This window comes from Homarus americanus, unplaced genomic scaffold (genome assembly GCF_018991925.1).
Source record: "Homarus americanus isolate GMGI-L3 unplaced genomic scaffold, GMGI_Hamer_2.0 scaffold37032, whole genome shotgun sequence".
NCBI lineage: Eukaryota > Metazoa > Arthropoda > Malacostraca > Decapoda > Nephropidae > Homarus > Homarus americanus.
The window spans coordinates 8,744,425-9,032,782 of record NW_024731852.1 but is presented as its reverse complement, the minus strand read 5'-3'; the positions used below and the strand labels follow the sequence as shown (position 1 = coordinate 9,032,782).

Sequence of the window (288,358 nt, the reverse complement as noted above, 5' to 3'; positions counted from 1 at the left end):
ATTTGGCCAAGTACGTGAAGAAAAGGTAGAAATAAACGAATGGTGTAAGATAATAAATAGGTAATTAATGAATAGGTGATAATAGATAAATGATTTTTGTTTTAATTTTGTAAGATATCATGCGGATAAAGGAGGTAATTACTTATAGGTGTGTGGTGTTGGTGTGTGTGTGTGTGTGTGTGTGTGTGTGTGTGTGTGTGTGTGTGTGTGTCCTGTGTGTGTGTGTGTGTGTGTGTGTGTGTGTCTGTGTGTGTGTGTGTGTGTGTCTGTGTGTGTCTGTGTCTGTGTGTGTGTGTGTGTGTGTGTGTGTGTCTGTGTCTGTGTCTGTGTGTGTGTGTATACGTATTCTGGTGGAACACGTCAGCTGCTTCTCATAGTTGGATGGCTCACTTTCCGCTGTCATGGATTACCATTTTTCAATCCATTACTGTGTGCGATCCGGTCTCTCTCTCTCTCAATAACTCCTTTTCTTTTCCCCTCCTCTTCCTTCTTCCTCCTCCTCTGCATAGTCTCTATTCTCTTCATCCTCTCAGACATTTATTTATCATTTCTCTGTTCCTCTTCATCCTCTAACTTTCATCTCTTCATCCGCTCTTCTCCTGTTCTTCCTTTTTATCCGTTTTTTCATTATCTCCACCACCGCCACCACCTACCACCACCACCACACACCACCACCACCACTACCACCACTACCACCACCACCACCACACCCCCCAGCACCACCACCACCACCACCACCACCACCACCGCCACCAGCCCAGCAGAAAATAGCCAATTTGCATTTTTGGGGTATCACAGAACCCCCCAAATTGGTACAGTTGTCGGGGGCTGTGACGTCACCCTCCTTGGGCTGGGGATTATTCCCTGGCCTTCCCTAAGTCGGCAGGGATATCCCCTACATTTTTTCTCCTCTTGTGAGTCGCTCTCACCTGATTGCTTCTAAATATTAGATTTAATACGTCACCTTTTTTCTCCTTTCTTGTAAATGGGACGATCTTTTGAAAGGATTTTCTGGGATTATTTCTTTTGTTTTTATCTACTTGTATATCGGTTTCTGTATGTTTATCTTTTTACTTGTTTGTGATTTTCTTTTTATCCAAATTTCTCTATTCATTTATTTATTTCATTTTGAAAACAAAAAACATACATAAACAGTGTACATATGCGTACTCGTAAGTGTATGTATGTATGTATGTATGTATGTATGTATGTATGTATGTAGCGAACCATATAGAGATGACGGTCCATTGTATATGAGGTCCGTTAGATGTGAAACCCTCCATCCTTGGATTGTTTGGAGATAAAGTCCGTTATATGGAGGTTTCACTGTGTATGGTTCTCTGTATCTTATGTTGGTGATCCTCTTCTACAACGAGAGACGGCCCCCCACACGGGGATGACGAGGTGTTGATTGAAACTTGGGAGGGGTGGGAGTGATTGGTGAGAGAGGGAGTGGGAGGTGAGGGAGGGACGGAGGAGTGGGAGTGAGAGGAGTGGGAGGGTGAGGGAGGGACGGAGGAGTGAGGATTGTGGAGAGAGGTAGGAGGGTGAGGAGGACGGAGAGTGAGGAGTGATTGGTGAGAGGAATGGGAGGTGGGAGGACGGAGGAGTGGGAGGATTAGTGGAGAGTGGGAGGTGAGGGAGGGAGGAGGTGGAGATTGGTGGGAGAGGGAGTAGGAGGTGAGGGGGACGGAGGGAGGGAGGATTGAGTGAGGGGTAGGAGGAGGACGGAGGGTGGGGTGAGGGGGGAGTGGGGAGGGTGAGGGAGGGACGGAGGGGAGGGAGTGATTGGGTGAGAGAGAGAGATAGGAGGGTGAGGGAGGACGTGGGATGAGTGGGAGGGAGTAGGAGGGTGAGGGAGGACGGAGGAGTGGGTGATTGAGAGAGGGAGTAGGAGGTGAGGAGGGACGGAGGGAGTGGGGAGACAGGAGGGTGAGAGGAGGGGGAGGGTGACAAGGTAAACTTCCTTCCCACAGAAAAAAAGTCTCCTCAAATGCAGAGTTCAAATTTTCTTTCCTTAAGCAAGATTTATTTTGCTGGGTTGTGTGGACAGCGAGGCTCGTTAGGTGTGAAGGAAGATGGTTAGTGTACAGTGGTCTGCCCTGTGTCCGGGGTGTCATTTCTTCTTCGTCTTCTCTTTCTCTTTGTTGTTGTTCTTCTCTTCTTCCTTCTCCTCCTCCTCCTCTTATCCTTATACATAATGTCCTTCATTTCTCTCCCTTCATCCGTCATATTCATTTTATTCATTCTACACATATTAACTTTATTCATTTTTTACTCTATTTTCTGTTTCATTTTAAATATTCGTTTTAACTTTTCATATTTTATTTTATTTTATTTCGTTTATACCGTTTTTAAGTGTATTCATTTAACTCTATGCATATTTAATTATTTTCCTTTTAACTGTGTTCATTTTAACTCTGTTTGGGTTAAATATTCAGCAGCGGTTCATCGATTTGGGCGGTGGTGCATGTTCAATGGAAGGGTTGTAGTGCGTCTATTAGGGGTGTTATTGTAGAGTGAGGGGGTGTTATTGTGTAGGGGCTGAGGTGTTATTGGCAAGGGGTGGGGGTGATATTGTAGGGGTAGGGGTGTTATTGTAGGGTGGGGAGGTGTGTGGGGTAGGGGGGTGTTATTGTGCTGAGATGGGTTGTTGTTGTAGGGTGGGGTGTTCTTGAGTTGTGTCGGGTAGGGGTTGTATGTGTAAGTACAGGTTAAGGTTATTGTGGGGGTAGGGGGTTGTTATTGCAAGGGTGGAGGTTGTAGGGGTGGATGTAATTATGGGGTAGGGGTTGTTATTGTTGGGGTAGAAGTTGTTATTGAAGGGGTGGGGGTTGTTATTGCACGGTCGTTGTTAGTGTAGGTGTACTTAATGCAGAAATTAGCGGTGTCATTGCAAAAGATGGCGTTACTGCAACAAAAGAGCGTTATTGCAGACGGGCATTGTTATTGAAAGATAACCCAATTACGCTGAGACAATCACTTCCTCCTGCCTTACTGAAGAAATGGGCAGAGGTTGTAATGGTAAGAGAGGTTGATAAACTCGGTGAGAGACAAGGGGATGATGATGAAAGAGAGAGACAGCAGAGAGAAAGAGTCGCAAAACGTATAGGAAGACAATATCATCTTACACACACACACACACACACAACACACACACACACACACACACACACACACACAACACACACAACACACACACACACACCACACACACACACACACACACACACACACACACACACTACTAATCGTCAGTGTTTTGTTCAGCCACACATCAGATCACCTCTCGGGTTATTACGATAAAGCCGCAGAAGATTAAAACAATTCCCCTCACTGGCGTTATTGGGGAGAAACGAAGGGAAGGAAGAGGAGGGTAAGAGAGAGACAGACTAAAGATGGAACAGAGAGAGAGAGACAGACGAAAGATGGAGAAAGAGAGGATTGGAGAAAATACAGAGAAAGAGGACGCAGCATCTATCTATCTATCTATCTATCTATCTATCTATCTATCTATCTCTCTATTCATTCATCTATCTCTGATCACTCATTTTCCCTCACACCCCTTCCTAAACATTTAAGTCACTATTACTTACTTCCTAATACAAAGGTGGGTCGGGGCAAGAAGGTGCTATTGTAATCCGCCTTGTCGGGCCTCACTGAGCAGCTTAGGGCGATAATCCCTTTATTTGTGCTTACCATATCACTCTTCCAGTCTTAGTGCCGGGGCTTATGTTAGTGTGGCAGGGGAAGAAGGGAAATATATAGGGGAAAGGTGGGGAGGGGTGGAGGGGATGGAGGGGTGGAGGGGATGGAGGGGTGGAGAGGGGATGGAGGGGGTGGAGGGAAAGAAGAAGGGGAGAGAGAGTGAGGGCGGATAGGAGGAAGAGAAAAGGAAGAAGGAATAGGAGAGGGAGGAGAAAGAAGGTAGAGAAGAGGAGAGAAAGAACAGGAAACTAAAATAGGGAGTGAAAAGGGTAAAGGAGAGAGAGGTAAAAGAAGAGACAGTAACGAATAATGAGGGAAAGGGGAGGGAGAGATAAGATGGATGAGGTGAGGGAAAGAAGGGAGAGAAGGGAGAAGGTCATGATAAGGGATCAGAGGAGAGAATTAGGAAAGAGGAAGAGAAAGAAGGGACAGATATAACCACCACGACTGCCATCACCATCACCACCACCATCACCACCACCACCACCACCACCACCACCACCACCACCACCACCACTCACCACTACCATCACCACCACCACCACCATCACACGACGACCACCATCAACACACACCACCAACCACCTCATCACCATCACACTCACTCACCACCACCACCATCACCATCACCACCACCACACAATACCACTCACCACCACCACCATCACCACCACCACCACCACCACCACCACCACCACCACCACCACCACACTACCACCACCACCATCACCACCACCACACTGCGACGACCACCGCGACGACGACGACTACCACCACCACCACCACCACCACCACCATCACCATCACGACGACCACCATCACACACACCACACCACACCCCACCACAGTTTTGACCACTGACAGAGGTTGTAGTAGAGGACACATAATCATCATATCACAGAACAGAAACACTGACTTAACAAACCACCTGAGCAATTAAGGTCAGGGGTGATTAAGGCCTAGTTTAGAGTTGGTAATTTGGGGTTGTTTAATCTTGGTGATGGAGACAGTTAGCATCTATTGTTGTTGTGGGTAGGGGGAGAAGGGGTGGGGGTGGGAGGGGTGGAGAGGGAGTGGTGTGGGGAGGGGGTGGGAGGGGTGATGGAGAGGGAGGGGTGGGGGGAGGGGAGAGGGGGGAGGGGGGTGGATGGAGAGGAGTGGTGGGGGAGGGGGTGGAGGGTGATGGGAGAGGGAGTGGTGTGGGGAGGGGGGTGGGAGGTGGGTGGAGGGGAGTGGTGGGGGGAGGGGGTGGGAGGGTGGCTGGAGAGGGTGGTGTGGGGGAGGGGGGGATGATGAGAGGGAGTGGTGTGGGGGGGAGGGGTGGATGAGAGAGTGTGGGGGGAGGGGGGAGGGGAATGGAGAGGGAGTGGTGTGGGGGAGGGGAGGGAGGGGTGGAGAGGGAGTGGGTGTGGGGGGGAGGGGGGGAGGGTGGATGAGAGGGAGGTGGGGGGGGAGGGGGTGGGAGGTGGGTGGATGGAGAGGGAGGGTGTGGGGGGAGGGGTGGGAGGTGGGTGGATGGAGAGGGAGGGTGGGGAGGGGGGTGGGAGGGGATGGAGAGGGAGGGTGGGGAGGGGTGGGAGGTGGGTGGATGGAGAGGAGTGTGTGGGGGAGGGGGTCAATCGATCTAACTGCTGCCTTTTTTCTTTTTTCTTTTCATCCACCACCACCATCATCCCTACTACCATCCCTACCACCATCCCTTCAACAACCACTACCACAATCCCCTCACCAACAACCACTACCACAAACCCCTCACCAACAACCACAATCCCACACCTTCACCCACTACCTCCATTTCAGTGAATTTCTTTAAGATAAGTTCCACCCCAGAATATATTCACTCTTGAGTTATTCTACAAAATCACACACAGCTCAACTAACTCCTTCACACCTACTCTACAGTCTCCCGCTACATAATTCTGTTTTCCATGGTACTACATAACACAGTGAGGGATGTAGCCACAGTGAAGGGTGTAGCCACAGTGAGTGTAGCACACGGTGTAGCCAACGAGGTAGCCAGTGAGGTGTAGCCAACGTGAGGGGTGTAGCTAACATCAGGGGTGGCTAACATGTAGCCAACGTCAGTGTAGCCAACGTGAGGGGTGTAGCTAACGTCAGGGTGTAGCCAACGAGGGTGTAGCCAACGTCAGGTGAGCTAACGTCAGGGTGTAGCCACAGTGAGGTGTAGCCAACGTCAGGGTGTAGCTAACGTCAGGGTGTAGCCGCTAACGTCAGGGTGTAGCCAACGTCAGGGTGTAGCCAACGTCAGGGTGTAGCCAACGTCAGGTGTAGCCACAGTGAGGGTGTAGCCACAGAGGGGTGTAGCCAACGTGAGGGTGTAGCCAACATGAGGGTGTAGCCACAGTGAGGGTGTAGCCAACGTCAGGGGTGTAGCCAACGTCAGGGGTGTAGCCAACGTCAGGGGTGTAGCCAACGTCAGGGGTGTAGCCGACGTCAGGGGTGCCAACGTCAGGGGTGGAGCCAACGTCAGTGTAGCCAACGTCAGGGGTGTAGCCAACGTCAGGAGTGTAGCTAACGTCAGGGGGTGTAGCCAACGTCAGGTGTAGCCAACGTCAGGGTGTAGCCAACGTCAGGGGTGTAGCCACACAGGAGGGGGTGTAGCCACAGTGAGAGTGTAGCCAACGTGAGGGGTGTAGCCAACATGAGGGGTGTAGCCACAGTGAGGTGTAGCCAACGTGAGGTGTGGCCAACGTGAGGTGTAGCCACAGTGAGGGTGTAGCCACAGTGAGGGTGTAGCCAACTGAGGGTGTAGCCAACGTGAGGGGTATAGCCAACTTGAGGTGTAGCCACAGTGAGGGGTGTAGCCCAGTGAGGGTGTAGCCAACGTGAGGGGTGTAGCCAACGTGTGGTGGTGTAGCCAACGAGGGGGTGTAGCCAACGTGAGGTGTAGCCAACGAGGGGTGTAGCCAACGTGAGGGGTATAGCCAACTGAGGGTGTAGCCAACGAGGGGTGAAGCCACAGTGAGGGTGTAGCCACAGTGAGGGGGTAGCCAACTTGAGGGTGTAGCCAACGTGAGGGGTGTAGCCAACGGGGTGGTGTAGCCAACGTGACGGGTGTAGCCAACGGGTGGTGTAGCCAACGTGAGGTGTAGCCACAGTGAGGGGTGTAGCCAACGTGAGGGTGTAGCCAACGTGAGGGGTATAGCCAACTGAGGGGGTGTAAGCCAACGTGGGTGGTGTAGCCAACGTGAGGTGTAGCACAGTGAGGGTGTAACACAGTGAGGGGTGTAGCCACAGTGAGGGTGTAGCCAACCTGAGGGTGTAGCCAACGAGGGGTGTAGCCAACGTGGGTGGTGTAGCCAACGAGGGGTGTAGCCAACGTGGGTGGTGTAGCCAACGAGGTGTGCACAGGAGGGGTGTAGCCAACGTGAGGGTGTAGCCAACGAGGGGTATAGCCAACCTGAGGTGTAGCCAACGTGGGTGGTGTAGCCAACGTGAGGGTGTAGCCACAGGAGGTGTAGCCACAGTGAGGGGTGTAGCCAACGTGAGGGGTGAAGCTAACGTCAGGGGTGTAGCCAACGTAAGGGTGTAACCAACGTGAGGGGTATAGCCAACCTGAGGGGTGTAGCCAACGTGGGTGGTGTAGCCAACGTGAGGGGTGTAGCCAACGTGAGGGGTGTAGCCAACAGTGAGGGTGTAGCCAACGAGGGGTGTAGCCACAGAGGTGTAGCTAACGGTGAGGGTGTAGCCACAGTGAGGTGTAGCCAACGTGAGGGTGTAGCCAACGTGGGTGGTGTAGCCAACGAGGGGTGTAGCCAACGTGAGGGGTGTAAATAACGAGGGGTGTAGCCAACGTGAGGGTGTAGCCACAGTGAGGGTGTAGCCAACGTGAGGGGTAGCTAACGAGAGAAGCCAACGTGAGGGTGTGAGCCAACTGAGGGTGTAGCCAACGTGGGTGGTGTAGCCAACGTGAGGGGTGTAGCCACAGTGAGGGGTGTAGCCAACGTATGATGATTCAACCCTTTATGTATGATAACATAACCCTTGTTTAGCGACAATGTTTGCAAATACGTGTCTGAGTTTGTTTGTTTACCTGCCGTGTTTTTCCACCCAGGCTTGTACATGTTTTTTTGTGTTTTTTTGCTGGCACTGTCACGAAGCATCGCATTAATCTGTTTGTTTTTTTTTTGAAAAATACCCCCGCCCCCATACTACATTATGGTGGGGGGAGGGAGAATGTGGTGAGAGGTGAAGAGGGGTGTGGGGGCGGTGGGCATGTTGTGGGTGGGAGGTAGGGGGGAAGGTACTTGACCCTTCGGCTAATGATGTAATTATATTGTGTGTGTGTGACTGTCTTTTAAAATTAGACAGAGAGACAGACAGACACAGACCTATATATAGAGACAAACACAGAAAGACACACACACACACACACACACACACACACACACACACACACACACACACACACACACACGCCTACACACACACACACACACTCCTACTCACACACACACATACACATTCACACACACACACACACACACACACACACACACACACACACACACACACACACACACACACACCACACACACACACACACACACACACACACACACACACACACACACACACACACACACACACACACACACACACACACACACACACACACACACTGACAACATAAGCAACAAGGCACAAATATACCTGTACAGTAGACACAGGTAATCTAGTCTAGCTGATGACAAAGTACATTACATGAACATTACATAAACATTACATAATCTCCGTTACATTCGTCTGATTACATAAACGGATGATAGTTTGTAATCAGGAACGTAATAAGTTATATACACACTCAAATCTTCGCTTATTACATGTAAATTTTGAACTTATTCCGTGTAAGTAATAAGAAGAGGCGTGGGTGTAAAGTTTGCTGTGGTGTGGCTGTTGTTGTTTTGGGTATTACTGAGCTCTGATTGGGTCTTTAAGCGCATGGTTTAGGTTAGGTTAGGTTAGGTTAGGTTAGGTTAGGTTAGGTTAGGTTAGGTTAGGACGTAGACACTGACGGGCACAAACAGACACATACACAGACAAACAAAAAAACACAGGCGAGACAGAGCGACACACCCACACACCCTTTATATAAACATCAACACAACCAAGATAACATATTAGACCTTAACGAGAGGCAGCAGAAGGGTGTAAATACATCATCAGCTTAACACAATTACAATGACATATAGCAATCAGTTTCATCTGTCTGTCTCCAGCAAGGTGTCACGTAAGCCTATACACATTATTTCCTCTACGTTTATTTGTTATTTAATCTCTCCTTTATCTCTTTTCTTGTCTCCTCTTAATAACAACAACAACAACAGTAATAATAATAATAATAATAATAATAATAATAATAATAATAATAATAATAAGAGCAACAATAAAACAACTGCACTCCTCCTGTACCCAAATTGGTGCACCAGAACCGCTTGTCGTCGGAGTACTGTATGTCGCCTGAACAACATTTGACCAAAACCATTGTGTCCGGCACCGGCTCACAACACCCACGACAACAGTATCCGAATCATGGAGGCTTTGTGGTCGAGCTCGTAAACCCAGCAGGAGCAAGCTAAGAGATCTCCCAGCCCAGCAGGAGACCCCTGGAGACCTAGAGGAGAGAAGGTGGTGGTGAGGGGCAGCAGGGAGTCGGGTAGAAGCTCCAGGGAACAGCAGGAGGGCGTCTGAAAGCTCCGCGTGTTACCCGAAAAGGATAATTATTTGAGGCTGTGAGAATCAATGAGAGTCCGGGTGAGATCTCCTGAACCTTCCAGAGTCCGGGTGAGATCTCCTGAACCTTCCAGAGTCCGGGTGAGATCTCCTGAACCTTTCAGAGTCCGGGTGAGATCTCCTGAACCTTCCAGAGTCCGGGTGAGATCTCCTGAACCTTCCAGAGTCCGGGTGAGATCTCCTGAACCTTCCAGAGTCCTGGGTGAGATCTCCTGAACCTTCCAGAGTCCACGTCAGGTCGCCAACACCACTAAGCGTAGAATCCAAGCCTCACTTCCTGTACAGTATAAGTGGAACAATGTGAGCCAGGAGGAGCCACCAGGGTAACGTCTTGCTGATCTACGTCACCTCGAAGCCTCTCACGCTGATGCTCTTTTGTTTATCCTTTTGTTTTCTCGTCTATTTATGTCTTGTTGTTTCCCGTTTATCTTACTCGTTATAGTTGTTTCCTTAAGTTACTTCAGTAAATAAAAAGGGACTTGTTTTTGTTGTATTATGCAGTAGAATTCCCCCCCTCCGTAACATTGATCTTGTCACCCGCCAAGTCTGTTTACACTTGTTTAGTGGTACGAGGATATGGGGGAGATGACAACACTGCTATTCCTTGTATCCTTCCTGTCGGTGCCTTTCTATAGAGGACCTCGGAGGGGTGAGTAGTGGGGGCTACGACGATGGTGGGGGAGGAGGAGGTGTAGGGGAGAGAAAGGGGAGGAGAGGGGGAAGAGGTGTAGGGATGGGAGAAGGATGAGGAGGAGGGGTGGGGGAAAGGGAAGGAGGGTGTCCTGGGTGTGGGAGAGGGGGAGGAGGAGGTGAAGGAGGTGTGAGGAGTGGGAGAGGGGGTGTTTGGAGGAGTACGGATGGTAGGAGACTCCCCACCCACTCCTCGACGCCCCAACATTAGTCTATTGTGTGACCAGAACTTCCCTGAACAGCAGCAGGACAAACAAGGAAGTCGTTCCCTCTTCCTGGTCTTTGAGGGAGGAATGAAGGAGAGATGGAGGGAGGAAGACGTGAGACGGGAGGAGTTTTTTTACAAGATGGTGGAACATGGGGGTGGGGGGGTGACCTCCTGATGGGGACCTCCTGATGGGGACCTCCTGATGGGGACCTCCTGGGGGACCTCCTGGCGGTGACCTCCAGGGGGACATCCTGACGGTAACCTCCTGGGGGTTCCGGACGAGGTCATCCTGACGGGGACCTCCTGAGGACCTCCTGGGGGACTTCCTGACGAGGTCATCCTGAGAGTGACCTCCTGGGGGTTCCTGACGGTGACCTATTCGGGGACCTGATGGGGACTTAATAGGGACCCCCAAACAACTGCAGAGGTCTTAATGAGGACCTTCTGTCTAGGCTCTCTCTCTCTCTCTCTCTCTCTCTCTCTCCAAAGTACATCATCTCACTCAGTCTGTAAATGACGTTGGTGTTGTACTACTCCCAGTCACGACACTACCAGGTTAACCCAGACTGTGATCCTGTAAGAGGAGAAGGAAGAAGGGAGGGGAGGATGAGGGGAAGAAGAGGACGAGGGTAAGGGTAAAGGGAGGATGGAAAGAAGAGCACGAGGAAGGAGGAGGAGGAGAGTAGGAAGGGGGGGGGGTATCTCGGTGTCAGTGATAAGCGATGTCTTGGGTCTTAAAGAAACACAGACAGTGGACGATCCCAGAACCGAACATTAAAACTTTCATCTTATCTTTTTTCTTCTCTTTCTCTCTTCTTCCTCTTCCTCTTTTTCTTGTGCAAATATTCCATTGTCGAGCAAAAATATAAGTTGCCGTCTCAGCTTTTCTATTTCTTCTTTGTTTTTCCTTCTTTTCTTCTTTTTATTCATCCGTTTCTTCTCCTCATACAAGATTCAAGTTTAGGTTCACCTGGACAGTATCCATCCCAGCTTATTTTACTTTAAGATTGACCAACCTAACCTAACCTAACCTAACCTAACCCAACCCTTTATTCTAACGGAAATCCACAGCAACGAATCAACATCATTGAAATGCATACACTAAATGCGCTGCAACACGTACAACAAAAATAGAATCACGAAATTATTGCACAAAGCAGCAGCAACAGAACCACATAGCGGGATTGCAATGTTTTCACCCAAATTAGTCGCACTGTATTGTAACACAACACAACACACAAATGCCATATTTTCTACGGAATTGCAAATGTATGTTTTCACTGTATGAAAAACAAGGGTATTATCTTTTTAACTGTGTGTGTGTCTATGTGTGTGTCTGTGTGACTGTCTTTGTGTGTGGGTGTGTCTGTCTGTCTATCTCTGTTTGTGTGTGGGTGTGTATGTCTGTATGTCTGTGTGTACGTGTCTGTCTATCTGTTTGCGTGTATCTATGTATGTGTTTATGCTTGTACATGTGTGTATATGTTTGGATGTTTATATACATTATGTCTGTCTGTGCGTCTGTTTGGTGATACGATAATATATATATATATATATATATATATATATATATATATATATATATATATATATATATATATATATATATAGTAAACAAGAAAAACAATAAAAACAAACAACAGAAAATACCAAAGAATAAATATGAAATAAAAAAATCAATGGATATTTAAGACAGAAAACAAATATAAATAAATAATAATGACTAAAACCCGTTGGAGAAGAAGAAGGTAAGAGAGAGAGAAATAGAGTAAACATACAGAGGCAGACATAGATGGTATTGCCCCCCTCAATTTCACCCCCCCCTTTTGATGCCCAGTGACACCCCTGTGACCGATGACTCTGTATAGGAGGGGGAGGGGGTGCGTCTCAGAGTGTGTGGACAGGGAGGGAGGAAGGGAAATAGGGTGGGTGAAGGGGTGGAGACCTTATGGTGTGGGCGGGGGAAGGGTGGGTGTCTGCGGTATGGGCGGGGGAAGGGTGGGTAAGTCTCATGGTGTGGCGGGGAAGGGTGGGGTGTCTTTATGGTGGGCGAAGGTGGGTGGCCCGGCGGTGGCGGGAAAGAGGTGGAACGTGCGGTGTGGGTGGAAGGATGTCCTGCGGTGGGCGGGGAAGGGTGGTGGTCTTATGGTGTGGACTGGAAGGTGGGAAACCGTGGCGTGGGCGGGGAAGGGTGGGTGTCTCTGGCGGTGTGGGCGGGGGAAGGGTGGTGTCTCATGGTGTGGGCGGGGAAGGGTGGGTGTTTGTGGTGTGGGCGGGGAAGTGGAGGTTTCGTGGTGGGGAAGGGTGAGGTTTCGTGGTGTGGGCGGGGAAGGGTGGGTGTCTCATGTAAGTGGGGAAGGGTGGGTGTCTCGTGGTGTGGGCGGGGAAGGGTGGGTGTCTCGTGGTGTGGGCGGGGGAAGGGTGGGTGTCTCATGGTGGGCGGGGAAGGGTGGGTGTCTCGTGTGGGCGGGAAGGGTGGGTGACTCATGGTGTGGGCGGGGAAGGGGTGGGGTGGTCTCGCGGGTGGGTGGGCGGGAAGGGTGGGGTGTCTCTGCGGTGTGGGCGGGCAGAAACTGAGACTGGGAGATATTAAAGTGAAGAAAATAAATGATGACAAGTGACAAGAAGAATGAACGGGAGAGAGAGATGGATGAAGGGAGGAGAGAGACAGAGAGATGTAGATATACAAGATGAGTGAAAATTAGAGAGAGACAGACAGAAAAAAAGATAAAAAATAGAAAGAAACAAAAAGAAAGAAAGAAAGAAAAGTAGAGAAAAAGAAAAGAGATAAACAAAACAAAAATAGAGAAAGAACAGATTAATTTAGTTATTGGCTGATCTTCCCCATACTCCACTTCATCACCCTCCTCTTTCTCCTTCACCAAAATTACTTTTTTTTTTATGGTTTCTCTCTCCTGCCTTTTCTTCCCTCCGTGTCCATTCCTCTCCTCTCCTTCCCTCTCCCTCTCCCCCTTCCTCCCTCTCCCGCTGCCTCCCTCCTCTCCCTACTCTCCCTCCCTCCTCTCCCTACTCTCCCTCCCTCTCCCTAGTCTGGACAACAAGGGTGGTGATCAGGGCGGAAGTATCCAAGTTGTATGTGATCAAGGCGAGATGTCTTCCTTTTCCTCCTCTCCCCTTCTCTTCTCCCTTCTCTCCCTCCTCTTCTCCCTTTGCCTTCCTCTTCTCCCTTTGCCTTCCTCTTCCTTTCTCATCTCCCCCTTTCCCCGGTTCCCCTTATCCTCCATGTGTGTTGATGGTGGGTTAGTGGGTGTGGTAATGGTGGGTTAGTGGGTGTGGTAATGGTGGGTTGTTGGGTGGATTGATGGTGGGTTAGTGGGTGTGGTAATGGTGGGTTGTTGGGTGGATTGATGGTGGGTTAGGGGGTGGGTTAATGGTGAGTTAGTGGGTGGATTGATGGTGGGTTAGTGGGTGGATTGATGGTGGGTTAGGGGTGGGTTAATGTTGGGTTAGTGGGTGGATTGATGGTGGGTTAGGGGTGGGTTAATGGTGAGTTAGGAGTGGGTTCATTTAAACAATTGTCCTAAAAAGGGCATCAGCTGCTACCCCTCCAAAAAAGAATTATAATTTTTTCGTCATTAAATCTCATTAATATTTTCCCAACCAGACAAACACACACACGTCACCAGATGTCTATTTATCGCCCGTATATTAACCATCAAAGTCTATATATTTTTTTATAGGATGAACAATAATGTTTTTTTTTTTTACATCTAAAACATCATATTAATAAAAAAGAACTTCAGTGCTAAAACGACATATACTGAACAGCTCTCCTTTATAAAAAAAATAATAACAATTATATAACGTAATTCTCGACCCTGTATAAAAAATTACATTCACTAATTTATGTTATTTATATTGTGTTCCAAATATCAGGACTCTTTAATTTACTTTATTCATTAACAGCTATCATGGTTGTTTGGTAGTTAAGTGGTCCCCCTTGTAATACTATCATGACCCTTTTATTACCTCGTGGTACGGTATAATTTTATGACCTTTGACCCACTATTAACCACACGATCTAAATAATGGCCTAGATCTCTTTGACTAAGTATATATTGATCCCGTGTCACCCCATGTCATCCCATATGTCACACCATGTCAACCCGTGTCATCCCGTCTCACTCAGTGTCACCCCATTTTACGTCGTGTCACCCTGTGTCACCCATAATAACTCGCCAATAGGAACGAGTGTTGATCAGCACAACTTGCAACACTGGTCTATAATGTGCAGTGAATATTGTTGATTTATGTCCCTAATATTTACACCAAATTAAAACCCACTAATGAGTTCCCCCAACAGCGATACATCTAAAATTAGACCAATTGAACTTACTGAAATATTTATCGTGAACATAAAAGGTTTGTTCATCGGAAATATATTTGGAGTTTTTATTAATTTTTCGGGAAAATTTTCAGGTAATAAAATTTGGTCGTCTGAAGATTTAATAGTCGACAGACATTTGTTAAGATCAGCCTGAAGATGTGTGTGGGTGGAGGGCTGTGGTCGCCAATCCTCAGACCCTAGTATTGGAGCCATGATTGACTGATTACTAAGGTGATTTGATTATTTTTTTTATAAATATAATACCTTCCTTCCTACCTTCCTTTCCTTCTTCCTTCCATGACCTCTATTTCTCCTTCCTATTCTTCCTCTCTCCATCCCACCATACCTTCTTCCCCGCCTCTCTCCAGTCTTCTTTCATGACTTCTTCCATGCCTCCTTCCCTCCCTCCATGACTCTTTGCCTCCTTCCCTCCCTCCGTGCCTCCCTCCTTCCCCCCTCCCTCCTTCCCTCCCTCCACAAGCTAGGGGTCGTGATGTGGTGGTGAGGACTGCAGCCAACAGAGTGAGGTGTTGATGAAGATAATGGAGCCGATAGCGTCTCCCTACTTACTGAGCTGGGCTGATGCTGCCACAGACACCTCGCTCCCCACTTATACGGGTGTGTGTGTGTGTGTGTGTGTGTGTGTGTGTGTGTGTGTGTGTGTGTGTGTGTGTGTGTGTGTGTGTGTGTGTGTGTGTGAGGAGGTGGATGTATGTTAGGGGAGGACACACACACACACACATCTCCGTCACCTACATAGTTAAGAGAACATAAAAATGGACAAGTGACTCACACAGCCTAAAAAAATACCAAGGTTGAGGCACCGCCAACCCCTAAAACTACCCAGACGGAAAGTGCCATTGTGGGGGAAGTACCAGTGGTTGGGAGGGAAAGTACCATTGTTGGGAGAAAGGGAAGTACCAGTGATGAGGGAAGGGAAAGTACCATTGGTGAGAGAGTCCAATATCGAGGGAAGTGCTAATAAAAAGGAGAGTAACAGAAGCTAAAGGTTAGTAATAAGAAAGTGCCATTTTGGTGAGAGATATTGAGAGAAATGGAGAAGAGAGATAGACGTAGAGAGAGATAGACCTAGAATAAGATAAAGACAGCTAGAGAAAGAAAAAGACAGAGTTAAAAGTAGAGCTCACACACACACACACACACACACACACACACACACACACACACACACACACACAATAACACACGGTAAGTTCATTGTGCCGGGTCTGACAAGAGTGGTGTGGCCTCGCTGTGTATCTCTCAGAATTACCTATAAAAGGGAATGAGTCTGTCCCCTTCTAACATGCTAAGTCGTTTTCCTGCCCGTGTCCTCAGTCCCGGGGAAAATTAATGTCGTTTGTCCTGGTTTCCTTGAGGTGGTGGGGAAAATGAGGAAAAATTTGGGTCTCCCTATTTTTGCCCCCTTTTTTTTTCCTCGGCGTGGTTGGTATTTTTTTTGGTGTTTTTTCCCTGTTTGTTTGTGTGTGATGTGGGGAAAATGGAGAAATTTTTATCAGGGAAAATTTTGCTTCTTTTTTTTTCCCTCCTGTTCGGGAAATTAATGTCGCTTGTCCTTGAGGTGATGGGAAATTTTGCTCAATTTCTCCTTCCTCTCCTTCACCTCTCTCTCACTTCATCAGCTCCCTCACTTCTCCCCAGCTCCTCACCCCAGCTCCTCACCTCCTCACCCCAGCTCCTCACCTCTCACCCCAGCTCCCTCACCTCTCACCCCAGCTCCCTCACCCCACCCTCCACCTCTCACCCCAGCCCCTCACCTCTCACCCCAGCTCCCTCACCTCTCACCCCAGCTCCCTCACCCCAGCTCCTCACCTCTCACCCCAGCCCTCACCTCTCCCCCAGCTCCTCACCTCTCACCCCAGCTCCCTCCCCCACTCCTCACTCCCCCTCACCACCCACCCCCACCCCTCACCCCAGCCCCACCCCACCCCAGCCCCTCACCCCAGCTCCCTCACCTCTCCCCAGCTCCCACCTCACCCCAGCTCCCTCACCTCTCACCCCAGCTCCCTCACTCACCCCAGCCCCCACCTCACCCCAGCCCCACCCACCCACCTCCACCCCAGCTCCCACCTCACCCAGCCCCTCACCTCCACCTCACCCCAGCCTCACCTCTCACCCCAGCCCTCACCCCCACCTCACCACCCCAGCTCCCTCACCTCTCACCCCAGCCTCACCTCTCACCCAGCTCCTCACCCTCACCCCAGCTCCTCACCCACCCAGCCTCACTCCACCCCAGCCCTCACCTCTCCCCCACCACCCTTCCTCCTCCACTCAACACAAAACACGCCGAGTTATCTCTTGGGTTTATGTCTACTGTAATAATAAGTGGTAAGGCAGTGAATCTCTCTCTCTCCTCTCTCTCTCTCTCTCTCCACGTCTAACGGACCCCCTCGATATAACGGACTTTCCTTTCGATCTAGCTCGTTAAATAGAGGCTTTACTGTACTGTTGTGTGAAATAACTATACCGTTATGGCGGGAGTCTCCCAGAGTGTGGAGGACGTCTACTGCGTTAATTATTCTCCCTCTGTATTCTAGGGATTTAATCACAATTAATCGCCATAACTCCTGATGAATCTCATCCAGCCATAATTTTATGAGTTATTATACATCGTCAATATTGCCCCAAAATACAGCCTCGTTTTGCCTTGATTAAGTTATTCTTCATATTAATATTTTTGGTCATCATTACCATAATAGTGTTTGTATGTCATCACCTAAAGATTTATGTAAGATGTTAAACACAAACAAACACCACCACAAACAAAACCATTACTGTACAAGACAAACAAACATTGGAATCCGTGCTGGCGTCATCAGGCTCCTAGGTCACGTGATAGTGCACCAGTGACGTCACCAACAGTAATAAGGGGGCTGGCTATTGGCCAATACCTGTACACGTCTTACGATAATGCCCTGTAAGGGGGTTATTGACCAGTGGATGTACACGTCTCAGCTATTGGCTGTTGGTCTATCACCTATAAACATCCCTGGTAGAGTAATTAACAGGTGTGTGTGTGTCCAGAAGGTAAATATAATGTCATGACAGTGGTGGTGGCAGTTATACGCCTGACAACGCAGTGATAGGTTACCTGCCGCCTAAAACACCATGGTGGCTGCCAGGTGTTCTTGGAAAACTATCGTACTGCCATAACAACAAACCCCTTCACCTCAATGTATCACGACAACCCTTACTCTAAATAAATTCCCAGGATTTATTTTACAGTTAATCTAGGTTTATATTTCGCTAGTTAATTTAATAATTACATTAGCTAGAATTTACAACCTGGGAAATATTCTTGGAACAAATAATTAAGTTGGTAGTGTTTGTTTAGTGCCAGTATCAGAGAGCTCCAGCCAGCATAATTAAGCTCGATATATTACATAATTTTTTATATATGAAAGGTGAGCATGAAACCTTGGTAACACTGAAACACACAGTACCGTTAGTATAAGAGAAATAAAGGTCACATGAAGAAGAACAATGATAATAATGAATGACTAATAAAGATAAATATATAAAATAAGTATAAAACGAAATAGGAAAATATTAATAAAAAATTGTAACTGGAGATTGTACACACACACACACACACACACACACACACACACACACAAAGCAGGCTGTAGATGGATGGGAGAGACAAGTAGAGAAAAGGAGAATTGTAGAGAGTGAGTGGTAGATAAGGAGAGAGAGACAAAGACAGGAAGAGATAGGAGATATGGAGAAAGAGAGAGAGAAAAGAAGAAAGGAAAGGGAAGAAAGAAAAAAAAAGAGAGACTAGAGAAAGGAGGAAAGAGAGGTGTTAAAGATAGTGAAGGGGGAGAGACAATAGGTATGACTTGAAGGATAATGAGAGGACAGAAGAGGAGGATGGAGAGAAAGAGAGGGAAGGAGAGAAGAGGAGGGAAGGAGAGAAGAGAGGAAGGAGAGAAGGAGGGATGGAGAGTGAGGAGAGAAGGTAGTAAAGGTAGTAGGTAAATAGTGAGGGGGAGAAGGAAGTGAAGGAAGTCCGTAGTGAGGAGAGTAAGTAGTGAGGAGAGAAGGTAGTGAGGGAAGTCCGTAGTGAGGAGAGTAAGTAGTAGGGAGAGGAAGGTGGTGAGGAGTGCAGTGAGGGAGGTAGAAGTGAGGAGAGAGGGAGTGGTGAAGAGGTCATGGTGGGAGGTAAGTGGTGAGGGAGAGGTGGTGAGGGAAGTCCGTAGTGAGGAGAGTAAGTGGTGAGGAGAGAGAAGGTAGTGAGAGTCCGTAGTGAGGAGTAAGTAGTGAGGAGAGAGGTAGTGAGGGGTCCGTAGTGAAGAGGAGAGTAAGTGAGTGAGGAGAGAAGGTAGTGAGGGTCCGTAGTGAGGAGGTAAGTAGTGAGGAGAGAGGTAGTGAGGAAGTCCGTAGTGAGGGAGAGTAAGTAGTAGTGAGGAGAGAGGTAGTGGGAAGTCCGTAGTGAGGAGGTAGTAGTGGGGAGAGGTAGTGAGGGAAGTCCGTAGTGAGGAGAGTAAGTAGTGAGGGAGAAGGTAGTGAGGGAAGTCCGTAGTGAGGAGAGTAAGTAGTGAGGGAGAAGGTAGTGAGGGAAGTCCGTAGTGAGGAGAGTAAGTAGTGAGGAGAGAAGGTAGTGAGGAAGTCCGTAGTGAGGAAGTAAGTAGTGAGGAGAGAAGGTAGTGAGGAAGTCCGTAGTGAGGAGAGTAAGTAGTGAGGAGAAGGTAGTGAGAGTCCGTAGTGAGGAGAGAAGTAGTGAGGAGAAGAAAGGTAGTGAGAGTCCGTAGTGAGTAGTAGTGAGGAGAGGTAGTGAGGAAGTCCGTAGTGAGGAGAGTAAGTGGTGAGAGAGAAAGGTAGTGAGGAAGTCCGTAGTGAGGAGAGTAAGTAGTGAGGAGAAGGTAGTGAAGTCCGTAGTGAGGAGAGTAAGTAGTGAGGAGAAGGTAGTGAGGTCCGTAGTGAGAGAGTAAGTAGTGAGGAGAGAAGGTAGTGAGGAAGTCCGTAGTGAGGGAGAAGTGAATGATGAGGGGAGAAGGTGGTGAGGAAGTCCGTGTGAGGAGAGTAAGTAGTGAGGAGGGAGATGAAGGCTTGTCTAACTATAAGCAGCTGCTGATCATATTCTAGGGAGGGAGAACTATGCCTCCCCTCTCTTCCTTTTCTCCTCCCCTTCCCTCAATTTTCCTCCCCCCCTCTTCTCCGTCTACTCGGCCTTTCTCCCCCTCCTCTACCTCCCTTTCCTCACTCCTATCTTCCCCCTCCTCTCCTCCTTAATTACATCTCTTCTCTCCTCCTCTCTCCCTCTTTTCCTTTTTCATCTTCCTCCCTTTATCACTCTTCCTCCTTGCCCTCTCGCCCTCCCATCATTTTGACGACGCATTATAACTCAGGTAAACTCAACTCAGTGACGCAAAATACCCCTCTCTCTCTCTCTCTCTCTCTCTCTCTCTCTCTCTCTCTCAACTAATGTTTTTTGTTGTTGTTGTAGAATATTAGTATTGGTAAGTACACACACACACACACACACACACACACACACACACACACACACACACACACACACACACACACACACACACACACACCCCCCTCCCCTACAACTTGCATCAGCTGACAGACTACAAATAATCCAATAGTTTATTCATAGTGGTTCTTGGGTTAAGGTCATCACGGGTCATCAGGAGTCATCAGCAAACCATCATAGGTCATCACTAGCTTGACCCACCTCCTAAGTTGGGTGCATTCCAGGTCAGATTTTCTCGAGGGTCAACTTAGGTTATCTAGTTATAAAAGATGTTATATGATTTTTGTCTCATGATATATACGTGTTTTATTGTTTTCACGAGTATAGGCTTATATACCCCCCGGATTATGATGGTAGTATATCATATATTCTCAGGTGTATAATGCTGTCTTTGTAGTGAACCTTTATGCCTGTTGTATATCCAGGGAGATACTATGCTGTGTTAGGAGTATGTCACATAGTCTGTTGGTATACCTATAAAGGGATGGAAGGAGAGAAGGAAAAAAAACGAGAAAGGCAGGAAGTGTGAAGGATGGAAAGGAGGATGGTGTCTACTCTCACACACTCCCTCCACCCTTCTCTCCCCCACACACACACACCATCACTTGCCACGCTGACAACACAATATTTCCACCTCTCTCCTACTTCCCTCATTTATCATAATTAATCATCCCCTGTCTCTTTTTCTCCACATTCGTCGACTCACAACATCATCCCCATAAATTAGATGAGAGATAGACACATAGAGAGAATAAGATAAAGAAGAATACAAATATAAAGAAAGACAAAATGACCTCAAATTTTATCCCACTTTTAGAAATAATTTATATACTGTATATTATTTTGTATATAATATCGACGCTATATTGTGTTATATGTCGTGTAAATATAATAAAGATGATTTACCTGTATATACAAAACAACATACAGAATCTATCTCTTAATTACCCTTCCTTCTCTTTCTCTCCAGGTAAGGTTTCGGCAGGTGGGGTCCTACAGGTAAGGTTTCCACAGGTGGGGTGCGACAGGTAAGGCTTGACAGGTGGGGTTCGACAGGTGGGGTTCGACAGGTGGGGTCCGACAGGTAGGTTCGACAGGTGGGGTCCGACAGGTAAGGCTTGACAGGTGGGGTACGACAGGTAGGGTTTAACAGGTGGGTCCGACAGGTAAGGCTCCGACAGGTAGGGTTCGACAGGTAGGGTTCGACAGGTAGGGTTCGACAGGTAAGGCTCCGACAGGTAGGGTTCGACAGGTAGGGTTCGACAGGTGGGGTCCAACAGGTAGGGGTTCGACAAGTAAGGTTCGACAGGTGGGGTCCAACAGGTGGGTCCAACAGGTAAGGTTCGACAGGTAAGGCTCGACAGGTAGGGTTCGACAGGTAAGGTTCGACAGGTGGGGTCCGACAGGTGGGGTCCGACAGGTGGGGTCCGACAGGTGGGGTCCAACAGGTAGGGTTCGACAAGGTAAGGTTCGACAGGTGGGGTCCGACAGGTGGGGTCCGACAGGTGGGGTCCGACAGGTGGGGGTTCGACAGGTAGGGTTCAACTTGTGAAAATATCTAACCATCATGTTAGTTCCACCGCTAGTTTCCCCCACACATTACTGATCAAACTCCACCATAATCCGATCAATTGGACGACATTGCTTTTCCCTAACAGCCCTGTAAACTTTCCCCAGTACGGTTCTGGCAGGAGATATAGACCTTATGTTGGGGAAGGTTAAGCTAAAAAGAGTGTGTGTGTGTGTGTGTGTGTGTGTGTGTGTGTGTGTGTGTGTGTGTGTGTGTGTGTGTGTGTGTGTGTGTGTGTGTGTGTGTGTGTGTGTGTGTGTGTTATTGGTAGGTCGTCGTCAGCAGCTCAAACTAATTACTGCTAGTTCCTCTCTCTCTCTCTCTCTCTCCATTTTCTCATCTGTTTCGTTATCTTTTCTTTTCTCTTGGCTCTCTCTTCCTCTTCCTCATTCTCCTCCTCCTCCTCCACTGTCTGGGGTAGTTAGCAGTTAGTTAGGTAGGTAATAACTCTGGGTCGTGGCCAAGGTAGTTACGGTAACTTTCCTGGACAGTTGTCATAAAAATTATCGCCGCCAAACATCCAACGAATGAGATCTGTAAAGTATTTAGTTATATATATATATATATATATATATTATTATTTGGCATATCATCTGCACCTAACCTAACCTATCCTAACCTAAGTTAGCATTAGCGTTGAGAAATTATAGATGTGTGTGTGTGTGTGTGTGTGTGTGTGTGTGTGTGTGTGTGTGTGTGTGTCGTACATGTAACCATTTATTTTTTCCATCTATTTATTTATTACTTTGTCAGTCTATACATTTATCATTTCATCCACTTCTTCTCAGTTAACCAAAGACACCCAGTCTTAAACAGTCTTCACCAGTCAGCCTTTAACACCCTCTCAGTCTACACCATTCAATCTAACACCACCCACTCTACACCACTCAATCTAAACCAGTCAGTCTTTAATACCCACGCAGTCTACACCACCTACTCAGTCTCACACCACCCTTGAACACCTCCAACCAGTAAGTCGTTAACACCCACTCGGTTAGTCTCACACCACCCATGAACACCTCCGCCCAGTAAACCTTTGACACCCACTCAGTGTACACCTGTCAGTCTAACACAACCCACTCAGTCTAACACCTTTACCTTCGCCTACTAAAATCCTCGACACAAAAACACAGGACTTCCAACTCGCGTCACCTTAACACAATAACCTCTGACGTGAACCCCTGACAGCGACCCGCCATCTACATGTCATTGATTGGACACGTGTCAACATGCGTGTGTCTCAGAGATTGGACACGTGTCGACGGATTCGCCAATCATCGGATCCGAATCGTCCCCCAAAAAAGCTATTTGTACCTTGGCGAGGATAAGCCAATGTGGATTTATGTAACTTGGTGACTCGTGATTGTTGGATTAACCTTTTGAGTGCGATTTTACCTTCTTGAGTACGATGGCTTAATCCCTTGAGTTCGATTTTGGTCTGTTGAGTGCGACTTAACCTTTTGAGTGCGATTTTAGCTTCTTGAGTACGATGGCAGCCTCGTATCGACTCTACATGCTACGACGACTCAAGTCACTTGGGGCACCCACGCCAGAGCTGAGGACTATCTACAACGCATTTATACTCCCAAAATTAACGTATGCGTCACCAGCCTTGGCGTCTTCTCTCAACTCTATCCAACAATGTCAGCTAGAGAAGGTACAAAAGAGGGCCTGCAGAAGCATGCTCGGCGCAGACTAGTCAGGCTACAACAACGCTCTCTCCATCTTGGAAATGCCATCTCTCAGTGACCTCCACCACCACGCACTAGCAGGGTTTGGCAGTGGACTACTGCACCATCCTCGTCATCGCCACTTACTGCCACCAGCAGTACCCCGCCCACTTCGCGCAGTCCACCACTACAACAAAATTCAGCCCATAAGAGCCTGCACTGATAGATATAAGAATAGCACCATCCCATCTCTTGTTAAAATAATAAACAACTCCTGATTTATGTACTGTACAGCCCTGTAAATGTATTGAACGTATGTTATTATGTCAAAATCACATGTAGGTTTGTATATTTTCAGCCACCGGCTGCAACTCTATTAATAAACCGTTTATTATTATTATTATTATTATTATTATTACACACGAGATTATTCTCAAGAAAATAAACGGGTTAAATGTTTACCTTTCTCAATCACGTACTATTCTGGTCCATGTGTTGTTTCCTCGGTCACCATGGCAACGCGTCCAGCCCTCACACTCGGGTGAGGTGGAGGCAAGAGGTCAAGGTCACACGCGAGGATATGTTTTGGGAGGTCGTATCTCAGTCACTCTTCTTCAGTGATTACTTTCTGATATGATCAATAGTCTCTCTCTCTCTCTCTCTCTCTCTCTCTCTAGCTTAACTTGACCGAACCTAATCTATCGCACCCTAACCTCACCTAACTTAATCCATCCTAAACTAATTTAACCGAGGTTAGGTTTGATTAAGTTTCGGTTAGCGTTAACATTAGGGTGGTTAATCTTGAGGTGAAACAAGTTGGGGTGCTAAGCACCAGGTGATCCCAAGATGATAGTTCGAGGATGACGAAAAGATTTGTTGAAGATAAGATTATGGGGAAACGGGAGAGAGAGAGAGAGAGAGAGAGAGAGAGAGAGAGAGAGTATTCATTGAACGTCCTCAAATAAGTTTTTATAAAGGTGTGTAATAGGTAGTTTGTGATGCAGTTATCGGGTCGGCGGGGAGCCATAACGAGTCTGTAATTATGTTTTAAGCCTGAACCCACGTAAACACGCCCAGGACTACAGGGGCTTAAGTCCACCTACGCCGCTGCCAGTGACAGTGACACTGGGGAAAAATTTATGACTGAATGCCATTCTTGCACTGGTTAGGCTAATTCAAGTAAATATTAGTCATGTGACACTTTCCTGTATCAAACATGAGCCGTACATGACCTGGCGTGGTTAGATATCATAATAGAAGACGTGGGAAGTTTATGTTGTTTTATGAAATAAGAAATAAATTAAGTTTTACGAAGCTAAAGTCAGGGTGTGGGCAGAGGGTCGGGAGGCCGGGCATGACAGTGTGAGCATCTGGGAGCGGTTACCCAAGATATTTCTACCGTGAGGTATGTCGCCCCGTGCAGCCCCCTCCCCACTCCCTCCCTGCTTCCACCCCTCCACCCTCCCTGCCCCTCCACCCTTCCCTGTCCTCCCACCACTCCCTACCCTCCCACCCTTCCCCCTGCCCCTCCCCTGCCCTCCCACCCTTCCCCTGTCTCCCCACTCCCTGCCCTCCCACCCCTTCCCTGTCCTCCACCACTTCCCTGTCCTCCCACCCTTCCCTGTCCTCCACCACTCCCTGCCCTCCACCCCTTCCTACCCTCCACCCTTCCCTGTCCTCCACCACTCCCTGCCCTCCACCCCTTCCTACCCTCCACTCCTCCCTGCCCTCCCTCCCTCCTTGCCCTTCACCCCTTTCTCCCTGAGCCCTTCTACCCCTTGCTAGGAGTTCCTTCTCTCTGCTAGGACTATTCTTTCTAGGACCCTTTCCTATTGATAGGTCCCTCCTCTTGTTAAGCCTCTCTCCCTTTGCTGGCACTCCTTTCCCATATCCTCTGCCTAGGACCTCCTCCCCCTTCCTCGTGCTAGGACTCTCTATCCTTTACTGAGCTCCTAATGTCTTCATCAAAACTCACGTTGACTAAACCTTAATAATTCAGTGTGTGTGTGTATCATATATGCACTCTAAACCAACACACACACACACACACACACACACACACTATCCCAGAAGTCACCGACATAATCAAGCTTCATTTTAATTGGTGTGTTGGAGCAGAGTCTCGTCCCTCCGCCCGCCAGCCAATGACACATGGCTGAAATTTCTTAATTACCTCAATTAATTACGGAGGAACCGGTCCTAATCACCCCGTGCTCAGCTCCCTCAACTGGGAGTGAAAATAATACCCGTTTGTCCCGCCTCGTTCATTACTACCCCTTCCCTTATTATTATTATTGTCTGACAATCTTTCGGCTGTAAGACACACACACACACACACACACACGATAGTGCGTTCTGTGATGCGTGGGTGACGAGTGCGTGATACTGACGCATGAGATAGTCACATTATCTCTGCCAGAGATTTTTAAATTATGGATTCGAGATACACACGTGTGTGTGTGTGTGTGTCCAGGAATATCATATATAAGTCTGTCAGTTTTCTAATGATACATCGAATTTTAAATCATTTTTTTTTTATTATTTATATCATATTCAAGGATTTTTAAGATTAAATTGTCGCCGCCCGACACAGACTCTGGGACGAGGAATTGTTATTATTTTGTTCTGATAGTTGGGATACTGGCGACTTTGATTTATAATCCAGCAAGCTTTCAAAACTGTCGCTCATTTACACGGATTTTCCCTAAATTAAGCACTATTTTTTACGATTAATTGTCGTAAAAAATATAATAAAAAAATAGAATGGACGGGATTTATGCGAGGAAAAAATATGTTTTAAGCCAAATGAGAAGTTTTGTTCCGCCACGAGTCTGCAAAACCTGACGTGGATATTTTTTGAAAGATTTTGTGTAGGTGAAACGTTTTGCGCGCCGAACTTATATATATATATATATATATATATATATATATATATATATATATATATATATATATATATATATATATATATATATATATATATATATATATATATATATATATATATATATATATATATAAGTTTACGAATGCGAAAAACAATTAGTTTTGAATTTGTATCTATGAAGAAAGTTTTTACTTTAAATTATACAACTACGGGAGGATAGAAGTTTTTTCATCTATTTGTTCGAAAACATTTTATTTTTTGGTCAGAAACAATAATTTACTTTTTATTATACAAATCCGCTGAAACGAATCGATACCTTTTTTCACCTTGAGTACGATGACTTAAACCCCTGAGTACAGTGTCATCGTACTCGAGAGAATTGGTCATCATTTTCTAGGGGTTAAGAAATATATGTGTGTGTGTGTGTGTGTGTGTTACAGCAGACAGACACACACACTCTTCATCAATCAGTTCCTATATCAGTACATTACCATTTGCCTCAAGAAATAAAGTGAGCCTGGCATTGGAGAATAAAGAGCCAGATTACACCAACAATTTATAAGTGAGATTTACTGTCCCTTGTCCTCAACGGATCTACTTAAAGCATTAACTAAGTAATGTACAATCCTCGAATACACACACACACACACACACACACTTAACAATTTGTAAATAGTAGCAGGAAATTAAAGAATGAGAATCAGATTACACCAACAATTTGTGAATGAGATTTACGACACTCTCTCTCTCTCTCGCTCTCTCTCTCTCTGGTGGATCTGAAGGAGTTAATGAGTAGCAAATTAAAGAATGAAGTCTTTATTTACGGTCTTGTGGAGGGTGTGAACTAACGGGCCTCTGTTTCGCCCTTCCTTGCTTTGGATCTTTTAACAGAGGATGGGAATGAATGTCTGTCGGAGCCGCTCTGTCACAAAAACACACACAGACCCCCCCCTTTCCCCCTAACCCCCTTTCCCCCTGTTCTCTTGTCTCCTTAATTATTCTGAGCATTTGGGTAAAAACGTGAGTACAGTCGGCTCTCGTGATTCGCTTGATATCTTGTGCAGGAAACGTTTGTTGTGTGTTGCATCTATTGTCTTGTCTCCAGTTAAGTACCCGAGTTACTGTAAGCGCTCTTGTTTATTAAGTGAGTTATGGGACCCTCTGTGTGGTTTAGTGAAGTAAATGACCTTTATTGCGTTTTAAGCGCTGAGGACGATGGTTTAAGTTATAACCCTTTACAGAAAATGGTTTAATTTATAATCCTTTGAGGACGATGGTTTATCCTAAAACCCATTTGAGGGCAAAGTAAGCATTATTCATCTTGAAGTTAAACTATCATTCATAAAGGGTTAGGTTAGGTTCATTGAGCTAAGGATAGGCAAGGTTAGGATAGGTCATGTTAGGTTACGTCATATTAGGTGACCTGACCCGATGCCAACAAGGCCTTTTAGTCGTATTTATTCCTCAAAATTGTGCCGCAGTGATTAGTGTATAATGATGTGATTTTTGTCGTAAAGTTCACGAATTATAGATCGTAACCTTAATGATTGCCTTTGTCTTAGTGAGGCCTCTTGACCTCTTGTGACCTCTCTTGATCTCCTGTAACCTCTTGACTTCGTGCGACATTTCGTCTTCTTGTGACCTCTTAACTTCCTCTTCTGTACACCTGTAATGATTACCAGAAAAAACTAACCTGTGACATCTCGACCTCTAACCACCTATTATGACCTATGCCCGAACTCACCTTATTATTATTATTTTTTTTTCACACATGTTTTCTATCCAATTTTCGGTTCGTTTGATGGTCTTTGATGTTGTGGTTCGTGACCCGGTGGTCGTGGCACTAATACCTGTCTTTATTAGTGGCGACGTCACCCCTTACCTGCTGCCTTCAATCATTACTTCAGATTTATACCCAAGCCAGGTCTGTGTGTGTGTGTGTGTGTGTGTGTGTGTGTGTGTGTGTGTGTGTGTGTGTGTGTGTGTGTGTGTTTCACACAGATAATCCCAACACCTTCTATTTTTTAACAGAATTAATAACAATATGATCTTATTCACAATATACCAAGAATCTTTTAGCAGTACACACACACACACACACACACACACACACACACACACACGTACGTACGTACGTGCAAGTGAGTACGATTGTATTTGTGTGTGTGTGTGACTGTATATCAACATGTGCGTGTGAAAATGAATGTAATTATGTGTATGTGTGTGTGTGTATGTATACGCGTGTGTGGTCTCTCGTGTGTTCATGTAGGTATGTAAACAAACAAGGGGTATTATGTCTTAGATAACGAGGTTAGGTCAGGTGTTGTAAGTCTTGACAACGGCTTACATGTTCCTCACGCGTTTCTTCCACCAATTTCTGTCTCAACCTCGACCAACACAGAAGGAACTCACTGTGAAAGAACCTCAGAATTTTATAACATTGAGTACATTGACTAACTGTGTGTGTGTGTGTGTGTGTGTGTGTACGTATCTGTATATATGTGTGTGTAGGTGTGTGTGTACGTATCTGTATATATGTGTGTGTAGATGTGTGTCTACGTATCTGTATATATGTGTGTGTGTAGGTGTGTGTGTACGTATCTGTATATATGTGTGCGTGTGTGTACGAATCTGTATATATGTGTGTGTGTGTAGGTGTGTGTGTACATATCTATATATGTGTGTGTACGTATCTGTATATATGTGTGTGTAGGTATAGGTTTGTGTGTGCGTGTGTATGTGTATGTATGCGCGAATGACCGTCACAATGGACATATTTTTATTGTTTTTTAATAGTTTTCTTTTTATAACGAGAAACATAAAAGAGAAAATAATTAAAACTGAGAAGAATAAGGAAATGGGTTTAGTTTGGTTTAGTGGTCGAAGGCTTCACTGTTACCCCAGCACGTGTTTTATAGTTGGTTTATTTATCACCTTCTTCTTCTTCTTTCTCTCGTTCTTCTTGTTCTTCTTGCCGTCATTAACAACAGCGGGCGCCACCAGATTATAATCAGCATTTATTTTTATCGTGATGAATGGCCCCCTCCTCCTCCCCCCCTGTAGTACCCCCCCCCCACAGCACAACCCTGATTTATCATCCCAGCCATCATTTTAACTCCGGGTTGCATTATCGCGATCGTCGTCCTCCTCCTTCGTCTACCCCTACCCCCCTGCCCCCTTGCCCACACCCTTACCACCCACCACAACTACGGTCTTCTTTACCTCGGACCGACCATAACTCTAGTGTGTGTAAGCTTCAAATTCTGATCTTTTTAGTTAGTGTTCCGCGTCGTTTGACACTGTCTTGTCCCGTGGGATGAAAATAGTGCATTTGTTGACGCATGACTTCTTCCACGGGGGGTGGGGGGAGGAATATGTGTTTAGTTGATCAGAGTAAATGTTGTTATGGTGGGGTAGATGTTTAGGAGTCTTATTGGTGGAGGGAGGGAGTTGTGCTCTCTCTCTCTCTCTCTCTCTCTCTCTCTCTCTCTCTCTCTCTCTCTCTCTCTCTCTCTCTCTCTCTCTCTCTCTCTCTCTCTCTCTCTCTCTCTCTCTCTCTCTCTCTCTCTCTCTTTAAGAAACAAACACTGACCACCTGACCCGCGTGACGTCATCATTGTACTACTTAAGGTGTCTCAAAAATGTAAACAAACACTACCTTAAATATGTTCATGGAGATGTTGCTTATTGTCCTCACCTATTGGTGTCTCTAGGAGCTCCCATTAATGAGGACAATGTTGTTGATGTGTGAGGACAATGTGAGGATGTGTGAAGATACTGTGGGAAGACAATGTGTAAGGTCATTGTGTGAAGACAATGTTTGAGGACAATGTTGTTGATGTGTGAGGACAATGTGTGAAGATACTGTGGGAAGACAATGTGTAAGGTCACTGTGTGAGGACAATGTGTGAGGACAATGTGTGAGGACAATGTGAGGATAATGTGTGAAGATACTGTGTGAAGACAATGTGTGAGGACAATGTGTGAGGACAATGTTGCTCTTGTAATAAAACATCCTCGCCATAATCACCACAACATATAAGACAGTGTGGATACATTTTTTGTGAGACTTATATAATCCGCCATTTTATTCCGCTTCTTTTTATACACACTACAGATTATCTCAGCCATCATCAACACTAAATTAATAACAATATCCCGTTTCCCTCACACAGGTAGTAGGTAGCTACCAAACAGGGAGGTACTACCGCCTGGGAAGATATTGGCAGCATAATGTGTTGTCTATGGTAGATCTTGCTGCCATATGGCATCACGAAAATTGTGACCAAGTCCCAGGTTGCTGATCTGACTTTCTGCCTCATTTACACACAATTGCAGGGTCTCAATTGTTTCTCTTACTATTGACAACACAACATACATATATTGTTCCTCACCCGGATCTAACGAGGAGGCTGAGGAGGTGTGGAGGCGGACTTGTGGGTGAGTTATTGTCAAGCTGAGAATCTTCATGTTATTGCTTCTCGTGGTGAGGCTGTGTTGTTATGATTCGGTGATGGAAGGATTGTCAGCTGGTTATATCAACGTGGGTTTATGTGGAGGATTAGGTGGGACTCTTGAGGCGTGGTGAGTGGTGGGGGATATTGGTCCGTGTGGTGGAGTTGATTACGAGGAAATTTATTTTTTTGTGGGTTTTGTGTTTTTATTTTATTTTACTTTTTATTACGCGTCTTTGTTAGTTCAGGAAACCTCTTATGTTTATCCCAGAGAAATTAATTAAACTTTCACAGAAGATTAATTAACGTGAGAACCTTATATTTTTTTATGTATATTTGAACTTTTAAGAAATAAATTTAATCAGAAACGACAAATTTATATCAAGAATTAAAGTTGAGGTAATCTAAGGGATCATTATTAGGATGATAACAGTGTGTTTTATCATACCTCTGTTACATCATGCACTGGTAGTTAATTTCTTCCAGTTAATACACTAAAGAATAATAACAAGTTAGGTTAGTTCAGGTCAGGTCATTTGGTCATTATTCATTTTCTTCTCTATTTAATGACCGACCGACATAAACACGGTACAACACTCAAAAAATTATCTATACAAAATTGTGTTGAGAAAATGACACAACGGACGAAGGATTTTGACAACCCTATCGGGACAACAGGAGTCAGTGTTCATTTTGATATTCATCGACCTTGGCCCAGAGTCCACCTTAACTCTGTGTTCTGATTGGTGTTAAGTGAACGTGTGTAGTTAAGATAGGTTCAGTTAGCCAGTTAGTTACGTTCTCACATCTTCATTTACGAGCAACATTCACTGTACTAATCTCTAATACTCCGGACTGAGCCCTAAAACACACACACACACACACACACACACACACACACACACACACACACACACACACACACGATATTTTAACTCCCAGTCTTATTTGTGATTACGAAAAGGAAAAAAAAACTTTCAGCGATAATTTAATAAAACAAGGTTAGAATCATGGACGTTAATAAGATCAGTTAAAGTCAACAACGTAACCTTGATGAAGTAACACTCTTGTGGTGACGTGTCTCTGGTGATAGACTCGACTAAGACTTTCCTATAATTTGTGTTGGTGTAAATATAACCCGGATGACTGTCAGTACCAACACAATGACTTTTATTATCCTGCCGAATAAGTTTAACCCTTTGAGTTCCTGGGTGGTTAATAAAGGGTTAAACCATCGTCGTCAAAGAGTTAAACCATCGTCGTCAAAGAGTTAAACCATCGTCGTCAAAGAGTTAAACCATCGACGTTAAAGAGTAAGCCATCGACGTCAAAGGGTTAATATCACGTTAAAATAAAGACCACATATACAGTCTGTCTCAGAAAAACAAAACCTTATACACACTGGTTCACATTGGCGTGGAGATGGCGTGAATGTTAATATTACAACAGGTAACATTGTCCTCAGGTGTGTTGGAGACCTGACACATCAACAAGTGAGGACAATGGTGTACGGTATTACAAGCGGGTACACGATATCCAGGAAAGAAAAATGTGGATATATGTTTTTACTGAGGCACTGTTTATTATATAGCCAGTTAACATGACCGTCCAGACAAACAAACAACATGCAAGAAATACAATGTTAGGATATTAACACGCATAGGAACGTGGGATTGTTTTATTTACATGACATTAACCAATTTAACCTAACCTAACAGTGATGGGTGTTAAGAGACAGTGATGAACGTAAGACGACAGTGACGGACATAAAAGACAGTGATGAACGTAAGACGACAGTGACGGACATAAGACGACAGTGATGAACGCAAGTCGACAGTAACGGACATAAGACGACAGTGATGAACGCAAGTCGACAGTGACGGACATAAGACGACAGTGACGGACATAAGACGACAGTGACGGACATAAAAGACAGTGACGTACATAATAGACAGTGACGAGCACAAGTCGACAGTGACGAAGTTCAAACAGCGACAAGACCTCTCGTAAATTTCGGTGCTTCTTTCTGAGTTCCTCGACGGAGTGCTATTGAACCTTTGACAATGCGCCCCCTCACTCCCTCCCCCCCCCCCCTTCACAAAAGACTGTGTCGGAACCGGGCCAAAATTACGGCCTCGCTCGCCTCATGACAGTGATAAGCCACGTAGGCGATTGAAGAGGAGTGGTACCCGGGTCTGATATGTACCCAAGTTGGATTTGATTCTACACCTCAACGTGGGTGGGGGTGTTGGAGGTAATGCTGGGGAGGGGGGTAGTACTTGGGGGATGGAGGGTAGTGCTTGAAGGAAGGCGGAAGAGAAGGGAAGTACAGTATTGCTTTAGGTGGGGTGGATGAAGGGAGAGGGAAGTTAGTTAAAAGTCTTTTGTAGCAGTTATTAACCTTAGTTATTAATAATTAGTTATTATTTATTAAAGGTGAAATACAACCCTGGGAGGAAAAAAAGAGATCTTGATATACTCGTATTATGAGAGGAAACATTTATTTCGTGAGAGTAGACGAATTGTTGACATGGTTGACTTCTTCCTTTTTCTGTTCTTCTTGTTCTTGTCAGTTGTTGTGTCCGACGCTGATGATAAACACACACACACACACACACACACACACTACTTCCCAACAGTCACTTGGAGCCATTGAGAGCCACAGAGAGTCAGAGTATCCCACAGTACAGGATTCAGCGATGCTTTATAGTAAAACCTCTAGTTAACGGACTATATGGAGAGGAATGTCCGTTATATCGAGGGTTCGTTACATATGAAACTTCAGTCGGACAAACTATATAGAGATGAGAGACCGTAATATCGAGGGTCTGTTAGATATGAAACTCTCTTCTTAGTGGCTATATGGAGAGAAAAGTCCGTTATATGGAGGTTTACTTTCAAGCCAACGTTTGATATTTCCTCACCTGTCTCCCTCTCACCACAAACCATCATTGCTGCTGGACACAACCCTTATTTTTCCCCGCCTCTAAATACACCTTTGTTGTTGCTACCTGGGCCACCACCACCCACTCGCTGGCTTACACGGCAGTAGACCTAACCTAACCTAATCTAGATCTAACCTAGTCTAAACTGACCTAACCTTACTTAATCTAATCTAAATTGACCTAATCTAACTCAACCTATCTTAACCTAATCTAACCTAACCTAACTTAACCTAATCTAACTTAACATAACTTAACCTAATCTAACCTAACCTAATCTAACCTTCTCCCATTTCGACCCCCCTCCTAGTTCCCCCTCTCTATCACCTCCTCCTCCCCCCCCAAGTCACCACCTGAGCACATCTCACGTAAAATTTACCTTGTAACTCAACACCATTCCCTCACTCCAGCCGGCCCTTCCCTCCCTGACACCTGGCTGGAGGAAGGGAGGGAGGGAGTTGAAGTGAATAGAGGGATTATGTGAGGGAGGGTGTAGGGAGGGAGGGAGGAAGGAAAGGATGAGGGATACAGTAGGGAGGGGAGGAAGTATAAGAGAGGGTGGAGGAATGTGAGAGATTTTGATGGAGACAGAATGAAGGAAGTGGGAAAGAAGGGTGAAGAAGATTGAAAGAAGGGAGGGGTGTGAGGAAGGGAGGATGAATAAAGAGAGAAGGGAGTTGAATGAGGGAGAATGAAAGGATAAAGGGAGGGAGAAAGAAGTCTGAGGGAAAGGAATTTGAGGGAGGTTGAAGGAAGGGAGAAGGGAGATTAAAGAAGGATAAACCAGGGAGTGAGATAGATACTAACACACACACACACATACACACACACGCACACACACACACACACACACACACACACACACACACACACACACACACACACACACACACACACACACACACACACACTCGGCAAATTTACTCATAATCTACATAACATTTAGTGATTCTTTACCACACCTCAGTCATACCTTCCTCCGGTGCCCTAATTAACTCAGGTGTAACGCCCATAACAGGTACCAAGTGTGAGCTGTATAATTAAGTTACATATGTTGCTAAATGATAATAATAGTTGGTACATAAATTATATATAATGGAGTATATGTATAATTTCTCGGTTATGTATTTTAGTTATGGTAATATATTGTATTTTATGTACCGAGTATATATTTAGCTATGTATATTTATGTATTTTATATATTGAGTTGTGTATATTTACGTAGTTTCTTATGTATATTATATGACGTAACAAATATGTATTAAGTTATGTATGTTTACGTATTTTACTATTTAACAGTTATGTATTGTCTTATGTATATTTCATTATGTAATGGTTATGTATTTAGTTATGTAAATTGATGTGTTTTTCTACCATGATTCACAGCTAAATGTCCCCCACTGTGCTTCCTACAGACTAACGGGGGGCATGTGGGGGGAGGGGACGGGGGCATGTGGGGGAGGGACAGGGGGGGCATGTGGGGGGCGGGGAGGGATGTGGGGGAGGGACGGGGCATGTGGGGGGGGGGGAGGCGGGGGGCACAGGGGGGCATGTGGGGGAGGGACAGGAGGCATGTGGGGGGAGGGACAGGAGGCACGTGGGGGGAGGGAGGCATGCAGGGGGAGCGGACAGGAGGGCATGGGGGGAGGGACGGGGGGCATGGGGGGGGGACGGGCACAGGGGTGGGGGGGAGGGGGGGAGGGGGGGAGGGGGGAGGCATGGGGAGGGATGTGGGGAGGGACGGGGATGGAGGGACATGTGGGGGGGGAGGGGGCATGTGGGGGAGGGACAGGGGGGAGGGACATGTGGGGAGGGGGGGGCATGTGGGGGAGGGACGGGGGGCATGTGGAGGGAGGGACGGGGGGCATGTGGGGAGGGACGGGGCATGTGGGGGGGGAGGGGGGGCATGTGGGGAGGGACGGGAGGCATGTGGGGAGCGGACGGGAGGCATGCAGGGGGGAGCGGACGGTGGGGCATGCAGGGGGACGGACGGGGAGGGGACGGGGCATGTGGGGGGAGGGGGGCACGGGGCATGTGGGGGGAGGAGGACGGGGTCTAGACTGTGTGTGTTGGGTATTCCTTTAACACATAATCAATATTATTTACAAAATATCTGGCCAGTATGGGGAGGATCATCGTGTCTCCGTCAGGGGGTCGTGGAGTGGTGGTCCAGTATAAATGTTTGTTTAATAATGTTAATATGATCATCTATTCAACAGGTAGCTTGTTCTTTGTATAAAAGTTGCTCGTATTGGTCTTTCGAAATTCACTCTCTCTTACCCGGATACTGAAGAGTTTCTATATGTTGCTAATATCAGGGTTGTGTTATATTACAATGCGTTCTGTAATGGAGAAACATTTTTGTGGTTACATAAAAAACTGGTGGAGTCAGACGTCAACATTGAAACCGGAAATAATTATACACCAATGGCATTTTTCCTGAGATAATCCAAAATGTAAATAATAAAACCAGCCATTATAGTGCTCATAGATACGCCAGGAATATTATAAACACAGCCAATCATATCCCTGGATGACTACCAGAGATATAATCAGTGGCTGGGAGAGTTGTTTGTGTGTTCATATACGAAGTCTTCATGTGTGATCACGGGTACGGGTTTCCCAGCCAATGATTAGTATCTCTTGGAGTCAACTAGGGATATGATTGGTGGTGTTTTATTACCCTTCACCTGGCTTATCTGTATCCGTAAATACCTTTCTTTTATTTTTTTATTTAATCGTGCGAATCATCCATTGAAGTCTCCGCCCTATTGGGTTCAATGACAAGCTCTTCCTCTCTCCCTCGCTTTTCTTCCTCCTCCTCCTACCTCCCTTTCATTGTTTCCTCCTCCTCTTTCCATCATCGTCTTCTCCTCCTCCTCCCTTACCTTCCTTTCGCCGTCACCCCTTCCCCTTTCTTCTACCTCCCTTTTACAGCCCTCCTTCCCCTCCCTCCTTCCCTCCCTTCCCCCCCACACTAGATTCTAAACCATCACTCCCCCACGTTGCCTTTCCCCCCCCCTCCTCTTCCTCCTCCACAATCCTCTCACATTACTTACCGCCCCACTGTAAACCTCGGGACCTTTATTTCAACAGTGTGTGTGATGAAGTGAGGGTATCCTGTCCGTCTGTCCTGTCTGTCGGTCTGCTCTGTCTGTCTGTCTCATACATAAATCATCATTCGCATCATGTCCATCATCCTAGCTATTATCATGATATTAAACTTAATTAGATTTCAATTATCATTATCGTAATACCTGTACACGTATCTGCTGTCACGTCCTGCCTCCTGGTGTCAACACTCACCTGCAGAGTCAACACAAACTCACCTGTGATCTGAGCTAATTATCAAATAATTTTCATGATATTGTTCAAGAATTTCGCCTGGTAATAATAATAATAATAATAATAATAATAATAATAATAATAATAATAATAATAATAATAAGTAACATCAAGTACGAAAATAATACTAAAACGAACAATACCAACAATAACAAACCTCTGTGAAATAAATAAAAACAACAACAAAATCCCTTCACAGTTACACTTACACAACTAACACTTACACAACTTACACAACCTACACTTACACATCTAACACTTACATAACTTACACTTACACAACTAACAACAACAACAAAATTCCTCCACGGTTACACTTACACAACTTAGACTTGCACAACTAACATTTACACAACTTACACTTACACAACTAACATTTACACAACTTACACTTACACAACTAACACTTACATGGCTGTGTACAACATAATTCTGGCTGTATTACAAAGGCCAACACACAAAGCCCGTGACTAAAGTACATTTTTGTAATTACAACATAACTTGTCTGGCCAGATCTTTATTGTTGGTCCCCTGTGTGTGAGAGAGAGAGAGAGAGAGAGAGAGAGAGAGGACTGAATAGCTGCACGGAACTGAGGATAAGGTAAAATATCTCTCTCCCTCTCTCTCTCTCAGACCCAGGGAGACTCTGTAATAAATCTGCCCCCTAGCACACAGGTCGTCGTTACCCACATGGCATCATTCCCCAGTTGGCTTGTTCCGTGAGCTTCGAGACATTCATTCTGTACACACCGGAAGCTTACATCATTCTCTCCACGCCTCACAGGGCTACAAACATTCATTCTCTGCTTTACGGTTCTCTCAGCGTTCTTACTGCGCACCGCACCTCAAGATTTTTAAGCATTCTCTCTGCGCACATAAATCTCGTGACGTTTATTCAGCGCACATACGGTAAGTCTCGTAACACTTGCTTTACGTACCTAAGTCTCATAATATTTGATCTACGTACATAAATACCGTAACATTCGCTGTACGCAATACAGATATTTCAAGAGTTGGTAAAAACATGTCACTTTGGGTAAATAACATAACGAGAATCAGATCTGTGTTTTATTATTAATATTATTATTGAGAAGATTGCATTTACTTCGTAATAATTACTGCAAATAACAGTTCTCGGTGACGAACTACTGACGAAGTGCAACGATACACTTTTTTTTTTTTTTTTGATCGCCGAAATTCGCGTTTTTGAGGTGACGTTACAACGAGGGCGTCAACAACAACAATGGGAGCGGTAGTCGTGTGTCTATCTTCATCACGAGGAGAATGAGGAAGCTTTTTTCGCCCTAAACCAAAGGAATTTGTGGTAGAATGCCATAATGAGGGAAGACCAATAGCAGCGCCGTGTCCGTATAAACCAACGTCTGAGAATACGAAGACTCTTATGTTAATTCTCTGATATTAAGAGAATCTATTCGTTAAGAGTCTCGGAACAGTTGTAAATTTCACACTCATTGTTGATGTTATTTAGTATTATTACTACGGTAGCTACAGTCTTACGCCTTCATTTACGAGGAAAATTTACCATATGAATCTTTGAGAATCTTCGGATATCAGAGGAATATGATGATGGTGAACGAGTAACTGATTCGAACTGTATGAATCATTTGACTCGGTGTTTTGAATGAATGGTGAGAACTGTACTGATTCATGAGGTGTCGAATAGATGCGGATGAGGTAAAGGTTTTTAATTATTCGCCGGCAGGCTCAGAGAGGAGTATATACAGTAGTGTCACGTCTGTCAGTTTGTCTATCTGTCTTAAATGTTATTCATCGGTGACTCGTTGAATGTTTGGTGGATCGAGATGAATTCTGGTGTAAAGTTTCATTTAATAGTCTGTGTTTTTGACGTGTTTTTTTTAATATGATTTTCTATCCTAAATATTGGGAATAACCTGAAGAATCTCCACCCCAGCTTAGTTCACCTGAAGAATCTCCACCCCAGCTTAGTTCACCTGAAGAATCTCCACCCCAGCTTAGTTCACCTGAAGATCAACCACCCTAACACTAAGCAAATCTAGTGAAACCTAACTTAACCTAACGTAACTTATCCTAAACTAACCTAACGCTAACCTATCGTAATCTGACCTAACCTAACCAAACTGTGTATGAGGTAGTGTGTATACATTTTCCTGAGACAGCGGGTACATGAAGCAGGTGTGATAGCTAGGCGTCTCCACCGGGCCGTCGACTAAACACAGTCACCTAAAGTAAAAATATCATGGTTCACAGACTCACAATATATTTATTCATTTCTTAGTGAGTTCAATTGAGGATGTTGTATGTGTCAAGTGTCGGGCACACAAAACGCTGCTGTCAGATGGCCGGAAATTGACAACGCTGTGCCAACAAAAAAGGAAGTGCATTGACTGGCAATCGACGCTGGCCGAGTGTGTGTGTGTGTGGGTTATTGTCACCGGCCGTCAGTATAACCTCAGGTAAAAGCTTGACATTGTTCAACCGAGAAAAATTTAATAGAGATTTGAAGCTTTTGTTTTACCTGCACTTCCGCCTCAGGTGTTCTGCTGTGTGATGTCCTCATCTTCCTCCTCCTCCTCTTCTTCTTCATCCTTCCTTCTCCTCCCCTTCTTCCTCTTTCCCTTCCTTTCTTACCTTCTTCATTCTTTCTCGCCATCTTTATCCTTCCTCCTCCTCTTCCCTTACTCTCTTTCTCTTCCTCTTAGTCCCATTTCCTCCCTTACCCTTCTCTCTTCTCTCTCAGCTGCTCCCCCTTTCCCTTCCTCTCCCTCCCCCCTTCCTGCCCCCCCCAGCAACTAAGTCCTGGAGTTATATTTATCCTCATCATATGTGTCATGGGTTGCCACTTCGGGTATATTTTTTATATTTTTCACCCATCTTCCTCCTCGGTTTGGTATATTTAACATAGCTGTATACCTTGCATGGTTAGTATGTTAGCTGGTGCAATTATGTTATCATACTCAGGAGGTCAAGTTATCGTACTCAAGGGATTGTTATGGTACTCAAGGGGTTATGTTATCGTACTCAAGGGGTTATGTGAACGTACTCAAGGGATTATGCTATCGTACTCAAGGGTTATGTTAACGTACTCAAGGGGTTATATTATCATACTCAGGAGGTCAAGTTATCGTACTCAAGGGGTTGTTATCGTACTCAAGGGGTTGTTATCGTACTCAAGGGGTTATGTATTCGTTCTCAAGGGGTTATGCTATCGTACTCGAGGGGTTATGGTATCGTACTCGAGGGGTTATGCTATCGTACTCGAGGGGTTATGCTATTGTACTCGAGCGGTTAAGTCATCGTACTTAGGTAAAAAAAATATCGAGTTTAAAAATAATACGCGTAAAAATAATCAAAAAATTTCATGGTAAAAATGCATTAGCGTAAGGTCAATTGAGAGATAAATTGAGAGAGAGAGAGAGAGAGAGAGAGAGAGCAATGAAGAGTAAAATCAGTGGTGGATCCTGCCGGGGAACCCCATTAAAAGAGGGATAAAATTTAATGGGTCTTGATGAACCAATTTTTCCCTACTAATTGAATATGAATATGATGATTAAAATGTGAGAGTGGGAGGGTGGGTGGGTGAGTGGGAGGGTGGGAGAGTGGGGGCTGAGTGGGGAGTGAGGCTGAGTGAGAGTGGGGGGCTGAGTGGGAGAGTGAGGGGTGGGAGAGTGGGAGGCTGGTGGGAGAGTGAGGCTGAGGGGAGAGTGGGGGCTGAGGGGACGGTGGGGGCTGAGTGGGGAGGTGGGGAGGCTGGGTTAGTGTGGGAGTGGGAGGGTGAAAGGTAGAATAAGTGGGATAGTGAGTGGGAGAAAAAGGGGTTGGAAGATTGGGAGAGAGTGGGATGGAGTGGAAGAGAAAGTGAAAGTGAGAGAGAAGGAGAGAGAGAGAGAGTGGGAAGGAATATAGAGTAGGACGATAATGAAGGGATAGAGAGAAAACGAAATGAAAAACACGGAACAGGTAAATAGCGATCCAGAAAACGAATGGAAAGGTGAATGGAACAGAGACAAACAGATAACACAAACATAAGGTAGACACAATGCACAGACAAACAAAACAGAAAACATAAACAAACATATAAGACAGAGACAGACAAACAAGTAAACAAGACAAGTAAGCAAACAAGCAAGATAAATAAACAAGCATATAAAACAAACAAACAAGTTATTTCGGGGTCTTGGTACACGAAAAAAAATCCGAAAAAAAACAACAACAACGACTCTGAACTGAACTTTCCTGTAATGGTTGGTTGTTGGACCGGAATAACGCGCCCCCCCCCCCCGAGATTAACTATGACGTAGGAGTGACATCACGGAGTAGTCGTGACGTCATCAGGTTATATGATCACGTGACAAGATGATGCTCACACCTGGTCAGTATAGGGATGTGTGTGTGTGTGTGTGTGTGTGTGTGTGTGTGTGTGTGTGTGTGTGTGTGTGTGTGTGTGTGTGTGTGTGTGTGTGTGTGTGTGTGTGTGTGTGTGTGTGTGTGTGTGTGTGTGTGTGTGTGTGTGTGTACGTTATGATGTGATAATAGACACGACCAACTTTTTCCTTACTTAGGCAGGTATTAAGAGGTAGGGAGAGAAGGTATATTTATGACGTCAAATATCCCCCTCTTTCCTCCCATACCCCCCATCCATCCCCCACACCCCCTATCACCTGCCTGTCACGAGGTATACACATCATAAAGGGCAGCAGCCAAACACCTCACACACACACACACGCTACCAACTACTCCCATACAGGTAAATGTCTCAAAGATATGGATGATGAATGATGATGCCTTATGGTGCGTCGTAGTCACGTGGTTAATGAAGTTAATTACGTTGTTGCTTCATCACACCTGCCCACCCACTCCACCTGCCGACCTGCCCGCCCACTCCACCTGCCGACCTACCTACCCCGCCTGCCGACCACTCCCTGCCTGCCCACCCACTTACACATGCCTACCCACTCCACCTGCCTACCCACTCCACCTGCCCACCCACTCCACCTGTCGACCCACCTACACCTGCCGACTCTGGTGTTAAAGGAGTTACTTTAGTGTGTGGTTCAACTTGCGTTTTGAGACACATTACTGGGCACATGTTCTTACTCCTCTCTCAGCTGTTGTTGGTGTTGTTAGGTTGGGGATGGTTAGGTTAGAAAAGTCTATAGTTGGGAAAGGAGAAGAATGATTGGAAGGAAGACAAGAAAGAATAGAAGAGAGAAGGACAAAGAAGGAAGAATGAAGGAGACATAATTAGCAGAACAAGTAGATCACTGGTGTCTGGCCTGGACGACTGATCATTAATATGCTAATTTTTTTCTTCTTTTTTTCTTTTTACTTCCTTTGTGTTTCCCTGATGAGGATTGGGTTAATTATCTTCATCTGCTGATTACTTTGGTTGGTTTGGTTAATTGGTTGGTTAGGTTGGTTCGGTTGATTGGATGATTAGGTTGGTTGGTTGGTTGGTTGGTTGGATGGTTATTTAATTGGTTGTGTGGTTAATTGGTTCTCTGTGTGTTTAATTCGAGTCATCTTTTCAAGCTTCTGTTGTTTGAATGGCAAAAGACAGCTGACAGCCACCACTGACAGCTCACATACAACTCACCCCTGATAGCTCACAGACAGACAACCCACCACTGACAGACAGCCCACCACTGACAGACAGCCCACCACTGACAGACAGCCCACCACTGACAGACAGCCCACCACTGACAGACAGCCCACCACTGACAGACAGCCCACCACTGACAGCAAAGAGAGTTGATATTCACAGTGACGTTTTTGAATAATGAATAAAAATAGTCTCAAGTCAGAAGAGAAGTGAATTAATGAGAGACTAGACTATGTGTCCGCTATAACGAGATATACCTATTTAAGTTATATGACTATCGCGATCATTTGGCACACACGCAAGTTCGTAGATCTCCGTGCGTGCGTGCCTGCGTGCGCGTGTGTACACCGGCTCGTAATACACCGAAATACATATGCTGGGGTGCACGTACACACACACACACACACACACACACACACACGCTGAGGAACAACTTAGTGATTTGAATATTATTTCAAAACCTGAAGTTCATTGCTCGAACCCTGACGCATGAGTTGTTAATCGAGTATGATAAAACCAACACGTTCTAACTATAATACTTTTGAGGATAATAACATTAAAATAGGTCAGATAATTCAAGGACGCCCTGTATTTGTAATTGTAAAAGTAATACTAGTTTTAATAACATAGGTAGCAGAAGTAAGAATGGTAACGGCGGAAGTATTACAGTAATGAGTGTTCCACAAGGTAATGTTTCGTCTTCCTCTCTGTTTCATTGTTTTCATGGAAGAACCAATACAAGAGGCTGTTGGGTGACGTTAACACATTACACATTAGAGTAAACTTTAACTCCAGAAATGAGGATATTTTTAATCGAACAAGTAAATTAACATATTGGAGATAATGATGATTTTGTTGTTTGCAATAAACATAGATGGCTGTAAAATAGTAGAAATTGAGGATTAAATATTATAAGGAAGAAAAATTGTAGATGGAATGTAAATCTTGATAAATAGAAAAATTTTAAGTGTTGGAATGTGTAACTAGACAGCGTAAAGGACTGTGTGTGTTGGAGCCTTCCTGTGTGTATATACGTAATGTAAAGTTAAATTAAGATTATGAGCACGAGTGAGTATCCTGCATATAATTATAGGAATTAAGAGAGTTGATAAGGTGATATATAAGGGTGTGTGTGTGTGTGTGTGTGTGTGTGTGTGTGTGTGTGTGTGTGTGTGTGTGTGTGTGTGTGTGGAAGCACTCAGAAGACCACGTGTAGATGGTAGAGTATATTTAGAAGGTAAGAACATGTGGAGGTATGATGACTGATAGGCCAGTGAGGATGATTAACGATAGTGAGAAAGAGGAAGAAGGCGAGGAGGAGAAGGAAGAGGAGGAAGAAGAGGGGTAAAGAGATAGATTGAGTCATTAATAGAGCTGTTAAAATCTTGAAGTATGTTAAAGAGTGTGTTAGAGAAGTGTGTCAATGGGGTGTGTGGTGAAGTGTGTGTGTGAAGGAGTGTGCATGTAGAGTGTTGAAGAAATATATGGAGGAGTGTGTTGAAGAGTGTGTTAGTAGAGTGAATATGTAAAGAAGTGTGTTAATGGAGTGTTTCGAGGAGTATGAAGCTCTGAACCAGTGAAACAGATGAACCACTGAAGCTATGAACCAGTGACTCAAATTATTAAGTCTTGAGTCACTTTAATTTAACTTCAGGTGAATTTAGTATTAGTGTTTACTTGTGATGCTTAATTGTACTTGATCCTTACCATTTGTTTGAGAATGATGGAGAGTTGTTTGGTGAAGTGAGCTTATTGTTTTGTTTTGTTTCAGGAGGTTGTGTCTGTTATATTGTTACACACACAGCTACACATACAACACCCTCCATGATATGATCTAAATTATTAAAATATAATATGTTTTTAAGACAGTAGTGTGGCCCCTTAAGTGCCATAAGAGGTGAGTTAGCTTGACAGCTAGACGTAGCTTTTATAGCTGCGTGGTGTACCCGCCTGTACCTGCCAACGCCTCCTCCTCACACCTGACACTCGTACCGTTTTATTAATAACTTAAGAGTTTACCGTGTACCACATGGTTTACCGTGTACCACATGGTTTACCGTGTACCACATGGTTTACCGTGTACCACGCATCCAAAACCATCCCTACATCCGTCCGTCCCTGCATCCAACCATCCCTACATCCGTCCGTCCCTGCATCCAAAACCATCCCTACATCCGTCCGTCCCTGCATCCAACCATCCCTACATCCGTCCGTCCCTGCATCCAACCATCCCTACACCCGTCCGTCCCTGCATCCAACCATCCCTACACCCGTCCGTCTGAGCGCCAAAGAGCAATGAAGACAGTGAGTGAGACAAAGAATGGTGGATTATAACCAAACTTGACGAGTGAATATATCAGAACAAGACCTCGGACCGCTTAAGTAATGAGCAATATCTGTCCACATTTTCTAGAGTTAAAGCCTTTTGTTACAGAAGACCTGCCTGTCCTTTAGTGGCAACCTCCCTCTTGGGTGAGAATGAGACAACTTCGTTAATTTATTTAGAGTTTGAGTGAAATATGGATTCAATATATTCCTTCAACATAGAGATCTAAAGTCAATGTGATGCGCATACTTTACGGTATATAACACACTATACTAAACGTACATTATGAAAGCAATAGACTCCTCCCGGAACATAATTAAGATCCGATATGTTGTGAATATATTAAGTTTAATGACATACCCATCTTGATATATTTATAAACTGGTTATACTCCTTGAGGTGATATGTCACTGAGGCAATGTTTATCTACGGACATACTCCTTTAGCATACCTGAGGGGGATATGACGCTCGTATATTAATGTGCTGTCCATTGTTGATTAAAATTAGCGAGGAGTAAGAGGGCTGGCACGAGTCTGTTGTTGACAGTAAGAAATGACGTGGGGTGGCGTGCGTACCTGCCAGGGGGGAGTGGCACTGTGCCAGGGGGGGGCGGTAGTGTCAAGGGGGCCTGGTGCAGGAGGATGTGAGAGCAAAGGGGATCTGGTGTAGGGGTTTGAGGTGTTAAGGGGGTGCCAGTGCCAATATGAGTTAAGGGGGCCGGTGTAAGTGATACCATATTTAAGGGGGTACCAGAGCCAATATGAAGGGAGGGCAAGGTACTAATGGATGTCTGTGTTCAGTGCCAAGAGATGCCAGTGTTATTGGCCTATTATCATGGGCCCTAATGCCAAAGGGTGCTTCTGGTAGGAGGGGGCCATTATCAAAGGTGACACTGCTGGGTAAACAAAGGTGGCTGAGAGTGTCAGTGACAGGGGGTGCCAGAGAGGAGGTGGGGACTAAGGGGTGCCAAGAGGTGGAGCTAAAGAGTGTCTGGTGGAAAGAAGAGACCAAGGCGTACTAGATAGGAGAGTGCCAGGGGGAGGAGAAGGAGGATGCCAGGGGCAGGAGAAAGGTGCCAGGGGGAGGAGAAGGATGCCAGAGGGAGGAGGGTGCCAAGGGGGAAGAAGAGGAGTGCCAGGGGGGGAGAGGAGAAGGGTGCCAAACCAGTGCCAGAAGATGTGGCAGGTATGAGGAGCAAGGTGCGTCAGGTGACAAGTTATCTTCACGTTGTTGTTGTTATTGTCGGTTTACGGACCAATTGAATGTTGTATTATATCCAATTATTGATATTTATAGATTATAGAAGAATCATAAAACGGTAATGTTATGGAGATAAGTTCAATATATAGAGAAGAGTCACCAATACTAGAGAATTAAAGGAAAAATATAAGTGTAATATAATTGAGTTAATGGTAGCGTAGGGAAGGTACTAACTGTGGATTATATTCTTGGTCGTGAGTCATGAAAGTTTTGGTGGTCGTGACCTGTTGTTATGTGACCTGGGGGACACCTGAACGACCTGTGTGAGGGGAGGGGTGAGTGAGTGTACCTGTGACCCTTATAACCTGGGAAGGACATTAGAAGGACCACATGAGAAGGACCTGGGGGAAGACTTAACAAGGACCTGGCACTTCTCCAGAAGAACTTGGAGTAGAACTGGAGAGAGAGGATTGAGAAACAGAGAAAAAGGAGGTAAACAGGAACTTGGGGAGGGAGATAGCAAGGAAGGTGGGGGGGTTGAGGGAGGGAGGGAGGAGTTGGGGAGGGGCAGCAGGTGGCGGCCATACGGTAGGGGGAAGCTTATGATCTACACTACACCTGCGGCACCTGTTACACCTGCAGCACCTGTTACACCTGCTACATCTGTTACACCTGCTACATATGTTACACCTGCGGCACCTGTTACACCTGCTACATCTGTTACACCTGCAGCACCTGTTACACCTGCTACATCTGTTACACCTGCAGCACCTGTTACTCCTGCAGCACCTGTTACACCTGCTACATCTGTTACACCTGCGGCACCTGCTACACCTGCTACATCTGTTACACCTGCAGCACCTGTTACACCTGCTACATCTGTTACACCTGCTGTTACACCTGCTACATCTGTTACACCTGCGCACCTGCTGTTACACCTGCTACATCTGCTTACACCTGCGGCACCTGCTACACATCTGTTACACCTGCAGCACCTACACCTGCTACATCTGTTACACCTGCTGTACACCTGCACCTACACCTGCTGTGTACACCACCTGCTACACCTGTTACACCTGCTACATACACCTGCTACATATGTTACACCTGCGGCACCTGTTACATCTGTTACACCTGCTGCATCTGTTACACCTGCTACATCTGTTACACCCGTTACACCTGCTACATCTGTTACACCTGTGTACACCTGCTACATCTGTGTACACCTGCTATACCTGATACACTTGCTACACCTGTTTACACCTGCTACACCTGTTATACTTGCTACACCTACTACACCTACTCCACCTGCTACACCTGTTACACTTGCTACACCTGCTACACCTACTCCACCTGTTACACCTGCTATATCTCTTACACCCGTGTACACCTGCGGCACCTGTTACACCTGCTACACCTACTACACCTGTTGCACCTGCTGTACCTGCTACACCTGTGTACACCCACCTGGCATACACGATTCTCACTGGCACACACCCATACATCACACACACACACACACAAACACACATACACACACACACACACACACACACACATACACACACACACACACACATCAACAAGGAGGAGAGAAGCCTTAGGGTTTTAGACAACAATAATAACAACTCTTTATTACTTGGTGTTTTGAAAAAGATCCCAAACTTGAAGCCATAAAGTTACTTGCGTTAATTATTTTTTTCACCTAACTCGTTGATGAGAAAAACCCCGTAATAACGTCATTTAAGATACGATACAGTGATGGCGGTGGGAGGTATCGAGTTAAAATTTGTGCTAAGTGTAGTGGGGTTGTGTGTGAGTGTGTAAGAATTGGGGAGGGAAGGGTAGACTCCTTTACCCCTGACCCCCTCGAGCACTACGAGATGTGAAGAAGCTGCTTGATGGATCTGTTGAGGACAGCGAGGAAGCCTTGTTGTTGCTGCTCCAGGCTGTGTGATGTGGGTAGTGGTGGTTGTGGTGAGTGGTTGCAGTGAGTTGTTTGTAGTGGTTGTGGTGGTGAGTGGTTGGTGTTGTGATGGTGTGATAGTGTAGGGGTGATAGTGTAGTGGTTGTGGTGGCGAGTGGTTGTAGTGGTGGTGTAAACATATTTATTTGGAGTGAGTTTTGCTGTGTTTGTTGTTGTTGTTTAGGGTCACGAGCGAGGGTAAAGATCGAGGGGAGAATATCGCCCCAACGAGGAGGATATATGATAGATGTGGTTTGTGTATCCATCAGTAGCTTACCTGAAGTATAATGACGTGGCATCGATCAGCAGCTTACCTGAAGTATAATGACGTGGCATCGATCAGTAGCTTACCTGAAGTATAATGACGTGTTGAGAAAATGGAGGAAACTTGTAATTAAAAAAGTGATGGATGATTCATATCATTAAGAACTCTGGCTCAAAATTGTTATTCGTCACCCAGAACCATAAGTCAGAGTTTATTTATTTATTTATTTGTTTGTTATTTTTCAAGGCATACTTCCTCAGTCACGTATCTCTAACCCCCCCAAAAAATGCCCCCCCCCCCTCCCCTCAACAAGATGCTTCTTCACCCCCGAAAACATGCTCCCTCACCCTTCCGTCAAGGTGATGAAAGTGTGGATTACCCTTTGTTGTGTTGTGCTACCACCCGCTGACAGAGGAAGGGGGGGGTCTTACTACATCCCCTTCTTGTTTTTGTTTTTTCTCTTCTTTTCATGGCCTCATCTTCTCGTTGACGTCGAAATTACATAGCCTCTGTGTGTGTGTGGGGGGGTCGTAGGGGCAGAGCAGGACACGTGAACACTGTGCCTGTATACTGATATATTACCTGCAGATGATGTTTATATTATGATATATTATGTACACCTGGTATTTTACGAGCATATGATTCTTATACTTTGATATATACGACCAGGTTGTTTACTTTATAATACAATATGGTTTTGGCAGTGGTTTCCTAACTCTGTACGGGCCACGGGTGTAGCTTAATCCTGAATGATGTTTCCTGAGCGCTGGAGGGAGATACAACCAAATAATTGTTCCCAGTCAAAAGGAGATCAGGCTACCAGGCTGAATCCAAAACCCTCCAGATTGATCTTAAACACTCTCATTGTATCTCCTTTCTTTTAAGAATGATTTGTAACCTGTAGTTTGGTCATACGTCTTTTAAAGTGGTCCCAAATGCTTCCAAGTTCCTCACGGTTGTTCCAGAACCTTCATATTGATCCCAATTATACACAAAGACATTAAACCTTACAGATAGTACCAAGATTCGTGTTTAAGATAGTTTGGAAGCCTCGAGGTGGTCCCCAAAACCCCAATGGATGATCCCAAGACCGCCGTGGGTGGTCCCTTCCAAGAGGGGTGGTCCTACAACTCAAGTGTGGTGGTCGTGAGCGCGGGTTTAATGTGGTCTATCTGACGGTGATCGCTCGTCTCCTCTACTCCCTAATTCTTCCCATTGTTTGTCCTCGCCCTGGCGTGAACCTTCCTCTCTTTTATCTCCGGCTCGTGAGAAGGTGTTTATGTCTTTCTTCATCTCGGTGCATTGGGGGAGCACCGGGCATTAACATGTGTCGTGCATGTGTCTGTGTGTGTGTGTGTCAGTATGTGTATGTGTCAGTGTGTGTCAGTATGTGTATGTGTCAGTGTGTGTGTCAGTATGTGTATGTGTCAGTGTGTGTGTTGTATGTGTCAGTGTGTGTGTATGTGTCTGTTTGTACAGGTGGTAGCGATTCTGAGGAGACGGAAAGAGGCGCCGTGTTGTGCAATACGTCGAGTTTTACGTCTGTGCGTCTCTCTCTGTTTGTATAATTCGACGTGCTGTAGAGCTCTGCGTCTGGTTTATAGTAAGGTTCCCTCATGCGTCCGGTTTACATAATCAAAGTTTCCGGGTGGCTTTTGTTTACATATAAGTGACTATTGTTTACTTGGATAACTTACAGATGTACCTTTAAAGTGACTTATTTACTTAGGGATGACATTTGTTAACACTGACTCGGATCATTTATAACTGTATGCTAACTTTTGTCTGCTGTCGACCTTCTTTTGTTTATGTAAGCCCTCGGGTCTCTCTCTCTCTCTCTCTCTCTCTCTCTCTCTCTCTCTCTCTCTCTCTCTCTCATGTTCGTCGTAGCGTAAGGAGACAAGACTCGGCTCCCGTGTGACAGACAGACAGACAGGCAAGCCCGTCCTTTGCTTCTCTCCCTGACTGCCTGCCTCCACCACCGTCTGTCTCCCTGATAACCGCCACAATGAGAAGGAAAATGTTAAACAAACAACCTGGAGGCTTTATACTCTCCTTCGTGCAGACCCTCCTCACTCCTCCTCCTCCTCCTCCCCTCCTCCTCCTCCTCCTCCTCATCCTCCCACTTCCACCTTCTCCCTACCCCCCACCTTCTATCCCTACCCTCCTATCCTACCCCTCTCCCTCCTCCTCTCCTCCTACTACGCCCTTGCCCCTCCTCACTCCTACCCTATCCCCATCCTCCTAATACTCTCCTCCTACCCCCCCACCTTCCCTCCTTCCGTCCCTATCCCACCCCCTCCCTCCTCCTCCTCCTCCCCTGCCATTTTGAATACACATACAAATCTTCTGCTTTTCAATCTGTCGGTCTTCTTTTTCAGACTTTCCTCGGCGCCAATCTCCCCCCCCCAGCCACCCCAATATCCCCAACTCCCAACTACCCCAATCTTCCCCCCAACCACCCCAATCTCCTTGCCTCTTCCTCCACTTCTTCGCTTATCCACCTTCTCCTCTCTCTGATCTTTCCCTTTTACTCGTTGAAAAGACTTTGACTTCACTCTATCATGGTAACTAACTCTATCCTGATGACACCTGTGGGTAAACCATCCCTTTCTCTACCATGATGGGAGGTGTTGCCACGTGGTGTTATTATGGTAAGTTTATTCATGGTATGTGTGTCTTGGTAACCATCGTCTGTTTTGGATTGGTGGGCCGTGGTCGCCAACCCTCAGATATTTGGATATTAGATTGAGCGATGAATGGAATATGGAGGAAGAAAGATGGTGGATGAATACTATACATAATACAACCACATAATACAACCACATAAACATACTACATAACCCCTATACAGTACTACATAACCCCCTATACATAATACACACACGCTACATACATCCTATACATAAGTCAAGCACTTCCCTCACAGACAAAGTTATACAATACTACATAACCCCCTATACATAATACAAACATGCTACATAAGCCCTCATCCTATACATAAGTCAAGCACTTCCCTCACAGACAAAGTTTCACACAAAAATCAGCGGAACATTCGTGTCATACCAGGCCGTCTCGCTTCCCACCATAAATTCCGCCCAAATACCAGCAATGACCAGATTTATAATACCATCTATCTGCCCTAACCCAGAGAAATACCAGAGTAGGTCAACACATTCCTTTATAGCGGAAATTGAGGTTTGTACTGTGAGTGAAAAAGGAAATTAGTTAAATATGGAAGAAAAACAAAGTGGGGGTGTTTGTGGTTTGGGTGGTTCCTGTGTTTGTTATTGTGGTGTGATTGCGGTGGTTTGGGGTGGTTGTACTGTGGTAGTTATGGTGGTTCTTGTGGTAGTTGTGATGTTTGTGTTCTGGTTGATGGTAGTTCTTGATGTGGTAGAGAGTGGGAGATGGTTCAGGTGTCTCTCTTGTCTCAGGTGTGATATTGGGGGGAGGAGGGGGAGGGTTGGGTTCTCCTCCCTCGTGGTATATATGTATGTATGTATATATAGTCCCCAGTCTCATGCTCTCCCTCCGTCACCCCGGCAGGAGGGAGATACCCTTGGTGCGTTGGTCAGGTTCACCCCTCTTCCTTCCCTCCCTCCGTCACCCCGGCAGGAGGGAGACGCCCTTAGTGCGTTGGTCAGTTTCATCCCTCTATCCCTCCCTCCCTCCCTCCCTCCGTCACCCCGACAGGAGAGAGACGCCCTTGGTAGCGTTGGTCAGGTTCGTACACCATCGGGAACTGTCGCCAAAGTTGTCATCAGCAGACGTCCGTCACTCTCCTGGCACCGCCCGACGACCTGGGGAGGGTGGGGGGAGGGGAGGAGGAAGCGGGGAAAGTTCGGAGGGGGCAGGGGAGAGGAAACGGGGCGGAGGCGGTGGATGGGGGAGAGTGGATTGACAGTGAGGAGGAGGAAATGGGTGAGAGGGGTGGCTGAGGAAGAGAACAAAAATGGGTTTACTGGGGGTGAGATGAGAGGAGAGGTTAACTGAGGGGGGAGAGGAGGAGGGTAACTGAGAGGAGATGAGAGGGTTAACTGAGGGAGATGAGAGGGGAGGTTAATGCTGAGGGGAGATGAGAGGAGGGTAACTGAGAGGAGATGAGAGGAGTTAACTGAGGGGAGATGAGAGGGGAGGTTAACTGAGAGGAGAGATGAGAGGGAGAGGTTAACTGAGAGGGAGATGAGAGGGGAGGTTAACTGAGAGGGAGATGAGAGAGGGAGGTTAACTGAGAGGGAGATGAGAGGGGAGGTTAACTGAGAGGGAGATGAGAGGGGAGGTTAACTGAGGAAGGAAAATGAGAGGGTGAAAAGAAATAACGATAGGGAAGTCGGGAGTAAGTCGGAGAAAAAGAGGGACAGGTTGGGGGGGGGTATTAATGATAAACAGCGAAATAAACTAAAGATCAATAAATAAATAAAATAAATAAAAACGAAAATATTTTTATTTGAAGCAAAAATAAATTTGAAAACATTATCACGAATTTTTCTGCTTTTCTATTGTTTTTTTTATATATATATTTTTTTTTCGATTTAGTTTTATATACCAATATTTTGAGAATCATTGTTATGGATAGAGAGGGAATGGTGGCAGCGGTGACGTACAGTACAGCGTGCCTATTGACGTCACACAGCTGAGTCTACCTTCCTCAATGGGGCAGAGGTTTGGGGTGGTGGTGTCATGTCAAGGTGATTTATTTTGATTTTTTCATATTTTCTGTCTCAATTTCTCTATTTTATCTCTCTTTTATCTGTCTGTCTGTCTCTATATTTTTTTTTCGATTTAGTTTTATATACCAATATTTTGAGAATCATTGTTATGGATAGAGAGGGAATGGTGGCAGCGGTGACGTACAGTACAGCGTGCCTATTGACGTCACACAGCTGAGTCTACCTTCCTCAATGGGGCAGAGGTTTGGGGTGGTGGTGTCATGTCAAGGTGATTTATTTTGATTTTTTCATATTTTCTGTCTCAATTTCTCTATTTTATCTCTCTTTTATCTGTCTGTCTGTCTCTCCTTCCATCTAATTCCCCCTCTTCTTTTAACCCCTTCCTACTTTCTTCCTTTTCCTCCACCTCCTCCTCCTCTCATCATCCTCACCTTCTTCCTCCTCTCATCCTTCTCTACCTCACACCTCCTGCCCCTCTCCCTTCCTCGGCCCCTCTCCCTAGTAACATGAATCACAGGGTTGATCTACAGTGCTGTTACCTCCCTTCTCATCTTCCTCCCTCCTCCTCCTCCTCCTCCTCCTCCTTCCTTGCTCTGTGTCCCTCCTCTTCCCCTTTCCTCCTCTCACTTCTCCCTCACCACAACAGAGGAAGACCCTCCATCACTACCATACCACTACCATACCACTGCTACCACAACCATACCACTGCTACCACTACCATAGCAGTACTACCACTACCATGCCACTACTACCACTACCATAACACCACCACACCACGACCACCATCTTTACCACACTACCACCATTACCACACCACTTCGTCTACCACTACCACCACCACCACAGGTATTCCAATGCATCATAGAACATTGTACATCCAACAGGATATACTGTATGTTAAGGTCCCTGACGGCGAGGCAGTGTGTGTCTGCCACGCGTGACAGCTGGGCAGTGTGCGTCTGCCGCCCTGTGTGTTGGTGGTAATGTCGGGGGTTATTGTATTGGTGATGGCCCGCCCGGGATAATGGTTGCCACCTATTGTATTGGCACTGTGGCATATATGTATTGGATGTATTCGGCCCAACCTATTGAACCTGTGGCATAACTTGTGTAGTGCTGCGGCGAGGTGGGGGGTGGAAGTGGCGGTGTTAAAGGGGTGAGGGGTGTTGGGAGGGGGTAGGAGTGTGTGTAGTGGGTGTTGAGAGGGTGAGAGCTTGGAGGGAGTGTTTGTGTGTAGGGTTGGGGAGGGGGTTGTGTATAGGTCTGAATGTTTATATGGAGATTAAAATGTGTATAAAGTAGACTGTTTGGTTGGTGGTGTTGGTGTTTGTGTGAATATGTGTGGTTTGACCTAATGTATGTTTGGTTGGTAAGGTGTTGGTGTTTGTGTGAGTGTATGTGTGGTTTGACCTAATGTATGTTTGGTTGGTAAGGTGTTGGTGTTTGTGTGAGTGTATGTGTGGTTTGACCTAATGTATGTTTGGTTGGTAAGGTGTTGGTGTTTGTGTGAGGTATGTGTGGTTTGACCTAATGTATGTTTGGTTGGTAAGGTGTTGGTGTTTGTGTGAGTGTATGTGTGGTTTGACCTAATGTATGTTTGGTTGGTAAGGTGTTGGTGTTTGTGTGAGTGTATGTGTGGTTTGACCTAATGTATGTTTGGTTGGTAAGGTGTTGGTGTTTGTGTGAGTGTATGTGTGGTTTGACCTATTGTATGTTTGTGTATTTAGTGAAAGTATATTTGTAACTGTGTGTGTTTGTGTTTTTGCTGGAACTAACCATGTATACACATCCAATTTTCCCTTATGAATGTATATATGAGCATAATGTGCGTGTGTGTGTGTGTGTGTGTGTGTGTGTGTGTGTGTGTGTGTGTGTACTTAGTCATAGATTCCGCCTAAGTTCCTACTCACTAATCTAACTACAATAATAACTTCAGCTTGACTTAAAATATCCTTGAACTGACAATTGTATATTTATTTTCTATTTCCAGGTAGTTCCGGGGTGGCTAAACTTCAGGTAGGTTGAGCTCAGGAGGCAGACTTGAGGTGAGTACTTGAAGGGGGGCTACTTAACAGGTGATCTATAAAGGTTAAAATTGAGTATCTTTTTGTTCGTAATCTTGTTTGTGATCTTATTCATAATCTCGACTACATCGCTAAACTAACTGTACCAAATAGTTAACTGTTCAATTCTCAGTAACTCACAGACATAAATTAGTTAAACTACAGGAAGCAAAAAATATAAATAAATAATAATAATAATCCCATTTTAATCTGATACAGTTTAAGAGTGGTAGCCAGAGGATATATCAGGTCAGGCCAGGTCAGGTCAAACAGTGGGTTCTTGTGTGGGTTTGACCGCGATCAATGTGGCCAAGTTGACAGTCCATCCGGGTGTACAATGCACACTCAACACAGCTGGACCCTTCAACTCCTGCATTGTTGAATAGAGAGAGGGGGGGGGGGTTGTATCGCTTGTATTGTTCCGTCTCTCGTAGATGTATTTGGTTCCTGAGAATTTAATATAGTGCGGTTGTGGTGGATGGTTGTGATGGTGATTGTTGGTTGTGGTGTTGTTGGATGGTTGTTGGTTGTGGTAGTGATTGTGGTATATTCATCTACTCATAACTATCTACTTCTACTCATGTACTCATCATGATCTACTTCTACTTGCTTGCTTCAGTAAATCTGCTCATCATAATCCACTTCTACTCATCTAATCGAACATAACCCGTAAGTAGCCAATTCCTACCTCCATTAAAATAGGAATTACTATATTTTAATTGGTTTCAATTAATTTAAATTAGAATTGGTGTATTAGTGTGATGGGAGAGGTGGTGAGGGATGGGATGGGTGAGGGTGGAGCTAGGGAGGGTATGGAAGGGGTTGGGGCTGGGGAAATAGGGAGGAGGGGAATGGGGGGAAGAGATGGGAGAGGGCGGGGAAATAGGAGGGAATGGGGATGAGATGGGAGAGGTGAAAAGGAATAGATGGGAGCGGATAAGGAGAGTATGGAATGGAGAGGGGTTCATGTGAAGGAGTTTTCTCACAATTAAGTTGGCAAGTCAAAGAAAGATTATTACGATCCACTCAACATGCAAACGAGTTATGATACTGAATTAGTGGTTCAGACCCGCCCCTCTCCAGTAATGTTTGAACCTTAACTCCCTAATTTGGGGGGGGGGTATTCTCCTTTCCCTCTCACCCCCTTCTCTCTTCTCCCCCCTCAGTCTCACCCCCTCCTCCGTCCACCACTCATCTCTCAACTTCTCACTCCTTCCGTCTACCTCCCACTCACTCCCTCCATCCCTCTCCACCCACCCCCTTACCTCTCCCTCGTCCATCCTCAAACTCCTTATTGCTAAAAAGTTTTAAAGAAAGTTGTGAAAGTACCAGCCAAGCTCACAACTACAATCAAATGAAGTATTGTTTCTGTGGTAAGTGTGTGTTGTGTCTCTCAGCCAAAAGCAGTGCACAAGTTTGTAATATTTTCGTTAAAACTTTTCTAAAGACCTGGTATTGTTGGAATTGTTGTCGCGGCCGCACCTCTTAACCGTTCCTTAAATGTTTCTGTCGAGAGAGAGACGACTTCAGTGTTCTGTCTTCTTGGAGACGAGTCTGACGCTCATCAACTGTCCGGGCTACTGTTGTTGTTGTTACTACTATTATTATTATTATTATTATTATTATTATTATTATTATTATTATTATTATTATTACTAATTTAGTGTCTGTGGAAGAATTATGTATTTACAAGATATTAAATAATCACCTTAACCTCCGTTTTTCATCTTAATTTTATGCAAATGTTTACCTGTCTCTTATACCTTACTGAACTACCCTGAACTGTCTGACCGTCCGCTAACTACCCTTCCTGCCCCTAACGACCCTTCTTGTGTAACGACTACCATTTCTAACAATACCTTTGACGACCAAACCAAGTGGCGTTCTCTAATAACTATCACTAACAACTTTGTACACCCGATCCTAATTAGCATCACTAATTGCCACCACTAACGACCCCATTAACAGCATGACATCCAACCACCGCTAACGACCACCCCCTTAACAACCACTTCTACTAACCACGTTTCTATCAAGCACCTCAAATGATCAGGTTCCAAACAACCACCACTAACGACCACGACCTTCCCTAACGACCCCCTCCAACGACCACTTCCCTAACGACCCCCTCTAACGACCACTTCTCAGGCGATCACTCAGAGTCCAGCAACAACTCACCTCCCCCTCCTCCACTCACCTGTGTCCTTGACCAACTGCCCATTATCGTCCGCTACTCCCCTTCCCTCCCTCATCACATACCCCTTCCCCCTTCCTCCCATCCTCCTTCCCCCTTCCTCCCCCCTCCCCTGCTAGCATAAGAACACAAGAATGGAAGAAACTACAGCGTACCTATTGGCCCATACTGGGCAGTCCGATTTACACCCAACCCCTATTGCTCATATATCCATCCATCCTCTCCTCAACCCCCTTCCTCCATCACTCTCCCCTTCCCTCCCCACCTCCTAACACCTTCCCCCTACCATCCATCCATCCTTCTGGTTCCTCTAATCAATCCAGCACAATCCACAAACTCCAATCTCATCTGAACTTTCTGCCTGTCCATATATGTCTTTATATCTATCCTAACCTAACCCGGCATCCACCGCCTCAACTTCGGTCCCCCTCGGCGCCAAGGAAGAGGGGAGAAGGAGGGAGGGGGAGATGGGGGACGGGGGATTAGGGGTAGGGGGTTGCACTTCGAGGACAATGGGCGAGGCTGAGGTGACAAAGGAGGGGGAGGGTTAAGTGTCACGTGACGTATCTGCTCCGCCCATCACCACCCAAGCACGCCCGTCCGTCCGCCCTGTCCCGCCCCACCCCGACCTGTCTATCCCGTCCGTCAGCCTTCCCCATCCCGCCCCACGTCCGTCCGTCCGTTCGTCAGAGAGGTAGACGGACAGGGATGAAGCGGAAACGAAGAAAAGTGAAATTAACGATAAATCTAAGGAGACGCAAATGAGAGAATGAAGAATAAGGAGAAGGCCGAGAAACATGATGTAGAGGAAGAGGAGGAGATGAAGGGTGGGAGAAGGAGAGGAGGAGGAGGAGAAGATGAAGGAGAGAGGAGGAGGAGGAGGAGATGAAGGAGAGGAGGAGGAAGAGATGAAGGAGAGGAGGAGGAGGAGATGAAGGAGAGGAGGAGGAGGAGATGAAGGAGAGGAGGGAGGAGGAGGAGAGAAGGAGAGAGGAGAGGAGGAGGAGATGAAGGAGAGGAGGAGGGGGAGATGAAGGGGTGGGGAGAAGGAGAGGAGGAGGGAGAAGATGAAGGAGAGGAGGAGGAGGAGATGAAGGAGAGGGAGGAAATGAAGGAGAGGAGGAGGAGGAGATGAAGGGTGGGAGAAGGAGAGGAGGAGGAGAGAAGATGAAGGGAGGGAGGGAGGGAGAGAAGGAGGAGGAGAGGAGATGAAGGAGAGGAGGAGGAGGAGGAGGAGAGGGAGGAGAGGAGGGAGAGATGAAGGAGGGAGATGAAGGAGAGGAGGAGGAGGAGGGGAGATGAAGGAGAGGAGGAGGAGGAGGAGGAGATGAAGGAGAGGAGGAGGAGATGAAGGGGTGGGGAGGGAATAGGAGATGAAAGGGGAGGAGGAGATGAAGGGTGGGATGAAGGAGAGGAGGAGATGAAGGAGAGGAGGAGGAGGAGGAGGAGGAAATTAAAGAAAGGGTGTAGAGAGAGAGAGGGGGAAGGAATAGGGTGTAGGGCGGTAGAGGGATGGCGAGAGGGGAAAATGAGACAGTAAATGAGAATATAGGAGAAGGGGAAGATGTAAGGAGAGAAACCTGCAACTAAAGAGAAGAATGGCGGGACACGAAGGAGGAAATGAGGAGGAGGAAGAAGGGGACGGATAAAAGGAAGAGACGGGGAAGATAATGAGAGAGGAAGGAGGAGGAGACACAAAAGAAAAGAAGAGGAAGGAGAAAGATAAAAGGAAGATGAGAGGAGGAAGAAGAAAGAAGAGGAAGGCAACAAATGAAGAAAAAACGATGTAGGGGAAGAGAAAAAAGTCCAATAAATTGAAAGAGAATAACAAATGGAAGGAATTAAGGAAAGCGCAGACTAAAAAGAGAAAGGGAAGAGATCAAAGGACGTGAGAAAGAGACGAAGAAGAGAAGGAAGGGCACAGATGAGAGGAATTGAGAGATAGAAAGATAAGGTTTAAAGGGAATTAATTGGGAGGGAGGAGGAAGAAAAATGTGATAAGAAAGGGTGGAAAGGATAAATAGGAGGAACTAAGAAAAAAGAAGAGGAAGATAAACCAGAATAAATGGGGAAGAACAACAGTAGTAAGAAGAGAAGATAATGTTAGATTAATTAAGTTAAATTAGGTTAAATTAAATTAGGTTAGAATAGGTTAGAGTTAGTTTAGTTTAGGTTAAATTAATTTTAGGTTACGTTAGGTAACACTAAGAACGAGCGAGGTGAGAAAGAAGGTGGTGAGGGAAGGGAGAGAGATCTAAATGAGGAAGGGAGAGTGAAGGAGGAAAAGAAAGAAAAGCACAGGGGGAGAGAAACAATGGAAGGTGAGAAACAATGGAAGGTGAACAGAGTCGACAAAAAACGGAAGACGTACATGGGGGGGGCAGACATAAACAAACACTGTAAAGGTAAATAACAAGAGTCTTTTAGAGGAGCAGTCAATGAGGGGAAGGAAGAAGGAGGAGGAGGAGGTGGTGGTTAGGAAGACGAAGAGGAAAAGGAAGAGGAGGTGGTGGTTAGGAAGAAGGAGGAGGAGGAGGTGGTGGTTAGGAAGACGAAGAGGAAAAGGAAGAGGAGGTGGTGACAATAAGGGGAGCGAGATCAGAAAATGGGATGATAAACATCCGGGGAATAAAAGATTGACGAATGAAACATGAGAAATACCCTAACGTAAATAATAATAGTCATTTACAGAGCGAATAGGGGGAGGAGGGGAGAGGGGAGAAAGATTAGAGAGAGAGGGGACGATGAACTGTGTGTGTGAGGAAGTTTTACGAGTTGATAATGGTGGGGAGACTGTTGAAGTAAATGGTGGGGGAGACTGTTGAAGTAAACGGTGGGGAGACTGTTGAAGTAAATGGTGGGGAGACTGTTGAAGTAAATGGTGGGGAGACTGTTGAAGTAAACGGTGGGGAGACTGTTGAAGTAAACAGTGGGGAGACTGTTGAAGTAAACAGTGGGGAGACTGTTGAAGCTAAATGGTGGGGAGACTGTTGAAGTTAACGGGGAGACTGTTGAAGTAAACGGTGGGGGGAGACTGTTGAAGCAAATGGTGGGGAGACTGTTGAAGCAAATGGTGGGGAGACTGTTGAAGTAAACGGTGGGGGAGACTGTTGAAGTAAATGGTGGGGAGACTGTTGAAAACAGTGGGAGACTGGAAGTGAAACAGTGGGAGACTGTTGGTGGGAGACTGTTGAAGTAAATGGTGGGGAGACTGTTGAGGGGGAGACTGTTGAAGTAAACGGTGGGGAGACTGTTGAAGTAAATTGTGGGGAGACTGTTGAAGTAAACAGTGGGGAGACTGTTGAAGTAAACGGTGGGGAGACTGTTGAAGTAAATGGTGGGGAGACTGTTGAAGTAAACGGTGGGGAGACTGTTGAAGTAAACGGTGGGGAGACTGTTGAAGTAAATTGTGGGGAGACTGTTGAAGTAAACGGTGGGGAGACTGTTGAAGTAAACGGTGGGGAGACTGTTGAAGTAAACGGTGGGGAGACTGTTGAAGTAAATGGTGGGGATACTGTTGAAGTAAACGGTGGGGAGACTGTTGAAGTAAACAGTGGGGAGACTGTTGAAGTAAACAGTGGGGAGACTGTTGAAGAAAATTGTGGGGAGACTGTTTGAAAGAAACGGTAATATAAAGGGTAGTGGTAATGCCTCCTGCCGCCTTCTGCCTCTTGTCTCTTTCCTCCTCCTGCCTCCTGTCTGCTGCCTCCTCCTGCCTCCTGGTGATGGAGTGTGTGCGATGACCAACCCCCAATCTCACCCTGGAAATAGCGTATTACATCATTAATATATCGTGTGTGACCCAGACTAAGAAGAACGGGTAACCCCTGCAGTACTTCCCTCACAATCAAGGAAATACCTCACCCTTACCTCACCCTTACCTCACCCTTACCTCACCCTTACCTCACATTTACCTCACCCTTACCTCACCCTTACCACACATTTACCTCACCCTTACCTCACCCTTACCTCACCCTTACCTCACCCTTACCACACATTTACCTCACCATTAAAGAAGAACCTCACATTTGTCTCACCTTTACCTCTCCGTCACACCACCTGGACTGTTCATCTCTACACAGTCACGAGATAACTGCCTCAGTGACCGCATGTCTGATTATTTTTATCACCCCTGCCAAGAGTTATGCTACATTGACCGCGTTTCTACTTTATTTTTTTAGCAATTAACTATTTTTTGCCTTTCATTAAGCCCCAGAGTACATTGACTTAACCCCCTTGAGTACAGTATAATCTCACTCGAGGAATAGGTAGGTCACGATATCGTACTCATTGCGTTATCATTATATTCAAATGGTTAAAAAATCGTTTAATTCGTTGTATTCAAGGAGTTAACACATTGTACTCCCGGGGTTAAATCATTGTACTCAAAGGTTAAAATCATTGTGCTACACCAAACAAATTCATGAACTTTACATAAGAACATAGGAATGGAGGTAACTGCAACGGAGCCTATTGGCCTATACTGGGCAGTCCCGTTTACACCCAACTCCTATCGCTCATATATCCATCCAACCTATGTTTTAAGTTATCCATCGTATTCGAGTTAATGATAATGTTTGGTAACTTATTCCACTCATCCACTACTCTATTTCCAAACCAATGTTTACCTATCTCGCGCCTAAATCTAAATTTGTCTGATTTAAAACCATTGCTACGAGTTCGCTCCTGGTTGGATAGTTTGAGTACCTTTGTTATATCACATTTGTTTAATCTCGCTAGTCTTGTTAGTAAGTGTACTTATAGCCAAGCTTGAACGAAATATTTCATATCATTACACATTATCTACCTTACCATCAATAAAAACCTAACCTAACCTAACCACATAAAGCGTTCTTCTTACTCCACCATTTATATATGTGCATATTTTGTCCACCATGAACTAGAATGGCCCTCACCGCCCCCCATATATCAGGGCGGGCGTCATGCACACGGGCGGCGCGGCGGGGTCATGGGGCCGCCCTGCATCACGCCACAACAGGCCCCTTGCTAATTACCCAGGCAGGGGTCCACATCTTAGGGGATCACGTAATTACTTATTGGTCTAATTTATCGCCTCCCCTCCGACGTTTTCTATATGAAACCTGCCACTATCTTTAGCTCCCCCCCTTTAATTATTGTCATTACCTCTATTATGTTTTATCTTAAGTTGTCCTTCTACTTGGCCCAGTCTTGTTTTTTTTTCATTCTGTTTGACGTCACGTTTGTCATATTCTTAATTCTGTTCCACCAAACAACTGGTTACATATTTTGGGTGTGTTGGCCCCCCTCCCCCTCCATCCCCCTGCCTCCCCATCCATCCCTTCTCCTCCATATCCACCCCCCTGCCCCTCCTTCTCCATCCCCTGCCCCTCCCTCTCCATCCCCCTGCCCCCCCCTCTCCATCCCCTGCCCCCCTCTCTCTCCATCCCCTCCCCCCCCCCCTCCCTCTCCATCCCCCTCCCCTCCATCCCTCTCCCCTCCTTCCCTCTGTTGGCTCGAGGTCATCAACGTATTTTAATCCTGACTAAATGTTTTCAGTGTTTTCTTACCCCAAAAATATATATACAAAAAAAGGTTAAAAAATAAGTTCATAATCTTGACAAAGCTGAAGTGAAAAAAAAAGGTATATATAAATTTTGTCACTTTTTAATCACTCACCTCCCCAGAAAAAAATTTAAATAATCTTCTTAACTACCGACAGTGTCTGAAATAGAATGAAGAAAATTGTCTTGTTAAGAACTTGAAGACAGTGAGGAAAGACATCGGTGTTAAGTCCCGGTCAAATGAATCCTGGTGAACTGTATAACATCTCGGGTCTGTGTATTTGAGAGTTGTGTTTGCGAACTGTACCTGTGTCTGTACCCGTATTTGCGTATATACGTTAGTGGCTGGGATTATTCGACAATATTTACTTCACGTTAGAGGCTGGGAATACTCGACGATGTTTGCCTAATCCACGATAACCGGAGATATAAATAAAATGCGTTCGTAAATGCTCAAATTCTCGTAAGAAAAGTCTCGCTGTCTTGTCTGGTTCTCGCGGAAACAGAAAAATTCGCGAGACACCGAGACTTAAACTCCAGGAGAGAGAATTGTTCCCTTCGCCCCGTTATAAATCAGTCGCTGGCGGTATTTTCCAATAAAATTTAATTGGATTCTGGTCGAGGCTCCCATTTATAAGTATTTCAAGCACATAAAAGATATATCCAAGTGTGGCGGGAAATATTTGAGACGGCGGTAGTGTATAAAGTGATGGTGTTGTGATTAAGGGCCAGAGACAGAGGGACACAAAGATGTAGACACCCCATCTAAAGATTAACCACCCTAACACTATTGGGGATAAGGTTCCGTTACATTAGGTTGGTTAATAAATATAATATTTTCAGAATTAACTATTGATCGAAAAATACTAAACCTTTTAAGTAAATTCTTCGTAATTAATTCCAGTACTTTTCAAAAATAAAACCAATAATTTCTTAATTCATTGGTAAATAGATAATCTATCCTTTATAAAGCAAATTCTGTAACCAAAAATGCCAAACCTTTTTTTAAGTAATTCTTGACCACAAATTCCATTTCTACTGGAATAAATTGACAAAAATTCCCAGTCCTTTTGGAATGAATTGCCAGACCAAAAATTCCTGGCGTTTTGTGTTGAAGCGCCGGCCATATGTCATGCACGTACCCAGAATAATATTGAAAGCATATTTTTATTAATATGCAAATTGCTGTCATCAGGAAATGAATAATATGAAGATAAGATGCATAGTGGTAACGAATGTACTCATACAGTGGGTGTGATATATGGTACTCTCTCTCTAAACAAATCATACTTAATAAGCCTGGCAGTTGAAGCACCTGCACAGAAACACAACAACAACCAGAGGCCAGGCTGTCACCTACCGTCAAGCTGGGTCACCTTTAGTTAAACAAGGTCACCTGTGCCAGTCGTCCCAGTGAGTGACAAGACAGACACTCACACTGTCTCCACCTCATGACACTCACTGTTGACTACATCACAACACTGTTTTGATATCCTCTAATGCCGCCTTCCGTAAATAAACCTGTTCCTTCATTGTCATTATTTGCCTCATATTTCAATAGTGTGTTTGTTTGTGACGTCATAGTAAACACACACACACACACACACACGCACACACACACACACACACACACACACACACACACACACACACACACACACACACACACACACACACATTCCTGTTCGGATATGTTTCTATATCCGAAAACCGCTCAAAAGATTTAAGACAAATCCTGTTTCTTTCTTAATCATTCCTCACTTACCTTCCCTCCTCCCTTATATTCCTTCTTCCCCAACCTTTTCCCCTCGACACCACTTCATCTCCTCATCCCCCTTTCATTTCCCCCTTCCCTCCTTTAGCTTCTTCCCTTCCTCCATTATATCCCCCTAATCCCCCTTTGCTTCATCCCCTTCCCCTTCATTTCCTCCCCTTCCTCTTCATTTCCTCCCCTTCTCCCTTCTTCTCTTTTTCTTTCTCCCTTCATCTTCCCCCCTTTACCACCCCTTCTCCTCCTCCGTTACCCCTTCCTGCTTGAGGAAGGGAATGGGGGACAAGAACATGGCAGAATTAGCCTCGTGTTTACATTGTGCGCAGTACATCAAACAAGCTGGTGTGTGTGTGTGTGTGTGTGTGTGTGTGTGTGTGTGTGTGTGTGTGTGTGTGTGTGTCGTGGCTGGCAGTGATGTTTGCCGGCCCCGGATGACACACGTCGGTTAAGAGCAAGACGAAGAAGAAGAAGAAGCGATGCGACACGATTCGATGCCTTGATGCGCCACAGATGGTGTCGAGGGTTGGCCATGATGACCTTGGACAAACAGCGTCTCTCTATACCTCCTGACGTAATGTTTGGCGCATTATTGTACAGCCCTGAGTGTGAGGGTGTGTGTTAGAGGCTCATGGTAGTGCTTTATTGGTCCAAATCAGCGAGAAGTCGGGTTTTAAGGGATATTTTAGAGTTTTTTTAAGTAGTGTCACAATATGTATGATAGTGCCCCCCCTCCTCCCCCCCCCTCCCTCTCAGTCACCATCTCCCCTCCTCCCCTTATTGCTGACGGTAAGGCAGTGGCTAAATAGTGACAGCTGCCACGCTTCACGGAGATCAAATACTATTACCTTAAATCGATCAATGACACGAGGAGGAGATGCACCTTGACCCCCACGCCAGTACTGTGTGTCGCAAATCATGCCAAGTGTCAGAGTCGAATTTAAAATGACACTCGAATAAAAATTTTAATTTGACCTTATTGTCGTAACACGAACTGAAGGTTAATTCAGGCTCATAGATAAGGAGTGAAGGTGTCAGGAGTGAAGGTGTCAGGAGTGAAGGTGTCAGGAGTGAAGGTGTCAGGAGTGAAGGTGTCAGGAGTTAAGGTGTCAGGAGTGAAGGTGTCAGGAGTGAAGGTGTCAGGAGTGAAGGTGTCAGGAGTGAAGGTGTCAGGAGTGAAGGTGTCAGGAGTAGAAGGTGTGTGTCAGGGAGTGAGGTGTCAGGAGTGAAGGTGTCAGGAGTGAAGGTGTCAGGAGTGAGGTGTGTCAGGAGTGAAGGTGTCAGGAGTGAAGAGGTGTCAGGGTGTTGAGAGGTATCTACAGGTTAAGATTGTCAGGAGTGAAGGTGTCAGGGGTGAAGATTGTCAGGAGTGAAGGTATCTGGAGTTAGGGTATTGTCAGGTAAGAAGGTGTCAGGGTGAAGGTGTCGGGAGTGAAGGTGTCACATGGCACTATATTGTATATGTTTGTTTGTATTGAAAGTTAAAGTCCGCTAATACGCATTAAATCTTCACACACACACACACACACACACACACACACACACACACACACACACACACACACACACACACACACACACACACACACACACACACACACACACACACACCCTCCACCAGTGATTTACAGTAGATAACACACGCAGTCTTAACTTTACACGAGAGAGGAGCCCAGAGAGAGAGAGAGCACAATTTGAGAGACCGAGAGAGAGAGAGAGACAGAGAGAGAGAGAGAGAGAGAGAGAGTCAGAGAAAGATGTTGTTGAATAGAGACTTAAAACACAGAGGAAATGGTTACAAGGAAGTACTTTCTTTAAATTATATGGTAAGGAAGGGAGAGGGAGGGGGAAGGAGTGGGAGGGGGAAGGAGGGAGGGGGAGAGAGGGCAAAGGAAGGGGAGAGAGGGAGAAGGAGGGAAGGAAAAGTATTGATGGATTATTCTGTGTTTCATCCACTTTCCTTCTCTCTCACCTCTTCCATCTTTCCCTCGCCCTTCCTTCGCCCCTACTCCCTCACCTCCATTTTTCTCTCCCTCTATCCACTTTCTTCTCAACCTTCCACTATGCTACCTCCCATTCTTCCCCCTCTCTTTTCAACCTCTTCCCCTACCCCTCCCCTCCCGCCTCCCATTGGTAAAACCCATGGACATGTGTCAAAGAGGATATGTTAGGCATGTGGCACCCTCTCATGGAGGGTGGGGGTGAGGGTACGGGAGAGTAACTGAGAAGGGCAGAGAAAAATATGACCAACCTATATATAACCTAACCTAATTTGGTCTATTCCAACCCGTAAACGACAGTGAAAGAGACAGACAGAGACAGGCAGACAGGCAGACAGACAGAGACAGGCAGACAGACAGAGACAGGCAGACAGACAGACTCATCATAAAGAGAATAAAGTACAAGAAAACTCGTACAATTTTTTTTTCTCCGTCAGTGAGTGAGTGAGTCGGTGGATTAAGAGTGCGTAGAGGTACTGGCGTGGTTTGAGAGAGAGAGAGAGAGAGAGAGAGAGAGAGAGAGAGAGGCAGTTCATCAAGCGAGGCAAGACGGGCGGTATTTTTAGTGCCTGAGTCTCGCGGTTACGGGTAAGAAAAAAACTCCGGTGAGAGATGAGATAGGAGAGCAAGTGAGAGATAATAAACATGAATGAAGGAGGAGGGAACAGAAATAGTAGTGCTAAGGAAGAAGATGAATGGAAGACCTCAGCTGGCTCAGGACCCGAGTGATTTGGTGTGATTTTGGATGATGATGATGATGATGGTGGTAGTGATGATGGTGGTGATGATGGTGATGGTGATGGTGGTGATGATGGTGGTGGTGATGGTGGTGATGGTGGTGATGATGGTGGTAATTGGTGGTGGTGATGGTGGTAATGGTGGTGATGGTGGTGGTGATGATGGTGATGGTGGTGATGATGGTGGTGATGATGATGGTGATGGTGGTGATGATGGTGGTATTAATTGGTTGGTGGTGATGATGGTGGTAATGGTGGTGATGGTGGTGATGATGATAGCGGTGGTGATGGTGGTGGTGATGGTGGTGGTGATGTGGTGGTGGTAATGGTGGTGGTGGTGGTGGTGGTGGTGGTGGTGGTGGTGATGGTGGTGGTGATGATGGTGATGATGATGATGGTGATGATGATGGTGATGATGATGGTGGATGATGATGGTGGTATGGTGGTGGTGGGGGTATGGTGGTGATGATGGTGGTGGTAGATGATGGCGATGATGATGATGGTGATGATGATGGTGATGATGATGGTGATGATGATGGTGTATGATGATGATGGTGATGATGATGATGGTGATGATGATGATGATGGTGGTGGCGATGATGGTGGTAATGGTAATGGTGGTGGTGGTGATGATGATGGTGGTGATGATGATGGTGATGATGGGTGGTGATGGTGGCGATGGTGGTGGTGGTGATGATGGTGGTAATGGTGGTGGTGGTGGTGGTGATGATGATGATGATGCAGCAATTATACTGGACATGATTATAATAATGAGGATGAGTGTAGTAGTAATAATGAAAATGATGATAATAATGATGACAATGATTATAATGATGTTGAGAAAGACTTAGGTTAAGGAAAGAAATGTTTGGCCCTCTTAAGGTACCGTAAATAATGTACTGTACAGTAGTCCATGTCTCAGGCGGCGATGGTGGGGGAGGGAGGGGGGAGATTGGTGGGGAGGATGTTGATGGTGGGGGCAGAGGGAGGGGATGTTGATGGTGGGCAGAGGAGAGGGATGTTGATGGTGGGGCAGAGGGAGATGGTGAGGGCAGAGGGAGAGGGGGATGTTGATGGTGGGGGCAGAGGGATGTTGATGGTGGGGGAAAGAGGGAGAGGGGGATGTTGATGTGGGGGCAGAGGGAGAGGGAGGGGAGGGAGGCAGGATGTTGATGAGGTGGGGGCAGAGGGAGAGGGGATGTTGATGGTGGGGGGCAGAGGGCAGAGGGGGGATGTTGATGGTGGGGGCAGAGGAGGGGGATGTTGATGGTGGTGGGGGCAGAGGGAGGGGGATGTTGATGGTGGGGGCAGAGGGAGAGGGGATGTTGATGGTGGGGCAGGAGAGGATGGATGGTGAGGGCAGAGGAGGGGATGTTGATGGTGGGGGAGAGGGGATGTTGATGGTGGGGGCAGAGGAGAGGGGATGTTGATGGTGGGGGCAGAGGAGAGGGATGTTGATGGTGGGGGGCAGGAGATGTTGATGGTGGGGGCAGAGGGGGGAGTTGGGTGGGGGCATGTTGGGTGGGGGTGGGGAGGGGGAAGATGATGATGGTTGGGCGAAGGGGAGGAGGAGGAGGAGGATTAGGCAGATTAAGAAGGAAGTGAATAGACAGCTAAAAGAAGAACGTGAAAAGAACGAAGGATGGATGACGGAAGATGATGATGATGGAACTGACAGATAACAGTAAAGAAGAAGAAGAAGAAGATTGACATATAATAAAAACAACATTGGCAATGAAGTAATAACAACATCAACTGAAATACGAAAGCGCCACGTGATTGTTCCTCCAGATAGCACTGACTAACTGCAATGGTATTCGTTTAAGCAACAAAACTGTCACCTCTAATACGACAACCACTCCACATGGCTACCTAGACTCACCAACATGTCTCCTACGATAATATGTAGACAATGTGATATGTTTTCTAGACAGCGCCATCAACTGCACCTGAGAGCAGACGGGGTATAAGTATACTTGCGGTACGCGGTAATCACTTCTCGTACAGTACTGGTACGTCAGGCATCTGTAGACGACCCTTGGTAACACACAACTGACGACACACAGGAATTATTACACACAGAGGAGAGAACTATAGCCAGGGTTACGACACACGGGAGGGGAAGGTATATGACACGGGAGGGAGAGCTATATGATACATGGGGTTGCGACACACGGGAGGGGAAGGTATATGACACAAGAGGAGTTATGACACACAACCCATGTAGCTTGCCTGTGCCAGTCTTTATTGTGTCATGGGAGAGTAACATAAACACAGTGTAGGAGGCGGTGAGGAAAGGCCAAGTATGGGACACGTTCCCGCCTTACCTCACACTCTTATAGTGTTGTAGGACCTCGTAGTTAACTCTGGTAGGATGATAGGACTCTTAGCAGGATAACAAGTATCTACAGGACTCTGGCAGGATAACAGATGATCTACAGGACTCTGGCAAGATAACAGATGACCTACAGAACTTTGGCAGGATAACAGGTGATCTAAGGGACTCTGGCAGGATAACATGACTTGCAGGACTCTGGTAGGATAACAGGTGACCTACATGATTCTGACAGCATAACAGGAGATCTACAGGACTCTGGCAGGACAATAGATGATCTACAGGACTCTGGTAGGATAACAGATGATCTACAGGACTCTGGCAGGACAATAGATGATCTACAGGACTCTGGTAGGATAACAGATGATCTACAGGACAATCTTCTGGTAGGATAACAGATGATCTACAGGACTCTGGCAGGACAATAGATGATCTACAGGACTCTGATAGGATAACAGATGACCTACAGAACTTTGGCAGGATAACAGGTGATCTAAGGGACTCTGGCAGGATAACATGACTTGCAGGACTCTGGTAGGATAACAGGTGACCTACATGATTCTGACAGCATAACAGGAGATCTACAGGACTCTGGCAGGACAATAGATGATCTACAGGACTCTGGTAGGATAACAGATGATCTACAGGACTCTGGCAGGACAATAGATGATCTACAGGACTCTGGTAGGATAACAGATGATCTACAGGACTCTGGTAGGATAACAGATGATCTACAGGACTCTGGTAGGATAACAGATGATCTACAGGACTCTGGTAGGATAACAGATGATCTACAGGACTCTGGTAGGATAACAGATGATCTACAGGACTCTGGTAGGATAACAGATGATCTACAGGACTCTGGTAGGATAACAGATGATCTACAAGAGAAGAAAAGAAGTAAAGACGTTTTATACAGGAGAAAGAAAGAAATTGAAAGGAGAAAAAAAGAGTTGATGAAATAGAAGGAACAAAGGATTAAAAAGATAACGAACAAAAGAATGACAGATATCGTAGTTCATTAAAGAAAAGAGAAAGAAGGAAACAATATTTATTCCAAGAAAACAGAAGAAAAAACAATAAAAAAAAAGATAGTTTATAAACACATAATTTTTCCTCAGCTTAATTTTTTGTATTCTTTTTGCGGTTCTGCGACACAAGTTTGTCGGTGTGTGTGTCGAGTAGTACCATGATGACAGTTTAAGTCGACCTGTCATGAAGCATTAGGAACATGACATACCTCACCACAGAAGATGGAATATACGTCTTTAGGTCGTCCACCATCTAGTTAACATTAATATTTTGGTCCTTACCGACACAACGATAACAGGTGGAATAGTTTGAATGATTAATTGTTATGGTTGACTGTCTCTTTGTTGTTGGTTTTTTTTAAGTGTTTTCAAGATAACTTTTCAACGTGGTCTTGAAAATTACTATTGGCGGGGAAGTGTCATGTTATATTTATCATTGTTGTTATCATGACCACAAAATAACAATTTATATCATGTCATATTATGGAAAAGTGTCATGTCATATTCATCATTATTTTCTTATATAATAAACTTGTATTAATGAGTTGTTAAGTGAGAAAGAAAGAACACCGTTACAGAGAGTGTGGTGAGTGTTTGTAACAGTCCTTACCAACGTTCATAAGACTGCTCACATACCCACCACCAAAACTCGCCTCTTGGTGCCAACACTCCACCTGCTCCTCTGGATATCAATCTTTGCAACATTCCTCACTAAATTAGTTTATAAAAAAGTTTAGCTATTTTAGGGGCGTTTTTTGGGGGGGATATTTAAGTCATTGAACTATATTTCCGTCAGTGTTGTTGATATTCAAAAGACTGTGTTAGTACACTAAAGAATCGAGTCCTAACATTTTTGGTTCCAACACTCGTCCCCCTCCCTCACCCCCCCCCCCTTACCTCACACCCTCATTCTCAAGTATCATTGTCAATTCTTTCCCTCCAGAACCAACTCATTACAATGAAGTAGTCTGTCCTATGAACCTTCCTTACTCACACCATGTTGGTAATAACCATCATAAGTGTTCACATACTGAGCCACACTCCACAGCTTCATCTCCCTCTCCTGTACTGTATTTACCATCAATTTCCTAACTTAAATATCATCATTGATAAATTATACATTTTATATCTCATTATATACATTATAATTCTTAAACACATTGATTCTACGGGAGCCAATAATATCCAGAAGACTGTCGGTATACCAGGCAAAATTCGCGCCAGACCCCGGTGCTGTGCCAACACTGGGGCGTCTCTCTCTGACGCGTGTCACTAGGGATATAATAATTCAGGTGGCGTCTTGTAACGAATAATGATCGTATATTTAGCCTGGCGGAGGGGAGAGCTGTGTGCCAGTCGTCGTAACGGGCAACTTTGGAGATGTTCTGGTCGCCAGGGTTGTCGGTATTAATAAACAGTCACGTGTTACCTATTTATGTATATTAGTTATTGATGTACTACTACTGATGTGTGTGTGTGCGCGCGTGCGCTTAACTGCTATGATAATGTAAACTTTCTATATTCTTTAGTATATACTTGCTGTTAGTGTGTAGTTAATGTAGTACTATATGTTTAACTGTTGTTAGTAATGGTGTAAAGTTAACAAGGTGAGGCCATAATAGCCGTGTGTTCTCTCTCTCTTACGAGCAGGTCCAAGTCGCTTGATGTGACGTCACGAGGAGACTATTAATAGCCCACAAGGAGGCCACAACACCTATTAATTACTACTTACTAATTACATTGTCAGGTGTGGCTTGTGGTGCTACCTGAAGATGTAATTAAGCGGGACAAGGAGTGACGCTGATGTATTGCTTCGGTAACTTTATTTACGTGCACACACACACACACACACACACACACACACGCATACACACACACACACGCACGCACACACACACACACACACACACACACACACACACACACACACACACACACACACACACACACACACACGCACGCACACACACACACACACACGCACGCACACACACACACACACACACACACACACACACACACACACACACACACACACACACACGCACGCATACACACACACACACACACACACACACACACACACACACACACACACACACACACACACACACACACACACACACACACGCACGCATACACACACACACACACACGCACGCACACACACACACACACACACACACACACACACACACACACACACACACACACACACACACACACACACACACACGCACGCATACACACACGCAGGCATACACACACGCACGCATACACTCATTATTATTATTATTATTATTATTATTATTATTATTATTATCATAGAGGGAGGTTGGCTTCACTTACCTGTGGGTGGTCGATGCATAAATGCACAAGTAAATGAGAGAATATATTAAGTTAACTATTAAGCGGCACAAAAACTCTTTACTGAGGAATTACTGAGTTTATTGTTTGTGTTCTTGTTTATATAGTCTTGATGCAGCCACCAGGTGCACACAGCTGTACCTCCACTTGTACCTTATACCTGTATTTGTTTTGATGTTTCTTCGTTAAATTATTATCTTTTTGGTTTTTTATTGCTCGATAACTCGGTAACGTATGACAAAGTTAATTTGTTAAGAGAGGCTAGATTAGGTTAGGTTAGGTTTTGTTAGGTTAGGTTTGGTTAGGTTAATTTGTCAAGGCTTGAACTCCCACGGGTAAGTACTGTAGTATTATTAGTCCAGGTCATGTTGTACTTAAGGTAAACGCCCTCAGGCTCCCCACACTGTTAGTCTCTCCTTACGACCTGTGAAACCCGCCAAATGTTGTCATGTTTACAATTCAGAGGGAGAGTGTCGCCAAACGTTACCATGTTTACAATTAACACTACTGTGACGGCACTTACTACTACTGTTGCGTCAGTTAACACTACTGTGACGGCACCTACCACTACTGTTGCGTCAATTAACACTACTGTGACGGCACTTACCACTACTGTTGCGTCAATTAACACTACTGTGACGGCACTTACCACTACTGTTGCGTCAATTAACACTACTGTGACGGCACTTACTACTACTGTTGCGTCAATTAACACTACTGTGACGGCACTTACCACTACTGTTGCGTCAATTAACACTACTGTGACGGCACTTACCACTACTGTTGCGTCAATTAACACTACTGTAGGTAAAACATAACTGTGACGTCAGCACATATTAAGAGTGTATTATTTACTTTAATTATCGTACACCAGAGGGCCGCCCAGTCAGTGAAGGCAAACTGGTTCCATCTGTCCGGCTCAATGACTGTATGGACCCCAGTCACTATGTCAGTCAGTTGTGGGCCATTTTTTTTTTTATGATAGAGTGATGTTTGGCAGTTTGTGTGTGTCCCTAACTGTATATAACCCAGTTTAGTATATACATGTATCCCCGTCAGTGAATATACCGTATATACAACCATGAACCATAACTTTCGTGTAAAAATAGCTAACTGCTATCAAAAACTGATTCTCTTGTGTCGTCTCTTTTAGTAATATTTTTTTTCTCTCCCTTGTCTGTTATTATAATTTTTTTTATTATATTTAACGTCTGTATTTAGGAAGTAATTATTAAATATTTTTGTCGTCAGAAGAATATTTTCAAGTTGCTTAAATAATTGTGTGTGTGTGTGTGTGTAAAGCTGACCTGGGAATCCTTTAATAAAATCTCCGACAATTGTGGTATTTTTATCTTAAGAAACACAAACACAGTCATCTTGTCATTTTCATTATCTTCCGGCTTATTTTTATCTTGATTATTACAGAGAAAATCTTAATGTATATATCCTCTACTTTATTTTATTTGTTTGTTTTTTGCGGGAAAGATGAATATAATATTACTTTGGTTTCTAAAATATAAGATATGAAAAATAATCCCTTTTATAACCTCGAATTGTTAATATTTTTTTGAGATAAAAGACGAGAGAAATAGTTTAATTGATTCTCCCACAATTACACATAACAATTTTTATTATTCATTTAATTTTTGTCCTCATTGATATTCCCATTAGTTTGGGACTATTCTCTTTGTAATATAGAAAAAAATTCTAATGTGACAGTCTTTAATCTTCCCCTGAACCCGACCCCCGCCCCCCCTCTGCCGTCTTTGAAAAGGAGGTATTTTTAATTGTTACGTCATCATTGCTATTGTTGGTAATTTTATTATTTTTATTATTTTGTCATTATTTTTGTTATGAATATTGTTATTGTAGTTTCTATTCTGAATTTTTATATTATTATTATTATTATTATTATTATTATTATTATTATTATTATTATTATTATTATTATTATTATTATTATTATTATTATTATTTTAATTATTTTTTTTATTATTATTATTATGTTGCAGCTATTATTATTTTTTGCCTATAACACTGTATAGTACCGATATTTGTATACTGTATAGCATCTGTTTTGAATAGAGTATAGCGTATTGGTTTGAGAAAGCGTATAGCATATTCGTTTAGCATCGATTGTTGTAGTGTATCGTTTTAAAGTAAGGTACAGCACCTCAGTTTAATGTATAGCGTATTCTACCTTGGTTTAGCATAGTCTATAGCGCGTAGAGTGTACCATTTGGATTTAGCAGAGCGCGTAGCATTTTGGCTATAGCTTAAAATATAGCGCCCCAGGATTAGTATAGTAATTCGATATACGGTACCATAGCGAAGACATACGTAGGTGAGTATAAGATATAGCACCAAGGCTTATAGTAGTATACCGTATAGCACCTTGAATTAGCGTACCAAATAGCATCTCGGGTTAACGTAACGTATAGCAGCAGCTCCGGCTTGACGCCACCATCAAGCGAGGAACTGCGTAGCTTAACGGAGCCTGAAGTGAATTACTGTCCTAGTTATATGTTTCTAGTTATTTTATATAAACTTTATCTTTTATCTTTTCCGTTTATATATTTTATAAGCTTACGTAAAGGTGAATTATTCGTTTGATCGGGTGTGGTATATTTTGTCCATGGTAGTTTATGCGTTGCTCGTCAGATGGGGCTAGTCGTCACAACAAATTCTTATAACTATAAACATCTCTTCAATGATCATGTGGTTTAATGGTAATTTTTTTTATTAGAATTTAATTTCTTCCGGTTGTCCACATTTTTGTATTATATGAAGGATATTGTAGCCGCGAGCCAGCCGCTCTTAAAATACGTAGTATAGTTTCTCGCTTGACTTAGCTTTGACGTCACGAGAACTGGTGATAAATGTCGAGAGGTTCCTTTATGATTTACAGGACGGCTTGGTGGAGGCAGGAGGCGCTGTCATTAATATACGTGCGGTTTATTATATTTTTATCTCCTTTGTAGCTCACCATGGAGTCTCTATCACGTTTAATCTCCATCAAAAACAAATGATATGAAACTGTAGGTTTGATCTGTTAAGGAAAATAAGACAAGAACCTTTTTAAACTTCACACACCCGCTGGTCACACGGATTGGTTCTTGGCTTTATCAGGATAATAGGTTTTAAGGTTTATGTCTACTGTTTATGTCTTGAGTTTACTGAAAGATCCTCCCATGAATGTTAGCTACTGCCAACACAGCCCACACTGTGGGACCACCTCTACCCACACTACAGGTTTACCTCTACCCACACTGCAGGTCCACCTCTACCCACACTGCAGGGTCATCTCTACCCACACTGCAGGTTCACCTCTACCCACACTGCAGGTCCACTCACCCACACTGCAGGTTCACTTCTACCCACACTGCAGGTCCACCCTACCCACACTGCAGGTCCACCTCTACCCACTGCAGGTCCACCTACCCACACTGCAGGTCCACCTCTACCCACACTGCAGGTCCACCTCTACCCACACTGCAGGTCCACCTCTACCCACACTGCAGGTCCACCTCTACCCACACTGCAGGTCCACTCTACCCACACTGCAGGTCCACCTCACCCACACTGCAGGTCCACCTCTACCCACACTGCAGGTCCACCTCACCCACACTGCAGGTCCACTTCACCCACACTGCAGGTCCACTTCTACCCACACTGCAGGTCCACCTCTACCCACACTGCAGGTCCACCTCTACCCACACTGCAGGTCCACCCTCTACCCACACTGCAGGTCCACCTCTACCCACACTGCAGGTTCACCTCTACCCACACTGCAGGTTCACCTCTACCCACACTGCAGGTCCACCTCACCCACACTGCAGGTCCACCTCTACCCACACTGCAGGTCCACCCTACCCACACTGCAGGTCCACCCTCTACCCACACTGCAGGTCCACCTCTACCCACACTGCAGGTCCACTCCCACCCACACTGCAGGTCCACCTCTACCCACACTGCAGGTCCACCCCCACCCACACTGCAGGTTCACCTCTACCCACACTGCAGGTTCACCTCTACCCACACTGCAGGTTCACTCCCACCCACACTGCAGGTTCACCCCACCCACACTGCAGGTCCACCCTACCCACACTGCAGGTCCCCACCCACACTGCAGGTCCACCCCACCCACACTGCAGGTCCACCACCCACACTGCAGGTCCACCACCCACACTGCAGGTCCACCCTACCCACACTGCAGGTCCACCTCTACCCAACTGCAGGTCCACCTCACCCACACCTGCAGGTTCACTCTCACCCACACTGCAGGTCCACCTCCTCAATCACCCTCACCTCCCATCACTCCTCAATCACCCATCACCTCCATCACCCCTAATCACCCCACCTCCCATCACCCCCAATCACCTCACTTCCCATCACCCCCAATCACCCATCACCTTCCACCACCCCCAATCACCCCTCACCTTCCCATCACCCTCAATCACCCATCACCTTCCCATCACCCCTCAATCAATCACCTTCCCATCACCCCTAATCACCCTCACCACCTCAATCATCAATCACCCCACCTCCCATCACCCTCAATCACCTCACCTTCCCATCACTCAATCCCCCCCCACACCCCTAACACACCTTCCACCTCAATCACCCCCACTTCCCACACCCTCACTACATCTCCCATCACCCCCAATCACCCATCACCTTCCCATCACCCTCACTCATCACCTCCCCCATACACCCAATCACCCTCACTTCCCATCACCCTCAACACCCCATCTCCCATCACCCCCAATCACCATCACCTCCCATCACCCCCAATCACCTCATCTTCCCATCACCCTCAATCACCCATCACCCATCACCCTAATCACCCTCACCTTCCATCACCCCATCACCCCATCACCCAATCACCCCCACCTCCCACACCCACCCCATCTCCCCATCACCTTCCATCACCCCCCCAATCACCCTCACCTTCCCATCACCCCAATCACCTCATCTTCCACCCCCAATCACCTCACCTCCCATCACCCCCAATCACCTCATCTCATCACCCCCAATCACCCATCACCTCCACCCCCAATCCCTCACTCCATCACACCCATCACCTCCCATCACCTCACCCCCACCTCAATCACCATCACCTCCCAACCTCACCTTCCCATCACCCCCTCAATCACCCCTCACCCCCACATCCTTCAAAAAAGTTAATAATAAATGAAAACAAAACCGCTCACAAAAGTTAATATTGAAATGTTCCTGTATCAGTTTTTGTGAGGGGGAGGGGAGGTGGGGTGAGGGAAGGGGAGGTGGGGTGAGGGAAGGGGAGGTGGGGTGAGGGAAGGGGAGGTGGGGTGAGGGAAGGGGACAGTGTGAGGGACAGGAGGTGGAATGGTATAGGGAGATGGGGGGGTAAGAGGAAGGGGAGGTGGGGTGTCGTGTTTATACGCTGACAGCCACACAACAAGTTGTGAAATTAATTATTGTATATATGGATATTTTTCTCCTATCAAATTTGCGACCGCAGACTGTAGATTGCTGACTGTAGATTGCTGACTGCTGACTGTAGGCTACTGACTGTAGACATCTGACTATTAACTGCTAACTGTAGACTATTGACTGCTGACTATAGATTGCTGAATGTTGTCTGCTGACTGTTGCTGCTGTCTGTTGACTGCTGACTGTTGATAGCTGACTGTTGTTGCTGACCTCTGAAATAATGAACTGTAGATGGAACAGTCACCATGGTGTTGTGGAGACTAGGCTATTGAGCTAACTGGAGATCACAGGTTCGATAAAAACTTGATTTAGGTGAGAGTGATGAACATTTGTGGTACACAGACAGACATACACACGACAGATAGACAGATATAAAAACAGGGAGACAGATGGACAGAGACGGTTAAGCAGAGATAGACAGACGTAAACAGACAAAGAAAGTGGCCGATAAATAGGGGAGGGAGAGAGAAGGAGAGAGAGAGAGAGAGAGAGAGAGAGAGAGAGAGAGAGAGAGAGAGAGAGAGAGGGAGAGAGAGAGAGAGAGAGAATGATTGAATACAAAGACAAGAGTAAAATAAAGTTATCTACGGTTGGAGGAAGAATCGGAATGACCTCCTCCTCCAAGGCCTCTTTCCTCCTCGCGACATTAACGACACGTAAGAACCCACACACACACACACACACACACACACACACACACACACACACACACACACACACCATTTCATTATACAGCCAAAGAAAACAGAAACATTCACCTCTCTCGTATGGTACGGTTAAACAGCAGATCGACGAACAATCTTAACTAATAAATCGCTAACTTAACTCCCCGTAAACCCACACTAGCGACGGCGGAGGAAAACTGTCGTTGCTGAACCTATAATGTATCTGATTGTTAGTGAGTCTTACCTAACCACCTAGATGGTTACTCTTAACCCTTTGACGACGATAGTTTAACCCTTTGAGAAGCATGGTTTAACCCTTTGTCGACGATACTTTATCCCTTTGGGGACGATAGTTTAATCCTTTGACGACGATAGTTTAACCGTTTGGGGATGATAGCTTAACCCTTTGACGACGATAGATGAACCATTTGACGACGATACTTTAACCGTTTGGGGACGGCAATTTAACTCTTTGGGGACGATAGTTTAATCCTTTGGGGACGATAGTTTAACCCTTTGACGACGATAGATGAACCGTTTGACGGCGATAGCTTAACCCATTGAGGACACTGGCTTAACCCTCTGAGGAGCACGGTTTAACCCTTTGTGGACGATGGCGTAACCCTTTGAGGACGATGGTTTTAACCCTTTGAAGACGATGGTTTTAACCCTTTGAGGGCGATGGTTTAGCCCTTTGTGGACGATGGCGTAACCCTTTGAAGACGATGGTTTAACCCTTTGAGGACGATGGTTTTAACCCTTTGAGGACGATGGTTTTAACCCTTTGAGGGCGATGGTTTTAACCCTTTGAGGACGATGGTTTTAACCCTTTGAGGACGATGGTTTAACCCTTTGAGGATGATAATTTAATTCTCCAGGACTCAAAGGGTTAAAGATAATGAAAAAAATAATACTTTAATAATATTTTTGTTTTTTATTTTGTTGATAAGTAAGAATGTTACCTGAATGTTGCCCGGATGTTGTTTCTATATTGCCAGAATGTTTCCTGAATGTTGCCTCTATATTGCCTGAATGTAACCTGGATGCTGCTCTCTCAAAAGACGTGCCGAACAGATGCTCTCAACCAAATGGACATTAGGGCCTGGAGGTGCTCTTGTTGTTGACGATTAAGGCGCGTGTGTGTCATGTCACTTTTTTCTTCTTTGCTTCGCTGGCCGTTGATGTCACACCTTAGCGCGGCGCCTGGGGCCGGTGAGGGACTTTCTTTCAAAACAATTTTAAATACGTTTTTTCATTAAATCTTGGCTAAAAATGTACCGTATATGTATTTTTTATATTTTTTTTATTATACACAGTAACTCAGAATGTGTATAATACTTAACACAAGGTGGTTTAGAGTTGTGTTGTAGGTTAGTAAAAAAATGGTCCTTGGTAGTTTGTTGAAATGCATCAATCACCATCACCACTACCATTACCATCACTACCAACCACCATTCCCAACAACCCCCACCATCACTACCATCACCACTACCAACCCCTACTACCATTACCACCCCCATCACCACTACCATCACCACTACTCTCCTTCAAGAAATAAGGTCACCTGATATACACCCGGACCGGAGTCACCCAAACTAAGCTCCCTAAATCCGTATTTAAACCGGTCATAAATTCGTACGTGACTGGCATAGCTCATTACAATATGGCTGGCAGGAGGCGAGGCAGTCCCGACCCTACGGCGTCAGTACGTAGGGGCGGTATTCTCCCACCCAGCACAGGGCCGAGGGACATGTGTTTTGCTTAGAGCTTTCGTGAAGGAAGGAGGAAGGAGGTGGATGGGTGTGTGGGTGGGAGAGGTGAAGGGATGGGGAGGTAGTGGGTGGGGGGGTGGAGGGATAAGGAGGGGGTGTTGTCCCTTAGGGGGCTGGTGGGAGGGGGAGGAAAAGGAGAGGGGCGGTTTTGGGAAAGAGGTAAAAGAAGAGCGGGAATGAAAGGAGGAAATGGAGGAAGACGGGTGATATGGGAAGTGTTGCGGAAAGGGGAGAGAATGGGGATATAGAAAGGGGTGTTGGGGAAGGTGGAAGGGGGAGAAGGAAGAGATAGAGGGGAAGGGGGATTACCGTCCTCTTGCCATAAAAGGAAATTGCCTGAGTTGCCTTAATGGAGATTTGAAGAATTTGTAAATCAAATATTCTCTCTCTCTCTCTGCCTCATTAAATTAAGTTAGTTGTTCTAAAGAAAAAGGATTCACCTAGAAGTTAAGAGAGCTATTGCAGAGGTATTCAGTTATCACCTAAAGAAGTTAGTGTAGTGAAAATGTATTTTGGCAGAATCTAGAGAGAGAACTGCTGTTAAGACAAACACTCAATCAGAACATAGAAAAAAAATACAAATAAATGGTATGGCTACAATCAAAGTATTTTTAGGTAGAACTTGAAGATTTGTGGGAAAGAACACGCAATATATCCTTAGAACTTTACAGAATGAAAATTAGAGAGATCTCGTAGAGTAAAAATACTCACTTAATAATTAATAGATAATGTTACCTGACGAATACTTTCAACATTATACTAAGTGTTTTTTAATTGAATTTAAGAGAGGTGTTAGGACGTAGGCTTTGTCTACCGGAACTTAAATGAGGCGTTGCAATGTTAATTTTTTTAGGAAATGTGCAAATGCTGGAGGCGAGAAGACTTTTATTATAGTGATAAAACAGAGAGAAGGTAGAGAGAAGATTAAAAGAGAGTGAGAGAAAAGAAGAGTAAGTGAGAGAAAAGAAGAATTAGTGAGAGAAAAGAAGAATTAGCGAGAGAAAAGAAGAGTGAGTGAGAGAAAAAGAGTGTGAAGAAAAAATGGGTGAGAGGAAAGTAGAAGTAATGAGAGGAAGGAAATAAAGGGTGTGAAAGAAAAAGAGGAGTACCTCTCAGTGTTCCTCATAAGGTCATGGTAATGTGTGTGTGTGTGGTGTTCCAGCTGACTGCCCCCTGATGGATGTGTGTCTCGCTGGCCTAGACGCTGTCGTGGCAAGAATTCATATATATTGAAGAATTTGATTATTACCCTTTTTGTCTCTTTTTCTTTCTTCACTCATCCTCCTCTTCGCCCTACACTTCCTCCTTGTTTTCTCCTCCTCCTCCTCCTTGTCCTCTCGTCCCCCTCCACTTACTCCTCCTCCTCTCTCTCTCGTTCACACACACACACACAAAAGACTCAAATATTGACATTATTTTTACACAAACTTAATGAATGGTTTTAAACAACTTGTTGAGAGTACCATAAAAGTTGTGTCGTGCTTCCTAATACATGACACACCAAGGTAAGTATGACATATCCTAGTGGGTTTATCTACAGTCTGTGTAACACATTAGTACAACACTCCAGAGTATAAGGATAATGTTATATAATCTGGTTATTACGTGACCATGATGGCGGTAGGTCTGCAGGGTGGACGTCTCCGAAATAATTTTGTTTATCACTTGTTAACGATATGTGGCAATATAAGATATGTCCAGTTCACTATTATATCAGTTATCATTGTTGGTGATGTTGTGTCTCCGCTGATTGTAGACAAAGTCTCTTGAAGTTTTTGGACAGGGTGTTGGTTCACCCTCGGGGAACCCCTGATTCACCCTCGGGGAACCCCTGATTCACCCTCGGGGCATCCCTGGTTCACCCTCGGGGCACCCCTGGTTCACCCTCGGGGCACCCCTGGTTCACCCTCGGGGCACCCCTGGTTCACCCTCGGGGCACCCCTGGTTCACCCAGCTGTGGTGGAGCAACTGACTTTACAGTTGGACAAAGTCCAGTACAGTGCCAACCAAACTGCCCCTTCGTGTACTTAAAACAGTGTTGGTTTAAATTGTACCATATACCTAATGGCCGTAACGATCCTTCATAGTATGCACACACACAGGCATGCATGCTTACACATACATACATACATACATACATACATACAGGCATGCATGCATGCTTACACATACATACATACAAACATACAAACATACATACATACATGCTTAATACTATGGACGTGTGTACACACATTATGCATATGTATGTAAAAGTGGGAATTATGTAAATGTTGAGAGTTACCCTCAGAAGGGTGAGGGTGAGAGGTGGGAGAGTGGCGGGGAGAGGGGAGAGGTGGACGTGGAAAAGAGAAGAGAGGGAGTAAAATGAAGAGACAGAGAGAAAGAGTGATAGAGAGAGAGAGAGAGAGAGAATGGGAGTGACATAAAGTGAGAGGATGAGTCTGAGTGAGGTGGAAAAGTGAGTGAGAGGGAGTGAGGTGAGAGAGGGAGAGGTAAAAGATAAGGCTGAAAGACTCGTATATGTAGACGGAGGAAGAGGAGGAGGCGGCGAAGGAGGAGGTCTTGTAAGATAAAAAAATGAAAATATCCATAAACTTGATAATAAAGATTTTTATGAGTTTCTTCATTAAATTGCATTTTATACTTTCATATTTTAATTGTTTATTTATTTACTTATTCATCTAATTCTCTCGTTACTTTATTATTATTTTATTATTATTATTCTCTCTCTCCTCGTTAGGCCTCTCTCTGCTCCCCTTCTCCCTCCCTCATCATGCATCATCAGCTCCCCTTTCTCCCCTCTACTGTTTTTCTCTTCTACCCCATACTCTCTCTCTCTCTCTCCTCACGTACCTCCCTCTTCTCCCCCATACTCTCTCTCTCTCTCTCTCTCTCTCTCTCTCTCTCTCTCTCTCTCTCTCTCCCTCTCCCCTTACGTACCTTCCTCTTCCCCCCTCTTGGCCCCCTCTCCTTCACTATCTACTCTCCTTCTCACCCTCCCTATATACTCTCCTACTCTCCCCCATTCAGTCAGTCAGTCAGTCAGTCAGAATAGTTAGGGAAGTGACCAGTAGTCTTACGAGGCACACTGTACAGTTCTCTGTCTGCCCCTCGTGGGATTCTTTCATAATTTGTAGTAAACATCATCAACAACTGAGTCAGCCGGCACTGTTCACCACCAGGAAGTGTCATTATGGCAATGGAGCAGCCTTGGGTGCCAAGGGGGAAGAGAACCACGGTAGCAGAGTGCCATACTGCCTTAGGGCCATGGTAGCAGAGTGCCATACTGCCTTAGGGCCATGGTAGCAGAGTGCCATACTGCCTTAGGGCCATGGTAGCAGAGTGCCATACTGCCTTAGGGCCATGGTAGCAGAGTGCCATACTGCCTTAGGGCCATGGTAGCAGAGTGCCATGTACTGCCTTAGGGCCATGGTAGCAGAGTGCATACTGCCTTAGGGCCATAGCAAGTGCCATACTGCCTTAGGGCCATGGTAGCAGAGTGCCATACTGCCATACTGCCTTAGGGCCATGGTAGCAGAATGCCATACTGCCTTAGGGCCATGGTAGCAGAGTGCCATACTGCCTTGGGGCCATGGTAGCAGAGTGCCATGGTAGCTGCCTTGCCTTAGGGCCATGGTAGCAGAGTGCCATACTGCCTTAGGGCCATGGTTGGCATGGTATGAAGTGCCATACTGCCTTGGGGCCATGGTAGCAGTGCCGCCTGGGGCCATGGTAGCAAGTGCCATACTGCCTTGGGGCCATGGTAGCAGAGTGCCATACTGCCTTAGGGCCATGGTAGCAAGTGCCATACTGCCTTGGGCCATGCCCATACTGCCTTAGGGCCATGGTAGCAGAGTGCCATACTGCCTTAGGGGCCATGGTAGCAGCCAGTGCCATGCCTTAGGGCCATGGTAGCAGGCCATACTGCCTTAGGGCCATGGTAGCAGAGTGCCATACTGCCTTAGGGCCATGGTAGCCATACTGGTGCCATACTGCCTTAGCCATGGTGCCATGAGTGCAGAGTGCCATACTGCCTTAGGGCCATGGTAGCAGAGTGCCATACTGGTAGCAGAGTGCCATACTGCCTTAGGGCCATGGTGACAGAGTGCCATACTGCCTTAGGGCCATGGTAGCAGAGTGCCATACTGCCTTAGGGCCATGGTAGCAGAGTGCCATACTGCCTTGGGGCCATGGTAGCAGAGTGCCATACTGCCTTAGGGCCATGGTAGCAAGTGCCATACTGCCTTGAACCATGTGCAGCTACTAGGGCCATGGTAGCTGCCATACTGCCTTAGGGCCATGTGTATATACTGCCTTAGGGCCATGGTAGCAGAGTGCCATACTGCCTTAGGGCCATGGTAGCAGAGTGCCATACTGCCTTAGGGCCATGGCTGCCATACTGCCTGGTAGCCCATGGGGCCATAGCAGAGTGCCATGGTAGCAGGTGCCTAAGCCCATGGCAGAGCCATGCCAGGGCCATACAGGGCCATGCATAGCCATGCCTTAGGGCCATGGTGCCCAGCTGTGCTGCCATACTGCCTTAGGGCCATGGTAGCAGAGTGCCATGGCCAGAGTGGCAGGGCCATGGTAGCAAGTGCCATACTGCCTTAGGGCCATGACAGGTGCCATACTGCCTTAGGGTGCCATACTGCCATAGCAGAGTGCCATTAGGGCCATGGTGTGCCGCCTGCCTTAGGGCCATGGGTAGCAGAGTGCCATACTGCCTTAGGGCCATGGTAGCAGAGTGCCATACTGCCTTAGGGCCATGGTAGCAGAGTGCCATACTGCCTTAGGGCCATGGTAGCAGAGTGCCATACTGCCTTAGGGCCATGGTAGCAGAGTGCCATACTTTCAGAGGGCCCTGGAGAAAGACCATGATATCAGAGGTTCACAAAGACTGGGTAATCTTATAGTGCCGTAGGGACTATAATAATAAGGGTCACAGTGTCAGAACGACACTGTGCCAAGAGATACAGTTCCAGGGGTCATAACTCCGAGATATACAGTGCCAGGGAAACAGTGCCAGCATAGAGTGCCAGGGAATCACCATGGTAACGCAGTGCTAGGACGACACAGTACCGGAAAAATTAAGTAACGAGGTATCACCAGGGGTCATGGAGCCAACGGACACAGTGCCAGGATGGACACGTTGCTGGGCGACGCAGTGCCAGGGTGGACACGTTGCTGGGGGATGAAGTGCCAGAGGGTCACGGTGCCAGAGGGGCCACCAGAGGGCCACAGTACCGGGGGGCCACTAGGGGACAAAGTGCCAGCCCAGGGGAAGGATTCAGCCAACCTTGCCAGGTCTTGCACGCGAAATTACGCTGCCACTTCAAAAAAATGCAGATTTCGCTTTAATTATCACTAACACATGCAAGCTCAGCAGTGCCTGGGGCGAGGAGGACGCTCTCAGGGTAAGATGCTGCTCTACCTGCTGCCTTAATGGTGCTGCTGTGTTGCTACCTTAAAGGTGCTGCTGTGTTGCTGCCTTAATGGTGCTGCTGTGTTGCTGCCTTAATGGTGCTGCTGTGTTGCTGCCTTAATGGTGCTGCTGTGTTGCTGCCTTAATGGTGCTGCTGTGTTGCTGCCTTAATGGTGCTGCTGTGTTGCTGCTTTAATGGTGCTGCTGTGTTGCTGCCTTAATGGTGCTGCTGTGTTGCCCTTAATGGTGCTGCTGTGTTGCTGCCACTTTATATGCCCTTGGTTGTGCCTTAATGGTGCTGCTGTGTTGCTGCCTTAATGGTGCTGCTGTGTCGTTGCCTTAATGGTGCTGCTGTGTTGCTGCCGCCTTAATGGTGCTGCTGTGTTGCTGCCTTAAAGGTGCGCTGCTGCCTTAATGGTGCTGCTGTGTTGCTGCCTTCATGGTGCTGCTGTGTTGCTGCCTTAATGGTGCCGTTGTGCCTTTAATGGTGCTGCTGTGTTGCTGCTTAATGGTGCTGCTGTGTTGCCCTTTAATGGTGCTGCTGTGTTGCTGCCTTAATGGTGCCGTTGCTGCCTTAATGTGCTGCTGTGTTGCTGCCTTAATGGTGCTGCTGTGTTGCTGCCTTAATGGTGCTGCTGTGTTGCTACCTTAATGGTGCTGCTGTGTTGATGAACAAAGGAGTCGGGAACAGCAAATTAAATAACACCCAACCCAACCACACTTAAACGACCACAACTACATCACCACCACCCCACCACCACCACCACCACCAACCACCACCCCACCCACCCCCACCACACCACCACCACCCCACCACCACCCCACCCACCACCACCACCCCACACCACCCCACCACCACACCACCACCACACCACACCACCCACCACCACCCACCACCCACCACCCACCACACTCAACCACCACCACCCCACCACCACCCACCACCCACCCACCACCACCCACCCACCACTCCACCACCACACCCACCACCACCTCCACCACCACCACCCACCCACCACCACCACCACCACCACCACCCCACACCACCCCACCACCACCACCCACCACCACCACCCACCACACCCCACCACCACCACACCCACCCACCCCACCACCCACACCACCCACCACCCACCACCAACCACACCACCACACCACCACCACACCCACCACCCACCACCCACCACCACCACCCACCACCCACCACCACCACCAACCCACTCCCACCACCACCACCACCACCACTTCACCACCCCACCACCACCACCACCACCACTTCACCACCCACCACTCCACCACACCCACCACCCACCACCCACCACCAACCACCACCACCCCACCACCACCACCACCACCAACCACCAACCACCCACCACCACCACCACCCACCACCACCACCACCCACCACCACCACCACCCCACCACCCCACCACCACCACCACCACCACTCCACCACCCACCACCCACCACCCACCCACCCACCACCACCACCACCACCCACCACCACCACCACCCAACAACCCCAAACCACCAACCAACCAACCACCAACCACCAACCCACCAACCCACCCACCACCAACCAACCAACCACACCCAACCAACCAACCAACCCAACCAACCAACCAACCACCAACCCCACCAACCAACCACCACCAACCACCCACCACCACCACCACCACCACCCCACCCCACACACCAACCCACCACCACCACCACCCACCACCAACCAACCACCCACCAACCACCACCACCCCACTCACCAACCACCACCCCACCACCACACCACCCAACCACCACCACCTCACCCACCACCACCACCACCACCACCCACCACTCCACCAACCCAACCAACCCTCCACCACCAACCACCAACCAACCAACCAACCACCAACCAACCAACCCAACCAACCAACCAACCACTCAACCACCAACCAACCAACCAACCAACCACCAACCAATCCACCAACCAACCCCACCAACACCAACCAACCCCACCACCAACTCCACCACCACCAACTCCACCACACCCCACCACACCAACACCACCACCACCAACCTCAACCACCACCACCCACCACCACCAACTCCACCACACCACCACCACTCACCACCCCACCACCACCACCCCACCACCAACATCACCAACCACCACACCATCACCACACCACCACCAACCAATTCCCCACCACCACCACACCACTCCACCACCACCACACGACACACAGAGATAAACGACTTCTGCAAGACGTCCGCTCATAACTCGCGCCACAACGACACTTTACTGTCGGCTGCAGCCACCATTATCATCTCGGCTGTTTGACCATATGTTGTGCTGTCGTCACCCTCCCTCCTGTCTACCGTACTCCAACAGGCTGTCGTCACCTCCTCCTGTCTACCGTACTCCAACTGGCTGTCGTCACCCTCCTCCTGTCTACCGTACTCCAACTGGCTGTCGTCACCCTCCCCTGTCTACCGTACTCCAACTGGCTGTCGTCACCTCCCTCCTGTCTACTGTACTCCAACTGGCTGTCGTCACCCCCTCCTCTGTCTACTGTACTCCAACTGGCTGTCGTCACCCTCCTCCTTCACCACTCCAACTGGCTGTCGTCACCCCCTCCTGTCTACCGTACTCCAACTGGCTCCACCTCCCTCCTGTCTAACGTACTCCAACTGGCTGTCGTCACCCTCCCTCCTGTCTACTGCATTCAACTGGCTGTCGTCACCTCCTCCTGTCTACTGCATCTCAACTGGCTGTCGTCACCCTCCCTCCTGTCTACCGTACTCCAACTGGCTGTCGTCACCTCCTCCTGTCTACTGTACTCCAACTGGCTGTCGTCACCCTCCCTCCTGTCTACTGTACTCCAACTGGCTGTCGTCACCTCCTCCTGTCTACTGTAATTCAACCGGCTGTCGTCACCCTCCCTCCTGTCTACTGTACTCCATCTGGCTCGTCACCCTCCTCCTGTCTACTGTACTCCAACTGGCTGTCGTCACCCTCCCTCCTGTCTACTGTACCCAATCTGGCTGTCACCCTCCCTCCTGTCTACTGCACACCATCTGGCTTGTCACCCCTCCCTCCTGTCTACTGCATCAACTAGCTGTCGTCACCTCCCTCCTGTCTACTGTACACCATCTGGCTGTCGTCACCTCCTCCTGTCTACTGCACCAACTGGCTGTCGTCACCCTCCTTCCTGTCTCATTGCACCATCTGGCTTCGTCACCCTCCCTCCTGTTCACTGTACTCCATCTGGCTGTCGCCCTCCTGTCTACTGTACACCGTCTAGCTGTCGTCACCCTCCCTCCTGTCTACTGTACACCATCTGGCTGTCGTCACCCCCCCTCCTGTCTACTGTACTCCATCTGGCTTCTCGTCACCCTCCTCCTGTCTACTGTACTCCATCTGGCTGTCATCACCCTCCCTCCTGTCCACTGTACCCATCTAGCTGTCATCACCCTCCTGTCTACTGCACCATCTAGCTGTCGTCACCCTCCTCCTGTCTACTGTACACCGTCTAGCTGTCGTCACCCTCCCTCCTGTCCACTGTACCCCACCTAGCTGTCGTCACCCTCCCTCCTGTCTACTGTACACCATCTAGCTGTCGTCACCCCTCCCTCCTGTCTACTGTACACCATCTAGCTGTCGTCACCCTCCCTCCTGTCTACTGTACACCATCTGGCTGTCGTCACCCTCCCTCCTGTCTACTGTACACCACCTAGCTGTCGTCACCCTCCCTCCTGTCTACTGTACTCCACTCTAGCTGTCATCACCCTCCTCCTGTCTACTGTACACCATCTAGCTGTCGTCACCCCTCCCTCCTGTCTACTGTACACCATCTAGCTGTCGTCACCCTCCCTCCTGTCTACTGTACTCCATCTGGCTTTCCGTCACCCTCCCTCCTGTCTACTGCACCATCTAGCTGATCATCACCCTCCTGTCTACTGTACACCATCTGGCTGCTCACCTCCTCCTGTCTACTGTACACCATCTAGCTGTCGTCACCTCCTCCTGTCTACTGTACTCCATCTGGCTTCTCGTCACCCTCCCTCCTGTCTACTGTACCCATCTAGCTGACATCACCCTCCTGTCTACTGTACACCATCTGCTGTCGTCACCCTCCCTCCTGTCTACTTACTCCATCTAGCTGACATCACCCCCCTCCTGTCTACTGTACACCATCTAGCTGTCGTCACCCTCCCTCCTGTCTACTGTACACCATCTAGCTGTCGTCACCCTCCCTCCTGTCTACTGTACACCACCTAGCTGTCGTCACCCTCCCTCCTGTCTACTGTATTCCACCTAGCTGTAGTGAGTTACTTATATTCCATCTTGCTGTTTTGATGGCCTTTTTCACCCTCCCGCTCATTATTATTATTATTATTATTATTATTATTATTATTATTATTATTATTATTATCATCAGCAGTTATTGTTTTACTATTATTATTATTATTATTATTATTATTATTATTATTATTATTATTATTAATATTAATATTATCATTGTTATTATTTTATTGTATTATTATTATTCTTAAGCTACACATTTTCTTTCGTCAGTCTCTGCTTGCACACACAGGTCACACTCGCGGTACTGACTATTTATAATATTATCACTCTATCCATCTCCTCTGCGTATCTCAGTGAGGAAAGGTTGTGTTGGCGGGCGTGTTGTCGCGTGAGAGATTTGTGTCTGGACCACCCTGTTGTAGCGGCGGCAACGACACGCCTAGAACGCGATGGTTAGCTTAGATTAGGGTAGTTTAAGTCAGGTTACTTTATGTATGACACAGAATGTAAGCATCTTGATTAATTTAGGTTTGGTTTGGTCTGCTGTGTTAGGTTAGGTTAGGTTATGGTACTTTTGGTTACGTTAGGTTGTGATACGTTACGTTGATTGTTAAATTTTAGGGCGTGATAGTCGAGGCAGCAGGAATATAAACAGGTTAGGTTACGTTTAAACTGTATTTGTGGTAGAGTTAAAGAATAAGAAATACTAAATAATTCAACACGAAACGAACATTGGAATTAACACTAAACAAAGTAACGTCCTTCTCCCCTCCCCTCCCCCACCCACACACGAATTCAAAACAAAACAAAGAACACGCCGCCAACAACTGTCACCACAAAGTTTCCTTCAAGAACCGCTACAAACAATATTCCAAGACGTAACCAACATTGGCATTATTCCCTAAGACAAGCCATCAGCGGAAGCACCGTCGTTCGCGAGGTGATTTACAAGAGATGTTGTCATGGGAAACTTTTTGTGTCGGGATGATATAAGCGACGGGAAAATTGCTGGTGTTGACAGCGCTGGCTCCTGTCATAGCTCATCCCCCGGTACATATTTTTCAGTTGTCCGTCTAACTCAAAGCCATATAGACTTTTTTTTTCTAACCATAATACATTTATCATTTGTATTTATTACTAATTCTTCAGGATTGCTGAATTTTTATTACTGTGTGTTTGAGCTTCACGGTCAGTATATAGTTACGAGGCGTCTCTTGGTGGACAACCTTGATCGGTTGATGTGACTATTTTCCTTAAGGGTGAAGTAATGTAGTTAAGGTTCGTTATTAAGGATTGGTTCCCATTTTATAAGACTAACACCATGTCTTACTTTCCATTTTCTATGAGTAATAACTGATTATTCTCCAGTTTCTATGAATTATAACATATTCCCTTTTCCACACCAAATGTTCCTCACGTATCACCTTTATTCGCCTCACACGACTCCTCCAGATTTTGGTTCCATCTACCAACTGGGACACAATAATACTCATACATTATTGCTAAGAACATTTTATTTTTTTTAAACTACAATAAAATTAAATTTTATGTATTTGGATGTATTATATTAGTGTGTGTGTGTGAAGGAGGAAGTATATGTCAATAATGATTGTTTTCTTGTTCGTATTGGATGTGTGTTCATATGTGCTTGTGTATGTTTCCAAGCCTACATGTGTACATTCAAAAGTCACTGCAGGTCACACCGCCTCCACCATCCACACACCTGGGGAGAAATATAAAGAAAATATTATAATTTTTATTACAATTTTTTTTTCGGTTATTCTACAAGTAACGTTTACAAGTTACGTCTACCCGAGTGTTGAGTGGTGAGACTACAGACCATTAATCTCTCTCTCTCTCTCTCTCTCTCTCTTAACACAACTGACAGCACCGCCCACGCGCCACGTTTTACAGAACTTGTTGGAATTCTAAAATGAAACTCCAAAGATATTTTTCTCTATCCATGTCAAACCCTTCAATGACTCCCGACAGCATCTATCAGCTCCCCTCCGTTCTGGTGAAGAGAGTGATATCCCACACGTGTAATTGTGGTCGAAATATTCATCCCATATCCATCACACACTAGACCTCTGGTAGACTCCTCCCCTTGTAACCCTCTGTTACCCCTGTCAGCTGGGATTCGTTAGGGGAAGATAACCACAACCCACAAGAGGCCTTATGGTCGATAAATTCACTCTATATCCATCAAACTCTGGACCATCAGTAGATTAAGGCCTTTATACCCGTCTGGTAACACTAACAGGTAGGATTCGTCAGGTGAAGACAATCCCATCCCACAAGAACAATTAAGGTTGAAATATTCATTCCATATCCATCATATTCTCATCCTTAAGGATGACCGAGGCTCTTATACCCCTCTGGTGCCCCGGACGACAAAAGGAGTTTCTGACGGATGGATCCTTTCACTGTTTGTTTACGTCGCATCTCTACCCCCACCCCCTTCGTCCCCTGGTGGAAATAACTCCCTCGACCTCTGAGATCTTCCTCCAAGTTCTCTACCCACGACGAGTTAATCATCTTATACTAATTACATCTCTATTAATATGGCAATCAAAGCTCCTCTGTTAATATGGCAACAAACGCTCCTCTGTTAATATGGCAACAAACGCTCCTCTGTTAATATGGCAACAAACGCTCCTCTGTTAATATGGCAACGAACGCTCCTCTGTTAATATGGCAACAAACGCCATGCGCCAAAATTCTCACTGACAAAGATCAATTTTGTGATCGTCTCTTCTTCATAAAACGGGTTAATTTACGTGTTGGGATTAATGGCTACTATGTTAAAAATGTCTCACGCCCCGGCTAGATATAAAGACAGGTCTCACGGCGCCTTCTTCAGTGACCCCGTCAGGAACAAGATATAGCAGTCATGGGGGTGAGGACATTTTCTATACACCGAAACGCTTAAAATGTTCGCTGAAAAGTGTAAAGTTGAAAAGTATAAATAACTCGGTTACTATTTCCTCGTATAAACATTGTAACATTAATAAAACACAAACTCCTTCAGAAAGAGAGAGAGAGAGAGAGAGAGAGAGAGAGAGAGAGAGAGAGAGAGACTATCAGCTGTACTGTATATCAAATGACGCTGGACCCGTGAAAATCGAAAACCATGGAGCGGAGGATCCAGATTCAACTTGCATGAAATCACTCCAAGAGACTCGCAACTCTCTCTGTTATCCTCCCAGTGAGGCTCGTCGTGTCTGAAAGAGGGGAAGAAGTTACGCCTACGTTCTAGTTCTTCACCAGACCAGTTGGGTATTTTTGTTGTATTTTATATCCTTCTGACGTCTCCATATTTATTTATTTATTTATACGAGGCGTTGTTGTCATTATTGTATCTGTTGTTTTTCTTACGTAAATCATTCATTATCAATTTACCAGCATTCAGAGTTTTTTTTTTTTCGTACAAGTCGAGCGTGGATATTCTTACTTATTTTTGTTGTCACATACAAACTCAGGAACACAATACGTACATACAGACTCAGGAATATAATACGTACATACAGGCTCAGGAACGCAATACGTACATATAGGCTCAGGAACACAATACGTACATGCAGAGAACAGGGAAGACGAATTACGTACATACAGACGCAGGACAAGAATACGTACAGAGATATAGAAACACAAAAAAGTACATACAACGAACAAAAGACAAACAACGTACCAACAGACTATCAGGAATGTACGTACATAATTATTAATAACATGAGCATAATAAAACAGACATAAGCTTGAGGAAAAACGTAGAACATTATGAATAGTTAATTATGATTACGCGAGCTAATAAGTTGAGTAAACGTTTGGTGATTAAATAATACAGAACAGCTGCGTCAACGTTTGTCTCTGTACCAAGTGTGTGTTTGTAACTCTTTAAAAATATGTGTATTTTGTTCTCTGATTTTAGTAATGGATAAACAAAGATGTTTTAAACGATGGATGAAGATGAATGTTGAATAATAATGAAATGAATTTGATGATATTTGTAAAGAAAATAATAATAACGAAACCTGGACTCATTCTTAGTTGTTCTTAAGTATTTCGCTCTAAATCACTGTACGTATTACGGTTTTGCTGAGTACAAGAACTCCAACAATGTTCTATTTTACAATGATTCCTACTGTTAGTTTCATTCTGCCGCTTTATATATACAGTATACACCTAACCTTACAGTCAAACAGTGTCATGTACAGTCAAATAAAACTTACTTCGCTAATAGACTTTATAAAGCACAAGTTTCCCGCGCTGCCTCTGCATTTCACTCGAGCAAGTTGAAGATAAATAGGCAGCTGTTCCGGACCATCTCCCTCGAGGAACAGCCTCACCACCAGGGGATCCTACACTTTTTACCCTGGAGTGATAGTCACAGTGCAGGATTAACCATGAGGCACTGGCCTCAGGCCCCCCGACTTTAAGGGGCCCCAAATCCAAACATTCTCGAAGTTGAAGCGTATAAAACATGAACTTCGTTCAACGATGTCCTAGCAAAGTCTCAGTTTTCTGTCTCTTATGAACATTAAATGTGTTATTTTGCAGAAGCTTAATATTGATGAAATCATTGATAAATTTGGGTATATTTTGTTCTTGTTATTTATATATACCTTGAGGGTAGGGGGCCCTGTGCCTCAGGCCCCTATTAAGCTTAATCCGGCCCTGGATAGTCACTTTTTACGCGGCTTTGGGACGGATTCAATACTCTTTGCCTACAGGTACGAGTAGCTGTTTCCTGTATTCAACCGTTATTTACCCGCGTATGTATGTATGTATGTATGTTTGAATTCGATATTTATTTTGATAGATTTATTTTCGCTAAATGCCTCAGGACGTATTAAAATGATTAAAGAGTTTTTGATTGCTGTTTTTGGTAATGACTCGATCATAGTGTTGTGCAGGAGGTGTGGATCTTAACCATGTGGTTTTATTTTGTATTTTCTCTGAGTGGTGATAATGACATTCCTATTTTACTTAGTCTCAACCAGCTTCCCAAAATAATAACTATCACCTGAGTGGAGTCTCCTTTTTGGGGCATTGAAGATTTAATACAAATAATTTCCGTGATATAATAATCCTACGGTAATTACCTACATTTTGTCTTATATATGATTGGTAATTATTTTTCTCTTTACATATAATTTTATAATATTTTTAAACTGGTCGCGGCCTCAGTTATATTATTAAGTCAATCTTCTCTATTTTTTTAACCAAGTTTGATATCTTTCCAGAAATAAAAACGATGGTCATTTTCATTTTTTCCTCTCGAAACACCTAGTAATTACCAAACTTTAATATCACTCTGCATTAAAACCAAAATTGCTAAAAGATGCACCTAATTAAATTTTTTAATGACCTGTCACTGGTCGAAAATTAATATTGTCGAATTCGTGGCCAAACTTCTCTGGGTAATATTGTGGTTCCTCCTCGGAGCTGCACCAATACACTGTGTCGTCTACTACACCCTGAGTGGCCAGAAATAAGGTTCCTTCTGACGTGTATAAATATCAGTCACTTGCAGGGACACAAAGAGAGAGAGAGAGGTGTTAGTGAGATGGTGAGAGAGAGAGGTGTTAGTGAGGTGGTGAGAGAGAGAGGTGTTAGTGAGGTGGTGAGAGAGAGAGGTGTTAGTGAGATGGTGAGAGAGAGAGGTGTTAGTGAGGTGGTGAGAGAGAGAGGTGTTAGTGAGGTGGTGAGAGAGAGAGGTGTTAGTGAGGTGGTGAGAGAGAGAGGTGTTAGTCAGGTGGTGAGAGAGAGAGGTGTTAGTGAGGTGGTGAGAGAGAGAGGTGTTAGTCAGGTGGTGAGAGAGAGAGGTGTTAGTGAGGTGGTGAGAGAGAGAGAGGTGTTAGTGAGGTGGTGAGAGAGAGAGGTGTTAGTGAGGTGGTGAGAGAGAGAGGTGTTAGTGAGGTGGTGAGAGAGAGAGGTGTTAGTCAGGTGGTGAGAGAGAGAGGTGTTAGTGAGGTGGTGAGAGAGAGAGGTGTTAGTCAGGTGGTGAGAGAGAGAGGTGTTAGTGAGGTGGTGAGAGAGAGTGTTAGTGAGGTGGTGATGAGTGAGTGGTGGTGAGTGAGGTGGTTGTTAGTGAGGTGGTGAGAGAGAGAGTGTTAGTGAGGTGGTGAGAGAGAGGGTGTTAGTGAGGTGGTGAGAGAGAGAGGTGTTAGTGTGGTGAGAGTGTTAGTGAGTGGTGAGAGAGGTTGGAGTGAAGGTGGTGAGAGAGAGAGGTGTTAGTGGTGAGGAGAGAGGAGAGGTGAGAGAGGAGTTAGTGAGGTGGTGTGAGAGAGAGAGAGAGGTGTTAGTGAGGGTGAGTGAGAGAGAGGTGTTAGGTGGGGTGGTGAGAGAGAGAGGTGTTAGTCAGGTGGTGAGAGAGAGTGTTAGTGTGGTGAAGAGGTGTTAGTGAGGTGAGAGAGAGAGGTGTTAGTCAGGTGGTGAGAGAGGTGTTAGTCAGGTGGAGAGAGAGTGTTAGTCAGGTGGTGAGAGAGGGTGTTAGTCAGAGAGAGAGGTGGGTTAGGGTGGTGAGAGTGTTAGTGAGGTGGTGAGAGAGGTGTTAGTGGGTGGTGAGAGAGTGTTAGTCAGGTGGTGAGAGAGAGAGGTGTTAGTCAGGTGGTGAGAGAGAGTCAGGTGCTGTTAGTGAGATGGTGAGAGGTGTTAGGAGTGGTGAGAGAGAGGTGTTAGTCAGGTGGTGAGAGAGTGTTAGTGAGGGTGGTGAGAGAGTGTTAGGTGGTGAGAGAGAGAGGTGTTAGTGAGGTGGTGAGAGAGAGAGGTGTTAGTCAGGTGGTGAGAGATGTGTTAGTGAGGTGGTGAGAGAGAGTGTTAGTCAGGTGGTGAGAGAGAGGTGTTAGTCAGGTGGTGAGAGAGAGGTGGCTACTTTCCGTGTTCCATTAAGTACTTTAAGGACCAGCCTTCCCTCTCACCTCTTTCCTCTCTCTCACACCTCTCACCCGCTTATATTTTCACACCTCTCTACCTTCTCCCTTTCTCTCTCTCACTCAAACACCCTTCTCTTTCCCTCCTCCCCCCAATATCATCCTTTCACTACCTGTTCCAAAATATTGTTAAACCAGTGACACAGGAAGCCCTTCACACGTCGACAAGCCACGACAAATGTCCTTCACCCCCCTCCCTCTTTCCTCCCTTTCGTTCGTCCTTCCGTCCGTGTGACCGTATGGGTTCCCTGGAAATCTGGACCCGGAGCGACGTTCCAAGCGATCAGATGGACGAGTTCTCGACGTCCAGATTTTCTAGATTTCCTCCTGGAAGATCCTTAGGAAGACACATTCACCAGAAACCCGATTTTCCGCCTACCGGATTCTTTCCTTCTGGAAGTCGGAATTGGTCGGAAGGAGAGGTCGAGATTGGCAGGAGGAGGAGGAGGAGGAAGCTGAGAGACTCCATGAACCGGGATTCCACAAGTCCATCAAGGATTAGCTGTGATTGGAATAAGGTGTAATGCGTTAAAATGGTTAGTTGTCCTTCGTGAAAAGAGGAATTTGTTGAGTTGTTCCGTATTTGATTTTTTTCAAGGTATTCGTCGACCTTGTGATTACCGTGATTGGTTAAATGATTCGTTAAGAGATTAGTTAAGAGATTGGAACAAAGAAACATTTTTGAATTGGAGCAGTTGAAGAAAGATTGAAAACCACCCACACACCTACACCTACACCCACACACCTACACCCACACACCTACACCCACACACCTACACCCACACACCTACACCCACACACCTACACCCACACCACGCCCACACACCTACGCCCACACACCTACGCCACACACCTACACCCACACACACACCCACCCACACACCTACACCCACACACCTACACCCACACACCTATGTACACCCACACACCTATGTACACCCACACACCTACACCCACACACTTACACCCACACACTTACACAGCTGGCCACACCCTTTCCCTTGCACTGGTTATTCCATCCCCTACATACCTCCCTTTCCCTTACACAGCTTTCTTCCTCTCCCTTCCCCTCTCGATCCTTCCCCTTCCTTCCCTTACAATGACCTTTCTCCTCTCCTCCATTCCCTTCCAATTTCATCTCTTCCCCTCCCAGTCTTTTCCCACAACGCTCCTCCCATCTCATCTCATCTTCCCTTCACACCCATGCCTTCACCCTTTTCCCCCATTCCCTTCCCCTCCCCATCTCTCCTCTCAGTCCCTCAGCCATCCCTGAACCCTCTCTCTTCACCTACATAAACTTCTTCACTCTTTCCTTGCCCCTCCTAGCACCCCTCCCTAACACAGTTCATTTCCCCTCTTCCTTCCCTCCTCACTCTTCCCCACCTCTCCTCCCGTCCCTTCCCCCCCCCTCCCCTCCCTTCCCCACCTCTCCTCCCCTTCCTTCCCCATCTCCTCTCCCACTCCCCTCCGCAGCTCCCCTCCCATGGCCCTCCCACTGGCACTAAATATGGCATAAAATTTGGATTTGGGAGGGCGCGGCGCCATCAAGGCAACCCCTCGCTGCTATATTTTACTCAGCTACAGGTGTCTGCTGACCCCCCTGACGCCTCATAACACCCCTTCCCCCCTCTGGCACAACTTTGGCACTCCCCTACACCTCCACACCCCCTTGACTGTCCTGACACCTCCTGACACAACCCTCGACACATATTTGTGACATTCCTAATACAGCCCCCAACATACACTTTCTCTTAACACTCCCTAGTCTCCCTTCACACAACCCCGGACACACACCCTTGGTACGCTATTGAAACATCCCTAATATACTTATTGACACAGAATTTTGACACTTCTTGACACATCTCTGACACTTCTTCACATCCTCTATACATCTCCGACACCTCCTATAAACCCACCATTATCACTTGACACTTCACTAGCACACATCTCCCCCCCCCCCTTCCGTGAACTCCCCTTTCATATTGCTCTGACACAACCCCTTGACCTCCTCCCCCACCCCTGGCTGTCTGATCATTGATGTATTTGCCAGCAAGGTTAACAGGCATCCCTGAGTGCTTCTGTACACATATATCTAATTAGGTATAAATTCAGATATTTACATCACAAATACTGTAATATATGTAAACTTGCACTTTATATATCTATATCCGTATACATCAGTGTGTATATATACATTAGCTCCGAGTGTTATAACAACTTCTTGACCCAACTAAAGATCATAGAGGCGCCCAGGCCATCACTAGCGGACTACAGAACGACCCTTAAGGAGGTCTCGCTTCCCTCCCCTGGTCATTAGAATCACTGGTAAGACCCGGACAGTAAGCTAAAGGGTAGTTAAGACAGTTAGCGAGTCATCCAGTCGCTGTGGCCGTGTGTTTGGGACGGGCCTTTTAGGGAATTATATGTACATTAGACGTTCCTCGTATGCAGATTATATGAAAATGGGGCCACCTTTGCTGGCCTTAATTAGGGCAGTGGGCCAGCTGCTCCTGAGTCTTGTTATTTAACGTTATTCCCACTGTTATTCTCCCGTTATTGTTGTGTTATTTTTTAGTCTCGTCTTAATTCTGCTTTTTTCCTTTTTCCTATTATTTTCTGTTACTGTTATTTTATGTTATTTTTTATTTGTTGTTGCTCTTCTCATGTTTTGGGATTATTACTATGATTTTCATCTCTTCTGTGATTTATTGTTATTCGTTCTCTTTATTTATTGTTTTTCGCTTACGTTATTACCTGTTATTTTCACCTGTCACCTATTCGTCATTCTAAAATATAAATAAAAAAATAAATAATTGGAAAAACATAATTATTTTTTATTTTTTAATAAATGTAATTCAAATATTCACCATTACGTATTGTAAATGTGTTAAAAAATATAACTAATTATCGTGCATTTTGAAAAGATGTAAATAAATATTATTATCGTAAATCTTATAAAAATATACATAACTGTAAAAAAAAAAAGGTTTTTACTGATGACCGTAAATCTTGTAAATAAATTAACAGCAGAAAGGTCGTCACTGACTATTATAAATATTGTAACAACTATTGTATCATCCTTTCAGTAAAGTAGTGAGCTGGAATGATCGAACAATAATACAAACAAACAGATAAATAAACATCCACACACACACAAACTAACAAACGGTTATTTCTATCCAGTCATATTAAAATATGGAACATTTAGTCTCATAAAATATTACATCTAAAACAATTACCACGGTTAATTTATCAATGCAAAAGTTGGTGTTCGTAATTATCGATAATAGCTTCATAAAAACGCGATAAATTACTGCTGGACGTTGGAAGTAAAGTGTGTATAAATTGTGTAGTTTTTACCTTTCAAACTTAAAATACTATTGTTGTTGTTTTGTTAGTTTATTAAGTTGACCTTACAGAATGTTTAGTGGGTGTAAGATAATTGTTGTTTTGTTAGTTTATTAAGTTGACCTTACAGAATGTTTAGTGGGTGTAAGATAATTGTTGTTTTGTTAGTTTAAGTTGACCTTACAGAATGTTTAGTGGATGTAAGATAATTGTTGTTTTGTTAGTTTATTAAGTTGACCTTACAGAATGTTTAGTGGGTGTAAGATAATTGTTGTTTTGTTAGTTTATTAAGTTGACCTTACAGAATGTTTAGTGGATGTAAGGTAATTGTTGTTTTGTTAGTTTATTAAGTTGACCTTACAGAATGTTTAGTGGATGTAAGATAATTGTTGTTTTGTTAGTTTATTGTTGACCTTACAGAATGTTTAGTGGGTGTAAGATAATTAGTTGTTGACCAGTTGACCTTACAGAATGTTTAGTGGATGTAAGATAATTGTTGTTTTGTTAGTTTATTAAGTTGACCTTACAGAATGTTTAGTGGATTAATTAATTGTTGTTTTGTTAGTTTATTAAGTTGACCTTACAGAATGTTTAGTGGATGTAAGATAATTGTTGTTTTGTTAGTTTATTAAGTTGACCTTACAGAATGTTTAGTGGATGTAAGATAATTGTTGTTTTGTTAGTTTATTAAGTTGACCTTACAGAATGTTTAGTGGGTGTAAGATAATTGTTGTTTTGTTAGTTTATTAAGTTGACCTTACAGAATGTTTAGTGGATGTAAGATAATTGTTGTTTTGTTAGTTTATTAAGTTGACCTTACAGAATGTTTAGTGGATGTAAGATAATTGTTGTTTTGTTAGTTTATTAAGTTGACCTTACAGAATGTTTAGTGGGTGTAAGATAATTGTTGTTTTGTTAGTTTATTAAGTTGACCTTACAGAATGTTTAGTGGGTGTAAGATAATTGTTGTTTTGTTAGTTTATTAAGTTGACCTTACAGAATGTTTAGTGGGTGTAAGATAATTGTTGTTTTGTTAGTTTATTAAGTTGACCTTACAGAATGTTTAGTGGTGTAAGATAATTGTTGTTTTGTTAGTTTATTAAGTTGACCTTACATTTTGTTAGTTTATTGTTGACCTTACAGATAATTGTTGTTTTGTTAGTTTATTAAGTTGACCTTACAGAATGTTTAGTGGGTGTAAGATAATTGTTGTTTTGTTAGTTTATTAAGTTGACCTTACAGAATGTTTAGTGGGTGTAAGATAATTGTTGTTTTGTTAGTTTATTAAGTTGACCTTACAGAATGTTTAGTGGGTGTAAGATAATTGTTGTTTTGTTAGTTTATTAAGTTGACCTTACAGAAGTTTGTTTAAGTGTTAGACTTAAGATAATGTGTTGTTTTGTTAGTTTATTAAGTTGACCTTACAGAATGTTTAGTGGATGTAAGATAATTGTTGTTTTGTTAGTTTATTAAGTTGACCTTACAGAATGTTTAGTGGATGTAAGATAATTGTTGTTTTGTTAGTTTATTAAGTTGACCTTACAGAATGTTTAGTGGGTGTAAGATAATTGTTGTTTTGTTAGTTTATTAAGTTGACCTTACAGAATGTTTAGTGGGTGTAAGATAATTGTTGTTTTGTTAGTTTATTAAGTTGACCTTACAGAATGTTTAGTGGATGTAAGATAATTGTTGTTTTGTTAGTTTATTAAGTTGACCTTACAGAATGTTTAGTGGGTGTAAGATAATTGTTGTTTTGTTAGTTTATTAAGTTGACCTTACAGAATGTTTAGTGGATGTAAGATAATTGTTGTTTTGTTAGTTTATTAAGTTGACCTTACAGAATGTTTAGTGGGTGTAAGATAATTGTTGTTTTGTTAGTTTATTAAGTTGACCTTACAGAATGTTTAGTGGGTGTAAGATAATTGTTGTTTTGTTAGTTTATTAAGTTGACCTTACAGAATGTTTAGTGGATGTAAGATAATTGTTGTTTTGTTAGTTTATTAAGTTGACCTCACAGAATGTTTAGTGGATTTAAAGTAATTGTTGTTGTTTTATATTTAATTTGGTCTGGTGTTGATAGTGGTCATTGATATAAAGTAGTAATGGTGAAGGGATCTCCGGGAAGGAACGGTTTAAGGCGTATATCATGATTTTAATTGTTCTAAAATAGGGACCATACACATTTTTATCTCCTTTCAGTTTTATGTAGCCTTAAAAGGAGCACTTCAAAAAGATAAGACTTACTCTTAAGTAGCCTTCAACACGTAACACTTTAAAAGACAAATGGAAAGTATTAAGTAACCAAACCCGGAGCAATTATCAAACGTAGCTATCTCTACACTTTTAAGTTAACACACACACACACACAGACACGTTGCCACTAGATCATCTTTTTACTCCAGAAATACAAGTGTTTCGAGTTAATAATTATTTTACTGGTCATTTGTATCCAAAATATATTAATACTGTAGGCTACATATTTTTAATTGCGTTATTCAAATACTCAGATAATTAGATTGGTGTATTTCTAGATATTTTTTTATTTATTTTCTAGCCTATAATGTTATAGTTTAATATATATAAACATTTTATGGTCCAATATAATCTCATTAATATTGAGTATATATATATATATATATATATATATATATATATATATATATATATATATATATATATATATATATATATATATATATATATATACGGATTGCTCTAAATAAAACCTGCATTCAACGTTGTTATTCATATATACTGGAGTTATAACCCGGGCGAGAGGGAGGGAGGGAGAGGGAAGGGGACTCACCTAGCATGTATATTGGCACCATCATTTTGTTAAGCGTCATTTTATTAAACGTTTTATGTCAGAATCTATGTCAGATTGCCGAGCTGGCTGACTGTCATGCCGGCAGTGTTATTTTTATATCGAGGGATTATGTAGTTGTCCGAGTGTTCGTATTTGCATTTGCGTTCATTAGTGAATTTATGCGTTGGTGCTTCTTTATATGCGTACATTAGTGAATATATACGTAAGTTGTTCTTTACATGCGTGCATTAGTGAATATTTGCGTAGGTTGTTCTTCATATGCGTGCATTATTGAATATGCGTAGGTGCTTGTACAAATGCGTTCGTATGTGAATATGTCCACAGATGTGTGTTTATATGCGTTCGTGTTTGATTATTCGTACGAGTGTTTGCATTTGCGTTTACGTAAAAGATAATTCGTACATGTAAGTTCGTATATTTATATTTATATGATAATTAATGTGTAGTTTGTTGCGCGTAGAGCGTACCTGTATGTGTGTACTGTACTGTATATACAGTAGTTGAGAACCAAAAACACTAATATTTTATTTCTCTACTCCTGAGTAAATTCATCAAGGTCAACACGTGTTTAACATTAACATAAATGGAAAATATACAATATAAATGAAGCAAACTTTCCGGCAAAATGACTATATTAGAATATAAAAGAGTCGTTTGTTGACGAACTCTACCATGTTTACAATACCTATAATGTACACAAGACTAAAGCTTTCATGGAATATTGTTGTTCGTAAAATAACTAAATACAGTACAGTACAATACACGCCTTCACTTCTCTCTGTATAAGACAATGTACTTATATTAATATCTGTACCTCTACTTTAATTTATAATCCATAATAATTAATGAGATATTCTAAATCTTAAGTTACTGATATACTATAAAGGTGGGCAGTGCAGGGCAGTACTGTGTCGAGTCTAGGGAAATGTTTCCTGAATATTTGGTAGTACCAAAGCGGGAGAAATATTAGGAAGGGATTACTACATGCTTAAAGAAAATCTTGCTTCGTAGAGTGAGTTATGGCCACCATAACTATCAGGAAAAATTACTATGGGAATTTCCATGAACATAACGACACTGACATATTGGGCAGAATATATTAAGTGTAGTAGACTCGAAGGGAAATTTTGTGAGCTATTTACCGTCTTGCTAAAAAAATACCAAAATATAGCGCTGGATATATGATTAGGATTATATTCGTCAGCAGCTGGTAACTGATGGCTAGTTAATTAATTGTGTCTCGAGAAATATATCTTGTTAATCATTTTGAACACAGATTAGTATAGCCTTACATGTGCAGTAAGTATACGGGTATTTGTTCTTATTTTATGTTAAAGAAATCATGAAATCGTTCTGGCTTTTCGGAATTTTTACTTTATAAGACTTGTCAATTGTAATATATAGTAGTTATTATGTTTGTTCGTGTATTTTTTTATTAATTTACGATATAATTTTTTTCGCGATATTCATTATTATATTGTATAAATCTGGGTCAGCTGTGATGGAGGACACGCCGCTTAATTGTGACATCTACATGATAAAAATGGGTGAGGTTAAATGAGCCTTGGTTTGTGTAATACGCGGCTCTAGTCAGCTTACATCGTCTTTTTGTAATTTTATATGGTGTGAGTGTGGGTCCGTCGCTAGCCGAGATTGATTACCAGTATATGAAGCCCGGCGCCAACACCACGCTATTAGTAGACTACGTGTTGCCATACGCATTAATGTAACGAAATGGCGGCAAAAATTTCCGGTTGTAAATTATCTTAGTGTATATAGATATTTTGGGTACTAAAAAAAAAACATTAAAAGTAAAAATTCCTTTTAAATATTGAAAATATTCTTATGTCAAACTATCCCGAGCCGTAACGGAAGTTTGAAGTGCAGCTGTAATTTTCGCTTTACTTTGGTCTGTATTTTCCGCCGTGAATGAATAGTTGCGGAAGTTTGCCAACAATAACAGTATTGTAAGGTTGATATTTGTTAAGAGAACAGGTCAGGCCAGCTCAGATCTTATTCAGGTTATGAGAGAGTAAGAGTTACTCACGTATAGAGCTGCTGACAGTTAAACCTAGTTCAATTTAGTTGCTGAATTTTAGTCTAAGAAGGTTATATAAATTATCTAGGTAAGGTTGTGACACTTTATCACAGATATTATATTTTTTCCGTCAGTGAGTGAATAATTCAGTGGCAGAGTTGTACAGTACACGAGGCTGATGGCACAAACAGACGTGGTAATCGAAGGCGTAACATTCATATTTTGTAGATCATTTTAAAAGGATCACACAGACACCTTACAGCCCACTCTGGAATTTATCTATCCACGAGTAATATTGTTGCTTATAACATTAGTGTATACCTCAACAGCTTCACTGAAGTATAAACATACACAGCTGTTTACCATTAGTGCTTACCTCAACAGCTTCCCTGAAATAATAATCATACACAGCTGTTTACCATTAGTGTATACCTCAACAGCTTCACTGAAGTATAATCATACACAATTCTTCACCATTTACCCAGGAAATGGCGGACCACAGCTAAGCCTCACGAGGACGCGGGATCCAATGTCGCGTAAATGGACGCATGAAAAGACGGAAAATAAACCTAATTTTGGACGTATTTTTTATTCATTAATTGTTGCTGCTTTGTCCTCTCTTTTCACTTTATGTATCAAAACATTAAGTTTATTTTAGTAGTTAAGTGGTTGTTCTACGTCTCTTATATCATTGTTATAGTTGGGTTTGGGTTGTTCTGCAAACATAATTAATTCCCTGATAACATTTTGTAGTTCCTCTACTAGATGTGACAATTTAGGAAGCATAGATCTATAATTTCATTTCTTCAAGAGGAGATTTTTTTTTTTTTGCCTTTCCTCTACGTTTATTTCTGCTTTACAATTTATCACCAATTTTAATTCAGCATATTCAGTATATAAACGTGTTATTCCTCCTTCCTATGTTTTACAGCATGAAAACTAACCTTATGTTTTGTGCTTTAAGAACTTAACTACTGAAGGATATTGTTACAACAAACATACATCCAGTTTCATAATATTCTTCAATAAAGCCAAAATGTGAAAATTTCCATTAGAATTCACTAATTAATTCTTAATAAAAAATGTAATTTAGAACGCGAAAATGTTTATTCAGCCATAACTACTGTAATTAATGACGGTGGTGAATGTACAGCCTCGTTACGTATGTTCTCTATAGGTCACTTGTTGTTGTTTCATATAACTGTTGTTACTCACTATCGGTTACTTGTTGTTGTTGTTACTCACTATCGGTTACTTGTTGTTGTTGTTACTCACTATCGGTTACTTGTTGTTGTTGTTACTCACTATAGGTCACTTGTTGTTGTTACTCACTATCGGTTACTTGTTGTTGTTACTCACTATAGATAACTTGTTGTTGTTGTTACTCACTATAGGTCACTTGTTGTTATTACTCACTATAGATAACTTGTTGTTGTTACTCACTATAGGTCACTTGTTGTTGTTGTTACTCACTATAGGTCACTTGTTGTTACTCACTATAGGTCACTTGTTGTTACTCACTATAGGTCACTTGTTGTTACTCACTATAGATAACTTGTTGTTGTTGTTACTCACTATAGGTCACTTGTTGTTGTTGTTACTCACTATAGGTCACTTTTTCTTGTTGTTACTCACTATAGGTCACTTGTTGTTACTCACTATAGGTCACTTGTTGTTACTCACTATAGGTCACTTGTTGTTACTCACTATAGATAACTTGTTGTTGTTGTTACTCACTATAGGTCACTTGTTGTTGTTACTCACTATAGGTCACTTGTTGTTACTCACTATAGGTCACTTTTTCTTGTTGTTACTCACTATAGGTTACTTGTTGTTGTTGTTACTCACTATAGGTCACTTGTTGTTACTCACTATAGGTCACTTGTTGTTACTCACTATAGGTCACTTGTTGTTGTTACTCACTATAGGTCACTTTTTGTTGTTGTTACTCACTATAGGTCATTTGTTGTTGTTACTCACTATAGGTCACTTTTTGTTGTTGTTACTCACTATAGGTCACTTGTTGTTACTCACTATAGGTCACTTGTTGTTGTTACTCACTATAGGTCACTTGTTGTTGTTACTCACTATAGGTCACTTGTTGTTGTTGTTACTCACTATAGGTCACTTTTTTGTTGTTGTTACTCACTATAGGTCACTTGTTGTTACTCACTATAGGTCATTTGTTGTTGTTGTTACTCACTATAGGTCACTTTTTGTTGTTACTCACTATAGGTCAATTGTTGTTGTTACTCACTATAGGTCACTTGTTGTTGTTACTCACTATCGGTTACTTGTTGTTGTTGTTACTCACTATCGGTTACTTGTTGTTGTTGTTACTCACTATAGGTCATTTGTTGTTGTTGTTACTCACTATAGGTCACTTTTTGTTGTTACTCACTATAGGTCACTTGTTGTTGTTACTCACTATAGGTCATTTGTTGTTGTTGTTACTCACTATAGGTCACTTTTTGTTGTTACTCACTATAGGTCACTTGTTGTTGTTACTCACTATAGGTCACTTTTTGTTGTTACTCACTATAGGTCATTTGTTGTTGTTACTCACTATAGGTCACTTGTTGTTGTTACTCACTATAGGTCACTTGTTGTTACTCACTATAGGTCACTTGTTGTTGTTACTCACTATAGGTCATTTGTTGTTGTTACTCACTATAGGTCACTTGTTGTTGTTGTTACTCACTATAGGTCACTTGTTGTTACTCACTATAGGTCACTTTTTGTTGTTACTCACTATAGGTCACTTTTTTGTTGTTACTCACTATAGGTCATTTGTTGTTGTTACTCACTATAGGTCACTTTTTGTTGTTACTCACTATAGGTCATTTGTTGTTGTTACTCACTATAGGTCACTTGTTGTTACTCACTCACTACTAGGTCATTTGTTGTTGTTGTTACTCACTATAGGTCACTTTGTTGTTACTCACTATAGGTCACTTGTTGTTGTTACTCACTATAGGTCATTTGTTGTTGTTACTCACTATAGGTCACTTTTTGTTGTTACTCACTATAGGTCATTTGTTGTTGTTACTCACTATAGGTCACTTGTTGTTACTCACTATAGGTCACTTGTTGTTGTTACTCACTATAGGTCATTTGTTGTTGTTACTCACTATAGGTCACTTTTTGTTGTTACTCACTATAGGTCACTTGTTGTTGTTACTCACTATAGGTCATTTGTTGTTGTTACTCACTATAGGTCACTTTTTGTTGTTACTCACTATAGGTCACTTGTTGTTGTTGTTACTCACTATAGGTCACTTGTTGTTGTTTCACTTAACTGTTGTTGTTCTTTATTGGTCACTGTTGTTGTTGTTATTGTTTCAAGTAACTGTTGTTGTTTACTATACTCTCTGTTGTTGTTATTGTTTCATGTAACTGTTGTTGTTGTAATTGTTTCATATAATTGTTGTTGTTCTTTATAGATCAGGTTACTATATTCATGGTAAAATGATAGAACATTCTTGTTGCAATGATTACAGTGTCACTCATAACTTCTCTTAGATCAGTAACATATTTTATTTTGTCTCACGCTGTTGTAATGTTTGAGCGCCATATTGTCCACACGTTCACTGTGTACACTCTACAATGATCATAGTGACATCATAGTTTGTCACGTAATATACTATTTATGTCTCTCTTTAATATTATTTTGGGTTCGATATATGGATGGTATGTGTTTCCTTATATATGTATCATTTAGCTGTATGAATTTCTCTCTGCGATATTAATGTTACATTCACTTGTTTTTAAAATATTACTATGACGCTAATTTGCTTTGTAGTATCACAATGATATAATTTATTTACGTTGTCAGTATAATATTTCTGTTTTTCATATTTCAACTTGGATTTGTATTTTATTGCCAGTATTTCAATCGTTTCAGGTTTTTTTTAAATTAAAACGACTGTACAGGTAGATATTTTTACAACACAACCATTTTCCATCACGACATCCCCATTTGTATTTTCACCATCACAAAGCTTATGACATTATCTAAACATCTTCACTATTATCTTCACCAAACTCTATACAACATTATAACTTAAATATATTTCCTCGCTCCTTCAAAATATTATTCATATTTTGATACTTCACTTAATATAGTTTGTTTTTATCTTGTATTTAACAACTTCGTCCACGTCCAAACTTGTCTTTAATATTAATCTACAAATGCCAACATAAATACAGTATTCAGCGTAAAAAGTAATTATTTAATTGGTGTAATTACTTTATCATTACGAATATTGGATATATTTCCATCAGTGAAATATTAACCATATTATTACCAGTTATAAAGTTCATTAGATCTAAAATCACTGATGAAGAACTATAAAGTGAGTACTGTACTATAATGTTGCCTCATTCTTTATCTATTACTATCTACTAGCGGCAGTAGTCACCAATAAAAGAAAATAATAACAAATGATAGTTTCATGAGAACACTTACAGCAGTTATCATGTCATGGTTGTCTATACAGTAAGTCATTTATGTTTTATGTTTCCTTGGATGAGATTTGGGTGAACACAGATCCAATATTTCTGACACAAATATGAATCTGAACTCGAGGAATCAACTTTTTATCCACAATGATGAAGATATTATTTAACTTCAGCACTTCTCATTGTTTAGAGTCTTACCAGGATATTTTAATGGTTTTCACTAATACGTAATGACATTTTGATGTTCAATTGATGAAGTATTTTTAGTAGTGGCCCGGCCCCGTTGATACACGAAACCCGGCCCCGTTGATACACGAAACCCGGCCCCGTTGATACACGAAACCCGGCCCCGTTGATACACGAAACCCGGCCCCGTTGATACACGAAACCCGGCCCCGTTGATAAACCGGCAATGAAACAAAACACCAAACATGCAGTTATTTATTCTTTACTTTGTTAGTTATGAGGACAACTTTTGAGGAGTAAATTACCAGATACAAAAGCAATAGTGTTTCTGGGTAATATTTACCTTTTGGTGTTAAACAAAATTAAAATTGTTTCATCAGCACCTCACATGTTGGTTAAGAAGAACTTACTGAAATATATCTGATTGGCCAAATAAACATTGTAGCATTTCTTAATGATGTCGATCACAATACTGAGACCAGCATAAAGAACTAAATATTATATTAGCAATTCCATTTATGAGTAATAATATCAATCTAAAATATAATTACTTTAAATATGTAGCCTTAAAACTATAAAATTATTATTTTTCTCTGATGGACACACTGTAGTTAAATGATAAATGTTGCGGGTATTATAACTTTTCATTTGTATTAATTTAATTCATAACAAGATAAACTTTGTGTTATAATAATGTATAGTGAAAAGTTTCAGTGTTCTTGTTTCACATACACGACACGAAATATATTAGATGTTGTAAATATAATTTATCATTGGGTTCGTTAGTGGAGTATTGAATTTATTAATAATATGATATAAATACTCGTTTTATTGTGAGTATAACGGGGATCGCTTGTGTAACTTAGTTTTGAGTAAATAAAGGATGATAATGAACAGTGCTTTTGTTTATTGTTTCTGAAACCATAATATTAAATGTAAGAAAATAAAATAAATAAATAACGAAGTGATAACCGTGGTAACATTCCGATATGTTCTTACTACCACCCTGTTACGTGTATTATTCCAGATGATACTAAATGTTACATAATACTTCCTTGAGATAAATGTACAGTATAGATCAGGTGCCTTCAAGAGCGCTGAGGCTCTCAACTAACTCAGCCATGTTAATATTGTTATCATTATCGACTCTGTATCTGTGTTTCTCTGGCTAATTAAACCGTTTAAATATCAAAGTTAGATACAGTATAGTCGCATAAAACAAGAGGAAATATAGTTTGTCAAGCAGTGAACTATAGGATAATATTAACATCAGGTGTGTTTATGAATACTAACAATAATTATTCACAGTCGTGTATTTAAATCCCCCAATACTCTTATCACCTACAGTCTTTTTTATTTGTTTATCAACTATATTTGACTGGCATGGTACAGGTCATGGTACAGTACAGTTCATGGTACAGTACAGGTCCTAGCACAGTACAAGTCCTAGTACAGTACAGGTCCTAGTGCAGTGCAGGTCATGGTACAGTACAGTTCATGGTACAGTACAGGTCCTAGTACAGTGCAGGTCATGGTACAGTACAGGTCATGGTACAGTACAGATCATGGTACAGTACAGGTCCTGGTACAGTATGGGTCATGGTACAGTACGGGTCATGGTACAGTACGTTTCATAGTACAGTACGGGTCATGGTACATTACAGGTCATGGTACAGTACAGATCATGGTACAGTACAGGTCCTAGTACAGTGCAGGTCATGGTACAGTACAGTTAATGGTACAGTACAGGTCCTAGTACAGTGCAGGTCATGGTACAGTACAGGTCATGGTACAATACAGATCATGGTACAGTACAGGTCCTAGTACAGTGCAGGTCATGGTACAGTACAGTTCATGGTACAGTACAGGTCCTAGTACAGTGCAGGTCCTAGTACAGTACAGGTCATGGTACAGTGCAGGTCATGGTGCAGTACAGTTCATGGTACAGTACAGGTCCTAGTACAGTGCAGGTCATGGTACAGTACAGGTCATGGTACAGTACAGATCATGATACAGTACAGGTCCTGGTACAGTACAAGTCCTGGTACAGTACGGGTCATGGTACAGTACAAGTCATGGAACAGTACAGATCCTGGTACAGTACAGGTCATGGTACAGTACAAGTCCTGGTACAGTACAGGTCATGTTACAGTACAGGTCCTGGTACAGTACAGGTCATGGTATAGTACAGGTCATGTTACAGTACAGGTCCTGGTACAGTACAGGTCATGGTACAGTACAGGTCCTGGTACAGTACAGGTCATGGTACAGTACAGGTCCTGGTACAGTACAGGTCATGGTACAGTACAGGTCATGGGACAGTACAGGTCCTGGTACAGTACGGGTCATGGTACATTACAAGTCATGGTACAGTACAGGCCATGGTACAGTACAGGTCATTGTACAGTACTGGTCATGGTACAGCACAGGTCCTTGTACAGTGCAGGTCATAGTACAGTATGGGTCATGGTACAGCAGGTCCTGGTACAGTACAGGTCCTGGTACAGTACAGGTCATGGTACAGTACAGAACATGGTACAGTACAGGTCCTGGTACAGTACGGGTCATGGTACAGTATGGTCATGGTACATTACGGGTCATGGTACAGTACGGGTCATGGTACATTACAGTTCATGGTACAGTACAGGTCCTAGTACAGTGCAAGTCATGGTACAGTACAGGTCGTGGTACAGTACAGGTCCTAGTACAGTGCAGGTCATGGTACAGTACTGTTCATGGTACAGTACAGGTCCTAGTACAGTGCAGGTCCTAGTAAAGTACAGGTCATGGTACAGTGCAGGTCATGGTAGAGAACAGTTAATGGTACAGTACAGGTCCTGGTGCAGTACAGGTCCTGGTACAGTACGGGTCATGGTACAGTACAGGTCCTGGTACAGTACAGGTCCTGGTACAGTACAGGTCCTGGTACAGTACGGGTCATGGGACAGTACAGGTCCTGGTACAGTACAGGTCCTGGTACAGTACGGGTCATGGGACAGTACAAGTCTTGGTACAGTACAGGTCATGGTACAGTACAGGTCATGGTACAGTACGGGTCATGGTACATTACAAGTCATGGTGCAGTACAGGTCATGGTACAGTACAGGTCATGGTACAGTACAGGTCCTGGTAGAGTACGGGTCATGTTACAGTACAGGTCTTGGTACAGTACAGGTCATGGTACAGTACAGGTCCTGGTACAGCACCGGTCATGGTACAGTACAGGTCCTAGTACAGTACAGGTCATGGTACAGTACGATTCATGGTACAGTACCGGTCCTGGTACAGTACAGGTCCTGGTACAGTACGGGTCATGGTACAGTACGGGTCATGGTACAGTACAGGTCATGGTACAGTACGGGTCATGGTACAGTACGGGTCATGGTACATTACAGGTCATAGTACAGTACATGTCATGGTACAGTACAGGTCATGGTACAGTGCAGGTCATGGTACAGTACGGTCATGGTACAGTACAGGTCATGGTACAGTACGGGTCATGGTACATTACAAGTCATGGTACAGTACAGGTCAGTACACAGGTCATGGTACAGTACAGGTCCTGGTACAGTACGGGTCATGGTACAGTACGGGTCATGGTACAGTACAGGTCATGGTACGGTACGGGTCATGGTACAGTTCGGGTCATGGTACAGTTAGGGTCATGGTACAGTTAGGGTCATGGTACATTACAAGTCATGGTACAGTACAGATCCTGGAACAGTACAGGTCCTGGTACAGTACAGGTCATAGTACAGTACAGGTCCTGGTACAGTACGGGTCATAGTACAGTACAGGTCATGATACAGTACAGGTCCTAGTACAGTACAGGTCATGGTACAGTACGATTCATGGTACAGTACCGGTCCTGGTACAGTACAGGTCCTGGTACAGTACGGGTCATGGGACAGTACAAGTCTTGGTACAGTGCAGGTTGTGGTACAGTACAGGTCATGGTACAGTACGGGTGATGGTACAGTACGGGTGATGGTACAGTACAGGTCATGGTACAGTACGGGTCATGGTACAGTTAGGGTCATGGTACAGTTAGGGTCATGGTACATTACAAGTCATGGTACAGTACAGATCCTGGAACAGTACAGGTCCTGGTACAGTACAGGTCCTGGTACAGTACAGGTCCTCGTACAGTACAGGTCATGGTACAGTACGGGTCATGGTACAGTACAGATAATGGTACAGTACAGGCCCTGGTACAGTACGGGTCATGGTACAGTACGGGTCATGGTACATTACAGGTCATGGTACAGTACAGATCCTGGTACAGAACAGGTCCTGGTACAGTACAGGTCATGGTACAGTACGGGTCATGGTACAGTACGGGTCATGGTGCAGTACAGGTTATGGTACATTACAATTCATGGTACAGTACAGATCCTGGAACAGTACAGGTCCTGGTACAGTACATGTCCTGGTACAGTACAGGTCCTGGTACAGTACAGTATTAGTGTCTCCTGTATTGTTTGAAAGAAGTATGTCTGTTTTGCATCATTTAATTGTTATATACATGTTAATACAAGTTAGATGAAAGTGTAATGAGCATGTTTTTCACCGCCTTAACCATATTTGGTGCTCTTATGTGACGCTACTATCATGGGACTGTGTAAATTGTTGAGATTATTTACTTTTTTATCCTAGGGAGACGTTTACATGTGTATGTGAGAGAGAGAAAGAGAATGGGGGGGAGGAGAGATTAAAGGCAAATTTTACGATGAATTAGAAGTAAACAAGATAACAGGAAATATGAACATCTCTGCTCCACCAGACACAAACTTCATTTGAATGTTGAAAATACTGTACAGTTATACGACCTTTAAGGTTGTTCACTAAACCCCAAGTTGGGTAGTATCACCCTGATTAACTCCACGATAATCAGTGTTCATCGCAAAGAGAAAAATGCACCAAGAGGTGCCTTTATGTGAGTATATTGTGACAGCTTAGCTACTTCCTCACCACTGCCGCCACCACCTAGCTCATTCCTCACCTGACCTCACACAGAAGGATATTTATTTCAATTCTAATGAAGATGACTAGTGTATGTGCTAGTTTAAATCCCCGTAATACATGACCTTGGTGTATGTGCTAGTTTAAATCCTCCTTAGTGTATCATCAGTAAGCTATAGATCATTCCTTATGTCCGCAGCACAAGAAGAGATCATGTTATTAGTTGAAGCAGCTGAGTCGTATAGCACAGACACGGTCACTTATCGACAGTGTAAAGCTAATGATATTTTACACGGATACTTAATTCAATCCAGATAATACAAGGAATGTTAATACTCAAGTATGAGGACGTGTATATTGTGGTGAGTTGTAACTAGGATGAACTTGTGCATCTCTCAAGTATCTGCATCATAATTATGTGTTTTTGATGGTTGTGTTCCGCCATACGCGACCAAAAATACAGCTTCGCTCACTCAACTAGGAATTCTTCGCCAATTTGGCACACCAGTAATATGACTGCTTTATCTTGAGCATTGACCAATATGCAGGATGTTTAAATATTAAGTAAATGTATATTCTACCTGTACACATATCAAATGAACGTTTAAATAGTTCCCCGCCTTGACACACTCATGTTTTATTCATGGATAATCTGAACTAATATTCCATACAGAAGAACAAACTCGTGATCATTCATGGCCTGGGTGTTCTTACATATTTTGTTCTGAGTTGGATAATGTTAGACTTGTCGATGAAGGTTAATGGTGGTAAAACTGTCAAGCTCGCACTATGGTCAAAACCTTATCCATATACAGTATATATATATATATATATATATATATATATATATATATATATATATATATATATATATATATATATAATATATATATACATATATATATATATATATATATATATATATATATATATATATATATATATATATATATATATATATATATATATATATATATATATATATTTATATATATATATATATATATATATTTATATATATAATTTTTTTTTTTTTTTTTTAATGAAACTTCACTTCCGTATGTTTCATCAGTAGGGAGGTGTAGAGCACTAAATATGTGTCACACTTGAAAGTCTATATATTACCAGTATTTGTACAGGAATCTAAGGGATGAGTCTTTTTATGCCTTTAAAATACTACTGAATATAATCCATCTCTATTATACTTCCATGTGATGCTTTTAAACTATAATCTTCTCAGTAATACTCGTATTTATATTTGGTTCTGCTGAATGTATATTTTTAAGGTCATGTTTCAAAGGGAACTTGTCTCTCTCTCTCTCTCTCTCTCTCTCTCTCTCTCTCTCTCTCTCTCTCTCTCTCTCTCTCTCTCTCTCTCTCTCTCTCTCTCTCTCTCTCTCTCTCTCTCATTTATAATATTTCCTTTTTTTCCGATTATCCAAACTTGTCTCTACGTGGAGGATCAAGTGGATTATCGTAATGGAAACTTTTAGTGAATATCATCGTTAATTATGTAACGTAAGTCAGGTATAGTTAAGTTATTTTATTACAGTAAATGATGTCTTATATACAGCGAACTCACCTTATATGAACTAATTTTCCCTCGCGTTATAGCTGTAAAATAAGAAAAGTTATTCCTATTGGCAAACACGGTAGTTGTGTTTTAAAGATTATTGAGACTATTTTCCCTATTAAGCGACACACTCACACACACACACACACACACACACACACACACACACACACACACACACACACACACACACACACACACACACAGCATCTTGGACCCACGCAAGTTTCTTTATGCTTCAACCTCTCCTAATGTGAAGGCTGATATATACTGGAACTTGCATGAATTAAATTTCACAGTTATTGGAAACAAATGAACTAGATTTTAACTTTTGTCGGAAATGCATCAACTAGATTTTACAGTATGGAATGGCATGAGTTTGCATTAATTTTAAAGTCATTTTTACATTGGATAACTGGGCTGAGGAGCGACCTTGCATAACCCGTGTTTCAATCCAACGTGACTCTGAATTAACCTGGAGTAACAAAGAGGTAGCATAAAGTCCCATTCAACAACGATCTTCTGAAATTTTACTGATTAAAATTCTTTCCAAAATTTTTCTTCTGCATTAAATGGCGAAAAAATTATCTATCAATATTTTTTTTTAATTCACTCTTATTCAATATTGATATTTCACAGACCGATACAGTAGTCGTGTTTCTTGAAAATTAACATTATACTTATATTCAGTCTCCCAATATTATGACTTCCCCAAAATTTGAATTCAAAATCTTATGCGACAAAAGTTGATGCAAATAACCCTAGTCCCATTTCCTTAAGGTTTATACGTAGTGTAATAGCCAGGTTAATATTTTTACTTTATTCTTCGTGGCTTTGATTCTCAAACAAAAATTTACCAAGTTTTGAAGGAGAAATATAATGACTGCAATAACTAATAATATCCTCGTGAATTATAGATTAAATGAAACAAAACAAACATATTAAGCTTTTCGGGATGTTTGCTTAGTCCTGTTGCTGTACTGAGCTTATGTTGAGCTGATTCCCATCACTAACGGGTGTTACAAACGTCGCCAGGTGACTTCGTCTTTATTAGCCTATTAATCCGACTTACCTGTGATGATACAGTAACAACTGTAATTTGTGGATTATAAGTCAAAGTTCATACGATGACGGAGATCATCTTCTGAGTAGAACTATGGAAGTATTATGGACGCGCTATTTGTTGTGGTTGAATGTGGGTGCGCCATGTCCGTAGACTTTCTAGTTAAAGGTTAAATACATAGAAACCCCCTATTTAACGGACTATATGGAGAGAAAAGTGCGTTATATCTTACGGATTACAGGAAGTGAAAATCCGTTATAAAGAGGTTTCACTGTACATGTTGTGTGTGTCGGATATGTAGAGAAAATAGAAGTAAATGTAACACCATGAGATTAATCATTACTATCGCTTCGAGAGTAAGAAAGTCATGTTGCTGTACGTTGGATATTCTTTCTCCCATTAACTTGTGCTAATCTGCTCATTCATCACAATTACTGGCTGGAAATATTAAAATTATTACCAGATGTTCAGGATTTGTTGTAGTTGATCATTGTTTGTAGCAGCACAGAGGTCCGTGTGTACAATAACCAAACTGTTAGTTGATGCCCACTCACCATTAGTCCAGGATGAGTTACACTTGGGTCCAGGGTAAAATTTTGTAGTTGTACAAGAAAGAATGTACAACCGCTTGGCTTAAATTTAAGGAAGATAAAAAAAAGTTTAATATTATGCTTTACCTTAAGTCAACCAGTTAGTTAATTTTCTTACCAGCCATTTAAGAGGAATAGTCGCATTTCTAACTAACGGTGTGGGAAGCCGTTAGCCTGCAGGGCCGAGGCCATGACCTAGCGTAACCTCGAGTCCCAGACAACGCTCATTGTGTTCTCTTGATCCCACTGTTTACTTTCAAGATTTACCTGGTAGATATAACCAGAAATATCCTTACCTTTCCAGTGTAAATACATATAATTATATTTTAGTGTATGCTTGATTTTTTCTAAGAAAGAGAATGTGTTTGATAGGATCAGCTGAATGTTAGATGCACTTGTCAGTCATATTAAAGCTAACACAATAATATTCACGTCTGTTGTGTGAATATTATTTGGGTAATACTTGTTTATGAGGCTGAAATTTGGTGTTTTTGTCACGTTTAGTTGGGAAGACAGAGGAGCGTGTTGCTTTGAGACTCCAGCCTCACACTCACACACACTAGCCTGACCAACACACACTACCTTGATCTACACTCCACACACTAGCCTGACTCACACCCACACAATATCCTCAACCAAACACATACCCCACACACTAGCCTCACCCACACACTAGCAGTCCACACCCACACACTAGCCTCACCCACACACTAGCTTGATCCACACCCACACTAGCCTCACCCGCACACTAGCAGTCCACCCACACTAGCCTCACCCACACACTAGCATCCACACCCCACACACTAGCCTCACCCACACACTAGCTTGATCCACACCCACACACTAGCCTCACCCACACTAGCTTGATCCACACCCACACACTAGCCTCACCCACACACTAGCTTGATCCACCCACTAGCCTCACCCACACACTAGCAGTCCACACCCACACACTAGCCTCACCCACACACTAGCATTTCACCCCACACACTAGCCTCACCCACACACCAGCTTGATCCACACCCACCACACTAGCCTCACCCGCACACTAGCTTGATCCACCCACACACTAGCCTCACCCACACACCCTAGCTGATCCACACCCACACACTAGCCTCACCCACACACTAGCTTGATCCACCCCACACTAGCCTCACCCACACACAGCTTGATCCACACACACTAGCCTCACCCACACACTAGCTTGATCCACACCCCACACACCTAGCCTCACCCGCACTAGCTTGATCCACACCCCACACACTAGCCTCACCCGCACACTAGCTTGATCCACCCCACACACCTAGCCTCACCCACACACCAGCGATCCACACACACTAGCCTCACCCCACACACACCCAGCGATCCACCCCACACACCAGCCTCACCCACACCAGCAGTCCACACCCCACACACTAGCCTCACCCACACACTAGCATCCACACCCACTAGCCTCACCCACACTAGCTTGATCCACACCCCACACACTAGCCTCACCCACACACTAGCAGTCCACACACACACTAGCCTCACCCACACACACCAGCTTGATCCACACCCCACACACTAGCCTCACCCACACACTAGCTTGATCCACACACACACTAGCCTCACCCACACTAGCTTGATCCACACCCACACCAGCCTCACCCACACACTAGCTTGATCCACACCCACACTAGCCTCACCCACACACTAGCTTGATCCCACACCCACACACTAGCCTCACCCACACACTAGCTTGATCCACCCACATAGCCTCACCCACACACTAGCTTGATCCCCACACTAGCCTCACGCACACCAGTCCACACCCACACACTAGCCTCACCCACACTAGCTTGATCCACACCCACTAGCCTCACCCGCACACTAGCTTGATCCACCCCACACACTAGCCTCACCCACCTAGCTTGATCCACACCCCACACACTAGCCTCACCCACACACTAGCATCCACGCTACAAATAAGAAGTTAATCAAGGTTATTAGTTCTTTAGCAGAGAAAAATGATTTATAACCAATATTCAGTGACGTGATAGTTACGGTGTTATTGTTATGCGTGCACACACACACACACACACACACACTCACACACCACACACACACACACACACACACACACACACACACACACACACACTCACACACACACACACACACACACACACACACACACACACACACACACACACACACACACACACACACACACACACACACACACACACACACACACACACACACACACACACACACACACACACACACACACACACACACACACACACACACACACACACACACACACACACACACACACACACTCACAGTGCAGATGAGACACGTTTGTTTTGGATGAATATTTATCATTAAGATGTTAAGGGGAAACACATTACCCTCTCGTCGTGTTTTGAACAATAAATATTCAAGATTTTGATAATACATTGTAATATTTGATAATCAGTATAGGAACAATAGACATCTACAGTATAGTATTACCAGAGACTGAAAACTTTTTATTCCGTTCGCTGAAATTTCTCTCCCTTTGTCTTTTTTCGTCTCAGAATTTAATTACTTCCTCCCTAACTCTTTATAAGTCTGTCATCCACGTCCTGACCAATTGTTCATCTTTTTTTCTTTCATTACACTTTTTTTTTGGGTACCCAGGGAGGCATGGGTGAAGGCTAATGTTTGTCCAGTCGTTGTCTTTATTTACATTATGACATTAAAACAACTCACACCACACCTAAGCTAACCTAACCTCACTCCTCCGTTACCAACCATCTTTTCTGCTCGTCGTATTCTCCCCTATCTCTCCTACCCGTCACAATCTCCGTCTTTCCTAACCGTCACAATCTCCTGTCTCCTAACCGTCACAATCTCCTGTCTCTCCTAACCGTCACAATCTCCTGTCTCTCCAAACCGTCACAATCTCCTTGTCTCCTAATCGTCACAATCTCCTGTCTCTCCTAACCGTCAAATCTCCTGTCTCTCCTAACCGTCACAATCTCCTGTCTCTCCAAACCGTCACAATCTCCTTGTCTCTCCTAATCGTCACAATCTCCTGTCTCCTCCTAACAAATCAATCTCCTGTCTCCTAACCGTCACAATCTCCCTGTCTCTTAGCAAATCTCCTGTCTCTCCCAAACCATCACATCTCCTTGTCTCTCTAATCGTCACAATCTCCCTGTCTCTCCTAACCGTCACAATCTCCTGTCTCTCCTAACCGTCACAATCTCCTGTCTCTCCAAACCGTCACAATCTCCTTGTCTCTCCTAATCGTCACAATCTCCCTATCTCTCCTAACCGTCACAATCTCCTTGTCTCTCCTAATCGTCACAATCTCCCTATCTCTCCTAACCGTCACAATCTCCTTGTCTCTCCTAATCGTCACAATCTCCCTATCTCTCCTAACCGTCACAATCTCCCCGGTCTCTCCTACCTGTCTTTCCCCATCTCTACCCAAGGTTCACACTCTCAGGGACAGCCGCCCCTCACCAACACCTGTTTGGTTTTACAGACGCCTTCTTGTGCCGCTCGTGTGATGTTGACGCCTAGAACCGCAGAAATGTTCGTTGGAATCTCAAGTCGTCTTTTTTCTAACTTCCTCTGGACTTTGCTCATCGGAACCACCACCACCACCACCACCACCACCACCACCACCACCCCCCTCGTTATCCCGACTCTTCATGAAAAGCAGAATTTCTCGTTGGAATCTCCCCTCACCCTCACCCCCCCCCACTAGATGTCACTTACTCGTATTCCGTCGTTATCAGGACCTTCTCTTTTCCTCTTAATTTTAATTTTTCCTGATTTCCTCTTCTTATCAGGACTCTCCCTTCCTCTTCTCTTTATTTAACCGGATTCTCCCATTGTTCCGACCAGTCTTTGAAACAATGACTCGCTGGAATTGTAGTTCAACATGTTTTGTTTTTCTCTGCCCTTCTCTTATTCAGAATCTGTCATTATCCGGACCTTCTCATTATCCGGGCCTTCCCATTATCCGGACCTTCCCATAAATCAGAGAAATGCTCACTGTAATATCAACTGTTATTGTTTTTGTGTTTTTTCTCCTGGGCGTCACTTATCCGTATCCCTTCGTTATCCGGACATTTTCCTTCAGATAGCCATGTACACAGTCCGTGTATATTGTTTGTGTGCCTGCACTGCCTGTGTACTCGAACTGTCATTGATACACTAAAGTTTGAGTAAGAAATCAGGTCATGGGCTTGGGTCGGGAAGGTGCGAGTGTTGGTAAAAAAACTAGTTATGATGATACATTCTGCTTACTGTTTGTACCTTTTGAAACGGTCTTAACTTACGATGTTGGCTATTGTAAATATTCTGATGGCCTGATGGAGAAAAGAACTACGACATATCTCAAGTATTTGGCTGTTAATTGATAATGAAAACAATGATGACAGATTTATTTTAAGTCTTTGATTTACTGATATATTGTTCACACCAGCCGCAAAAATCACGTATTATTGAATAGCCGATATTGTATTCATGATATCTTAATTAACACAGTAGCGACGAATTGTGGTTACTAAGTTTGCTTCGAAATATATAATTGTGATTGTTTAGTTTGTTCCGAAATACTTGATTAAGGTTGGTTAGTTTGTTCCGAAATACAAGTACATAATTGTGAAGGCCCATTGGTAATTTTTTTTTACATGAACCGACTGATGAACTTGTGTCTATTATAAGAATACCTGTACCACCACATCATGCAGCGAAAGACTTATTAACTGGCCACATAACTACCGTTTCCCTTGAGTATAGTGTGATACAACATTTACTTACTTTTATGCAGTGTTAATAAATTGTTTGGTTAAATATCTACCCATTATCCCATTATGGTTAAAATATCTACCGGCTGGCTTCTGTATAATAGAGAAACACAATCACGGATAGTTGTTTTACGGATTCTTTTTTTTTGTTACCTTCATGCAACGACGGAAGAGTTAGGTGTGTGTTGTCCGGGTGAACGAAAGAGAACGAACACGTTGTTATTCATACATGAAATATAAATGTTCTTGTTATTCATACATGAAATATAAATGTTTTTGTTATTCATACATGAAATATAAATGTTCTTGTTATTCATACATGAAATATAAATGTTCTTGTTATTCATACATGAAATATAAATGTTCTTGTTATTCTTACATGAAATATAAATGTTCTTGTTATTCATTCATGAAATATAAATGTTCTTGTTATTCATACATGAAATATAAATATTCTTGTTATTCATTCACGAAATATAAATGTTCTTGTTATTCATTCATGTAACATAAATGTTCTTGTTATTCATACATGAAATATAAATGTTCTTGTTATTCATACATGAAATATAAATGTTCTTGTTATTCTTACATGAAATATAAATGTTCTTGTTAGTCATTCATGAAATATAAATATTCTTGTTATTCATTCACGAAATATAAATGTTCTTGTTATTCATTCATGTAACATAAATGTTCTTGTTATTCATACATGAAATATAAATATTCTTGTTATTCATTCATGAAATATAAATATTCTTGTTATTCATACATGAAATATAAATATATTTATTCATACATGAAATATAAACATTCTTATTGTTATTATGAAATATAAATATCCTTGTTATTCATACATGAAATATAAATGTTCTTGTTATTCATTCATGTAACATAAATGTTCTTGTTATTCATACATGAAATATAAATATTCTTGTTATTCATTCATGAAATATAAATATTCTTGTTATTCATACATGAAATATAAATATCCTTGTTATTCATACATGAAATATAAACATTCTTGTTATTCATTCATGAAATATAAATCCCCCAACAAGTGAAGACGAAGGCATCGGGTTCCAGGATGACTATATCCCACCAAATGCTGTCCTGTTCGAGAAAATAACAGGGAGGGATGGTGTGGAAAAAGGCACTGAAAACTAAGTGAGGGGCTGGCCCAGCTAAAAGGTCTGGATTCTGAAGCAGTTGGAAGTCATCCTCTAGCACTTACCAGGTTTATTTACGTTACAGTGGTCTCTGCACTGCCATTTACCTTGCTTGCAAGAAGCTAGCAACCTCGTGCTGTATCACCGTAATGCTCGACGGCATGCCACCTCATTCCCTGGATAAGAATACAGGATGTAGGCCCCTATAGGGGTGAGAAGTGCTGAGGCTGATCATCGGAAAATGCATAATGGAATGGTAAAGGATGTCAGGACAACAGCAGAAAGAACCTGCAGTTTGTGCTGTCACCAGGCTGGAGGAAGCTGCCATTCACGCCATGAGAACGATATTTGAGCAGCGTGATTGTGAGGCCGTTCTCTGTTGGACCTTTAAACGCATTCAGCATATCTATACAAGGCCACACTGCACTAACATCAAGGATCAAAGTGTCCAAGCTTTGCGAAAACATGTTGAAAACATACAGGCTCTACTGTTGTGATACCATCATACTGATCCAACTGGGGAACAGCGCAGGGGACCTATTTGCAGCAGTATCCAATGTACGCAATAGGCTATCCGTGCTCCAACACTGTAAATTTGGATCAGCAAGGTCAGAAGCCAAGTAATGCGCTGACGACCTACAGGGAGCAGGAAAGTAAGGACATCAAAAAGTGAACAGGACATAGTAGCTGTCACAGGGAATCTAAACGGGTACCACCAAACGCCAGCAAGTCCTTCCTCATTGTAGTAGAACATTATGAACGGGCAGCAGGGGTGTTCGGTGGAAGTGAGTCAAAATAATAACAGGGTGGCTAAGACACCTTGGCGCAATAATCAGCGACGGACTTCAAGACTGGGCACGTAACAGGAAAGGTGAATAGGTGGGTTAAGGAAATCCAAGCTCTGTCTGATGTTACTAACACCAGGGCCATATGCGGCTTTGCGGTGATACCAGGTCGAGCATCACTGGAACTACCTGATGCGCACTATTCCCTGATATCGGACCCCTCCTCCACCCTCTGGAGCTATCAGCATCAATTCCATTCCCAAATTAATGGCTTTCTTCTACTTCTTTAACGAGAAAATCACTCCTTGCACTACCACCGAGACTGGAAGATGGGATTGACCGATCCAGGAGATTGCTTCCACCGAACATGAAAACTCGAGTTAAGCTCCATGGCAGCCCTCACAACATAATAGCTCAAGACACTTGGCAGGTGGTGGATACAGTGATAAACAAGATTCGGTCCATTACATGGCATGCAAGTGATAGTTGCAGTAACTGATGCTGTAAATGCAGAAATTTGAAGAAAAAAAAGTAGCTATAGCGAGGTGGGCTCCTCGAACTGCTTAACTGGGTACCGATAAGGGCAAATGGTTTCCAGTCTCGATAAACAGCAATTTACAGACATTGCTCCTATGGGTACAGTAGGCCAATGAAAGTTTGCCCTCCCCAATGAGTGTGGCTCTTCTATGACGTCGATCACGCCATGAGTATACGTGAAAGACTTCATATGCATAAGGGCATGACGAAGTAAGGGATCTCTGGGAAATATGTTGAAGGAAATCTGTGGCGAATAACCGAGGTGAAGACAAACCACCATCCTTCCATTAGACGGTAATTTCCAACATAGGACTTAAACATCAACAAATGACACCTAACTAACTTCTTGCCGTATTGGCGTCGGTGCTCAAAGTTGGTCACAGGGGACAGGCCTTCTTCGACATCAAGTTTTTTTTATCCCATGTACGTATCACAATAACAGCTCGCTGCTGCACAGGAGGAACGAGAACGACAAGACAAAAGTGTGGGGACAGAATTCAGAGCGACAGTCCAGAGCAGCTTCCTCCTCTGCTGTTCATAACTCTGGTGGGATGGGACCAAGTGCAGATAGCTACCACGCCAGACTCCGGAATTTATCCGGAACAAACAGCAGCCCAGAAAATTCTGTTAGCCTGGATGAGATGTCATTTGTCCTTCTCTCTCTCCCCTTGGGTCTGCTTTGCTCTGCCTCAGGGGAACAAGAGCATCGGCTGAAGCCGACAGTTGCAAGATATTGACTATGAGGCAGCAGTCACTGAATGCCGCATAGATCTGCGCTCCTTAACTCAACACCTGGCTAGGATAATACTTATGTATAAGAGATAATTTAATTTTAAGGTAATAAAATGGAGGCGAAGGTGTGCCTATTGGGGGAGGCTGGAGGCCACGTAAAAAAAAATTATGTAAGACTATTGATGGTAGTATTGTGTATTGTGTATATTATTGTGTAAGACTAATAATGGTAGTATTTTTATGAAGGACTAATAGTGGTAGTATTATTATGTAGAAACACCGTACGTATTAAGGATGTAGTAACATTGTTAATGATGTAGTAATGATATTAATGGGTACCAATAACACTATTAATGATGTAGTAATAATGTGTATGGGATGTAGTAACACTATTAATGATGTAGTAATAATGTGGATATGAAATAACACTATTAATGATGTAGTAATAATATGTGGAATATAGTAACATTATTGAAATGTAGTAATGATGTGTGGGATCGTAACTTTATTAATGATGTAATGAAAGCAATGTGGGATGTATGGCCACTATTAATGATGTAGTAATAATGTGTGGATGTATTAACACTGTGTGGTAGTAATAATGTATGGGATATGCTACTAATAATGATGTAGTAATAATGTGTGGGATGTAGTAGCACTATTAATGATGTAGTAATAATGTGTGGGATGTAATAACACTAGTAATGATGTATTAATAATGTGTGGATGTAATGGCACTATTAATGATATGTGTGTGATGTGTGGGATGTAGTAACACTGTATGTAGTACTTAGTAATAATGTGTGTGGGATGTAGTATTTCTTAATGATCCTTATTAATAATGTGTGCAGGATGTATTACTTTAATAATGTAGTAATAATGTGTGGATGTGCCCTGTAGCCGATACGTAACAATGTGTGGAATGTAGTAACATTGTTAATGATGTAGTAATAATGATGTGTGGGATGTAGTAACACTATTAATGATGTAGTAATAATGTGGCAAGGATGTGTGCTATTATTGATGTAGTAATAATGTGTCAGGATATTAACATTATTAATGATGTAGTAATAATGTGTGGGATGTAAGCCAACACTATTAATTAGTAATAATGTGGGATGTAGTAGCACTATTAATGATGTGAAAGTAATAATGTATGGGATGTAGTAACACTAATAATGATGTGTAGTAATAATGTGTGGAGATGTAATGTATTTATTAATGATGTAGCTAATAATATTGTGGGATGTGAAAGTAACACTATTGCTTAGTGTAGTAATAATGTGTAGGATGTAAGTAACACTATTAATGATGTAGTAATAATGTGTGGGATGTAATAACACTATTAATGATGTAGTAATAATGCATGGAATGCATGTATTGTTAATGATGTAATAATGATGTGGCAGGATGTAGTAACACTATTAATGATCTTAGTAATAATGTGGATGTAGTAAAACACTATTAACGAAATGTAATGTATGTGTGGGATGTAGTAACTTACTGTGTAATGTAAGCAATGTGTGGGATGTATGCCTATTAATGATGTGAAATGTGTGGTATGTAGGATACTGTGGCACTAATTGTAATAATGTGTGGGATGTAGTAACACTATTAATGATGTAGTAATAATGTGTGGGATGTAAGCCTTACTAATGTGATGTAAGTAATAATGTGTAAGGATGTATGCTTACTATTAATGATGTAATAATAATATATTGGAATGTAGTAGCATTATTAATGATGTAGTAATGATGTGGCAGGATGTAGTAACACTATGTGATGTAGTAATAATAATGTGTGGGATGTAGTAACACTATTAATGATGTGAAATATATGTGGCAGGATGTAGTAACATTATTATTGATGTATAGTAATAATATGTGGGATGTAGTAACACTGGTAATGATGTAGTAATATGTGTGGGATGTTAGTAGCACTATTAATGATGTATTAAAATGTGGGATGTAGTAACACTAATAATGATGTAGTAATGTGGCAGGATGTAGTAACATTGTGTGATGTAATAATAATGTGTGGGATTATAGTAACACACTAATAATGTAGTAATAATGTATTGGATATTAGTAACACTATTAATGATGTAAGTAATAATGTGTGGATGTAGTAGCACTAATGTGATAGTAATAATGTGTGGGATGTAGTAACATTGTTAATGATGTAATGATGTGGTAATTGTAGTAACACTATTAATGATGTAAGTAATAATATTGTGGGATGTAGTAACACTATTAATGATGTATTAATAATATTAACGGGATGTAGTAACTATTAATGATGTAGTAATAATGTGTGGAATGTAGTAACATTGTTAATGATGTAGTAATATTGGTAGGGATGTAGTAACATTGTTAATGATGTAGTAATGATGTGTGGGATGTAGTAACATATTAATGATGTAGTAATAATTAATATTGGAATGTGAAAGCAACACTATTAATGATGTAGTAATAATGTGTGGGATGTGTGCTTTTTATTGATGTAGTAATAATGTGGCAGGATGTAGTAACACTGTTATTGATGTAGTAATAATGTGTGGGATGTAAATATATAATGTGATGTAAATGTGATGTGTGGGATGTAGTAACACTGTGTGATGTAGTAATATGTGTGGATGTAGTAACACTATAATGATGTAATAATAATGTGTGGTGTGCCTGCTATTGATGTAGTAATGATGTGTGGATGCATTAACACTAATAATGATGTAATGATGTGTGGGATGTAGCACTATTGTGTGTAATAATAATGTGTGGGATGTAATACTGTGTGGTCTTAATATTAATGTGTGGGATGTAGTAACACTATTAATGATGTAAGTAATAATGTGTGGGATGTAGTAACACTATTATTGATGTAATAATGTGTGGGATGTAGTAACACTATTAATGATATAGTAATAATGTGGATTAAAATATACTATTAATGATGTAAGTAATAATGTGTGGATGTAGTAGCACTATTATGATGTAGTAATAATGTGGGATGTAGTAACACTAATGTGTGTAATAATATAGCGGAATGTAATGGCAGTATTAATAATGTGTGGGATGTAATATATTAATGATGTATTAATATTAGCTTGTGGGATGTAGTAACACTATGTAATGATGTAAAGTAATAATGTGTAGATGTAGTAACACTATTGTGATGTAAGCCAACAATGTGTGGGATGTGCTTACTATTAATGATGTAAGTAATAATGTGTGGGATGTGGTAACACTATGTGATGTAAGCAATAATGTGTGGGATGTGTGCTGTGTGATGCTGTGTGTATGTGTAGGATGTAGTAACTTTTCTTCATGATGTAGTAATAATGTGTGGGATGCTTAGTAACACTATGTGATGTAATGATGTGTGGATGTAACACTATTAATGATGTAATAATAATGTGGCGGATATGTGCACTAATAATGATGCTAGTAATAATGTGTGGGATGTAATAACACTAATGTGATATAGTAATAATGTGTAGGATGTAGTATTATTGTGATGTAGTAATAATGTGTGTGGGGATGTAGCCAACACTTAATGATGTAGTAATAATGTGTGTAGGATAACTGATTAATGATGTAGTAATGTGTGGGATGTGTGGCTGTGTGTGATGTAGTAATGATGTGTGGGATGTAGTAACACTATTAATGATGTAAGTAATAATGTGTGGGATGTAGTAACATTGATTAATGATGTAGTAATGATGTGTGGATGTATTAACACTATTAATGATGTAATGTGTGTGTGGGATGTGGCAACATTGTTAATGATGTAATGTGATGTGTGGGATGTAGTAACACTGTGTGATGTGGCATAATGCTGTGGGATGTGGTAACACTGTGTGATGTAGTAATAATGTGTGGGATGTAGTAACACTAATAATGATGTGTGTAGTAATAGTAGGATGTAAATGTATTATTAATGATGTAGTAATGATGTGTGGGATGTAGTATTAACACTGTAATGATGTAATAATGTAATGGGATGTATTGACTTGCTATTAATGATGTAGTAATAGTAATATTGGGATGTAGTAACACTATTAATGATGTGTGTAATAATGTGTGGGATGTAGTAGCACTGTGTGATGTAGTAATGTGTGTGGGATGTAATGGCACACTATTAATGATGTAGTAATGATGTGTGGGATGTAGTAACACTATTAATGATGTAGTAATAATGTGTGGGATGTAATAACACTATTAATGATGTAGTAATAATGTGTGGGATGTAGTAACACTATTAATGATGTAGTAATAATGTGTGGGATGTAGTAACACTATTAATGATGTAGTAATAATGTGTGGGATGTAGTAACACTATTAATGATGTAGTAATAATGTGTGGGATGTAGTAACACTATTAATGATGTAGTAATAATGTGTGGGATGTAGTAACACTATTAATGATGTAGTAATAATGTGTGGGATGTAGTAACACTATTAATGATGTAGTAATAATGTGTGGGATGTAGTAACACTATTAATGATGTAGTAATAATGTGTGGGATGTAGTAACACTATTAATGATGTAGTAATAATGTGTGGGATGTAGTAACACTATTAATGATGTAGTAATAATGTGTGGGATGTAGTAACACTATTAATGATGTAGTAATAATGTGTGGGATGTAGTAACACTATTAATGATGTAGTAATAATGTGTGGGATGTAGTAACACTATTAATGATGTAGTAATAATGTGTGGGATGTAGTAACACTATTAATGATGTAGTAATGATGTGTGGGATGTAGTAACACTATTAATGATGTAGTAATAATGTGTGGGATGTAGTAACACTATTAATGATGTAGTAATAATGTGTGGGATGTAGTAACACTATTAATGATGTAGTAATAATGTGTGGGATGTAGTAACACTATTAATGATGTAGTAATAATGTGTGGGATGTAGTAACACTATTAATGATGTAGATGTGGGATGTAGTAACACTATTAATGATGTAGTAATAATGTGTGGGATGTAGTAACACTATTAATGATGTAGTAATAATGTGTGGGATGTAGTAACACTATTAATGATGTAGTAATAATGTGTGGGATGTAGTAACACTATTAATGATGTAGTAATAATGTGTATGTAGTAACACTATTAATGATGTAGTAATAATGTGTGGGATGTAGTAACACTATTAATGATGTAGTAATAATGTGTGGGATGTAGTAACACTATTAATGATGTAGTAATAATGTGTGGGATGTAGTAACACTATTAATGATGTAGTAATAATGTGTGGGATGTAGTAACACTATTAATGATGTAGTAATGATGTGTGGGATGTAGTAACACTATTAATGATGTAGTAATAATGTGTGGGATGTAGTAACACTATTAATGATGTAGTAATAATGTGTGGGATGTAGTAACACTATTAATGATGTAGTAATAATGTGTGGGATGTAGTAACACTATTAATGATGTAGTAATAATGTGTGGGATGTAGTAACACTATTAATGATGTAGTAATAATGTGTGGGATGTAGTAACATTGTTAATGATGTAGAAATAATGTGTGGGATGTAGCAGCACTAATAATGATGTAATGTAACTTTAAGAGGTGACAATAAATTGACGAGAGATAGGAGCAGCGCGCAACGTGTCTTTACCTTCTCGCTGTTGCTACATAAAATATAGACATAATTATTTTAGGGAATTATATATACCTCGAGGGACAAATATTTTATCGATGTTAAGCATTCATTGTCATAAAACATAAATTTCTTGTGAGAGTATTTATGATAACATGGAGTTAGCCATATTTTCCCTTACCGAGTCTTTCCCTATCATCCATGGTTGCTGTAAACCATCCATAGAAACAGTTTTTAACGTTGTCCTCGTCGACAAAAACTGACGAGCTGAGGGAAAAGGCGATGTTTACTCACTCGGGGATTCTATCTCTTAATTTTGAATTGTTAATGATAGTGTAATTACTAAGCTACAGTAGTTACGCATTAAAGGTCTTAGTTGTTGCAGAGCAGTTATAACAGCACCACCAGTCTGCTGCCACAGTCCAACATCAGGCTCTTCGAGACACCAACAACGTTTTCAAGCAGGAGTTTTGAGACAACAACAGTTTTATCTTAGACGACAATAGGCTTTTCAATACAAGAGCAAGGGATTTTTTGACAATAGCAGGTTTATGTTAAACGGCAACATGCGTTCGAGATAGTAAAGGAAAAATTCGAGACAGTGGCAGACTTTTTGAGTCACCCACAGGCTCTCTGAGTCACCCACAGGCTCTCTGAGTCACCCACAGGCTCTCTGAGTCACCCACAGGCTCTCTGAGTCACCCACAGGCTCTCTAAGTCACTCACAGGTTCTCTAAGTCACCCACAGGTTCTCTGAATCACCCATAGGCTCTCTAAATCATCCACAGGTTCTCTGAGTCAGACCACAGGCTTTTCGAAGCGTCAACAGGTACCGTGTCTTTCAGACAACAAGAAACTTTCTGAGACAGCAACTGACTTTCAAAACCTTTCCGGTCAAAGTTGCAACATGTGTGATAACACGACGCTAACTGCGCTTACACTGATTATATTGGGTTGTTATAACTATGGAAAAGTTAGGTTAGATTTAGTTTGTTTAATGTGAAGATACAGTACAGTACCCGACCTGGATGGAGATTAGTGGAGGCTCCGGTGTTAGAACTGGTCATACCACACACACACTGTTGGTGACGAGTGTAGTTACTGATCTAGTACAAATGTTTAAGCTTTAAAGACCTATATAAATTGTTGAAGCGCAGTAATACATTATAACATCAACAGTGACGATACAGTAGAGGTTGAAGATTATTTACGATTTTTGCATTTATAGAAGTTACCAAAAGACACGGTCTAGCATTGCCTGAAGGATATTTACTGTTACGTCGACCTTGTGAAGTGACGGAGAAGCGTTGTGGCGATACATACATGTCCCAGTGAATCACTTGCGTTTGCGGTAACTGTATAAGGTGTCAAAAAGACTGCCTTAAGCTCCGAGAAACAAACTACTTCCCTCCGCAACACTTCGCTTGCGGTCAGGTTTAATCCCTGAACGGCAGCAAGTTGTTCGCTCGCAGTTGCTGAGACTCATGCTTGTGAGATCGTGTTGGTTTGTTTGCGGCTCTAGCCCATCATTCATCGTTGCAGCTTCGTTGCAGCTTTTCATTCATGATCGTAGCCCTTCATTCATGATTGCAGACCTTCATTCATGATCGCAGCCCTTCCTTCATGATTTCAGTCCTTCATTCATGATCACAGTCCTTCATTCATGATTGCAGTCCTTCATTCATGATCACAACCTTTCATTCATGATCGCAGCCATTCATTTATGATCGCAGCCCTTCATTCATGATCGCAGTCCTTCATTTGTGATCAAAATCCTTCATTCATGATAGCAGCCTTTCATTCATGATCGCAGCCCTTCATTGATGATCGCAGTCCTTCATTCATGATTGCAGCCCTTCATTCATGATCGCAATCCTTCATTCATGATTGCAGCCTTTCATTCATGATCGCAATCCTTCATTCATGATTACAGCCCTTCATTCATGAATGCAGCCCTTCATTCATGATCGCAGCCCTTCATTCATGATCGCAGTCCTTCATTCAAGATCGCAGCCTTTCATTCATGATCGCAAATTTTCATTCACGATCGCAGCCTTTCATTCATGATCGCAAATTTTCATTCGTGATCGCAGCCTTTCATTCATGATCGCAGCCATTCATTTATGATCACAGCCCTTCATTCATGATCGCAGTCCTTCATTTGTGATCAAAATCCTTCATTCATGATCGCAGCCTTTCATTCATGATCGCAGCCCTTCATTCATGATCGCAGTCCTTCATTCATGATTGCAGCCCTTCATTCATGATCGCAATCCTTCAATCATGATTGCAGCCCTTCATTCATGATTGCAGCCCTTCATTCATGATCGCAGCCCTTCATTCATGATCGCAGTCCTTCATTCAAGATCGCAGCCTTTCAATCATGATCGCAAATTTTCATTCACGATCGCAGCCTTTCATTCATGATCGCAAATTTTCATTCGTGATCGCAGCCTTTCATTCATGATCGCAAATTTTCATTCGTGATCGCAGCCTTTCATTCATGATCGCAAATTTTCATTCGTGATCGCAGCCTTTCATTCATGATCGCAAATTTTCATTCGTGATCGCAGCCTTTCATTCATGATCGCAAATTTTCATTCGTGATCGCAGCCTTTCATTCATGATCGCAACTTTTCATTCGTGATCGCAGCCTTTCATTCATGATCGCAAATTTTCATTCATGATCGCAGCCTTTCATTCATGATCGCAGCCCTTCATTCATGATCGCAGTCCTTCATTCATGATTGCAGCCCTTCATTCATGATCGCAATCCTTCGATCATGATTGCAGCCCTTCATTCATGATTGCAGCCCTTCATTCATGATCGCAGCCCTTCATTCATGATCGCAAATTTTCATTCACGATCGCAGCCTTTCATTCATGATCGCAAATTTTCATTCGTGATCGCAGCCTTTCATTCATGATCGCAAATTTTCATTCATGATCGCAACCTTTCATTCATGATCGCAAATTTTCATTCGTGATTGCAGCCTTTCATTCATGATCGCAAATTTTCATTCGTGATCGCAGCCTTTCATTCATGATCGCAAATTTTCATTCGTGATCGCAGCCTTTCATTCATGATCGCAGCCTTTCATTCATGATCGCAAATTTTCATTCGTGATCGCAGCCTTTCATTCATGATCGCAAATTTTCATTCATGATCGCAGCCTTTCATTCATGATCGCAAATTTTCATTCGTGATCGCAGCCTTTCATTCATGATCGCAAATTTTCATTCGTGATCGCAGCCTTTCATTCATGATCGCAAATTTTCATTCATGATCGCAGCCTTTCATTCACGATAGCAGCCCTTCATTCGTAGTTACAGCCCTTCATTTATGATAGCAGCCCTTCATTCATGGCTACAGCCCTTCATTCATGGCTACTGCCCTTCATTCATGGTCACAGTCCTTCATTCATGATAGCAGTCCTTCATTTATGATCGCAATCATTCTTTCATGATCGCAGCCCTTCATTCGTGGTTACAGCCCTTTATTTATGATAGCAGCCCTTCATTCATGGCTACAGCCCTTCATTCATGGCTACTGCCCTTCATTCATGGTCACAGTCCTTCATCATGATCGCAGTCCTTCATTCATGATCGCAATCCTTCATTCATGATCGCAGCCCTTCATTCATGGTCACAGTCCTTCAGTCATGATCGCAGTCCTTCATTTATGATCGCAGCCTTTCATTCATGGTTACAGCCCGTCATTCATGGTTGCAGCCCTTCATTCATGGTAGCACCCCTTCATTCATGATCGCACCCCTTCATTCATGATAGCAGCCCTTCATTCGTGGTTACAGCCTTTCATTCATGGCTACAGCCCTTCATTCATGATAGCAGCCCTTCATTCATGGTCAAAGTCCATCACTCTTAATAGCAGCCCTTCTTTCATGGTCACAGTCCTTCATTCATGACAGCAGCACCTTCATTCATGATCACAGTCCTTCATTCATGATCGCAGCAATTCATTCATGGTTACAGCCCTTCATTCATGATAGCAGCCCTCCATTCATGACCATAGCCCTTCATTCGTGATTATAGCCCTTCATTCGAGGTTATAGCCCTTCATTCATGGTCACAGAACTTCATTCGTGGTCACAGCCCTTCATTCATGATAGCAGCCCTTCATTCATGGTCGCAGCCCTTCATTCATGATCGCAGCCCTTCATTCATGATTGCAGCCCTTCATTCATGATAGCAGCCCATCATTCGTGGTTACAGCCCTTCCTTCATGGTCAAAGCCCGTCACTCATGGTCACAGCCCTTCGTTAGTGGTCGCAGCCCTTCTTTCATGGCCATGGTGCCTTACTTTGACTGGCCACAAACAAGTATTGGTGACCGACCACATGTAGGAACAAGAGGCGCTAAAGGGCTGCACATGAGGCCAGGGAGACTAACTCACTCACAGTAACCACAAGGTGTCAACCGCCATCACAATCGCTCGCTAATTGCACCAGAACCACATTACACTCGAATCCCGCACTCGATTGCGACGATTTCCACACCTCGACCGGTAACAGCGTCCCTCCACAAGCCATTCCAACGAGAGAACACCGTTAATATACACTCGCGTCTCACTCAACAGATTTTAAATCTGATTTCACTGATCGGAATAATTGAGAACCTGTTTCTTGCTTCACTTGTCTACTCGGGTATCTATAGTCTACGGCATCAAAATACATTAATCTTGGAGTAGTTCATGGGAACATAACAAAACGTTCTGCTATGATGAGTAAAAGGATGTAATACCCCAAGAACAATTATCTCTAGTGTACACAGCGAAAGTCAGCTCTTGCAAGGAACGCGTAAAACTCTACGGAAACTCTATGCTAGTCTTCGACAAGTTGTCTAAAGCTATTGTATTTAAAACGTTCTATAGATATGATACAGAGTTAACGCGTTAAAAACTAAAGCAAAAAATGGTGAGCGAGTTAGAGCAGGAAGTTCGAGATAGAGTTAGTGCAGAAAGTAACGAGTTAGAGATCGAGCAGAAAGTAACGAGTTAGAGCTAGAACAGAAAGTAACGAGTTAGAGCTAGAGCAGAAAGTCAACGCTGTACAACTACAGTAGAAAGAGTTGTCTAGGGCACGGGAGTGGCTGTGGTCGCCCCCGATGCGCGACTCTAGGTCTATCATTAGTCAAATACTGTCTAAACGCTTGGCTATATTTGGCTATACAAATGTCTATTGGCTGTACTAGTAGTCTACCCAGCCGGTGAAACAGCGGCGACATACCCAACATCGTCGTAGACTCGGCCGTCCAAAGAAAATGGGAGGAAATGACATGGGAATGGAACTGGAAAATGAGGAACATGAGGGACACAATGGGAGGTGCGCTTCATCTAAGGGAACAAAGTACACTAAATAGAAGCTTCACCTCTATTATTTGAAGATTTCAAGGGAAGTATTGCGCACGCAGGCCAGGGGGCGGGACGAGGCCAGAGTGGGAAGGGCTGGTCAGTCAGGCTCCGCCCACCGTGGCACGAGGGCGGAGCCTGTCGCCACTCTTACTTGGCACACTGTCAGTCCGACGACACACTTCGTACGACACCAGCTAATTCCTTATCATTATCATCATTACCATCCCCCGTCGTCGTCTATCTCCCATAATCACTATTCCCACCACGATGAAATCTCTCTTAAAGTTATATTTCAGCAGGACCAGCGTCTTGGGTTAGTGCCTGCTGGCTTTGTGGTCAGTGCCATGGTGCCACGAGGGGTGGAAAAAGTCAGGTTATGCCCCTGCTCGGACGCCTGGCCTCCACTTGGCACCGCATCTGAGTCAGCAAGTCCTCTCCGGCCCTGGGGCCCCCGTAATCAATAATTGGCTGGTTTTGTGTGTTGATGATATTTACCGTCGACTTTTGATGGCCCCAATGTCATTATACAAGATCGACTCGCTGGTGGACTCCTGCCAACATATCAACAAGGATTCTTTTCATCTATTTCTTCTTCCCTCTAACGACGATTGCCCACCTTGTTTCGGACGTCGTTCTCGGCGGTCAACACCTCCAGAGGCTGTCGCGGAAGCCTGGTCAAGTGAGCTCCTAAACTTGTCGCGGCGCCGGTCAAGCGAGGACTCGTCCCCGCCCCTGACACAAACACCTCACCACATATTTTTATCAGCATCTTTTTACTGGCACATAAAATGGATTTTATTTCCTAGGTGATCAGGATTCTCAACAAAGGTTTTGATCCTTTCTTAGTGCCCTGTATGGGCTAATAGGCCCTCTGCAGTTTCCTCCATTCTTATGTAGTGACTTTGTCATGTAAGCGACGCCACCACCACCACCACTACCACGAGCTGTTAGTCGATATATCACTCCTCCGTCACCTTAAGAAAAACAATAAATTAGACTATATAAGCACATAATAACAAACCACCTTCTCAAAACTTGCTTGCAACATTTTGTATAACGGCTTCATTTATAAACAGTTTCAATTACATCAAACTGATAATATTAACCAGAATCCCAGTTGAAGTGACAGCCGAGTACTGGCGGGGAGACCATCATCCGCCCTTCTCTTGGGAATCATAGTAATCCTAAACACGGCGTGACGAGTAATGAGCAAGGGTCCAGGACGAGGGTGTAGCCCGTTTATGACCTCGAGGCACAGATTGGGTCCATGACCTCAGTGGGTGTATGTGTGGCTCGCCCTTGTGTGGGGGAGTGGGAAGGAGACGACGGTTAGAGTGGTGGATGTGTGAGTAAGGTGAATTGTTGATTTTATGATGTGGGGGAGCAATTACTGGTGCAGGAGGTGACTTAATCTTACGTTGACGCTCGAGTTATGCCGAGTAAAGTGTAATTTAGTTTGATTAGTTTACAAACGACAGCACAGAAGCAGCTGCTAGTACAAGTACAGACAAATTAGTTAACAAACGGTACTCAGTAAATGTCTTTTATCATATCACAGCATTTTGTAAACACAGAAAATAAACACATGAGGCTATTGTGTTCAACACATTTGCAACACAAGCAAGAATAACACATACGGAATAATTGTAAACCAAAACTCAATGTGTATCAAGAGTTATTACCAAACCAAGACAAATACTCGTACTCGCTCACTTACTTTCTGAAATACTTATCTCGACTCAGACTCAGAGTGTAAACAGGAGTCACAGACAGACATTGAATAACACATATAACAACAGCCGTAAACAACAGCATTAAGTATAAAACACTGTTCTTGAGCACCTCTACTGAGTTTGGGGTCAGGTTATGAGAGATGACTAGACACAAACTGGGCAGTTGGACCAGTACAATACTATTGAAGTCCGCACAAACTAGCAGTTTATGACCCTTGATTCATAGGTTAAAATTGTGTTTGATACTCATACACGTAAATTAACACATTCCATACGCAACTAAGTACACACACGCACACACACACACCTTGTTAGAGTGAAGACTAAAGACTACCCCAGATCCCCGGCCCTGCTGATCTGACCTCAGCTGACCTTTGTGACCCAAGGAACCTTTGTCTATGTTGACATCTCTGACCATAGTCTTGTGACCCAGTTGAACAATGACTTACGACCCAGCTGATTGATTGTTGAAGCTGACCCGCGACCCAAGCTGACCCGTGACCCAAGCTGACCCGTGACCCAAGCTGACCTGTGACCCAAGATAACCTATGACTCAAAATTGACCTGTAACCTAGTTTGAGTTATAACCCAGGCTGACCTCTGAACGAGACAGCCTTTCCATAACACTCGTCACCCTTCCTTCCCTCGTACTGGTACTCTCTTGACTTGTCTTGACATCATCTTCTTAACCTTGGCTCTCGTCCCGAACAACTGACAGCCTTCACCTAGTCCTAGTCTCTACCTTCGAGTCTTGGCACTTCTCCCCTAACACTGGCATTATTCCCACAGTACACACACACACACACACACGCATACTACTACTACTACTACTACTACTACTACTACTACTACTACTACTACTACTACTACTACTACTACTACTACTACTACTACAGCTGCTGCTGCTGCCGCCGCCGCCGCTGCCGCCGCCGCCGCTGCCATTTTATTACCATAAAATTAACTATCCGAATACAAAAGTAGCTACCCTAGCTGTGTTGAGTTGGTTGAGTCGCAGATCTATCCAGCATTCAGTGACTGTTGCCTCATAGTCAATATCTGCGACCGATGTCAGCTGTTGGGTAGTTAGGACATCCACATCGGTGCTTCAGTTGAGCAGCGAATGGTAGTGTTCTTTCCAGTACTGAAGGATGCCTTCTTCGTCTTTAATTAGGGAATTACCGTCGGATGAGCGGAGGGGGGGCTGCACCATGAGTGATTGGCCCATGAAAGGTTATAGTGGAATTGAAAAATTCGCACATCTTGTGTTGATCTGCAAGTTTTTGCATATTACATGTTTTATTTTTAAACCAGTCGTTCTTTAGATTGGGAAGCTCATGCAGGGCCGCCGCTTTCTTCTTGCAGAAGGTATCAGCTTCTGTCCTAAACTGAGGGTTGTTCTGCCAGTCAGTTAAAGCAGCCTGTTTATCATCGATGAGTAAATTGATTTCCTGGTCATTTTCATCAAACCAGTCCTGGTGTATTCTTTCGATCTGGCCGAGGGTCTTTTTGCAGGTTTTTGTCATGACAGTGTCGAGAAAATCCCATTCGGCACTGGAATTTGGGTTGTTTGTTGTCGGGTTGTTTTTCAGCCCATCTTTGAGCTGCTCTCTGAAAGCATGTGCTACCACTGGATCCCCCAGATGCTCTGTGTTAAAACCTCTTCTGGAGGCTTGTTGCCTTCACTGTTTTTGGGCAACATGAAGTGAGAGCTTGGCTCTGACGAGCCACTGATCAGTGTCTCATTGGCTTAAGCCATGCATGGCTCGGGTGATGAGGACAACTCAGTAATCTCTTTCTCTGACAATGATGTAGTCAATGAGATGCCAGTGTTTGGATCACGGGTGTTGCCACGAACCCTTGAACTTGTCGACCTGCCTAAACAAGGTATTGGCTTTAGTGAAGTTGTGTAAAGCACACTTTCTGTGGGGGAGTAGGCCGTTGGAATTACACTTGCCTAGCCCATTTCTCCTTATGATTCCCTACCAAATGTCAGCTTCTCTGCCAACTCTGGCATTGAAGTCACCTAGGAGCACAACCTTAGCTTCTCTGGGGATAGAGGTTAGTACTCTGTCACGATCGGCATAAAAGGCCTCCTTGATGTCATCCTCTGCATCCAGTGTTGGGGTGTATGCACTGATGAAGAAGGCATGACTTGATTGATTCAGTGGGGTTCGGAGCATCATGAGGCACTCGGTGATCCCAACAGGCATTTCAGTTAGCCTATGCAGGATGCGTTGACGGATGGCCAAGCCAACTCCACAGCAGACTTACCCTTCCGGAAGAAGGTATAGCCAGACACCCGTTCTGTGAGTCGACCCTCGTCTGGGGGGCCGAGACTCACTAATGGCTTCTATGTCGATGTTATACCTAGCCAGCTCTTTTCCCACAGGGGTAGTTCTTCTTTCAGGATGCTCATCTGTGCCGGTATCTAGAAGGGTCCTGACATTCCATGCAGCGGGCATAAGAGATTGTGTAGTTCGTTTTTGCTTTGATCTATGATTATGATTGTGTTTTCGACTGCATAAAGATGACCTTACTGGGTGTGGTTGCCCAGTCAGGTTGGTTCTTTAGGCAGGCTATGTTTCGGGCACCTTTTCTAGCCCCCTCCCCCGTGGGGTGAGCAGAGTGGCTCTCGAAAGGGCTGCTCAGTTGCACAGACAGGACCAGATTGCACTGCTGCCTAGATCTTATCTAAGCCGCCCTTGTGCAGAGTAGTGACTAGAGACTCCCTGCATTCATCTCTGCCTGTCCCCTCTGCCACTCGTCTGTCGCCATAGGACTCTTGGGGGATAGGGGTTTTGATGATGATGAGCTGGTTGATGTCTGTGCGTGAGTTGATTTATGTGGTGAGGCAGGATTGTACGCTGCAACCACACATCTTGGCTCTCCCTTTACCTGATCCAGTGGTGCAAGTGTTTCAACGACTGGAGAGAGGGATAGTTGCAATGGACTGCCAATAGCCCAGTTTGTTGGGTTTTGCCTTAGTAGCATGTCCATCATGCATTGCCTTCGTCCGCCGGTGTAGTCGTTGGGTTCCCTTGCTGGTCCATCTATTCCGCCTATACCGCCGTTGGGGTCTTGTTGGAGCTCTGTAAGCATGTCTGCTGATGTGGGGCTTCTCAGATTTTTCGTACGGGGTTTACTCCTAAAGCCTTATACCTACCAAGGTTAATCAGCAAGGCAGTGGGGGCAGTGGTTGGTAGGTGCCAGGAAGTGTCCACATGCCAGTGAGCCTAAGCGCCAGTCATTCCGCGCCAGTTATCCCCGCCAGTTATTCCATGCCAGTTATCTCTCTCCAGTTATCTCCTGCCAGTTATCCCACGCCAGTTATCCCACGCCGGTCATCCCCGCCAGTTATCCCACGCCAGTTATCTCCTGCCAGTCATCCTATGCCAGTTATTCCACGCCAGTTATCCCACGCCTGCACACGTCAGACATGATTCTCCACACTCCCCAAACACCATCATGTCCGACGCTAATATGAAGTAGATTTATCAAACATGAATCATAATGTAAACATTCCTGATCTCTAAAAAATTGGTGTTCAAGATAGTATCAAAGTTTACCTGAGTCTTTAGCAAAAATTCAGGGTATTTTTATATGCTTTTCAGTAATTTTAAGGACAATTTGGAGGTGGAAATTAATAAGGAAAATCTTTTGAATGGGATTTCAAAAGGGGGGAGGTTTGCGACGCGCGTGACTGAGTGTAGAGAGAGTGTGTGTGTATGCGCGCGCGCACCATGAGGGTGAAGTGTATCTGTCCGTGGGCATCGAGGCGTGGGCATCGAGACGTGATGTGCTGCAGCCAGCCCTTCAGTAGCCAAGGAGAGATAAGGCACAAGAGGGAGAGAGAGGGGGGAGTTTGTTCTGTTCTCTTCTGTTCCTCTTTCTCTTCTCTAAGTGAGTATGCAACCCTTTGAGTACGATGACTTAACTCTAGCTGGTTACGTCATCGCAGTCAAGGGGTTAAATCATCGTATTTAAAGGGTTAAGTCATCGTACTCAAGGAGGTTAATTCATCGTACTCAATGGGGGTTAATTAAGTTGGCAATCATCGAAGTGTTTCCAAACTGTAGGCCTTAATAGCGTTTATATAATATAATAGGTAACTGAAACTCTTCAATATACAAGATACCGGGGAATGCCTGTCTGTCTTTCTTTACCTCATTCTCTCATCTCCCATCGTTATTATTTATATTAATGTTATTTCCGTCGTTTAGTGACACCAATGTTTATTCAGAGCGCTGTGAGCAAGCCGAAAACCGGTAGGTGGGCCCACTGTTTATTATATTACACATACCTCAAGCTCACCTTCTCTTCCACCGCCTTCCTCCTCTTCCTCTTCCATCTCCCCCCCCTCCTTCTCCTCCTCCCTCCTGACCAATTTGTGGACGGGATAGAATGATGTAGAGGTAAGTGTGTGAGGGGAGGGGGTGGAAGTGGGAGTGTGATAAGAGATCATGGGTTGTGTGGAGGGAGCGCAAGGATGTTGTTTGGAGGTGTTGGGAAGGATTGGACGGAGAGGGCCGGTGGTATGAGGTGGAGAGAATGGCTGGAGGGTGAGGATAGTATTTGGATGGGTCAGGAAGGAATGGATGGAGGCTGACAATGGTTTGTGGAGGGGCAAGTAAGGAGGGGGGGAGGGAGTGAATAGAATTCGGCAATGGTATGTGGAGGGGCAAGTAGGGAGGGAGGGAAGAAGTGGATAGAGCCATAGAGGTGGCCGATGGTGTGTGGAAGGGCAGGCAGATATATTGGGAGGGAAGGAAAGACGAAGGGAGGGAGCATGGAGGGATGGAGGGAGTGAGCCAGGATGTACCACAAACAAACATTAGTCGCTTATCTGAGTGACCACAGTTGACCGGAACCCTCACTAAACATGACCAGAATTCCAAGCACTTTATAGCGAGGGAAGCAAGGCGAAGGTGTCCGTTTGTGTGTCTTTCTGGGTTTCCGTCTGTCTGCTGTGTGTGTGTGTGTGTGTGTGTGTGTGTGTGTGTGTGTGTGTGTGTGTGTGTGTGTGTGTGTGTGTGTGTGTGTGTGTGTGTGTGTGTGTGTGTGTGTGTATGTCTGTGTGTGTCTGTATCTCTGCCTCTTGTTTGTATATTTGTCTATCCATGTTTTTTCTGTCTCTGGTTGTGTGTTTACGTCTTTCTGTCAGTTTGTCTGTCGGTCTGCGTGTTTCTATCTTAATGGTGCATGTCTATCTGGCTATGTGTCTGTCTGTCTGTCTCTATACAACTGTCTCCATATAGTTTGTTAAACGAGGAGGTTTCACTGTGATGTCACATTGAATCATAAGACTATTGTAGTGTTAAACCCTTCCGTCATCAAAGTCAAGAACGCTGTCACTTCTGTAAAATTACCTGGTATTTTTGCATTAGTCTTTAGGTACATACAGTATTATCGGTTGTTGTCTCCGATTGTATTTTTGGAATCAAAAGCCTTTGGAAGAGCAAAGAATAAGAAGACAAAATTTGATGTTTCTCCTTATATGTATGTGTATACAGTATCTCCTCGCACTGAATCATCACAGTGTTGGTTGAAATGCAATGATCAATTTATATATTATGAAATGAAAGCTTAAAGAGCCCTAACTTAAAAAAACGGGGAGGTATGATCTGGATAGCCTTTGCTCTCTGATTCTCTCAGTGAGTTTGAAGTCCATCTTTTATAAAGATTTAGTGGTAAGATATGATACTACTGAGAAAAAGTTATATAGATGTTTAGACTCCCAGTACTTGGCACACTTAATGACTTTTTGTGATCAGCAGTAGTCCCTTATGTGAGGTAATAAAACAGATTTGAGTATCAGTCAGGGCAGAAGCGAGTGAATAATTCTTGAACGTGCTATACTGTATATCTTGAGGCTCAAATGAGTCTTGGCGCTCCAAAGTTCTCTTTCTATCATACTTTGGGCTGTGTTGAGGCTTATTTTTATATATCGCTGTCTGAGAAGATCACCTTTGGCGCAGGAGCTAAGAAAGTCATCAAGTAGGTACTTGTTGGCGAGGAGACACACGTGAGCTCCCAGCAAATAGCTGTGACAACCAGGGATAGCGTCATTTCAGAACAAATGCTGACTTGTCAAAGTGTTCGTGATTTCCTTGACCACAAACCGATAAAAGACGGGGCGATATCAGCAAGTTGGACTCTTCCACTAGATTTAATTATACATTCAGCAAAAAAAAAGCTTAAAGTAAGGAGAGCGTTACTTAACTGAGCAACTGTACTTTACATGCATTTTTAAGTGCACATACCGTTAAGAACTTTTACCAATCCTACATGAAGCACTGTTATGGATAAAGCAGTAGTGAAACATTAAATTGACAATTTAGAATAAAAATCCGGAAAAAAAACTATTTGGACGGTAAGGGAACTGGTAGCAACAAATGACTGATGGATCTGAGCGCAGCACGGGTGAGAGTGCGCAACACGAACACTATTGTATTGTTGAGGCGGGGATTGACTGCTGCTTCAATTCGGATAGCAGAGCTACACGTACAGCTGGTCTCTCATTCTGAAAATATAAAACTCGCCTCAATAACGATGACCATAGAGTAATGTTTTCGTTCTGGAAGATCCATGTAAAACCAGTGTTTTATTTATGTAAAACTAAAACGTAATAAAAAAGCCCCATAAAGCATTATACATATGACATTGATTGTATCACAGTGACGATCATTTTGTCCTCTGTAATTTGTCTAAAAGAAGTTTTTGTGTATGTATGATCTACCTTGGCCTATGTACTGTACTTGTGTTGTATTCTGTCGGATATTTGGACACTGTCCTTGCAAGCTTTCCATCATATTCTATAATTTAAACAAAACTTATATTGTGTCAGGGCTGGAAGTGGAGGTAATAAAGGTTTGTAGTGGCTCCTCTTCCCTACAACTCCCAACTGAGCTCCGGCCGCGCGCCTACCAACCAATCAGCGTACAGCCAGCTACGCCGAGAGACTAGGTCTATGCAGAGGACGTACAGGTACGATCGCCGACCTAGTCTCGACCTTCAACCTCCGGTTCAGGATCAGAGCGTTTCACACCTTACGCTTAAGCCGCTGTGATTGGCCCTCTCGCTACGCTCACCCCAAATCCTGATCCTCGTAAATTGTATAAATACGGCCATGCCTTCGTTGTGAATGGACCTCTCTCTAGACCCCTCACTGCCAAGCCAGCCAGCCTATCTCTTACCGTTGACGAACTGAACTTAAACGACCACCTCACTAACCATCACTTTGACACGTGGGAAGCTTGTTCCAGACAACGCCCTTTCTGTGCCTCCCCACTGATCAGGGGTGACTCCTGATCAGAGGCGGCCCTGATTGGGTGCTCTGCAACGGCTTCTTGCAGCGGACTTCTGCCGCGACCCCACCGGTGCTACTTACACCAGTGGCTATTCTTCCTCTTTTCTTCCTTCTTTTTTGTTCTGCCCTGGGGACCTGCACCCTAAGGTGTATTCGTCCTTGGGTCCCCCCTGTAACTGTTCACCTCCCTCCCAGGAGTTTGTGAACAAGAAAGGGGGCAGGAGCACTACCTATCCCTCCGCCGAGCCTTCCTAGGTAACCGTGATCGTGCGGGTCCACCTGGGAAGGGGATCGCAATCCTGAATCCCTACCCCCCCCCCCCCTAATTAGGTACACTAGCTCACGTCTATAAGTGAGCATTCATTAACTCTACCAATACTCACATCAATCAAGAATTCTACAGACACAATTCAGTAATTTATTCAAATTAATCATCGAACAAGGATGGACGCCAGAATACAGAATACAATATTACACCATACACGAACAACTAAGAAGCATGTCCAAAGAAGCATACGTGAATAACTGGGAGAAATTAATAGCAGACACAGAAGCAATTTACCACAACCCGAAAGAATTCTGGCGAAAAATTAAAACCTAATGGGAATCTCCAGCAACGAATCAAACTACATTTTAAATAGCAACCATATCAAATTAACTGAACCCAAAGAACAAGAACCTGAATTCAGGAAATACTGGAGCAAAATTTTTCAAATAAGCCAGGAAGACAACCTGAACTTCTTCTGTATGAACACCGAGCAACAAGTAACCAATGACGTAAACGCTCTCGACGATCTTTCCACACTGATCAAACCAATCACCGCAGAGGATATTCACAAAACAATAAACAGTTTCAAGAACAAGGCCCCGGGCATCAGTGAAATAAACAAACCCATACTCCAGCAACTACCAATCAACATGATACTCCAACTCAGAAACATTTTTAATGCAGCACTTGCCTCTGGCTACTTCCCAAGGAAATTTAAAACAGCAAGCATCAGACTTATACCAAAACAAGGTAAATCTCCAATCCAAGTATCAAATTACAGACCAATCTCTCTTCTAGAAACACCGGGAAAAGTCCTAGAAAAAATAATTGACCACCGACTGAGAACACACCTCGAATTTGAAGAGAAGTACAACCCCAGACAGCACGGATTTAGAAAACATAGAGGAACTGTAAGATTGTACCATCGTACGATATGTTTTCCCATGTTGAGATGGGGGCTTGTCTTTGGCAGCGCCCGGTTGCCAGTCACCAGCTGACGCTGTTAGAATAAAGTCTACAAAGAACATGGTCTATGACTCCAACCTCTCACATGGCGCAGTGAGTAGGATATGTCGGGGCCCGACACGCCATTACAGCTCTGACAAGAACGCTGACATGGCCCCTACACGTCCACGATTCTCGACGCCCTCAAGGGGATGCCAGGGCTTCTCTACACTGGCGGGGAACACCACGCGCGCCCAGCAGCAGGCCATGAGTGCATTGATGGCTCAGATGGCGTCTCTAGTTGCTGGCGTTTAGGACATGGAGGCGGTCCATGGAGTCATGGGTGCTGTTGAACGGGTGGTCACAACTGGTGGCCACACTCCACATTCGCCTGAACTGCGTCCCTGCACTCCAAAGGGTGATTGACTCGAGATACCCCAGCGGTCAGTGGGAGCAGCTCTCGCCCAAAGAAGCCCTGGACGCCATCAGTGGAATGGTTCTTCAATCTTCAAACCAAGCTGTGAAATGGAACGAGTTTTTCAACAGCAAACAAGGTGAAGAGGAGCCCATGAAAAGGTATTTTCAACGATGCTTCGCAGAGGCAGTGGAGTGTGAATTTAAATGTCCCACCTGTGATAACGACCTCTCTGAGTACATGCTATTACGTAAAGTTATGGTGGGCCTGAGTAACCCAGTGTTGAAAAGGGAAATTTTCCAGGGGTACTCTAGTTATAATAGTGTTGAAGTGCTTAGAAACAAATGCATGTTATTTGAGGCAGCAGTGAGAGATGCTGGTGTATTGTGTCGTACGTCTGGCCAGGCAGTGGTGGGAACAGCCGCGGAGGCAGTGGCGGTTGGTGATGACGTCACCGGTGAGTCCGAGGTAGCTGCCGCCCGACCTGGACACCCCAATCGCGCGCACTGTGGTAACTGCGGCATGTCACATGCCTCTGGTAAAAGTAACTGCCCTGCAAGTGGGGCTACATGTCGCAATTGCTGTAAGGTTGGTCACTTCAAAAGGTGTTGTAGGAGTAAGTCAGCCCTAAGTGCTCCTGTGGATGTGTCAGGCGCTGTTACAGTGGCAACAGCCCAGCTATCCCGCCACCCCAGGTTACAAGTGTTTGTGTCCCAGGCGGGGGGCAATTCCCCCGTCACCCCTGTGCTGGCTGGAGCTGACATGGGTGCTATGGTGTGTGTGGCAGGCGCATCCCTGCTCCGGGACATCGGTTTGTGTCCGGGGCAACTTCGGGCCCGTAATGGCCTAAGGGACGTGGCAAACAAACAGCTCAAGTGTCTGGGGTCCGCCCCCTGCCGCCTCGGTGTGGACGAGGGGTCCACCGTCCAGGAGGTCTACTTCGGGCAGACAGCCAAGGCCCTCTATCTGTCATTGGAGGCCTGCAAGTGCCTCAACTTGGTGCCTGTCGACTTCCCGCTCCATAGACGTGCTGTGGCTGCCGTGAGCGATGGAGGGGAGCGGCACACTGCCGACGATCTACCTCCGAACCCTTTACCAGACAGCAGCCGTTTCCCGCCGAGGCCAGTTGAGATACCCTTGCCTCCTTTGGAGGAGAATGTGGCCAGGCTGGAGGCATGGCTACTAACGCACTTTTCGTCTACCGCATTCAACACCAGCAGGTCCCCACTGCCAGTCATGACTGGTCCCCCTCATCGTATCCACCTGACGCCCGGCACGACCCCCTACGCCTGTCACACACCCGCTCCCGTTCCGAAACACTGGGAAGCGGAGGTGAAGGCCCAGTTGGAGGAGGACATCAGGAGAGGCGTCATCCAGCCAGTGCCTGCTGGTGAGGCTACGGAGTGGTGCGCCAGGATGGTCGTGGTGGCCAAGAAAAATGGTCAGCCCAGGCGCACTGTGGACTTCCAACGCCTCAATGCAAGCTGTCTGAGGGAGACGCACCACACACCTGCACCATTCGACATGGTGTCTGGGGTGCCAGTGCACTCGTTCAAAACTGTCGCCGACGCCTTTTGGGGATTTCATCAAGTGGAGTTGGAGGAGGACAGTAGACGTCTGACCACATTCATCACGCCGTGGGGCCGTTTTCGATACTGCAGGACGCCCATGGGACATTGCTCAGCGTCAGATGCTTACACCAAGAGGTTTGACGATGCTATTCAGGATGTGCCCCGCAAGTACAAGAGCGTGGATGACACTCTCCTCTATGTCTCCAGTGTGAAGGGGGGCGTTCTGGCACACTTACGATTTTCTGGAGACCTGCGCTCGCACAGGTATCACGCTGAAACCAGAAAAGTTCTTGTTCTGCAGGAGAGAAGCTGAGTTTGTGGGTTTCCTCCTGGGTTGGGACCTGTACCAGCCCACTGCCCAACGTCTGTCAGCCATCAAGGACTTCCCCATGCCGGATCAGCCATCAATCACTGACATCAGGTCCTGGCATGGCTTGGTTAACCAGTTGGCTCCCTTCCTTGCCACTGCACCTGTGATGGAGCCCTTCCGTGAGCTCCTCAAGAAGCCAGTGGGCAAGCAGGTGTATTGGGACGACCAGCTACGGGACCTCTGAGCAAGTTTCTCCTTGTACTGCGCACATCATTGTCATTCCTAAAAACCCCATTTAATTCATATTTCGCTATATAACATTCAAATGCACCGCGCTTGTAGAACCTCAGAAAACGGGAAACATTGATAAAGGATAACTCACCTACTCAATGTTACTAGACCATGTGTTGTATTGTACCCAGGTACAGTTATATCATATTAAGTGTATGTATTCATAGCATTAAGGAGAACTCAGGGTATGCATAAGATGAATGTTAAAGTCCAGTTGAGCCGGACTAGTGTACTGTAAGACTAAGTGTGGATCAGGGTTTGAAGGTCATACTATTTACGTCTGTGAGCGTGTAGCGAACATAACTTCCACAGATATCATATGAAAATACATGAGAACAATGATCTGGAAAAAGGATAAATGTATCAGAACTATGTGAGGTGTTGGAAGTGATCCAGAAACTATACTTGAAAGGAAATATCTTGTATGCGTCGGTATGAACTTAATACACCTCGTATCCTCACGTGACATATACCCACGACAGGTACAGTGATCAGAGAATCTGAGGTCTGTGTTCAAATAGTGCAAGGTGTGAGAGGAGAATCCCTCATTACAGTTTTAAATGAAGTTGATACACCCCCGCCGTGAACATTCAGCCTTTGTTTCAAGGCGCGTCATGTACCCGCCTTGGGTACCACGTGATATTAGAACCCCATGAATTTTCCCACGAACTAGCAAACCAAGACCTTACCTTAGTGTGTAATTTTGGATTAAAATATGTGTTTATAAGGCATGAGTGACAATATACCGAAAAGTGTTCCGGTGAGAACCATAAGAGACAAAAGTGAAAATTAAGGATTGGAAACTGTAGGCCTACGTGATGAGGAGCGGCAGGGCAATGCCCTCAGTCTTCCTCGTTCTACCGTCACCTCAGGTTCCATGAGGTCGGAGTACCTTGCCGCCCGGCCGCCATTATCCCTTTGAGCGTCACAACAGGTGGTGACTACTCCCCGCTATGCTAATCCACTGTGAACCTGTGGATTTCCAGCACACCACTCCAAATGAATAGTCACAAATGAGGAGACCGTGAGAAACTCTGCGGTCGTCACTTGGAGTGACCTATAATACCAGGCGTAGAAATAGTGCTGGTATGTCTCTAGGTGAAGCCCTCGTCTTTACCCACCGAGGGCGGTGTGCGAACGAGGTGCCTGTTGTGTATACCTAAAAGTCACAAGGAGTCCCATACTTGCAGGTATGGAGTGTAACATGTGTGTTGAGATGGTGCTACTATGTATGATAACCGACGGTGCTATATTCCATACAGGTGGAGCAGTCTGATGTGTTAAGGGTTAGTGTAAGAAGGAATGACCGAGGTAAGGTGGTCACAGATTGTTATGCAATAAGTAGGTGAATGACACGCCATCAATGTAAGAGTCTGGGGCCCATCTGGGTAACCACATTTCCGTTGTTCTTCTGAGGAAGGCCAATTCATGTATATGTATTTTACCAGTATGTTTTATAAGGAATAAATCAATTAAGACATGTTATGGTTTCACCCTTCTTTACCCTTATCGATCTGGTCAATGGAAAACCTAACCCAATGCCTAGTCCACTCTGCACGCTACCTAACGAGCTACATGCTGTCCAGAGGGGGTCTGGTGGCAGCTACCCTTAGAAATTAAGATTAGAGTGAAGTCATCCCCTTAGACTTAGTGACCCCAGAATCTGGCAGTATATCCTCACCTAGTCACTCCTAAGCACTGCGCTGTACAACAATATATATACAGAAAGTGCATTGTGAGTTTCTATCCTACCTCATTCCTGAGTGTGAGATATCTACATGTACGTACGTTTGTGTGCCCATACAAAGAGAATTGACAACTGGCCACATACAGTACGCTACAGGTTTATACTTGTAAACATTTAAGGGTCCAGAAATGACGAATAGATCGGAGTTGTGTCAATCAGAGTACTTTCCTCATATCTGAGGGTTGGCGACCACAGTCTTCCCACTCGAAACGTTCTCTGGCTGTTTTTACCAATCCTTGGTGTCCAGTGGCATTTCTAGCCTTCGGAAAGTCGGGGGGCCACTTTGGGGCCAAGGTAAATGTTGGGGGGCAAATCAAACCTGTGTACAACTTGCAAGATGCAGTTTTGGGCATATGACATGACATATTAATTATATATTCTTATGACATATAATATGTCATAAGAAAGCTTTAGGCCTACTTTTTGCAATGATATAACTGATGGACTGTACTGATTTACCTTATACTGTACAGCTCAGCTCAACTACAGCCACTTGAACTGAATGATTGAGATTGACTGACTGTAATATTACTCCTATAGTTAAAAAATTACTCACATGTTCTCTCTAAACATACCTCACTTAGCAAGTAGAAAAACCAACAGTGGCACTGTGGCAGACAAAATATTTCTTCTGGGTAGTTTTGGCAACAAATTCGACAATTACTGTCAGTCTGTCACCCTCCTCAGTGGAAATACAGAGTGGTAATGTTCATCACCGACTAGGCAGTTTGTTTATATACACCGTGATGTGACCCCACCCCGCATATCTGTACCCTCCCAATTCCTGCCCTCCGGGCCTCACCCATGCCTGCATCTGGCGTGCGGCACGCCCATTGCCCGAGTTACTTGACTCACTTCCTGGTTTTGGGAATGTTTTTGGAATTACAATTTTGAGAATAAAAAGTGGGGGGGCCAACCCAGGGGCCAGCCCAAAATCTGGGGGAGCCATGGCCAACCCTGGCCCCCCCATAGAATCGCCCTTGTTGGTGTCGTGTACGTGTTGCTAAATGAAGGATACTGAACATTTTTAGCCAGCAATAAGCACTGAAGGACAAGAATTTCCTCGATAATTTAACTTCAAGGAGGGATTTGTGCTAACAAAGTAAGTTGAAAGACAGGTTTCGTGATTTTATTTTATTTTATTTTTATTTATTTTATTTATTTTTTATTTATTTCATTTTTTATTTTTTATTTACGGGGATTTGCCCACCCAGGCACAGGTCACTGACGGGCGAAAATATAATAATAATAATAATAATAATAATAATAATAATAATAATAATAATAATAATAATAATAATAATAATAAAGAACCATAAATAAAAAAATAAAAAAAAACAATATCAAGAGTGAGAAACGATATACAGTATATACGGTATGTACATTGTGTTGTCAATAGTAAGATAAACAATTGAGTCCCTGCAATTGTGTGTAAATGAGGCAGAATGCCAGATCAGCAACCTGAGATTTGGTCACAATTTTCGTGATGCCATATGGCAGCAGAGTCTACCATTAGACATTACATTATGCTTCCAGTATCTTCTCAGGTGGGAGTACAATATCAAGTTTAATTAGACATATGATATTCTTCTTAACAAATAATCACTTTTTGTTTCTATTTTATTTTTTGTCAAACTGTACTGCACAACTCCACATGAGTAACATCTGTAGATTGACTCCTGACAGGTGGTATAATTTTTATCTTTCATAAAAGGCTTAAATTAAAAAAAAATAATAATTTCTTCAACAATTTTCTCAATGCTTTATTCAAAATTTCAAACATTTTATTTTCACTCTGTACAGTATAGTGTTTAATTAAAAAAAACAAAAATCAAATACCTTTTAGACTGTCAAACAAAGCTCGCAAAACCTTATTAATGATAAATGGCTCTCGAGTTACACTCACTACTCATTAACACAGAAGGTATATCAATTGTCTTGGATCTACGAGCAATTATTATACAGTAAATTTTTTATACAGTACATATTGTATATACATAAGTAAACCCTCGATAACTCAGAATTTCATATAACTCGGCAAGGATATGGTCTCGGAATGTATTATAGTATAACTCGGGAAATGCCGAGATATATATAATTATTTGGGAAAATCTCGGCATATCTGATCACCTACCATGCCTCTGTGTAACCTACCATGCCTCTGTGTCACCTACCACACCTCTGTGTCACCTACCACACCTCTGTGTAACCTACCATGCCTCTGTGTAACCTACCATGCCTCTGTGTCACCTACCACGCCTCTGTGTCACCTACCACACCTCTGTGTCACCTACCATGCATGTGTCACCTACTACATTACTGTACAAGGCTTCATTCTTTGTCTACAGTGCTGGTAAGTGTTACTTTTTTATATTTAGTAATTACATGTACAGTACACATAATTATATGGGTCGCTAATTTTTTATTGTTGTGTTTTTGTAGGAGGGGGAAAGTCCCTCGATACGGAATTCGGGATAACTCGGCAAGGCCCAGAGCCCCATATGTACCGAGTTATCGAGGGTTTACTGGATATGTATAATGATAGATATAATCCTTCTCCAAAATGTACTAAAATTAATAAAATAGTCTATTTAAGGGTACTACTTATGGAAATTAATTATAAGAAAATTTTGATCAACTTTAAACCCAAAATCCTTTAAAAATGTGCAAATTTCTCTGCATTGCTGCTTACACAAAGCGGGTGTTAAAGGAATTACAGTATATATATATATATATATATATATATATATATATATATATATATATATATATATATATATATATATATATATATATATATATATATATATATATATATATATATATACTGTATATATATATATATATATATATATATATATATATATATATATATATATATATATATATATATATATATATATATATATATATATATATATATATATATATATATATATATATATATATATATATATATATATATATATATATATATATATATATATATATATATATATATATATGCAAGTAAATTGGCCTTATATCACATATATATATATATATATATATATATATATATATATATATATATATATATATATATATATATATATATATATATATATATATATATATATATATATATATATATATATACAGTGGGTATGCTATAACGAATCTAATTGGTTCTAGAACCTTGTTCGTTATAGCATTCGTTCGTTATAGGATTAATCCGTTCCAGGCCCCCAAATACAACCACTTAACACTGAAAAATATAATATAAAATTGTAAAAATTGTAAAAAAGTGCATAAATATGCATCTAAACCCCTGAAATAAAGAATATCATTAATATTTGTAATAAAAAAACAATAAATTAGTAAAAAAAAATAAAAAAAAAAAATTTTTAAATAATGTTCGTTGTAGGAGTTTCGTTCGTTATAGCATTCTCAATTTTATAGGTAAAACCGTTCGTTATAGGAATATTCGTAGTAGGATCCGTTCGTTATAGCATACCCCACTGTGTGTATATATATATATATATATATATATATATATATATATATATATATATATATATATATATATATATATATATATATATATATATATATATATATATATATATATATATATATATATATAGCAGAAAAATTTGGTATGGAGGTGCAGGTGGCATAGGGAATAGTCATGCACTACGGTATATCTCTTGTATCTTCATTGGGGTCATTTTTAACTTTCATCCTCTCTGTTAGCTTCTACATTGAAGAAGTTATTTTTATATATACTGTATACTGTACAGGTAATTTTCAATGGGGGAGGGGGGTGGGGAGCAGGGTAATTTAATTTAGTGGAAATTCTTTATACAGTATACAGTGCAAAATATTTATGTGAAATATATATACTATTCAGTAAATGCAGTTTAACCAAATTATAGTAGAGGTAAAAAAAATAAAAGTAAAAAATTTTATTTTGGGGCGGAGAATGGAAGCATTTCCGTGAACTTTCTTGAAATCTATTTGCAGAGTTTGGAATCAGGCATGATCAATGCACCATCTATTCCAAATACTGTACATGTACACATAAAATTTGATTGGAAACCCAGCCTGATGTAAAGTGATATGTGATTTATTCTGGCCCAAAGTTTATAAAAAAAATCTCAATATTGTACCCCGAAAAAAATCGTACTAATTATTACCGATAGCGGCGATAGCCAAACAATTATCAACTACAAAAGCATGTACTATACAGTACAGTACTGTATACAAAAATATTGTGCTCTAAAAGTCATTTTAACATTTCAAGGTTTGCATTATTCTGGAGGGCTTGGTAACTATCTTAGTAAAGAAAAAAAAAATGAGCCACTAAGTTGGGAATGCCACATACTGTGCATAATACAATAACACTGTCATAAATTAGCTAACCTAAAGGAATGGAAACCTTTTCTCAGTTTATAGCAGTTAATATCATTACAGTGACCCCTCGTTTAACGAACACCTCGGTTAACGTAATTTCGATTAACGAACTGCCTTCCATAAGGATCTTCAATTCGGTTAACGAAAAAAAAATCGGTTAACGAAGTTCTTACGAACCGACCTCAACATGTTTTCGCTTGCACTGACCGGGCAACCAGCTTTAGTATCAGTCCGCCAATACATTAATCGGTTCTAGGGCTTAAATTCCTTACTATTTTAGTAAATATCAAGAAGTTTATACTATTCAATAATTTTAAAAGTTTAATATTCAATTTTTTAGTCATTTTAACAATTATTGAACATAATTGAAGGTAAAGTGACTAGTTTAATGCACGGCATCCAGCCTCTTAACACAGCAAACAGGAGTTAGTCTCTCTCTGTTTTCACTGGAGGTAACATCTTGCTTGAGACTCTCTTCAACTAAATGCTTTTTTCTGTGTTTCCAAGCAAATTATTGGTCATTTTGAAATATATTTTACATATTGACAATATATAATGCAGTGCAGTGTTGATTTAAAGAAAATAATCTTGAATTACACCAGAGAGCTAAAATTTTATGGGTGAAATGCCATGGGGTGACTTCTCTTCCACCCCAATGCCTTCTTCTTCCTTCTCCTCCACCCCCATTCTAAATCCCATCATCATCATCATCCAGGAGCCTTCTACATACACACCTCAAAGTAAGTGAACTTTTCTACCATTTTTGTTGAATTTAGGAAATTTTCGGTGAGCTGGAACCAATTACCCAAAAACCCATTGAAACAATGGTTTCGGTTAACGAACTTTTCGGTTAACGAACGACCTTCTGGAACGGATTGAGTTCGTTAACGGAGGGGTCACTGTATCTTTATCCTACATAAACAAACATGATGACCTTACTTGCTATCACAGAGGACAATAATACTGGTGCAGAATTTCTAGTTTAGAACATTGCTAATTATTACAATGCTAAATATAACATGGGACATTACAAGAAATTACCTTTAATATCAGATACAATAACATTATGCTGCCTAAATGTCATTCTTTAGAGTAACTACATACAAGCCCCAAATATGTGATCTTAAAATAAGCTTTTCACAGAAAGAATGCTAATATAAATGACATGCAATTGAAGTCATTCACCCTAAGAAAAAGGTGTCAAGCACGGGCAAAGCACAATACAGTATGTCCAAACAACCTCGCCTCACTGAACACTCCTATACTGTACCATCATAACCTCACTGAACACTCCTATACTGTACCATCATAACCTCACTGAACACTCCTATACTGTACCATCATAACCTCACTGAACACTCCTATACTGTACTATCATAACCTCACTGAACACTCCTATACTGTACCATCATAACCTCATTGAACACTCCTATACTGTACCCTCATAACCTCACTGAACAGTCCTATACTGTACCATCATAACCTCACTGAACACTCCTATACTGTACCATTTGTACTGGCTAGTAAGCTAATAAGTGGCAAGAAGGATAAAGAGTAAAAGAGAAAGATAATTGTCAAATCACTTACAAAAATATTTTTTCAATATACACATACCGGTAATATAAAACTAATATTATACAGTACAGTACTACTGCACTGGCACACTGGTGTAACACTGGAATGTGTAATAAAGAAGCTTTTTATATAGCTGCCTAATTATTGTACCACTACCTAGTGTGGAACCTAGGAGGTATTGCTGGTAAAGACAGAGTTGGGCTGCAACCTATCTCCTTGATATTAAGAACAAAATATATTTGATATTATAAAGAGAATTAAAGCAATGGGTTAAATACGGTACAAGTCATATAGTGAGTGATAACTCTTCATTATAGATGCAGCACACTTGTATACATAATGAAGTAACAAAACCTATGGTTTGGGATCTAGATTTTTATAATTATTCAGCCTGTCCTTGTTCACAAAACTCCATTTCCATTTTTGTGTTTGTGAATTTAGATCACACATGGACACAAACACTTCTTTGTTGGATGTGCTTGAGTCAAGGCAGTGAGTTTCTTGTCCTCCAAACCTGATTAACTGATTCTCCTGTAAAATGAATAATGCTTAATTAATATTGACCCATTTTTTTTGACAGCAACATTAGGAAATCATATTACTGTACACAGTTTAATCATGTATCTTTCTTATCAATGGTGTACATTCGTCCAATGAAGTGATGTCACAGTTTTCAGCATGATTAGCTCAAACAGTGGTATCTGGCAACTTGCGATAGTCCAGTGAGTGGCTGACCAGTGGTCTGGACACTGTTATAATAAGATGGTATATATTAACAAACTCCTGAGCCAAATTTTTCACCATTTAACTTTTTCTGGTATTCCCTCAAATTTTTGCAGGTAAAGGGGTTCAAGATGGGTAACAATAGTAAAAAGAGCTATAACCCAATCCCATGCTTGACAGACGAAGAAGAGGCATGTAAGAAAAACAAAACAGCCAGTCTGGGATGATAAAGCAACATGAGCTGATAACACTTACTTATAATGAACAATATTCTGTGTGTAACTTATTTCCTTGTTTAGAAGTTGCTTTACCCTTAGTACACATTTTTACTTGTGTACAAAGAAATGTATACTGTATTCCCTTTATTTGTTTGCCCTTAGGACAATTATTTCTTTTACCTGTAGTATTGTAGATGAGTGTGTGCAGACACACACACACACACAAAACACATACAAATAATTAATAATGCGAAAATACTCTCACAAATAATAATCAGAAACAAATTTATTAAAAATGTGAAGTCTACCCTCAAGTCTGTGCTTTATTAATAAAGTAATTAAATACGGACTTGAGGGTACACACACACACATATTTACAATACAGGTAAAGGAAATCACTATCTCTAGAACGAATGGCTCCCCGTCTCAGCCGCGAAAATGCCAGCAACTTTAAAACTACCCACAGTCATTCTTGGGTATATCCAGTGTCATCCACAAACTTGGGGGGGGGGGCCTGTAATGTCAAGTAATATACATTATGGGACATCCCACACCATTGCTAAGTGAAATATTTTAGATTGGGGTAATTATAACTTTGGGTTCAACGGTATATGCTCCCAAATAGTCTCCAAACACACACGTATCACCGAAAAAAACAAATCCTACAGTCATAAAATCAAAAGAAAACAATTACAAAATAATATTGACCACATGATGAAGAGCAAGCCTGGTCATGTTCCCTTTGAGGCTAAGGGGACTCTTGCAGGTAGAAAGGAGACACACAGGAGATAACACTTCAGTCACCATAACACAGTTCACGTCAGTGCTGTCCTCTCACTATAAGAAAAAAAAAACACCGATGATAAGTACGTACAATGTACATACAGCCAACGATGCCGAATGATAAATGTGGAGCTACGTGATGATGGGCATATGCGATCAACAGAGAACCGGTGTGCTGGTTGGTCATGTGGCATTGCGAGGGTAGATATATTACCGTGGCTGATGAGTACAGCGAGAAACGTGTTCCCTCTGGTGGTGCATGGGATTAAATATTGTTTCCTTATAAAACGTCACTAATTTGATGTAGAAAAATATAATTTGCATTGCTGGAACCCTTGCAAGACAGCGATTAATTTGAGTACAGTACTGTATAAGCAACCCATAGATTGCACTAAAGATAAAAAAAAATATCCCACCAACGGGTATTGCTAAAGGGAATTTTTTGATTGTATATAGTGAGATGGTCTTAATTCATGATCATCGTTAAAGTATAAATCACTGAACAAAACATCGTTTATCGAGGTTTACCTGTATAAATAAATAAATAAATAAATAAGTACAGTACTGTATGTATGTATCTACAGTACCTATGTACTGTACATGCAGGTATCCCTTATTATTTGAATGTCCACTACCCAAAAATTCACTTATCCCAAAATTTTATTCTTACACCCCTTTTTCACTCTCCACATGCGATCCTCCTTCATCTATAAGATGGTCCACTTGAAAATTCAAATCATCCTATAGTGAATCCCGACCATAAGGTAACGTACCAACTGTACAGTGTGGTATATTTTTTTAGTTTAGCAATTACTGTACAATAGTTAGGCACTTGTAGTTTTTGATGTCTTTGGGGAACCGATTTAATTATTTTTTGATATAAAACAGGCGGCTATATTGGGGGTTTTCTTGTCGTTGGGGAACCAAACCATATTTTCCTCATTTGTTCCGTTAGTCAGTACCAGAATGGTTTTCATGGAACCTAACCTATTCAGATGATGAGGGATACCTGTACAAGGGGTACCACCAAAGGTTGAGTAAATTTAGGAGACCCTTCACCTCCGAGAAGAGAACAGTGATCATTCATGGAAAATTAAGATAATTTTCTATGACCTCTGGGTTGATATATTCTTCTACTATTTTTTTTACAGGATGCAGCTGTCATTAAAAACTTACCATGTCATATCTCCACATCTGGTTACCAAGCCCTTTATGACAACCATAAAGTAATACAGGTGCTTTTTCCCCTTTCAAATCTGGCACATCAAAGCAATTGTGGCTCTTGAGGGGACGTATATCCTGGAGAAAATGTGGGAAGTTAAGTTTGTGTCCCCTTTTCACAAGTTTGCAACTGTAATAACACTTCAGAGAAAAAAACTTATTTTACTTTACAATCTCTACATTCACTACTGACTATCACCAATTTTACATAACAAGCATAGTGATACTGTTACAGCCTAATTTTACACTAAAAATTTAAGTTGAAAACAATAACAAAATACTCAAATATAAAACCTTTCCAACTTTCTCCCTCTTATGTTCTTATAATATTATTCACACGTATGCGTGCTATACTGCAGGTAATTCTTGCAGAGACGCCTCTTCACAGAAGCACATACCCACACATCCATCTATTCCATAGTCTACCCTTTAGCGATATATCATTTCATCATTTAATCTCATACGTACTTTGTACTTAATAAATTCTGCCCAAACACCATATCTTTTAAGTTGACAAGAACTTTCATAATACATCAATCTCTAATTTTTTTGGTTTCACAATCTTCTCAATTTTAAAATCTACACTCAATTTCCAAGACAGCTCAACTCACCAGCCTGTACTACACTAGACTTTCCAATATCAATGACATAAATCATTACCACTTAATTATGAGGGTTACATCACCCTTTCCAAACACCTCTTTCCAGTATTCCTCATGATTCAAGATTTTTCTTTCATTCAATCTCTTGAGTCTCAGCAGTTCATCTGCTGTGATAACTTTTTTTGTACCATCACAGTACAGTATATGAAAGTACAGTGTATATATATATATATATATATATATATATATATATATATATATATATATATATATATATATATATATATATATATATATATATATATATATATATATATATATATATATATATATCCTTTGCCATTCCATCTCAAATTTCTTGCCTATCTATTACAGTTCTACTGTCGGTTGTTCACACACACACCACCATCAAAACACACCTTTTATCATATTATTACTGCTATCCCTAACTTTTCTATACCAAACTTTCATAAACATAAAACAATGTGCATCCTTATGTGCTGCAACTTTCTCTTTTAAACTACTTAGTCTATCAAACATTTGTCTTGTCTTAGAATAATTTTGTTTCAAAATTATTTCTTTCCAACATTCCCTAATTCTTTGGTGCATGTGGTATACCATTACAAATATACAGTACATGTATATATTAATAAATTATTAAACAAAATATTACTTTGAATGCAGTTAGTTGAAACTGAAACTGCATATTTGGTCCGCACTCCCCAAGTGAGTCCAATCTGTCAAATTGTCCTTTCATCTGGGAATCCACACACAAGTTGGTGTTTGCAAGGCTTTGGATCTGTGGATATTATATATATTTTTTAATGAGAATACATTTTAATGTCAAGTAATACTGTATATTGCTAAAATATGTAATAAAAGATAAGCCCTGATAAGCCATTGGCATAAATAACAATGTGTATGTGTCTTGTTGTAATCAAGAAAGAATGATAAGAAATACATACAGAAATCAAAGTTATCCACCATGATCTAAGGAACACATACCAACAGATTCCTTAATCTATATGCCCATTTGAGGATGTTCTGCTGAGTGGGTTTAACTAGATTTGTGACTGGATGAATGGCCCAGCCAGGCATGCTGAAACATGGTGGTGGAATGAAGGAGTAGACAGAGCAATAAAAGAGAAAATAAGATTGTATAAGGCCCAAAAGATAAGAGCAGTACCTGGAGGCCGAGCATGGGGCCAGAAGAGAGATTTACAAGGCTATGAAGCATGAACAAATCATATTCACCATGGTAAGGTGGTTGTTGATAATGAGGAACTCAAGGATGTCTGGAGCAAATACAGAGTGTCTCAAAAGTCCCCATACTCAAAGTTTGGCAATTTATAATATTTTAATGGCTAATGATAGCCATCTATGGTTTCACGCGGCACATGCTGGCAGAGTCGCAGAAGATTGCTGAGTAATGTACCGGTCACGTGACTTCGCACATGAGCGGGTAGAGGGACGTAAGTATGAGTCAGTCGACCATGAGTCTTCTGCAGGCACAGAGGGTCGCTCTGTTGGAGGTGTACTTTGAGTGCAAATCTTATCAACGGTGTGTTGAAATCTTTAGGAGGAGATTCCCCGATAGCCTGACACCATTTAAGACTACTGTTTATGAACTGGTGAAATGCTTTCGTGACACAGGAAGTGTGAAAGACAGACCAAGAACCAGGCTGCAGTCAGTAGTGACAACAGATTTTGTTGCAATCTACCCGTAAGTCATTGCGGCGTTTGTCACAGCATATTTAGAGAATTTACGTACCCGTTTAAATGAAACCGGGCCTCGTCCGTGAAAAATGTCGTGTCCAGCACTGTGACATTGTTGTGTGTGATTCTGTTGAACCAACGGCAGTAGTGAACACGCTTGTCTGCGTCCAACGAGTGCAGCTCTTGCACTACCCTGACTCTTTATGAACGTAACATTAATCGTTTGACAGCCCTGTAAACGGCTGACCGAGATGCTCCCACTTACTGTGACAAACGCCACAATGAGGAATATGGATGGAACAGAGGTAGCCTAAGGGTGAATGGAATAGCCAAAGAGCATGAGAATGAATGCAGCAAAAACAAAAGTACCATTAATAGTGTCAGTGAATAATCCAAGGTGGAAAGTGGAAAGTGGAAAATAGTCATCTGCTGTCTGCAACTCAGAAATGTGGAGCAAGTGTGGAAAATGGGTACACAAGAAGTGCAGTGGAGTAGATGGCAGACCGTGGAATGTTGCTAACTTAAAAGTGTTCTGTACATTCAGGTAACCATGTGCTAACAGAAAGGCAAAAGAAACTCAGCATTGGGGATATGTCCCTGGACTGTGATAATGAGTTCTATTACCTGGGTGACATGATCAGTGTCGGTTGGGGTATTGAAGCCTGGTCAGTTGCAAGAGTCATAAGTGGCTGTAGGAAGTATAGAGAGCTGTTGCCTAAATTGATGGGAAGAAGACCTTTCCTCCACATTAAATGAATTATGTATGCAGCAGGTGTGAAAAGTGTGATGTTGTGTGGCAGTGAAACATGGACAGTTAAAGAGGATGACATAAGTAAACCTGAGCAAACTGAAATGAGAATGGCGAGGTAGATGTGCAGCATGACACTGAAAGACCAAAGGCTCGGGTTCAGAACTAAGAGGGCACCTGGGTATTGAGAGGATTGTGTAGAGGCAGGCTGAGATGGTTTGGGCATATTGAAAAAATGGATGAGACCAACTGGGTCATGAGATGTACATGAATCTAAATGTGGGAGGAAGGAGAGCCAGTGATAGGCCAAGAATGTAATGGAGAGATGATGTAAGAAATTACATTAGAACTAGGAAACTGACAAGAGAGATGGCAAGAAACTGGCAGTGGTTAAACCATGCAAGTGTGGAAAATGGCTGTAAAACATTGCTGATGTTTATAATTTCAGCTAAGCAGATAAGGTTATTCATTCCACATTCAGCCTTCAAGTACATTTATTCTAATCCTTCAGGTATATTTTTTCTAATTAACTCCATCAAATACTGTGCTCTACATTCCTTCCAGTCATCCTCTCTACATATCCATTTACAGTCAATGAAACTTTTTACTTTATTAAGCACTTCCTTCACATTACAGTAGAGTACTCTATTTCCCTTATATTTTCTCATTCTGCATTCAATATTCAATACCATCCCAGAGTTTCACATCAAGTTATCTGGAAATTCAATTCAGAAACATGCACTACACTCCGTTGTACTGTAGGAAAGGGGGTTAGCTACTGTATCTTAAAAAAACACATCCTTTACAGAAGCAATAACAAATAAATGTCAGCAAAATTAAAGTAAAATGGTGTGTGTTTGCTTTTATTTCTTGCCATCCCTTAATAAAGCAAGAAAAACTTTGAAAGAAAGAAATGGAGGTTACCATGAAATAAGTTGTTTGGTAGAAGTTTCTTGGAATAATCAAAGTATAGCAGGTGACAGATTGTAAAGATGAACAAATAAAATACTCATAAATGAAATGAAAAATGTATTTATTACAAAGAAATATATGGCTGCTTTAATCAGCCAGGAAAAGGATTCATTTAGAAGGATAACAAAACTATAAATTAAATAATAATTATAATTAGTACTCACTGTTCCATTGCAATAGTCTGGTGGCTCAATAAGAGGGTAATGTTTGGCCAGATCAAAAGCAACATTTTCCATAAACCACTTGAAGGGTTTACACTTGTTACGTTCCCTCACTGCCAGTTGTTCACTGATGTCTCCTGTGTCAACCTGAAAATTAGATGGATCAATAATGTTATATATTAAAGGTAAATAAAGAGAAATTAGGGAATTAAAGGACATATTAAAATATCATGATATATCTAAGAGGGGAACAAGGGTTAAATATAAGAAATAACAATAATCAATTCATCTAACATTGTCACCTTTTTACAGCCCTTCTCCATAAGTTCATGGGTTATCTGATGGTATGGTGTCCTGGTTGCAATCAGGCAAATTTGAAGCAAATTATACAGTTGGATCAGTGATATCACCAAACCACTTTGAGTGAGTGGGATTGAGGTACCAGCACTTACAGTTGTTACTGGTTTAGTTATTATAATTTAAAAAAATTTCACCGTAAGAATAATTTTGCTTAGTTATCCTCTAATATTTTAGCTATAAACCTAGCAATGATTAGTGTAAATATAGAAGTTTGTGGGTAACAGGTTTAAACATGTGCACATTAAGATACAGTACAGTATGTGGAGAGAGTGGGCTGGATCAGTAAGTCACCATGCACACTTGACCTGTATTTATCCATGTTAATGCATCACATTACAGATGTCTTACATTTCCTTGTAGTCTCCGTTATCATTGTGGGTTTAGTATTGTAGAATATTAGTGTAAAAAAAAAAAGGCTAATTTTATTTCCATATAATGAACTTCTCTCTCCATATAATCCATTTGATGGAGGTTTCACATCTACTGGATCCTCAATACAATGAATTTTCATCTCTATGTGTAGTTCATTACATGGTGTTTTTACATCTAATGGACCCTCAATATATAATGGATTTTTCTTTCCATATACTGTACTGTACTGTATTGTAGTTTGTTAAATAGAGATTTCTCTGTACTGTACATCCAAACTGAATATTTATAGAATCGGCACACTGTTTGGGCTCAAGCAATTCTGATTTCCAAAGTTTGACTGTAGTAAATTTCTGACCAAGTATCGTACATGTTATTTCACAGTGCACATTAATAAAATAAATGAATGACTTACCTGTAGCCATCCAGGTTGCCTCATATAAAGGTATTTTTTATACTCGTCCATCCACACCTCTGCTACACGACGATAATTCTGTAGATTAAATTATACAAGTAGAGCAACAGAGAAAGATCAAAAATTTATAAAGTAAACACAGAAATTTTAGAGTAAATAAAAAAACACTGGAATATCATTGAACCAAATCATAAATACAGTAGGTAAACATGCCAACTCCAACAAATATTACAGATGGGATCCATTTGGTAAATAAAATATACCCCAAGACAATGAACTAGATAGAGGTCAAGGTTCAATATATATTAGGGTAAAGAAATATATAAATTATGAAACCATACAGTAGCAAAGTCAATTTCTTCAGGGTAACAGAGGATTGTGTCTGGGTATCTACTAAGCATGTAGGATTGCATCAAATTTATAAGGGATTCATATGTCCTAACTTGGAGTAATGCTCTCATATCTGGGGTGGCTCTTCTGTCCAACTGTTAGATAAGGTGGAATCAAAGGCATTTCGTCTCATTGACTCTCCTCCTTTAGTTGATAATCTTTCCTCCCTTTCTCTTTGCCGCAATGTTGCTTCACTCCTCTCTTTTACAGGTACAGTACCTGTACTTTAATGGGCAATGTTCGGTGGATTTGGCATTCTGTGTACAGGTTGTATCTCTCTAGTCCGGCATTCAGTGGTCTGGAAACTCCCGTGGTCCGGAACGATTTTAGTTTGTCCAATAGGTAGATAGGCAGCTCTTTTTTTTTTTTAACTTATCTGAATTATTATTATTATTATTATTATTATTATTATTATTATTATTATTATTATTATTATTACAGGAGTATTAAATTTTCGCCCCTCAGGCCCCAATGTGGGTCAGTGACCTATGCCCGGGTGGGTTAATCCCCATAAAAAAAAAACAACAACAAAGCCGCGGGAAATTAAGGTTTGTTTACATCCGGCAGTTCGGCTGCTCTCTCTCTCTTTCTCTCTGCTTGTCTATACAGAGTACAACATTTAACCCTTCAATATATATGAGCAGTAAATAAGTGTTGCTTTCATATTCTTATGTAGAGTAATGATGATATATTTTCACATGTGCACACTTACATACGCACACTCACTTTTTTTTCCTTTACCATTATTGGTTAGCTACTTATATTGTTCCATTTATTAATATTAAATAACATTACTTCAAACAACCATATTATTTTTTTTTACAATAATTTTACTCCAGCTACAATCAGGGTCTTATTTTCTTCAGTTTTATATGTAGAACCAATCCAATCAGTCACTGGTTTTGTAAGCACTAACGAAAACAATGCCGGCAGCCGTCTCGTCTCCTTGTGTGTTTTAATATTCCACGTATTATTAATGAATTTTATTGTTTATTTTGCACACAAACACTAATTCAATAAAAAAAAATCTGAAACATTAATTAAAATATATATGAACAGTAAATAAGTGTTGCTTTCATATTCTTATGTAGAGTAATGATGATATGTTTTCACATGTGCGCACTTACATACGCGATCTCTCTTTTTTCTTTACCATTATCATTAGCTACTTCTATTGTTCCATTTATTAACATTAAATAACATTACTTAAAAACACCATATTAATTTTACTACAGCTACAACCAGGGTCTTATTTTCTTCAGTTTTATATGTAGAACCAGTCACAGTCACTGGTTTTGTAATCAACAAAAACAATGCTGTCTCATTTCCTTGTGTGTTTTAATAATCCACGTAATATTAATGAATTGTATTGCTCATTTTGCACACATAAACATTAATTCAATCAATAAGACATTCAGTAATAAACAATAATGAATCTTTTGTATATAAGAAAAATGACGCTGTTTACACGATTGTGCACGTCATCTGAACGTTGGTGGGCCGTTCAAACCCGTCGAAATTCGAGTTTCCGCCGTTAAAACTTTAATTTTTTTTTTTTGTGTGTGTTCCAATAAAAAAACGTTGAATTAAAAACTCGCGAAATTTGAGAAGCTACTGTACGACATTTAACCCTTCAATATGTCTTCAAAGAGACCATGAAGCAGAGAAAGTGGTGCGAGTGCTTCCAAGCGTAAGCACAAGTCACTATCTATCCAGGAAACGGGTGAATTTCCATGGTCCGGCACCGGTCAGGTCCCGAGGTTGCCGGACCACAGAGGTACAACCTGTAACATCGGCAAGGCCGTGGGCTCGTAACACTCGTCTTGCCCACAGTGCCCACCATTTCTCTTTGGATGTTGGTCACACTAGAATAACCAGTTATAGTACAGCCTTCTTTCCTCACACAGCCAAACTGTGGAATGCTGCCTTCTTCTGTGTTTCCATAATCATACAATCTGTCTCACTTTAAAAAGCTGGTTTTCCAGCATCTTTGTAGTGTAGATTAATATAATCTTTTTCTTTTCTATTTCTAATTTATTTTTATTCTTATTTTTATTAAGTTATTAAGCTGTGCTTTTCCTATTAAGGAAATGTCCTTAGACTGGTACAGTAAGTCCTCGCTTAATGTCATGGTTCCTTTCATGAAAACTACAATGTTAACGGAATCAATTTTCCCCATAAGAAATAAATAAAATATGGGAGTTATGCTCCTGAGCCTTCCTTTGCCCCATGAAATACATTACAATATAGTCTCGATTTAAGCGAATTTGGTTCACGCGTTTGGTCATTTACGCGGCACCTTGCCAGACCGACAATTTTTATTTACACGGTTCATTCCATCATTTACGCGAGAAGCGGCGCGGGCAGGGTGCGCACAAGGTTGCCCAGTCAACAAAAAATTACCGAGTTCTTCACCCGCCAACCACCACAGCCAGCCCAAGTCAGTGATAGTGAGGATATGGACTCTGAGGGGTTTGAAAAAGAGGCCCTGCAAGCCTCTGTGGTGGATAGTGATACAATTGATACAAGTGAAACAGGTGAGGGCCAATAGTCTGCCCTCTGCCTCGGAACCAACCCCCCATCCCCGTGTGCCCAGCCATCTTTTCTACTAACATAAGTGTTAAAAAACCTAATGTTATTGATATTTCTCTTAAATATTAATTGTGTGTGCATACCATCATAAAATTAAGATGTTATTTTTACTACAACGTACGTATTGTGTCGGAAAAAGTGTAGTTTGGGGGTCGGCCCAGTCTTTATTTCAATTCTGTTATTTTGTTTATGCGTTTTTTGTTTTATGCGGCCCTCCACGGGTTCAATTGACCGCGTAAATGAAGACTATACTGTACATGTACAGAAATTCAGTGGCATTTTTATAGAAAATAGTATATATGAGATATATATATATATATATATATATATATATATATATATATATATATATATATATATATATACATATATATATATATATATACAGTGACCCCTCGTTTAACGAACGCCTCGGTTAACGAAATTTCGGTTAACGAACTGCCTTCCATAGGATCTTCAATTCGGTTAACGAACAAAAATTCGGTTAACGAATTTCTTACGAACCGACCTCAACATGTTTTCGCTTGCACTGGCCGGGCAACCAGCTTTAGTATCAGTCCGCCAATACATTAATCGGTTCTAGGGCTTAAATTCCTAACTATTTTAGTAAATATCAAGAAGTTTATACTATTCAATAATTTTAAAAGTTTAATATTCAATTTTTTAGTCATTTTAACAATTATTGAACATAATTGAAGGTAAAGTGACTAGTTTAAAGCGCAGCATCCAGCCTCTTAACACAGCAAACAGGCGTTAGTCTCTCTGTTTTCACTGGAGGTAACATCTTGCTTGAGACTCTCTTCAACTAAACGCTTTTTTCTGTGTTTCCAAGCAAATTATTGGTCATTTTGAAATATATTTTACATATTGACAATATATAATGCAGTACAGTGTTGATTTAAAGAAAATAATCTTGAAATACACCAAGAGAACTAAAATTTTATGGGTGAAATGGTGCCATGGGGTGACTTCTCTTCCACCCCAATGCCTTCTCTTCTTCCTTCTCCTCCACCCCCATTGTAATTCCCATCATCATCATCATCATCCAGGAGCCTTCTACATACACACCTCAAAGTAAGTGAACTTTTCTACCATTTTTGTTGAATTTAGGAAATTTTCGGTGAGCTGGAACCAATTACCCAAAAACCCATTGAAACAATGGTTTCGGTTAACGAACTTTTCGGTTAACGAACGACCTTCTGGAACGGATTGAGTTCGTTAACCGAGGGGTCACTGTATATGTAACCGGTCGGATTTACTGGACTTTAATTTCTCACTTGACTTGGGGTTTATTAAAGATTATTAGATGGTAATTGCAGTGGAAGTGCCCCTTTGAGAGAAATCCCAAACCAGCACAAGAACACTTAAATTTAATAAACAAAATGAATTGTCTGTGACCCGTGGAAGGATAGTGTCTGTGACTGGGATGAATGAGACACACTGTAAAATTTAGACACTTATATTCCCTCCAACACTACAGACACAATCAAATAATGGTACACCAATATGTGCACCTCTTAACCTGAACTTAAAACACTACTCTGGGGAATAAAGGTTATACATGATATTGAAAATATTAGAAATTCAGACAATGCCTCATTAGACAACAATAAATTTAAAGTATTAAGAAATGTTGCTTGCACACATGAAACAGGCCTTAAGGATTTTCAACAAAATAATATCAATCACTGAGAAAATTTTATAAAAAATAAGAAATCAATAACTCTACAATGAATAGGCCTTAAGGGCACTCAACAAAATAATATCCAGCACTGAGAAAATGGTATAAAAAAATAAGAACTTATTAACTCCACCCTGAGTAGGCCTTCAGAGCGCTCAACAAAATTATATTACCCCAACAGATACACACCTCCTAACCTAACTTAAACACTACTCTGGGGAACAAAGGTTATACCTGAGATTGAAATTATAAAGAAATATTAAATGCACACAGCATACATTAGTAACTGAAAAAATAGTTTTAACTACACACAAAAATATTGTCACTATTATTAAGAAGTTACTGAGTCCACCAATACCCGTGAACCATGCTTCCTAACCTAGCACACACACAGATTCCACCTGCACTCCGTAGTTGTTTAAGGCACAACCAACAGCCACCCGTAGTTTAAGGCCCAAATCAGCCTTTCTCCACCTTGGAAAATGTACCTCTAAGCTCCACTGGACTCTTGGTCCCAGTGTGCGACCCTGTATCACTCAGCTGGCTTCACTTTACCCCCAGTACATCCATGAAACGGAAGGGAGTGAGTCAATCAGACCTTGTACAGTTGAGAGAAGCTTTAGCTTCCCATTGGCAAAAGGGTTTCACTAAGCTGCTTGAGATATGTGGTATTGTGAGCCGAGGTAGAGGAGAGCTGATGACCCCAAACGATCGTCACGTCGTTAACTGGGCACCCAGACAGCTAGGTTCACTCAAGAGATCCTTTGCTAACCCGCTAACCAGTGACAAGCCTACACTGATCGGTCCAACGGCGAAAATCGCCAATCCTCAATCATCAACGGCAGTCTCAAACAGCAGTCAATCTCTCGCAGTCAAGTGGGTTCTGACAGAAACCCTGAAATTTACTCACTGTTAACTCTTCATAACTTTATCACTGCCCTATCTAAACCCTGTCTGAGATCGAATGAGACTTACTTGTTATACTGCAATAGCGCAACACAGGTGACTAGAACAGGTGACCGTTTGAGGACGGACGAGCAGGGACGTCCTGTCTGTCCGATCGCTTTCGCGTGACTGAGAAACAGCCAGCCTCGTGTCCTCTCAAGGCGTTAGCTTAGACCTATGTGACATATTTTCCGCCTAACTAATAACTTTCTTGGGACACCCGTAACATTATTCAGACTGATAAACGATCTATAATAATTTCAAATTCAATAATAGTCCCTTAACTTCATGAATCGCATCATTATTAATTCGGCAAATTACATTTAATATCATATAGGCCTAGTTCCACAAACTCTCGCTACGTGCGAGAGCGCGGTCTTCCCTCAGACGACCTTGAACTCAGTCTTTCCAATGGCGCGGTGTTTGAAATTACACTGAAATTTCTGAATATTACAATCGACCCCCCTAAAAAAAGACAGCACTGTCCTTATGTGCTGAGAAAAGTATGCAACGACCCCCCTAAAAAAAATTTCTAAGAAACTGCACCTCACACCTGCAACGTGCTAAACGCAGCATTTCTGTCTTCTCTTCTCTCTTTCTCCCTCCCGCTAACACTCGACCCCCCTAAAAGAAGACAGCACTGCCCTCATGTGCTGAGAGAACAACTTAGAAACCACCTTCAACTCTGTACTATTCCACTCGCAGCCAGCAACTCCATTTCTTGCCTAGCCCAACTCGAAACCAACCAGAACAAAACGCTCCCCTTTTGCCTGGCCCTTAAACTAGAGAACCAATGTCAAAATTAATATCAAATCCACATCCTGCATACTCTCCTTTGGCCTGGCCCTTAAACTAGAGAACCAATGTCAAAACAATACTCAATCCACACGAATGCTCTCATGCCTTCAACAATCGACTCAATCCACGTCTCCGAACCTCATGCCGGCAGACCAGCCCTCTGACAATGTACCAATCCATATTTGTGTGGTCCTGGCCATTAAAACCGTACACTCAATCCCGCTCATGACAGCAACTCAGTCCCGCTCATGACAGCAACCACTACTCAACGCACATCTCTGACCTAACCATCTCTCCAGTCCCCTCTGCCCTACTCACGACTCCTCCAACTCACCCTCGACAACCGGCATTTTCTCATTAACAGGAGCACCTAAACTGTAATTTGTCGGCTTCGTCTTTCAGTTGGAGGCTCGATCGACCTCTCTGAACTACTTCTCTTTATCTTGCTTAACTGGGGTGGGGGCTCCTCGTCTTCATCTTCAGACTCATCCATCGCTGGGTTCTCCCGGATGCGGTAGGGGTGGAGCAGCCTTCAAGTTGCTCCGGTTTTCCACTCTTGCTTCCAGGTCTTCTCCCCCACTGGGCTCAATGCGGTATAAACCCGGCCTCGGATTTAGGACCTCAACAATGTGCCATCTCGTATCAAACCAATGGTTTTGGAACTTACACCGGCCTATTTTTACATTGTTCCACAGCAAAACCTCCTGGCCCACTTCCCAGCTACTCTCGTGGGCTTTCTCTTCTCTTTTCCTTCTGTTTATTTCCTTACGTCTCCGCACATTGATCTCCACTGCTTCCTGCAATCTTCGTTGCCGGTCTCGAATCACCATCACCCACTCACCTACCGGCTCTGGGTCTACTTACGGCCTAAGGTCAAACGGCAGGTTTGGTTCTCTCCCGTAAAACAACAGGAATGGGGAAAACCCTGTCGTGGCATGCGGAGTCGCGTTATATTGTGACACCACTGCCTGCAGATGCTCTGGCCACTTATTCTTTTCCTCTTCCTCGAGGGTGGCCAGCAGACCGTGCAGGGTTCGATTGAACCGTTCCACCATACCATTTCCCTGTGGGTGATATGCTGACGTCCTTATTTTCTTCACCCCAAAGGTGGCACACGTTTGTCGGACCAATGCACTGCCAAAATTTCTTCCCTGATCGGTCAACAGTCGCTCAGGGGCACCCACTGCCAGGAAGGTCCGATTCATTAGCAAGTTGCAGGTGTGAGGTGCAGTTTCTTAGAAATTTTTTTTTGGGGGGTCGTTGCATACTTTTCTCAGCACATGAGGACAGTGCTGTGAAAAGTATGCAACGACCCCCCTAAAAAAAATTTCTAAGAAACTGCACCTCACACCTGCAACGTGCTAAACGCAGCATTTCCATCTTCTCTTCTCTCTTTCTCCCTCCCGCTAACATATATATATATATACAGTTGTACCCCGATTTACGCGGTCAATTGAGCCCACAGGGTACCGCGTGAAGTGAAAACCGCGTTAAGTGAACAACAGAACATATGGGATTAATTCTAATAGAGACTGGCCAGACCCCCAAACTCCACTTTTTGACGACACATAACTATGTTGTAGTAAAAATTTTATCTTAACTTTATGATGGTATGAAAAAACAAGTAATATAGAAGAGGTTAGGTTAGGAAAAATAAAGGTTAAGTGGGGAAAACTAAAAGTTATGTTGAACACTTACTTTAGAAGAAGAGATGGGTCGGCATACGGGGATGGAGGCTGGTTCCGAGGCAGAGGGCAGGCTACTGGCCCTCAGGTGAGTCACCATCACTGTCACCCACACTTGTTATGGCCTCCCTGACAAATCCCTCAAAGTCATCTTCACTGTCTCTACCTCTGTCACTATCACTGGCTTGGGCTGGCTGTGGTGGGTTGCGGGCGAAGAACTCGGTTATGCTTTTTTGACGGCTGGTGTTTATGTTGTCTTGATACACCGTGATGTACGGCTCCATAGCCTGCACCAGCCGGGTATGGAAGACTTCATAGCGGTCATCGTCATTGTCGCGGGAAAGGAAGGACTTCATTTTCTCTGCACACTCCATGGCACCCTTAATATCACTATGACTTAAACTGTGTTCTTCGGAGAATGACACACCTTCTTCCTCCTCTTCACTGACGTGATCTTCTTCCAACATCTCGTCGGCAGTCACTTCAGGATCTCTGATCACCTCCAGGATGTCTTCGTTGGTGGTCTCGGAGAAGCCTTCAGCTGTAATATTGAGCGCAGCTTCTCTGGCAATGTCCACTGCTACTGCAACAGTCTGAACCTCACCAGTCACAGGTTCACTCCTCCTTTCACCTGGTATGCCATGCAACACATGTCTCCATGCGTGACGAATCGTAGCAATAGACAGTTGATCCCATGCCTCCACCAAGAAGTCTACAGCTTGTTTGACGTTAAACTTCTTCCAAAATTGTTTGACGAGAACTTCTTGAGTCGCCACCTCTTGTTCCTTGTCCTCGTCGCTTTTACTCTCGCTGTCGGTGTCACCCAGCTTACGCAACTCATCCTTGGTGTTGGTAGAGTCGTTCAGGAGCTTGAACTTCTTTGCAGAGTACGCAGCTTTCACATTGCAGATCAACTCCTGGTCCATGGGCTGGATTAATGATGTAGTGTTGGGAGGAAGGAAGACCATTTTTACGTTGGGGTGACAATCCATAAGTAGGGGCGAGTGTCCAGGTGCGTTGTCAAGGAGCAACAAAATGTTGAATGGAACATTCTGTTGCTCGCATAATTTCTGCACGTCAGGAACAAAACAGTCGTCAAACCAGAAGAGGGACAGAGAAGAGGACATCCACGCCTTACGTGCGGTTAGCCAGTGGACATTAAGCTTGTTCATGTCCATATTCTTGTAGGCGTGCGGCTTGCGGGCTGTGTGAATCACCGATAACTTTGGTTTACAGGTACCGGAGGCATTGGTGGTAAACAGGACGGTGATGCGTTCCTTCTGCATCTTCCGACCCCGAATCTTGCTGGCATTCTTTACAACGAAGGTCTTGGACGGTAGCTTTTACCAGAAAAGACCAGATTCGTCCATGTTAAACACCTGGTCGTCGGTGTACTGTCCTTCCTCCATAATCTCACGTAAGAACGGAGGAAAATCTCTAGCCGCCACACGGTCAGCACTCGCTTCCTCACCACCAATGTTGATGTTGGTGATCTTGTTCCTCTTCTTAAACCTATGCAGCCAACCAGAGGAAGCATTGAAGGGTTTGGGCTCTGCAATTCCCAGCTTACTTGACACTGCTGCGTATAGCTCACGTGCGTACTCCTGCACTGAGCGCGTGTCCACCGCCATGTTGCGTCGCGCCTGACGAATCAAATAACTCACCAGCAAATTTTCCACTTTTGCCAGCACCCTGTTCTGGCAATACCTGATCGTTGAAGCACTTGCAGACTTTGTGATTTTCATGTGCTCTTTGATCTTGGCTGCATCCTTCTTGATAGTGCGAATCGTAGATTCGTTGACGCCATGCTGGCGCGCGAGATCAACTTGCTGTGTTCCTTTCTCCAAATCTTGAATGATCTGGTACTTCACTTTGTAGCTTAGACCACGGCGTGTCTTCTTGGGCTTAGGGTGGCTGGGTCCAGGTAAGGAAAGGTCTCTCTCTGGTGGCGTTGGTGGTCCGGCGGAAGCCATTTCACAGAACAATGGGTTCACGTATACACGGAGTGGCCTGGAGGGATGAAACAGCCACGGCTAGGTCAAGCGTTGTCTTTCCTCCCTCCCTCCCTCCCTCCCCCGGGTGGACACGTCATAATACTTTAAGCCAATTACAGCTAGCAGCAGAGGGGGGGGTAGGGATGCATGGCCAATCACAGTCCGATACGGCATATGACGTCAGTGATAACGTAACAGAGACATGCACTGCGCAACCTTACAGCACGGCTTGCCCAAGCGGAGGGAGGAGGCGGGAGCAAGCGGGTGGGGCGAATCTAAAAATAGCGTCTCGAGCCGGACACTCGCCGCATATACGTGGAAAAAACCCGCGTTAAGTGAAAGTTCGGCTCTGGCGAGGCACCGTGTATACGGTAAAACGCGCTAAGCGAAACCGCGTTAAGCGGGGTATTACTGTACAGTGAAAGTAATAAATAATGAGGAATGGATACAGTGTGACTGAGCACTTACCTTTAATGTAGTCAGCTGAATGCACATGGGGCCCCCATAATTTTCTAATTATACATGGAGACTACATTAACTGGAAACGTTTCGGTATAGAAAATGTGTGTGTCATTTGGGGGAAAAAAAAAAAAAAAAAAAAAATGGTTACAACTGCGGCTGTCATAAGTCCCGACGGTCGTAAGTCGAAGCAGTCGTAAGTCGGGGTCTAGCTGTATATATATATATATATATATGGTAAGCAGCATTTGTTACAAGAATCTCTATATACATGAACAATCGGGGTCAAAAGTCTTGAACACTTGACAGTATTTGGCATGTAATTACCAGAAGATCTTAGGTATTAAGGAGAGTTTTTTTCCCATTTTTTGGTTCAGGCATAATATGTGATGACAAGTATAGTGTTACAATATTAGTATATCCCAATCATATATGTATAATTCACAAGTAGATGCCAGATATTGCTAAGTGTTCAACACTTTTGACCCCAACTGTACAAGGTTCTGGCGTTTAACTTACCCTGGCAATGAAGTTGTCTTTTCGAGGGTTTGGGAATGGGGCAAACTTGCGATATATGTGGCCAATCCTAGAACATGGGGTATCAACCATTGTCCCATGACACTGCCATACTTTGAAAGACAATTCGTACTGTTCTCCACCCCAGATGTCCAGTCCAGGGTCATAACCACCAATTTCCCAAAAGAATTTGGAGCTAATTGCAAACAATCCACCAGCCATGACTGGGCTCCTGTTGAGGTTATGAATGTATTAGTTACCCGGTACTCTCAATATGTAGCTTCTACTCACATTTATTCCTGCTAATGATTGTTGGAATATTATATTCAAGTAAACAGGTTTAAAACTCATATATACAGCAGAACCTCATTACATCAGATTGATCAGGGGAAGGCCAGTCCAATAAACCTGATACCAGAACTTCTGCGAGAGATCATGGACATCGTCTAAATTATCAGATAACAGTCTAAATACAAATATACTTACTTAAACGGTTCCGGCATATTAGCTTCATCTTCTGGTAATACTGGTAACCTCTTGTAATAAAATTCCCAGTCAAAAGACCCTCGACGTCCCTCATCCTGAGCGCGGTATTCAAATGTTTCAAAGTCAATCACATCGATGAAAGGACACACTGCTGTCTTATAGTTGACTGCAATTGGTTCTGAAGAAATAATTAATGGAAAACTTAAACAAGCTTCTGAATAAGGCAAATGGATTTTCAGGATGTACAAAAATATTAACCTTTAAATATATCATCACACCTGCAACACAGGTATACCTCGATATACAGAAGTGCATATTTGAAAAGTGCAACGTTATGTGAACCAAAGTATAGTGAGTAAAAGTTTACCATAATTCTAATAATATAAGCAGGGGTTACATTCCTGGGGGGACAATTCTGGGACAAATGTTCTCTCCAAAATATTAATTAAATACAGTGCCTAAATTAGATTTCCATAATAAAAAATTTATATGTAGGTATAAAATATGCCAAAAAAGATCAAATTTTCCCGAATTGGTTTAGAAAACTGCATATAGAGGCTGGCTGGTGCAAGGAGTAGTGGAGTTATTGAGAAGAAGCTGCAGGGCTGCCTGTCTCTCCAAAAACTGCTGGACAGCATTCTTTTTCTTGTTTATACTGCTCCCTATAGCAATTAATGTCACTAGTTATTAACTTGTTAACATAGCTGCATTCTTGGCTTAGATCACATTTACTGAAGATGGTAGGTAGACCAAGTACACTTGTGATATCAACGGCTTCAAAACACCTTAAAACATATAATTAAACCTCTAGATAATACTTTTTCTTAGTTTTTCCTATCGAGAAGCACAAATATCACTTGCTGGGTATTTTCCACAAAATTTTCAAGATTTTACTAAATGTACACAGCTGAGATCAAATGAATGTGGCAGTAATACATAAACTAACATTCGGAGGGGACATGGCAGAGGAATTGGTTGTTTGGTATTCTAAAGCTATCTAATAAAGTAGTCCACTGATGTTGCATGTGTTTATGTTTGGGTTTTTTTTTGGGAATATTTTTTTTCTCTAAATCATCAAAAATGCATAAGAGAAACAATGTATAGTAAGGCAGCATATAGTGAGGTTTACTTGTACAGCAAAGGGAATTAAGAGTCATATCATCTAATATTGTATAAATAGTCATCAGAAATACCTAATAGTGGTGGCAGCCAGTTGGTTGTACACTCAGTATGTGAATCCAGAAAAATGAGCACGTCTGCAGTTGCGTGCTTTGCTCCTTCCAGTCTGGCACGGATCAAACCCCAGCGAGAAGGAAGGCGAACCACCCGAGCAATGGGTAAATGTTCCTCTAAATAGTCATCTAGTTTCTTTCCGAGAAAATCTGGAAAGATTATTTGAACAATGATTAACACTTTGTAAAACTAGAAAAAACATTTAGTATGTAATTTTTGGATCTTTGCATTTGAAAATTATTTCCTTTTAAACACCTTACCCTTAGGTATCCAACTCATAACTCCAGTTTGCTGGTCTCCCATTTCCAAGATACCTTAGTTAAAAGTTCTTTTTAGTGGAGGTCCTTTTGTGAGAGCACATAATGAGTGAAGACCCATTTATTACTCTGTTACACAGTCTAAAATAACAAAGTATAAATGTATCTAAATACTGTACTGTACAGTGACCCCTCATTTAACGAACGCCTCGGTTAACGAAATTTCGGTTAACGAACTGCCTTCCATAAGGATCTTCAATTCGGTTAACGAACAAAAATTCGGTTAACGAATTTCTTACGAACCGACCTCAACATGTTTTCGCTTGCACTGACCGGGCAACCAGCTTTAGTATCAGTCCGCCAATACACTAATCGGTTCTAGGGCTTAAATTACTTACTATTTTAGTAAATATCAAGAAGTTTATACTATTCAATAATTTCAAAAGTTTAATATTCAATTTTTTAGTCATTTTAACAATTATTGAACATAATTGAAGGTAAAGTGACTAGTTTAATGCGCGGCATCCAGCCTCTTAACACAGCAAACAGGTGTTAGTTTCTCTCTGTTTTCACTGGAGGTAACATCTTGCTTGACTCTCTTCAACTAAATGCTTTTTTTGTGTGTTTCCAAGCAAATTATTGGTCATTTTGAAATATATTTTACATATTGACAATATATAATGCAGTGCAGTGTTGATTTAAAGAAAATAATCTTGAATTACACCAAGAGAGCTTAAATTTTATGGGTGAAATGACGCCATGGGGTGACTTCTCATCCACCCCAATGCCTTCTCTTCTTCCTTCTCCTCCACCCCCATTCTAAATCCCATCATCATCAACATCATCCAGGAGCCTTCTACATACACACCTCAAAGTAAGTGAACTTTTCTACCATTTTTGTTGAATTTAGGAAATTTTCGGTGAGCTGGAACCAATTACCCAAAACCCATTGAAACAATGGTTTCGGTTAACGAACTTTTCGGTTAACGAACGACCTTCTGGAACGGATTGAGTTCGTTAACCGAGGGGTCACTGTACAGTAAAGCCTTGAATAGCGACGTTAATGTGTCCTCCAATATTGAAGTGTAAGGTGAATCATCTTATTGCAAATCATTAATTAACATTAAAATAAAGCAATAATAGTGAGATGTGTTCCCAAGTGTGACCTTTTCATCTCTTTTGTGTGACTTTTTACCCTCTTTTCCCCCAAAAACAATACAATTAATGAAAATTGCAAACTATATTCTTTAAATAATGTTTCTGAATGCACCTTATATAATATAAATTAATAATAATATGGTCACACAAGAGGATATGGGATGCCATTGTTTTCGTTTGTGTTTACAGCCAGGAGTCCGGGACGATAGTTCTACACGAGAAAATGAAGAAAATAAGACCCTGGTTGTAGCTGTAGTAAATTTAATGTCGAAAAATTAATATATATGTTTCAAATAACATTGTTTAATGTTAATAAATGGAACAATCGAAGTAGCTAACCACTAATGGCAAAGAAGAAAAAAAAAAAGAGATGGATTGGGAACGCAAACCATATACGTGCGCATTTAAGGATACCGCATCATTTATCTTAAGAATATGTACAAAAGATTCATTATTGTTTATTACTGAATATGTATTTGATTGAATTAATCTTTATATATGTGAAATGAACAATACAATTCATTAATACATAGAATATTAAAACACACAAGAGGAAAAGAGACGACATTATTCTCAGTGTTTACACCCAATGTATACGTGCGCACTCAAGGAAACATAGTCATTTATCTTAAGAATATGTACAAAAGATTCATTATCGTTTATTACTGAATATGTATTTGATTGAATTAATGTTTATATACAATATGTGAAATGAACAATGCAATTCATTTATAATGCGTAGAATATGAAAACACACAAAAGGAGACAAGACGGCATTGTTTTCGTGAGTGACGATGGTTCTACAGAAACTGAAGAAAATAAGACCCTGCTTGTAGCTGGAGTGAACTTAATTTAAAAAAAAAATTGAATACCTGTATGTATGTTTTAAGTGATGCTATTTGATGTTAATAAATGGAACACTAGGAGTAGCTAACCACTAACAGTAAAGGAATAAGGCGAGACGATTGGGAGCGCCAACATATGAACAGTAAATGCGTACATGTGAAAACATATTGTCATTTCTCTACATACGAATATGAAAGCAACACTTATATACTGTTCATATATGTTTTAAATAATATTTACGAAAGTAAAACTAAAATTCTATTCACCAATGGTGGTAAAGTCTAAAACATAAGGACAGCCAATGAATATTGTGCGAGTTTTTACTCAGATGACGAAGTCATCAGGTTCAACTCTGGCTGAAGCTGTAGGTTCAACTCTGGCTAAAGCTGTAGTTTTCTATAAAGTTGTTGCTGAAACTGTTACTGAACCTGAAGTTGATGTTGAAGCTGCTCATGATGCTGAAGTTGATGGTTTAGGCCTTCGAATAATAAAGCTGTTGAAAGAACCTTGCATAGCTGCCTTCTTTTCTCATTATACATCTTTATGGAGAGGTCATTTGCATTTATTTAAATTTTAATGCTTTGTTCTGTTGCTCATGTTGAATAGGGATGCAAACATGCTGTAAGAAACCTGAGAAAGTTTTTCTCCAGTTCCTGTTCCAGATGCGTGAAAACAAAACGCCCGCCAAGCTCCAACTGTTGTTTACCACTCATTAGCAAGGCAGCTTCTTTGCGCAAGGCACTTTTCATTTTTTTACAGTAATTTTTTTTTTTTTTTTTATAATACATATCGGGATTTAGTTATTATTTATATGAAAATGTAATTTTATTTTATTTTTATTATACAGTATTACCCCACTTTACACGGTTTCACTTTCCGCGATTTCTCATTTACGCGGTACCTTGCCAGAACCGGACTTTCACTTTCCGCAGTGCATCTACTCATATACGCGTGAAGTATAATTTTTTTTTTTTATTTAGCTCATAAAATTCATACAAATTACCTGGCCAGAATATAATTTACATTGCTGGAATTCTTACAATATGATGATCATTTTGAATACAAGTATAAACATCATGGATTTTGCATTAGACATACAAATTTTAGATCTAATGTAATAATTTGGTTTACACAAAGCAAGTATTTTATCTTTTGCGCAAAATATATGAAGTTTACATTCAAAATATTCCCTGACCTACAAGGAATCCAGAAATGTCAATTATATTATCCTAACTTTAGTCTGAGGTATTATTTATTCCTAAACGTTAAAATCTAGTGTTTCACCCAATCATTTCTCAGAGAGGTAGGGGGCCAGTGAGCTGGGAAGAAGGGGTGGGGGGGATTTGAGTCCATTATTTGAATGGACATTAACCTGACGACTGTTTTTCTCTTAAATATTAATTGTGTGAGCATACCATCATAAAATTTAGATGTTATTTTTACTACAACATAGGTATTGTGTCGGAAAAAGTGGAGTTTGGGGGTCGGGCCAGTCTCTATTGGAATTAATCCCATATGTTCTGTTGTTCACTTTACGCGGTTTTCACTTTCCGCGGTACCCTGTGGGTTCAATTGACCGCGTAAATCGGGGTACTACTGTACAGTAATTTTGGTCGTAAATACGAATGAAATAAGGACGTAAATTTAATTGGGTCCTAAATTAACTTGGGTTTAAATATGAAAAGTTGTTGGTCGAACCGTTGTTATCGGAGGCTTTACTGTACGGTATTCCATTTCTGAAAAAAAAAACATTCCTCACATAATTATGTTCCTTAGTACTGCAATGAGAACTAGCATGAATTTTACAAGAATTGATTTTATGTGACTCCTTCAAGAAAATGATGTGGGCAGATAATCGTGTTTAAGTACAGTGATATCCTCATTAGCCGGAACAATTGGTGCAGAGCACTTCCGGGAATGAGAGATTTCCGAGTAACGAGAAGACTCAAAGCCGTAAAAAAATCTCCCTAATCCCCGGAATTTTCCGGGTAATGGAAAAATGTTCCCGGAAGTTCCAGAAATTGCCCATTACATCATCTCTCGAACCCGGAAAAACATTCCCCATCCCCGGAATTTTCCGGGTATCTGGATTTTTTTTTCTGGAAAATGTGCCCCTCAGAAAATCATTCCCAAAGCCGGAATTTTCCAGAAAATTCTGGTTTTGGGAACGATTTTCAGAGAAAATTTCAATTTCAGCTATCGGAGAGTTCCGGGTTTGAGGGAAACCTGCTAAGGGAGATATTACTGTAGTTTGTATAGCTATGATGAATTTCCCTCTTCAGTCCATGTGTAATATCACAGAAAATCTACCTTTGGTACTGGCATCATCTACAAGAATAATTTCCTTCAAAAGGTGTTTTGGTGACCTGTTGTAAGGGAGATATTACTGTAGTTTGTATAGCTATGATGAATTTCCCTCTTCAGTCCATGTGTAATATCACAGAAAATCTACCTTTGGTACTGGCATCATCTACAAGAATGATTTCCTTCAAAAGGTGTTTTGGTGACCTGTTGTAAGCAGAAAATGCAGTGCGAAGAAGAGTGGTCCAGTGTTCATTGTGGAAAGGCACTACCACAGCTGCATTTGGAAGATCTACAAGGTACAGCTTTTTTTTACACCTGTGGAAGCAACATAAAAATATGACAATCTTTCTCAGTTGTGCTTACATAATCTAGCCAGTACAGTAATTTCTTTTATGAAATATGTTCCAAGTGCCTAAAAAGTTTCATGAAAATTCCGAAGCACCTATAAATTTAGGTTTAAAACTACATGTATACAACAAAATTTACAGGTACTGTACAGTATGCAGTAAATTTAATAATAAAAAACACACTACATTCCTGTAATGCAAAACTAAATTTTGCATTCGGTAATAGTACAGCAGATAACTGCTCTGTGGAGACCAATCGTTCATTTTGTGATAAAAGCACGAAACCTGGCACACCTATAGATCTCACCAAGGCGAAAATAGTTAGACCCCGAGGCATCTCAGATTTTGCCCAGGAAGCCTATGGTGGCCATTTTCCAAGATGGCAGCCACTGAAATTTGTTTATGTTAGCACGTAGAACTTAAATTTTAGTATGTACACTTAGGTTTTTGAGGGTAAGAAATTGTTTTTTGCATTTTTTAAGTGATTTGGTGTTCAGAACTGCCATTTTTAAAAATGACAGCCATAAAAACACTACATGACCTAGGCTACTGTATGACAGACAATACTTTATTTTTAATACATTACATTAATTTAGTTACAGATAAATTACAGTTTCCACCACACTTGCACAACTCAGTGTACGACAGGTTATTTTTCTTGCACTTGCAGGTGGTACTCTTGCACCCTTTGCATCCACACTTGAGGAGTTCTCTGCACGGTTTGGATGCTTGTGGCAGGCTGGTCCAGAAAGGCTACAAAAATCAAATTTCTTACCCTCAAAAACCTACATGTACAGTACAGTCAGCAAAAAAAATTTTCTGCACCCCTTGGTCTGATGGCCTCTGCAATGATCACTGACTGAGGCAATGTTAATTTGGTAAGGTTGGTATTTCTGGTTGTGTGATGCCTTGTATAACCAGTATGTACAGTATTTTTAATATCACAGATAGTTAATATAGAGAAATTAACAGGAATCACCTGCATAAATGAGTGTTGTTCAGAATTTTTGGTCAGGTGTGTCATATTGTATAACACCATAAAGATGCATAAAATTTTTTGGTTGACTGTACATACCAAAATTTAGCTCTACCTGCTCTGTTTACTGAGTTACGGACATAAACAGATTTTGGTGGCCGTTAACTTCGATAATGGCCGCCATAGGCTTCCTGGGCAAAATCTGAGATGCCTTGGGATCTAAATATTTTCGCCTTGGTGAGTTCTATAGGTGTGCCAGGTTTCGCACTTTTATCACAAACTGCACGATTGGTTCGGCTATCTGCTGTACTATAACTTGAAGTTTTTGTTCACAAATTAAAGAACGAGACAATTTCTTTTTTTAACTTTAAATTTTCATAAACCAAAGCTTCCTAAATTGGGGTTTACTGCCCCATCTAATATAATTTACCCTAAACCACAGAATAACATCCAGTACTTTCCTGGTGAAAAATCCTTCTCAACTACCATACTACCAGCAGCTCAACCAGTGAGTGATGGAATAGGATTTTTCATTCTTGTCAGTCCTAAATGACTCTTTACATTCTTTGTTTAAACTACAGGTACTGTATTCTGAATTGACTCTTCCTTAATTAAGTCAGTAATAACATACTTGGGATGACGAATGTCACTGAGTGAACGGTTTAATGCAATATCATCAGAAAGTCTAGCATTAAACCCATTCACCTTGTAGAGCTCTTCCTTTTCCTTGTCAAATGCTGGGCTAAGTGATCCACCAATTCCATGTTCACCTGTTGGCAGTAATTCATCATAAAGATACAGTATTCCTTCTCCTCTTTCCTTCAAAAAGCAAAAAGAATCTTCACCATTGTGCACTTTAAAACTGCACTAATTCATTTTAATTTTCATAACTTCACTTATGAAACAAGAACTACATTATTATTTACCAATACTGTACCTGTTCATGTTTTAAAAAATTTCACTTCAATCTTTACAGAGTTCAGTATACTAGTGTACAATGTGGCTATGAAAGCGACCCAACATAATTTTAACACAGAATACAAGTACTGTATACAAATATTGTTTGCTAATATCACCAGAACAGTCAGTTATTTAATAGGTTACTTAATGGAAGCACATTTGCTTCACAGTGACTGATCATATACAGTACCGGTATTCAATTCCTGACCAGAGTAAAGGATTGGGTTTCCACCTTTACACTAACCCTTGTGCAGTCAGCAATAACTGTGTATACAATCAGGAGCACATGCTGGTGGTATAACAACTCCTTGGTCGACTAGCATTCAAAGGTCGATGAGTAACCCACTAGTTGCTGAATGGATTGAAGTCAGCTTTTTATGACAGATGACTTCATAAATTTGCCAACCCCCAGATTTATTTTTTAAGCAACAATTATAAATTTTCTTTGTATAATACAGTAATATGTTCCAAATACGAGATAGGTATGCCCCTGGCTCACAATAAGCACAAGCAAATGCTGTACTGTACCTCTATAATAGCAGCTGGATCACTTACACAAGCCTATCACCATTTTTGGCCTGATGATTCCAGCATTGCTCATACTACTGTTTAAGATTGTAAAAGCATCAATTACAGTACCAGTTGTAAGTAGAAGGGTACAGCACTGTATTATTAAAGATAAGGCGATTGCTTTGTGGTAAATTGCCGAGAAGGTGAAAGACCTCGTCAGTAAAACACACAAGCTCACATTTCCCTTCCCTTCTGTTTTAAAAAAAAATGGTTCCCAGGGTGCAGTTGATGGTATATAAAAGGATGCAGTACCTATACTTTTAACAAACATTCTTACATACAGCCTGTACTGTATTGATTTTTAAGACAAAAGAACAGTAGGGTATTACAAACAAACACCAACATTTTTCATGAGCATAAATAAGCATTAGAAGACAGCTAACAAACAAAGTCAAATGTTTACCTAGGCCAGTCTGCAATACTTCTTTCTTAAGGTACATATAGTCATTGTAGTCCTTCTTCCTCACTCCATCTACTATCACCACACCTTCCTCCTGTAATCCAAAGTAAGAAAAGGTAAGAATCATGTTAGAAGAATATAGAATTTGTAATTATTGACTCTGGATAATCTTGTAGTGATTCACATTTTACATGAGTTAACAGTATACACAGCATCACAGCAGTAAAAAGTTACACTGTCTGTATGTACAGTCACAGACTTTTCCAAGTTGAACACCCAGCCAGATGACCAGAGAGGTAGAATCAGCTGAAGATCTGGTAACAGTGTAAGTGTATGTGCAGGGGTGGGAGGGGGAGGGGGAAAGATGGGGGGAGTTCTTGAGTTCTGTATTGCATAATATAATCATATTTTATTTTGCACATTACAAAGTAATGGAAATACAGTACAAGGGATTATTAAATTTAGGAATATGTTTTTTCCAGTAGTATTACAGTACAATGTTTGATTTTTTGCACTGTAAATGGATATTTTTAATGTAAAGTTCGAGGCCAGAGAAACACATGATCTTAACCTTCCTGCACCAATTCTTAGTAAGAATAGTATGGGTGAACAGGTGCCAGTCAATGGTTGATGTTGACCAAATATTTAGTTATAATATCCATTCTTAAAATAAACTTACTTTTAGAGGATATGAATATTGCAATAAAAAAAGTATGGGAAGTTGTATTATTACAACTTGTCATAACGAAAATAAAATAGTCACCAATTATTAATGAAACAATTAAGTATACAAAATTTTATAAAAATTTTCACTCAAAAGTATGAAACGACCTAGTGAAAGCAAAGCTCATGAGAGGTGGCTAGATTTTTGCTTTCACAAAGGCTGTCCTAATAAGTGACGATATGGGGTTGGACTTGGGCATCAGAAATCATCGACACATGATCACCGTGCCATCAGATTTGTCTTGGTTTGTCGGCATTAGGCACTGGACTTCTGGAAAAGACTTGTTTTCACTGACGTAAATTCTTCACTTTAGTATCCTGTCCACCCACCTTCTTTGTTGATAACTGCATTAAGTCTTTCAGGTATTGATTTAAAAAGGTTGCGGAGGATCTTATGCTTGGCCCTAAATACCTCCCATTCTGCCTTGGTGTGGGCAAACAACTCTGCAGACGTTCTTTCCCTCGCAGGCTCCCATGTGTTCACAATATTCGCCCATAAATTTTCCAAAGGGTTCATGTCAGCCCCCCGACTAGGCCAATCCAGCAGCTGCAAATTCTCAAGGTCAGCAAACAATTGCTGTACAACTCTAGCCATGTATATGAGGCACTGGTCATGAAGGAAAACAATTGATCCAGGGGGAAGGGGAATTTTCTTTCCTGTAGAGAGGGCAAGAAAAAATTCTCCAAAATGTCCAGATACTTCTGCGCTGTAAATCCCCTGTCGATTTGAACCAAGTCCCCCAGACATATAGCCCCACACATTACAGGTGCTGCGTCCTCTACGCCTCCTCATAGCTCACGGTCATACTTGTTAAAAAAAATTCAGCTGTTAATATCATGATGCATTATAATCTGTGTAACGATCAATATTGCTGGAAACCTTTACTTTAATTATCTTCAAATTACTTTGGCTTAATATATAACAAGCAACTTAATGGGTTCCAATTTTTAATTTTATTTAGAATACAGCTGGATAAATAAATACGCACAGTCATTATCGACGTGTACCTACCGAGAGAGCAGAGGTAGCACTGTATTATTTATTTACTCATGTATTAAAGGATTGTATTAGTAGTTTTAGCAGGTCTAAAAAGCAGGATTACTTGATTTACAACCATTGCATATAATTTATATGCAGCAGTTCCTGAAATGTTTCAATAAGTGTAAGAATTCATAAAAGGTCAAACATTTGTGTTAATGCATTTGTTAATTGGTGCTCTGGACAAAATGATGTATCATTGTTATCTAGTGTTGTTGCGCCTCCAATTGTGTATTCTGCCATGATTTGTCGATGCAAAGGTCTTTTCGTCTGGGAGAACAACTCCCAGCAACTCGTTGACATGCTGACAGCAACTGGTCAGCATGTCAACGAGCGAAGGCGAGTCTGGCAGCATGGTGTTCCTCTGCCAGTCGTTCTTTCTTGGGGGGAATCCTGTGGTGGATACCCGCCTTGTGAAGCTGCCCCCGGACAGTTCTAGCGCTCACGTCCAGCTGCAGACCTTCGCACATTGCAACAGCTTTAGTGAAAGGGTTGTCCTCAGCTGCTCTCAAGATCCTTGCATCGTCTTCAGGCATAGTCACTCGTTACCCAGGGATGTCTCTCTCAATCAAAAAGAAAATGCAGATTAAAAAGCCAATAACTTTTTATAATAAGTAAATATAATTGATTGCCTGTATAATCACCAATAACATGTCAGCCTGATCAGTACTTGCCAAGGTCGTTCAAGTTGCCACTCTCCTCCCGTCTTCTAATCCACTTGATTTCAGTAGCGGCTGATATTCCAAGCTCACTGGATATGGCTCGGATAGAGAGTCCAGCTTCTCGTAGGCCCACAATGTTACTTCTTAAAGCTAACTGGGTGTCACGACGGTTCATCTTGAAGTCTAAGAGCTTTATATTGAATTCTATGATTTCTAGGGTCGTGACAATACCTCACATGAGTTTTGATTGGCTGTTGACACTTGTTACGTGATCAAGCAAAATAACATTGTTTTCACTATTTTGTATTGTATTCCATTCAGGGGCGGATGCATTTATATCTTTAAACACTTGTTTTTTTACGTCATATGTCATTATTCATTTCATTGCTTGTGAAAATAAAGGATAAGGAGTGTGTGTGTGTGCTACAGATTGCCCAGTGCCACAAGGTAACTTCCCAACATTACAAAGGATAGCATTACGCACATACACATGATTGGCAACGACTTGTCAGTATCTTTCATAACACCATACCACTAGACTCGCCAATTTAAAATGATACGGGTAAAGAGGTCATTTTGGCTTCATTGGTGCGAGGCTAGGTCAAAATGTTACTTACAACAGCATATGTTTTTATTATACGCTCTTAATGTTTTCATGCAATATTATGTGCATATAAGAGCAGTTGAATCACCTAAAATGTGTATCAGCTTAAAGTTATATGTCGGATTTGGAAAATAATTACCTGTATAACTAAGAAATTGGTTGACATCAATCATTGACTGGCACCTGTTTTCCCATACTGTCCTTACTTGAGGAAGGGTAGCAGTAGTGTGGGGAGTTAAAGGTTACGTGTTTCACTGGCTTTGGAGGCTTAGATTAGAGACAACTGTAAATGCATATTCTTTTACCATAATCACCTCTTCTACTACCATCACTGTTTTGTGTCCAAAATAATATTTGATTTATATTATGCAACACGTAACTCAAGTACTCCCCCATCTTTCCTCCTCCTACCCCTGCACACACACACACTGTTACCAGATCATCAGCAGATTTTACCTCTCTGGTCATCTGGCTGGGTGTTTAAAGTGGAAGAGTCTTCAGCTGTACCTGCATTGTCTCAACACATGCCGAACTGTATACTGTACCTGCATTGTCTAAATATCTGAACGTGCAAAACCAATTGTGAACATTTATGACGATTTTACTTAAACATTATTAGTAACATCTTAAAATTTCAAAAACTCCTACATCAGTGGTAGATGTAGGACTTTTGTATGAGGAGCTAGTGGGGCAGCAGTGGTTCTCAGTTTCTGAACCCAACATAAAAAATATATACAAACCACAATTCAGACATTTAAGGTAGTAATTGTTAAGAGAATATACATTCAATATGTGAGTCTTTTATTTACAGCTTTTTGTAATATACTGGATCTGCCATTGTTTTTCACTACGTCATACTGTATTAGAAGATGTTTTCATTGTACTACTGTACTCATCACTCTAGTCTTTTAATTTCCCATAAAATTTAACTTCAGTGACAATATTTTTAACTCTTCATCACACCATATTCAGCTTTATTTCACCTTATTATCCACTGATGTCATCTTCATATCTCTTTACTGCATTTCCTATCTATATGGTTTAAGATGCTACTGTACACGACAGTTTTTAATGATGCTTAACCACACACCTTCCTCGTTGATCATTTATCATCTTATAGAAGTATCAAGATACAGTACAGTGATCCCTCGGTTAATAAACGCCTCGGTTAACGAATTACCTTCCATACGAATATTCAATTCGGTTAACGAATTCCTTACGAATTTTTCCCAACATGTTTTCACCTGCTTTCGCCTGCTCACCAGCTGTAATATTAGTCCACCAACACATTAATTGGTTTTAGGGCTTATATTCGTTACCATTTGAGTAAATATCAAGAAGGTTGTACTATTCAATAATTTTCCAAGTCTTACATTAAAATTTTTAGTAATTTTAACAATTATTTAACATAATTGAAGTACAGGGAACTAGTTTTTAGCATGCCAAACAGCCACTTGACTCACCCAGAATGGCGCAGTTTGTGTCTCTGCTCAGTGGAGGAAGCATCTTGCTTGAGACTCTCTTGAACATAAACTATTTTTACGTTTTTACAGTACAATTATTGGTCATTCTGAAATTTATTTTACATATGACAATACAGCTAGACCCCGACTTACGGCTGCTTCGACTTACGACCGTCGCAGTTGTGACCATTTTTTTTCTCCAAATGACACACGCATTTTCTATACCGAAACGTTTCCAGTTAATGTAGTCTCCATGTATAATTAGAAAATTATGGGGGCCCCATGTGCATTCAGCTGACTACATTAAAGGTCACACTGTATCCATTCCTCATTATTTATTACTTTCACTGTACTGTATCCATTCCTCATTATGTATTACTTTTACTGTACTGTATTTCATTGTAGATTTTTTATCAATTTTTTTTTTTCTATGTCGGACTTATGACCATTCAGACTTACGACCTGGATTTGGGTCCCTAACCCCGTTGTAAGTCGGGGTCTAACTGTATATAGTGCAGTGCAGTGTTGATTTAAGGAAAATAATCTTGAATTACACCAAGTGAACTTAAAATTTTATGGGTGATATGGCACCATGGGGTGACTTCTCTTCCATCCCACTGCTTTCTCTTCTTCCTTCACCTCCACCCCCACTTCTAATTCTCATCATCATCATCATCAACCAGGAGCCTTCTACATATGCACACCTCAAAGTAAGTGTACTTTACTGCATTTATTTTTAGTTGGCATGTAATTTTTGGTGAGCTGGAACCAATTACCCAAAATCCCATTGAAACAATGGTTTCGGTTAACGAATGACCTTCTGGAACGAATTGTGTTCGTTAACCGAGGGACCACTGTATACAGTATTTGAGTTTTGAGGTATGTGAATACGTACTGTACTGAAACTTGGTAAGATCGGAGAGGTATCTAATACCCATTTCAATTTTTGAAATCAACTCATGGCTACTATACAGTATAGGATTATACAACTTTGGTTATAGTCCTCATGAGTTGTGTGTCTTAACTACACGTAACTACTGGAGGACAATTCGTCATAGAACATGTTTTCTAACCTCATGAAATTGATGAAAAATGTACAAGTAATACATTTTGCATAGTACAGTAATATCCCCGTTAGCCGGAACAATTGGTGCAGAGCACTTCCGGGAATGAGAGAGTTCCAGGTTACGAGATGACTCTCAAAACCGGAAAAAATCACCTCATCCCCGGAATTTTCTAAGTAAGGGAAAAATGTTCTCGAAAGTTTCAGAAATTGCCCATTACATCATCTCTCGAACCCGGAAAAATATCCCTCATCTCTGGAACTTTCTGGGTAACGGAAAAATTTTCTCGGAATTTCTAGAAAATGCACACCTCGGAAAATCGTTCCCAAAGCCGGAATTTTCCGAAAAATTCCGGCTTTGGGGAACAATTTTCTGAGAAAATTTCAATTCTGGTTTTGAGGGATTCCGGCTAATGCAGATATTACTGAACTGTAATAAAATTTGTATAATTATTTCTTGTGAGCACAACTTTACTGGCACTTCCTCTGACTTTCAAGGTGGCCATGACTCTCTTTTCACTTCTCTGAAGGCTGTACAGTTCCTTTCACAGAAATTTTTTTTCTCTTAAGATGATCATAAAAGACAACTCTATCAGTTTACAGTATTTTAGGTTAAGTTTTGTAGGTTTGGTTGGTTAGGTTGCTTTAATATATACATGATATATTATATTGTGACTACCTCTGGCCTGACTAAATGATTCCTTTCATACAGTAGACTGTTTTTTTTTATAGATATGAAAAAATAATGTTTCAGATTAAGTTAGGCTATGATGGTACTGCACTTTTTTTGTTAAATCATTATTTGTATTCAGTTGAGAAAAGCCACACTTCAGGAATCATGCTGCATTCTGACTGTTCTATCAATCTGTTCCAACTGTTTGACATTTTGTCAGACGAGATAAAAATTAAAGACTTCTTATTTGACCTCAATCTTTTACATGCCTTCACTGTGATATGAAAATAATATACTGTAGTACAGAGTATTTGACAGCTGTTGGAGGAGCCACATCTGTTACCTGAACCTGAAAGAAATCACAAAATTTATATCACGTAAAATGTATGGTTCGGACACATCTCATCGTTGTCATGAGGAAAGAAACCATTTATGTTTTATGGTGGAATTTAAAACAAAAGATAAGTAGATATGGGATGCAACTACAGTAATCTGGACTATTACTACAACATATTACATACTGCAGTAGTATAATTGGTTTTCTTGACGAGATCTTTCGGAATGCCAGCTCAGGGCTCAACTTACCTTTCATTGACGTTGTGAGGTCACTGAGTGTAAGCTCATTCAAGACCACACTTGACTATCATTGGCACAGGTACATATACATTCTGGAGACCGTACTGTACATGCCCAATACTTGCCAACAGTGTGTAACAGAGATGTGACTGAACCACCCAAGTTGCTAATGAGCTGATTGGTGGCAGAAGGGAAAAAAGGAAAATTAAAAGCAATGCCAGTCAGTCCTCACCTCTCTCATTACCATGTCACGTATAGGTTTTGGAGGAGCCATGACAACAAAAACAAGAGCCAAGAGGCCTGCTACAAGTATCTTCTCCTTGTGCCGTCCCCATACTCGCCGTAGGCGCATAATCACAAGTTCCACAAAACCCTGGTCATACAAGTTCTGAAAGAGACAAATGGTAGTGAGAATCATAGTAGTACAAGTTAATATCCTACAGGACCAATGTAATGTATGATGTGCTATGCCAGAAATGGCACCAGCCCCAACCCCCTTTTGGAAATTGTTTCATTCATTCCTGGCATACCAGGTTTTAATCTAGATTTCAGCTTTTGAGTACTGTGCTAACAATACTGTACTGTTCTCTGGTATATCATTCACTTATTGCCATAGTCCCTGGGACTAAATAAGTTCTGAAGGTAAATTATCCACACTTAACCTAACCCCAAAAATAGCCTATGGTGGTTAGGTATGTACAGTATTATCATATTTGGCTTGGTTACCGGGTTTTCATTTTAAATAAAAATAATTATTGAAGGAAGAGCATCCATAGTCTGGTACCCTAGCTATTTAAAGCATGAGCTTGTGCAGGCAAGTACAGGTATAGTAAACCCTTGCCCAACGGGAGGTTAGGTTCCTTGAAAACTGCGCATCGGGCAAAATCGCGTTGGGCAAACTTAAGTACTTATGGGAAAAATGGGGTGGCGGGATCTTGACTGCTTATGGATTCATTATCATGTGAAATGCATAATTTTTTAACATTTACATAATGCAAAAATATGATAAAAATAGAACTAACATAACATAATTTTTTTTTAAATATTAATGATAAGTACGTATTATAAAATAATATTATTGTACTCACTGATCCATGGTTAGATGATTGTAGTGTAATTATGATGATGATATCATACATGAAGTGAAGCCTTTTGATAACAGTGATTGATGAACACTTCGATAATGACGAAACTGAAATGATTTTTATTCTTAATCCGCTGGATCATCAGGATCATTGGCTTCAGACTCCAGATCGGCAGATGATGTTAATGGTTGGAGTTCTCATGGGTAAACGTTGATACACGCGCTCCATCACATAACCAATATAAATCTTTATTTTATCGGCTAATGTCATCACTTTTCTACTTTTCTTGGGTGTGCTACCACCACTAGCATCACCTCTGCATTTGGGGGCCATACTGCAAGGGCAAACACACAAAGCAACAAAAAAAAACACATTCCAAAATGGATTTACTTCGATGTTGATGGTACTAGCATGTACAGTCTACAGTCAACCCTCACTTTACGCGGTTAATGTAACCACCCACAGGGTACCGCGGAAAGTGAGAAACGCGTAAAGCGGTTTCTGCATTCAAGGCTACTGCCCCACGCCAGCCTTCCCACCGCCCTGAACACATTCATCCCGCACCTTCTCCGCCAGTCTACCCACCATTGCCACGTAGAGCACCACCTCGCCTTCAACATTTCTGCATACCCTCTTTTTATCCTCAGGTACCTACTGCTCCTGACGACCCCGCAGCTGGCCTTAATGACCCAGATACTCCACCCGGCACCCCTGCACCTGCAGCGAGAGAAGCACCACATTCCTCGCCAGTACAATCTTCTCCTATCCACAACCCTCTTTCTCCCTCTGCTTCTCTCACAGATCTTGTGCCTCCAGACGGAGTCGTCACCCGTAGCGGCCGAGTCGTCCACACCCCTGCCCGTTATGTCTCACATGTGAGATACAACCCTGCCGACAACAAGTCTCCTGCAGCGCCCCAGGGGAGGGGGAGTATTGTAGTGGATCTCTCCCCTACAAACTACATCCGCATTCCAATGCGACAGTATCCTAGCAACCAAACGAGCGGCCCAGGGGGGGGTGGGGCGTCACCAGCTGCTACCATATCCTAGCAACACGGGGGATCGCCACCTGCTACGTCTAGCCTATAAGGGAGTCAAGAAACCAGCGAGTTCCCACGGGTTTACTTCTGGCTGCTGTGTATATACGCTCGAATTCTCTCCACTGAGATTCATTCTCCTCTAATGAAGCTCCTGCACAGATACCTCCTCAAGCACGCTACTCGCTACTCACTGAACGTCTCTCACCACAAGCTTCTCACCGCACGGCATCTCCAGCACCAGACTGTCTTTCATATAATATATTTTATATAAAAGCCACCACCTAGAGTTTCTATCCATCCATCCTGAGTGCTAGACACATAATATCACGAACCCTACACTATCACAACACTCTCTGGCAGATTGTTCCAAGAGTTCACAATTCTCACTCCCAAAAGGATAAAAGAAGATACTTGCCAACAGTGCGTAACAGAGACGTGACCGATCGCCCAAGCGGCTAACTAGCCGATCAGTAGTGAAGAGGATAAAAGTAAAAGTTGTCAATGATTAAAAACGAAAGTATATTTTCATATACTCCCGATGTGAATAATTTAATTTGTCTTCATTATTATCACAGATTATTGTGGAAAAATGAAGGGGTCTACCAGAATGTTTAAGGTTCCCCAAGAGAGAATGGAGTAAAATCAAAGATGCGAACCACTATTGCCTATAATCTCACGTCATCTTTTTGGTACACTACCCCTAACTCGTCCTAATTGCCCAACTTACAGTACATGTTACACTTTGCATTTTCTAAAATAGTGTATTCCTATAAAAAAAAATAAGACAACTAAGGCAGTGGGTAGCATGTGGGGAAATTTGGCACGTTTGTGCGGAATATCCACAACCATTTGCTAACCGTGTCATATTTAACAACTAGGGTAACGATATCTTTAATAAAAACATATATCCTAAATTAGTTCTAAACTGTTAAAAAATTACGCCTTTCTTAGATCACACTTTTAATTTGTTTTCGGAGTACTTACATGTTTCAATGGAACTCCAGTCTCGCTGCTTCAAGGTGTTCAAAACACCCGAGGTAAATGTTGAACAATCACTTCCGAGATACAAATATTGATTTAATTGTCGTGTTTCGTGCTTTATACAACAAAACTTCTGTATATCACGGTAGTGGGTTTAAAGTGGATGTTTGGTGAGAGATTGTTGATTACGTGGCAGAGTGTGAAAGGTGAATGGGTGTTGAGGTGACTGCACCTGTACTCTCCACCCTAACACCGGCCCATCTAAACACCTGTATGACACCTGCTCTTCCCTGCCACAAACACACACATGTGGCTCTGGTCTGAGTTTTATAAATTAATCAATACTTTTTTTATAGTTCTATATGTGATGTGTCCATAGTACTCGAAGAATGAATAATTACTGTGTGAACCTATGGATCCTTAAACTGTGTACCTGCAATAGGAACCTTGAGCACAGAGACAGGTTAAAGCACCACGACCTCATCTGCAAATTTGGTAAGAAGCTTCTACACCATCCTCGACACCGGCTCCTACTACCACCTGAGATCCCTAGCCCGAGAATTGCTGTTCGACACCACAACCGCATCCAGCCCATACGTGCACGAACTGATCGCTATAAGAACAGCCCAGTCCCAACCATTGTAATAATTATCAATAACTTGTAATAAACCAGTGTATTCACTCCCAGTAAACACTACTCCTTGCACTGTCACTATGTTGAAATGAACTGTAGTTTGAGCTTTTCCCCATCTAGTTATTATCTATCTTACTTGTATCACTTATGTTACTTGTATATTATTTGTAATTCGAAACCCATTCCCCAAATATGTAACTGTATATTTTCAGCCTTCTGGCTGCCAAGCTCTTTCAATAAACCGTTAATTATTATTATTATTATTATTATTATTATTATTATTATAAGCATCTTAATTTGCACTCTCTCGAGAGACGTAGAGTGAGGGGCGATATGATAGAGGTGTATAAATGGAAGTCAGGGCTAAACTAAGGGGACATTACAAAGGTACTCAAACTATCCAACCAGGAGCGAACTCTTAAATAGTTTTAAATTAGACAAATTTAGATTTAGGCGCGAAATAGGTAAACATTGATTTGGAAATAGAGTAGTGGACGAGTAGAACAAGTTACCAAATATTTCATCATTAACTCGAATATGCTTCTCCAGGTGATTTCGAAAATACTTTGAAATGATTGCTTCCAGTAATTTGCCTACAATTGATGTTAGACTGATTGGAAGATGTATACCAATTTACCACGTTTATACATCCACTGACTACTTGCCTGCGTTTGTTTTTGTTTTAGGTGCTTCAACTGCTGGGAGTTCACAAACTTTAGCACTGATAATATGCGCTCTAAAAAAATCATTAGGCGATGCATTCTATTTGTTGGTACGTAAGAAGACGAAATAAAAACCACAATAGCCGACTTAAGTGGGCCATAGATAAATCAAATTAATAATATGTAGAGTGAAAATATAGAAACGTCTGAACGTTAAGTATAGTTTTGGTATACTGTACAGTATATTCCCTCGTTTTTACTCGTAAATTATTAAGTGATAGTAAATGACTGAAAATAATTACAATGCAGTACTTCATTTACTGTGAAACCTTTGTGCGTACAATGCAAAATTCTGACTAAGCAGTTAAATTAAAATATGATTGAGTAAAAATACTATGTCGATTGAATTAAGGGTTAAGGCGTTTGGTATACAAGTTGTCTATGGCAGTAAGATTAAATAAGCGAATTAAATAAAGGCAGTCAGTGTAAGTTTACAAGATCAGTGTGTGCGGAGGCAATATACAGAGTGCCTATAAATGATTGATACGTTTATTGAGATACAAAACACATTAATACATCTCAAAGAGATGAAGTGACATAAGTCATCCCCACCCCAGTATAAATGATTACCCTAAAAACAGTATGCTCTTATGTTTTAATGACGAATCTTACATCCGTTTTCTTTTTACAGTTCATTAACTATGTATCAAAACTTTGTAGGTTTACCTACTTAAGCTTAAAACTGTTTTTGATTGCGGGTGTTTATTTAAAAGTCAGCATGCTTTAATCAGGATAATCATTTATGGACACCCTGTCTATTATATGTTAACTGTTTAAGAATAAATCCACAATGGCATAAGAAATGTTTATTCCAAACAGTTTCGACGACAATGGACGAGTTGACGGTTCTGGGTAAACACAAGAAATACACTCTGCCACGTTCGTAGATTGATTGTACTGCGCACATCATTGTCATCCCTAAAAATCCCATCTAATTCATATTACGCTACATAACATTCAAATGCACAGCGCTTGTAGAACCCCAGAAAACGGGAAACATTGAGAAAGGACAACTCACCTACTCAAGGTTCCTAGACCATGTGTGGTATTGTACCCAGGTATAGTTATATCATATCAAGTGTATGTATTCATAGCATTAAGGATCACTCAGGGTAGGCATAAGATGAATGTTAAGTCCAGTTGAGCCGGACTAGGGTACTGTAAGACTAAGTGTGGAGCAGGGTTTGAAGGTCCTACTATTTACGTCTGTGAGCGTGTAGCGAACCTAACCCCAACAGATATCATATGAAAATACATGAGAACAATGATCGGGAAAAAGGGATAAATGTATCAGAACTATGTGAGGTGTTGACAGTGATCTAGAAACTATACTGGAAAGGAAATATCGTGTATGCGTCGGTATGAATTTAATACACCTCGTAGCCTCACGTGACATATACCCACGACAGGTACAGTGATCAGAGAATCTGAGGTCTGTGTTCAAATCGTGCGCTGTGTGAGAGGAGGACCCCTCATTACAGTTTTTAAGTGAAGTTGATACACCCCCGCCATGATCATTCGGCTTTTGTTTCAAGGCGCGTCATGTACCCGCCTCAGATGCCCGTTGATATTAAAATCCCAGGCATTTAACCAAGCACTAGCAAACCAAGACCTGACCTTAGTGTATAAGTTAGGATTAATATATGTGTTTATAAGAAATGAGGGACAATATACCGTAAAGTGTTCAGGGGAGAACCATAAGAAACAAAAATGTAAATTGAGGATTGGAAACTGTAGGCCTATGTGACGAGAAGCGGCGGGAAGCCGGCCTTAGTCTTTCCCGTTCTGCCGTCAACACAGGTCAGTGTCCTAGCGGGCTATATCCCGCCCTACAATTAAGGTTGATAAATAACAGTGACTACAGTTTAAAGCTTTGCCGGATATATAAGTGTGATAGGGATGTGTTAAGGGATGGGATAACCGCCCGTCAGGCATTATTCCTTAGTCTTTCCCGTTCTGCCGTCAACACAGGTGCCACGTGGTTGGGGTATCTTGCCGCCCAGCCGCCATTGTCTCCTGGAGCGCCACACCAGGTGGGGAATTACTCCCCACTATACCAGTCCACTATGAACCGGTGGATTCCCAGCGCACCACTCCACATGAATAGTCACAACTAAGGAGAGCGTGAGAAACTGCGGTCGTCACTTGGAGCGACCTATAATACCAGGCGTAGAAATAGTGCTGGTATGTCTCTAGGTCAAGCCCTCGTCCTTACCCACCGAGGGCGGTGTGCGAACGAGGGGCCCGTGGTGTAGACCTAAAAGTCACAAGGAGTCACATACTTGCAGGTATGGAGTGTAACAGGTGTGTTGCGATGGTGCTACTAGGTATGATAACCGACGGTGCTACAAGCCACACCAGTGGAACAGTCTGATGTGTTAAGGGATATTGTAAGAAGGAACGACCGAGATACGGCGTTCACCGATTGTTGTGCAATAAGTGGGTGGATGACCCGCCAGTAATGTAGGAGTCTGGGGCCCAGCTGGGTAACCAAAATTCCGTTGTTCTTCTGAGGAAGGCCAGTTCATGTATGTTTTTTTTACCAGTGTGTTTTATAAGAAATAAATCAATGAAGACATGTTATGGTTTCACCCTTCTTTACCCTTATCGATCTGATCAATGGAAAACCTAACCCAATGCCTAGTTCACTCTGCCCGCTACCTAACGAGCTACATGCTGTCCAGAGGGGGTCTGGTGGCAGCGACCCTTAGAAATTAAGATTAGAGTTAAGTTATCCCCTTAGATTTAGTGACCCCAGATCTGGCAGTATATGATACGGTATGTATAATTTGTAATAAAAGTTTAAAGTCCTGTTATAATAGCTGGGATAAGTTATTTCTCGAGAAACAGGACCGCCAATTGCAATGACGTCACCACCTACCCTGCAGACGACATACGGATGGAGATACGAGTCAATTGATCCCTTTCATTTAATGATCTTCCCAAACATTATATTGCCGAAAGAAATGATTTTCCTCTTAAAAGATTAGTGTTTGTGGTAAGTGTAGCAGCGTTAATTGAGTTGTAATTATACTTATTCTGAGCAAATTTTAATACTGGTACAGGTGATATATATTTACTTTGTGTACAACGTGAAGTACTAACCTTTATGGTGTTCGTGTGTGTGTGTGTACAGGTGCTCGTAAGACAGCAAAAAATAAGACCGACTGACATTCAGAGAGACTTCTAGCAAGTTCATGAATCGATATGCTTATATGTCGGTGGGAATGTGTTGAATGTTGCTGTTACGTGTGTGTGTGTGCGTGGCAGGGCCAGATTCAGGAGGGCAAAGTGGGCAGCTGCCCAGGGGCCTCCACATATTACAATATTTGATTTATTTGTTTATTCATTTGGATTATTTTTATTTCCATTCTTTAAAATTCATGTTTATCTATTCCATCACATAAAACTATGTTCAGCAATAATAATATATTCTTTTCTGTTAAGTCTCTTGAAAATTTTTGACATGTGCGGTAGTAGCTATATCAGGGCTGGTCGACTTTAAACCACATGAATGACTCCAGTCATGTCTCACTTTTGTGTGTGTGTGTGTTGGGAATTTGTACACTATCAATAAATATACAGTTAATTAAAAATTTCTCAATGTTCTAATTTCCTCAATATAACTGCATATGGCTTCAAAATTCTCCAAAGAAGTGTTCAAATTTCAAAATTTTCCCGGGGGCTTACAGCGCTCCCCGGAACTCCCAGATGTTTAGGCTCGCTTCACTCGCCACCCCACCCTCTTGGGTAGTTATAATGAGGGGGGCCTTCACAAAGAGGCTGCCCATGGGCCTCCACAGGTCTAAATCCGGCACTGTGTGTGTGTGTGTGTGTGTGTGACTGCGAGGGAGGAAGAGAAAGGCTGAGGGTGACAGGGGAGTGGCGGCTGGAGGAAGAGTTGAAGCTCTTGATGACCCTGACTACACCCTCGTCTTCACTACCCTCCTTCGTAAAACATGCCCACCCACCTATCCTCCAGTTCTTCCCCCTCTCCACCAGCCCCCACTCTTTTTCCTCTGTAACAGTCCCAATTCCTTCCCCTTCTTTCATTCCCCACTTTTTCATTTTCATTACTAGCTTCCACTCCCTCTTTTTCTTCATCAGTCCCTCCCCCCTCGTCCAAGTCAACGATTCCTGATGCATCAGTCATGTGATCAGTAAACCGTGCCCCTGTTTCAGAGAGAGAGAGAGAGAGAACAGCCAAAACAGACGTCGGACATGAAGAGATAACACTCGCGATACAATAGATAACACGTGATACAGGAAGGTGTGACACGTGAAACAAGAAGATGACACGTGATACATGAAGGTGTGACTCGTGATACAAGATATGACACGTTATACAGGGAAGATGTGATAAAGGAAGGTGACACATGATACAGGAAGGTGTTACACGTGATGCAAGAAGATGTGCTTGTGATACAGGAAGGTGTGACCTGTGACACAGGGACAATACTTTTAACACGAGTTTCATCATAACCAACGAAGAAAAATCTGAAATATTTAGCTTTGATTCTCACTACTGCCTGGGAAGATATTGGAAGCATAATGTGTTGTTTAATGGTAGACCCTGCTGTGACTAAGTCCCAGGTTGCTGATCTGACTTTCTGCTTCATTTACACACAATTGCAGGGCCTCAATTGTTTCTCTTACTTGAACAACACAACATATATAATGTATACAATTTCTCACTCTTGATTTATTTTTTCGATTTTGTATTTATTTATGGTTATTATTTTTATTTTTATTAATTTGCTATCAATTTTATTAATTGTTGTAATAATAATAATAATAATAATAATAATGATAATAATAGATATTATTATTATTATTATTTATTATTATATTTTCGCCCCCCAGGCCCTGATGTGGGTCATTACCTGTGCCCGGTTGGGCTAATCCCCATAAAAAGAAATACAAGCTATGTAGCTTAAATCCACTGGGCTGTAATTATTTGGGTAGTGAGGTCGTCCTTTTTTGAAAACAGGATTTACAAATGCTAATTTCCAGTCATTGGGATCTTGAATTATTCATCCATACTTCGCAAAATAAAATTATAAGGGACTCTGAATTTAGTAACACTTTTCTGACAGCTACATTATAACGCAACTTTTGTATTTTTGTTCACCTCTTTCTTGGTGAATAATTACCAACGGTAAGGAGGCGCATCACATGTCCCAACGGGACAACGAAACTGTCTTAATAGAGACCGAATGAGCTAATATGGACGAATCTTGTTACTATGATTGACCACTAATATATAATATGAATGTGAAAAGTACCAGGGTGTGTTTGTTGACAATGAACTGAAGCTCTCTTGGCACTGTGAGAAAAAAAGTGAATCAAGCATCTACACTAGTAGGTATTATAAGAAAGTCGTTCTTATATATATATATATATATATATATATATATATATATATATATATATATATATATATATATATATATATATATATATATATATATATATATATATATATATAATTTTTTTTTTTTTTTTCCCATCCTTTTCGCCAATGATCAGCTCGTTAGCCTCTAGGGCGGTCGGTCATGTCTCTGTTACTTACTGTTGGCAAGTATTGGGTATGTATTGATCCCTGAATGTACCTGAACCTATTCCAGTGTTGGTCAAGTCTGGTCTTGAAAGAACTCGACACTCGGTGCCGTCACTCCGAAAAGTTTGCCCACACAGTTTTCTGGACTTGTGGCTTCTTCAACCTTGAGGTGTGACCCCTTGTGGGGCGGGCATTTGCCAGCTCCAGGTATGGACACTCAATTGAGTGGTGCCCTTTGAGAAGTTTATAAACCTCAATTAGGTCACCTCTTGCCCATCTGTAGTATAAGCTAGGCAGTTACAGGCGCTCTAATCTCTGGATAACTGAGGTGTTGGAGTGCAGGTACCAGTCTAGTGGCCCTTTTTTTTTTAACATTTTCAATCAACTGACAGTCTCTAGCATATCTCAGGGACCAGACGGGGTGACAGTACTCCAGGCGGGAAAGCACCTGATTCTTGAAGATCATTACAAGGGACGGTCGATATCTCAACGACCTTCTTATAAGACCTAGTTTACTTTCTTAATTTACCTTCCCACAATGGCCCGAGAACTTCAGTTCATTGTCAACATACACACCCAGGTCCTTTTAGCAGATGTTCCGTCACTATTAACGATCTTCAAGAGTGAGGTGCTTCCCTTTCTGAAGTACTGTCACCTAGTCTGGTCTCCGAGATATGCCACCAGACTGGTGCCTGCACCCCGGCACCTCAGTTATCCAGAGATTAGAGCGCCTGCAACTGTCTAGCTTAAACTACAGACGGGCAAGGAGTGACCTAATTGGAGTGTATAAACATCTCAAAGGGCACTACTCAATCGAGTGTCCATACCTGGAGCTGGCGGACGCCCGCCCGACAAAGGGTCACAGCTCGAGGTTGAAGAAGCCACAAGTATAGAAAACTGTTAGGGCAAACTTTTTCGGAGTGAGACTTGTGAACGCTTGGAACACACTGTTGGAGTGTTGCGACAGCTCCAAGTGTGAGCTCTTTCAAAACCAGACTTGACCTACACTGGTGCAGGTTCAGATACATTCAGGAGCCAGTGCATGCCCAGTACTTGCCAACAGTGAGTACGAGAAATGTGACCGACCGCCCAAGCGGCTAACGAGCCCATCAGTGGCGAAGAGTATAAAGGTAAAAGTACCTAACATTATATGGAAAACGTAAGAATTTTTCTTTTTAATTTATCATTTCACCGCATATCAGCTTACTAGCCGCTCGGGCGGTTGTTTTCTGTTACTAAGTTATGTCAAGTGTTAGTATAGGATGAAACCGGAGTACCTATAGGAAACCTGCCATGTTTGGTATGTCACACTGGATAACGTCCTTCCCAAGTGTGCCTCGTGCCAAGACTCGATTACTCGAACCATGACATACAGTATAGCAAGGTGTGAGCATCGGATACATTATCGCCATTCTCTATTTTGAAGAAAAATAAATCGCGAAAGCCGTATTGACCTTTGGTTATATTTTCATATATCTTTTTCGCCACTGAATATTATTTCTACGTGTATATTAATTTCTTAAAGAATGTATTTGTGGAGTGCTTGCTTACTTCACTGGATTTCCTAGCCGTCAACGACAAAGGTCATTACGGCCTTCACGATTTGTGATAATACGTCTCTGAGGTAGACCGTAAAACTTGACATTCTCAAACATATTGTGTTCCAAATAAGACTTAAAAGAAGATGATATGATAATCAAACAATCAGGTGAGGATGTGGACATATAAGCAGAGCTTTCGTCCTTGTCAACAAAACAAATTAGGGTCAAGTTTAAACACTGGTTGATCACATATAAACATGACGTCACGATACAGCCACCTTGCATCCGAACGAATTATTTTTAATTCCATTTCACTGACTCACTGTTAGATCCACATGTTCATGAATTATTATAAAGTAATGCACTTACTCACAAGACCGTAGATAGCCGATAACTCACAAGAATTATGAAGAGTGAAATGACAATAATCCCACTCGAGCGTACAAGGCGTGTGACTGCGCTTGGCTGTAGTGTTTTGTTGGTCAGAGGGAGGAACAGCTGACAGTCAGTAAACAAACGAGACTGACAACATACCTAGCCTTTATATTCTGGACAAAAGGAAATGTTCTCCGGAAGAAAGGATGATAAAGCCAAGCGGCCACGCAGGAGTGGAGGTCTTGCCCAGGTAAATAACTCTGTCCAGGTAGTAAATATGATTAATTTGGTAGTGATGCAGAATAACAACTTCACACTAGGTCGAATATTAACCACCACGTACTGCTCATTTATGAAAATTCAGAATTTCAGAAAGGTAAATTTGCTTAGTCACCGTTCACTTTTAGAGAGTAAATAATAGTTGTTTCTAGTGTACTTGTGTGTGTTTTGACCGAGTATGACCTTTATTTATGGCGGATATTAGCCTTTTCTTAGCGATTTTTTTTTCGTTTGACGTTTTCCGAAAAAAAGTGGCTAAGCGACCAAAAAATACAGTACACCAAAAACACCAGAAAAACGAAAACCTAACCTAACCTAACTTAACTGACTCTCACCATATGATGGAATCACCTATTTCTTACCTTATTGGCCTGGTTCTTGTTCGTCGTTGGATTCTGGGATTCTTACCCAACGCCACATGTGTTGTTCTTTGAGATATTTACATTTAATCTTGCTCTTAGTACACTTTACTGAGGTTGGGAGAACACCATGCGATCGAAAAATGCTATAGTTTCTGCGTTTTTTTCCAAAAACTCGCAATCAGCTCCACATACTTTAAGTGACATCCACTGCAGACTTCCATGGTCGGAACTGAATTTCAAAATATGAGAGACCCAAAATAAAACTCGAATTTGATTGGGCCAAATATAATGCGAATTAAACCCAAAATCATTTTAATTGGTTCCAAAATCAAAAACGCTTTTGATTAGCCGCGTGACGTGTACGGGAACGCATGCGCGTGATGATTTATGAAGGAGACGCGAGAGAGACGCAGTGTTGGTGGAGAGGCAGACGATAATGGCTGAAGGTTAATGGAAGAAAATAGAGAAAATTTTGGATAAGCTATCTCCGTTATTATACATTTCTGCCGGTAATGTATTAGATGAAAATTATCTTATAATTAGACGACTTATTCGAATATGTTACTAGATTAGTGGTAGGAATGAACGGTGTGTAAAAGCAATAATACCCTCAGAATTAACCATAAAGGTTTCACTATTTCAGAGTAATAGATCATAGGGTAAAATAGGGTGCAAGTGTTAGCGGCCCTCACATACGGAACAATCATCACACCAAGCACCTCAAAAACTCCCCCAAGCTAAGTGTTATATTACTCAAACTCTTTATTTTGATGATTGAATAACAATTCTTTTTATTTCAGCGAACAAAAAGTGTTAGGCAGGGCTTCAAAGGGGAAAAAATGGGTGAAATTCTTGGGGCGGCAGCACCAATAAACCCTCTTTACATGTATTTTAATGTCACACAAATAACGTTTTCGTTAATAACTGCATTTTTCAGGCACCTATTAGACGTTATTGGTGAAAGCCTACTGTAGTAGGCAGCCATCAAACACGGAGGTACTACCGCCTGGGAAGATATTGGAAGCATAATTATTATTATTTTTTTAATATGGGAATAGCCCACCGGAGCACAGGTCATCAACCCACAACGGGGCCTAGGGGGCAAAAAAAATAAAGAGTAGAAAGAAATTAAAAATAGAAAAGGAAAAGGTTATATTAATCTACACCTCAAAGATGCCGGAAAACTAGCTTTTTAAAGTGAGGCAGATTGTATGAGTGTGGAAACACAGAAGAAGGCAGCATTCCACAGTTTCGCTGTGTGAGAAAGAAGGATGTACTATAACCGGTTATTCTAGTGTGATCGACAACCACAGAGAAACGATGGGCACCGCGGGCAAGACGTGTGTTACGAGCCTACGGCCTTACCGGCGGTACACAGGATACCAAATCCACCGAACATTGCCTGTTAAAGTACCTGTAAAAGAGAGAGAGTGAAGCAACATTGCAGCTAAGAGAAAGGGAAGAAAGATTGTCAACTAAAGCAGAAGGGTTAATAAGATGAAATGCCTTTGATTCCACCTTATCTAACAGTTGGACAGAAGAAGAGCCACCCCATATATGAGAGCAGTACTCCAAGTTAGGACGAATGAATCCCTTATACTGTATACTTGAAGCAACTACTTCAGCATTAAAGAGAAAATGCTAGACACTTGCTCATAGTTTAATTTCTGTGGGTGTAGTAATTATATAAACATAATGTATGTAGTTCACTTTTATATAGGTATTATTTTCTGTTAGACATGGGCTTATATAGTACATCCGGATAATTCACGGATTTTTATTTTGCGGTCCTCTATTATTCGCGGATGACACCCTCGATGTACCCAAGAATGTCTGCGGGTAGTTTTAAAGCTGCCGGCATTTTCACGGCTGGGACAGGGAGCCATTCATTCTAGCGACAATAATTTCCTTTACCTGTATTGTATACTGTATACAGTATGTGTGTGTAGATACACACACACACAAAGCAATACAAATACAGTGGTCCCTCGGTTAACGAGATTTCGGTTAACGAGTTACCTTCTATAAGATTCTTAACTTCGGTTAACGAGCAATCCCTCGATTAACGAGTTTCTTACGAGCCAACCAGAACATGTTTTCGCTTGCATTTGGTGGTCCACCAGCTGTAGTATTAGTCCGTCAATACAGTAATCGGTTCTAGGGCTTACCATTTTAGCAAATATCAAGAAGTTTATACTATTCAATAATTTTAAAAGTTTAATATTAAATGTTTTAGTCATTTTAACAATTATTGAACATAATTGAAGATAATGAAACTAGTTTTATGCTCGCCATCCAGCCTCTCAACACACCATACAGGCGTCAGTCTTTGTGTCTTTTCAGTGGAGGTAACATCTTGCTTGAGACTCTCTTCAACTAAACGCTTTTTTTCTGTGTTTGCAAGCAAATTATTGGTCATTTTGAAATTTATTTTACATATTGACAATATATAATGTAGTGCAGTGTTGACTTAAAGAAAATAATCTTGAATTATACCAAGAGAACTAAAATTTTATGGGTGAAATGGCGCCATGGGGTGACTTCTCTTCCACCCCAAGGTCTTCTCTTCTCCCTTCTCCTCCACCCCCATTCTAATTCCCATCATCCTCATCCAGGAGCCTTCTACATACACACCTCAAAGTAAGTAGACTTTTCTACCTTTTTTGTTGAATTTGGGCAATTTTCGGTGAGCTGGAACCAATTACCAAAAACCCTTTGAAACAATGGTTTCTGTTAACGAGCAACCTTCTAGAACGGATTGTGCTCGTTAACTGAGGGACCACTGTAAACAATAATTGGAAAATCCTCTCACAAATAATTAGAAACAGGTGTTGTATTAAAAATGTTGAGTCAACCCTCAAGTCTACACCGTTCATTGTTATTAATAAAGCACGGAGTGGACTTGAGGTAGACTCAACATTTTTAATACTACATTTGTTTCTGTTTATTTGTGAGAGGATTTTCCAATTATTAATTATTTGTACTGTATATGTTTTGTTTTGCGTGTGTATGTCTACACATACACACATACAGTTGTACCCCACTTAACGCGGTCAATAGAACCCAGAGGGGCCCGTGTTAAGTGAAATCCGCGTTAAGTGAACAACAGAACATATGGGATTAATTCCAATAGAAACCGGCCCGACCCCCAAACTCCACTTTTTGAAGACACATAACTATGTTGTAGTAAAAATAACATCTTAATTTTATGATGGTACATGCACACAATTAATACTTAAGAGAAATAGAGAAATACAGTCGCCAAGTTAATGTCCATTCAAATAATGGACTCAACTCCCTCCCCCTCTCACATTACACTGCCGGCTCTTCCCTCTCTGAGAAATTTTTGGGGGAAAACCACTAAATTTTAATAAATAATACCTCAAACTATAGTTAGGATAATACAATTGACATTGCTGGATTCCTTGTAAGACCAGGAATATTTTGAATATAAATGTCATATATTTTGCACAAACGATAACAGTTACCCAGAGAAAAAATTTTATCTAAAATTTGTATGTCTAATGCAAAATATATGATGTTTATATTCAAAATGATCACCAAATTATAAGAATTCCAGCAATGTAAATTATATTCTGACCGGGTAATTTGTATGAATTTTATGAGCTAAAACAAATATCTTCAGTTCATAAAAAAAAAAAAATATTCTTCACAGGGTAACAGATGGTCGGTCGGTCCCTCCCTCCCCCCCACCCCCCACCAACCATCCCAAGGAGATGTGTGGGAAAACCAGAATACTTAACTTTTTTGTAATAAATAATACCTCAAACTAAAGTTAGGATAATATAATTGACATTGCTGGATTCCTTGTAAGACCAGGAATATTTTGAATATAAATGTCATATATTTTGCACAAAAGATAACATAGTTACTCAGAGAAAATTTTTTATCTAAAATTTGTATGTCTAATGCAAAATATATGATGTTTATATTCAAAATGATCACCAAATTATAAGAATTCCAGCAATGTAAATTATATTCTGGCCGGGTAATTTGTATGAATTTTATTAGCTAAAACAGGCAGTCAGGCAGGGTGGCGGGTGGGGCAAATCTAAAAATAGCGTCTCGAGCCGGACACTCACCGCGTATATGTGGAAAAAATCCGTGTTAAGTGAAAGTTCAGCTCTGGCGAGGCACCGCGTATATGATAAAACGCGTTAAGTGAAACCGCGTTAGGCGGGGTAATACTGTATATACAATACAGGTAAAATAAATAATTGTTGTAAGGACAAACACATAAAGGGATTATACATTTCTCTGTACAAAAAATTTGTTGCCATTTTGGTAACTTACACCCCCCCCCCCCTCCTGCAAATTTGTAGGGCATGCTGTACACCAGAATAATTTCCAGGTACCCAGAAAATTCCGGTGATGAGGGAATTTTTTTTCAGCTTTGAGAGGGTTTCTCTCATTATCTGGAAATCTCTTATTCCTGGAAGTGTTCTGCTCCAGTTATTCTGGCTAACGGAGAGATGTGACCGACCTACCGCCCAAACGGCTAACAGGGTAAAAGTGAAAAATAGAGTTTTGACCAATGGAAATATTTGCTGTTCACTAACAGTACCCATGTCAATAAACAGATTTAATTTTTTTTTGCTGAACGATGAAGATCTTGATGAAAAATATTTCTCTTATTATTAACACATGGTACATTGGAATTCAGGGGTAATTTTATTTTTTATTTTGTAAAATAGTTTATTCCAATACAATTGCAGTTTAGTTGAGTGTCTTATAAAATCCAGTACAGAACAGTGTGTAAAGTATTTCTATACCCAGTTTTTATTAGGTTTAGGAGTGGCCGGATGTTGTTTTCATTTGTCGCTAAAAATGTAATGAGGTTGGGGTCAATAAGGTTAGGTCAGATTGGGTGCTCTGGGTTGACCTTTTTCAGTGTCAGGTAAAGTAATTTGGATAACTTGGGAGGATCCAAGCAGATTTGGGGAGGCCTAAGCTACTAATGATGACAAGTAAAATGAACAAACATGAGCTGCTTGGCTATGGGCTCCACTAGAAGACAAGGTCTTATGATGATCAATTCTACCATTTTTCTCTGGACAGCTAGGCCTGATGGATGTACCAGGGATGGATAATTTTCATGATGATGAAGATCATGCTGACTTAGAAGCTGAGTTAGCTGCTCTTACTGGTGGTGGAGGAGGGAATAAGCAACTTAAGAAAGGTAAGGAAACAAACATGATTGTCATTACATATGTGTACTGTACAGTATATTAAAAGAGTTAATACTGAATAGGAAATGTGATGAAGGTTAGCAGATGCAGTCCCCAGATGATGACAGAATGAAATTTATACAAGTGAAAGGAAAGTGATTGTTCCAGGACTTATGATGGGTCAACAAGTAGTCAATTGTTATTTGGGTTAGGTGACTACACCTTGATTTGTGTGTAGGGTAGTTCTCAGCAATTTGTATAGGTGGCTTGAACTTTATTCACTTCACTGATGTTTGCTATTGGTAGCGCAGAATTAAGAGTTATATGTTCATAGAACAATGGTTTAAAATCTTAAAGAATTATTAAAATATGAGAAACAGTGGTGCTCATTTCACTAAATTTATGACTTATAATCTATACTGGTAGGTAAACCTGCAGTGTCTCCAGATGACTTGGCTAAGATGGTTGCTGAGTGTATGCAAGATGACTATGATAATGATCAACTTAATGATGAAGATGACCCAGAGTTACTGGTATGTACAATTCATTTAGGAAACTGCTGTAATTCCCTGCATCAAAAGCTTGATCAGAGCAGAGATCTGCTGTTTTGTCCCATTAGTTTAACACATCTCTTAATGCTGTTTAGAAAGCTAGGAATATAGATGCAGAGTTAAATACCTGTACTTTAGAGAGGAAGGCTAAAACTATTTACATATAGCTATTGTACTTGCGGTATATTGTACTGTACATATCTACCGCACTAAACAACAGATAATACATTTCTAAGTCCAGGTCGTAAGTCGAAAATGCAAAAAATAATACATAGAAAATCTAAAATGAAATACAGTATACAGTAAAAGAAATCAATAATGAAGAGTGAAATAGTGTAACTGTGCACTTACCTTTAATGTAGTCGGCTAAATGCACGCGGGGACCCCATAATTTTTTTATTATACATGGAGACTACATAAACTGGATGAAGCAGAGGAGGAGACAGGGCTGGGTGGGTCATCAATGTCGCTTTCTTCAGACAGGTTAACATACAGGGGAAACTTGCTTGTTGAAGGTATTGGATCATCTTTAGGGATTGAAGAGGCAGCACTGGTAGGGTGTGAGGAGACAGCAATGGGGGACTTCTTAAAATATATGTCCAATTTAGATTGCACAGTTTGCCTTTTTTTTTTTTCATTGTAAATCTTGTAGCAAGCACGTGCATCTTCGATCATTCTGTCAACTTTTGTAAAATGCTCAACATTTTGATCCATTCCATCAAACATTTGCATCCCCTTATTAATTGTAGCAAATGCCTCTGCCATTTGTTTCACTGAAAAATTTTTGGGGGGTGAAGGTTCTTCTTCTACATTTTGACTCTCTTCTTCCTCTGCAATTTTCTGTGCATCCAGTTCAATAAGATCCTCGTTACTTAGCTCTTCTGCTACACTTTCAACCAACTGCTCAACATCTTCATTATCAATTTCTAACTCCAGCTGTTTACCCAACTCCTCTATCTTGTTACTAATCGCAGAAATTACTTCATCTTCATTAAATCCTCTGAAACTGTTCACATATCTTTTCAGGACTTTCTTCCATATTCTATTCATGCACTGACTTGTAACCTCATCCCATGCTGCAGCTATGTTCTTTAGACATTTCAAAATGTTGTTGTCCTTCCAAAACTCTGAGCGTTTTCTCACCTTCAGTAGCAGCAACAGCCTGAGCGAAGGTCTTACGTAAATAATTGGCTTTAAAAGCTGCAATAGCACCTTGATCCATGGGTTGGATGATAGAGGTAGTGTTAGGTGAAATGTAGACTACCTTAACATCAGGGTGCAGGTCGTCCAGGTGTGGTGGGTGTCCTGGAGCATTATCCAAAATTAACAAAATCTTGAATGCAATCCCTCGTTGCAGACAATACTCCTTGGCTCGAGGAATGAAACAATTCATGAACCAATCCTCAAACAGTACTAGGGTCATCCTGGCTTTCTTGCTACTGCGATAAAACACTTGGCAGTGTGTGGTTGCTGACATGATAAAGCTCTTGGGTTCTCTGAATGATACATCATGAAGGGCTTGATCTTCAAACCCCCCCCCCCAACAGAAGTGTGATTTGGTCCTTGAATGCCTTGAGTCCCGGCATTGTTTTCGCCTCTGTGGATGTATGTCCGTTCTAGCATGCGCTTCCATAATAAGCCAGTTTCATCCACATTAAATATTTGCTCAGGCAAATAATTTCCCTCCATGATGACACGATCTAGCTCCTTAAAGCTTTGGTAGCACCCACATCAGCACCTGCTGCCTCTCCACTCACCTTTATACTCTGCAAACTGTAGCGGTTCTTAAACCTTGGGAACCACCCATTACTTGCTGTGCAGTAATACTCCGATTTACGCGGTACCCCACCAGAACCGGAATTCCCACTTTACGCAGTGCATCTACTCATATAAGCGGAGAGCGGCTGGCGGTCCTGCCGCGCCGCCATTTTTGAATTCAAATCTCCCGCTATCTCCTGCCATCCCGCCATGCTTGGGCAAGCGGGCCGAGTAGGTTGCGCAGTGGATGCCTCTGTTGCGTTATCGCTGACGTCATATGACGTATCGGATTGTGATTGGGCCATGCATCCTTACCTCCCTCCGCTGCTAGCTATGATTGGTTTAATGTAATATGACGTGCCTTCCCGCTGGCGGGTAGAAGGCGCTTGACCTAGCCCCGTCAGTTACATCCGTCCCGGCCACACCGTGTATACAGGTATCTATTGTTCCGTAAGAATGGCTGCCGCTGGACCACCACCACCACAGAAGAACCTTGCATTACCTGGACCCAGCCGCCCTAAACCAAAGAAGATACGACGTGCCCTAAGTTATGAGGTGAAGTACAGTATAATGCAAGAATTAGAAAATGGAACAAGACAGGTTGATCTCGCGCGGCAGCATGGTGTTAACGAATCTACAATCCTGACGATCAAGAAGGATGCAGCCAAGATAAAATAACACATGAACATCACAAAGTCTGCAGGGGCTTCAATGATCAAGTATTGCCAGAACAAGGTGCTTCTCAAGACAGAAAATTTACTTGTGTGTTACTTGATTCGTCAGGCAAGACAGAACATGGCGGTCGACACGCGGTCAGTTCAGGAGTACGCACGTGATCTGTACGCAGCAGTGTCACGTAAGGTGGGAATTGCAGAGCCCAAACCCTTCAATGCTTCCTCTGGTTGGCTGCACAGGTTTAAGAAGAGGAACAAGATCACCAACATTAACATTGGTGGTGAAGAAGCGAGTGCTGCCCGTGTTGCGGCTAGGGATTTTCCTCCGTTCTTACGTGAGATTGTGGAGGAAGGACAGTACACCGACGACCAGGTGTTTAACATGGACGAATCTGGTCTTTTTTGGAAAAAGCTACCTTCCAAGACCTTCGTTGTGAAGAATGCCAGCAAGATTCGGGACGGAAGTTGCAGAAGGAGCGCATCACCGTCCTGTTTACCACCAATGCCTCCGGTACCTGTAAGCTCAAGTTATCGGTGATCCACACAGCCCGCAAGCCGCACGCCTACAAGAGCATGGACATGACCAAGCTAAATGTCCACTGGTTGACCGCACGTAAGGCATGGATGTTCTCTACACTGTCCCTCTCCTGGTTTGATGACTGTTTTGTTCCTGATGTAAAGAAATTCTGTGAGCGACAGAATGTGCCATTCAATATTTTGTTGCTGCTGGACAACGCACCAGGACACTCGCCCCTACTGTTAGATCGTCACCCCAATGTAAAAGTGGTCTTCCTTCCTCCCAACACTACGTCTATATTACAGCCCATGGACCAAGAGTTAATCTTTAATGTAAAAGCTGCATTCTCAACAAAAAAATTCCAGCTCCTGAACGACTACACCACCACCAGGGAAGAGTTGCATAACCTGAGTGACACCACCACCGATAGCAAGAGCGAAGAAGATGAGGATCAACAGTTGGAACAGCAAAAAATACTGTTCAAACAATTCTGGAGAGTATTTAACATCAAGAAAGCTGTGGACTTCTTGGTGGAGTCATGGGATCAGCTGTCTATTGCTACAATTCGTCACGCATGGAGACATGTGTTGCATGGAATACCAGGTGAGAGGAGTAGTCAATCTGTGACTGGTGAGGTTCAGAATGTTGCAGTAGCAGTGGACCTTGCCAGAGAAGCTGCGCAGACTGTTACAGTTCCAGGCTTCTCCGAGACCACCAACAACGACATCCTGGAGGTGATCAGAGATCCTGAAGTGACTGCCGACGAGATGTTGGAAGAAGAACACGTCAGTGAAGAGGAGGAAGAAGGTGCGTCATTCTCCGAAGAACACAGTTTAAGTCATAGTGATATTAAGTGTGCCATGGAGTGTGCAGAGAAAATGAAGTCCTTCCTTTCCCGCGACAATGACGATGACCGCTATGAAGTCTTCCATACCCGGCTGGTGCAGGCTATGGAGCCGTACATCAAGGTGTATCACGACAACATCAACACCAGCTGTCAGCAAAGCATAACAGATTTCTTCGCCCGCAACCCACCACAGCCAGCCCAAGCCAGTGATAGTGACAGTGAAGATGACTTTGAGGGATTTGTCAGGGAAGCCCTGACAACTGTAAGTGACAGTGATGGTGATTCACCTAGTAATGGTGATTCACCTGAGGGCCAGTAATCTGCCCTCTGCCTCGGAACCAGCCTCCATCCCTGTATGCCGACCCATCTCTTCTACTACCGTAAGTGTTCCACCTAACTTTTAGTTTTTCTAACCTAACCTCTATTTTTCCTATGTTAACCTTTATTTTTCCTAACCTAACCTCTTCTATATTACTTGTTTTTTCATACCATCATAAAGTTAAGATAAAATTTTTACTACAACATAGTTGTGTGTTGTCAAAAAGTGGAGTTTGGGGATCGGCCTGGACTCCATTTCAATTAATCCCATATGTTATGTTATTCACTTTACGCGTTTCTCACTTTACGCGGGACCCTCCGGGTTACATTAACCGCGTAAAGTGAGGGTTAACTGTATAGTGTATATATATAATATATATATATATATATATATATATATATATATATATATATATATATATATATATATATATATATATATATATATATATATATATATATATATATATATATATAAAAGAGAAAACTAAATATTTAGCATTTAAAGTGTACTGTACAGTGTTGTGGCTTGGCGCGGGGTTATGCAGTGTTTACAGTTCACGTTCGACATCACATGTTCAATTGATTTATGTGTTTTGTTTGTGAACAATTGCAGAAATAATTTATTAAATATTTATGTATACAGTATACCTGTACAGTATATGTAAATTGTAAAATTTTAAATAAAAGAGAAAATCAAAATATGTAGCGTTTTACACCCGCGCTCTGTTTACATCACACACAGTGTTTACAGTTCACGTTCGACATCACATGTTCAATTGATTTATGTGTTTTGTTTGGGAACAATTGCAGAAATTATTTATTTAATATTTATGTATATAGTATACCTGTACAGTATATGTAAATTGTAAAATTTTAAATGAGAGAAAAACAAAATACGTAGCATTTTAGACCCGCGCGCTCTGTTTACACCACACCTTCAGTCTGAAACACGTGTGAAGTTTTTAAGCGTCCTCAGTGTTTCTGATTACTGTTTCTCCAATTTCGTGATTATGGAAAAGAAGAATATCTCCGGGAAGCGTTCTGGTGATCGCATTTCCGGTGGTGATCGTAAAAGAAAAGCTATAACACTTGAAGAAAAGCTTGATGTTGTCAATTGCTTTGAAAATAAGGAAAAAACATGTGATACTGTGCATGCAACAGGAATACAGGAGTCTACTTTACGCACCATTAGAGACAATGCAGCAAAGATTAAAGCAAGCTGTATTGCTGGAAAAACCTTGAGTGCTAGCAAAAGTGTGAGATCACTGCCAAAGGAACTTGAGGAGATGGAACGGCCTCTAAGTGTTTGGATAGAAGATCAAACGTAAAAGCGATCTGGGACCCGCTTCCTCACCATTAAAGAGAAAGCCTTATCAACATATGAGGACCTAAAGAAAAACTGCACCTGATAATGATGATACTGATGATGACAATGACAACTGTCAAATCCTGTCTGCATGACTCCTCCCCCATCAACCTTCTCCCCCATCAAATTATATTCATATTTTTTCAAGGTAAAGTGTAACATTTACTGTATGATTTCATTATTACCGGTAGATATGAATGTAACATTTATTTAGACTGTGCTATCCTTTGTGTTAGGCTAACTACGAAACTTTTTTCGATTTGGAGTAATCTGCACCTAACCCTATTTTCTCCATAAGCCCTGTTATTTCTAATATGCGAATTTTTATAACACGATGTTTTACAAGAACACAACTATCGCGTTATAGCAGAACTGACTGTACGTATTAGTCATAACACTTTCTCCCATGACTTTTCAGTCTGTGACTCTTGGGGAAATGTGGATTGACCTGTCTTTTTTCCTCTTTAATATGGCTGCAGTTTAAGCATTAGTCTGTACCATGATGGTCTTACTTTTAAGAAAAGTAAGAATATTGCTGTGAATAATTGTAAAGATGTACGGTACCTGTTTAAAATTTGAAATTTAAGTTTCTGAACAATGTTTTCACTTTCCTTTTTTCACTGAACTTCTGTAGTGTGTTGCCTTTGGGCAGAGGGAGACAGCGGGGGATTTTGTGGTTAGTGGGTTACAAGTCAAAACTAGTAAAGTAGTGCTACAAGCATAAATTCAGCTTTCACATGTTAGTGTCATTCTGCACAGTTATTCATGGAATTTTAGTGGTACATTTCTCTTGAGTAGAGAAAGAAGCCAAATTTTTTGGGGGGGGTGTTCAGGTTAGCTATTGGTTACATAAATATAAATTCATTTGTCATAGGTCTATGAAGGAGACTTATTATGTGCTGTTCCTAGAATTCTTATTTTAACAATGATTATTATCTTAAACCAGGTTGTTGATATATTTGTCACTACAGTATTTTATTTGAAATTTGCAGGCTGAATTATCTGCTCTCAGTGCAACAGATGATGATGATGGAAGTATTCCTCCAGCTCCAATCAGGCCAGCTCCAACTATTCCAAATTGTCCATCTCCAGTCAGTGACTACCGTAATCCTGAGCCAAGAGCTCCCAGGAATGCACCAATGGCTGGTGGAAATAGCATTGTTACCTTGCTTGCTGAGAGAATTTCTTTGTATGAGCAGGCAGAGGCAAATGCAAAGGCATCTGGGGAGACTTCAAGGGCTCGAAGGTTTGTGTTTGTGTGATACATTTTACAGTTGGTGTTAGTCATGTTATTGCATTCCCTTGATATGTGTAGGTAAAGTAAATTTCTTCATCCATTAACGTCTGGTGTGCATTCCACAACTTTTGAACTGCTGAGAATTAAAAAAATTACTGTATACCATTAATAGATAGTGTCGCTCTCACAACATACTTTTCCTCACATGTAAGTGAAGGTCACACATGACAAAGATGCAATAATACATATTGTCCTTCCCATTCATAAGGGATATGTTTCTTGCCAACACCATGGTTTCCTGTGCTGCCGACGATTGAAGGCGTAGTAAACTTTACAATTTCATAAGCTGATTGATTGTCTAAAAAATGATAAATTAAAGTCATATTTAATGGTCTTCTTACACTAAGGGTCACAGCCTCAAGTGAAAAAACTCACAAGTATAGGAAGTTCTCAGGGCTAACTTCTCTATATGAACAGTAATAACCTGGTAGGGAATGTTGTGACATTAAGAGCTATGAATAAAAGGTACAGTAATACTTTAGATGTTTGACTCAGAAGAAGGATAAACTTTAACAAAATATTCTATAGACAAAAACTTGTTTCTTACACATGCAAATGGCCTTCATGAGGCAACCATACATATATATATTGTGTCAATGTATTTGATAATAACAGTTCCCAACTCTTATTGTCACAACATTTTCTGGCACATTATTACTGTTTACAACTTTTAGTGAAACAACATTCTCTAGCACATTACAGTATTACAACAGTTCACAACTCTTACTGTCACAACATTCTTCCTGTTATATATTATTAAAGACAATTTCTTTCAGACCTCAAAAAATCTAAAATCAAGTGAAAGAACTGCAATTTTTTCCTTTTGTTTTTACATAGTTTTTCTTTTGCTAGATAATGGACGTATAGTATATCCACCTCGTCTATCCAAAGCCATTTTTGCGCTTGATATGTTGTGGGCATACAGATACACTGAGTGCTACATTACAGTAAATTATTTATTCGAAATAAGATGAACAAAATTAACCTAGCTACAGTATTTTAAACCCTTACGCCCTGGGCGACGTTCCAGAATGCTCGCCTTTTCCCGCCACTGTTTAATTGCCCAGCGCGGGTTATCAGGTTCCAGTGTGACTATTTGCCTGTCATGCCACACCCTCGGCCACAGGGAAGCTTCCTGAACGTAATTGCTTACTTTTGTTTGTTTTATTTTCATTGTTTGTCCATTGTATCATGTTGTGTCAAAGTAATATTGCAAAAACTAGTGTACAGTAGTTGTATTGTAGTGTAGTATTACTGGAAAATAATACTATGATTATGTTATTTGTGGAATTATTATTCCGGTATTTATTTTATGCATTAATTGCTCTACCAAACACAAAGACAGCCAGACCGACTGCGAGTGTGTTGCTGAGCACTTTTTATGAAAAATAATGCAAATAAAATATTCTAAATGAATTATTTATAGGAAATATATCTTATGATCAGTAAATATATACATCCCGGACACAAAGGCAAGCTAAAAAGTAGCTTCTAAATGTGTAGGTGACCACAAGCACTCGCTGTCATAACAAGCTGTCCCCTTATCTCCCTCCCCCTCCCTCCTTCCACACTGCCAGGGAAGTTTCTAGAGGGTCAATATATAGTTTTTCTTACTTCTTTTTTATTGTTTTATCATTTAAAAGGGTTACAAAGTATTTTGGGAAAAGTTGATTTTTATTGATTTACCCTAGCGTGGGGGTACAGCCAGCGGCACCCTAACCCGGGGCTCAAGTGTTAACCCAAATTAATTATGCTACATCATCATTAGGTTAGGTTTGGTATGTTAAGTTGGTTCATGTTACTTCATAAATCATGTACAGTATATTGTTTGTTATGAAAATGAAGTTAAGCACTGGAAGGCTTTATTCAACTTAATACAACATCCATAGATCTGTAATAAACAGAATAACAGGAATCACAAATTACTAATGACTAAGCTTCAAGTAACAGAATTGGCTTAACACAAATAAACATAACATAAGAAATATAAGAGAACTTCAAACAATATAATCTAGAGCACTTAACCAACTAAACATAACACATCACTGTTGTTATCACTGGAAGCTTTCATGTGCCAACAACACACCAGTTGTAGTATCAGAAGGATGTAGATTATTTTCAGAAAGAAATACAATAGAAAAACAAGAATACAAAAATTTCAAATTCCTTCTTGATATATGTCTTTCACAAAGAAAGGAAGAAGTTGACTTCAGTGCAATATTAGTAAAAAAAATACTGTAGATGTCTTAGGTGCAAAGGACTCATCACATACAATACTGTATTACCTATTTTGTACAATTTGCATATTATATACCACTGTTATACATTATACACATGTCATGTCATAATATTTCATGGTGTTTCTCATTGCTTGTTCAAGAACCTAAAAACACTTTATACAAAGTTTCCTTGTTTTCTAGATTTAATCGTGGCCTGAAAACTTTGATACAAATGCAGAAGGCTGTTAAGGCTGGTCATCCTATTGAAGAGGATGAGATTCCTCCTGCTGTTGTCGTCAAGTTAAGTGGTGGCAGTAAAGGAGGATCAGCTGACACAACCTCTACCTCTTCTCCTGCTGCTTTATCACCATCTGAGGAACGGCCTGGACCAGTTACTACCCATAGTAACCCACTTGGTCCACCGGCGTCTATACCGCATGAAGTTGTTTTCCAAGACACAGGCAAGCCTAGACCACAGCCCCCACCAAGGTCAAGTCTAGAGAAATGGGTAAGAATTTCAGAAATTTGTAATTTAAAAAAACAAACAATGTTGTCAATTCATGTGTCCAAGAAAAGCATATACCTGTACTGTAATAAACCATAGTACCTGTACAGGGAATGACCATTATACGATGGATCTATTTATGCTTTTATGTTGTTAAAAATTAGCACCATTAACCGCCATGCGATGGCTAAAAATCAGTCTTACGATGGTCGCTGCCCGAATGTTTTTCCTGCATTGTCACTGCTATGAAAAAGTGATGTGCAGTAACTCACAATATTATGAGATGTGATGAGGCAGTCTCGGAATGGCATAACATGTGCGACCCACACGGAATGCTGGGAGACAGCCCATCCTCAGTGACTGCCAGGCTAAGCTGTTGAATTGTGTCATGTCGCCCAGAAAGTGGTTTGTATGTGGAAGAAACTTTTTTGTACAAAAAATAATATACTCTGTACCATTAAATATGAAGAATAAAAAAAAAATAGTAAATAAAAAAAATAAGAAATAATTCATTGCCTTTTGGCAATCTTTTCACTGCACACACAAGACAGTAGAGCTGTGAGGGAAAGCTGCTCCCTCACTCTCTGTGCTAGCTCCCACACCTAATAAATCTTTAATCTCTTTTATGTTTTTAACCCTATGAAAATTATAGTTTGTTTTTGTACGTTCTGTATGAACAATTGTTTGTGTGTGTAGCAGAGTAAAAAAATAAATAAATTCTGAAGAAACTTACGGTATGTATATCTACCAGAAATTGCAAGTTAAAAAATAACAATAATGCAGCTAGCAGTTTGGCTGAAGGTTGAGATACCGACAACTCTCTCCCTTCCTGCTTCCATGATCCACACTCGGTTATGGGGACATAAAAAATTATTATTCTGTATTTTTTTTACTGTACAGTATTATAATAATTTCTTTTTTTTTTCACATTCTCTATGAACGATTATGTGTGCATGTAACTAAAAAAAAGGAAAGAAGAAAATTACTGTATTTATGGCATAAGATGCACTTTTTTGTCTGAAAAATGGCTAAAAAAAATTGTCCTGCTTCCTATATGTGAAGTTCCGGTCCCATAGCCTAATGAATCTCCTGGTTGCTGTCTCCAGTAGGCTAAATTCCACTTAACACAACTCCAGAATTAAAAATATGTTATTGCTTACAGTATACACTGGTCCCTCGGTTAACGAACACAATTCGTTCCACAGAGTCGTTCATTAACCGAAAATTTTGTTAACCGAATCCATTGTTTTAATGGGATATTGGGTAATTGGTTCCAGCTCACAGAAAAGTACATACAAAGTAAAAAAAAAAATGCAATAAAAGTACACTTACTTTGAGGTGTGTATGTAGAAGGTTCCTGGATGATGATGATGATGATGGGAATTAGAAGTGGGGGTGGAGCAGAAGGGGGAAGAGAAGGAAGTGGGGATGGAGTAGAAATCACCTTTCAGGGGATCCATGCTTGATGCATTAGTTTCACCAATAAAATTTTAAGTTCACTAGGTGTAATCCAAAATTATTTTATTTAAATCAACACTGCACTGCGCTATATATTATCAATATGTTAACTAAATTTCAGAATGACCAATAATTTTAATGTAAAATTGCAAAAATATTCAAGACGCCAACAAAATTGATGCTCACTCCACTGTCAACAAAGCCAAACTGACGCCTGGTGGGTGAGTCAAGCGGCTGATGGGCGCACAAAAAACTATTTCCCTGTACTGCATATACTGTACTGTATTATCAATATGTTAACTAAATTTTAAAATGACTAATAATTGTAATATAAAAAATGCACAAATATTAAAGAGTACAACTTTCTTGATATTTACTCCACTGGAAACGAATGTAAACATAGAACAGATTACTGAATTGACAGACTAGCCCATCAGCTGATGCTCACAACAAAACGTGTTTTTCGTAAGGATTTTGTTAATAGAAAGGTTTGTTCAATAACCGAATGGAAGATCCTTATGGGAGGTAATTCATTAATCGAAATTTCGTTAATCGAACCGTTTGTTAACCGAGGGACCACCATACTCTCAATTTAACGGAATCCGATGTAACGAACTCTTGATTTATTGGAAGGAATTTTTTCCGTTATTATTCACTCGATTTGGTGAACTAGTTAGCTAAATCAAGATTAATTCCGCTTATACGCTCATGCACCTACGCAAACACATGGTATGAACAGTTGGGGTCAAAAGTGTTGAACACTTGACAGTAAGTACCCGAAGATCTTAAGTATTAAGGAGAGTTTTATCCCATTTTTTGGTTCAGGCATAATATGTGATGACAAGTATAGTGTTACAATATTAGTATATCCCAATCATATATGTATAATTCACACGTAGATGCCAGATATTGCTAAGTGTTCAACACTTTTGACCCCGACTGTACAGTGCATAGAAACAATATTCTTGTCTTACCTTAAACTATGGGGGTTCTGTGTTTGTTTTAAATTTTTTGTATTCCCAACTTTTTTGCAATTGATAACCACACTCTTTTGACTTTCTCCCCAACACCACTTCCTTTCTGAGGCTTCTGAGAGACTTTTGACTGAATTTAACGGAATTACGCTCTATTTATTTAACTTTAGTTTGCTAAATCGAGCAAAAAGAACAAATTCGATTTTATGGAAATTTTTATTTAACGGAAAGGGGTGGCTCGAATTAGTTTGCTAAATCGAAAAATACTGTATGTACTTAAATACATTATTATTTTTTTAATTAGTTGAACAATAATTATTGTAAATATAAAAACTGGATTTATAATTACTGTACTGTACTTACAGTATGATAATAATCCAAGACGATTAACGTCCATACGGTAGACACCCAACTCTTCAGAGGTAGCTAAGCAGTAATCATTTCAGAATTCTCACATGTATTACTATCTATTAGTGTCATACTGTACCTGCAACATTTAATTTTAAATCTAGAAATACCTAATACAAATGAAGATTTACAGATAACTTTCTTTTTACATTTGTGTCTATCAACATAGTTGGCGACATTGTAGCAAAGTTAGACTTGTCACTACCACCAGGCTACTGGGCCAAGCTGTGAGGTGTTTTGGTAATTTTTCAACTCGTATTTTTGTGTAGATATATGGAACATTCTTGATTTATTTTTACTCACTTATATGCGCACACCATCCTACATACATATTGCAAAAAAGTTTAAAAGAAATAATTGTCATAAGGGCAAACACATACAGGGAATATAAATTCCTTTGCGAGGGAGACGGTGGAGGTAGCGTCCCTGCTGATCTGCGTTGCTATGGCGAAGCACGGAGTGTATGCAAATGGCGATTGTGTTAATCTATAATAAGAGTTTTATTTACTGGTTTTAGCTGCATTTTTTATGTAAATTGTATAAAAATTTTGTTTGAAGTAGCACAATTGTTAAATAACATAAGCAAGGTAGGTAGTATAGTTTATGAATACTGGGAAAGGAGGTACAGGGAGTTGGGAGTTTGCTTCAGCCTTTTGGGTTATCATGTAGGCCGTTACTTTACATCAGTGGTAATATTCCTTACTTTGCTAATTTTTAATTTTTTTTTATTGAGAATTTATATCAGTTTTGTACTTGTGATAGTAAAACAAGGATTGTCACTTTAGCAACATCCCCCTAGCCTTGCCCTACCACTCCAGGCCAAGCTGTGAGCTATGTTATGGTTGTTTTTCAGCTCCTAATTTCAGGTAGATACATATAAATTTCTTAATTTTTTTTGAGATTTTACATGCACTCTCAATCTTACATACAGAATATACAAAAAAATAAGATAATTAATTATTAAAAAGTAAAAAACATAAAAGAGAATAAACTTTGTGCGTGTGTTAAGAGGAGTGAGGGATCTCGGCTATTCTGAGCCATCTCCCGTGTGTAGTGAAACGACAGTTCAGGGGGGCCCCCAAATTCGTGGGTTAGGTTCTCAAAATAACATTTGCTGACCAGGGGGGGGAGGGGGGGTACATTTTTACTTGTGTACAAAGAAATGTATATTCCCTTTGTGTGTTTGCCCTTAGGACAATTAATTCTTTTACCTTTATTGCAGATATGTGTGTGTGTAGATACACACATACAAATAAATAATAATGGAATAATCCTCTCACAAATAATCAGAAAAAATATTATTAAAAATGTGACAGTCCATGCTTTATTAATAAAATAATAAAGCACAGCCATCTATGTCTAATTTTTCGTAATTTACTCTTCTGCTTTATGTGGAAAATAAGATAAATGAAATTATTATACAGTCGGCCCTTAACATTCGCAGGGGTTAGGTAACAGAGATACCCGTGAATGTTAAAAATCCGTGTACTTTTGCTGCCCCCCCCTAAAAAAACCCTGGCCCCCCATGTCCCTATTTGCCCTATATACCTGTGTGTAGTTCGAGTTTTTAAGACCAAATTATTTGGCAAAAAATTGGGGGTCGACCACTAAACGGGTCATAGTTTTGTTAGGTTGAAAAATATTTACCAGTTACTACCAGTAAACAATGGAAACGATGCACCAACGCACCACCAGCTGCGAGTGTCAGTACAGCTGCCAGGGCAGATCTCTTGCGTCATCATATCAAGCCCAAAGTAGCCAAATGCATAGTATGGTATGCACAGTACGATGTAAAACATAAAGTATTCATTTTTTAAAGTTTATTTATAGATACTGAACATAAATTTTTGTTCATTACATTTGAAACATCAAACTTTGTTTATTACATTTGAAACAAAAGAAACCTACGATACGGTATTTCTAAATACCGGGTATTTTCATTAAAATATTACATCACAAGTATATTTTACCTTAACTGTGACTGAATGAATATATTCTCAGAAATAAATATGGAAATGTAATATTTTTGCTGAAATGACGTACGTATTACAGTGGAAAGTGGGATAAAATCATGACGAAAACAATGACTTTCGCTTTCTTTTGTTGTTCAAAAGATTTTACCGTGGAACAAACCTGTACTGTACATGTACTAAATGATTACGGTACTTAAATTGTTATGTCTATTGCAAATATAGATTGTTTATACAGGTATTCAAATAAATCACTATCTTGCAAGAATCCCAGCAATGTAAGTTATAATCACCCAGGTCGTTTGGGTGGCAAATTATGAGAAGAGCTTAGTTATTCTTAAGTAATGATAAATAAACACGTAGGCCTTCAGCGCCAACTGTCACATCTTATCTCAAATAAATAAACAAACACCACACTCTGTCACCTCACCTCCTCCCCCCCCCCATGCTCGCTGGCTACCTCCCTCCTTGTGTTCCCAGACAAAAGATTGGTGATAACTTTATTCTTTAAGGTGTTTATTTTATATAATATCTCAGACTAAAGTTAGGAGATTATAATTTGCATTGCTGGAATCCTTGCAAGACAGCCAATAATTTGAATAAAAACTTCATATATTTTGCTCAAGATATAAAAATGTAGTACATTAGTGTACAATACTGTGTAGTACATTTTATAATACAGTATAAAGTTTTCAACTGTATTTTTGGGTAGATTTACATAAATTTCTTCATTTATTTTCATCCATTTACATGCACACACCGTACTAAAAGAAATAAATGACCTTAGTGCAAAGCTGGAGTGCACATGTACTAATTTCATTATGGTACTAAAATTGTTATGTCTAGTGCAAATTAGAGCATGTTGCTATTCAAATTAATCAGTGTCTTACAAGAATCCCAGCAATGTTAATTATATTCTCCCAGGTCATTTCACTGGCATTTTAAAATGGGAGAAGCATAGTAGGACTGTTAAATAAACACACAGAGACCTTCGCCTCAAACTGTCAAACATATTACCTCAACCCCCCCTCCCACCCCTCGCTGGTTGGCTGGCTCCTTCCCTCCCTCCCTCATCTGCTCAGCCAGGGGTTTATTTAGGCTTACAGTTTTTATCTTATATAATATCTCAGACTGAAGTTAGGAGATTATAATTTGCATTGCTGGAATCCTTGCAAGACAGCCAATAATTTGAATATAAATGTCATATATTTTGCTCGAGTTAAAATTGTTGTATATTAGTGTACAGTACTGGTTTTCAGTTAAAAAACTGTTGTATTACAATAATATTCCCTCCTAATTGACTTGAATAAATACTTGAATGGAAATATACAATATTTTTGTTGAAACTACCCGCGTTTCAGTGTAAAGTGGCGTAATAACAAATGGTAAACAATTTGCTTTTGGCACTGTTTCAGGCACGGCGAGCCTCAGTTTATAGGACGTAGAGCGTTTTTAGTGAAGGTTTTGTTGTTCCAAAACCCTCAAAAACTTGGGTCGACCTATAAACAAGGAATATCATAAATTAACGATTTTTTTGTCAAAAAATCAGGGTCGACATACAATGCTGATGTCAACACAAGCGTGGTTACAGAGAGACTGACTGAGTGAGGGAGCGCAGGGTGGCGTGACGTGTGTGTGGGGTGGTGTGTGGTGCCGCGCGCGATTTGAATGGCGTGCGATTTGAATGTACTTCAATGTACAGAATATTCCTCCGGTGGGGCAATCCGCGTATTTGCGAATCCGTGTATGCTAAACCTGCATATGTGAAGGGCCGACTGTATATCCTAAAATTTCATGTTAATTAGTCATTTGTAGTATTATAATAGAAGGTGTGGAATATGAAAGTGAAGAAAATTTTTTGAAGGTGTGGAGATGGCTGATAATACATGGGAAAGGATACAATATTGTAACTCCAGGGGTTAAGTGTAGGCGAATGAAGAACGGAAATTTAGACTGCTCACGTATTCTGTAAAATTTAGAATTATTTCTTAAATTAGATTTTTGGTTGACACATACTGTTTTTTTTGTATTTTATTTTTTTACTGCTGAGACCTGATCACATTTCTGGGATGGTTGTTTCAAAGTGGAACTCACACATCAAAACTGTTATACTGTGCTATACATGTAGTATCTTCCATTTGTGAAAGGGTTCACTTCCTGTAAAACCTTTCATATATGGTAATGTATCAGATCTCATTTTCTCATAGCCTCCCATTATAAAAGCGGAGACCAAATAATCCCCAGAACATGATTTAATTCAAATTTTTTGTGTACATAATGAATGTAAGCCAATAATAAACACAATTCATGCAGCACAGTTGTAATTTTATGAGTACAAGAAATTGTAGTGCATAAAACTTACTGAGAAACTGTGCCACTAGTTATGATGCAGTGCAAGACTGTTAGGCCTCGCCAAGACATACATTTTTAATTTGAAAGTGATGCACCAACCATGAGTCTACTTCACTGTATGTACTGTACATGTACTTAATACTGTATACATTTTGAGAAGTTTTCTTTTCACAGAATTTGATTTTCGATGAAGTTTTATCTGAAGAACATTTAACATTTTACTCTTTCCATTGCATCAGATCAAACTCTGATATACTACTAAACATATCAGCATTTCCACAGTCAAAATACCATGAGTCAGCATCTTGCCTCTTTTTTATGTAGTGATCCTGTGAGCAATGATAACTAAAGCACAACATGTATGTTATTTTTAGGTTAGTTAACCACTTTTTAATACAGTACAATACATGCCTTGTATGTTGTTTTAATAAACTGACATTTTGAGTACAGGAAGCCCTGATATGCCTTTGCCAATACCTTAGCATCTTCCTATGCTGTGAAAAAAAAATCATTACTTCAGATTTTCCTCATTTAATTGAAACCTGGGACATTTTTCTTTTTTATAACTTTGGACTTTCATAAACTGGATCTTGTAAATTTCGGACTGCGTGTAATGTACAGTATATATTTATCTATGTATTTGTTACCTTCAATAGGAATGAAAGAATATGATTTCTTCCCAATAGGACTTACCTTCTAGACCACCTATTGAACAAAGCAACTCATTATCAGGAGAGCCTTTACAAAGAAACTCATCATCTGGACCACCACTCCAACAAATTACCTCATCATCTGACCCTGCCAGTATTGTTCGCAATCGCCACAGCGAGTATAAGATGGCAGCGTTGTCATCCAAGAAGAGTGGCAATAAAGAACAAGCTATTCAGTTCATGAGGATAATGAAACAAATGGAGCCAATGCTTAGAGCTGCTGAGAATGATCAGGCTGTTGACCTTACCACTTTACCTGGACCCCCAGGTACTCCCACTGCTAGACAACCAAAGCCTGAGATGAATACTTGTGGTGCACTGTCTGCTACTAATGAACCCATGAGAATAATAAGTGAGTTAAGTTTTTCTTTTATACATCCACATTATTGAAATTGTTACAACACACTCAATAATACATTATAAGCATAACACCATTCCATTTTTCATAAAATATCAATAAGATATTCATGTATATCATAAAATCACAATAATATGGATAATCCCCTCCCTCTCCTCTGATGTTTTATGCAGTATATATCATCATCATCATTACAGTATTCATGATTATATTGGTGATGATATTAACATTCCCCCATCTCCACCCTAGCTTCGGCAAAAATGTCTAAAACATTTATGGATGTATATTCACATGACAAAATCCTATAGGTTATAGACAAGCCTGGTTCTTTGTCAACATTAGCTGATCTTTTTGTGATTGATACTGATGTTGAAACAGTTTATTTAGCCAGAAAAATACAGAGTGGACAACAATAAAAATATTGACATGGCTGTGCCAATTGAGAGCCTGAGTGCTCTTAGTGCAACGTCAAACTTGTTTTGTTAAATCATTGCCATCATATTCTATGCTTTGTAAACTGTGATTCTGAAGAGCCATTCAGTAAGGTGACAGCTCCTGTAGTTTGACAACCAAGTTCATCCCATTATGCTGTACTCCTTTCCACCATCTTTCCAGTTGTTCTCCAGTTTTTCCTTGACAATTATCACAAAATCTAATCTGTCTGTGTTGACTGAAAATCATCTTTGACCAAACCTCTGTTAAAAGAGTGCAGACAGCTGTAACCTACAATTTGGTACCAGAAGATACGTCGACAAAAGATTGACTAGACTTATATGCTGCAGCTGAAGCTCGAAAATTACTGATGTTTGAATTTGTTAATGTAAAGATATTGTGCATGTTACTAGAGGTCTGCACAACTGAGCATGAAAAGATTGCACTCAAATAAACAGACACTGGATTGTAAACTGTGTTTTCATGATGTTCAATTTTGTTACAATACAGTACTCAGTAGCACACCCAGGGGGGGTTTCTTGGTTGCCCAGAAACTCCCCTGAGCATCCAGGAGAGTTTTATAGCGTTAGTGATCTGTAGTATACTACGTCGGCTCTTCACCCTGCTCAAATATTTTGAAACCCCCTAACCAATTTCTAGGTGTGCCCCTGGTACTTGTAAACAGAGGACACTAAGTTTCCCACTTGTGCCATCTGCATGTACAGCAGGAGGTTGATTGGGAGAACAGCATCACCATATTCATTGTCTTATTAGAATCCAGCAAAAACACTTTGATGTGATTACAAGAAAGGACCTCCGTGTTAATCTAAAACTGCGATATTCCATGAAGAATATCAGCACAATGTTTTGTTTTGGTCAACTTTTTACCAAGTACAGGCATCTCCTGGGTTATGGAAGGGTTAAATTCCGTTAAATCTTCCCATAGCGCGAAATTATGTAATGTGAAACCATTCTTCCCATTGTCTTCATTTATAAAAATTTAGGTGCATTCCTGCCGAAAATTTTGAGACCCAAAAGTGCAACACAAGCACATATTTGTATGAAATCAGATAGTTTTAACCACATACAACTAGTCATTCATGATGTAACATGATAACAAATGAACAACACTCAATTTTTACTCACCAAAAATGATGTTACTGGGAGGAAGATGGTGGCTCTCCGTCCTGGCCGTGAAAATGCTGTGTTCTTTAAAACTACCTGCAAACATTCTTGAGTATATCCAGGGTGTCATCTGTGAATTAAAAATCCACGAATTGTAAGGGCATGCTGTACAGTACAGTACAGTACAATATACGTAGTGGCTGTAATCACTTATTATGTCTTAGCACTGCTTTAATGGCATTCTTAACTGATTATATCCTGGTATTGCACAACACACATCATATGCAAACACAGCAGTGAACGAGTGAATAAGTTTGTCTAATGGGAGCAGACAGTGAAGTAAGAGTCATAATACTAGACTTGAGGAGATAGGCTGAGAGATACATCAGCTAATCATAGGTATCCCATACAGTCACATGACATTAGTAGCCAATCGTAGCTCACAAGCACCCTGAGCCTATCCACACATGCACTCACATGGCTGGATCCCCCCTTTTCATAAAAAAATTCCAATACTTTTTCTTTAATGCAGTATTGTACTCAGGCATTTTTGTATAGTAAAAGTAATTACTATTGACCTGAGAATATATCCTAATACCAAGTGCACATGGCCTCAAAATGCCCATTATATTGGTCAGATTTCAAAAAAATTTCTTGGGGGAAGAGGGGCTTACTGCACCCCTTCCCAACCACCCCACAAAACCCCCATCTGGATGGGCTTGCTGTGGTTGCTATGTTCTCTTACCCACAACTTCTTGAATACAGCCCTTTTGATATTCCTGGATCTGCTCCTGACTCGGCATGTGTAAGTACATAATGCAATCTCTCAGAAATTCATTCGAATGCCTGGAATGGAGAGGTATTTATTGGAATTTCTCAGATTTCTCAAAAAAATTCTGGGTTATGGAAATTTCTAGAGGTAGAAGATTCCAGCTAGCGGGAAGATTATTGTAGTATTATATTTTCTTGTGCCTTTAATGAGAGGCTAAATCTTGAAAACAAATCCCTTATTAGGTTAGGTGTGGGAGGTTAGTTTTAAATGGAGCCTTATTAGTGTAATGTGGCTCATGAGCATCTGGAATTTAGGAATGAAATTTGTCTTAAAATAAAGCTGTTGCACAAATATAAAATTCCCTACATAGCTTCACTTATTTTTATGGTAGAAAATGCTATAACCTACCTCAGCCATTTCTAGCAAAGTCAGCACAATCCCAGTTCAACAACAGCAACCTCTGCCATATACCAAAGTATATAGGGTAGCTGCTTGTGTGATTAGTGTCTTGGTGTGGATGGTACATAATGGTAACACACACCTTATGCCTCATAGTAAAACATTCATTATCACTACTGTAGTTTTATATATTGATGATGTGTCTTTGCCTTTATTTGTGTATAGTATATTTATTACATACAGATAACATTTGAAAGCACTCTTGCCACTTAATATTGGCATTGCATTTGCATTGTAGGGGGTGCCATGGTAAGCCACGAAAGAACAGCAAAGTTTACCAAGTCAGTACGATGTACATGCAGGGTGAATGGTAGTGTAAAGTAGGAGGGACGGAGTATTGAATGTTTAAATAATAAGGACTTTATGTAGTCGTACTTTAATTGCACTTTCTTTCATTTTAGCCACAGAATTTATTTTTATGCTAATTTTCTGGATGCTTCATACGATAATGTTTGATAACAAATGGGGAATACGTACGTAATTTTATTTGGTGTAGTGTAAGTTGTACCCTGCAATTTTTTCTATATCCCACTAAATATTGGGTCATTTTGTGTTGTATAACATCATCTCATATTCCAAGGTTCCACCATCTGAATCTCCAAGTAGCACTGCGGTAGAATCAGTTGATCCTTTGGGAAACACCGACCCTGCAACAGGAGAACCACCGTCCCCATCCGCAGTGCTGGAGGCTCTTGAACAACGACTAGCAAAATATGTGGAACAACGAGATAAGGCAAAGGTGAGTCACTGTTTTCCTGGTTTAGCATTATTAAGGCTGAATATTCATGTGAAATATTGTAACAGTATCATAGTGATTTAAGGGAGGTAAATTGCTCTTGCTTAAAAGTACTTCCTCATTCAAATGGTTGCAATATTGTATTTAGCAGGTTTATCCATCATACACTGTGAGCACCTCTTACGACCTCCAGTGCTGCATGTCAGTAAATCCTAAACCTAGAACTGGACAGAGGCCATTGTAATGTGGCTAGGCTAATTGAGATGCATAGTTAGAATAGTGAGGACTATATGAGGGAGAGTATTGGATGAAACATAATATGGAGGTTGCATGACCTCTCAAAGAAAATTAATTTTTAGAACAACTTTATAAATGTATGAAAGTGAGGAACTGATGTAAATATCTAAGAAGTATGGAAATAGAAGGACAGTGTAAGTAAAATATATTCTGATATAGGAATCTACTGAATTATGTGGAAAATGGTTCTGATTTGTGTGTGCGCGTGCATGCGTCCATCCATCCAGCTATCCATCTGTCTGTCCATCCCCCCAAAGAGAATGTGTACAAACTGTCCCAATAGAGGGATCTAGTGAAATATAGAGGTTCTGGAACAATGGTAGGAGTCATTCATAATTAAGATGCAGTAAATGACTGTAGTCGTAAGGAAAGTGCAGAAGTGAGTTAGAAGGAGCATTGAGAGAATATTTGGATGTGAAAACTGAATAAACAGGTACCTGTACAATATGCCGAACTTGCACATCAAGAAAACAGTATTTAATACAATACAAGTTGATAAGAATACAGTACTGTAAAGACATTACCTGATTTATGAAAGGGTTTCAATCCTGAAAAACCTTTTGTGCATTAGATTACAGTTTCCCATAAACTACCATTATAAGAATTGAGATATTCCTGAGTAAAGAAAAACATTTCCAGAAAACATCTTAAAATGCTGATTGACATATTTTTAATGACAACTTTTGGTGTACTGTACAGTGATTATTAGTCAATAATAAACCTAATAAGTACAGTACTGTATATGACTGTATGTGCAGTAAAGGACATTTAAACTGTGCCACAGGTTGTGGTTCATTTTGAGACTACGAGGTCCAACAACCAGGACAAATGGTTTTAATTTGGTAGTAATGCAGTAAGTTTACTACCCTGTATGTACATATAGTACAGGTATATACATTTTGAGAATTTATATTTTCATATACAGGGTAATTTGATTTTTGATGAGGTCTTATGCAAAGAAGAAATGTTAACTTATCACTTTAGCATTGTATTCTTTCTTTTGATGCCAGCTCAAAATCTAGGATACTTAATTCATCTTGCATCAGTGTCTTGCCACTGCATCACATAACAGTGTTGTGGAATACAATAATTAAAACATTGCTGTACATGTATTTTATTTTTAGCTTACAAGTTAACCCACTCTTAATCAATACTGTATTGTATGTTTATTTCAGTCTTTGTAAACTGATCAGGTCTGGTACAAGAAGCCTTGAGATATCTGTGTCAGCACCTCACCATCTTATAATGTATTGGGAAACAATTATAACTTTAGAGTTATGTAAATTGAAACATGAGACTTGATTTTGTAAACCAAATTTTCATAAATCAAGAACTGCATGTACAGTAATATAATAATTGCTGAAATGTCAAGTCTCTGTAGTATAGACATCAGTTTTTGTACATAGGTATTACTAAATGTTTCTTTGCATTTAAGTATCAATCTTATTTCATATTTTTCTGAATACAGTCTAGATTTTTAATGAAGTGAGTATGGTTTTTGGCAAGAAACCACCAATTTCAAGTTTCCCCAAAGATAAAATTTAAGTGGCATCAAATGTGGCCTATAAGAGGCCGTTTTATTAGTCCACACTGCTCTATAATGGTATCCAGTAATACTTCAGTTTACGCGGTTCTCGTTTACGCGTATCCACATTTACTGGTACCCCGCCAGAACCGGAATGCCCACTTTACGCGGTGCATCTACTCATATATGCGGGAAGCGGCGCGGGTAGGGTCGACAAAATTAGCCCAGTCATCAAAACATTACCAAGTTCTTCACCTCCACCCACCACAGCAGCCCAAGTCAGTGGTAGTGATAGTGAGGATATGGACTTATATGGACTTTGAGGGGTTTTGACAAAGAGGCCCTGCAGGCCTCTGTGGTGATAGTGATACAATTGATACAAGTGATACAGGTAAGGGCCAATAATCTGCCCCGCCACAGAACCAACCCCCCATCCCAGTGTGCCCAGCCATCTTTTCCACTAATGTAAGTACCTAATATTATTGATATTTCTCTTAATTATTAATTGTGTGTGCATACCATCATAAAATGAAGATGTTATTTTTACTACAACGTAGGTATTGTGTCTGAAAAAGTGGAGTTTGGGAGTCGGCCCAGTCTCTATTTCAATTAATCCCATATGCTCTGTTATTACATTTACGTGTTTCTCGTTTACGCCGCGCGTTCAATTGACCGCAGAACGAGGTATTACTGTACCTCTGTTTACCATGTGGATGGGTCCAGATAAAAAAATCATAATAAATTTTCCATTTATTACCATTAAAAATTGGGAGATATTCTTAAAAAAAAAAAGACAATAAAACTTTGTAATAAAACTTTGAATACTGTATTTCCATGTTTAAAAACTGAAAATGTAGAAGGAACATTAGTAATTGAATGAAAAAAGTCTACCATTGGCTGTTGTCTTTTCACCAGTCTTATCACCTCCAACTTAACTTAAAAATTTTTGGCTTTGTGGGGTCTCTTATTACTAAGGATATTGCTGATGCTCATTTTACCTGCTGGTTTTTTTTCTGTCATCTTTGAAAGGCTAAATTGCTTGAAAAGCAAAATACAAATTTTGAGAGGTCTGTCAAAGCCTGGACCTGGATTTGAAAGATTCTACTGCCTTGCTAACAAAGTTATGATATGCTGCAGTCAGTCAAACTCCTTGGAACATATGTAATGTTTATTTTCTTTAAATATAAAGGGTAATAGATGTTTTCCACCTTCCAAAAAATAGATCTAAATTAAGTGATATCATAACACTGTACTGTATACAGTAACTAGAAATAGGTGTGCAAATTATTTAATATCATATAATTGATAAATAATATATTTATCATAAATGGAGGTATACCTGTACAGTATACCTTAAAGGCATTGTCTCATCCTAAAAGTAAAATAATAAAAGTAATTACAATGATTCCCAGCTTTTGAATCACCCTGTGTGTTGGATATATCTACACAAAATAGTATTACCTTTCTATAATGGGTTTGATTTGTAACTTTTTTATTGCTTACCAGAAAGAAGAGAATGCTCGTAAAGAGAGGATGAACCAACGTATTATGAAGCAGTATGAAGACGCTATCAAGAAACACAAAGTTGGAAAACCTGTAGACTTTGATGAACTTCCCACACCTCCTGGTAAAATAGCTCTGGTTTTATAATTCTTGTTGGTTTTCTGTACAGAAGGGTTGGGATATATCGCGAGATAAGGTCCAACGATGATCGCTATATACTAAATCGCGATATATAGTTACATGTAATCAATGTGGAAAATAGGGTTACGTCCTGGAGGCCCAAAAAAGTGACTAAACTTGACTTAACGAGTTCACTTTCTTACTAACTAAAGCACCAATGAACACTAGACTCGGGAACAACAGGCTATTTCAATATCAATATCGAGGAACACCAGACTCAGGAACATTAGACTCGGCAGATGACGCACCATCCTGGGAACACCAGACTCGGTAGTAGACGCCACACTGCCACCCTCTCTTGACAATCCCACACCTACATAAACGAACACCAAAAATATTAGTTACAGTATTAAATCTTTCCCATTAAAGCTTTCCATTATCTTCACTTCACTTTTCACGTCACCCATTTACACTTCCTTTAGATATTGAAATCTGCACCAGACTCGCAGCTGATGCACCATCCCGAGAACAACAGGCGACACTGCCACCCTCATTTAACAATCATAAATGAATAAACGAAAAATATTAGTTACAGCATTAAATAATTGTTATTAATCTTTCCATTATCCTCACTTCACTTTACACGTCACTAGCAACCCATTTACACTCACCTTAGAAGTTGTAATCTGCAGCAGAGTCAGCTGCTTTCTCGTCACACACTCGGAAAAACTGAGTGGGCGAGCATGAGTGAATAACCCACGGTGGCGCCTCTTGTGAGCAAATAACGTGTTGTTTGCCATGGCGGTACATTTGAAGTATTTCATGCTCGATTTCGCCGAATTGAAAAAAATTGCACTATATATCAGAAAATGTCGATAATTTTGGTAGCCGTGATATAAAAAAAACGTCGTTATACTGTATAGTCGTGATATATCCTGACCCTACTGCACAAGTATTCAAGACCGTATCCAGGGACTTTTTAAGGCCATGTGTAATGAATGTTAGGACATATTCTAGGGTTAGAATTATGAACAGTATTTCATCCCATTGGCTTATGATTCAATCACTCAAACTTTTTTCTAATTATTTTTCTAATGATCATGTTACATGTACACACGGTAAAAAAATGTATCTGTTCAGCTGGGTCCAATGACTTTCAGAATGAGCAATATGACTCGTTTTGTCTCAATAGGATTGTCAAAGTTCCTCGTCCGTGTTGACATATCTTTTCACAAAGTTTTTTACTGTTTGTACAGTTAAAGACAAAAGTATGGTTCTGGAATTTGGTGTAATCATTTAGTGAACAGTGAACATTTCAGTGCACAGTTCCTTAAATCATATGAACATTTCGTCTGAGAATCCTGAAATAAGTTGCCAGTTCCTTCTTTATTTAGATTCTATACAAAGCTTCCCTCTCTAACATGCTTGCAGTCCAATGAAACTTTGCCAGTTCCCATGAGTCCTCTGTCTATTAAGTTCATTGTTCTTAAATTAAAGATATGCTACTCATGTCATGCTGTGTATTTCATAACATGTCTTGTTAGCAGTATGATTCAACATATTATGATGTGGTCGCTAACTCTCAGATATGAGGACAGTACTATGATTGATTGATTGTTATGGTAATAGAAAAGCTAACAATATATCAAGGGTAACTAATTAAACATCACTTGACGTGACAAAATATTAATCGTTCATTCAAATACTGGTTCAAATAGTGACCCGGTTCACATGACATTCTAATTTTAAACTTCATTAAGCTTACTGTATTGTAGTTGGATCATGGATGGAAATAATTATCAAATACGGTAACACACAAATATTGGATCACTAAAGCTAAGGATAGATCATTAATTTATTGCATTATAGTACATGATGCTGCACAAGTACCGGTTAATTGATGTGGGCCCCATTTGCTGCATTGATTTGTTGGAGCCTTCTACAGTAGGCATTGACTTGACAAACGTGTTTGGTAAGCTGAGGGTGTAGGCAAGGTTTTCCCCACAACTCTCTCACGTTGTTGAATAAGTCCCTCTGATTCCGTCTTTCACATTCATTCCAATGTTTACTCATAGGGGTAGGCAGAAGCAGCGTAGCTGTGTTACTGAGCGTCAAAGCTAAGCATCTAACGTTCCGGAGACTACAATGCAGTGGACAAAAACTTGTATAATTTTGCTTTTTATTTTTTCATTATTGCTATTAATATGCTTTCATTATTGATTATATGCCTACAATTTAAGTTTGGATGTTACAATTAAAGCTGCTTTTAGGAGTAAATTTATAAAAATGTATAAATAGCAGGAATTCGGTTTAAGAATAGGTAACACTGTTCATAGTCTCAATTGTTGTGGTGGTGATCAGGATGAAGACTCACTGGTGAGAATCTGGTGTCTTGCTACAATATATGTCTAGGGTTATCTCTAGTATTTCTCAAAAGCTAGGGTTTGGTTATACAGGAGGTATGTGAAAAAATTATTCATGAGATAGGAAAATGGGTCTGGTGCAGTTCAGTAAATAAGTTGTGAAATGTAACTCTAATTTTTACAGTCATATACAGTACAGTTTTAGCGAATGCAAACTTTCAAGTTAAGAATTTCAGAAAATAACCAAATTATAGCAAATTACAAATTACGGATCTTTTAGTGAAGGTACAGTTTGTTTGTTTTTTTCAGTAAATTTATAAGATATACATCTAAATAGAAATTTAGTGGTACAGTACATTATACAATTTAAAACTAATATCCCTCCAAAATTACTGGAATATGGCATTCACCCTGATGAAGGCTGAATGATAAATGTCCTCTACACTCCTGGACTCCCTCCATATGGTGTTGACAAGTATATATTTTCTTTGCAACTTTTAAATAAAAGAGAATGCAGTTATTTCATATTTATGACAAGTACCGGGTAACCTTTTCTAAACTGCTTTCCTTACTATACAGTAGGTGACAAATTCAATTTAAGAAACTTAACTTGTTTTTATGATTGATCATAACTAGCAGCCGTGTTCCCTCTGGTAATGGTTTGGCTGCCTCTTCCATTTTGCTGCTAATTTTTATTTTTCATTTTATTTTATTTTTTTATGTAGAAAGAGTTTTCTTTTTGTAACAAAGAATGCCTAATGTGGGATTTCACCAAGCCAGTCACTAGGTTATGTAGGTGGGCCTCTCTACCTGTTAAAAATGCTAAACTAGACAAGCTAACCGTGTTGAGTTGTATAATTGCCATAGTGTTTTGAAAAAGCTTTGGATATAATAATACAACTCTGAATTATAAACAGGTACTGATTACTATAGTTATTATAAACCTATAAACCCTACATGCACATAGACTGTCTACATGACAGGCATTGTGAGGATCTACATAGACTGTCTACATGACAGGCACAGGAGGATCTACATAGACTGCTCACATGTGGCATTGTGAGGATCTACATAGACTGCCCAAGCATGACAGGCATTGTGAGGATTCACATAGACTGTCTACATGAGGCATTGTAGACTGCAGACTGCTCCACATGACAGGCATTGTGAGGATTCACATAGACTGTCTACATGACAGGCATTGTGAGGATCTACAGATCACTCTACATGACAGGCATGTGGGAGATCTACATAATTGCTCCACATGACAGGCATTGTGGAGGATTCACATAGACTGTCTACATGACAGGCATTGTGAGATTCACATATAGACTGTTCACATGACAGGCATTGTGGGAGATCTACATACACCGTCTACATGACAGGCATTGTGAGGATCTACATAGACTGCTCAAATACAGCTGCAGGATTCCATATAGACTGTCTACATGACAGCATTGTGGGAGATCTACATAGACTGCCCATACGACAGGCATTGTGAGGATCTACATAGGTGACTGTCTACACGTGACAGGCATTGTGAGGACTACATAGACTGCTCACATGCTGACAGGCATTGCAGGGAGTGCAGGATCTGCATAGACTGGTTCACATGATAGGCATTGTGAGGACTACATGACTGCTCATATGACAGGCATTGCAGGACTGCTGACTGTCTAGCAAGTGACAGTACGAGGATTCACAGACTGTCAGCCATTGCGGCATTGTGAGGATTCCAGACCTTCAGTCTACATGACAGTACTGTGAGGATCTACATAGATCGGGTTCACATGATAGCATTGTGAGGATCTATATAGACTGTCTACATGACAGGCATTGTGAGGATCTATAGACTGTCTACATGACAGGCATTGTGAGGATTCTACATAGACTGTCTTTCACATGCGACAGGCATTGTGAGGATCTACATACATCGGGGTCTACATGGACAGGTGGCCAGGAGTGATTCATAGACTGTCTACATGATAAGCATTGTGAGGATCTACATAGACTGCTCCACATGACAGTAACAGGAGACCTTACATAGACTGTCTACATGATAGGCATTGTGAGGATCTGACTGCTCCACATGACAGGCATTGTGAGGATCTACATAGACTGTCTACATGATAGGCATTGTGAGGATCTACATAGACTGTCTACATGATAGGCATTGTGAGGATCTACATAGACTGTCTACATGACAGGCATTGTGAGGATCTACATAGACTGTCTACATGATAGGCATTGTGAGGATCTACATAGACTGTCTACATGACAGGCATTGTGAGGATCTACATAGACTGTCTACATGATAGGCATTGTGAGGATCTACATAGACTGTCTACATGACAGGCATTGTGAGGATCTACATAGACTGTCTACATGACAGGCATTGTGAGGATCTACATAGACGGTCTACATGACGGGCATTGTGAGGATCTCATAGACTGTCTACATGACAGGCATTGTGAGGATCATACATATTGTGAGGATCTACATAGACTGTCTACATGATAGGCATTGTGAGGATCTACATAGACTGTCTACATGATAGGCATTGTGAGGATCTACATAGACTGTCTGCATGACAGGCATTGTGAGGATCTACATAGACTGTCTGCATGACAGGCATTGTGAAGATCTACATAGACTGTCTGCATGACAGGCATTGTGAGGATCTACATAGACTGTCTGCATGACAGGCATTGTGAGGATCTACATAGACTGTCTACATGACAGGCATTGTGAGGATCTACATAGACTGTCTACATGACAGGCATTGTGAGGATCTACATAGACTGTCTACATGACAGGCATTGTGAGGATCTACATAGACTGTCTACATGATAGGCATTGTGAGGATCTACATAGACTGTCTACATGATAGGCATTGTGAGGATCTACATAGACTGTCTACATGACAGGCATTGTGAGGATCTACATAGACTGTCTACATGATAGGCATTGTGAGGATCTACATAGACTGTCTACATGATAGGCATTGTGAGGATCTACATAGACTGTCTACATGATAGGCATTGTGAGGATCTACATAGACTGTCTACATGACAGGCATTGTGAGGATCTACATAGACTGTCTACATGACAGGCATTGTGAGGATCTACATTGTGAGGATCTACATAGACTGTCTATGACAGGCATTGTGAGGATCTACATAGACTGTCTGCATGACAGGCATTGTGAGGATCTACATAGACTGTCTACATGATAGGCATTGTGAGGATCTACATAGACTGTCTACATGATAGGCATTGTGAGGATCTACATAGACTGTCTGCATGACAGGCATTGTGAGGATCTACATAGACTGTCTGCATGACAGGCATTGTGAAGATCTACATAGACTGTCTGCATGACAGGCATTGTGAGGATCTACATAGACTGTCTGCATGACAGGCATTGTGAGGATCTACATAGACTGTCTGCATGACAGGCATTGTGAAGATCTACATAGACTGTCTACATGACAGGCATTGTGAGGATCTACATAGACTGTCTACATGCATTGTGACTACATGACAGCAATTGTGAGACAGATTATCTACATAGACTGTCTGCATGACAGGCATTGTGAGGATCTACATAGACTGTCTACATGATAGGCATTGTGAGGATCTACATAGACTGTCTACATGACAGGCATTGTGAGGATCTACATAGACTGTCTACATGACAGGCATTGTGAGATCTACATAGACTGTCTGCATGACAGGCATTGTGAGGATCTACATAGACTGTCTACATGACAGGACATGACAGGCATTGTGAGGATCTACATAGACTGTCTACATGATAGGCATTGTGAGGATCTACATAGACTGTCTACATGATAGGCATTGTGAGGATCTACATAGACTGTCTGCATGACAGGCATTGTGAGGATCTACATAGACTGTCTGCATGACAGGCATTGTGAAGATCTACATAGACTGTCTGCATGACAGGCATTGTGAGGATCTACATAGACTGTCTGCATGACAGGCATTGTGAGGATCTACATAGACTGTCTGCATGACAGGCATTGTGAAGATCTACATAGACTGTCTACATGACAGGCATTGTGAGGATCTACATAGACTGTCTACATGACAGGCATTGTGAGGATCTACATAGACTGTCTACATGACAGGCATTGTGAGGATCTACATAGACTGTCTACATGACAGGCATTGTGAGGATCTACATAGACTGTCTACATGACAGGCATTGTGAGGATCTACATAGACTGTCTACATGACAGGCATTGTGAGGATCTACATAGACTGTCTACATGACAGGCATTGTGAGGATCTACATAGACTGTCTACATGACAGGCATTGTGAGGATCTACATAGACTGACAGGCATTGTGAGGATCTACATAGACTGTCTACATGACAGGCATTGTGAGGATCTACATAGACTGTCTACATGACAGGCATTGTGAGGATCTACATAGACTGTCTACATGACAGGCATTGTGAGGATCTACATAGACTGTCTACATGACAGGCATTGTGAGGATCTACATAGACTGTCTACATGACAGGCATTGTGAGGATCTACATAGACTGTCTACATGACAGGCATTGTGAGGATCTACATAGACTGTCTACATGACAGGCATTGTGAGGATCTACATAGACTGTCTACATGACAGGCATTGTGTGGATCTACATAGACTGTCTACATGACAGGCATTGTGTGGATCTACATAGACTGTCTACATGACAGGCATTGTGAGGATCTACATAGACTGTCTACATGACAGGCATTGTGAGGATCTACATAGACTGTCTGCTTGACAGGCATTGTGGGGTTCTACATAGACTGTCTACATGACAGGCATTGTGAGGATCTACATAGACTGTCTACATGACAGGCATTGTGAGGATCTACATAGACTGTCTACATGACAGGCATTGTGTGGATCTACATAGACTGTCTACATGACAGGCATTGTGAGGATCTACATAGACTGTCTACATGACAGGCATTGTGAGGATCTACATAGACTGTCTACATGACAGGCATTGTGAGGATCTACATAGACTGTCTACATGACAGGCATTGTGAGGATCTACATAGACTGTCTACATGACAGGCATTGTGAGGATCTACATAGACTGTCTACATGACAGGCATTGTGAGGATCTACATAGACTGTCTACATGACAGGCATTGTGAGGATCTACATAGACTGTCTACATGACAGGCATTGTGAGGATCTACATAGACTGTCTACATGACAGGCATTGTGAGGATCTACATAGACTGTCTACATGACAGGCATTGTGAGGATCTACATAGACTGTCTACATGACAGGCATTGTGAGGATCTACATAGACTGTCTACATGACAGGCATTGTGAGGATCTACATAGACTGTCTACATGACAGGCATTGTGAGGATCTACATAGACTGTCTACATGACAGGCATTGTGAGGATCTACATAGACTGTCTACATGACAGGCATTGTGAGGATCTACATAGACGGTCTACATGACAGGCATTGTGAGGATCTACATAGACTGTCTACATGACAGGCATTGTGAGGATCTACATAGACTGTCTGCATGATAGGTATTGTGAGGATCTACAGTACAGGGCTGTCTGCATGATAGGTATTGTGAAGATCTGCGTAGATCAGTAGGTGTGTTGGTGGTGAAGGATTAGTATTGTATTTGTAATTTTAAATAATAAATGAAAGATATGTCTTGTCATTTTTCCTGAGGCCATGTTTAAATTTTCTAGGATTTCTTCCAATCCCTGTTGGTGCAAGTAAACCACCTGCTGCTCCTGCTGCAGAAAGTATCCAAGGAGATAAAGCAGTTCCAAAGCAACCAAGGGCAGCAGCACCACAGGCACCTCCTGCTGCTCCTAAACCAGCTCCTACTACTAATGGTGAGTGTATGATTTTTTAAGGAACCATTTGTCAATGGGAATTATGATATTCTTCTTTTATGCCTTCAGAATGGCACTGAACTATTCCTTGTTTTAGCAAAATTACTTTTTGTTGTGGGTGATGTCCAGCTTATTAAGAGTATAAAAGCGTAATTTTTGGCAAACCATGAAATTGATTTGTGAAGGAAGATGAAATAGTAAATAACATTAATGCACAGGAATATTATAGGTAACATGTTCAACACTGTTAGATAATAATCTATGTTTTTCTACTCTTTTATCAACATTATACTGATGGCTTATGTTTTAACATTCTAGTGAGACAGGCTCCACAGTCACGAGTGGAAAAACAGCTTGCATTCCTTACTAAACGACAAACACAGTTTAAGCAAGCAGCTCTTGAAGCCAAGAAGAGAGGAGAGATAGAGCAAGCAAAGGAATACTTGAGAATGTGCAAAGGCTTTGACCAACTCATTGAGGCAACTCGAGGTGGACTTCCTGTGGATATGAACACTGTATGTATGATGAATGCACTCCTGAAAATTATTCATGTTTTCTTAGTTCTCTGAACCATATTATCCAGAAAAATAATGGGAATTACCGTTAAAGACCCTCAAAACTGGGTCTCGGAAAACCAAAATACTGAACATTTTCTTTCTGTGATTAGGATTAATTTTCTTTCCTTTCTAAATCAAGGTTTGCTTCCACACACTCACAAAAACTTGGTTGACCATCTATTTTACTTTTTAAATGACAAAATAAAGAAAATATTGTTACGTTTATACTGTAAATATAAAAGAATACATTACACTTGTCAAATAGGCCATGTGACACCAAGTGGTATTTGGCATAAATTAACTTGGTTATATGTTTTTATGCCTACAATTTTAAGTTTCATGTTAAATTTGACAGTTAAAGCTATTTTAGGGGTGAATCTAATGATTTGAACAGAGGTTTCTCAGTCAGTTACTGAGGTTTACTGTATATTTAGTAAATTTTCGGCATGGTGCTCCAAATTCTGGAAAAAATCCTTTATCTGGTAATTCCCAGGTCCTAAGCATGCCCCAGTATATTATTTCCAGGGGCGGATCAAGGAATATCAAAAGGGGTAGTCCAAGACGTTGTGGGTGGGGAAACATGGCGAGTTCAGCGAGCCCACCCAGCTTGGGTTTTTTGGGGGAGGGGGGCTGTATATACAGTGGTCCCTCGATTAACGAACGGTCCAAATAACGAAATTTTGGTTAACGAATTAGCTCCCAAAAGGATTTTCAGTTCGATTAACGAACAAAATCTCGATTAACGAAAGCCTTACGAGAAACACATTATGTTGTGCGCATCAGCTGATCGGCCAGTCCGCCAATACAGTAATCATTTCTATGTTTTCATTCGTTTTCAGTGGAGTAAATATCACGAAAGTTAGTCTCATGAATATTTCTGCATTTTTTATATTAAAATTATTGATCATTCTGAAATTTAGTTAACATATTGATAATATAGACAGTGCAGGGAACAGTTTTTGTGTGCCCATCAGCTGATTGTGTGCCCTGAATTAATGAACACAATTGTGTTCGTTAATCGAGGGACCACTGTATATATACAGCGGGCTTATTGGCCCATACTGGGCACTCCCGGTTACTTCCAACCCCTATCGCTCATCTATCCGTCCAACCTATATTTGAAGCTATGCAGTGTATTCTATTTAATGGTGATGTTTGGCAATTTGTTCCCTCATACACTATGTAATCATAAAAATTGGGATGTCTCTTTACACTTTCTGTTTTTTAGGGTGGTTGCTAAGTAAACAGGAGGTTGAATATTGTTGAGCTTCCTCTCCAAAGTGTAAATTCTCCAGTTGTGTGCACACAAGACACTTTGCTGACTAGTATGACATGGGAAGAAAAGCTTTAGAAGAAAATTTATTTGTTTGACATGCCTTATTCTTAAAAATAATTTTCTGGACTAAAGCTCAGTTATAAGATGATTATAATAATGTATAGACACAACTGATAAGATTTTATAATACTGTATCTTTGTTACACTGCACCTAGTTGTAGAAGTACCTTTACTGTAATTAACAACATTAATTATTTTTGTACCACAGGTACCTGTCCCACCACAAGAACAGATTCCTCATGGTGGCACAGACTTTGAGCTCGTGAGTGCCGAAGACTGTGTGATTGCGCCGCCCAACACCAGTGTTGATGTTACTATCATGTACGCAAAACTTGAAGAGGATCTTGTTGCTCAGATTAAGGTGAGGAAATTATCAGATTAATACTGAATAAAAATTTAGTTTTTTTTTTTTTTTAAGAATACAGTGGTCCCTCGGTTAACGAACACAATTCGTTCCAGAAGGTCGTTCGTTAACCAAAAATTTTGCTAACCGAAACCATTGTTTCAATGGGAATTGGGGTAATTGGTTCCAGCTCACCGAAAATTACATACAAACTAAAAATAAATGCAGTAAAGTACACTTACTTTGAGGTGTGCATGTAGAAGGCTCCTGGTTGATGATGATGGGAATTAGAAGTGGGGGTGGAGGAGAAGGGAGAAGAGAAGGCAGTGGGGTGGAAGAGAAATCACCCCATGCTTCATGCCGCCATTTCACCCATAAAATTTTAAGTTCACTTGGTGTAATTCAAGATGATTTTCTTTAAATCAACACTGCACTGCACTATATATTGTCAATGTGTAAAATAAATTTCAGAATGACCAATAATTGTACTGTAAAAATAGTTTATGTTCAAGAGAGTCTCAAGCAAGATGCTTCCTCCACTGAGCAGAGGCACAAACTGACGCCATTCTGGGTGAGTCAAGTGGTTGTTTGGAGCACTACAAACTAGTTCCCTTTACTTCAATTATGTTAAATAATTGTTAAGATGACTAAAAAATTTAATATAAGACTTGGAAAATTATTGAATAGTACAACCTTCTTGATATTTACTCAAATGGTAACGAATTTAAGCCCTAAAACCGATTACTGTATTGGCGGACTAACACTACAGCTGGTGAGCAGGCGAAAGCAGGCGAAAACATGTTTACACGATTTCGTACAAATTTCGTTAACCAAATTTTTTTCGTCAACCGAATTGAAGATTCTTGTGGAAGGTAATTCGTTAACCGAAATTTCGTTAACCGAGGGATCACTGTACATTTATGCAAACCAAGGATTATGATGGCATGCCAAACAAAACAAAAAACTATTTTTTGAGAGAGAACACTGGCTGAGAATTATAATTATATAAGCCCTGTATAGTGAGTGCTCAAAATAATTTGAAGGGACAGGCTGTTGAGATGGAAGAATTGAGGCTAATGAATTTTAGACATGTTTGAATGAATGTTGGTTATAATTGAGATAAATATAACAAACAGTGTTTTAGGAGAAGAGCAATACAGTAAGTATGGGTTCAGATGTTTGTACAGTACCAAATATTTACATTAGTGGAATGTTTCTGTAGAAGAAATATTTGTTTGAGATTTTTTTATTCATAAAAGCATTTGTTTGATTATGTACTTGTAGGTAGAAAAATTGTGTGAGAAGTACACATGATTGTATAGATATGTAAATACCAAGATATGTGAACACGCCTGACGCCAAGACTCTGTTACCATTCATTGTACCATTTATTCACATGTCTGTATTACTACATATTATTATAGCATGTTTGATATCTATGCTTATGTCTAATGCCTATGTTCACTTACTATGTCCCGATATACTATGTCTGTACCGCGCTAGTCGAGTAATTAGAAGACCTCATTTATTGTCCTAGTAATGTCTAGCAACTCCCCTTGCCTAGCCAGCTAACTTCCCTCAGATCGGTCTCGGCCTACCTACGGTCCGGGGTCCCTTGTGCTCGCTTCTGTATCGGTCGGCTGTCCCGCCAAGTCTTGTACCACTTATTGAATATATCTACTGTTCGTGCTCTGGAGTTTGAAGAACCTTGTCTAGGATTTCATCACACCACAATGATGATACATGATGATAGGTTAGTTTAGTATTGAAAGTACAGTATTGTTAGTTATGCATAAAGGTACAGTATAGTCTGCATTTACGCGGGTTTTGTTTACGTGTTTGGTCATTTACGCGGTGCCTTGCCAGAATGTAAATGCTTTAATTACACGGTAAATTTGGTCATTTACACGGAGAGTGGCTGGAGGTCCAGACGCTCCATGCCATTTTTCATTCAAGCGGTCCATTCTCAACCATATGCGGGAAGTGGCGCAGTGAGGGGTGCGCATTAGGTCGCTGTTGCGTTATCGCTGACGTCATATGACGTATCGGAATGTGATTGGGCCATGCATCCTTACCACCCACGCATTCCCTCAGCCGCTAGCTGTGATTGGTCTAATGTTATATGACGTGGCCTGGCACGGGAGGGAGCGTCTGACCTAGCCGCGTCAGTCTCATTGTTCTCAGGCGCCGCGTATACTGTTCTCTATTGTGCTCGCTAATCTGTTCAACGGTGGCATCCGCTGGTCCCCCACCACCCCAGAAAAACCTTGATTTACCTGGACCCAGCCGCCCCAAGCCCAAGATGATACAACGTGCCCTAAGTTACAAAGTTAAGTTCAAGATCGTGCAAGATTTAGAGAAAGGAACGAGACAAGTTGATTTGGCGCGCCAGCATGGCGTAAACGAATCTACAATCCGGACGATCAAGAAGGATGCCGCCAAGATTAAAGAACACATGAGCATCACAAAGTCTGCAGGTGCTTCAATGGTGAAGTACTGTCAGAATAAGGTGCTGCTCAAGACTGAGAACTTGCTGGTGAGCTACTTAATTCGTCAGGCAAGACGTAACATGGCGGTCGAAACGAGGGTAGTGCAGGACTACGCACGTGAACTGTACGCATCAGTGGCGCGCAAGATGGAAATTGCAGAGCCCAAATCCTTCACTGCTTCCTCTGGGTGGCTGCAAGGGTTTAAGAAAAGGAACAAGATAACCAACATTAACATTGTTGGTGAAGGAGCGAGTGCTGACCGTGCTGCCGCCATGGATTTTCCTCCATTCTCACGAGAAGTTATGGAGGAAGGACAGTACACCGACGACCAGGTGTTCAACATGGATGAATCCGGTCTGTTTTGGAAAAAATTACCTTCCAAGACCTTCGTTGTCCAGTCTGACAGCAAGTGTCGGGGCCGGAAATTGCAGAAGGAGCGCATCACTGTCCTGTTTACCACCAATGCCTCCGGTACCTGTAAGCTCAAGCTATCGGTGATCCACACAGCCTGCAAGCCGCACGCCTACAAGAACATGGACATGACTAAGCTAATTGTCCACTGGCTAACCTCACGTAAGGCATGGATGTTCACTGGTCTGTCCCTCTCCTGATTTAATGACTGTTTCTTTCTTGACGTCAAGAAATTCTGTGCGCAAAATAATGTGCCATTCAACATTTTGTTGCTGCTTGACAACTCACCAGGACACTCGCCCCTACTGTTGGATCGTCACCCCAATGTAAAAGTGGTCGTCCTTCCTCCCAACATTACATCGTTAATCCTGCCCATGGACAAGGAGTTGATATGCAACGTTAAGGCTGCATTCTCTGCAAAGACGTTTAAGCTCCTGATCAACTGTACCAACACCGAGGATGAGTTGTGTTACCTTCTGAGTGGCACATAGCGAGAGCGACGACAACTAGGATGCAGAACAAGAGTTGGCGGAGCATGAAGTGCGAGTTAAACAGTTTTGGAAAATGTTTAACGTAAAGAAAGCTGTTGATTTCTTGGTGGAGGCATGGGGGCAGCTGTCTGTGGCAACGATTCGTCACGCGTGGCGGCATGTGTTGCAGGGTATCCCAGGTGGGAGGCAGAGTCAACCTATGGCTGGTGAGGTTCAGTCTGTTGCAGTGGTAGTGGACCTTGCAAGAGAAGCTGCACAGAGTGTTACAGCTGCAGGCTTTTCCGAGACCACCAACGACAACATCATGGAAGTAATCAGGGATCCTGAGGTGACTGCCAACGAGATGTTAGAAGACGATGACGTCAGTGAGGAGGCAGGTGGTGCGGCAGCAAGAGAACAGAAGTTAACTCATGGTGATGTAAAGGATGCCATCGAGTTTGCCGAGAAACTAAAGCTCAACCCTTTCAAAAGACCATGTCAATCACCGGTATGAAGTCTTCAATAACCTTCTAGATCAAATTATGGAGCAGTACATACAGATGTATCACGACCACATCAACACTAGCCGTCAGCGTAGCATCACAGACTTCTTCGCCCGCAACCCACCACAGTCAGCCCAAGCCAGTGATAGTGACAGTGATGGTGACTTTGAGGGGTTTGTCAGGGAGGCCCTGACAACTATGGTGGATAGTGATGGTGATTCACCTGAGGGCCAGTAATCTGCCCTCTGCCTCGGAACCAGCCCCCATCCTCGTATGCCGACCCATCTCTTCTACTAACATAAGTGTTAAACCTTGATTTTTCTTTTACCTGGTACAGTATATTATTCTCTTATTGATATTTCTCTTCTATATTATTTGTGTGTGCATGCCATCATAAAATTAAGATACTATTTTTACTACAACGTACGTATTGTGTCGCAAAAAGTGGAGTTTGGGGGTCGGCCCAGTCTCTATTTCAATTAATCCCATATGTTCTGTTATTTCATTTACACGTTTCTCGTTTTATGCGGTACTCCACGGGTTCAATTGACCGCGTAAATGCAGACTATACTGTATGTTAAGATGGTTTGGGTGTGTGGAGAAAATAGAAGAGACCAATTTGGTCAATAGGTGTTGAAGTCTAAATGTGAAATGGAGGAAGCCAGGGGCAGGCCAAGAATAACATAGGAAGAGGTTTTATGAAATGATATTAGAGTTATGAACATGACAAGAGAGATTGTGCAGCATGGAGAGCAGCATAATGTTGATGATGAGTTCTTTATTGTAGTTCTGCTACATCAAGCTAACCATGAAAACAGGCTGTGCAGATTATGTGGAACATTTACTTGTCTCGGACAAGTCCTTGACTTGTGAAATTTACTTTACTGGATATTTTTCTTACTTGCCTTGACCAATTTTTTAGGAAATCTGCTGCCCGATCTTTTTCTGGGAAAAGTTAAATAAATATATAAAACATTCAACCAGATTGTGTGTATGAACTCATGGGTCACTAGTGTCTATCACTCTATCTAAACACCTAAATACCTGGTCAATTTTCCTTGCTTCTTTTTCATGTTGATGTTTTCACTTCAAGTGGTAGCATAACTCTGCTTATGCAGCAAACAATGAGAGCTTTTACACAGACTTTCAGGTGAGATCATTAGACCAATAGAAATAGGAGGGATCAACTCAGCTGTGATGTCACAATTTGGTATCAGGTGAAGAATAGACACAAAGGCCCCTTCCCCACTGGTTAATGGACGTCACTGGGGAGGTGGAGTCATGCATCACATGACAAATTCTCATCTGGATACCGGGTATCTTTCTCTTAAAATATTAACATGTCCACTGAGCACATGGATTTTAAAAATTACTTGACCAGGCTGCCAGGCATTGATAATCTTCACAGCCTACATGAAAAATTTTCTTTAAACCTTTATAACTTTCACCATTAAGTCAGGAAAGGGAGTTCAAGGATTAACAATCTATTTGTAGAATGGTAATTTTTTATTGCTTTGACAGATGTGTGCTCAAACTCGTGAACACTTTAAGGCCACCGGAGATGTAACAAGTTCAAATCGGTTTGAACAGCTTATACTGCATACTAAAAAGGACTTGGATGCGGTGCGAGCAGCCTTTAAAAGGGGGTGTACGCCACCACGTTTTCACTATGAAAATAGATCTTTTAATATTATTCAGTAAGTTACTGGTCATTTTCTTATTTAATTTTTTTGCTATCTTATGGATAGTATGGAGATGCATTATCATTTAATTTTCAATGAAGGTGATATTCTCCATTTTCAATAATTTAGATCTGTACTCTAATCACTGTATGAGTTCTATATGTATTGGGCATTGGTGTTGATGACTTACTTGTCAGTATTCATGTTAGTTCAAAAGCTTATCAAGTTATCCAAAATGTTTTATTTATTTGTCTGTGAATTTTCTACTGATGATACAAAACATATCCCATTAAGTATTCTTTTAGTAGAATTATTAATGATTATTGTGGTAAAAGAAGACAAGAGTCGACCTTTTTCTAGGCTTTATTGTTCACATAACTGACCAAGGGCAGTATGGCATCTGGAAGAAAACAAAAGAATATTCTAGTAAGTGAAGGGAACAATGAAAATTACTAATATAATATAACCTCAAACAAAGCAAAACCCAATGATAAGAAACATAACATATGTACATACACACATAACAAGATAGAAGACACGGGTTCAAGTGTACAAGTGTAGCATAACTTTATTACAATTATTATCAGTACAGGCAGTCCCCACCTTATGACAGGGATACTTTCGTGGACCCTGATTATAAGTCAATTTGTTGGTGAGTCAGAACTGTGTTAATTCCATAGTTTAGGTTACATTAAACACAACCCTGCCTATACAAAACAATAATATCCCATATATTAACAAATAATGTAAATACAGTAGACTTGCAACTTACTCGTATTTTTATTATGCGGTTTCAACCATACGCGGATTACCCCGGGGTGTTAGGTTACAATTTCCAATTTCAAACTCAAAATTTTCAAAATGGGTCATAAGCGCGCCAAACGCTAGCCCGCCAAAGCTCCACCCCCGCCATCCCACCTCTCTGTCTTAAGTTGCCACGTGGGTATTGTCGGAGTATCACCTGCCTCTCGTGTGTCAATTTAGTGCAATTAAACCTCTCATACTCGTTCATAATGCCCAAACACAGGCCAACCTCTGCCTCTGGTTCTCCAGCAAAGAAACAACGTTCTGTGATGACCTTCGAAGAAAAAGTGGCTGTTTTAGACTTAATAAACGGCAGGATGTCAGTCGCTGCTGTGGCACGGAGGTACGGCGCAACGAATCAAGTGTGTGGTCCATTAAGATTCGGGAGAAGGAAATTCATGAAACCATGTCTAAAAGTGCCTCATTTACTGCTAAGGTGACTAGCCAGGCTAGAGATGTAACTCCAGTAAAGGTGGAGAAGGCATTAAACATCTGGGTAGAAGATATGAACCTGAAACGTGTCCCCATCAATGGCAACATGCTCAGGGAGAAGTCACTGAGTCTTTATGACCAGTTTAAATCTGAGGTTCCTCAGGGTGAAGCATCCACCAGCTCTGAGAAGAATTTCAAAGCCAGTGCAGGTTGGCGCAACAGTTTCAGAAAGCATTTCAACCTGAAAAATACAGCTACTCCCCAACTTACGACGGGGTTAGGGACCCAAATCCAGGTCGTAAGTCGAATTGGTCGTAAATCGAAAATGCAAAAAATGATACATATAAAATCTAAAATGAAATACAGTACAGTAAAAGTAATCAATAATGAAGAATGGATACAGTGTTACTATGCACTTACCTTTAATGTAGTCAGCTGAATGCACACAGGGCCCCCATAATTTTCTAATTATACATGGAGATTACATTAACTGACCACCTGGACATACAACCGCCTCGGTCGTACCAAAATTTTTTCTAATTACAGTTGTACCCCGCTTAACGAGGTTTCACTTAACGCGATTTCTCATATACGCGGTGCCTCGCCAGAACCGAACTTTCACTTAACGCGGTTCATCTACTCATATACGCGGGAAGCGGCGCGGGCACGAGGTGCACAAGGTCGCCCAGTCATCAAAACATTACCGAGTTCTTCACCCGCCACCCACCACAGCCGGCCCAAGTCAGTGATAGTGATAATTATAGTGAGGATATGGACTTATATGGACTTTGAGGGGTTTGACAAAGAGGCCCTGCAAGCCTCTGTGGTGGATAGTGATACAATTGATACAAGTGATACAGGTGAGGGCCAATAATCTGCCCTCTGCCTCGGAACCAACCCCCCATCCCCGTGTGCCCAGCCATCTTTTCTACTAATGTAAGTGTTAAAAAACCTAATATTGTAGGTTATGTATATAAGCTACTGTGCCGAGTAGCATTTATATATATCATCACGTGGCAACACTGCACGTTATGTGGCAACATTGCTCCGAGGCTGCCATATGGCAAGGCAGCCTCAGTCTGACTGTGTGAGCCGTGCATGGCACACGCGAGTCACCACTTGTATTTCTCTCATCCATAATAAACGGACTCAGTGTTACACGGTGTTTCCCTACCCATCACTGCAGTCCTCAGGGAACACTTGTAACCACCAAATATTATTGATATTTCTCTTAATTATTAATTGTGTGTGCATACCATCATAAAGTTAAGATAATATTTTACTACAACATAGTTGTGTGTCGTCAAAAAGTGGAGTTTGGGGGTCGGGCCAGTCTCTATTGGAATTAATCCCATATGTTCTGTTGTTCACTTAACGCGGTACCCTGTGGGTTCAATTGACCGCGTTAAGCGGGGTACAACTGTACGTATTTTCGAGTCCCGACGTTAGTGATTGCGCTGTGTACTGACAAAATTTTTATTTGTAATTCCCTTTAAAATGGCTGGCAAGCTTAAAAGTGAGAGTTTTGTGGTGCTGAGAAGAAAAAGAGACACCCATTTTAGATTTTCTATGTATTATTTAAGCATTTTCGACTTACAACCAATTCGACTTACGTCCTGGATTTGGGTCCCTAACCCCGTCGTAAGTCGGGGAGCAGCTGTGTGTGTGTGTATATTGTTTTAAGGACGATTTATGGGATTTTTTAGGAGTGTTTCTGACTTTACACATTTTTTGGCTTTACGCGAGGTTCCAGGAACGTAACCCTCGCGTAAGTTGCGAATCTACTGTACTGTAAATAAAGTGATGTTAAACAATATATGAGAGTCATTCAGTAAGTAACAAGACAAGTCAATATTACTTCAGAAGTAATGATTTATTTTTAATAATCACATACTTATTTTTCCAGTCTCCCTCTACAGCTATGCACCTGTCCCATCTTTTACGAGTTTTCTTATTCCTGTGGTAAAATCTTCTATCGGTGGCTCCGTAACCAATTTTGGATTTCTTTCTTCACCTCTTCATTATTTGAAAAATGTTTTCCACGTAAAGCTTTTTTGTGAATGAACCAAACATGTGGTAGACTGAGGGTGCGAGATTTGTACTGTATGCAGGGTGCATTTGTTTTCCAGAATTTTCTGCTCAATGTTTTGGTGTCATATGGGTGTTGAAACTTTGACAGGTTGTCCAGCATGATCTTCGTCCACATTGCTTGTTCAACATTTTATGAATTGTTCAACCCTTTTGTTAATATTTAGTCGACCGATGCAATTCCTTCCGAAGTAAAGTGACATTCTGCGAGGAATTTCACTTTGTTTTACCACTTTCTAATTTAAAAAACGAATAACAGATCGTTGCTCTTCCAAAGTACAAAATTCAAGCGCATCGCTCGTTGTTAATGCAACACTTACTTGAAACTAATCGAATGAACCGACTAAACAAACAGTTGAAGATGTAGCTTATGCATGTCTAAACATGTCATAACATGTTCAATGCGCTTTCCCCTCTACATCCAAAAGTCTCGTTATGTATTGAATGACGCTCGTAGAATAATGAATCTAATGTAAAGAATGTGATTTTAAATTCAAATTTTTGCAATGAATGTACAGTATTGGGATCCCATTCTTAAGTGTGGGTATTTGTAATTCAAACTGTCGTAACTCGGGGGCTGCCTGTATACTATATCACCTTAGCTATCTTGTATGGTGTATTTATACACCTCGGTCATATCGCCCCTCACTCTGTGTCTCTTGAGGTAGTGCAGATCAAGATGCTTTAATCTGTCTCTATACTCAAGGTTCCTAATGCCCGGGATTAGTTTTGTCATCCTCCTATGAATGCTTTCTAGGGATTCTATATCCATTCTGTAGTACAGTGACCAGGACTGAAGCATGTAATCCAAGTACAATATATTGCATAACCAAACTATCCTTTATCATCGGTTGTATCCCACCTCCATGCTTAATATTTAATTTCTTTTCAAATTATGTTTTCCCTACAATGAATCTTCTTTCAGCATATACGTTTATCAATTTCTTTCCATTTTATTTAATCGGGCATTTTATATTTCCCCATAATCTCCTCCACATCCCTTTCACTTACTCTTACCGATTTTCCCAAAACCTTTGTCTTTTCTCCACTCTCTTCTTCTCATTCTTTTGTTTTATATGTACTCAGTATAACCTACTTTTCTCTCCCTAACTTTAATCTGATACACATCACAGCACTAACCTCCCTTATAGTGTTACTCAATTCCACATTTCATTGCAGCTTATGCTTTTATTCTCTTGGACACTCCTAACTTGACTCTTCTTCTGTCTGCTGCTCATTTTTTCTTCATGCCCTTCAGTTTTGTTGCACATAAACAAGGGAATTTTAACTTCTCTCATTGTATTTTAAAATGCTCTTTCCTTATCACTGCTTCCACACACATTCAAACATCCTCCTTTTTTTAGTAACTGTACAAGAAGGTGGGGTTACTACTGTGCTGCTGGACTGATGTGTGGGTGTTTGTGTCCATCTCCAAGTAGATACAGTGGGTTATCACTTATGCAATTAGTTGAAATGTGACTACAGTATAGAATAGCTTATACGGAAAGCCATGGGTAGCAGTATAGCATTAATTTAGTGATCCTTTGCTTATTTAGTTTAATTTGACAAAAAATGGGCTCTGGGTCACTCAAATTACCAAAAAAAAACCTGGTGCTTGAGATTTTTTTTTTGGTGGGGGGAAGGGGGGCACAGGTCACTGACCCACATCAGGGCCTTGGGGACGAAAATGTAATAATACTAATAATAATTCATATTAAATAAAATTTATAATAAAAATACAAAATTAAAAATAAAATAATATTGATAACAATAATAATAATGATAAAGAACCATAAAGAAATGAAAAAATCACTAGTGAGAAACAATATACTGTATATATGTTGTGTTGTCAAAGTAAGAGAAACAATTGAGACCCTGCAATTGTGTGTAAATGAGGCAGAAAGTCAGATCAGCAACCTGGGACTTAGTAAATTTTTGTGATGCCATATAGCAGCAGGGTCTACCATTAAACAACACATTATGCTCCCAATATCTTCCTAGGCAGTAGTACCTCCCTGTTTGGTAGCTGCCTACTACTGACAAGTGCTACTGGTGAATGCTGGCAAAATTGTTAGGTAGAGCTGGAATGATTAGCTGATACCGCTTTGTACTGTAAACAAAAGAACACAATAGCTCATCTGGGATTGAGTGTTGGATTATTTGGGGAAATTTTATTATTTTTCAATGATGTTTTATAAACCTGGCAACAAATGAACCTAAATAATTTGGGAATTATGGTGAAATTGCATGCTGTCGTTATAAAAGGATTACAGGCTGCCGAGCAGGAGGTGGTGAGTTGTCTTCCCTCCCTCCCTCCTTAGCCACCCTTCACCTACGCACTCAAACATAGTTTTGTATCTTAATATAATTCATATTTTATTCCTATAATTCATTCATCATAATTTAATTCATAATATACAGTATGCCTATACTAAGAATAATCAATTTTTTGGAACCATGTGGTTATTTCACATTCATTCCAAATTCAAATTATTTATTAATTTTTGAAAAAATAAAAATAAAAATCTGAAATAAGGAGGGTACAGTGTACTGTATATTACTTTTGTCTTTATTCAAGACATCTTCAGGTCATGAGACCCACTAATTTCCCACCCTGACAATGCATCAGGTCAGTAATATGAGACCACTAATCCCTCACTGAAAATGAGAGCAAAGTTTATATACAATGGGTGACCTGATATTGCATCAGGTCAGGTCAGTAACATGAGAGAATGAGGAAAAATTTGCTTTAATTACTCTATTTCTTTGTCTCTATTTTTGTTATATCTTTACATGATTTCTCATATCTTATCTCTTATTCTTGTTCTTATTTACTTAAACAATTTTGGAAGGTATGAGATGGAAGGTGGAGTAGAGAGTGGTAGAGGCAGGGAAGGTTGATATGGTAAACCCCCCCCCCCTCCACCCGCCCACAAGGGTTGCTTGTCTTTTCCCCCTTGTCTGCAGTTGAGTTTGAAGGCTTTGAATCCAATTAGCCTTCACCCCCTGCCTTGGACCCCCATCGTATCCCAAAGCTTCCCACACCTCCACTATTTGGTGGAGATGGGGGAGTATCACATAATTAACTTCCTGGGCTTTCTTAAAATATTTATTAAATAATGAATATGCAGTTTGCGACATTATGTCATTTTTGGAAGGTTAAGTTGATTACCCAAAGTCGTTCTAGAGTAAAGGTCTGGCTAGTCCAGTACAATAAAATGATTTTTAACACATGTTAACAGGCACCACTTAGACGAATTTCCAATGCATGGAAATGTACCAGTACGATATACTACCCGCGCAAAATGAGACCTCACTGTACTGTGCTGTGTTCCATGTAACCACTTGACTAGTGTTTGTAAAATATTGTTGTTTGTTATTTTGATGCTTTCACATATAGAGCACAATTTTTGGGGTCTATGGCTTATGCAATCATAGAGTAATGAAAAAATTATGTTTGCTTAAGCACATTTTTCCTTCAAATATGGGAGACTAATATATTTGCTTGCACATGCAGTTTATACTTTGTGTATTTTTTTATTGACATACTGTATTTTCATTTCAGATGCAACACAGATCTAAATGATTCAGACTGTGAAATTAGCATTGTACGAGGTATAAACTTTAATGTGCAGAATCCAAGTGATGTTGACACTTATGTAAAGATAGAGTTTCCTTATCCAACTGTAAGTATTCATGATATTGTTTTTAATGGCAATGCAAATTAATTAATTAATCAGTATTTCTTCTAGAATCATCAAAGTTGATTTTTTTATACATGAAGTTAGTCAAACCGTTTATTCAGGCATTTCACAAAATGACTAACCTAACTAATGTAATGTAATATAATATAAGGTAACGTTATGTTGGGTTATGTTACCCTAAGTTAGGTTAGGTTTGCACCTAACCTAACCCAACCCAATTGAAACATTTATTTCGCTATTTGACAAAAAGAAAATCGGTCATTTCATGAAATGCCTGTTTACTCTGTTTGACTGTTACATATATACCATTACTAATATTTGTAAATATATAGTGTACCATTCCTAGTACGGAGAGTTAGCTTCAAGCAATTATGGCTAACTACGGTACAAAAGTAATGGGCCATAAAATAGTGATGATGATGAAGACGTATTGGGCAACTGATGTTTTAGTCAGTGCATTAATAGCTAAGTGTTGTTGGGCAACTTTTCCTTCCCACCATGGATGGTGTATGCTGATCAGAAACACAGCTCCAGACAACAATTGTTATGATAGGGTGAAAAGGGTGATCACTATATCCAAACTGGATTAATCAATGAAAAGTATATCAACATTTTCATCATAAAAATTATGAAAGAGTAATTAAATGCCTTACCTTCAGGAAAATACAAATACTGTACAGTATAGTCTGCATTTACGCGGTCATTTGAACCCGTGGAGGTCCGCGTAAAACGAGAAACGCGTAAACAAAATAACAGAACATATAGGATTAATTGAAGTAGAGACTGGGCCAACCCCCAAACTACACTTTTTCAGACATATGTTGTAGTAAAAATAACATCTTAACTTTATGATGGTATGCACACACAATTAATATTTAAGAGAAATACAGTTGCCAGTTAATGTCCATTCAAATAATGGAATCAACTCCTCTCCCCCTTCCCACGCTCGCTGGCTCCTCCCTCTCGAGAAATGTTTGGGGAAAAACAGTATGCTTACATTTTTAGTAATAAATAATACTTCTGACTAAAGTCAGGATAATATAATTGACATTGCTGGATTCCTTGCAAGACAGGGAATATTTTGAATATAAACGTCATATATTTTGCACAAAAGATAAAATTTTTGCTCTTTCTAATAAATTTCTCAAATTAGATCTAAAATTTGTATGTCTAATGCAAATTTTATGATGTTTATATTTAAGATAATCACAATCTTATAAGAATTCCAGCAATGTAAATTATATTCTTGCTGGGTAAATAAACAAATTATACTTCACCCACGTAAATGATGAAATTTACCGCGTAATTAAAACATTTCATTCTGGCAAGGTGCCATGTAAAAACCGTGTAAATCCAGACTATTGTATACTGTAGTGTATTTCTGTCACAATCATTGTGAATAAGGATGGAAAATTAACCAACAAGCACCTGATGCTACAGCTAAAAGTGGTTGGGTCTGGTGTTGATGTGGTGATCCAGGACTCATTCTCCTTGTTTTTTTATAGCAATTGTTATTTCCTTGGAGTACCTGACAGGGATATGGTTATGGCTATGAGTAGCGGTTTAACATCTCTTTGTTGCCTTACTGAGGTGTTCGATATGTTGTGATGCCATAGATTGAGTACACTGCTTTAAACACGAGTTGCCCACAGGGTTTATAATCATGAAAGATACGAATGATATCTTACCAATATATGTTTTTTTTTTTTTTTTTTTTTTACTTTACTAGGATAACCCCCCCCAGGATCGCAGCTATGTGGTAAAAGACACTAATAATCCTGAGTATGATCACAAGATTGTCTTCAGCATAGATCGAAAATCTCGGGCTCTGGCTCGTGTCTTCAAAAGACATGCTGTTAAGGTGCAAGTTTATGCAAAGGGGTGAGTAGATGATGATATTATTTAGTGATGTTTTCTCTTTTTGACCAAGTGATTACAATTAAAACCTTACATTTGTAGGTCTTACTTCCCACCTTTCTTATACTATACAGTACACTACCTATACAGTACTTGCTTATCATTTTATTTAACAAATAAAAGCACACAGAGACCAAAACAAGTTTTATTTTCAAATCCATTTACCAAGGTATTTTATCTCCTTTCCACTGGAAGGGAAATGCACAGTGTTCAGTCAATCAATAAAACCGCCATCCCCGTGCCTTAGGGTTGACAACCACAGTCCTCCATTCTTAAATGTCTTTACTAATCCTCGTAGGTTTTGCATCTCGTTGGACACAGCTTTTAATTTCATTTATCCATCCCAGTCTCTTGTTTTTCATGGCCTTTTTACCCTCAGCCTTACTTATCAATATTTTTAATATCCATTCCATCCTAATTATATGACTCAAGTGCTTTACTTCATTTATCTTCATCTATAAATTTTCAGTATTTCTCTCATTGATTTTGCCAATCTTAGCATCACTCCCTCAAAAAATATAAATATAACTCTTCTTTAGCATTCTCCTATAGCACCACATTTCAGAGGTCTCAAACCTCCTCCTGATGTGTCGTGAAATTGTTCACACTTCTGACCCATACAATAGTACAGTACTGACCATACATTGCATTTCAGCATCCTTTTTCATATATGAAAGGAAAGTCACTATTTAGCAGGTCTCTACAGTTATTAAATGCTGGTTTTGCTTGGCCTCTTCATATATTAATTTCCTTTGCACATCTGCCATCACAACTTATGCTTTCATCTCTGTGAGATTGTGAGATGGAGTACCATCGTACGATATGTTTTCCCATGTGTGGAGGTGGAAGTTTGTCTGTGGCAGCGCTGGGTTGCCAGTCACTGTCTGACACTGTAAGAGTAAAGTGTGCAAGAACCTGGTCTATTATTCAAACCTCTCACAATCTCCAAAACTCAAAGTTTCTAAATTTCTTAATTTCCCTTTTACCTATTATAATTTGTATTTGAGGATGTATGGATGTATGTTAAATTCTGTAATACAGTAACTGTTTTGAGCAATGCTGCAAATTTTTCATTACTGTACTTAAATTATGGAGTATTTTAAGTTGCTGCTATGTTTATATTGCTTCGTGCACAAGAAAGAGATGTTGCCCATAGAAACAAAGTATCAGGTATAAAATTTTAATTTTTGCAGGGGTTGGTTTCATCGTGACACAGTCTTAGGAGTAGTGAAGGTTCCATTGGTGACCTTAGAAACCAAATGTACCCTACATGAGTCCTATGATGTAAGTAAATTTCAGTTATTTGTATTCTATAGTGTGATAAATACAATACAGTACTGTGTGTATATAGCACGCAGACTTCCATATACAAACGATACCTCACTAGTCGGGAATTGAACCTTGGACCTCTGCATATGAACAGGGATCACTACCACTGTGTCACAAGGACAACAAAAGCAATATTAAGCATTGTTATATTCCACACATAGTTGGCATGGGCAATCCCCAATGAAGTTCACGGTGCTTAACAAGCACATTGAACAGGCTTTATGTGGAATAGGACAAGTCCCAGGATAGCTTTTGTTGTCCTTGTGGCGCGGTGGTAGTGATCCCTGTTCACAGTGGTCCCTTAATTAACGAGCAGTTCAATTTGCGAGATTTAGGTTAACGAATTAGCTCCCATAAGGATTTTCAGTTCTATTAACGAGTACAACTTGTATTAACGACAGCCTTACAAGACTAGTCCGCCAATACAGTAATCGGTTCGATGTTTACATTTTTTTCCAGTGGAGTAAATATCCAGAAAGTTGTGCTCTTGAATATTTTTGCATTTTTTATATTAAAATTATTGGTCATTCTGAAATTTAGTTAACATGTTGATAATATATACAGTACAGAGAACAGTTTTGTGTGCCCATCATCTGATCGAATCGCCTACCAACGCTTCTCAGTTTCACTTTGTTTAAAGTGGAGTGAATATCGAGTTTGTTGGTCTTGAATATTTTTTCATTTTTACATTAAAATTATTGGTCATTCTGAAATTTAGTTAACATATTGATAATATACAGTGCAGAAATTATTATGAAACATGAAGAAGGCATTATAATCAATGCACTCTGTAAAGAATATGGCATGTCATCATCGATTGCCTCTACAATCAGCTGTTTGCCATAAAAACAAAGCCGCCAGGAATACGACACACCTAAAACTAAGTTAAAATACAGTATTCTACTGTTTTTTATTTATTGTACAGTACTGCATTTAGTTTATATTTAATGTTTTGTTAATCCTATTACCAGTATGCATTACTTTGTATGTACTTTTTCTGTCAGTTGGAACCAATTACCCAATATCCCATTGAACTAATAGATTCAGTTTACAAAATTTTCAGTTAACAACTGACTCTGTGAAACAAATTGTGCTCGTTAATCAAGGGACCACAGAGTCGTTCGTTAACTGAAATTTTTTTAACCAAATCCATTATTTCAATGGGATATTGGGTAATTGGTTCCAACTCACAGAAAAGTAGATACAAAGTAAAGCCAAAAACCACATAAAGTCAGAAACACTCCTAAAATATATCTATATAATATATATATATGCAAGTAAATCACTGTAGTTGCGCGTGATCTAGGTATATGCTGATAACCACAAGGAAAGAAGAAAACACGAAGTTCCCAAGCGCTTTCGTGTAATTCACATGTTTAGGGGTGAGTATAGACTAAGGAGAAGTACAAAACAAGGTGTATATATACAGAGGAGGGTGAGATCAGGTCCACAATGGTCAGGTATTAGGTAATGACCCAACTAATCTTTAAAAAAAGCACCGCAACGGTCGGTAGTCAGGTCAGAGGGTAAGGTGACCCAACCTTCTCACCTGGTTACAAATCTTCTTAATTACAAAATTGTCTAGTTTGTACATGCCCACCCATGACCATAAGAATCTCTTAGTATTACCATTTCACAAAAATTTCTCTCAAATTCCTTTACAACTAAAAACCTGGAACGTCAATGTGGCATTTAAAAACTCATGCACTGTTAAACAAATGTTAATCAAGAACTCCCCCCAACAACACAATTGGTTGCATTTATAAAGTTGCTTGCAAGGAATGTAATATGTTTTACTTAGGCCAGACAGGTTAAGATCTTGTAACTAGACTTAAACAACATAAATATAGTGTTAGAACAGGCCAGGAATCCAATGCTCTGTTTGTTCATCTGAGGGATAATAAGCATTGCATTGTCTGGGATAATGCCTCCTCAATATTACCTTGTAATTCAATTGACAGTAAGAACATTATAGAATCTAGTCTCATTAAACATACCGAAGCAGTCAACATGAATTTGAGTAATGGCATGTACAAACTGGACAATTTTGTAATTAAGAAGATTTGTAACCAGGTGAGAAGGTTGGATCACCTTACCCTCTGACCTGACTACCGACTGTTGCGGTGCTTTTTTTTTTTTAAAGATTAGTAGGGTCATTACCTAATACCTGACCATTGTGGACCTGATCTCACCCTCCTCTGTATATATACACCTTGTTTTGTACTTCTCCTTAGTCTGTACTCACCCCTGAAGATGTGAATTACACGAAAGCGCTTGGGAACTTCGTGTTTTCTCCTTTCCTTGTGGTTATCAGCAACATAACATATGGGATTAATTGAAATGGAGTCCAGGCCGATCCCCAAACTCCACTTTTTGACGACACACAACTATGTCGTAGTAAAAATTTTATCTTAACTTTATGATGGTATGAAAAAACAAGTAATATAGAAGAGGTTAGGTTAGGAAAGATAAAGGTTAACATAGGAAAAATAAAGAATAGGTTAAAAAACTAAAAATTTGGTGTAACACTTACGGTAGTAGAAGAGATGGGTCGGCATACGGGGATGGAGGCTGGTTCCGAGGCAGAGGGCAGATTACTGGCCCTCAGGTGAATCACCATTACTAGGTGAATCATCATCACTGTCACTTACAGTTGTCAGGGCTTCCCTGACAAATCCCTCAAAGTCAACTTCACTGTCACTATCACTGGCTTGGGCTGGCTGTGGTGGGTTGCGGGTGAAGAAATCTGTTATGCTTTGCTGACGGCTGGCGTTAATGTTGTCGTGATACACTGTGATGTACGGCTCCATAGCCTGCACCAGCCGGTTATGGAAGACTTCATAGCGGTCATCGTCATTGTCGCGGGAAAGGACGGACTTAATTTTCTCTGCAAACTCCATGGCACACTTAATATCACTATGACTTAAACTGTGTTCTTCGGAGACTGACGCACCTTCTTCCTCCTCTTCACTGACGTGTTCTTCTTCCATCATCTCGTCGGCAGTCACTTCAGGATCTCTGATCACCTCCAGGATGTCGTCGTTGGTGGTCTCGGAGAAGCCTGGAACTGTAACAGTCTGCGCAGCTTCTCTGGCAAGGTCCACTGCTACTGCAACATTCTGAACCTCACCAGTCACAGATTGACTCCTCCTCTCACCTGGTATTCCATGCAACACATGTCTCCATGCGTGACGAATTGTAGCAATAGACAGCTGATCCCATGACTCCACCAAGATGTCCACAGCTTTCTTGATGTTAAATATTCTCCAGAATTGTTTGAAGAGTATTTTTTGCTGTTCTAACCGTTGTTCCTCATCTTCGTCGCTCTTGCTATCGGTGGTGGTGTCACTCAGGTCACGCAACTCTTCCCTGGTGTTGGTGTAGTCGTTCAGGAGCTGGAATTTTTTTGTTGAGAATGCAGCTTTCACATTGCAAATCAACTCCTGGTCCATGGGCTGTAATATAGACGTAGTGTTGGGAGGAAGGAAGACCACTTTTACGTTGGGGTGACGATCTAACAGTAGGGGCGAGTGTCCTGGTGCGTTGTCCAGCAGCAACAAAATATTAAATGGGACATTCTGTTGCTCACAGAATTTCTTTACATCGGGAACAAAACAGTCATCAAACCAGGAGAGGGACAGTGTAGAGAACATCCATGCCTTACGTGCTGTCAGCCAGTGGACATTTAGCTTGGTCATGTCCATGGTTTTGTAGGCGTGCGGCTTGCGGGCTGTGTGGATCACCGATAACTTGAGCTTACAGGTACCGGAGGCATTGGTGGCAAACAGGACGGTGATGCGTTCCTTCTGCATTTTCCGGCCCCGAATCCTGCTGGCATTCTTCACAATGTAGGACTTGGAAGGTAGTTTTCTCCAGAAAAGACCAGATTCGTCCATGTTAAACACCTGGTCGTCGGTGTACTGTCCTTCCTCCATAATCTCACGTAAAAACGGAGGAAATTCCCGAGCCGCAGCACGATCAGCACTCGCTTCTTCACCACCAATGTTTATATTGGTGATCTTGTTCCGGATCTTAAACCTCTGTAACCACCCAGAGGAAGCAGTAAAGGGTTTGGGCTCTGTAATTCCCATCTTTCGTGCCACTGCCATGTACAGTTCACGTGCGTTGTCCTTCACAGAGCGCGTGTCGACCGCCATGTTCCGTCGCGCCTGACGCACCAAGTACCTCACAAGTAACTTTTCTGTCTTGAGAAGCACCCGGTTGTGAAAATACTTGATCATAGAAGCACCTGTAGACTTTGTGATCTTCATGTGCTCCTTTATCTTGGCTGAATCCTTCTTTATAGTCCGGATCGTAGATTCGTTGACGCCATGCTGGCGCGCGAGATCAACTTGCCGTGTTCCTTTCTCCAAATCTTGAATAATTTGGTACTTCACCTCGTAGCTTAAGGAGCGTCGTGTCCTCTTTGGCTTAGTGCCGCTGGGTCCAGGTAAGGAAAGGTTTTTCTCTGGGGGTGGTGGTCCGGCGGAAGCCATTTTACGGAACAATGGATGCGCGTTAACACGGAGTGGCCTTGAGGGATGAGACTGTCGCGGCTAGGTCAAGCGTCGTCTCTCCTCCCTCCCTCCCTGTCCCGGGTGGACACGTCATAATACTTTAAGCCAATTACAGCTAGCAGCAGAGGAGGGTAGGGATGCATGGCCAATCACAGGTCTGATACGTCATATGACGTCAGTGATAACGCAACAAAGACACACTGCGCAACCTTACCGTGCCGCTTGCCCAAGCGGAGGGAGGAGGAGGGAGGAGGAGGGAGAGGCAGGCAGGCGGGCAGGCGGGTGGCGCGTGGGGAAAATCTAAAAATAGCGTCGCGCCGGACACTCTAGGTGCGCGTGATCTAGGTATATGCTGATAACCACTAGGAAAGAAGAAAACACGAAGTTCCCAAGCGCTTTCGTGTAATTCACATCTTCAGGGGTGAGTACAGACTAGAGAGAGAAATACAAATCAAGGTGTATATATACAGAGGAGGGTGAGACCAGGTCCACAATGGTCAGGTATTAGGTAATGACCCTACTAATCTTTAAATAGCACACAACGGTTGGTGGTCAGGTCAGATGGTCAAGTGACCCGGCCTTCTCACCTGATCACAAATCTTCTTAATTACAAAATTGTCCAGCTTGTACATGCCGTTACTCAAATTCTAACCTGCATTAGAGTATTGTAATGATTTTCCACAACTTTTTTAGCACTACTGTTGACTTTTAGTAGTTGTGGATCATATCCCAATTTTCCCCATAAGATTAAATATACCCCCAATGCGGATTCCCATTATGCTGTGTTGTAGCAGAATGCAACCATAGCATAAAGTAGATTAACAGAAAAAGCAAAGAGAAAAGTGTATATTAAAGGCTTACTGAAACCGTCGTGAACCATCGAACCCGCTGAACTATATGGTCCTGGATTAGCGGGGTCCAGTGTGTGTGTGTGTGTGTGTGTGTGTGTGTGTGTGTGTGTGTGTGTGTGTGTGTGTGCGCGTGCGTGCGTGCGTGCGTGTGTGTGTGTGTGTGTGTGTTCTTCCTTTTGAGGTTTAAATGAAATAATAACTTAATGTACTCTTACAGCTGGCAGATGAGCGTAAGCGTATTGTAGGAGGAAAACTGGAAGTGAAAATTCGGGTGAGGAATCCCATCGTCACAAAGCAGCTTGAAAAGGTCACAGAGAAATGGTTGGTTATTGATGGTTTTTGAAAATTAAGAATTAAACTTGTGAACAGAAAATTTTGCAATGCATTATATATGATTAAAACTGGAGATTCTTCATAAAAAAAATGATTTTGCTTTGCCATGACTATCACTGTGTACAGTATTGAATACAAAATACTGACGATTGTGAGTGAACTATGTTAAAGAACTATGCCATAGGACTTTATTTAATAAAGTAGACTTGAACCCTCTAATTTGGACTTTGTGGTATATCAGTAATTTTTTGTGATGTTGAATGACTTGGCATTTTTTTACAATGAGCCCCAAATATTAAAAGTACACTGCAAGTTGTCAAATTTATCCCACATGTCTGATAAGTCTTTTACTTGTGGTTCCACATAAAATAACACCACCTCAGGCCTAGTGCAATAGGGATGCTTTGTCTGAATGTCCTTGTTCAGGTGGGAGTTAAACTATGTGCATAAATCTTCATTTTGTACAGCATTACTACTAAATTCTGTATAATTCCCTAAGTACCATTCATCTTTTATGTGGAAAATTGCAGTGTTCCCCTTTAGAGCAAACATCATTTTACCCTGCACAAACACATATAAAGGCAGCAGTTGCTTGAGTTTCCGAAAAAGCTACATAATCTTGACAATGACTCTGAATAATTAGGACCCTTTTGGTAATTCAACAAGAGAAAACCCAAAGCTGTCGAATTAGAAGAGTTTGAGTGTATAATGTTTCAGAGCTTAATTTTATAGCCATTGTTAAGTTCTCTGTTGGTGTATTTTCACAAAATGGGCCAGGAAAATGACACTGTGATCTGTCCAATATATTTTAGGCATCATATTAATATTATATTATTAAGTGCTAATCAAATACAGTAGACCCTCGATATACTGCGATTCGATACTATACTTTTGAGATAGTGCATCACCCAAAATTACTCCTATTTTTCATCATTGCACTGTGAAACTCTAATAATGTGCAGAGGTAATCTCAGAAAAAAATAACAAAATAATAATGACACAAGACTCGTCACTATAGCCACATCTCCCTAACCCTTAAGGCCAAGTTGTGAGCTATGTCATGGTTATTATTCAACTCGCATTTTTGGGTAGATACCTGTACTGTATACATGTACATATTTATTTTTTATTATGTCACATGCACACAATATTACATACAGTGAGTTCTGCTATAACGCGTGTTTTGATAACGCGAATTTGCTCTAACGCGATTTATGAATTCGGAACAATATTTGTATAACGCGATCGCTTGTTTGCTATAACGCGATTTTTGCTTACTATTTCTCCAATTTTGTGGTATTAACTGTGAATATGGTAAAGAAGAATATCTCCAAAAAGCATTCTGATGATAGAATTCCCGGTGATTATCGTAAAAGAAAGGATATAACACTTGAAGAGAAGCTTGATGTTATCAACCTCAAAATCACCCTTCTCCCCCATCAAGTTACATTCATATTTTTTCAAGGTAAAGTGTTAAATTTACTGTATGATTTCATTATTAGATATGAATGTAACATTTATTTAGACTGTGCTATCCTTTGTGTTAGGCTAACTACTAAATTTTTTCGATTTCGAGTAAACTGCACCTAACCCTATTTTCTCCATAAGCCCTGTTATTTCTATTACGCGATTTTCTATAACACGATATTTTACAAGAACACAATTATCGCGTTATAGCAGAACTACCTGTACATAATGTGCAAAAAAAAAGTCATTGTCATAAGGTAAAAACAGAAAAGGGAATACATTTCTTTGTGTGTTCAGAGTTCATGCTAAACAGGGAAGGGGGGAGGAGTGAGAGATCTCCGCTGTCTCTCGTGTGCAGTGAAACAATTGAAAAATTTCATCATCCAGCAGCCAAATAGGAATAGAGGATTTTTTGTTTTATTTTATTTATTAGATTTATTTTGATTTAGTCATCACATTTATTGTTACAGTAGAACATCGATATAAAGCTATTTAATTTAAGATTATTGATTTAAAGCGACACCCACAATTAAGGACAATGTTTTAATTTAAAGCTTTTCTTTCATATTTTGCGCGAGTCAATTTTGCGCCTAATGTTTCCCACCAGACGCGTCTCTGGGCACGCTACACGGATGCCCACCACCCTCTCACACCCTCACACATCCTCAATTCTCGCACTGACGCTCAAGTGAACGGACATATTGTGTGACACTATTCCCTTCTACTACGTGCATCAACCATCGCCACTATGTCCATGAGGCCTGCTACTACTTCATTAGCTTCCCCAAAGACCAAGAAATCCAGTCAAGCAATTACACTGGAGCAGAAAAATAAGGTGCTGGAGGCACTGCACCGTGGAAATGGTGTTTCCCGTGTGTCAGATGCGTCCACATCCACAGCACTAGACAGTGATGTGGATGATGAGCTGGTCGAGTTGGGCTCTGCATCTTCAGAGAATGAATTGCCTAACTAAAGTTGAGTGAAAATCTATTTTTGATAGCATAAAATAACTAAAAAATAAATTGAGAAGAAAGTGAGAGCTGGATGAGTCAGGTGGGTGGTGAGTGGCACAGTATATATATATATATATATATATATATATATATATATATATATATATATATATATATATATATATATATATATATATATATATATATATATATATATATATATATATATATATATATATATATATATATATATATATATATATATATATATATAAATATATATATATAATATATATATATATATATATATATATATATATATATATATATATATATATAAATATATATATATATATATATATATATATATATATATATATATATATATATATATATATATATATATATATATATATATATATATATATATATATATATATATATATATATATACATACAGAGAATAATAACTTACCTTTTTGTAGTACTGTATAGACCTAAAATTCAGATAAGAATAGTTTATGCTTGTCCTTTTTATTTTGAAAATAACGGACAAATGGGTCTCAAAAAGGGACATGCTGTCCTTAAAAGACAGACTTGGCAACCCTTCGCAGCGGCGCCATACGACCCTCTCATTTCAGCTGATCGCTAGTACACAGACCATTTCACATCCCATAATTTTAGCTGTATTGATTTATGAGTGTTTGTTTTAGCATAATAGTACAAATAAAACAATGTTTTGTTTATTCTAGGAGTTGGACTGAGGTGCATCTGGGTAGACTCTCAGCCTTTTTGGTATTTTGTGTTTCTCTCGAGTACAAAACTAAATTATTCCATTGAAACAACACTTCGATTTAGTGCGAATTAGGTTTAAAGCGACTTCTCTTGGAACGTATCTTGTGTTATATCGACGTTCTACTGTATACAGTAAACCCTTGCCATTCGTGGGTTTGTGATTCATGGTAAGCAGATGGTGGCCAGCAGCGCAACAAGTCACCCCATGCGCTCGCAGCATCTCCTCTCCCCATGTTCGCGCTTGGCTTTTGCCCATGATGCAGCATCTCGTGTTGTACTCTCAAAACTTTAGTTTTTCTGTGTAAAAATGGCCTCTAAAAGACTGCCTAGTGTCAGTGCTGGTGAAGCTAGTGGAGTGAAACATAAAAGGCAGAAGTCAGTAAAAACCCTGACAAAGAAAGTTGAATTATTAGACAAGATATGTAGACCCAATCAGTCACTGGTTTTGTAAGCTTTAACATAAACAATGCCAGCCGTCTCGTCTCCTCGTGTGTATTATATTCCACGTATTATTAATAAATTGTATTGTTAATTTTGCACACACAAACATTAATTCAATAAAAACAAATTCAGAAACATTAATTAAAATATATATGAACAGTAAATAAGTGTTGCTTTCATGTTCTTATGTAAAGTAATGACGATATGTTTTCACGTGTGCGCACTTACATACGCGATCTCTCTTTTTTCTTTACCATTATCGTTAGCTACTTCTATTGTTCCATTTATTAACATTAAATAACATTACTTAAAACAACCATATTAATTTTACTACAGCTACAACCAAGGTCTTATTTTCTTCAGTTTTAAATGTAGAACCAGTCAGTCACTGGTTTTGTAATCAACGAAAACAATGTAGTGTCATTTCCTCGTGTGTTTTAATATTCTACGTATTATTAATGAATTGTATTGCTCATTTTGCACACAAACATTAATTCAATAAAAAAGACATTCAGTAATAAACAATAATGAATCTTTTGTGCATAAGAGAAATGACGCTGTTTACACGTTTATGCACGTCGTCTGCACGTTAGCGGGCCGTTCAAAGCCGTCGAAATTCAAGTTTCCGCCGTCAAAATTGTTATTTATTTTTTGTGTGTGTGTGTTCCAATAAAATACGTTGAATTAGAAACTCGCGAAATTTGAGAAGCTACTACAGTGACCCCTTGTTTAACGAACGCCTCGGTTAACGAAATTTCGGTTAACGAACTGCCTTCCATAAGGATCTTCAATTCGGTTAACGAACAAAAATTCGGTTAACGAATTTCTTACGAACCGACCTCAACATGTTTTCGCTTGCACTGACCGGGCAACCAGCTTTAGTATCAGTCCGCCAATACATTAATCGGTTCTAGGGCTTAAATTCCTTACTATTTTAGTAAATATCAAAAAGTTTATACTATTCAATAATTTTAAAAGTTTAATATTCAATTTTTTAGTCATTTTAACAATTATTGAACATAATTGAAGGTAAAGTGAATAGTTTAATGCGCGGCATCCAGCCTCTTAACACAGCAAACAGGCGTTAGTCTCTCTCTGTTTTCACTGGAGGTAACATCTTGTTTGAGACTCTCTTCAACTAAACGCTTTTTTTCTGTGTTTCCAAGCAAATTATTGGTCATTTTGAAATATATTTTACATATTGACAATATATAATGCAGTGCAGTGTTGATTTAAAGAAAATAATCTTGAATTACACCAAGAGAGCTAAAATTTTATGGGTGAAATGGCACCATGGGGTGACTTCTCTTCCACCCCAATGCCTTCTCTTCTTCCTTCTCCTCCACCCCCATTCTAAATCCCATCATCATCACCACCATCCAGGAGCCTTCTACATACACACCTCAAAGTAAGTGAACTTTTCTACCATTTTTGTTGAATTTAGGAAATTTTCGGTGAGCTGGAACCAATTACCCAAAAACCCATTGAAACAATGGTTTCAGCTAACGAACTTTTCGGTTAACGAACGACCTTCTGGAACGGATTGAGTTCATTAACCGAGGGGTCACTGTATACAACATTTAACCCTTCAATATGTCTTCAGAGAGACCATGATGCAGAGAAAGTCGTGCTAGTGCTTCCAAGCATAAGCACAAGTCACTATCTATCCAGGAAAAGGGTGAATTTCCATGGTCCGGCACCGGTCAGTCCCGAGGTTGCCGGACTAGAGAGGTACAACCTGTGCTACTCAATAATATTTTCAGGATTCATAACATTTAATATGATTCCAGTTGTACAATAATGCTTATTTACATCTTTTATGTCACTATCTATTGATTTCACCAGTAAAATTACTATATTTGTGCCTCATTTCATTGATACTGAACCATGTTGCTGCAATTTTAAGTAAAAGTTTTATATAATTAATTGGTCTATGTATAGATTTGGAAAATTTCATTGGCCAACTAATTATCTTCAGGAAGTTCACTCCTCGGTGCCTGCATGTACTACTGTGTAATGATTTAAAGGCATCATATAAAGTTTCTGATATTGTTTTTAATTATCCATGTTGCATTTGTGTGTTAGTGATGTATTCGATGCTTGGTATATACTGTACTACTATGATAATATTTGTATTGTGTCATATAAATATTTTGAGCAGACTTATCTGATCTTTTCTAACCAAATCTTCTCTATGTTATAATTCAAACCTGATAACTCAGTTGTCTTTAGTTACCAATCCCCCAAGCTAACTAAATGTAACTTCCAATGATGCATTTTTATGGTTGTAAATTGTGAGAGCCCTGCTCAGACCATCCATGGGTCCAGATCAAGCACTTGTCTGTGTTTATCATATAAGAGGGTGACGACTGGAACGATAAAGACCCCGTGAAGGATAGCCAGTCCGCCTCACGAATCCGACGACTCTCCTGAGTTGCAAAGGAGCACCAATTTTTGAAGTCTTCCCAGTCCTCTGGAGAGCGAGACCTCCGTATGGCAGAGTGGAGATCACGGGTTACCTGCCGGAGATGTCTCATGACAGGGATACGATACCAGTAGTTGGTGGCACTTCTGGGGTGACGGGGAGGGCGTGGAGGGGTAGCGCGATTGAGAGTCATACACGGCATCAACAAAATCGGCGCTGTAAGAGTCAAGGGACTGGGGGACAACATAGGAATCCGCCCAGGTAGAAAGGTATTGGGTAAAGGAAGGAACAGCATCTTGTGTGAGACGAAGGCGAGGGGATCGATAAGGAGCTGATGTCTTGGCAGAGAAGGAGAGCCTGAGATGGGTAGTAATGGCAAGATGGTCACTATACAGAGCAGGCTCGGTGCAGACGGTAGGATGAAAGGAGGTATGACCATTCAATAGTAAGCCAACATCAAGGAAACTATGGGGGAGGCAAGTAGGATCGTCAGGACAAAGACAGCGAACATCATCATATCCATTAAGAAACTGTGAGAGATGTGATCCGTTAAGAGTACATGGCGTGGGATGATCCGGAGTAAGAGTGGGATGGCGGGCATTAAAGTCGCCAAGAACAATAGTGGGAACCCCGTCATGGAGGTCGTGAAGAACCTTGGGTTCCAGAGAATCACTCTTGAATTGAACATTGACTACACGAAGGGTCCGGTCACCAAGAGTAAAGGAGACAGACAGTAATTCAGACGGGGGTCCATGTGAGTCAGGTGAAGGGAGACGAACAGATGAAATGGTGTTACGCACAAGGGTGAGGAGGCCACGAGCCTACCCACGGTACCGAGGCAGGGTTTAAACAGTATAGCCAGAGAGGCGGAGTGGAGTAACATCGTCTGTGATGGTTTCCTGGAGTAGAGCAACATCTACTTGATGGGAGAGCACCAACTGGGCGAGGTCTGTCCGGCGAGGTCTAAGTCCCTGGATGTTCCATTGTAAGAAGAGGAGGGAACAGCCGCCGGTGTGAGATGAGTCGGTGGTGAAACTGAAATACAGTGGGAGTAGAAACAATCTGGGCTCAACCAGATCGCTTCATCTTTCCTATTAGTGTTTTATCTTTGTTCTGCTCCCTTGGGTCGTCAGACCTTTGTATTAATATTGGTTTATTTATATAGTGCTGCTTATTTATTTTATTTATTTTTATTTATTTTTATTTTTTTTTACAGTATATATACTGCAATGTAGTTAGTGAGCCCACCCAGGTCCTTGTGTAGCTGGGAGGGTAGTTACTTTTTGTTTTTGTTTTTTTGTTTTTTTCTAAGGTGTTAGTTAAATGTTAGTTATGTTAGTCTAAAGGTACACTGTATGGAGAGGCCTGCCAGGTTCTTAGTGGAGCTGGTAGGTCACTCTCATCTTTTATTCTCTCTATTAATGTTTTATGTGTATATTGGGGCAGGAGGTGGTTCAATTACTTTCTTCCTGGCTGATTTAAACCAGCTGTGTTCTTGGAATTCTTCATTGTCTATATTATTTATCCAATTTTGGTAAGTTTCTGTGTTGAGTTCAGTCACTTTGCTCCAAATATTTGTGGCTTTGTTGTGTATTTCTACATTGATTGCTAGGAGGTTTGCTTTCTTGTGTAGCTGTTCATTATTGATGTGGTCTGTATATTTTATGTTATATATAAATCTGAGGGCTATATTTTGTACTGTTTGTAACCTTTTAATGCTCATTTTACTAAGGGTGTTCAATGGGATGGGTGGGTAGTCCATAATTGATTTGACAAGGGCTATATAAATCTTTCTTTTGTTATTAATGCTAAGGTTCTTAAAGCGTTTTATTTTTGATAATCTTATTCTTGCCTGTCGTTCTTTATCTTTTAAGTATGTTATATGTCCTCTTTTTGTTAGTTTTAGTCCAAGCATCCTGCCTTCAGTGTCGTATGGGTATAGTTCCTGGTCGACTATTACTGGACTTGTTTTGATCTTGGCTATTGGTATTATCTTGAATTTGTTCTTATTTGTCCTGATTTTCCATTTTTTCTCAAAATCATTTATATTTTTTATCGCTCTTACCGTGTAGAGTGCCATAAATTGGGTTGATTTTCCTGGGTATGATACTATTTGAGTAATATCATCAGCAAACATTACATATTCGCTAAAGGGGGTAGGTTGAGGTGTGTCTGAGGTATAAATTGTATATTCAGGAAGTGTTGGAGAAAGGCATCCTCCTTGAGGTAATCCACTCTCAAGATTAAACATAGTTCCCATAAAGTTTCCAATTTGAATTTGTGCTCTCCTACCATCTAAATACTTACACAATATTCTTAGCAAGTGTTCGTTAAGTCCCAATTTTAATATTTTATATTTTAAGCCTAAATGCCAAACTTTATCAAAAGCCTTAGAAACGCCCCTTGAAATTATATTGATCTGGTTCCCCTTGCTTTTTTCTATTGCAATTATTTCCGTTATTGTAGCTATTGCAGTTAGGGTATTTCTATTGGGCATAAATCCATGTTGTCTATTGTTAGTTTTCCCATGTTGTGTTAAAAAGGTTATAAGTCTTGAATTTAAAATTTTTCCAGTAGTTTCCCAGTAATTTCTATTAAAGATATTGGCCTGTAGTTTAATATTTCCTTATTGTCCTTACCCTCCTTGGGAATAAATATCATTTTAGCATATTTTAGTTTGTCTGGAAAGTAATCGGTTATTAAGCATGCATTATAAATGTTTAATAGTGTTTTTAAAATGTTTTCAGGTAGATTTATGATCATATTTCGTGTAATACTTGTGAGCCCGGGGGCCTTTTCCTTAAACTTCCTCAGACAGTGCATCATTTCTCCCATAGTTATTATTTGATTATTAGGTAGTAAGCTATAGTCTATATATTGCTTTGGGGTGATTCTATGTATGTGTCTTCCCATTTCGTCTTCTATCCTTTCTTCGTGTTCACTATCAAAATCTTCATTTTCCTCATCTGATATTTTAAAAACTTTTACCCATTCCCTTATGAATGCTGATTCTTGTTCATTTTCCTCATACAGTTTTGTTCCATTTTGGTCTTTAATGTATGGTGTTTTTTGCTTGTTGTGCCCCATCATCTTGTTTATGGAAGTCCAAAATGTTTTTGTGTCTTTAGTCATGTCAGCCGCCATTATAATATCATTCCATTTTTTATTGTTTGCTTCCTTACATGCGTCTCTTAATTTTATCTGTAGTGCTGTCTGTGTCGTATATAGCCATCTGTTACTGCCGTGTCTTTCCATATACCTTCATTGTAATGGGTCTGGATTAATTTAACTTCTTCTGGTAGTCTGTTGTTGGGTAATGTTCTAAAGTGTGAAGTAGGAGTGTGTTTGGTTATAGATGTTTTTATTGCTGAGTGCAGTCTGTCCATTTCTGAGTCTATGTCTTCTGTTGTTTTCCCTTGTAAGTTAATCGAGTGGTGATTACCTAAGTCGTCTTTGAAGCTGTCCCAGTCTGTTTTACTCATTTTCATTCTCTTTTTTATTGGTATCTGTATGGGGCTTGTTGACAGTGTTAGTATAATTGGCAGATGATCACTGCCTGTAAGAGGTCCTTGTATTATATGGTAATTGAAAAAGGCTTTGTTGTTGGTAAAAATTTTGTCTGGTGTCGATTGTGTATTGTGATTTCTCCAGGTTGCAAAGTTAGGACCTAGATGATTGATTTTCCCTAGATTTATTAATTGATTAAGGGCGTTTCCCACGACGTTATTATTTGTATTGTCAAAAATCCTATGTCTGGCGTTAAAGTCTCCTAAGATGTACATCGGATGACTATTGTTAGCCAATTTTAATAGGTCTTCTATAGGTAAGTAGGGTCGTCTCGGTGGCAGATAAGTAGTAGCAATAATTACGTCTCCTTGAGTTGTATTTATTTTTATTGCTAGAAATTCATCCTGGAAGTCATCGATTAGTTTAAATTTTAAGTTTCTTTTAATCGCTATAGCTACTCCGTCATTTTTCTCGCCCGATTTATATCTTTGGTTTACATAATAGTTAAAGAGTTTTATGTTGTTGTTTTTTGTCTCACCGTGACTGTTTATTAGTATAATGTCAGGTTAATTCTCTCGGTCTTCCAGTTTCTTACGTTGTGTTGTATTATTCTTAAAGTTCTTACTGTTTGTCCATTGTCCATTATTTCTTATACAGTGACCCCTCCGTTAACGAACTCAATCCGTTCCAGAAGGTCGTTCGTTAACCGAAACCATTGTTTCAATGGGTTTTTGGGTAATTGGTTCCAGCTCACCGAAAATTTCCTAAATTCAACAAAAATGGTAGAAAAGTTCACTTACTTGAGGTGTGTATGTAGAAGGCTCCTGGATGATGATGATGATGGGATTTAGAATAAAAGAGGAGAAGGAAGAAGAAGGCATTGGGTGGAAGAAAAGTCAATTCCCATGGCGCCTATTTCACCCATAAAATTTTTAGTCCTCTGGTGTAATTCAAGATTATTTTCTTTAAATCAACACTGCACTGCATTATATATTGTCAATACGTAAAATATATTTCAAAATGACCAATAATTTGCTTGGAAACACAGAAAAAAAGCGTTTGGTTGAAGTGAGTCTCAAGCAAGATGTTACCTCCAGTGAAAACAGAGAGAGACTAACTCCTGTTTGCTGTGTTAAGAGGCTGGATGCCGCGCATTAAACTAGTCACTTTACCTTCAATTATGTTCAATAATTGTTAAAATGACTAAAAAAATTTAATATTAAACTTTTAAAATTATTGAATAGTATAAACTTCTTGATATTTACTAAAATAGTAAGGAATTTAAGCCCTAGAACCGATTAATGTATTGGCGGACTGATACTAAAGCTGGTTGTCCGGTCAGTGCAAGCAAAAACATGTTGAGGTCGGTTCGTAAGAACTTCGTTAACCGAATTTTTTTTCGTTAACCGAATTGAAGATCCTTATGGAAGGTAGTTCGTTAATCAAAATTACGTTAACCGAGGTGTTCGTTAAACGAGGGGTCACTGTACTTGGATTGTGACTGTTGGAGTGGAGACCTATCGTCCTGTTTCCCGCTTCTGACTCTTCTAAACTCTGACGGGTCTACTATTTTAAAGTCATTGGTCGTAATCTTTAGTTTGTCCGTAGTGATTAGTGACCAGACGTAATCTTCACTTAGGGATTTTTCTTGTTATGTCTACTTGTATATCCCTCCTTCACAGTTTTTTACTATTGTCCCTCCTGTTGGTCTCGATGTTGGGATTCCATGTTTTGTTGTAGTGATAACTTTTAATCCAATATCTTCAGCAGATTCAGGTTGTATATTGTGATCAGTTTCCATCTTGTCTTCTCTCCTCCTAATCCTTTGTCTTGTAGTCTGTCCTTTTGTTATTTCTATCTTCTCTTTGTCACTTCTAGTCATTTGTCTGGGATCTCTATCAGTCGCTTGTGTTCCTTGTGTATCAGCTGTTGCTCCTTGCTCAAACCTTTGTTTGTCTAGCTGTAGTCTTTCTCTCAGTTCGCTTGCGTATGTTGCCTGAAATAGTTTTTCGGATTGTGGATTCTCTGGAAATATCATCTCTGGTAGGTTATTCAATTTAAACATTTTCCTTAATTCCTCATTGTATGATCCGGGTGCAATGATATTGTGCAAATGCGCATGGATCATACTAATCATTACCTTGTCATGTATTGGCTCACTTAAGTTTAATATGGTGGATTCTGGTCTGTGAGCCTCTTGGACCGCTCTCTTGGCTATTTCGACGTATGTCGTATCCTTCTTGTCTTGTTCCTTTTTCCTTGTTTCTTGTTCCTTGTACTTTATCATGTGTTTTTTTATTGGGCATGCCATTGCTAACGTCCTGTGTCCTATGTATGCATTCCCGTTTCTCTTACAGTTGAGACAGCCAACATGTGTGTTCTTACATTCAGTGTAGGTATGGTCGTCGCCTGCACAATCTGAGCAGTACTTTTTTCTTTTTCTGGACAGTCTCTCGTTGTGTGTTCTTCATATTTGTAGCAGGAGAAGCAAGTTTGCAGACTGATGAATGTTTCCTTCTTTATTTGATGAGGTGTTACTGACATGTTAAATATTAGAAAGCCCTGTTGCAAAACTTTTTCAGCCATTGAAACTTCTTCAAAGGTAATCTTAAAAACATGAGTGTAGTCTTTTATCTTAATGACTTCTTCGATCTTCATCCACCTGTTTTGGCGTTCCAGTTCATCTTTCAGGTCTTCAGATATCTTCCTCCCGATCTCTTGGTCGACTTGACGAACGAAAACTGATCTTTTTGCTTTTTGCTCTGGTGGCATGACAACAACAAGGCCTTCATTGTAAAATACATCTCTGGCTTCTTTTGAAAGGATTTTGTCTGAATCAAAGTCATCTTTACAGATTACTTTGAAACCTTCGTTGGTGCTGAATATTCTTGTTAGTGGGACTTGCAATTTGTTGTAAGTGATTTCTGCCACTTTTCCTCTTCCAATAGAGTGTCCCTTATCTCTATGTTTTATTCTAATGCTTGTAGTCATCTTCCTTGATTACATTCTAATCCTACCTATAACACAGGCTCCTGCCTGGGAGCAGTGACCCCGCCCCCCCCCCTTTCTTGGACGGGCGTCGGGCTCGTAGGGTTCCGCACCCAGGTTACCTGTGACTATAGTTATGTCTAAGAAAGTTGCCACCTACCGGTGACCCCCGGACAAGGGGTGCCCTGCACTATCACAGGTTCCCTTGCCGGATCGACCGTATCGCTAAGTCCCGCCTCCCGTTCAAGGAACGGAGTGCATGAGGGGGATGAAAAAAGGAAAGAAGAGGACTTAGAGAGTAGAGACAGCCTACCTACCACGCCACGTTCGGTTAGCCAATCAGAGCACCGCAGTAAACGTGCATGTATCACGCCACCGTGAGGCACCACTGATTGGCCAATCCAGGACATAGACGCAAGGGTAGTAGTCAAAATTTGGGGAGCCCAAATATTTGTTTTCCAGAAGTTGGAATTTTCCATACAATCTGTGATGGTAATTGCACCGTCACTATGTTGAGTAAGTACAATCACTAGGATTGAGTGTCCTATCACAACGAAGTTGCAGACTGCTCAAACATGCAGCAAAAGAGGCAAGTCTTCGCAGCTCCGGGTCCAGCAGTCAGAGGCAAGTCTTCGCAGCTCCGGGTCCAGTAAAAGTAAAATTAAAATGAACTCGTACCTAACTTTGAAGAGGTAGCTATGAGCTACTTTTCGTCACCCTCTTCATAATTATTTTGCTAGTGGTATTGAATATTTATAGTCAATACTATTAATGTACAAATAAACACGTATCGGTAATTTTACAAATGTATTTTTTTTACATTATTGGTTTTACGGCCCATATTATGACAGTGCAAAAGCTGTGTTCCCTATCATATTACGACTTTCGTAAAAGATGTACTGCCAGACACTTTGTTGTTGTCAAAGGCAAAGCTGGACTACTAACGCTGGTACTAATCTTTTAAGCACATTTACGGTAATTTATTAAACTTTTTATCAGTTTTATAAGTGAGTTTCTGTCAGGAAAATATAAACTAGTGATGTTCTTGCCTAGAAATATTAATAGGGATAGAGGCAAATTTCACTGGGAGAAAATCATCTCAAAACTTTGTTGCATATATTAATAAATTAAGTCCATTTAAGTTACTTAATGCAACTTTTTAGCAGTTTTATAACTGAGTTTCTATCTGGAAACTATAAATGGGGGAGGTTTATGCCTAAAAATATCCAAATGGGTAGAGGCAAATTTCACTGGTAGGCATTATCACAAAGATGGTAGTACTACATACAAAAACACCTTTGATACAGTGGATCATGATATAATATGTGAAATACTGCAGGCTCTAATTTTTCATCACCAATTACATTATTTCATTTTGGTAAACTTCCATTTGGCTGAATTAGGTGCATAATAAAACAAGTTCACTGGAAGCTGGAGTTTGATTATTTAATGAAAATGTGCCTTAAGCATATATGTTACAATATTTTGGCTAATATAGAGGAATCCACAGTGGCGGGAGTGATACTCAAGCAACCGCCATGGGGTTCTGCCACCATGGGGTACTTTCCAACGAACTCTGAAGATCCCAGTGGAATAACACAACCACACCATAGCCCTACTGAGTTAGACACTCATCCACCAATGATGGGGACTGGGTAGCTATGGGGGCCATAGGAAGTACTGAAGTGTCTGACGGTCGGGTCCCACGGAGGTAACTGATCCTACTGGACCTCGGACATCTCTCCAGACATAGTGGATACAACATCCATGCTACAGACACGGCCTAGGCTGCGTTAGGGACCTGTATGGGTGAAGGCGAGCACTTACTAGCGGTTGAAATGCCTCGGAACCCTTACTCAAAATAGGTCAGGGTCCACCTACTTCTATTTTGATGAATTACTTTACTGTATATTGACGTTGAAACTGAGACTATGAACTCAGTTTCATTTCCTCTATTATCTTCACTAACAATGCTCTGACCGAGCTATCAAAAGCAAAAATTAAATTGATTACAAAGGGTTGGATGGCAACAGGTCCCAACATACACCGTCTTTTCACGAAATCCACGGATTATATTCAAAGTTCCTTCAGACAAGAGCCGGATTGATAGTCATTACGAGCACTATGCCAATTGATAGTGTTAGTGCTGGTCTATTAATAGTCATCCCGATAAACAGGATCCGGAAGGGAACAATCACGCATATCCTGAAATGTTGGAAACAACATTGGGTGGCTACCCCACCCGATAGCTGCCTTACGACAAATAATAATCATCATTATATTTTATGAAAGTTCTTCCAGTACTTTATTACAGATGTCTCGTCGAATTATATTATTTTTTTGATAAGAACAATTAAAAGAAGCGTTATCCGGATAAATGAACTTTCCAACACTGTTATGAACTTGAAACATTATTGGAATGTTGACATCACATTACCAATGTCTATGGGCAAAGTGGTTGTAAGTCGAAAATGCATAAATAATACATAGAAAATCTTAAATGTGTTTCTGTTTCTAATCTAGCACCAACAAACTCACTTTTAAGCTAGCCAACCATTTTAAAGTGGAATATACTATAAAAGAATTTTGTCTGTGTACTGTGACTCGAAAATATGTAATTTGACCAAATATCGAATACGACTGAGGCAGGTAATGAAAAGTGCGGGTTGCAGTAAAGTTAGTCGTTAGTCTGGTAGGAGCTGTATATATATATATAAAAATGTAAATTGACCATTAAAATTGAGAAAGAAAACATGTTTATGCTACGATGCTGATGTTCACTTACATCAGTATATCTTAATACAAACATAGAAAAAAAAAAAATTTAAGTGGGCCTAAATCAGGCTAACACATATCTACTAGCTACAGTCATATCTGCTATAAAAATTATTATGATATGTTAGTAATGATGACTCATATGCTTCTGACAAGTCATTTGAGGTGACACTTCAGAAACTGAGCCTACCTGTTTGAAGCTTATCTTGCCAGAATATTTTGGCTTGCTAGTTATGTGGGACACCAGCCCCATACTTGCCAATTTTACTTGATGCACGTCATGGTGGTAAAATATTTCCAGACACCTAATGTAAAGCACACCAAATCTGCAGAATAATACCTGTTTCATATAGAGTTATATGCTGTATAGCTTCGTTCTATGACAATGGCCACCCATTGTCAGTGAATAAATAACAAAACATGGAAATAACCTAACATTAATTTAAAATAACCTAACTTTACCTATTAACTGTAACCTAACTTATTATTTACTTAACTAACCTAACTTTAACTAAACTTAAGTTAATTTACCCTAATTGTAACGTATTCTAACTTAACCTCATCTAACCTCTTTTAATTTAACATAACCTTCGTTAATTTATCCTACCTAACCAAATATTAAATATGACTGTTCCACTATTTTTTCCTTATCCATAACTTTTTATTAATGTTTTGCATTTACTGATTTGTAGTGTTAACAAAAATGTTGTAGTTGTCATCTTTTGTATAAGATTATTACTAAAAATAAAACATGTCAATAAAGTATTAATTCTTAGTGTTCCATGTTTTCTTCAATTTATTAACTGGCAATTAAAGATGACAAACAAGAGAACCTAACACAGTATGGCTGAAGCACCTTTTACTGGTTTATCCTCCATACCAGTTCCTTCATTATGAATTATTTGTGTTTCAGATATCATACCAATTTTAACCTAGCACTCTTAGGAGTAAAATAAATCAATGGCTAACACTTGTACATATAAAATATATGGTCAATACTACTCAGACACCCGCATGGAATAGCATATAGGCATACATAACTTATAAAAGTAGACATAAAAACACTTATTTTGATATATAACTGAACGTGATCATAAAATTATATGAAGGAAAATGGGAGGTGAGATGGGAGCTTTCCTTCTGTCTACTTCGGTAGGAGGTGGGCCTCTTCATGCCATGTCACTTAAATACTGGCAAAAAAACGTATTTTTAAATACTAAACTTGGAAATAAACATATACTTACTTCCATTTTTTGTGTTCGTAACTTCTCTTGAGCTGCTTGGCTGAGCGAGGGATTTGGTCTGGGTAGCTGGCGTTGAATGAAATGTAGTCGCAATGAAGTCAAATAATGGTCCTACATGAATAAATCGGACTGCCAATCACTTCTTGACTAGTATTTGGTGTCAAAGTCACAAAAAATTGGTAAACTTAATTTAATCTGAGTTTAACAGATCGCTAACAAGCCGATCAGTGGCGAAGATGATAAAATAAAAATAAATACACTTGTAAAGTTGTGATAATTACAGAAAAAATGTGTCCTCAAAAACAAGTCAAAATAAAACTGCATATCAACAGTCATTAGTGTTTTGTGTGTGTGTGTGTGTGATCTCCTTATACGTATTTATTAAGGTGATGATAAATGAAGGTGGAGGAGGTGGTGTGAGGACTGCCTCTCCTCCTCACCTATCTTGACTTAAGCGTTTATGATCATTTTCGTGTTTTATTTATTGATTTTATTTTATTTATTTATTTTCGTCTTCGTTAAAATCTGCTACAAAGTAATTTAAATCTCGCATAGTAACGGTAATATATGAGTGATAAGATAATTATTGAATTGTTGTACCGTAAAGAGTCGTTCCGTTTATTTCTTTATTACTTCCAATAAAGCTCACCAAGGTTTTATTTTAGAGTAATAAGATAAATTAGAATATAATTGATATACGTCATTATTCTAACATCAACAACCCAGAGTTGCCAACTTAGCGAATTTTGTAGCTATCTAGAGCTTTTGTTTTTTTTCTAATATTTAGAGCGATTTGACTTGTCGCAAATCTAGAGATATCCACAGAAATCTAGCGACTTTCTGGATACTTTTGGACTGTCCATGAAAACTGTTTTCCTAATTTCGAGCCATAATATATAGCAACGGGTTACAGGGATGCAATTGAACGGGTTGAACTCATAAAACAACTTCGTCAACGCTACCTGACAACATTCGTGGTGCTGCAGTCTATTTCTTTTCTGAGTGCCGATGAATGCTTGAAGCCTATTAAATCAGATATACTTGGTTTGGCACACTTATTTACAGAAGATTCCAGCACCCTTACCAAGATTGATTTCCAGTGAAAACTGCATCACACAATCTGACAGAAACATCTAACACCCTAAAATTGTGGTCAGAAGTGGCAAATTACAGAGATGCACAGGTGAAAAACCCTACCATGATCTGGCTGAAATTGCACTCGCTGCCTTATCTCTTCCGTGATTCAAAAGATGTAGAGCGACATTTAGTAATATGAACTTTGTGAAATCAAATTAAGCAAAAAAAACTATCGACATTAAAGACAATTCTTACAATAAAGTATGGGTTAAAAAGACAGAACACCTGTTGTGCAAGTTATGAACTTCCTAGTGATATTTTAAGAAAGATAGGGACTGTGGAGGCATACAGTTACAAGAGAACCTGAACCAGGACTTCACATGCTTCCAGCTCTACAGTTGTTCACACTGCGACGAATTACGAAGAGGATTGGGATGCAATTACTATTGAATAATAGGTAAGTGTGCATATTAAACTTAAAAATAATATTTTTATTTATACATAATGCATTTTATTTATACTTCGGTCCATTATAGTCGGCATTATGAAAATATAATTTGCATCAAATTCCTAGGGGGGGAATAATAGCTAGTGACTTTCCATGGAAGATTTAGCGACATTTAGCTACTTTTAGGTACCAGCCTAGCGACATTTGAAAATCCGAGTTGGCAACCCTGGCTACAACATCACTCGCTAGTCGTGTCCAGTACATGGTCAAGGTGGACGTGGCATTATTCCTTCATTTTACAATTTCTTACAAACTTGATACTCTTCGGTGTTATATACTGATATAAGTGGAAGTGTTCGTTGTGAAGTGCTGGAGGACCCGTGAACGTGAAGTGTTGTGTTAATATATGGGAAATATTAAAAGGTGAAGGGACCTGATGTGACTATGAGATTAGAGGATATTTGTCACTGATGCCAAGTGAAGTGTTATGGGCCCATAGCTTGATTGGATTAATGGAAATAAATAGTGTTAACGGAGGTAGTGAACCTAATTGAAGGTTAAAGAAAAATTCACGCGAGTCCTTTTTCTAGTGAACATTAAAGTACGACGAGGTACCGTGAGTGAATTTTCCAAGTGTCCTTGAAGTGAAGTCAATTAAAACATGTGGAACTACAAGAGTATTCACCACAGTTAACTACACCAGACTTGATTCACCTCCGCCAGGAATTTAAATTAAGGTATGATTAAAACTTTGGTTTAGTTAGTGTTATGCCACAAATTTGCTTAGCTTTTTCAGAAATATATGAAGCGGTAGATAATGATAAGTCATATGATATAATTTATTTAGATTTCAGTAAAGCATCTGGAGAGTCCTCATGAGAGATTGATAAGGAAGGTAGAAACATGGAATAGGTGGATCAGTATTAAAATGGATTAGGTCATGGTTAACTGGTAGGAAACAAAGAGTCAGCATAAATGGATTAAAGTCAGATCAGGTCAAAAGCGGAGTTCCCCAGGGATCTGTATTAGCCCTCTGCTGTTTGTTATATTCATTAATGATCTTGATTTAGGCATAACTAGTAGGATTAGTAAATTTGCAGATGATACCAAAATGGGGAGAGTGATAACAGACAGTGACTTTGAACACCTTCAAAGAGATCTA

At 41.2% G+C, this 288,358-nt stretch overlaps 3 protein-coding genes across 9 annotated transcripts; 1 reads left to right on the top strand and 2 right to left on the bottom strand.

Moving 5' to 3' along the window:
* Window positions 1-6,246: 6,246 nt before the first annotated feature.
* LOC121867870 (mucin-2-like) lies at window positions 6,247-9,214 on the bottom strand. The gene is made up of 2 exons (XM_042367994.1): window positions 9,142-9,214; window positions 6,247-7,568 (listed from the first exon to the last, which is right to left on the bottom strand). Exons 1-2 carry the CDS (start codon window positions 9,212-9,214, stop codon window positions 6,247-6,249), a joined length of 1,395 nt encoding a protein of 464 aa, XP_042223928.1.
* A 148,510-nt stretch (window positions 9,215-157,724) lies between these two features.
* LOC121868038 (N-acetylgalactosaminyltransferase 6-like) lies at window positions 157,725-206,072 on the bottom strand. Of its 7 annotated transcripts, XR_006089290.1 has the most exons (14): window positions 205,948-206,071; window positions 194,249-194,404; window positions 187,217-187,307; window positions 185,915-186,053; window positions 184,109-184,275; window positions 179,356-179,544; window positions 178,163-178,340; window positions 177,680-177,908; window positions 166,617-166,694; window positions 165,476-165,619; window positions 162,549-162,674; window positions 161,229-161,351; window positions 158,033-158,859; window positions 157,725-157,998 (listed from the first exon to the last, which is right to left on the bottom strand). XR_006089290.1 is itself a non-coding variant. In XM_042368288.1 (13 exons), exons 2-13 carry the CDS (start codon window positions 194,366-194,368, stop codon window positions 158,683-158,685), a joined length of 1,761 nt encoding a protein of 586 aa, XP_042224222.1. In that variant the 5' UTR covers window positions 194,369-194,404; window positions 205,948-206,071; the 3' UTR covers window positions 157,725-158,682. The 7 variants fall into 7 exon arrangements, 6 of the variants coding, with proteins under 6 accessions (XP_042224222.1, XP_042224224.1, XP_042224228.1 ...); XM_042368288.1 differs by having other exon boundaries at window positions 157,725-158,859; XM_042368290.1 differs by having other exon boundaries at window positions 157,725-158,859; window positions 205,978-206,048.
* LOC121867869 (coiled-coil and C2 domain-containing protein 1-like) lies at window positions 206,063-269,295 on the top strand. The gene is made up of 17 exons (XM_042367993.1): window positions 206,063-206,203; window positions 211,674-211,794; window positions 212,210-212,316; window positions 218,810-219,063; window positions 221,535-221,841; window positions 229,687-230,062; window positions 233,095-233,105; window positions 233,437-233,595; window positions 236,921-237,041; window positions 245,161-245,310; window positions 245,629-245,825; window positions 247,412-247,564; window positions 252,941-253,116; window positions 259,991-260,111; window positions 261,859-262,010; window positions 263,240-263,330; window positions 268,961-269,295. The coding sequence occupies exons 1-17, from the start codon at window positions 206,141-206,143 to the stop codon at window positions 269,084-269,086; spliced, it is 2,685 nt and encodes an 894-aa protein (XP_042223927.1). The 5' UTR covers window positions 206,063-206,140; the 3' UTR covers window positions 269,087-269,295.
* The last annotated feature ends 19,063 nt before the right edge of the window (window positions 269,296-288,358 follow it).

Excerpts from the sequence above, each read along its gene's own strand:
- LOC121867869 (XM_042367993.1), top strand. The coding sequence starts at position 206,141 with ATGTTCTCCGGAAGAAAGGATGATAAAGCCAAGCGGCCACGCAGGAGT. Across the intron at positions 219,064-221,534 it reads GAGACTTCAAGGGCTCGAAG|ATTTAATCGTGGCCTGAAAA; the intron begins GTTTGTGTTTGT and ends CTTGTTTTCTAG. Across the intron at positions 233,596-236,920 it reads AACAACGAGATAAGGCAAAG|AAAGAAGAGAATGCTCGTAA; the intron begins GTGAGTCACTGT and ends ATTGCTTACCAG.
- LOC121867870 (XM_042367994.1), bottom strand. The coding sequence starts at position 9,214 with ATGGTTTTGGTCAAATGTTGTTCAGGCGACATACAGTACTCCGACGAC. Across the intron at positions 7,569-9,141 it reads GTTCTGGTGCACCAATTTGG|CTACCCCTCACGTTGGCTAC; the intron begins GTACAGGAGGAG and ends TTCTCTCGTTAG.
- LOC121868038 (XM_042368288.1), bottom strand. The coding sequence starts at position 194,368 with ATGCGCCTACGGCGAGTATGGGGACGGCACAAGGAGAAGATACTTGTA. Across the intron at positions 178,341-179,355 it reads CTGGCTGCCACCACTATTAG|AACCAATTGCAGTCAACTAT; the intron begins GTATTTCTGATG and ends TTATTTCTTCAG. Across the intron at positions 162,675-165,475 it reads CAGACTATTGCAATGGAACA|ATCCAAAGCCTTGCAAACAC; the intron begins GTGAGTACTAAT and ends TAATATCCACAG.